This window comes from Plectropomus leopardus, chromosome 9, assembly GCF_026936395.1.
Source record: "Plectropomus leopardus strain MGB_pleo_1.0 chromosome 9, ASM2693639v1, whole genome shotgun sequence".
Classification (NCBI taxonomy): Eukaryota; Metazoa; Chordata; class Actinopteri; order Perciformes; family Serranidae; genus Plectropomus; species Plectropomus leopardus.
This window is the reverse complement of record NC_142184.1, coordinates 33191112-33414956: the sequence shown is the minus strand read 5'-3', so window position 1 is coordinate 33414956 and position 223845 is coordinate 33191112. Positions and strand designations below refer to the sequence as shown.

Below are 223845 nucleotides of genomic sequence, written 5' to 3'. Positions count from 1 at the left end.
GACATACTGTCCACAAGAATTAGATGAGATTACAGTGACCTTCACCTTTAACCACCATAACTTAATCCGTTCGTCATTGAGTCCATGTGGATGTTTGTGCCAAATTCAAAGAAATTCCCTCAAGACATTGAGATATTGAGATTGAATGAGCTTGACAACCCAAGGACATAATGACTCCGGCCTCAGCTATCGCCAGTGCCAAAGCATACAAAAAGTCTTGCTGCTGAAAACTTTTAATAATAGTAGAGGTTAGAGTGTTGCAAAATCTGGGACAAATCAAGCCAAACTGCATGTATGGTTAGATGCACAAGAAAATGTTTTTGTAATTTAGCTAAAGTTGACTGAAACTCAGAAAATATCCAGTGTAATATAATCCTTTCACAACCCCAGGACCACACCAGTAAATCACACTGAAAGTTTTGCATAAAAAATAGTTTTATTAATACATACTGCTGATTGAGTTGGGGATGTAGCTCAGACAGCACATTTTTTGTCTCGGTGATTGACAGTGTCCAACAGAGAGGGGTGAGTAGGTGCTAGCTAAACTGGATGACTGTGTGATCTGTGGGATACAGGGTTTGATTAAGGGGTGGCCATGATTGGGATTCAGAAAGAAGGACGTTCAGACGTTTATACTGTTTTTTGGATGGACGTTTCCCGCGCAGCAATTGAAGACAGTTGAGGATACCCATGTCTATCAGCACCTGGGGGAAAAAAAAAAAAACAACTGTAAAGTTAAAGGGTTTTTAGGAATATACCACACCACTACTACTGTCTCAGTAAGCCATGAAAGTAAGCCAAAGGAAAACTATGTGCTTTGCATTTAAAGATGATTACACTTCTAGATGCAATTTCTTTTTAAAAAATTCGGTTCATCTAATGCAGAAAGCAGACAGTCAACCAGCCCTGTTATGTTGGCAAGCCTACTGTCACCTTGTGTTTGCATGCCGGTTACAAAGTTATATTTGTCAGAAAAGGCTCTGCTTTGTTGGAATTCAAAAAGAATTACAGGGTTCAGCTGGAAGAACTAATCACCACTAACACATAATGGTACAGGAGGATCCAAGATAGCTGATGACATACATGAGCGCTTTTCAATCAATAAATTAGTTCAACAGTAAGTGGAGGTAAGGATTAGGCTTGGGCGGTATTATGATATTTCAGGGTATTTAGGAATCCCAAGATATGTTTTTCAATAATGTCATAAATTCGGGCATTCCTCTTTCTATTAAACTCTATGTATGTAGTGCACAGCATGCACCACCAGAACTCAGTCTCCAGTCTCTACTGGTGGAACAGGAAGCTGAGCTGAGAAACACATTGACAACTAGATGTGAAAAGAGAAGTTACAGGACTGTAAAGAGCCGGCGGGTCAGCAGGCAGAGTAAGACTTTGGGGAATAACGGCATGTACAGTGAGACACGTACACATGATCAGATGTTACTGGTCAGCTGATGGCTGATTAGATGCTACATCAACATGATCATGACCATGAAACTATAGTGAAACTGCACTGAGCCCCATTTGAACATACATATCACTAAGACAGAAATACACAAAACCCACAGAGACCTGAACAGCATGGCAGAGGGAAGAGGGATTATCACAGTTTCATGTTATCACTCACCTCCAAAACAAAACAAACGAGGAAGTTTAGAGCAGCCACGGCGACGAGCAGCATTTTGAAATCCATATCGACAAAGTTGTATAGTTCAAGTATTGGAGTAATGGCAGGTCCAGGATACAACACCAGCCACGTCATCACCGCAAAGAGGACTAACAGCAGACCAAGGAAAATCACTGCAAAGACAAGGAGAAAGAGTCCTAAATCTTTAATAAGTTTCATTAGTAATATTATATTCAAAGTGCCCATCATTACAAGTTTTAAAGTTTAGAAAAATATTCTGCTGAGATTAATATTTTGTTTAACATGGTTTCCCTACATAATAAGTAAAAAAAAAACCAAAAACTCATTTAGAAGTTCTGGATTTGGTCTACACCCCACAGTTGTGACACAGTGCTAAAAAACTAGGTGTGGAGATGGTTCTAGCTCTGCGAGTCTAGCCCTAGTGACCAGTGAAAGAACAGACAGCTAGCATTAGTGTTAAAGGAAATATGGAGAAAAGAGATATAAATAAATATGACAAATAGCCAACCAAATTGTCTGCATGGGTCTTTATGCATCATCCTTCCTACCCTAAATCATCATCCTTGGACATGTCTGATGACTCACCGTTGTAGTAGAGAGGTTTTTTGTGAGGGTAGCCCTTAGTGACCACCACAGCCATGATGATGTACTGGAAACCTGACAAGGCAAACACACTGGTGTCCTCCATGTTTGGCAGATTTTCTGTTCCAAACACTGTTGAATTGAGTGGAACATACCTAAAAAAAAAATACATGGGATAAAGGTTTACATTGTATCACAGTATGTCAAGCGTAGACAGGCTCGCTGTCAGGGCGGTCAAAGGGCACAGATGACCCCAGCCTGAGGCCAAGGGAGGCCCATGAAAGGGTCAATGGTTATTACTGAAAGGCATGTATTCTTTAAAATATATCAGAATCTGACCATTTATCATCAGCACAAACTGTGAAATATGGTTATTTATGATGAAAGGAGGATTCCTATTTTCCTTAGAAATTCAGAAATCCCACTACATTTTTTTAGATTGTTTTTGGGACTTTTGCCTTTACAAGTTAGGAGAGTTTAAGTGTAAAACGGGGAGAGAGAGAGGATGACATGCAGCAAAGGATCAAGGTAGGAATCGCATCCAAGGCCGCTGCAGCGAGGACTAAGCCTCTGTACGTGGGGTTTCCGCTCTACCAACTGAGCTACGGTGCACCCTGAAATCCCACTTAACTGTGAGGGAAATTTCAGTGTCACCAAACACGTGTAAAATGTTTTTTTCCAGCATAATGTGAATAGAAATGAAAGCTCTTTACTCACCAGTTCTGTGAGATGGTGATGAAGAGCGCAGCCAGTTGCCCGAGGACATTCATGCAGGTGTGGATAAAGAGGCTGCCGATAACAGGCAGGGCCAACAGACTGGCTGAGGGTCTGGTGGGGTGCAGCTCGTTACTGGGGCCTCCTTTCCCCATAAAGATGGCCAGCATAGTCACCACGAAAAGGTCACAGAACAGGAACTGCATGTCAGCCAAGGCCGTCCCGACCTGGAAACACACATAATCACAAGTCACGTTTCAATGTATGTGCTGTAAGCAGTCAAGGCCAAAGAACATACTAAAGTCATGAGAGCAGAACTGATGCAACAGGAAGTGGTTTATTCAGGATAAAATTGTTAACTTGTGCTGATTTAGGTTGTAATCATGCACAGAATTTGTCAGGCAAAGGTTTAAAACAAACATCTTCACGTTAATCTCACAAGACGACATGCAAAGTCAATTTTGCACCTTAAACTGTACAAAGAATTAGAATCGCCATAGGCTTTTGAACGAGGGAGTTCAAAAGCCTATGGGATTTTTCCATTGGATTTTGGCTTATAATAGAAAATAAGCTCTTTAGCAAACAAATGTTTATGATACTTACATGTTTTGTTCAGGAAAAATAATCTTCAGAAATAAACACCACTTTTATGAAATATGAAGCTTAAATGCAATCGCCAAAAGTAAAAAGCCAACATTATGCTATAAGCGCACCGCACTACAATCACAACGAGGCTGTAGGGCTGTGTCCATGTGCAGCGTGGCATGATACGTTCTGTAGTCTCATTTAGTCACTTGTTTACAATCATCTTTTTAAAGAGACAAAAAAGCTTCAAAATTCATCAGTGGGGTACATACTGATGTATTTTATGTCATAAAACAAAACATGAAGGTCTACAGCTCGTGTCAATCACAGACCTCATTTTAGCACCGAACCAAACACCCATTGACTTGCTAACTCATTTCCTGATTTTAGGACTCATTCTTTGGCCACACTATAGACCCGAATGTTAAAATGCCAAACTTTACTTTTTTTATACCTCACTCGTTTCCATGTTGTTAAGGCCCAAAGTTACCCTTGGTTACAGGGCCTCCTGACTGACAGGCTGTGGGGCAGCTCCACCTCTTTCTCCTCCTTATACACTTGCACTTCATTGCACTTTGCGTTCTTTTTGCAGTTTTCAGTAGAAGTGAGTAGCCTTTTTTTGTTTAACATTTTTGTTTTCTCCCGTTTTCTCATTTGAGCAGCCTAGGTTAGAGGCCCTCCTTTTACTGACTTTTGCTTTTGTTAGGTAAGTTTAGTGTTGGAAACATCTTTTGTTCGTTTTTTTGGGCACTGCTCACCTCTGCAGCTAAATAAACTGCACCTTTTGTGTGTCAATCTTAGAGGCATTTGAATACATGCTCTACCACAAGAACATTTCATTAATGCAAAGGAATTTATTGTTAGTTTAGTGGTCTTTCTGCTATTTTGCTAGCAATCAAGTAAGGAAAAGTTGTTGTTTGTCATGTCATAGGCTTGTTACATTAACCTTTTAACCATAATTTGACATTGTGTAAATATCTACTCACTGTGATAAGGATGAGGACGGAGCATAACTGAATGAGGCTGTACAGGGCCATGTACTTAAAGAGACTGAAGGAGGTGACCAGAGAACATCGGCCCTCTCTGCACACACAAAGAGGAAAAACATGTTATCATTTCTTCCACTGCAGATACTGTGCCATGAACATAAACAGTTTGGTTGGTTCTCAAAGAAATCATCAATATTTACTCGGACTTTCTAACCTGATAAGCAGCGGCACACAGCTGATGTTTTCAGTCTTAGAGGTGAAAGGTGACGCGACCGAAGCCTCTGCTTCAGACAGGGAAACTCCAACATCAGCAGCTCTCAGGGCCCCACAGTCATTGGCCCCGTCTCCACACATGCCCACCCGGTAGCTGTAGTTATAGAAGGGAGTCTTATTCAAAGTCAGACTATTTCATAGGCTTTTTTCACTAAGGAGAATAAAACATATATTTTCATGTTTAGCAAAATGTACATTGTTTCTTCCTTATTATAATTCCTGTTATAATATCTGTATCAGCTTACAAAGTCTTGATTTAACCAAGTACAGCAAGCACCACAGCTGAGTGATAAAACTAACATGGACGTGCTCTAAGATGCAGTTCCTCTTATGACCTCTAGAGGTCACTTTCAAAGTAACTATACAGAAACAGCTGAGAAAACACTGGACTTTTCTCCAGAAATGTAATTTAACAAACACAACACTGATATTTGTGGTGCCACAATTATTTTTACACTACAGACAGCATTCTTATATCAGATATGTTCACTTTCTACATGTTTTTGTAGCTTAAAGGGCTAGTTCACCCCAAAATCAAAAATACACAGCATGTCTGCCGAGTGTTGGAGATATTGGCATGGCAACACAGCTGGTGGGTGTAGTTTGGCAAAAAGAAAATAGTTCCTACATGAAACTGCTCACAACAAGGTCTGTAGAGCATGTTGAGTAACCAGGTCATGATTTCTGGAAAGAAATGTTGCTGTTGAGTTTTTCAAATGTATTTTTTTACACTTTGAGCACCATAAATTGAGTGCCATTTAGAGAAGGCAGACATCTCTATGATTGATATCTCCGACTCTCAACAACTCACACCAAAAATATCTTGAGTGATAAATAGCACTACAGGTAAGAGGAAAAATATATATTTTTGATTGAATTTGGGGTGAATTGTCCCTTTAAGTTGTAGTCGTGTAATTCTTTGGGTATTTCTTTAGCTAGTTTTTTTGGTTCATGACTGGACAATAATAACATCTCAGACTTTTATATATGAAAGTTTATCTATTAAACCATTTATCTCAAGTAAGTGTTGGAACTGCAGGTTAATGAGGATTTCTCCTAATACTCCATCATCAGTTGCTGTTAATATATTCCCACGGTCTCATTTTTTTTCTGTTCTTCCTGTGTGTTTCCCCATCCTTCCCCATTTTTGTGTCTGAACTCACTTTAACTTCTGCAGCTCCTTCACCAGCTGGGTTTTCTGGTCAGGAGCCATGCGTGCAAATACCGTGGCTCGCAGTAAAACCTGCAGTGACAGTATGTCAAGGAAAGTCAACAAACAGCTCATCACTAGTTTAAACTGAATTCTTGCAATCATCATCCTTGTTATTCAAAGGAAAAAGATGCTTGAACTACAGTCTGTTGGTCTCATGCCTCGGTTTAACCCAAACCCTGATTTTATAACATTTCATAATTGTCTCTGTCACAACTTCCCTTGCTTGCATGTGACATTTTATTGGCAGATTAGCCACTGTCAGAATATTATAGGGATGAATCATAGCATACGTTACCTTTGGCAGATACTCGGGGAAATGATCACAAAGGGCAGCAAAGGACTTGCCATTAATAGCCAAGTGATATTCAAAACCACCCTGGTACAGGCCCTGAAGGAAGAAAAGAAAAGCATTAATAAAAATGAGCCGAAATTCACCCTCCAGTTTAGAAATGTGGGCCATGACTGTGCTCACTGTGCGACTACTGTGTAACAACTACTTAATCAGTCGGTAAAACAAAGCATACGAATCAATGTTTAAAAATGAGTTAACAGCATCTATTGCCATATGCTGTTGATGAGAGTCTGAGGACAATGTGCTCTTTTAATGTACTCATTGTCAATATTTGTTTATTTTTGTTAATATCATTATTATTTATTTAACTTTTTTCTTTCTTCGTATTCTTTTATAATATCGTAATTATTACTTTGACCATGTTTTTAAAGTCATATTTTACATCTGTATGTTATCTTACATCAAACGTCCTTTTTATGTTACATGTATGTGTGGGGTGGGGCTGTGGTGAGGGGGGCGGTCCTCACTGATTATATCTGTTAACTGTTGTGTTTATTTTATAAACGATGGGTTAGTAACACTGTGAGCCTTGTGTTCTGATAGTAATGAAAATTCATTTTTAAGAAAAGAGTTAGAATTAGCTTTTTGTAGTACAGTTCAAGCTGTATAAGGAGTAATGACACCAATTTTTTTTAGGTTTCCAATCAAACTCAGAGTGGGTGATATGACTCTGCACTGATGCTTTTAATAACTTCTTGAACTTTTAGTATGTTTTATTGGTTGTGCATGGTAATGATTTTTTTGAGCTCCTGACCACAGGTAATTCTCTGTCACTATGTGGCAGACAGTTAAGTTTTCTTGAATCTTGAATCTATATATCACAGTGACAGTATATATCTATATCACAGCACATTAACTGTTCTGTTAAATTCAGTTAAGAGATGATTTTAAATAACCATACTGTACTTCATCACATTTGATTATTTTTTTCTTTGATTTGGAAATTCAGTACAAACAAAAACCACTGCACACAAGAGGATACTTGTGTTTGAAGAAAAAGAAAACCAAAATCGTTTAAAATGTAAGCTTTAAGGTTCCAATTATTTCAAGTGTTACAGGTTTACATATATACGACGTCACTCTCTTCCACTGTCTGCCCACATCATATTAACTTGCGAGGCAGATGAACTGGTGAGATCACAGAAAAATAACAAGATCATGTGAGAATCCAGCTCTGATTTGTTACATAGCCTGCTGCGAATGGCTACCACGGTAAGAACAGTATTGCAAAATCCATTTTTTTCCATATTTTCCACTTTAAATTTTACATCATGCTTTTCTAGACTCAAATCCCCAGACTTCTTGGTAGATTTTTCAGACCGTATTTGACATCTGAGTACAATTGACAAGCCTTTGGTAAGCTTACCATAAAGGTTTGGTTACCTAATGCAGAAAAGACAATGTTCAGACAAGCAAATATTTGGGTATTTGTGATGCGATGTACAGGATACACAGTATGCAATTCAAAAATATTGCCGGATTTTCTGTCAAAGTAATTTGGTCGTGGATGTCTGAATTTGGTTCAGAGTTAAGGCACATATTGCTGTTTGTAAGCAGTGATGTAAGGCAGCTATCTCTTGCCTCGCTTTTGAAAACATCAAGCTCGCTGTGACCTGCACTCTCTTACACAGTGGTAAACATTTTGGCTACACTGGCTGCTTGCTCCATGAAAAACACTCTTCTAGTATGATCAATTAATTTTTAGAAATTGTGAATATTATATTTTGTAAAACAGATTAGGGGCAATAGTCTGGAAACATAAGTATATTTCCATTCTCTGTTTTACCCCCATATTTATCCAGACCTGAAAATTATCCAAATCAAATTTAATACTTTTCCATATTGCGTTGGAACCCTGCAAGTCTCTACCTGAGGATACATTTCTACTATTTCAATCTCATCGAACAACCCTAAATAAAGCCCTTTAACTGCAGTCTTTTAAGTCCAAGAGCATGACGGCTTTATTTCCAAACTGCCACTGATTGACTCATTTATTTTGAGAGTCAAGAATATCCTTACATAACATAATTGTGATTCTAGGATATATTTTGACAGCACAGAAAATCTGTAATTAAAACAGACTGATGAGCAGTGTGCTGCAGTGTTGTGTCTAAGCAGTACCAACCCGAGTGATGACCTCTGCTGAGCTCTGGCCAGTGGGGGCTCCTCCGTCTTCCAGGCTAAATCTCAGGGTCGGCATGGAGCGGGCGGTGAGGGGGGTAGCACTGACGAATATCACCTTCTCGTCAAGTCCGACCATCCCACAGGTTTTTGCTACATTGACTGCTGTTAAAATGTTGTCCCCTAGAGGAAGGTCAGAGCAAGATTTAAGAGGTTAATGGCATTTAATTTGAGTCTCTCAACTTCATAAAAACGAGGAAGTGCAAAATATCTTTCACCAGTGACCATGACGCTGCGAAGGCATGCCAGTCTCAAGATGTTAATAACCGGGGCACTCTCCGGCTTCACCAGATTCCTCATCATCAGTAAACCCAGGAACTGCATGTCTTTCTCTACCTCTCCTCTGTGGAAAGATAAACAACTTCATTTCAGTTTGACAAGATTTACAACAAACTCCAACTGTAGGAAAATGAGTCTATACAAAGCTTTGCAGGTAGGAAAATGAGTCTATACGAAGCTTTGCATATGTTGGAAATGAGTATATACGGAGCTTTGCATGTGTAGGAAAATGAGTATATACGGAGCTTTGCATGTGTAGGAAAATGAGTATATACGGAGCTTTATATGTGTAGGAAAATGAATTTTTATGAAGCTTTGCATGTCTGGTAAAATTAGTCTATACAAAGCTTCAGAGCCACATAGAAGCCTGAAACACAGACTGTGTTCTCACCGTTCAATGATCCTAAAGTCCGTGTTCTTGTCTACTGGTTTATAAGCGAGTGCAAGAACTCTGAGGCCTTCACTGGAGAAGTTGCGCAGTTTGCTGGTGAACTGTGCCGGCACTGTATTCATAGACAGAGTAGAGTAGAGTAGACACCATGAAAAAAAATCATTTAAAGTCATTAAAAAATGCTGCACTGTGGTTAAATATTCACACATGAAATGTATATTATTGTAATCATTATTAATATGATGTTACTGACCGGTGTCTGCTCGACAGAGGCTAGCAACCATCTCTGGGGATCCTTTGATGAAAGCGAAAGCTGAGCGTCCGCCGTGAGCCACCGTCACCACACTCATCCTCTGCAGGGCCGAGGAGAAGGGAAACCTCTGAACAATGGCCGTCGCCTCACTTGTTGACTGACAGCAAAGAGAGAAATATCAGTTATGCATAACTTGAAACTCTAGACATATATTAAAGTAGGGGCACAGTAAAAAAAAAAATACAATTACCACCTTTTGGTTGTATGTCTGCTAACTAGTCAGGACTCTGTCTAGACTCGTGTAACCATGACAGCAGACAATACTTCAAATATGGATGTTGCTGCAAAGAAGCTACAAATTCTGAAACACGAACGCTTCACAAACATTTCCCCCTCAGCAGCACATAAGATCTATACAATCAGCACTTTTTTAAGGTGAACACCCAAGATTATTGTCACCAGTTCAGTATCTGACCAAATGTTTCCCTTCTGTTCCTGAGCTGCAGCTTTGAGTAATTGTAAGAAAAGTGTTTTTGCAGAACATTATGACGTCGCGGTGAAATTGACCTTTGGGATAAAAAAGTCATCATTTTCTCATTGCATCCTATAAGCCAATTGTGTCAAAATTTCTCATAATTAGCATCTGAATTCTTGAGTTATGGCCAGAAACCAAAACAAAAACCTTCTCAGTTTATCTTTCAATCCAAGTGTCTGTTTGTGCCAAATTCACAGAAGTTCCCTTAAGGCCTTCTTGAGATATTGTGTTCCCAAGCATGAGACGGATGGACTTCCGGAAAACATAATGCCTCCAACACCACTCTTGCTGCAGCGGACGCATAAAAAGCAGATTATACTGCAGATTTTACACTTCTTAACTGCTGATGTAGCGACTTTCCTTAATCTACACTTAATTCAGGTGGTAATTTCATACATTTACCACAGTCTAATGCCAAGTTTAAGAGATGGAGAGGTCAGCAATGTCCAAGGTTCGATTCTGGCCTTGGGACCTTTGTTGCATGTCATACCCTCTCTCTCTTCTCTCACCTGAAGCTCTTCAATATTTGATAACAATTTTGTTTAGTAAATGCATTTTTGATGAGGTGCTAAGCTTACTGAAAAAGAAATTGCATTTCCTGTGACCCGCTTTCTAATAAAAGTCAGCCTGTGTTTCACCAGTTAAATTCTATTAATGTGAAGCTGCAGCAGTATGAAATGTTTGGTTTGCATTAGCAGTACCTTAATACATCAAGTGTGCCTGTTGGCATCCACTTCATAATACTGCAAAAACATAAGTATAGCAATAATTTCATCACTAGACTATAGGCTTACTATTGTGTTACACTATTCAGTGATAGATAGTGACTTAACTGACATTTATTTAAATAAAAATCTTTGAGATTATTAGTTTAATAACAAATAAGCTCTACTTATAAGTTAATATGAGAGTGATAGTAGGGACTACTCACATGAGTGGGAGGTCTCAAAACAGCCAAAACTCTGTGGCCTCCAAACTCAGCGTCCAGCACCTTTCCATCTCCCTCTGGCTCCTGGAGTGTCTGGAAAATTAGAACATAAAGATACTGATTCAAGCTATATTCGTACAGTATTACATGGAGACCTTCAGTAATTTGCAATCTTTGATTTTAATCCCATGCCAGTCAGCCATGTCCACAATTTTAAAAAGTTAAAATTAAAGGGAAACTTACCCACCATATTTTGGCAAACACAAAAGTCACTGGATAATGTTAGCCCCGTGTAGTGATTTGGGGTTGTTTTTTTGTTTTTGTCTTTGTTTTTTTTACTGTGTGGGGGAATAATGTCAGTAAAATCGACTAAAATACAGACAATGCTTATCCCGGGCAAATGCAGCGCATGAAACACAGGTATAGTTATGATAGTTCTAAAGTTAAATTCAAGAAATGAAATAATGAAATAAACTTTAGAGTGTCATACCCAACCAGTGGACTCCAGCATCTTGAGCTCCAGAGGGTCTCCGAGGGGCTGTCCTCTCAGCAGCGTCACAGTGTGACAGCAGGCCAGGCCTGAGAGCAGTGGTCCTGGGGGCAGCAGTCTGGGCTCTGGGACCAGCTCTGAGAAACCAGCAGGTCCCCCCTCCATCACTCCCCACACATCCAGACCATCCTCAGTAAGAGTTCCTGTCTGAAGAAACAAAATTAGTCTGATGAAAGGCAACTTCAGCATGTCAAGTGGCCACAAAACTTCAGCTAATGGACCCCCCCCTCACCTTGTCAAAGCAGAAGATGGACACCTTGCCGCAGATGTTGATGCGAGGTGGACTGATGCAGAAGACGCCCTGTTTCTTCAGCCTCCTCTGCGCGTAGATGGTGCCGGTGGTGATGGCAGCAGGAAGGGCGGGAGGCACTGCTATGGTCACAGGATCCAGGCTCCGAATCACCAATTCCAGCCAGGTCGCCTGGACACACATCCAGACACGAGTCAGTGATGTCACTTTCTTCATTGTTGGCATGTCAAATACAAAATATTTAATTTGGCGCGTGCACTGTGACTTGCACTTACATTGCTTCTGAAGAGGACCACAAAGCAGTAAATGGTGGCAATGACAGCTGAAGCAAGGACAATTTAAAAAAAAACAAGTTTATTAAAAGGTCAAGTCATGTTGAAATATAGGTCAAAAAGGCTTGAAATATATAACTTGACTAATTTGTAGATCAGATGACAATTGATTTTTCACACACTATTGAAACAAAATTAGGCAGCTCACTGTTAAGGTGCTTACCAATGAAACCCAGGATGAGCAGGAACTTGGCAGAATCTTGGTAGAAGCGGAAGTCTGTAGGCTGAGGATACAATATGGAGCTGACCAGGCTGCCTTTGGCTGTGAAAAACCCTGAGGATGACATATAAGCAGGACAACTGGCTTGACTTTGAGAGAAAGTATAAGCTCGAGGACCCATTATGCTAATTTTCAGGTATTTGGACCAGGTTCACCTACTTTAATGTGACAAAACCACTTTATTTTCCTCATACTGTTTGTGCTTTAACGGCTGCATTCACGCTCTGTCTGAGGCACTGTCTGTTTAAGCCCCTCTCCCAAAAAAGCCCATTCTGCTCTGAATGGCCTCTGTTTTCAGGTGTTCTATATCTTGGTGTCTTTGCACCTTTATGTCAGATGGAGAATGATTAAACTTTCTTCCAACAAAAAAGACGAATTAAAGCTTCTAAACACAACCAGACATGTTCCAGCAAGAAAATGACACAAAATCAGGGAGAAATTAACTGCATCACATAACATGGGGATGTGTTCATTGAAAACTGCTCTACAGCACAAACTCCACAGATTATCATCAACTTTTAACTGACACCTCACCAAAATGTTACAGACTCAGATAATCAGTGTCTCTACTCACCAGTGCTCGTGACCACGGCGACTGCACCGCTGCCTCCCGGACCTCCCCCTTTGGCCTGAATGAGCTGTGTACCACAGAACAGGGTGTGTCTGCGCTGAGTCTCTGAGCTGTACCTCCCCTCCCCAGCCGGCAGTGGAGTTTTAAGCACTGGGACACTCTCCCCTGGACACAGACATGATCAAACAGGTGAATACAGTGACTCCTTATAGGAAGATTTAACCCTTGAACCTGAGCAAGCTGGCTTGATTTCTTTCAAAAACATGGGAAGAATGCAACGAGCAATAAAAGAAGAAACAATCCAAAAATTAGCAAGCAATTTGAAAAAAATAAAATAAATGTAAGAAGAAAAAAAGAGTAAAAGAAAAGCAAATGACCTGAAAAATGTGCTTAAAATTCTAATAATTCTGTAACAAAACTTTAAATATGTAATTATGATAGCTATGAACACAGTTGTTCCCAAGCCTTTTCCTTTTTTCCCCTCGACATTCTCCTGATCTACTAATTCTACAAATTTTTGTGATTTGTGGAAGATTTCTCACCTGGTTGCTCTTAGCTGTATTTTCATGTTTCTGAGAGAAATTGCTGCTCACTGTTCTAAGGTTTACATAGTTGTGAAAGGCTTCTGAAAGCAGCACAAGAAAAGTAATGTCGCTCCAGATTAGAACGGGTTAAAACAAGCTGCAGGCAGACTGTGGAAAGAGTTGGCATCACATACTTATTAGCTGCCAATTGTGAATGCTTCTGTTAGGATGCTGAAGTAAGTACAGAAACTGGAGAAGACATTTTTTTTTTTCAATTAAAATTACACTCAACACACAACTAAAAACATGAGTATTTTTATTTCTAGGCTGAAATTATAATGAATTACAATTTGGTTTTACTTCAGTTTTTGCTTTGATGCTATTAAGAGGTCTGGAAACCACTTTACTGCACTTCCTTTTTTTATTACTAGTTTTTGTTAAGATTTTAAAGGTTTTCCAAATCAAAATAGTTAGTCCAGCAGGTGTAAAAAAAAATGTATATCTTAAGTACCTGTAACTCATGTACCATGCAAACCATAGCACTGTCATTAAGAAACAAAAAAAATCAAAAGCTTGAACCTTCACATACCACAAATTTATATACTAGCTCATTCCTTTGATGATCTGGCATCAGTGTGCAGTTATCTTGAAAATGACTTTTGATGACTGCGACTCTGATCAGCTTTTAAGATGAAAGGTGAAAAAAAGGTGGTGTTGAGGTTTGTTCTTTACCTGTTAGCATGCTTTCGTTGACCAGGCACTCCCCGGCCAGCAGGGCAGCGTCACAGGGCAGCAGCAGACCCTCCTGAGGGATGATTAAACAGTCGCCGGGGACCAGCTCCACTGAGCTCACACACTCCTCCACTGAGAAAACACACAGCTAGAAATGAATGTCCTTGTAGAGAGTCCTGGGTTTAATGACTTTACTTGGCCCAATAAAATAAAACTACTTCCTTAGTTACTTCTGTACTTTTACTCACAGTAACAAAGAGGGTTAGAGGAGACTTGTATGCATTCAAGTTAAGACACAAAAGCTACAAATTTCTTCTTTTTTTCCTCCATTCGCCCAAAATTCAAATTAAATTTTTACCATAGAAAATTTTAAATACACTATTCTTTTTTCCTGCAATCTACCAGAATCTTTCTTAAGCCTTACGCACTGTGAGGTGCATTTTATGCACTTTTTATTCTTCTTTATTTTGGATAATTTTGGCTGCGTTCATGCATATGGCATTAATGTCGGAAAGACTATTTTTTTTCTTTTATTTTGGAATGTCCAGCTCAGCTCCTTCAATGAGTCTAAAATACACTGTGGAAACTAAACTGTTACAGTCATAGTGTTAATTGCAAAAAAATGCAAAAGTAGAAACCCATTCAAACTGACATTTTTTTTGATCCAACAGCCATCAAAGCATAAAAAAACATACACTGTATTATTTCTGGGTGTCATTCTGATGTTTTGCCTTGGGATGTCTAATTTTTACTATTTTCCACCTGACAATGTCATTTTTACCATATTTGTTATATGGAGAAAATACATGCTATTTCCATTAGGTGCAGTGTCACAATCAATGTTGCTGAAAATCACTGACATATCCCAGGCTGTCATCATCAAAAAAAATCAACTTTCCATGTGGTATACTGAAAATATTTGTTTTTTTAATGTAAAAGCAAGGTGGTATCATGACAACAACCTGGCATTTAAAGGGTTAATATTCTCAAAATGAATAAATGTTTGATATTTATGATTAGGACTGATGTTGGTTAAAAAATTAAATAAATGAAAGTAATGAATAATATAGGTATAATATAAGGTATAATATTTCTTAAAGCTTGATTTTGAATAGCACATGTTGTGCACAAAGAGATACGACTATGTGTAATATTAAAGCGGGCCCTAAGGGTTAATATGTAGTTGTAGCAGTAAACAGTGTGGCTTTGAGCTGTTTTTTTTGTTCTTTTCCTTGCTGCTGAACGTCGCTGTAAAGCAATTGGTAGAACACACAAAAAGCTCATTGCGGTTTTGCCTCAGGGGAAGAACTAGCCACATGGCATTAAGGTTTGTTTTTTTTTGTCAACAATGCTTCTGCTGTTTATATTAAGTGTAAAGTGTATTGATGAAACCTAAGACTTGCAGTTTGTCATTCTCACATGACACATCTCACATGTTTTGTCATCTGAGAATGGACCTGATAGGTGTTCCGACAGGGATCAATTATCAGCACTTTACTTTTCTGTCTCTACATCAGTGACCTCCCCTATGTATGTCACAAAATAAATGTACAAATGTATGCTAATGACACTGTTATCTATACTCTAGTGGCAAATAAACTTACATCAATAATGGAGAAAGAAGCAGTATGGCTTCATCACTCCTGCCCAGTGTTGGGTCAATAAATGTAATATCTAAAGCACTACTTTTTTAAACGGTAATGAATTATTTATTTAATTACTTCTTGTGGTAAATAATCTGATGCACAACTCATTGTATACCTTTTTTTTCTGCAACATCACCTGAGATGCATTGTCATTTAATTATCAGTAAGTAATAAAACATTAAACCTTATATATGCTGCACATCAGCACAAAACAAGGCTCAGGAGTATCGGGAAGACTCTGGCAGCAGGCTGTAACCACCTTATACGAATATAAATTGCCTTAAAATACTAAATCAATAGGCCTAAATAAAAAAAGGCAACTGGCCTTCCTTACACCATTACATGATGACAGACTTAAAAAGGGAAAAACATGTTTTTTTAAAATGGCATATGAACTGCATCAAAATACGCCACTGGGGCAGTGTCCCGAAGATCAAGGAAGCAAACATTACTTTAAAAAAAAATTTAAACCTTTTTTAGATGACTGAACAACCATGACTGTTCTGCAAATACCATATGCATTCTGTGACTATATATATGGTGAATATATTTTATAGTGCTTATTGTGTGTATGCATATGCTGTCTGTTCTGTTGTTCAGCTGCCTGGGGACTGGGGTGAAAATACGCATCTGGCTATATTTCTGTGTAATGCATTACATGTCAAGTGTTTGTTATATGTGGTCCCTCTCAAATAGATTTATAAATAAAATAAATAAAAAACAAACATGTTGACTGTATGACCTTCTTCAGTAAACATTTGTGAAGCCATTTTTTTCAAAGCTTCTTGCATTGTTTACGTACATGTTCTTCTCTTTTTTTTAATAAAAAAATGTGGGGAACTACTGGTACTAACATTGTTCCATAGTGCTACAAGTAGTCAAAACTCCACAGGTTACATTCAGTGACTTTGCTACACTTTGGTGCAATTTACTTTACTACCCCTACGGAGGACTGAGTACATCAAATGTACAGTAGAGATATATCATAGATATAAAATCCCAGAGATAACTCTACAGATGATTGCCTAAACTTCTACTTTCTACTTTTGATTTCCAGGTGTGAGAAAAATGAAGTGAAACACCGGTGGTTCAAGAGATGCAGCTATTCATGGAGAATATGCCGCAACTATAATTTTCTTCCACTTCAAACAACACCTGGCTACAGTATCGGTTAACAATAAAAACCCCACCCTTTACTCTTTCAGACACCGTTTAAAATATCATTTATCACTATATGAAACGACTGTTATGAATCAAAACTTTGGTTGCAACAGCTGAGATTTTCATGGTACGATAACCATCTCAGAAAATATCACTGTTTTACATTATCACAGACATATGGAATTATTATCATTATTCAGTAAGAATAACTCTTAGAGGAATGAAAACAGGAGGATTAGTTTGGTTGGACAAATGTTTTATCACTATGATTAAGACTTGAAACTGTTTTTTAAATGAAAGTATGTGTAAAAAGTCCCTTTTCCTTCTGAAAATAACTGAAATAAAGATGAGATTTTCCATCCAGTTGCATTCATTTTCAATATCATAGATAAGCAAATGTACATGTTATAATAATCTTCAACTTCAATATCACAGTATGCCTTAAATCTGGTATATCACTGAAATCCTAATCAAAACCATAAACTTTTTCACCAACCCGCCAACTCCAAAAGTTCTGTTCATGTCAAGGCCCACTGTTATTACTCTGCATCTGTCTTGTTCCTTCAGCAGGCTAAAACTCTCACTGTGCAAAAATCTTTGTCTTTTTTAAAAATTTCTACCAGTTTCACCCTCAGATGAAACACATTACTGTCAGCAAGACGCCAAATCCATGGGGATTATTTTTCTGAAACTACAAGAAATTCACATTTAAAGAAGAATACATTTGCAAAAACTCACCTCCTGAGGCTCTCCGTATTGTGACGTCTGTGACTAAGCGGGCCATGTTGTGAAGGGTGACGCTTTGCTGTAGAGTAAGGTCAAATGAGGTCTCTCTATTATTTACATCTGTATCCAGAGATACACATAAAATAGATTATGATCGGATTTAAGTATTCCACTATAGGCTCACCTTGCGGATCTCATAAAGTGAGATACAAATGGAGAAAACGGAGATAATAAATATACACAAGGCGTACAAATAGTAGTGATCGATGGTCCACAGGGTGATGCTGAACACTTGGAAGACATAAAATGGGTTGAGGACCTGAAGGAAAGGATAAAGAGAGACAAAAAGGAAGGAGCAGGTTAAATTTGGTACTTCACCTGGATTTTTTATGATGGTTTGGAATTTTAACCATCTTTACAAAAATTAACATTACGATGTCACAGTAAAGTTGACCTTTGACCTTTAGAATAAAGTGATGACATTGTGTTTCCCATTGTGTGAAACTTTGTCACAATTAGCAAACAAATTCTAGAGATATGGACAAAAACATGTTTTGTGAGGTTAAAGTGACCTTTGACCACCAAAATCTAAAAAAATTAACTCTTAAATCCAAGTGGACGTTTGTGCCAAATTTAAAGCAATTTCCTCAGGGCCCTCTTGAGATATCCTGTTCATGAGAATGCTACGGACAAGGTCGCAATGGCCTTGACCTTTCACCTTCCACCACCAAATTCTAATCAGTTCATCTCTGACACAAAATAAACGTTTGTGTCAAAGAATTTCTCTCAAGATGTTCTTGAGATATTACATTCACAAGAATAAGACCACCAAAATCTAATCACTTTATCCTTAATTCAAAGTGATCTTTAGGGCCTAATTTGAGGAAATTTCCTCAAGGCTTTCTTGAGATGTTACATTCACAAAAATAGGACAGATGGACAACCAGAAAACACACTACATCCAACCATGACTATCACTGACGCAGGAGCATGAAAAATCAATCCCAGGCATTATAAAAGACAGCTTTCAATTTAATTCAGACAGCTTTATTAATCCCGCTTGGGGAGATTAGAGAGTTAAGGGCAGCATATTAAGACTACAAAACAATATACAGACACAAAAACATGCATAGTAGCATTCACTATATAAAACCAGGCAAGTGCACCAGGAGCAAAAGAATGAGGATAGGAATAAAGTACCAGTAGTTAATTATAATGCACAGTATTACAGTGCAGTATAAATCATACTGTATACAGGTGTATAACACCTACAGGGAATTTAAAAGTCTGACTGCCGAAGGGATAAAATATTTGGAATGGCGATTTGTTTTCTCTCTGTTTCACTCCAGTGATTTTAGAAGAGATTTTTACAATACTGTTAAGGCTGTTCCTGTCTTTACCTGTAAGGCTCTGACATCAGCAAATAAAAGGATAACTTGAAAGACTCTCAATAAAAAGACTGGCCTGACAGAAAAGGAGCTCAGTTTGTGGAGAAGATGAATTCTTTGCAGCCCCTGCTTCACATCAGCCTCAGTATTCACATCAAATTTAAGATGATCGTCAAAGAAAGTGCCTCAGTATTTATATGACGAGACAATTTCCACCTTTTCATTGTGTGTGATGCTCTCTGTAGCAGCATCTCTGTTTCATCCAAAATCAACGATTAGTTCTTTGGTTTTAGATACATTGAAGTCTAGGAAATTGATATCACAGTATGAAATAAAATCGGTAAGGACATTCCCATCTCACCTCCTCAAACAGCAGCTTCAAGTAAGGCTTCACAGGCACGTCAATAAGGTTGGGCCCATACATTTGTCTCCTGAAAGAAATGTATGTCATGAATAACTCAGCAGTGCCCTCTGAGACAGTTTATTTCCTCTTATATTTAAACACCTTTTTTTTTTACCTCAAGCTCTGCTCCAGGTGACTCAGGCCCTTTTGGAAACCGTACAGGTCCTTACAGGTCCAGTCCTCATTGAGGACACTACAGATAAACATGAAGGGGTTCAACATTATGGTTAATCAAAAAGGAAAGATTTGACTTACAAGCCATATTTTGAAAACATAACAAGAGTCGAAGCAGAAAGTAACACTGCGTCAGTACCTGACACGACAGTAAGCTCCCTTCCTGTCCAGCCACATGTAGCGCAGCCCTTCAAACAGGTAGTAGCGCAGCAGAGTTTTCTGTAATACAACATTGATCACTTTTAGCCTGGGAATCTTTCAGCACGTTCTTCTGCCAAACATTAACCTCTTCCTTACCTCCTCCTTGTGCAGCTGAACTGTATCTCTCCATTCATTGTCCTCCATCTCGACCAACAGCTCCAAACTGAAAGAGACAAACCAAGAGAGTATACAGTTTTCCTTTTGTCTTCTTAACATCTTTTTTAGGAATGTGCAAAGTGCAGACAAGCTAATGGTGATGCTGTCAGAGGACAGAGACATGAAGCTTACCTGCCCTCCCTAACCTCCTCTGTGAGGACCTCCACCACATGCTGCTGCCCAAAACTGTCCTGAGGAAAAATAGCACAGATCCATCAATGACTGCTGTAAGCTGGATACTAGACCAACCTTGATACGCAGTAAATCAGAGAATAACACAGAATACTGCCATAGACATGGTCCTCTTTTTCATGCAAAGCTAACATCAACTGTGATTACATTCACACTAACATTCCAATATTATTCAGAATATGACGATATTCTGGATTTGATATCGGTCAGGTAAACAGCAAATTCCACGTAGATATTCCGAATGAGGTCTTTTTCTTAACCCTTTGAAACCTGGATTGATATCAATTTTCTTGTGCTTGATCAGATGCCTGTTACAGATACTTAAACCTTTGAACCCTGAGTAAACTGCTTTGATTTCTTGGAAGAAAGAGGAAGAAAGTAATGAGCAACTTGGTGAGAAAAGTTCTACAAATGGCAAAAAAAAGTAGATTTACAAAAGTGTTTTTTAAAAGATCTTGGAAAACAATTGCTAGAGAACTATATATAAGATTATCATATTTATATTTCAGAATTATTTTATAGAATGAAAATAACTTGAGCAGTTTTTGTTATGCATATGGTATATACAGTCCATCTAGCCCACAGTTTGCAATACTAAGGTAAAGATTTGTGCCTAAAGAGAAGTGGTCAAAAGAAAAATCCTGAAAGACATGGATACAGGTTTTTGGATAATAATTAACCACCTCCTTAAAAACGTAAGCATTGGAGTATTATTTATTCCACATTTTGTGTGTAGACCGGTATGAGTGTGAATATTTGACACTGCACAAAAAAATCAAAGTTGCTAATCATTAACATATCCTAGGCTGTGATTTTATATATGTATATATATATATATATAATCTATTTAGCATGTTATAAATTACCATTTGTCACATTAATGTTTGTGATTGTCATTCCCATCTAAAAACATAGTGTCATCATGACAAAAACCTGGCATTTAAAGGGTTAAAATTCTGAAAAATAATGAATATTTGATATTTATGATTAGAAAAGCAAACTCAACGAAGTAGAAAATCATATTATTGTATCATATTTTTAAAGCACGATTTTGAAAAGCGCATTTTGTGCGCAGAGCAATGGAAGTGTGTGTAACATTAAAGCGGGCCCTAAGGGTTAATTCACCCTTTCATGCATGTAAATCAAACAGATGGTAAGCAGCTTGGTAATAAATACTGGCCAGAGACTGGTTAAGCAAACTCAGTTATTACAGCAATCTGACTGATATGGATTTTTGAAGACTAATATTGTAATATTATAATAACTGAAGCTGGTAATTGCTAGAATTATTTTGTGTCAATGTGTGTACTTGTCAAAAATGTATTTCTTGCAAGTGTTGAAAAGCCTCTGCAACAGCATTTTAAACGTCAACCTGTCAAACTATTACTTAAGCGCTGGTTTTATTAGAGCACATAAAAGGATAATGTGGGACAAAGTTAAATGCAGGTCAGGTGCAATCAGGGTTCCTGCAGCTTAAGGTGTGTTACTTTTCAGACTTTTTAAATTTTTTAATGTGACCTGGAATTGAGTTTAAACCCATTTTCAAATAACCAAAATTAAAGGACAATTTCATTTTGCCCAAAAATACACTGTAGCATAAAACATGACATTTAGAAAGAAAAAGATGATCTCTGTAAAATGAGTGGAAAACATGGGAGACATTAATCTATGTTTTCATAAAAGTATCCATTTAGTTTACCAACAGAAGTGGGAATTATCTGGCACTTCTGGTCGGTTTTCTGGGCGACTTTGTGTTTCTCAATCTGCATGTGAGATTCCACTATATACATTTCCATCATGACGAGTTTAAGAAAAGGAATTTATTAAATTAACAAAACTACAGATGTTGCCTATCATTTTGAGATTTTACAATGCAATGTCAGAAAAAAAACAGTTCATAAAATCTTACTTCCAATGTCTGGGCATTTTTAAGACTTTTGAAACAATAATTTGAGGCCATCTAACATTAATTAATGCCCTATTTTTAAATAAATAAATTCAATGCCTATTCAGGCTTTTTAAGGATCTGTGGGAACCCTGGTTGCAATTCTTACAATGCCAAGAGAAATCCAGATTCAGTAATAACTGCAGGTGCCAAGTGGGTTTTAAAATATGAGAAGGAATGAATTGATTTTCTCACTCTTATTAGCAGAATATCTGCCAAAGCCAGAGGACAGGAGCAGCAGCGGGCAAGGACAGCAAGCCGGGGGCGCCAGTGAAACACAATCAGGAGGAGACCCAAGGACAGCGCCGCAGCCAGACGACACAGCCAAACCCGCCAGCGCACCCACTTATAGCCCTGAGCATCCTGGTGGGGAAAATGAGTCAGACAATCCATTCAGATTCAGGTTCATTTCCATACAGCTGGTTAGCTTATCAAAACACCTATTACATGATAAATAGCCATTGTCAAAAGTCAGATTGCGGCGGCAGATTTCAACAAGGGCACCTGAACCAAACATGACAAAAGATACTGATTACTCTGTATCTGTGCAGATGGCAAGGGCATAGAGACCCATCCGCACTATTCAATTCTACATTTACAGGAGAGATGAGAAAACAAGCTCTTTATCAAGATAAAAAGTAGGTTTGTAAACTCTGTAAAAATGTGTTAATCACTATACAATTCATTTTTTGCAAGAATATTGGTCATATATTATTTTGTAACTTAATTTATTTTGTGTACGTACTTTTTCTTTTTTACTAATACGTCTAAAACCGCAAGGTGACACATGCTTTGCATTGTGATGGTGTCTTGTAATCCCATGTGGGAAGGGCCAGAAAAGGCTAACTAACTAATTATTTTGGGACTGTCCCAAACTCAACTTGTACTGGAAGGACATTCACAAAACCTTACGCGCAGTGTGTAATACCTTGAGAGACTCTCAGTCTGGGTCATGTTGTGTTTCTGAAAGAGGGTTACAAAGCTCCTGCAGAGCTTTTTGGCAGCAAGTAAAAAAATTAATCATTAGAAAAGTGGCTTAACCAAGTACCACTCACTTTGGAAGACTGGTATGTAATAATTCAGTAAATATTTAAAATGGAAAAGCTGACCTTCTCGTTGAGGATTCAAAAGAATAAATTCAGTTTCATTAAAACTGAGACGTTATATACGGCAAGTTCCTTACAACTTTTTTTTTATAAAGTCAAGGAAAAATTTAGATAAAAAATGAATAAATAAAAATAGCTTTTAATTAATTAATTGTATCTGCAATCATTAAAATATAACCGCCACAATGACAAATATCTGTCCCCATAATTGGCCGGGCTTCTCACTTGTTGACCCTGTAAGTAAGTGATCGTATGTGGATTTGGAAGTAGTAGGATCTGGAATATTTGCTGTCTTTTAACAAAACAATGAGGGATAGAGTAGAGAAGGGGAAAGAAAAGAAATGCAGTTATCCTGTAAATTCTGCTATATCTGCATTATACACTATAACTGAAAGTATAGTAGAGAAAAAAATCTGTATTTTGGAAAAAGTCACAAGTAAAAATGAAAAAATAAATAAATAAACAAACCATGGAGCCTCTTACCATGTGTGAGTCAGGGCTGAGCAGGGGGTCCCGTGGACTGGGTGAGGGGAGTCCGCTCTGCGGCTCCTCCACACTACCTGCAGTGCAGGTAAACACACCGTTAATGAATCATTTCCTGTACTGCAATCTTTACATTAACAGACACACCCTCACAGCAAACACTGATAAACCACTCACTGTAACGTGCAAGTCCATGCCGTTCACTGCATAACTGGGCTTGTTTAAATCCCATCTTTTGTATGAACTCAGTGGACTGTCAGTTTCTGACTACTGGGCCAGCTGGGTTAACTGCGTTAAGGAGAGCTCATGCTTCATGACCAGCTTAGACACCCTTTAAACTTCACGGCACAATACAAAGAGCCAAACTTAAGGAAAATATGCGGGGATGAGAGATAGTTAAGGTTATCCCGATGCACACACATGAGAGCGACTGTTTCCTGTCGAAACATTAACCTTTAGTGGCTACGGAGGAGCATAAAACATCCATAAAGTATTATACGTCTGCTATAATCTCAGAGTGAGGTCAATGGAGGTATACAATAACCGAAAATATGAGGAGTAAAACCATAAAGAGGAGTAAAGCAAGTTGTTTGTTTAACCCGCGGCGCACTTCCGCCTAAAGCTCTGGATACGCCGTAACAAAACCAACTTTTTTCATATTAAAAGACATTTAAGGTGAAAACTCAACTTACCGTTGACAAGAGACCGCAAGTCTAAAAATAAATATTTCCGCCAAAATGATAAATACAGCCTGTAGACCAGAGTACCACCGCTGTTGTTTCACTACCTTTCTTTCTTTTAATACCTGCGTGCGATGTGACGACGTCTGATACCTGAATACTTGTTTAACCGGCTTTTAAGGCAAATCTGATACACGAGTCCCGACGGCCATTTGTAACGACGAATGAACGAAGAATCAACATTTTCGCAACGAAGAAATGAGGGAAGAAATTATATTTAACCCGTTTGTTTCACACTGTTGCCAAGACTGGTAATAAATGCTGCATGCGCTGAGACACAGATGCTGCAGGATCATATCAAACACGGCGCTGGCAGATGCGTACATTGGAGGGGGGGAGCACAGGGTACACGTCCCCCTAAATATTTAGAAGTTGTGCATTTTTCCCCCTAGATAAAAAAAATTACAGTAAAATTGAGCAGGGGCTGCGTTCCTGGCTTTTGTTATAACATGAAAGAGGCGTTTTATTTTGAAAAAATTTAAAACATTTACATCACAGCTTGTTGCAGGAATGGCACAAATTAAGTGTGAAAAAAATCACCAAAGAAGAAAATTAAAGGTACAGTGTATGAGGTTTAGAGGGATTTATTGGTGAGGATTAAGATTTCAGCACCAGCTGAAACTTCTCCTGGTTAGAATTGAAGAAGAATCAAGTGAAACACTTAATAAAAGCAGTTTCACATTACAAATCAGTGTTTCTCCGACCATGTTTGGCATGTTGGTGACAGACTGCTAGCCTACCACCCGCTAATATGCGCTAACATTCTTTTTCTGATAATATAAGATTCAGACGTGCGGGAGGTTTTACCTACAAACTGCAATATCTGCAGAGGTCTGGTAAAAACACTGATGCTCTCATTGGAGGAGGCCTGTGAATTATGGTGGCCGACGAGAAAATGCAAATGGCCTTATCTAGATGTTTGGTTTGTCTGTCCTGGGCTACTGTAGAAACACGGCGATCTTCGTAGATGAAAACCGGCTCCCTATGTCGATAAAAACAGCTCATTCTAAGGTAATGAAAACAAAAAAATGTTTATTATCAGGTGATTATAAACTAGAAAAAAAAAACAGTTATTATATTAAATTCTACTTTTACTAGTATACCCCCTCCCTCCCAAATATTGAAGCAAAATCTATACCCTTGGGAGCTGGTATAATATGTTGCCAGTTTATTACCATTATTAGCCCATTAAATCACCAATAACCTGACAGTAAGGCAGTCAGCATTGTAGCGTCTGATAAAGGAAGGTAAAAACTCATGAAGCATTTAAAATATTTTTTAGGTTTTACTCTCCTATAGCACCAACATGCCAGTCTTATCAAAGTCGCCACCACCACACATCAAAATATAAACAGTTATCAAGTTATCATTAAGGAAATAGTTTCTTTATGATAAGAGATAATGTTGAAGGACACCAGGTCGAATGTTCATATGTGTATTGTGTCCTACTTGTTGCTCTTGCACTGTGTGGACATTAATAGACATACACAGCACAAAAGACACAGAAGTGAGTCATCCGTTTTGTTATAGTGCATGATTGTAGCGCAATCATGTCATTCACATGATTGTAGCAATAACGTGAAAGCTTACCAAGGCAAATGCAAGTGAGTTATTTTGCTGAATCACATGCTTCCTTTGTTCAAACTAGGCCAAGCTCTACCAAAAAGTAGCCTAAAAAAGTATCTGGTCTAAAATCAAACCCCACAGGCTTTTGAGTTTAAAGTGGTTCCTCGTGGTTTGCTGTTTGTTAGGCTAATAACCTAAAGACGTATCTCTTTGGGGAAAAAAAGCTACACTGTGGCCAGTATTTCCTTAATCTCTAAAGTGATACTGAATTTCAGCTGCTTTGGAGTAACAAATTCACTCACATGCCTCGCCTAACTACACTATGTCAAGACACACAGGAATACCAGGCATCAGAAAGTCATGATTGTTTCTCTTTTAAATTATCTTTGGAATCAGTCAAAACCTCTGTCCAAAGGGCATTTGAAGGAGATGATGACTAAGGCCACAGTAGATATTATATTCTTTCAAATATGACTTCATAAATCCTGTTCTGTCCAATGAGATGTCGATAATTGCTCTAAGAAAGCCCAGGCTTTCAGTTTCATCTTTAACCAGATCATTACACACTGCAAACTTCCTGCAATGTCAAAAAAGGAAAATGAGGATCCACAATTGACAAGTCAGACATAAGACAGTCATTTAAGCTGATGATGCAAAAAAAAAAGGCCTTAACCTCTAAAAGCACCTTCATCTACAAGCTGTGCCAAGGCCGACAGCCTGTACACTCAATTGTTTTGGTGATTTCTTTCAAAAGTATGGTAATAAACTGTAATGATCAACAAAGCAAGAAATGTCCCAATAATTGAAAGAAATTAGACTAAAAGGTGACAAAGACAATGACCTGTATATTAGGTTTTTTTTGAAAGTGTGAATAAGTATTAGAATTTTGAATTTTCTGCACTTTTTTGGCTCGTTTTTGTTTGTTTATGGGATTTTTTTTTTTTTAAAAAAAAAACATCAACTTTTTTCGACTTAATTTCAGGTAATTTTTTTTTAACTTTAAACTAATTTGCTTTTTGCTTTTTTCAAACCATTTTTCTTAGGTTTCAAAGGGTTAAATCATAGAAACTTTGTTATATTATCATAGTAGTGTCAGCAACTATAGTAATAATACTAGTAGTGGTAGTAGCAGTAGTAGTAGTGGTTGTAATAGTAGAAGATTACGATGTAAAGCGCACAGACTGGAGCTGAGCCATTACTGGACTTATTAGGCCAATATCTATATTTGAAAATTCAAAGCTGCGCTGATTAATATTTCTACATTAATAATCCAGTGTCTTTTATTATTTTGGTTTCCCAGCCCGCACCTGTTTTGGTTCATTTTTGTGTTATTTTATCTTTCGTTGCTCATTGTCTTCTTCCAATGTTTTTGAAAGAAATCAAGCCAATTTGCGCAAGTTTCAAAGGGTTAACCAAACCTGTCATCTCTAGCTTCATTATTAAACAGTAGTCTCAACGTTTCACAGATAGCATTGAAAGCTAACGCCATTGGTGATGGTTTGCTGAATTTGTTTCACCGAATAAATGTTGATATTTTTTGGAGAACTAACCGTAGATTATTCTGTCAGTTTTTACCGCCATATAACCTGCAGCCAGTCAGCCAGTCAGCACTTATCAGTACAGCACACACAGTCTAGCTGGTTCCAGCTAATGATTAGCAAACATTTGTTCAGCTTTAGTCTGCTCTCGTCACTAAAGGCTCCGTTCACACTCACCACGCCTATCCATCCTCTGGTCACGATGACAGCCTCCACATTACCTTGTTTCACACTATCTTAACCTATGAAAGTGACGGAGTGTGTGTCTACTAGAGACGTGAACTCCTCGCAAAACATTTAGCTCCGTCAGCCCCAAAACACACGCCTCTACGGGAAGTCGCGCGCCCAAAACAGTCACGAGCGCGCCGTTGTGTGTAAAAGCCACATGATGGCTTGCTTCACGAGCGTCGTTTACTGTTGATCGACCCCCCCCCTTTATAATTATTATTTTATTTTTATTTTTTGTCATAGTTCAAGTTATTGAGGTGTAAAAAACAAAAAAAAAATTCTTCTTCTCATTTATCAATGTTGTATAACATGTCCCTTATAGTGGACATCGGGTCAACAGTAACCTACAGCAAATTTACATTATAAAATTAAATACACTTTTTAGACATGTTACATTTAAGTTATTGTGCATGCTGTGTGTGTGGGCCTATGGTTGTGTGCAAATAAAGAATGCTTTGTGTTTACCCTTCCTTGAATGAGTCAAACAGCTAAAATTTAACAATCCTAGTTCACGGGTGCTGGATGTCAACAGTGTCTTCCTCAGGCTCTTTATCAGCAGATATGCCTTCCTCTGAGCATTAAAACCACGCTCTTCCCCTCTTTTTTTCCTTATTCCTGGAGTATGGGAAATAGTTGAAAATGAGAGCAAGCAAGTCCCAGTGTCCCCCACTAAGGATACGGGCTAAAATATGTATTTTGAAAAGCTTAAAAAAATGTTCACATCTAAAATCTTCATATATTATTGTGAAGACTCTTAAATAAAAAACAACATCCATATGAAGAACAGAAACAATATTTTTTTGTAAACTTGATCACTTGTCTCCCACAGAGGACAAATATAAATTGTCAGGTCTCAGGAGTTTAAGTTACTTTTTCACAAATATATCCAAATGTTGTTTTTTTTTAGAAAAAAAAACTGCCATAGTGTCCTGACAGTGGAACATGAGGCAAATGATCTGAAAGAAAACATTTCCTTTTGTCTCCTGGTAATTTTGTGTTTTATTTTCTTTAGTTAATTTAATTTGACTAATAAATCGGCATTGTACCTTGTGCTCATAGTGGCATTTGCAACTATCATGAAAACAACCAATAAGAGCAGAGGGATCTCTAGCAGCTGTCAATCATGTCAATCACTGCACTTGACCTGCAGTCAAACACAGACTGTAAATAAAGATTGGCAACATGACAGCTTCCCAAAAGTGAAGCTTCAAACATCTCGATCGCCCGCTGGTGGCTGGCTGTAGTATCTGGGACATGAACCAATCTCAAATTAATTATGTCGACATCTCGGGTAAACACAGTTTCATCAACTGGAGATCTTTGGAAAATGACGCCCTTATCTTAAGAAAATGGAGGGGAAAAAAATGTATGAATGTATGGCCACTTTGGGCTTCCCTACTTTCCGGACTTGTCACTGTCTTTTTTTTCTTTCGGCATTTAAAAAGGATTCATTGTTGCTTAAACTTTGCTCATTGCAATGAAATTTGCAAAGGCAATCAACAAAAGAGCAACTTGATAATTCCTTATTGAAGAACATATGTTTAATATCTTCAATGAGCCCAGCACATCTTTAATGAACACATATTTAAATATTTACAGTCTTGAGTACATTTTCAAGAGCTCTTCCCAATTAGTAAATACTATAGAGCCTTTACACTGTGCACACGTATAGCATAGATGTGGTCCAACTTGTGGTATCACACAAAATATGTTTGTTTAACAGTTTTTTCTAGCACTCAATCTCACCATTTCCTGTCTTCCTCAAAATAAAAATCCCACTCACACACTCACATTTCACACACTCACTGAAATTTAAAAAAAAAAGATGCTGATGAAGGAAAAGTTCCCCCTTGGTTCTTCTCTTTCGCTTAACTTAGTTCAAAGTATTTTAGTGGATCTTGAAACCGCTGGATTTTTGTGTGTTCACGACGCTGCTGCTTTCTTCTCTTTGTAGGTCGCCATCATTTTCTTAATCTCCGCAATGGCCTTTCCTGGGTTGAGTCCCTGTGGAACAGTGTGTCAAACAGACAGCGGGAAGTTAAAACCTAATTAAGTATGCAAGAGAGACAGCGTGCGTGAGAACTTTTTAGAGTACCTTGGGACACGTCTTAGTGCAGTTCATGATAGTGTGGCAGCGGTAGAGCGAGAAGGGGTCCTGAAGTTTGGACAGACGCTCCTCAGTGAATTCATCACGGGAGTCAATCATCCACCGGTATGCCTGTGGGACAGTGACACAGCTGACTTCTGTTCTTTGCTTAGTCATGACTTATTTTTGCACTTATTTTTAAAACTTGGAATGTAATATCTTTGTCAACTATATCATGATTTATGACACAAACAAACTCACATATGAATTCACACCTTGTCGTGAACTGAATTGACAGTTTAAAGTACAGCCTCAGCTGGAAAAATGTTGAATGTGATCAACATCAGCGTGTTAACATCTGATCGTCAATAACATTCCAATGAAAGCTCGGCGTGTAATGATCCATTGATCTGGACTTAGGGGTCAGCTGATTTTAGTTTTTTAGGGCAGATACTGATACCAATTATAAATACCTAATGAGACCAATAACAGATATTTGGAAGGGATATGCATTTATAATAAAAATTAAAATATTTCTGTCAATATTTGAAAAAAAAATAATACTGTAAGTATTAGATAAAAGGTAAATGGAAGGATAGCAGCAAAAATAATAATAGATCAATTGTGAAATAAAAAAAAATAAAGTAAAACAATAAAATGGACTAAAACTAAACAGGGTATGACCACCTTTTTCTTACAGTGACCTGCCCATTTCATCTACTACAACTACACCACTGTACTAGCTGATTTATTATTTGCCTTCATCTGCGTTGTCATTTTGTAAATAGTCTGTAAAAGCACCAGCCCTGCAGCATCGCTGCAATATCAAAAATATTATATGATTTTCTCTATAATGCACAGCTCTAATGTGAGATCTTCGAAACGGTCACCAACCAGAGCAAAGGCCATGTTGTAAATATTTAACAATAAATATTAGCATGGCCTTTGCTCTGGCACCACCCTCAGGCTCTCATGAGCATGATAGGCTCACAGGGCCCATTAAAGGATTGTGGACTCCTCTTACCTCATCTAATATTTTAATTCTTAGAATATGCATATCACGCAAACGGTGCCGTCATAGCCTACACTCTCAGGCCTTTATTACTTTCAGTGTTCTCTCAGTATGTACAGAGTTTGGCAAAAAGGCATTTCCTTACTCTGCCCCTTCAACCTGGAAACATATTTTAAGGGCACTGGGAAAAAAAGCATCTTTGGAAACTTGTTTCTGTTTCTAGAATTTTTTAATCTGCTTCCGTTTAGCACTTTTCACATAAATATTGTACTGTACTGATAAATCTGTCAGTCTATAACTAATTGTTTTTATATTGTATGTTGTCCGAAACAGGTCTCTTCTAAGAATCTCTGATCTCAGAGGTTCTGATTCTGGAAAGAATTGGACATAATATCGATATATTAATAACATCACTTCCGCTAAGTTTACCTTAAGCCACTTAGAGTTTCAACTGTTCATATTTTTTTGGTAATCCTATTGTTTCTTTTCCTTACATGTATGCAGCCAGACCTTCTTTCAAATTATTGTTGTTAGGATTTCATTAATTTCTTTAGTTTTTAAATGACTTACTATTGGTGTCGATGCTGCCTGTATAAATGATTTTGCAACATATACTTCTAATTTATTTTTTCATTTATTATTTCTCGTTCCCACTTTGGTGTTAAAAACAGAACAAGAAAATAATGAAGGCACTGATTTTGAACACAATAAAATGTTTTAATAAATAAATAAAAATAAATGTAATTACCCACCTGCATTAGGACAGCAGGTCCCAAGTATTTGTCTCCGTTCCACCAGTAGCTGGGACAGCTGGTGCTGCAGCAAGCGCAGAGGATGCACTCATACAGGCCGTCCTGTTGGGTTAAAGAAACTTTGACTTGACCGCCAAATCATGATGCGACCATTTCCACAAATCTGAAGCCCACCGCCAGAAACTTTGGAGCAACATTTGATTCAAAATTAACTTTTCACCCACATGTCAAAAAAGTTCTTCCTCCCAATTAAGATCAATCTCCAGGGCTCAACAGTTGTGTGGTACATGACTCCTAATAAATTCACTATTAAACTTACATGCTCATTACAAACACTGAAAAGGGAAAGAAGAAAAATGTAACTACATATTCAATCCACATAAAATGAGGGAACTGTCTTTTAAGAAAAGATCACTCCTTCACTAATAATAGCTTTGTTTTCTTGGTTTCTCTTTCCTTATTTCTGCTCTGTGTGTATACTAAGGGATCTACGACAGGCATGTATAGCTCTTGTATGGATACACTGAATCTTTAATGCAAAATGCCATCAAAAAGTAACCCCCCCCCCCAAAAAAAAGGGACCTGGAAAAAGTCATCCACACATTCATCTTCTTCAGACAGATTACTTTAACCCCCTCGTCTCTGGTATAAATCAAAAATCACACCCTGTCGCTTCCCTTCACTGGCTCCCTGTTTGTTTTAGAATGAATTTTAGGCTTTTACTGATCATTTTTAAAGCTTGTCTGGGTCAGGCCCCCAAGCAACATGTCAGAATTGTTGACCCCTTATGAGCCAGCTTGCAGCCTTAGATCCTCAGGTTGGGCCCTTCTGGCCGTTCCAAAGTTGAAGCTTCAAACTAGAGGTGACCGTCTTTTTGCCATCACTTGACTTTGGGACGACCTGCCCGAGAACATAAGGCTACAGAATCACAGACTTCTTTTAAATCACTTCTTAAAACCCATTTTGACAGACCTGCTTTAATGTGATGTTGTCTTTTTTAATTCATCTATTTTGGTTTGTTTTGTTTTAATTTCATCTATCTCGACTGCGTTAATTCTATTATTAGTGCTATTATTCTGTGTTTTCGGTTAATATTTTTTGAACTGCATTTACTCTTATTGGTGTGGGTTGATATTGATATTTTTATTTCGTTATTGTTTCACTCTTATTTTAATTCTGCTTTAACTTTTGTCTGGCCTTAGTTTGGCATCACGTTTTGCTCTTATAGTTATGTTGCCCCTGCAAGAAACCCCTCTTGCTTCTGCTTTGCCTTGTTTGTCAAAGCACTTTGTAAACTGTTTTTAAAGGTGCTATATACATTTTTTTTTAGGTTATTAGTGAATTTAACAGGAGTCATGCACAACACAACTACAGGGCCAGAGTTAGCAAAATAGCTCATTTACATCTGTGACCCCTGTGCAGGGAAATATAAAATACAAAAAACAAAACAGTGCAATACACATTGCAAATAATAAAAAGCAAAAAAATTTGCAATCACTATTTGCAAAATTTAAAAACAATACATCACATAAAATGTCATGCTAAATATGCATTATACATTCTGGGTTTAAAGCAGTGATCAAAATGTTGGTAGGCTGAAATACATGCGATAGAATGCGGTGGTATATTTACCAATTTTTGCCTGTCCTCCACCGACTGGAAATACTGCTCCTTCCCTTCTTGAGATTCGTCCTTCTTCTTCAGGTAGGGCTCGATGGATTTGTACTGTGCATAGAAGTTGCTCATATCCTGGTGGAAATCATATGAGGGAAAACTCAGAACAGGCACTGAAACAATCAGTAAATACAACATAGATGATACTCTTACTACTTTTAAAAATTCATGCTACTTTCACACTCGTGCAGTACTTACAGGCACCAGATCTTTGACCACATACATGTGTGGGAGCGGGTAGATTTTGGTCGGTTTGCTCGTGTTGGTGTCGATTTTGTTGAGGCATGCCAGTGTGTTGCCTCCATTGATGTTCATAGCACATGAGCCGCAAATACCTGAAGAAATACGAAATCATTGGCTCAATGACGTCTGGCACAAAGGTTCATTTAAACACACCTGTTAATATGTTTCATTTGTTTTTGTTGGGTTTTTTTTATACGAGTGGAAACTAATGTGCGAGCTGAATCTAGATTTGCTTCTTACCCTCACGACAGGAGCGTCTGAATGTCAGTGTGGGGTCGATTTCATTCTTGATCTTTATGAGGGCATCCAGAACCATTGGACCACAGCTACACCAACAAGAACACATCCATAGATTATGACGTTAATCAAGTTAATGCAAAAAGGAAAAAAAAAGAAAAAGCTCAAAAATGTTTTGTTCATGGAATCTTTTAGAACATACCTGTTGAGATCAATTTCATACGTCTGCATTCGTGGTTTGTCTCCGGCGGTGTCTGGGTCCCAGCGGTAAATCTGGAACTTCTTGATTCTTGGTTCAGGAGCCGTGGCAGCGGCTGTCTGAGCGTGCCGCACCATCTGTGTAATAAACAAGGATGGCAGTATGTATATATCAAAGAACAGTATCAAATATTTTTTTTCCATTTTTCATTGCAACAGGTATTTTCTTCTCCCATCCCTTCTCGTAAAGCACTTTCTTTCAGGCAAGAGCCAAATAAAGAGCTGTAAAAAAAAAGAGTTATGTGCAAAGGAACATATTATCATGTGACCTATAGCTGCTGTTTACATCAACTGAGGCTAAAACAGGAAGCAGGCAGTAATTCTATCCTCTGACCCCAGAGGACAGTATTTGTATTAACACATCAACTCATACATTTAAAAAAAACCTCTTTATTTGTATTAAATTAGTCTAAAATTATTTGATTGCTTTCCGGTAGAATGAAAAAGAAAACTAAAAAAACAAAGGCACCTTGAGACTTAACCCTTCAAAACCTGGATCACTATCAGTTTTCTTGTGCTGAATGCAGATGCCTTTCCCGAGCATTTAAACCTCTGAAATCTGAGAAATTGGTTTGATTTCTTTCTAAAACATAAAACTTTCTTAAAATAAAAAATACATAAATATAAACTGATTTTTTTTCTTGTTAGAATTCTCATTCCCCTCACACATTTTGAAAAAAAAAATCAAGCCAATTTCCTCCGGTTTCAAAGGATTAAACAACTGAAATAAAAGAGATCCAATGAAAGGCTTTGGAACCAAATTAAGACTACTGCAAAAAAATAACATAGATGTCGTAAAATGTAAAAATCTAAATGTAAGACTCTGAGAAACCCTTTCCATTATATCTTGTAATGCCCAGTTAAAGTCTGTTTTCTGCTTTTGCATAAGAAGGTATAGAGCCTCCCCCTAGTGGCAGCTTATATGAACTAACCTGACAGTGTTACATCACTTCACTGTCTTAGGTTACCTAACTGACTCCATCAGGACAAAGACAGATGGACTTCAGCACCATAACTTCATTAATTCCATTCAGTTATGAGAAGTAAAAAGCTCTTTGAGTACTCTGGCTGCTAATACAACTGTTTGATTTGACAGATAAGCCTTAAATGGGAGGGATGGGTTGTACAACAGATAGGTTGACAATAGATAGGCTTACTAGGCATTTATTACACAACAGTAATTATGAAATATTTGCTAATTGTAAATACTACTTATCTAATTCACACTTTACAGTGTAGCAGTAGGCAGTTTTAATAGTTTGTCACATTTACACACATACAGCCTGGGAGCAGAGTGTGTTGTAACCATACAGTCTCTGGTAGTAACAGGTCGTTTCACTGAACTGGTATTACACACTTTAGAGGTGATTTACTGTAGCTTAGCATACATTTAAGAGTCAATAAATCAAAGCATACATGAGAATGTAACACAATGACCAGCACATTGCTCAAAGTAAGTTAGCTCTGTCTGCTCTGACATCGTATAAATACATTTCGTACTCACCACCATCATGCCAGCATTCCTAATGGCCACAACATTTCGACTCAGGGCGCAGCTAACCACCGACATTTTTCTGGCTAACGTGTTTGAGACAGTTACTCCTAGGCAGACTACACAAGACAGCTCAAATTGCTTATATTGTATCACAGTCCTGTATGTAACCTTAAGCCCGCCCTCTACGTGCATCCACGTGACGTGAGCGACGTTAGCTTGCGTCATGGCAGAGACCAGAGGGGTTTTGTTTTTTTTCCCCACAGCTTTATTTAACAAAAACATGTACAACATATGTCAAAAAACAAGAACACAAACATACATGAGGGCACAAAAAACTGACAGTCTACATAGAACATGATATATGATAATAAATAAGTCCCTTTTTTTGGTAATTTATGAATAAGAGAGGAAAGTGTTGAATTACATTGAATCAGGAAAAGACAGAAATAGAGTACAAATTAATTAATTTATTAATACAAAAACAATGTAAACAGTAGCAAAAACTGTGGACTTTGTCTGAGTCTGAAACTACCAAGCATTTATTTCTCTCTTGCTCAGTTAGACACCAGTTTTGGCTAGATGTTTACAGATAGGTGAATATTGTTACTGAAAATCCCTCATCTGAATTAACTTAAGTTTGATCTATATGGGTGGAAATCTCAAAAATGGCAAAAATAAACATTCTGAGTACATTTATATTCATAAGTGCAAATGAAAACTAACCAACAGCCAGCTCTGCACAAGCAGTTTAAGAAAGAAATCAACAATCTATCTATCTATCCTCCATAAAGATACTCTCTAAAGATAATCAGTCCCTAAATGAGTTGTATAATGTCATGTCTAAGAATAAGACTAAAGATCTGGATAACAATAGTGTGTCTGCTGAAGCATCCACACTGATTAATATGACAATATTAAAATGATAAGTCACATACACATGTAGGACAGACTGATACATAAACATTAAGAGAGGCATTTTCACAGCTCAATCACAACATGACTGTCTGTCTTACAACCATTTTTTAAACACAAGTTTTAAAGAGAGAAAAATCAATACAGTTTCTGACAATTATATATATATATATATATATATATATATATATATATATATCCCTCCCCAGTGATTAAAAAATATTTTAAATGGCTCCCTGGTTTTGCACCAATACCGTCTCTCTGATAAATAATGAACTGTCCCTGTTATAAAACATATGCAATAGAATGTTTACTGTGGCAATATTACAGTTTCCGCAGAGGAATCGCTTGACTTTAGTCTTAAATAATATTAACAGTCCCTTTTGATAGACCTCCTGACTGTCAGGTACCTTAATAGAGGTCAGTAAAAGAGAAAGGAGCCACTCTGTGTGATTACAATATGCTCATTTTATGTATGTAATATAGTAATGTAACAACTGCCTGTCAGTTCTCATTGAATATGCATGACATTACTGGGACAGAGATGTACACAATAAGCTATTCAGATGGTAATGACTTTGAAGGTCAAGGCAAAAAGTTATGTGCTCATGTAGATTTTAATTTATTCAGTGATCTTTGTCCATATAGTGGGTAAAAATGAACATTCACATCTGACTCTCCAGATTAGGAATAACCTGCAACCCTCATCATATTAGTGTATTCAAAGTATGGCTGCCCAAACATTGCTGTGTCCCAGACCCTGAAATACGTTACACCCCCTGTTTTCCCTCTATATTGGATATGTAGCACTTTATTCAACAAAAGAGGTTAAAATTGACATAATACATAAAACATTTTATCCGTTGTAGGTCTAAATTATGAGATACTGACAATGATTTTCGATAAACAATAACTCAAAAGTTTTACGTTAAATACAAATTTTGACTTAGCTATCTCACAATTTTGATCTGATAAACTATATTTTTTTAATCCTCAATAAAACTATATGAATTACAATAAAACAGGTGGCGAACGAGACATTGTGTACAAAAAAATATGTTTTGATCAAGCATCGTATCCTCCTCCCTTCTTCCGTTTCACGTTGTACAAAATGTTGCAGAAGGCTGTTCGAATTCCTAAATACTTGTTTTATTTTGAAAGTTCTGGGCGGAAGCCTCCATCACCTGTTAGTGTACTTGACTCTGGTCCAACGAGCATGGGCTGGAGGGCTGGACCACAGCCGCCAAGCACGCTCTGAAACCCGGAGTAGTGCCCGTTGTTCGGTCTCTCGAAGCAGCATGTCGTGGCTCTTCGGCTGGAGGAAGGGCTCCGGGTCGCCGCCGGCGGAGGAGCAGGCGCCGGCTGCTCCTGCTGAAGGGGCCGGGGGTGCAGCGGGAGGTTCTGGGGGAGACAAACCTGGGGATAAGTGGAGTAACTTTGACCCGACTGGACTAGAGAGAGCTGCAAAAGCTGCGAGGGAGCTCGACAAATCACGTGTGTATTAATTTTACCCTCATTTAACAAAAAAACCTTTATTTGCTTCATTTATTTCTGTGATATATGTGAACTCAAATGTTTTTTTGTGGACTAAACAAACTTTCTGAAGTTAGCACGTTGTGTTCTTTCCAGATGAGAGCCCCGCGGGCCGAATTCCACACAAAAAAATGCTAAGCTGAAAATTAAGTTTTTAACTGGCAAATGTGCACACTTAATATCATGTTGTGTGAACAATGCGTAAATGTCGGCTGCCATTCTGTAATTCGGCATACATTTATCAAACTTCGCTGCACAATATAGTTCACATTTCAACTTTTCAAACAGGTTTAACCTCCACCAATCAGCGGAGTTTGTTGGCTGGCGAACTGTAAATTCCCTGCATGTATCTCTGAGGTTGTGTAATTTAAGGGATTGCTTTAAATCGAATTTGGCATGTTCTCTGCTGAATTCCTTACAATGATACACATGGCTGCTTTAAGTGTGCACGCCTGTTTGACCTCCACAAAGTCTGCAGTAAAGTTTAAGAGCTTTGGTGGGCGTGTTAGGAAGACCAGATGGAACAAAGTGTGCCCGCAAGCTCAGCCGCTCACCTGTCGCACACATGTCATGTCTTTCATGTCAGTATGTGCAGATGGACATGCTAACTTCCGTTCACTGTGTGGTGGTATTTTTACCCAGTGCATGGCTGTTTGATTCACCTTTCAAAATTTCTGCTACAAACAAACAGGTTCAGGTCTTATTTTGGCATTTTGAAGGCCTATTGTGTATGATTTAGGGAGATATATTGGCTGAATGGGAATATAATATAATACATATGTTTCATATCAAACATATGTATAATCACCTGGAAATTAGAATTATTATCTAAGAATGAGCCGTTAATATCTACATAGGAAGAGGGTCTTCATCCATGGAGATGGCCATGTTGCACTGCTATGTGTGGACAGTAGCCCAGAGTGGACAAACACTTGTGTTTAGATAGGACCATTTGCCTGTTTGCATTGTCCACCGTAGTTTGCAGCTCCGCTGCGATGAGGAGCATCACAAAAACACTGACTTTTTTTAAACAAAAAACTGCTTTATCCAGTGTTTTTCCAGTTTAAACCACCAAGTCAGTTTGTTTTGGAAAGAGACCTCTGAGGTAACTCTGCTTGCATTAACCCCTAAGAACTGTTAGAAGCATTTAAAGTGCTTTTCATTCTTCTCTCTCTTTTTTTGGATAAGTTTGGCTGTGTTCATGCATATGGCATACATTTAGGCAAGATTGTGTAATTTTTAATCTTGGAATTCCCAGCTCAGCTCCAACAATAAGTCTAAAATACTCTGTGGAAACAAAATTGTTACATTCTTACTGTTAAGTGCAAAAAATGCACAATTGAAACACATTCAAACTAACATTTTTGATCCCACAGCCATCAAAGTATAAAAACATGAATTGTATTAGTTTTGGGTGTCATTCTGGGCTTTTGCTTTGGAATTTGTGATTTTTTAAACTTTTTTCCATTTGATGGTGTCAGTTTTTTCCTTTTTCCATATTTGGCATATGAAGAAAATACATGCTTTTTCCATAGGTGCACTGTCAGAATCAATATCCCAGGCTGTGATAATAATTAAAAAATACTAATACTATATATATATATATATTATATATATATATATATATTTACTTTTCATGTAGTACTGAAAATAATTTATTTTTTGTCTTGTTTTTATTCTAAAAACATAGTGGCATCATGACAAAAACCGGGCATTTAAAGGGTTCAAATCTGAAAATTAATGAATATTATATATTTATGATTAGAGCTAATTTTGGTAAAAAATAAATTCAATAAAGTAGCAAATCATATTAATGTATAATATTATGTAGAGCCTGATTTTGAAGAGTGCATTTTGCTATACGAATGTGAAGCAGTTGCAGAGCTAGCAAAGTGTCAAACTAGGTAGGAGTAACACTCATTTTAAGCAGGAAACCGCCTTATTCAGTGTTTTTGACACATGAAATCACTGAATCTGTTTTCTTTCGGAGAAGAGGATACCTCTGCAGATAATTTGGCTCCCGGTAAAAACCTGAACACTGAAGGAATTTTAACTGGGAGAAGTTTCAGCTGCTTGCAATTTTTATCAATCCTCACCATAAGATGCCACTAAATCCCCTTGAATCTAACACACTGCTCCTTAAAATCCTATTAAAAATCTAACTTTAATTGTCCTGGTGGATTCAGATATCTGAATGAATAAAGCAGCATCACTTATTCATCTTTATTTCAACAGGACATGCCAAAGAAGCGCTGGAACTGGCTCGTATGCAGGAGCAGACTGTACAGCTGGAGCATGCGAGTAAAGTCAAAGTAGGTGTCAGAGGAGGGCTATTTCTCGTCAAAAGTGTTTCTGATGTTATTGTTTAATAGTCAGGCTAAACCTTGCTGTTAGTCAGCATAATATTAAACCAAACTCCCCCAACAGGAATATGAGGCGGCTTTGGAGCAGCTGAAGGGCGAGCAGATACACCTTCAGGCCGAGGAGAGACGCAAAACACTGGCAGAGGAGACCAAGCAGAACCAGGCAGTATGAAATTAACAGTAATCTAACAGTAATACAAGTGTCACCCACAAGGTGTATACAGTATATTTTAAATGTATATGGCAATGAGTTATTTTCTATATCACCTCTAGAGGGCACAATATCAAGACAAACTTGCCAGACAGAGGTATGATGATCAGCTCAGGCAACAGGTAAACCTTTTTTTTAAATGGACATTTGAAATGAACTCCTTGCATATCTGAATTGGGCCTTCATCTTATGTTTTTTTTAATCCACAGCAATTCCTAAATGAGGAGAACCTTCGCAAGCAAGAGGAATCGGTTGTGAAGCAAGAGGCTATGAGAAAAGGTAGAAGATTTACACATTCTTCTTCCACTCATTGCATCATGTAAAAACTCCTTTATCATCCTATATAAAGATGCAGTAAGAAGTAGGATCTGTGCTGCTCCAAAGCAAAGATCGACCGTGATATATCTTTAGAGGTCAATAAGAGTGTTGATCTGTAGCGATGACTCAGAGATTACATGGCTTACTGTGAGATTTGTGGTTTCAAAGTCTCCCTGGGGCCCCTGTCTTCTGTGTGCACTCTGTGGAGGTTCAGGATACTCCACAGTATGAATTGGCTCTTTATTAGACATTTGTATCACGTCTCTGCTTTAATTAGCTGGGTTACTCCTCTTATTTAATTTAATTTGAATAACCAGAAAGAGAGACACGAATAAAGCTTTTGTAATGGTGTCTTAATAAGTTAATAAATAAGTAAAAAATGATAACCATTACTCGATGATCGATTAATCGGTCGTTAAGAATTAAATCGAACATCTGAAATTAAATCAATTAATCGATAGGCTACACATTGCTTTCAAAATATAGCTGGAGCTTTGGCTGAGGATGAAACAAATTTGTTGTTGTTTGAAATAAGCAAAGTTTTTGTATTTTTTCTTCAAAGAACAATTAATCAATTGTTACTTTTACTGATTAATCGATTAAGTTAAGTGCTCATAATTTGCAACCCTAGCATATATATATGTATGTAAACTTACCAATGATTCAGTTTTTGTGGGTCCATAAATGGAGTACAGACAGAGCTCTCCATGACTTGTTTTCTTCCTCAGCAGCACTTTGTGACTCATGGGGTGGATCATTGATCTGTCAGTCTGTTCAGAGCTGATCAGATCAGATCAATGGATGAGAGGGGCAGCTGCTGCGAGTAAATGCAAACTTTTAGACCCAGCAGAATTAATTCACTTTCATCACGTCTGGTGTGCTGCTCCTCCATAACTGCCTAGAGTACACTCTGTGCTCCTAGAGTGTGGTGTAGTGAATACCTGAACAGTGTATTTACATATATTCCAACAGCGCTCCTAATGATTCGTCCAGCTCCAAAAATAGAAAATCTATTTGTGGCGGAAGGTGTTTTAAGTCCCAAACAACCATTTCACAACCAAATAAATAAATACTCAATAGAATTTATTTTAAAAAAGATACCGCATTCACTTTTGTCATAGTTATAATACGATCAGTATTTCCTGGTTTGTGAGAGAGGGTCTGGATGGACTATTATGGATGTGGAAACAATCAATACATTTACAGGATATTAGAAAAAGTCTAATTATTGTACCAGTATAACTAAAACTGGACTTGAAGACGTTAGTCCGACTGGAATTGTCGAATTTCTCCCCTAACACACCTAGTTAATGCAGTTTGGGGTCAATTTACTCCTTCGTGTATACACCTCAGTCGGACCTGAACTTGCCTAGGCGTTCTGCGCATGCTCCATAGTTGTCATGCCAGGCTTTGACCCGGAAGTTGAACAGCATAAAGTTGTGAAAATCAAAAGAAGAAGAAGAAGAAGAAGAACGGAAGAAAACAAAACAAGACGAAGGTACCGCAAGTAAAGCATAGAGTGTGTACGAAATGCACATCATTGAAAAATTATCTATTGTAGGTCTAATGTAGTTTTGTTTTTGCGTGAAGATCTTCACTGATCAAGGTAAGAGCTAAATGGAAATTAAATAACCATAAAGAAAAACAACTCTAACTCTAAAACTCTAAATTTGAGACAGCTAGACACAAATAAATTCAGTTCATATCTTGTTGCCTACTCGAGTGGAGCTAAACTCTTATTAAACTCTCCCCATTCGTCCTTTTTATTTATATTTTGTCCTTTTTTGTATTCATTTTAATGTTGCTTCAGTGTTTTCCTTCTGGTCAAGTTCCGTCTTTTTCCTGCCTGTCTACAATCTCTTCAAAATAAAAGCACCTACATGTTAGCTGGAAATAAATAAATAAAAGCAAACAAAAACAAAAAACTTAAAAATGCTAATTTAGTAACTTAACTGCTGAACATTGAGGTCATTACATCCACGATTTTACAATGTGACATGCATCCTGTTGCTACTTGCTAACTTGTGTAGTTTGTGACGAAATATGTAAACTGAAAGAAGGTCCAAAAGCAACTTGCTGACATGCTGAATTACTAAATCAGTTCTCCTCCAGTGTTTGTATACTGGGACAGGACAGTAGTCCAGTTAAATCCTAATCAAGCTATAATCATAGGTTGACGTAACTGTGCATGTAAATGCACTGAGTGGTAACACTGAGTGTTACCATCTTGCTGTCTGCGTCATTACTGCGTGGCACTTTCTTGCATCCAACCAGGACCATTTTTAAAATGGACACACATCACCATCTAACCAGTGTTACTTTTATGTAAGTTATAAGCGACTGTAGGGCTGGTAAAAGTTATATATTACTTTACAGCCACTTTAGTACAAAGCACATTGGGTTTAGAAGAGCCAATTAGTTTCAGAGGAACTGTGTCTGTTACATCATTTCAATCTAGTTTTGACACAGTGGTAAATTAAGATAAACCACACGGATTTAAGTAGGTCAAATTGTCAGTCCTGTCCTGCTCATAAGCATGTAGTTAATAATATCTGCCACTTTTCCTCCCAGCTACCATTGAACATGAGATGGAGCTGAGACACAAGAACGACCTGCTTCGCGTTGAAGCGGAGGCCAAAGCCCGAGCCCAGGTGGAGAGGGAGAACGCCGACCTGATCCGGGAACAGATTCGTCTGAAAGCTGCCGAGCACAGACAAACTGTCCTTGAATCTATAAAGTGAGGGCGAAATGACTTTCCACTTTCCTTAATCCTCCCAGTAACTGGCATGTTATCTCCCCGTATCTCTCTCAGCTGTAAGTACAATCCCAGCAGCGGAGCCAGCCAGTGTGATAATTGTGTTTTGTTCCTGGCAGGACGGCGGGAGCAGTGTTTGGGGAGGGATTCAGGGCCTTCGTTTCTGACTGGGACAAACTCACCGCCACGGTAAATCCATGTCAGACCTGTCACGCTTTGTCACACTGGCACCACTGGAGGACTGCAGAGGATTATGGGAAGCAGTTGTCTTCATATAGTTTGTTTGAAGATGTATGTGTTTACTCTTGCACCCCCCCCCCACCCCCACCCCCCCATACAGGTTGCTGGGTTGACATTGTTGGCAGCAGGAGTGTATTCTGCCAGGAATGCCACAGCGGTGGCCGGGCGCTACATCGAGGCTCGTCTGGGCAAACCCTCGCTGGTCCGAGAGACCTCAAGGATCACTGTTGCAGAGGCCATCAAACACCCAATCAAGGTCAGACTACATCCTAATTTTTATGGTTTTACTATTTATTGTGTGGTTGATGGCCTAGTGATAAAATCTAACCAAAATGTGTGTGTGAAAAGTAAATGTGGGAACTAGTCCTTGTTTTTCAAATCACAAGTAAGCCTCAAGTCTTTGCAGTCCCATGTCAAGGCTAACAAGTCCCAAGTCGACTCCCAAGTCCTGAACTGAGTCTCAAGTCCAAAACAAGTCGTAACACACTCTTCATTAAATGCAGTGCGATTTTGATTACACAATAATAATATATTAAATGTACAAAAGCATGAATGCTTTCTTAAATTTTTATTTTTGTTCAAATAAGTACGATTGAACTTGATAAAAAAAGTAGCACTGACATTGCACTTTCAGAGCACCTTGCACTATCAACCAGTACAACAACATGAATTTTGTGTGTTTCTGTCCTGTCTTGGATTTAGTTCATCACATGTTTCAAAAATGTCTTCAACATTCTCTTTCCAAATGTGTAAGACTATTCTTCCTTTAAAGGGGAATTACACCCATTTTCAGAACTCATACAGGTCATTCCTATGGTCTAACACAGTCCAAAAATATTAGTAAAAATGCACAACTCTCTCCCACATCCAAAAGCTGAAGCGCTAAAACACAATCTTGTGATGTCACAAAAGTCCTGAGCAAATTAAGCTCATGTGATTATACAAAAGAAAACAAACATTCTGTGTCTGCAAAATCAGTCTCCCATTCATTGTCTGTGGAGCAGCTCCACACTTCATACTTGATGACATCATGAGTTTGAGACTTTTGTGGTTTCTGTCCGAGAGAGCAAGAGTAGCTCATGTTCACGAATATTCATCAAACTTTAGGTGGTGTTCCCCGTTAAAGTGATATTGTATGTTAGTGCTTTATGTATGCGGTCAAATGATAAAATAAGATTACCTTAACAATAGCTGATTGAGGAAATGAAGGAAAAAGAACTGATTTGTGGCACATTTTTTAAATAACGTACTTTTAATCTTTGGGCTTGGGACGAGGCATCTAAAATTTTCAAGTTAAAAGGTTCAATTCTGAGTGAAGTCAAGAGTCATTGCTGTTAAAGTTTGGGTCAAGTTGCAAATCTTATTTGATTTTGTCAAGTTGAGTTTAAAGTGATCAGATTTGTGACTTGAGCCCAAGTCATGTGACTCCAGTCTGGGTTATTTGAGTCGAAACCACACCTCTAGTCAACTTAAAATGTAAATAAATTGATGCTGCAGGGATTATTTTATTATTTTTGTTGTATCTGAAAACATCTGTTTAGGAATAATGGTGAAATGTCTGGAGTTTTGTTCTAATTGGGATTTTTGACATCAGCCTGTAACAGCTGGAAGCGCATCAAATGTATTTATTTTTGACAAGAAATTGTTGAGATGGATCTCTTGATTCATGTCTAGTCTGCAGTTCACCCGGCAGCTGATCATGCCAAAATGACTAACTGTCAAGAACTTTAACATAAAAAAAATGCAAAAACTGTATACTATTTAAGTGTTTACAATGAATCAGCACATTTGGCAAGATAATAAGAAGGAGGATGTGTGCTAAATGTTTTAAGTAGTTATTTTCAGCATTGGTTGTTTTATCATTTTTAACTTAAAATCTGTGTAATGGACAGAAACTGAACTTTTGAATTTGTCTAGCAGAGCAGAAGAGTCACTCATTGGTAACAAAGTGCTAAAATTATGCTGATTTTTTTGTATATCATGATTAGATAATAAGAGAGTATATTTATAGGCACTCAGATTCAGATGTAATTCCATTTTTGCTAAAATAAATCACCATGCAAATCCCTCTATTTTTCTCATTTTTAGACAACCAAGCGCCTGAGAAGCCGACCGCAGGATGCTTTAGAGGGCGTGGTGCTCAGCGTGAGTCATTTACTCCTCATAGATTTTGTCATATAGATATTTTGAATTACACATTCATGTACTCTGACTTTGTGAAAAATGCTGAGTGCTGTCATTGTGCTGTGGATCACACAGGCAAGTTTGGAGGAGCGTGTGAGGGACGTTGCCATCGCCACTCGTAACACCAGGCAGAACAAAGGCTTATACAGAAACATCCTCATGTATGGACCCCCTGGAACTGGAAAAACACTCTTCGCCAAGGTATGGCTACATCTATTTTCTGCTTTACATTTTTTGACACATTTTGATGATATTTCTTGTATGACATATATTTAGCTTAGCATTTACTTACTATGTAGGATTGTTGGTTACTGTGTGTGTAAATAAGCTCGATAGCAAAAAATGAAAGTAAAAGCCAACCCCAGATTCACTTTCATCTGGCATTTTGGTTTACTTTATTTGTGTTTTTTCAGCGCTCTGTCTCTTGGATGCTGCTGCTTATGGTCTTGCACCTGGTCACTATCTTTTTATAAAGTCCCACTGTGGGTGTATGCTCTTATGAATGAACACAGAATATAAGAGGAAGAAGCAAAAATCCAGGCAGAGGACAGAGTCTCTGCAGACTGATAAATAAAAGTGGTTACTTCTATATGTGTGTATCAGAAAAATCCAGCCTATTATATCTTAGATATTTTTAATTGTTGTGTAATCTATTTTTTTGCCTCTGGTTGGTCTATTTTGAACAAAGCTCTTTGCATTGTCTTGCAGAAACTGGCTCTCCATTCTGGGATGGACTATGCCATCATGACAGGTGGGGACGTGGCACCCATGGGGCGCGATGGTGTCACTGCCATGCACAAGGTGTTTGACTGGGCCAACACCAGCAGGCGAGGGTACGGCACTTTAATTTGCTCCATTTATACTCAGTGAATTAGTACCAAGTGTATCAGCTGTCATTAGTGTAGACTGTATGTCGTGTTACATACAAAGCTGCTGTTGTTCTGTCGTCTAATTACATTAAAGGGCCATAAAGACAGCCTTTTTAAGCTCATTCGCTTTGATCTTCTCTGATCCCTGCAGCCTCTTGCTGTTTGTCGACGAAGCTGATGCATTCCTGCGAAAGCGAGCCACAGTGAGTTCAGCTGCAGTGCCATATGCATGGTGATGATGCCCTGCGTTTTAATCATATATTCATGAGTCATGATTTTGGCATTGCAGGAGAAAATCAGTGAGGACCTCAGAGCCACCCTCAATGCATTCCTGTACCGCACTGGGGAGCAGAGCAACAAGTTGGTATCTTACATTATTCACTGTGCATGGTTGAGCATGAAAAGGTCATTGCCATGACTGAAAAGGTTGCTGGCCAGGTCTAAGTAGTCTCATCCTCTCTCCTCAGGTTCATGCTGGTGCTTGCAAGTAACCAGCCTGAACAGTTCGACTGGGCCATTAATGACCGCATTGATGAGATTGTAAACTTTGCCTTACCTGGTCTGGACGAGAGGGAAAGACTTGTGCGCCTGTATTTCGACAAATTTGTGCTGGCTCCTGCCACCACAGGGAGACAGTGAGTACATTTATTGTATTTCAATTTCAAATGGCTACTGTTGCTGCTCTGCTGCGGAGGTGATTTACAACCACAAAGGAAAGCATTGGTCCCTAGAGGTCAACATGCTAGCTCAGGTTGCAAAGTGATGTATGTAATGTGTTCAAAGCTGAAACCAAATTGGTGTCTGAGTCTTTACTTATTGCTTTCATAAAATGGTGTTTAAGTACGCAGGAAGTGTAGAACAACAGGCATGGCAGAGTACACTGGCCAGTTAAAACCAGTAGATGTATTGTTGATCAATGATAAGCTCAAGGGTCACTTCCTCTACAAGCCTTTTGTGCTTTAACTCAACAGGAGATTAAAGTTGGCTCAGTTCGACTATGGCCAGAAGTGCTCAGACATTGCAATGCGAGCAGAGGGCATGTCCGGTCGTGAAATCTCCAAACTTGGTGTGGCCTGGCAGGTGAGTAGACACAAAATATGAATTTGCTTTGAAACAAATCTAAAGCTAACCGTGTCTTCAATTTTTTTTTCTGAAAGGCTGCTGCATACTCCTCTGAAGATGGAGTTTTGACCGAAGCAATGATTGACTCGAGAGTTGATGATGCCGTCAAGCAGCATGCACAGAAAATGGACTGGCTGCTGATGGAAGCAGGTGTGGGGGTTGGCAAGGTCGGTGTAGTTCTCCCTAAGGAAATGACTGCTGGAATTACAGCACAGGAACCCGCTTCAGTTGCAAAAACTGAAGATACAACCCCCACTGTACAAGAAGTCCTTCCAATCCTTGAGATTGTGAATAACGCTGCCCAGGTGGAATTAGCTGCTCAATCTTCAGAAGTGGAGGCAGATGCTATTCTCAAAGAGGCAGCCACTTTGGTTAAAGAAAGTGAAAGTGTTGCTGTGGCAGGAACTCCAGTCTTGAGTGAAACAGCTGAAACCATTGTTGAGACAGCAACTGCTGTCCCTTTGGTGCAGGAGGTTGAGGCCATCAAGGATCTGACTGAAGAGGTTGAGTCCACAGCTGTAGCTACAGAGACTGTTGTTCCTGAGGTAACAGATATAGTCACTGAGGTTAAGGAGGCTGAGGGTTTACCATCGTCCACCACCCAAGAGACTGCTGCTGCGAGTAAAGACGAGCCATTTGCTGATGTAGTTGCGCAAGAGACTGAGGCCATTGAAGTAGTCAAGGAGGAAATGGATGTTGTAGCACACTCCGAAACATCAGTCTCTGCTGCTATTCAGGAGAAGGAATTAGATGCTGTTGTCCAGGAGCCAGAGGCTGCAGTAGCTGGACTCTCCCAGGAAACTGTAGTCAAAGAAACTGAGTCAGCTGCCACGTCTGTTGATGCTGTAGAAACGGAAGCCACTAAGTCTGCAGAGGAAGTAGCAACTGATGCTGCAAAGGTTGTAGAGGAAATTGCAAGCAATGTAGCTCAAGTATCTGAGTCCTTGTCAAACATCGCCACACAGGCTGAAGCAATAGCAGCTGATGTGGCCAAGGTGGCTGATGCCGCAGCAACCATTACTGAGGAGATTGAGGCAATAGTCATCAAGGAGGTGGAAGGGATGGGAAGTGAAGCTGTCAAAGACCCAACTGAGGTTGTAGTGGAAACTGCGCCTGAAACATCAGAGGTTACTAAAGAAGTTGAGGAGGTATTGGCAGATGTGGTCAAAGAGTCTGAAAATACCGCGACAGAGGCTGTAAAGGAGATTGAAATTATATCAACAGAGTCTGCCATTGAATCTGAAGCCATCGCTTCAGAGGACGCAAAGGGGGCTACTGCTGTGGAGTTTGCTGCTGAGGGTCAGACTTTGGCTACAGAGATTGAGGCCAAACAAGCTGAAGTTGAACCTGCAGAAGTTTCCAAGGAAGCTGAAGTTGCACCACCAGAGGTTGCCAAGGAAGCTGAAGTTGCACCTCCAGAGGTGGCCAAGGAAGCTGAAGTTGCACCTCCAGAGGTTGCAAAGGAAGCCGAAGTTGCACCAGCAGAGGTGACCAAGGAAGCTGAAGTTGCACCTCCAGAGGTTGCAAAGGAAGCCGAAGTTGCACCAGCAGAGGTGACCAAGGAAGCTGAAGTTGCACCAATAGAGGTGGCCAAGGAAGCTGAAGACCTAGGAGCCAAAGAGGCTGATAAAGAGGCTACAGAAAATGTGACAGTGTCCAAGACAACTGAGGTTGCTGCCAAGGCAGATGAGGTCAAAACAACAAAGGCTGCACATGAGGCAGAGACTGTAGTGCCTGAAGTCACAGATGAGACAAAGTCAGCAAGCCTTCCAAACATCGAAACCAAGTTAGATGCAGAGACTGTCGTGCCAGAACAGTCTGAGAAAGTTGAGAGTCCAGCCACAGAGAAGTCATCTGCCTCTCAGACACCCAGCACAGAAGAAGCTGAATCCAGTCACACTGACAAGCCTCTTTCAGATAAACAGAGTGGAGATGACAGCGACAAACCACAAGCCAAGCCTCATCCAAAGAAGTGATCACTTAAAAACCTTGATGAAATGCTTTTGTGAATGAAGAGCTGTTGCATTTGTTTAGAACTCAAGCTTCAAGTGTAAAACATTCACCTTGAATTCTGTCTACTCTTCTGTCAATGTTTTTGTAACTCAATTACTGTGAATGCCAGAACTGAGGTAATGGTTCGATTGTGGCCTGTAGGTTTGCAAGAGTGCGAGTAAAAGTCTGTGTGGACCACTATATTGTCCGACTGTTACATTCTGCTTTCTTCCCTTCTCTTTTCTGGTTGTCATTGCCATTTTCAAAGTCTGTCTGTGTGACATTTTAAAAATTCGCCCTCTGAAGGGATGTTCTCACATGTGTGCTGACCGGTTTTGGCAAGAGTTCAATAGCACGTCTGCAAAATGTTTGTACAGAACATTTCTTCCCTGGCACTTCTTAGCAAGAGTGCTGGTGCGGTTGAGTCGTGCCCTTGATAAATACTGTTTCACCTTTTATAGAATGACTGAGGGCTCTGCCAGGCCCTTATTTATATGTAGCTGGAGATACTCTGTAGGTCTGACAAAGTGACACTAGGTCCAGAGTAACCCAACTTCCCCGTTAATGTCAGGTGCTTGAGATTTATTTTGTCTTCAGCTGCTGACATACTGGTGTTTAACAATGAGCGCTTTAGATCCAGGCAGCTGTGTGAGCTTTATTTTTATTTATTTATTGTTGCATTTTCTCAGTTTCATATTCCTGTATGTTTTTTATAGAGTGCTGCAGGGATGACATTATGTGTTTTTAGGTCAACACAGAAGTTAGTGCCGCCCTGATTCCCTCCTCAAAATGCCTATGGGATTTTTCCATTGGATTTTGGATTATGGCAGAAAATAAGCTCTGTAGCAAAAGAAAAGTTTATGATACTTACACATTTTGTTCAGCAAGATAATCTTCACAAATATACAACGCTTTTAGGATTTTTGAGGTAAAAATGCAATTACTAGAAGTAAAAAGATAGCGTTGGGCTTGAACCTGGTGTTGGCTGTGATGACATTCTGCCTTCTCATTTAGCTAATTGTCAGCAACCACCTTTTTACAGATGGAATATATGCCATGGTTAGACACCTGATAATCTTAAAAAAAAACCAAACAAACATTGACTTCAAGACAAGGGAACGAGCAGTGCTAAAATGCTAAGGGGGGACCAGGACCTTAGTGATGCATATATGAAATATTACTGTCTTTAAGACGCTATTGTGTGCTCATTTTTAAACTATCATGAAGTTAGTTATAGTTTGTGAAACTACACAACTTAAGACAACAATTGTTAATCATTTCGGCATAGCTTCTCTGGAAGGTGGCTAAATGACACACCAAATTAACGCAAAATTTTGGCGACGGAGCAACTGCCATAGTCATTTTGTGAGAAGTGTTTGGAACTCTTACCTCAAGATATATGTGTGAAAATGGGATCTAGGGGTACTAACAAGTCTCTCCTAAACTTTAGAAGTCCAGTAAATGTTTTGTTCCTTGCATCACTGAACTCCTTCAAATTAAAGCCATACCCCTTTAAAAATGTAAGGAAAATGACAACTGTAGCCTGTTTGAAGAACAGCAACACATACAGTATAACAGGATTATTGTGGAACTCAAGATGTTAACTTTACTGGTATTAGTCCATACACATCAGAAAATTAAAAAAATCAGAAACATATCCATACTTGATTCCTTAACTCTCATGTTGACATCATTTTCAACTAACCTATATACTTAGACAGCATATCGAATTCCTGAAATTCAGTTATAGCTTTTGGTTTTTCTCCATCTGGCCACCTCATGTTGTATTGTTCCAGTGAATACCAGTGAAGGGCTTTTCTCAGTTGCATCAGCATGTCATCGGCATTGTTAGCCGCTTTACAAGTGTTGTTCATCAGCGCTTATGAAATTTCTATTAGAATTATGACAAACCCCGACTGAAGTTGTCAGCAGGACCTCTCTGTATTATCTGTGTGTTGTTGCTGCTCCGCAATAACCTCTCGCTACCAGAACGCGCTCTCATCTTGGCTCACATGATAGGAGTGACACAATCAAACATCAGAGGTCACTGTTGTGCTTCAATGGCACTTTTAATAAAACAGACATTTCATCCTCACAACAGCAATGTCTGGACAGAGAGGACGAGGGGGGGGCTGGGTGAGGGTTCCCTCTGCTGATAGGCTGGTTGCTCCTGATAAGTGCGAGGGAATTGGATAACGAAAATCGAACTGTGCTGTTGAGCACAGTGTGGGGAAGATGGAGGAATGTGTGTGTCTGTGTGTGTGTATGTGTTGAACTCATCTTGGCTGGCATTTATTTCTCCTCTCGTGTCTACTAAAGAATGATAATATAGCAAAGAGAACCCCGACCACAACCCTACACGCTCCCCTCCCCCTCACATATTTACAGGAAAATTAATACATTCAGTTAATTCACTAAGTAACAAAGCTAATTAATCTGTGTTTTTAGCAGAAATCACATGGTTTCACATCCAGTTTTCAAACAGACTCGTCTTCCTGTGTCATTCCTAATAATCTTTAACCACACAGTCCATCATTAGTTTTTCTACTGATAAACAACTCACACAAAAATCCCCCCACGCACCCCCTTTTTAAAGACTGTTAAATCCCACTTGCCCATATTTATAACTATTTACAGAAGCAGCAATCTAACCAGCACAAAAACCCACCCACCCACCAGTCTCATTTGCCCCTCCCCTCACGCCAACAAAGTCTCACTCCCACCCGTTAGAGAAAAAAAAAATCCTGACACCCGTCTTGCCGCCCCCGTTCCATACGCTGCCCACATCTTACCCTGTTCTAAAAGAGCATGCCAAGTTTAACAATGAACACAGAAAATGTCTCTATACAGAAAAAACACCCTTAAAAATGTTTTTTTTCTTCCTCCTCCCACAATGGTGGACATGGACATAAGACAAGATTTCAGTGGCAACAAATAATCGTCATCTTGCTCCATTTTGGGGTTTTTTTTTTAGTGCTGACAGGGGCTTAGTCATAATAAAAGTCCTGGGGGGTTTAAGGGGGCCATGTTATGAACAGTGGGAGGGCAGTTTTCCAGGGTCTCTGAGGCAACAGTTGGCCAAGGGGCAGTTTGGGAGGAGGGATTTTGGAGAGGAAAGGAGAAAGGGGTTTTTTTTAGGGAAAAGGGTCTAGGTTTTTTTTTTGTTGTTATTTTGTTTTTTAGAGTCAGAGGTGGCGGGGACTAGGGTGGCCGTTGTGGTAGAGCTTCTGCTTGATGTGGACCATGTTGCCGCTGGAGTCTTCCAGCTGTCTGAGCTGGGCCCGGCGACGGAGGTCTCTAAGGTTGCAGAACTGGGGCAGCCATGACCAAGACGGGGTATCTGGAGAAAGGAGATGAGAGTTCAAAGGACAGTCAGAGGAGGCAGGCAGGGGTGCATGACCAATAGATGAAACTGGCCTTTTAACACTTTGACAACTGGATCGACATCAGTTTTCTTGTGCTGCGTTCAGACACCTTTCGCGCCTGTTCAGGTATTTAAACCTTTGAAACCCCAGCAAATTGGTAGCAATCAGCAACTTGGTATGAACTGTCACAAATTGCCCCCCAAAAAAACCCCAAAACAGAAACAAAGAAAACGATCTGAAATTAGCTTTAAAAAAAAAAAAGATAGAACGATAGAATGATTTTTTAAAAAGATCAAATAACTAAGGAAATTTATAAATAAATCTATATTAATTATATATGAAATGTTATTAAAAATCATTATATTAAGAGTTATATTTATATTTTAGAACTTTTTCAGGTCATTTTGTGTTTTTGTTCTTTGACTTTTCTTTTTTTGTTGCTAATTTCAGGTAATTTTCTTTTAGCTTTGTATTAATTTCTGGCTCATTTTTGGGTCATTTCTTGTTGAGTTGCTTATTGCCTTCTTCCCATGTTTGTAAAAGAAATCAAGCCAATTTGTTCCGGTTTCAAAGGATTAAATATTAATGAAAGGATTAAATGAGGTTTGCCAGTCTATATCCACCTCTGATGGATGCAGTATTCCATTGATGGATAGAAGTCATTACCTTGAGTTTTTTTCCAATGGAAAATTGTCATTCCTTAAAATAGAGCATGAAATCACAGGGTAACTCACAGTTGGATACAATACTGCAATTTCAATCATACAGCAAGAAATTCAACATCCATGAGCCTTAAGAGGAAAATATAATCCTAAAACTGTAAAAAGAAAGGTTTTATTGTAAACAAAGCAGGAATCACACCTGTAGGGTGCTCATTTTCTGCATTATCAAGTGCTTTCAGTTTTATACAATTTTATAGTTTTTCAGATAATTGATAAAGAAAAAGTCAGTGCTGAGGCCATGATTTTAGTCCTGCATGCATCTAGCTTTTAAGAGTCAGAGTTTTATTTTTTATAAAAGTTTTTTTTAAATGCATGTATTAAAACCTAGAAGGCAGGTGCCTGTAAATGAAGTTGTTGATGATATATTATACAATGTAAAAGGGATACTTTGCCAGGCTAATCATGTAGCACCAATTTCATTTCAATTTCAGACTGAACTGAAAGATGTTTGCAGTTAGAGACAGAAACCCCTCCATCAGTAATGCAACAAGTTTTTCCACACTGACTAAATTGATAACTTCCTTCTCTGCTCCAATACTTTACTCCGGCTCAAATATATACATAACAAAGTGTAACAACAGTGTAGGGCTGGGCAGTATGGAGAAAATCAAATTTTGCCTTCTTTTTTTAAAAAAATACCTAAATGTCAACATTGCAGCTGTATTGTAGAGTTGACAACTGATGCTTTCACAAAATATTTATATATAATGAGATTTTTGATAGTCACAATATTCACATTACAGATGATTAAGTGGCTAAAGTCAAATGGAAAAACTAGAACAATCTTGTAAGTTCCAAAAATTACATCACTGTACTGTAACCAGAAAAAATGCAGCACTTACGATGTTACAATATCCAGAATCTAGGACAATATATAATCTCATTTTACAATATATCAGTATAATATCGATATATATTGCCCAGCGCTACAATAGTGTGTATAGTTTATTGTTAACCACAATTGTCTCGCTTTTGCAGACATGAGCAAACACAACTGAATGCAGGCTTTCGAGGACGACTCAGCCAGAAAACGCACTCATGAGATCAAGACACACAATAGTGTAAAATCCTTCTTAGCCTGGTTTTTGGGCTCTAAATCCAGTTAGAGGCAGACATGACATCAACAACCAGCAACACAGAAGACTGATCTCTGTGCTGTGAGCTGCCCTTTTCGATGTTTACGTAAATGCTTCTTTTACAATAATTTTGTCCTCTGATGATGAATGTATGAATTTAGGGTGACACTGATATTGGCTTTAAAAAATGTCATCCTGTCCATCTCTGATATAATGCCTTTTTTTCATTGTCATGCTTAGTGTCAGCCTACCTTGATAGCAATATAATTCTGAGCAAAATGTTGATTATTGTCCAATTTTAAACAAACCCCTCAAAATATCTTCCATACCACATTAATGCAGAAAATGAATCAGATGCACTGTGGTTTTTGTACTTGATTGTGCGCAGCATAAAAGTGAGTTATGAGCTCCGCGAAGTCCCCAGACTGGAAAAAGCTGATGTTTAATATGTCTTTTAGCCACCGTCTTTATCATAGCTGTAACAAGTTTTAATTCTGGGAAGTAAGGGTGAGCTTTTCACAGTAAGGGCAGGGTGACAGAGACAAGATAAAAGATTAGAACACTGAAATATTGGATGGGAACGGTAAACAGCATCAATCTCTTCAAGTGCACCACACTGTCCTTGATTCGTCACATTCATGTTTTGGCCATTGCACATGTGACTGTGTCCTAGTGTTATTTCCGCACAGTCACAAGGATGCTACAGGAGACATTAATGCTGAAACAGGGTCCTTATCAACCATTTAAAAGGGGGGGGGGGGGACATTTTCAATCTACACCTTCTACAATCCAGCCCTCCAGGGGTGTCCAGTGGGAATTTCACCCCAGGAGGATTTTTTTTAGAAGCTTAACAGCTGAACTAAAATTTTACAGTTCCCCCTGGATTTTGCAAACCACAGCAGGTATTAAATTCAGCCAATCCCTGTGAACTCTGAACGACTTTGCAATTTTGTTCAATCGTGGCAACTTTATCACAAATTTAACTGTTAAAAACGAAAGGAAAATCTTGTTTCATTTTAGTGCTATGTGCAGTGTATTGATTCGCTCAGCTCCTCTTTGCCTTAAATTAGTAATAATAATAATTTTCTAAGTTTATTTATGAATGTGATTACATTTGCTCATTAATATTTTAGTGCATGGTTGCCTATCTTTGCATATCATTTGTTTTCTTCAGATTTTTTATCAATATATTGGGGTTAACATTTGGACATAATTAGGGCTGAAGTGTTTTTGTATCTTTCTGTCTTTGACCAGTACGCAGCAGCCGTGCTGTACACATACAAAAGACAGTGGCCTGCCGTGAAATCAGTGACTGTCTGGAGACAAAGTGGGATTTCATGAATGTGAGGTGTATGACATGAAGAGGGGGAATGGCGGAGCAGACGTTTGTGCTTCTCGGGTTATAAAGTGGAGGCAGCGAGGCAGAGCGAGGTCCACAGAGACAGCAGGGAGAGAGAGAGAGAGAGAGAGGAGGGGAGAGCCCCAGACAGCAAACCCAGTAGCAAATGGCCCAGCTAGAGGATGAGGGAGAGGTGGGGAGGGGGTGGTGGTGGTGGTGGTGGTGGGGAGGAGAGGATGAGGTGTTGGGTGGAGGGGAGGTGAGGAGGGAGAGAGAGAGTGAGTTATTTATAGCTGTGAATGGGTATGCTGTCCACAAGGACTGCTCTGAAGGGTATCCAAAGGAAAAGGGGCAACGAAGACAGGTTTCTCTCATTTGAATAAAAGGATGGGGATGGAGTCGGGAGAAATGGTAATGCAAGGCAGCAAAATGGGAGGCGAAGACACAATTGTTATGCTGGTTTGGAGGAGAGGGAGGCAAGGGGGGAGGGTTAAATGCTAAACGCCAAGTCATCATTTTCCCCATTTTTGAGGTAGTTTTTGTGTTTTTTTCCCTTGGTGTCTTTGCAAAAGACACTCTGGTATCAGATATTTTCACAAATCAGTGATAAGAAAAAAAAGCAGTTGCAGCAGGAAGCATTGTAAAGGAAATGGCCAGGAGTAGATTCAATAAGTGACGAGAGAGGAGGAGAGGGAGGAGCAAGAGATGGAATTAGGAGGGGGGAAAAAAAGCAATGGGAATCAATGTGCATCTCAATGCACGGTGTGTGTGTGTGTGTGTGTGCATGTGGGTGTGTGTGTTTGTGCGCACGTTTCTCACTTGCCATTCCAGCTGCTCTCTCTCATTCTATTTATAGCTCTGGAGGAGAGAGTGTGTTTGTGTGTGTGTGTGTGTGTGTGTGTGTGTGTGTGTGTGTGTGTGCAAGTGGGGGGTTGGGATGTGACAACATCTCCATCCTGCACCACACCCCCAACACACACACACACACACACACACACATATCCCTGCTCTGTCAGCCTCACCTTCACTCCTCATCTTGGGGAGGCTAAACGAGTCTGACCTAGCATCAACGTCATAGTCAACACACACACACACACACACACACACACGCAGAAGAAAGGGGCATTCCCTCCCAGTACAAAAGAAGAAGTCTATGTCCCCCAAACTATAACTGCTGCAAATGAATATGGATGCTCCCTCCTCTATGGGTGTTTTTTTTATAATGATGTATTTTACACTGATGTAATATTTCACAGGAGAAAGTAGCATTGGCTTTCTCGCTGCTGCAAAAACCTTCCACACCTCTGAGCAAAGTAGCAGGCTGCAACTGCCTCAGCTTGTACAACTCTTTCTTTATATTGCAGCCGCTCGTAAAACACTGAAAAATCCAAACACCACAGGATGTTTTCTGCCCTAAAACACCCATATTAGAGCACTCTCAGTTCAATTTCAAATAACTTTAGGTTTTAATGTGACTTGATTCTCTTCTATCCTGCCTGAGGAGCTTTTCCACAGCGGTCCAAGTATCCAGGTCACATATCACCTACTTTATCCTTAAGATCCAGGCCACCTCCACAATACAGGCCTGACACTGAGCGCAGGCAGAATAGTCAACCTCCAAACCCTGTTTTAAAGCCTTATTGCAATATTGAGTATCTTTAAGACAAGACACCCAGGGTAGACACATATTTTTTTTTCATGCACAGGTCAATTTTGAGATTTTGGGCTATTTTGCTTCCATAATTTGTCCTCTCTCAGAAAAGTGGTGAGAAAACATCCAACTTATATATTTTGGTGTTTATTTTAGTTCAGATTTCCATTGTGGAAATGTATGCAAAAGTTCATATTGAATTAGATAATGGCTCAATTGTATATTTAAACATGACATGACATGAATGTTTTAGTAACGCATTTTCAGTGGCAAGTTTTCTTTATGTTCCCAGAATGTTCTTCTTAAAGTTCGGGCAACATTCTCTATAAACATCAAAAAAATAAATAAATAAATAAATATATATATATATATATATATATATATATATATATATATATATATATATATATAGTTAAAGTATCACATTACATTACATTTTTATCTAGAAAATGGTCTGTAATATGAGGCCTCAAGAACATATTGCTTTGAAAACGCTCTTCCTTTGTTCTCATGTAACATTGTCGGAACATTTTATAAAAGAAAATCTTTTTGATCTGTCACCTCACAACATCAGAAAAACATCCTAAGAATGTTGCAATTAAAACATTACGTCTTAGTCAGCGTTTAACCTTATAGGGACATTATTTTAAATGATAACCATCCTTAAAATGTTCTTTGAACATTATATAACAATGTTTTCTTTAAAACATTATTGTAACTTGTAGGTAATGTTAGCCAGTGTTGTGGGAACTTTCCCTGTTAGCTGGGTTATTTCTGCCCAATAATCCAAAAACTTTGTTAGTGTTTTTCCCGCACAGTTTGATCCCGAATGGGTGGGAAAGCCTGTGAAATGACCATGACCGTGAGAAACTAAAACACTGTAATCCAGGATGCGAACACTGAGCTCATCAGTGAACATCTTGCCAGTGCACGGAGATGAACCCTCTGCGTCGTCTCCTCAGCACAACGCCAGACTGTGAGGGATTTCACGCGTCCCTGTCATGATTTCACACGTGTGTCTAATAGCTGCTTAACTTTACCATCACTGAAAGCCCTGTATTTATTTCTTTGCTCGTTGTCTGCACAATGGCACAAGCCAAATGCTGGTGAACTACACACCACATGTTCTGTCTCATTAAATCTGCCGCATTCTTATTCTTCTACTAAAGTAACATGCATCCTTCATCTGTCAGGGGGAGAAAGGAAACACATATTTCAGAGAGAGCGCTGACAGGAGACAGGAAATTAAGGAGCAACTCTCACACTCAGTTGGATTTAAACACATGGTATATTGGGGATGCAGCTTTCACTATACAGCGCAGCAGATGGTGGGAGTGGAGTCATTTCTTAATCTCTTTTTCTGGAGCCTGGTTTGAACCAGTCTTGGTAACTGCTGTATGTGTATTCCTATATGTATTGTATTGCTTATCACACAAAAGCAACGCTCATTTAAAACAAATAACAGCTTGGCCAGATTTTCTCATGAGACAGCACACTTTCAGCAAGTACTGCACATATATTCACATTATCGTCAGTGTAATGTGAACTGACCCAGCTAGCAGGGAACATTCTCACAACATTGGCTAACGTTACCTACAAGTTGCACTAATGTTTTAAAGAAAATATTTTAATCTAATGTTCAGAGAACGTGTTAAGGATGTTTATCATTTTAAATGTTCCTGTAAGGTTAAATGCTGACTAAGACGGGATGTTTTAACTGCAACATTTTGAATATGTTTTGATGATGTTGAGAGGTGTCAGATCATAGAATTTTTTTTTTTATAAAATGTTCCCACAACATTAAAAGAGAACAAAGGGAGAACGTTTTCAAAGCAACATTCAGAAACTGTTATTGAGGACTGAGATTACAGACCTTTTTTTAAGATAAAAAAGTAATCTAATGTGATATGTTAACAATTAAAAAAAATTGTTTCATTTTTTGATGTTTAAAGGGAATTTTTACCAAAATGGAAACACAAAGAAAACCTGCCACTGAAAACATCACTAAATCATTCAAAGATTACGCTGTACCGTTCTCAGAACATTTTAAGAACCAAAAATTGCTAGCTGGGGACAAGCAAGTGCACACACTTATGCTGTGTTCCATTCATTTTCCTTATAGAAAACGTACAATAGAATGCCATTCCTACTTGTGAACTGACGTCTCACAACACTAGGCCGGTTTCCATTGCAGATTTGCACAAAACTTAAATAGTATTTTTGAAATTTTGATAAAACACAATTGCGAGATGACTGTTTCCATTGAGTGATATTATGCAACTTCTCTCATGATCCATAAAGTCCCATTACCGCCACCCGGTGCTGCATATCATATGATCTGTGATATGATATGATATGATATGATATGATCAGATCATGATATGATTGTGGACTTTGTTTTGGGCTTTTCTGTGATGTTTTCTTGTGACTCGTGTTCTGTTTCCTGTTTTATTTTCTAGTATCACCCCTCATGTCTGGTTTACTTTCTTTGTGTTCTCCCTGCCTTACTGTTTCCCTGATTAGTTTCACCTGTCCCTCACAAGTTGAACAGTCATCACCTGTTCTCATTTTTCCTGTGTTCTTAGTCCTCCCTCCCTTTAGCTGTGTTTCGAAACCGTCCCCTATCACGGATATAGCGCACCATATAGTGTGTTCGCCATTTTGTAGTGGTGTTCGAATTCTCAGCGGTTAATTTCGACCACTATATAGATCTGACTGCACATACGATGGGCCCTACATATAATTCCACAATGCAATGCGGCCATGTATTTCTGGGGGAAAAATTCCAACTCTTGTCCAAAATCTCGTTTGTTATTCCCTATATAGTGCACTGTTTAATACGTTTGTGCACACTACTTAGTGACTAGTCAGTGGGTGGATGAGGAGATGGTTTCAAACACAGCTATTGTCTGTTTCCTTCCTGTTTTCTATCACACCTGTCTTTTATCAGTCTCGTTTGTCCCTCCCTGTTTTCTGAGTCTTCCTTGCACACCTGCTTTGTTTTAGTCTCATTTGCTCCACACTTGGGTTCCCTGCCACACCTTTGAGTGTCAGCCAATCACTGTGTTTCCCTCCTTTTTCCTATGTCCACCTTCCCCAGCTGTGTGTTGTTCTCCTGATTAGTTCCCTGTGTATATATATACCTGTGTCTGCCTTTGTTCCCTGTCAGTTTGTCCGTGTCTCCCTGTTGTCTCCAATGTGTTTTTCATGTGTTCCTGGTTGATTTCAGTCTAGTTTTTGATTTGTGTTTTATTTGTACTTTTTTTCATTGGCTACAGTCCTTCCTGGATATAACATACATGGAGATGTCAGTAACAAAATGCATGATGCCAAACAATCAACCATCTGTGCCTGCACTACCTTAACTGATAACGTGAAAGGTCTTCAGTGCACAGCCATATGCCTATTGTAATTATTTTCATTTAATTTTTTTTCTAACTTAAATTTTTTTTACTTTTTATTAAGTTCAATATTTTTCTTTTTGTTTTTTTTCTAGTGTTTTATTTCTCATGCTAAAAATGTAAAAAGTTGATGACAAAAAAAACGACTAAAGTAGGATAACCATGCAAACCAGCACACACACTGTAATGTAGCTCTGTACAGCGAACAGGACCAGAGTTCAAACCAGGACCCTTTTCCTGCGATATGACAGTGCTAACCAGCGAACCACTGTGCAGTCATAATGTTCTCAGTGACTGGGCTTGACACGCAGACATTTCTGGGACATACAGCTACTCTTGAGGCAAAAGTAATACCATTAGTTAAAGGCTCTGCACACCCATGGGTCAATGCTGTGATGCAGTTTTTTTGCTTTCATGTGATTTAGTTCAATATAAAAGGTTTAAATCTGAAAATAAATGTCCAAATTACTACCATCCATTCTTTTTTGAGGACAGTGTCTCACAGGTTTTAATCAATTTTAAGAGAATGTTGGGGTGATGATGACAAAAGTGTCAGTGTAGTGTAACCATATAATTAAATCTTAAATCTGCAATCTTTCATTTGAATCATTTGATAGAAAAAAAAGTAATGGAACACTATTGTTCTGAAAATTATAAATAGTTTGGGGAATAATGTCAGTCAAGTCAACTGGCTGTGTTTCAACGTGGTGTGACCACCATTCAAAGAGTGATTTTGCTATAGAGCCGTGAAGAGATGATTTATTTTTGTAGGCCAATCAGGAAGTTAATATCGCACTGAATGGGATTTTCAATTAACGCCAAAAATAAGCTCTCTGATGAACACAAGTTTACGATACTTACACGTTTTGTTAAGCATGATTATCTTCGCAGATGAACATGTTTTGAAGCCTAAATGAAATCGCTAAAAGTAAAAAGCTATTATTAGGCTTTACAGGAACTACATTGTGGCCGCATGACTTAAATGTCACTACTAAAAACACTTTACAAAACATGTTAAAACACAATCAAAAAATATTATTTTCAGATAAATCAACAACTTTGAGTGCAACTCTGTAAAGCTGTAAAGGCAGACAAGTAGGTTTAATGAGTTTCTGTGTCCGCTCATGTCTAATGTCCCCAACAAACAATGTAGTCCGATTTAGCCACTTGTAAGCAACCGCTTTTTTTAAGACGTGTAAAACCTTAAAAGTTTATAGTTGGATGTATATATGTGTATGGACGTATTTTGTGCTGTAGAACAAAACGTCTGAATATCTCTAGCCTATGTTAACCACAGACCTTATTTAAGGCATTTTACCGAAAACTCATTCAAAAAACTCAAAAAAACTTTGAGACAAGAGAACCAGAAGTGCAAAAAGGATAATGGACTTCCACGTTTTTGGGATTCATTACTTAACCACTCTATTAAAGTGCAAGAAGACCATGTGACCAGAAGTGATATCACAGAGATGGACCCCTAAAACCCCTTTATAAGTTATAAGTTTGCTTGAAAATAATCCATCAACATTTTAATCTCCGTACACACAAGCATTTTGCGTACACTGTGTTGTTGAAATGCTGCTGGTAATGACATAATACAAGGAGCACTTATTTGCCTCCAGTGCAGGCAGGAGGGGCGGTGGATAGGTCCGACAAAGTGTGGACTTTCATGCGTGAGTTCACTTCCTGTCTGTACATGATGGGTTTTATTCTACACCTTGCCATGTGCCTCTTTTGCATAATCCTAACCATCCATGGCAGCATGTGCTTTTGTTGACATCCCAGCGTTGGTTGCCATGCGGTTTTGTTGCCTAAACATAACCACATGCAGCATAATACCACAATGTGTTTGTGCTGACATCACAGTAACGGCATCCCAGAGTGGTAAAAGCAGATGCAGAAGGATACCTAGAGGGCAATATGTTGACGCGGAAGTCTACTGCAAAGCAGCAATATGTGATGACTTGGGATGAGAATATGCTGAAGAGCTGGATGTCAAAACAAGTTTGATAAACGTTAAAAGGCTCAAAGTTCGAGGTCCTAACAATTACCTCTCTTGGTCCCTGCACTAATGTTTTAATTATGTTATGTGTACTCAGTCAGCCTGTCAAGAAACATGAAATCAAAAACCCATAGTTTCAGGTCTTTCTTTAGATTTTCAAGTGGTGTAGGGGTACTTGTGTAGTAGCCTACAGTTAATTTAGGACACTGCCCCTGGGGTAATCATGCTCTCCAAGCTAAGTGACCACAAATCCTTGTCTCCCTTCACAAACTGCCTGTCAATTATAGAATTGATTTAAAGGTTTTAAGTCAGCTTATTTGTGTGATTTATTAACCCCCAAGTGAGCCTGATTGCCACTTGAGATCCCCTTTCAGGACCCATCTAGCGATTCCCAAGTCTCTCCTTATCACTGTGGGAGACGTATGTTTAATGTTACTGTCTGTGCCCTTCAGCTGTGGAATATCTATGCCCGAAATTAGTGTCCTCTTTTCCTTAATGCAGGGTTTTGCTTTTGCTTTTTTGAAAAGTGCTATGAAAGTTTATTTCTTGTGATGAACATACACTCACACTAAGCTAAGCTTCCAAATATCAACACAACCAACTACTTAGTTAATTAGCATTTTGCCCGTCAGCTAACTTGTACCCTGCAAAGCCTTTTTTGGCTCCCACTGAGGTTTGACTCAACCAGATGTTAATTGGGGGTTGCATCATCTTCATTATTTCAACTCCTATTAATATTCTATTTCACTTGACTGCATTGCGTTGCTATTTTGCTCTTGCAGTGTTCCCATCGAGATCATTAAGGTTTAACATAGCATTTATACAGCGGTGCACAGAGACTTTGGTAAGCAGAGGCTGTTCTGTCAGACCTGGCATGAAACTGTTTGATATTTAATAAAAGCCATTGCTGAGAACTTACTCAACCGGATATGCTGAAAAGTGATTTTGTTTGACATCAGCTGCCACACGTACATTAACTTTTCTGTTTGATTCCATGCTAACACAACACTTTAGCTAACTGGCTAGTACAAAGCTACTTGCTAGAGCATAGCAAAAGTGCAGTGATTAAACTACTGTATGTTCAGAATGATGCATTGAACCACATATCTGTAAGGAATTTAATATGAATCAGTACTTTGTCAAAGAAACATTAAAAAAAAGCATAAATCAATTATTTTGTTGGCTTAGATTTGTTTTTTTCACTAATTCGTCTATATAAAAGTGTTCCTTTTAACATTATATTCTCTGCCCTGAATTCATATTAAAGTCATATGCTACATTTGTGTGTTGTAATCCGAGCTTCTCAGTTCGTTGTTGTGATAGATGGCCCATCCATGCAAGCATGCAAGTGTAATATGCCACCACACAGCATCAGTTTGAAATGCTGCTGGTAACAATGTAACATAAAGTAATATAATCTAACCCTAATCCTAAACTGGAGAGTCCCTATAGGGTGGGCAGACGGGTTGGATGGGTCCAGCAAACCCTGGACTTTTACCTCCCGCTGTTCATTTCCCTTATAAACCCTAACCCTAACCATAACCACCCGCTTGTGGTGCCTAAATCTTATCATGTGCTTGTGTTGTCTAAGCCTTACCACATGCTTGTACTGTACAAAAAAATACATGTAAAAATTACTAACATTTTACTAACATTGTAAGTTTATTCATAAAAAAAAACGTATTTAACAAGCAGAAACTGCAGCTTACATTTCCTGTGAAAACAGAATTGTATTTCGAAAATGCACAATCCAACAAGCATAAATTGACACGCCATCCTTGAACATCAACAACAGACAGAGAAAGATATCTAGCGTGTCATATGTAGATGTAAAGAGCACTGTCCAAGCTGTGATATTTGCTGAGTTAGGATGAGAATGTGTTGGAATCCCTGAATGTATCAACATGGCTAGCTAACCGCTCCAGCTCTGCACTATGCTTAAATGGCAAATACTGCTGATATCTGGACGGTGCGGTTGCTGCAGCATCCTCTAATTCCCCCAAGGTTAACACCATTAGCTCCATTGACTCTGGTCTTATTGGTAGAACTATTCATGATGCTAGCTGCTAGTTGCCAGCTCAGCCCCCTCCATGTTAGAGCAATGCGCAGACAACCTCTGAATCATAGATATGCTCTGAATATTGTATAGAGCTCCTTTAAATAATAATTACAACCACTTTTGTGAGTCTACATTATTTCAGACATTAAGGTATGCTTTTCCATCAACAGTTCTCCTGTAAATAATAAGTTTCATATTTCAGAACAAAGGAATTCGACTTCACGTTGGTGCTCTTAGCCTTTACCTGCTGCTGTTTCCTGAAAACAAATTCAGACTGTTAGTAAAATAAGGTTTTAGGTATTTGGGCTGTCCAAAAAAGAAGACAACAATTTAAATTTAGTTTTACCTCAACTGATTGCCTTCGTCTGAATCATCACACAGTTGGAAGGTTTAGCTGTGATTTTCCAAGAGGTCGCAGTAAACTGAGAAAAAAAAAACAGTGAGGAGAGCCAAAAATGGGCCAAGCAATGGGGGGAAGGTCATTTACCAGAGCTCCACCACCTGCTGTGTTAACCTGGCAAACGCTTGCACATGCAGAGACATGGTGGATAGATACAGATACATATATGTCTGCGCACAAGCATTTTGCTGCCACAAATTCTGCTTTGAATCACAGATTGTTATTTTGCCTGTCGAGTTCAGATTATTCAAGTTTCCATTAGTGCATTCACACCTCAGCACACACAACCAAAATGAATAGAAAGAGATTTTTATGATACTTTAGGGATTACTGAGCTCTTGTTTGAGTTGTGGTCATGTGCATCTGCAGCAGAGCAGCAGATAATGTCCAGCTTACCGTAGTAGCGGCTCGCCCTCCAGGCCCTGACGGCACAGTGTAGGACTCCGTCCAGCCACAGAAGCAGCCAGCTGATGCAGAAGCCCAGCAGCAGCCCCAACATTAAGTCCATCTCCTGCTTGGTCACACTGTCACTCACAAAGTAGTTCTCTGATGAGTCCACCAAGGAATGGTCCCCATCATATGGGATTACATAGTGAACGTGATGCCTGGGGGGAGGACGGACAAGGGCAGCAGATGGAAAAGTTAGATATAAACCAGCATGAAATTGTATTCTATATGTTTGGCATATGTTCTCTAGAGCTTTGCTGCAGGGAGGAACACCATTCTTCCAATAGTATTCCCTCATTTGGTGTTTTGATGATAAAAAGTGCTAACACTGAAATCCAAAATCTCCCATAGTGGTTCAGATCTGGTGATTGTGAAGGCTAAAGCCTATAGCTGATACATATCATTTTCAGACTTTTTGAACCATTCTGTGACTATGTTTACATGCACACAATATTTCATTATTATTCCAAATATTACAATTTTATGAATTTGATACGGGTCATGTAAACAACATATTCTGCTTGGATTTTCCAAATTATACCATATTCCGATTAAGGCATGTGGGATATGCCAGCATTATTCAGGTTTTAGAAACATTATTTGGACATGTATATAGTATATTCATAATATGTGCCTCAACTGAAGTTTTTACCACCAACACAGATGCATGCTCAAAAGAAAAGCCCATAATCAGTCGGAATGCTATGAAAGATATGTATTTCAACAGGTTTTTGGATAAGCACAAAGATCACAACACCAACCTTCTCAAAAAGGTGGCTGAAGGAATGAAAGAGGGAGGCTGTGTTTACATGGTCAATCAAGACTGAAAACTTTCAAAAGTTATATCATGATGCAAAGAAGCAAAATGGAACAAGCAGCTCCAGCCGTTACACTTTCTCATATTTTGATGTGATAAATGACATATTAGGGTACATGAAGTATGCAGAGCTGCATGTAAACAGGAGTATTAATCATATTTTCGTTTTCATTGGCCATGTAACCTGCTTAGCGGGAATACTGTCATTTTTATTTTCAGAAAAAAAAAAAAAGCAATTTTTTTTTTGTGCACGTAAACGTAGTCAGTGAGCCCTTCACCATATCAAATATCACCATATTTTGACCAAATACCTCGATGTCAAAACTGTGACAGTATTGAAGGGTTGATAATTGGTGCTTTCACAAAATATTTGGACTGGGAATTTTGTTAAATAATCGTAAGTAATGTGGATATAATGATTAGGTAAATAATAGAGCAGTCTGGTAAGTTCAGAAAATTACATCACTTCACTAATAAAACAGGAAAAGGCAACACTTACAACATTACAACATCCAAAATCTAAGATGATATTATCATATCACAATATCAATACAAGGTTTCCCACACATTAAGTTATGTGTGACGACCCGCCACGATTAAAACATGCCGCTACAGTTTGACTTTTTAATTTTGGAGCTGGTTTGTTAATTAGGAACCCTAATGCAGCTCAGAGCGTACTATGGGCACAGGCGGAGCAGCTAAACACCAGACACAGTGAAAGTGAAACTTGGGTCCAAAAACTGCTCAGAATTTGAAACTTCTCAAACTGCTACTGAGGAAAAATTAACTCATTACAGACTCACAAAAACCTCAGAATTTAGAGAGGGACACAGAGTGATACACAAGGATACATATAGGCAAAAAAAACAAAACAGAAAATAAGTGAACTACTACCACGAACTGATTCTAATTCTGTGTGAAACACTGTGATATAATATCAGTATATTATTGCTTGGCCCTTCCTTGTATCCCGTATGGAAGCATCTCTGTATTTTGTTTCTCCACTCACTTAATCATCTGTTTCCATTCATTTGTTACTCGTCTGTAATACCTTGCACTAAAAAATGACTTTCCAAATGTCCTTCACCATGGGCACTGTTTGATAAGATCTAGTGTTTTGAAGCCATTTGGGGATGTTGGACATATATATATGATTATATACCATATGTTAGGGTGGTAAAATTGTTTCTCCTTTAGATGGTGTTTTATATTCTTTATACTCATTCTGACTTGGATGATGTCTAGAGATTTCTTTCTGAATTTTAATAAAAATGCACTAATCCACACTTTGCTGGAAACCCCCTGAAGCCCTCTCAAGGACCCTTGGGTGTCCCCAGGCTGCACTTTAGGCTGCTGGGGCTGAAAAAGTTTAAGGAGAGCGGCTTGTGCTCATCGCCTGAAATAAGAATAAGCAACACTCCACTACCTCCTTCAGTGACTACTGTTAAAGTGCCTTTCAGAAAGGCATTTACTCCAATCTCCAACAGGTTAAGGCCATAGCTGCTCAGTAAAATCCATTCTGAATGAACCAAATTATGCATATATATCATCTAAACTGCATCATGTGTTCAAGCATAGTTCTTCAGATATCTCATAACTAGCAATTATTTTGTAAAAATGGACTTATTCTTTTTTTTATTTTACAAAATGATTCTGGATCCAAGCAGGTTCTTACTAGAAAGTCCCTCTGAATTTGTTCCAAGTAGGAGAGACATGAAAAGGCTCAATATGAATCAAATTTTAATTGTTTTTTTCCACAAATCCACAGGGTGTGTGATTGCTACTGACCTAGTGTTCACATCTCACAGGAGAAGAAAGAGGTGAAGAATATGGAAATGTCATGCTGACAGACTGCAAATTTAAAGACAATTGATGTTTTCAGTATCATCAGTGAACACATCACTCTGTTGCATTACAGCTAAGGGACAACACACACACACACACACACACACATATATATATATATATATATACATATATATATATATATATACATATATATATAAGTCTGTAAAAGTGGACTTATTCTTTATATATATATATATATATACATATATATCCCCGTATGTCAACTGTTGCAGCAGCTACTGATCAACAGTAATCCAGTCCCTCCATTTACTCTGCCACGTTGTCTAGCATTGACTCTGCTCCATTGTAAAACAGATACATCAGCTTGATATAGAAGTCTTACTATACTGGTATTACCCGCCCTCCAGAGAGGGGATGAGAGTTTTTTCCAATCTAACAACACAGGCAGTTGTCTGACAGACACTGTAAGGAAACACCGTGGGAGCTGAGAGATTGAACTGCTGGAGTGAGTACAGACACACACATCTGCGCACAGACTTTGGGACATTACATTGATAACAGTTTCAGACTAATGCAGATTTTTAATGCCATAAAAGTGACAGTTCGCCACCAAATCAAAAACACGTGTTTTTCCTCTTACACAAAGTGCTGTTTATCAGTCAAGATCATTTTGATGTGAGCTGCTGAGTGCTGGAGAGATCACCTGTGGAGATGTCTGCCTTACTTTCCAGTGTAATGGTACTAGATGGCACTTGGCTTGTGTTGCTCAAAGCGCCAACAAATACATTGTCAAATATCAACACTTGGTCAGTGGCCCTAAACGTCAAACTGGGACACTCTTCCGTATTCACAAAAAATGATGTTTTCATTTGTTATATGCACACAGTCTTTTTCAAAATAGTTACTACTTTGGTAAAATAACTTCATCTTTAGGTTTTCTTCCTAACACCTGGGGAATACATGTATGAGTAGCACGTGACGGCTACTTCTCCATTCAGCTACATCTCGCACACTTTTGGTGTTCACACAGGCAGCATTGTTACTGCAGAGCTTCCTGCTGTTCTAACTAGTGGATTTCAAAAGTTAAAAGCAGATACGCCGCTAATTTATGGAGCTGTACAAGCCACTGCAATGTCAACAACATGGTTGTTCAAATATTTCACAATAAAAAGCCTTGTGTTAATAACTGAAGGAATTCGGGCTAAAGACATGTTGTAAGAGGGCTTTTATTTTGAAATGGAAACTGGAAGGGTTGAGTAAAACAGATATATTTGTATTCCTTCATGTCTGTGACAGATATAAACATTGAAACTTTAGTAAAAGGTAGTATAATGTCAATATGAGTACTAAAAGACCCTTCATTCTGTCTATTTTTGCTAAAAGCCGCATGTGTCACACGGTAAAAATAGGCTGGACTCCTATTCTCTAGATAATCTGCAGATGAACAGCAGTAATGCCACACCTGAGCAGTGCTGTTCACATGGGCAGTGTGGCTGCTCTAACCTGTACATATGGGTGCGGGAAAAAAAAAAAAGCCAAGGGGTTCCACAACAGATACGCATTGCTCACATGCAGTGTATCCCAGGCGTTAGAATAAAGCAACAAAAGTATCAGAATCAGAAATCAGAAAGACTTCTTTTGGTTAGAAAAATCATAGTTTGGATCAAAAAAGTGTACAATTGCAGTAATGTAATAACACTGCATGACATACTTCACTAGCATAGTATGCTACACATACTAGCACAGTACGTTGTTATTAAAATGACTCTTGAGTTTTGGTTTATCGATGGACAAGAAAGACAATCTCCCAAATAAAGAGTTCAGAGTTTGTTTGACACACCCACCTCCCCTCTCGTCCACCCTATGAGGATATTCTTAATCATTATACTATGGTAGTTGCTCTGAGTGTCAAAAAATGCCACCACACAGTGCACCTCGTACCACTTCAAAAGAGTGCCTTGGTGCGTCGATATCGGACGTGGAGGGTCACTGACAATGAGTCAATATTTGGAGTTTTGGGAGTTAGACAAGGTTGTATTAATCGACAAAAAAAACATTCATTTGAAAAATTCTGCATTCTCTCTCCAGAAATCATGACCATGTCACTCTATTAACTCTCTATTTTCTTACTGCAGAAATACACCAACCACATAATCAACTGTATCACTGCGCAGAAGGAAGCATGCATCTATGGACGAGAAGTTTGAGAGGCTCATGCTGTGTGACAGCACGAGATGTAAACAACAATAGCATACTTCCCAGCTGAGCTGTAACATAAGCTCAGACGGGAAAGGTGGTAGATAAGTCTGTAGATGCACGCTTCCTTCTGTGCAGGGATACGACTGGCAGCTGTAGCCCATTAGAAAGGAAATAGTTCCTACATGGAACTGCCCACAACGAGAGCTGTGGATTATCTTGAGTAACCAGATCATGACTCCAAGAAAGACACGTTGCTGTTAAGTTTTTCAAATGTAACTTCTTGCTGGTTGCTCTAATTGCTTTAATACTCATATTTTTTTATGACTTTAAAATATGATTTTATGCTGGTTGTTTTTATTTGGAGTTTTTCATGAAATTTGATCCAAATGTAAAGTGCATCACAAACAAAATCTATTATTATTATGTTGGAGAGAAGGCAGACATCTCTACGACTGATATTTCCAACACTTGGCAACTCACACCAAAACAATCTAGATTAATAAATAGCACGACAAGTAAGAGGAAAACGGTGTATTCTTGATTTTGGGGTGAACTGTCCCTTTAAGACTTAGCAATATAAGAGTATTCTGGCAATCTACTATTACACATCTATAAATCTTAAAGACATGCAAGAGAGAGGTTTTTAAATTAGCCAGAAGTGAAGCAGCAGAGACTGGGATGTCCAGACTGTTTCTTAGCTTATCTATATCGCTGACTGACGTAACACCTCATTAATGAAAGCTGCTTACCAGCCAATGTCTAACGGGTCCTTACCTGCAAAACGATACACTGGAAATTAACTGGAAGTTTTACTCATGTTTCCAACCCGTCTGTCATAAATTTAGGAACCTACAGAAATGTGACTTCATTGACAGAAAAACCACCAATAATGTTTGGGTGAGAGAAGTTCTCTGGGAAGTGCAGTGCAGAAACATCACAGCACTAAGAACTGATTCTGAGTATGGAGCGGGAAAAAAAACAGATCTTAAGTGTCTAACTGAAGAAGTGGTAGTGCCACACAGGGGATCAAACCCCCTGTTGGACCTCACTGACTTGAGCTGCACCGCCGCTGAGGTCCATTAACACCAAACCATAAAAACACAAAGCCACGCTACATGTAGAGATAAGCCAAAATGTTCCTCTGAGTTTCTTTCTTTTCCCTGAAGATGGCTGTTGCCCAAATGCCTGTTAAAAAAGAAAGGATTATTTTATGCTGCCTGTAAACCCTTTAAATTACTTAATAAATTACTTAAAGGGACAGTTCACCACAAAATCAAAAGTATATCTTTTTCCTCTTACCTGTAGTACTTCATCAGCCTAGATTATTCATGTGTGAGTTGCAAAGAGTTGAACATATCCATGCAGAGATGTCTGCCCTCTCTCCTATATAATGGAACTAGATGGCACTCGGCCAGTGAGGATCCAATTGCAAAAAAAAAAAGTACATTTGAATTTGACAAACTCAACAGCAATGTCTCTTTCCAGAAATCATGACCCTGTTACTCAAGATAATTCTCAGACCTTGTTGTGAGCCGTTTCAGGGAGTAACTATTTTCTTTCAGCAAAACTACACCTGCCGACCATATCACTACCCAGAAGGAGGCGTGCATTTACTCATGGGCAAAAGGCTTGTGCTCTTGACAGCACAAGATGTAAACATTAATGACGTCCTCCTCAGCTTAACTGTAATGTTAGCTAGCTTAGTGGTGCTACACGAGCTAGCAGTAGATGCATGTTTCCTTCTCCGCTGTGATACAGTTGGAAAATGTAGTTTGGTTTAAAGAAAATAGTTCCTCATGCGCAAAGGGAAGTGTGCATGTACCGCTAGCTCACTATGCACCACTCAGCTAGCTAACATTAAAGCTAAGCTGACGAAGACAGCATTAATGTTTACATCTCATGCTGTCACAAGCACGAGCCTCTCGTCTATGAGTAGATGCACACTTCCTACTGCAAGGTGATACAGTTGACAGGTGTAGCTCAGTGTAAAGAAAACAGTTCCTACACAACACTGCTCAAGACAAAGTTTCTGGATTATGTTAAATAACCTGGTCATGGTTTCTGGAAAGACACATTGCTGTTGAGTTTGTCAGATGTATTTTTTTGGCGCTTTTGGAGCTTTTCTAAGTTACATTTTGTTGGAGAGAAGGCAGACATCTCGACAGGCGTTATCTCCAACACTCGGCAACTCATACCAGAACAATCTAAATTGATAAATAGCACTACATGTAAAAGGAGAAATATGTTTTTTGACTTTGGGATGAACTATCCCTTTAAGTCTGGTTCACTTGCATTCTGCAAATCATAGCGTGTGTCTGCTTTTCAAGTATAATAATGAAAACTATTCTGTTTTTCTGAAGAATGTTGGGATAAAAATGCCACACTGAGAGCATTTAGATCATCTTAGGACAACTATCCTGCAGCCTCTCACAGCAGCCATGACACTAATCAGCAGGGTGCACCCAGCAATACCCACAGCCCACTCCTGGATCTTTTCCCTGCCACACAGGCAGCTATAGGCCAGGCCTCAGCCCGTCACAGAAGCTACAACTACATCCAAATCAGAGCACGGAGGCTGCCAAATAAAATGACACTGGCCGTGTCCTCAAGGCTGATAAGGTGAGCGCTGTGGGCGTCATGACACCTCCACATCTAACGGATGGAAGGGCGGGCGAGTGAAACCCAAGCTCAGGTCTGCACTATTCATCCATGTATGCCGCTCTTTCTGCTGTTTATGTGAAAGCAGATGACTGATTCACATTCAGGAGTGTTTCCAGGTCAGTGAAAGACACTGTGTGGGTACAGTTACCTAAAAACTAACAGGAGGGGCAGAGGTTTGACTGTGCATACTGTGCAGTGGTTTACTATTCAATTAGTGCATGTGCATTGCCTAATAATATATTGTAGAACAAATATATAATTTTTGGTGTTATAAGTATAGAAATCACAGCTTTTGAAGTGGGGTTGTATTAGGTAGGCTACCATAGCCAGTGAATTACATACAGGAGATGACTGTCTGCCAGTTTGGAGAAGCAGGTGGGAGTTTAACACAGAAGTTAAACAATCTACTACTGTGGACAACAAAATGTATTTTAAGCCACCCAAAAAAAGATCCCACAAAAAATAATTAGCATCAGCTTAAGTGAATGCTATATTTAGAGCATTTTCACTGCTTTACCTCTCCATAAGACAGTCTGTTTTGACAGGGAAGCTGTTAATGGCTTCACTTCCCCATCACAACAAAGCCACCAGACTCCATTGAGAAAAACAGCAATTAAAGCTCCCTAAACACAGGTGCTGCAGGTGTCCCGCTGTTTTAATTAGTTAATTTGTTTGTGTTATTGTGTGACTTTGGTGAGTCCCAAGTAACCCTTTTAAATGCCAAAGTCACACAATAATAAAAACAAAATAACTAATCGAGGCAGCAGTAGACCAGCAACTCCTGCCTTCCGTAAGGGTAAAATTCTTGTTTTTCTTAAAGGAGTCTGGTTTTGAAGAAAGGGACGTAACAGCTTCATTTTCCAGTTGGAAAACACTGTCTGAGGTAGGTAAAGCAGAGAAAATACTCTAAATATGGCATACATTTGAACTGATATTGATTTTTTAGGTGGAACTTTTTTAAAGTGGCTAAATTATGTTTTGCTGTGGCCCCCATCCATAGCAGTACATTGCTTAGCTTTTGTGTTGGTCTTCCTACTTGCTTTACCTGCTTCTCCAAACTGGGATACACTAACTATGGATAAGCACCTCATACAACCCCACTTTAAAAAAAACTGAACTATTCCTTCAATGTAAATAATCAAATGGAGAAGTGTCATGGTGATACTTAATTAAAAGTTTTGCCCGATTCCACATAAATTAAGCTTAATTGTGCCCAAGAATGCAAAAACCTTGTTAGTGTTTTCCCAAAACAGTTTGATCCAAGAGAGTCTGTGAAATGGCCATGATTGTGACAAACTAAAACACTGTAATCCAGGATGCTAGGATGTGGACTGACATCTACAGTATGTAACACTGACTATGGATATGTACCCCATACAACCCCATTTTAAAAAAATCTGAACTATCCCTTTAAAAAGCTGTTGATCATCCTTTATTTTTCACAAATCCTGCTTGCATTCATGCACGCCACTTTTAGCAGTAGCAAGGATGACTGTGATGATTGTCAAAATATGACAAAATAAGACAGTGACACATCATCTCATCACAAATCCCATCTACATACATATCTTGATCATCACATCACATTTGTCAGTGCGTGCAAGAGGCCTTTCCAAACTTTGACTCAGATTATCCCTCTCTGACAACCTAATAGCACCTGATGACCCATTTCTGATTTAAAAAAAATAACACAGTGGAACTGGCCTCTTAATGCTGCTAATGAACTGCTAGTACATCAGCCCCCTCACTGCAGCATGCACAGTATTCACTGCTGTTTTGTTTTAATGTGCATCTGTTCAGCTTGCACCAATGGTGACATTTCCCTTCCTAAGACTGTGGCTTGCCTGCAAGACATGGGTCAATCTAATATTTGAGGACAATACAGGTGTGAAGCCATTGGAGAAAAAGGACTCTTACTTTAAATCTTGCTCCAACACTGTTGCCATACCCTCGGGCACTGTAGACTGGTTGAAAAAAAAAAACAGAGGCCCACTTTGTGTGTCAGCTCATCCTCACAGCCTACAGCCTGCTCTGTTACATGTTGATGGAAAACGCACAATACTGCTGATTAAATCCGGTTTATTAATGAGTGCCTTGCTGCTGTTTCCCCCCACCGCACTTCCAGCCAGCTCTCACCGAGAAAGCAAACAGCAGGTAGGCTGATGAGCAGCCCCACTGCACTTCTTAAGCCATAACCACTTCTCTTGAGCACGCATATGTTCATAATTGGCCCAGCAGGTTTTAGATTGTCGCCGTCGCCGCGTAGGCCTGTGTGAGGCGCACGGCGCACTTGATGCTCAGATTGTTTTTGAACGGCCTCATATTGCTCATAGTTCATTACCTATTTATGGCTCCGACACACACCTTCGTATATGCAGCAAATCCTCGCGGCCGATGGAAACATAAAACACTCACGCACCGCGAGCAAACGTGTCACCAAACGGCGGTCTGTCTGTGAAAACATCATGTAGGCGCACAGACGGCAGATCTTGCGGGGCTTCGCCGCCAGAAATCTTCGAGGCCTCTTCAGCAATTAAGAATTGACGGGTGAACAGAAAAAAACAACAGCACACCAACAAGCACCATGTTTATCCCAAATATTGTGCGAGGATGATGGCATTTACCTTCCACAGTTGCAGTGACAGACGCGGTCCTCCCCTCGTAGATGCGGTAAGATGTAGTTGTGAAAGCGATCCAGTAGTGCGTTCATGTCCATTAAACAGGCTATCGCCTGCAAAGAACCACGCAAGTCAGCTGGGACATGTCAAGCAATAGGCTAGGCTATTCCTACACACAGCGGATCATTCTCCTCATCATTATCAAGAGAAATAACAATCATACGGATCATAAAGAAAAAGAAGAGAAAATAGCCTTGGCAGATCCTCCCGATCCTAAGACGGGGGACTCTTGCCTCAAAACGGACTTAGATTATTTATTTATGACAGCAGGTAATTATAGGTAGGCTAACCTACTTCCACATGTCATTGATAGGCCTGCTGGAAGGGGCTTTCTCGCATAAATGTACATTTATGGAACATTTAAAATTGACTATTGTGCGTAAAATTAGAAATCGTGGCAAAGGGAGGTGGAGGTGTCTTACCATTACAACTGAAGCACCAAGAATCATAAAAATCATGGTGGTTGTGATCATATGCATCAAAACTTCCAAACTGGCCGCCGTCCTGTAGCCCGGGGTTCTACCCGCGGCGGTGGAGGAGACGCTCCGGCTCGGCTCTGGGCGCTCTGTCCCGGCAGGAGCCGCTCATGGAGCCGCCGCGCCTCTCCTGGCTCCCCGTCCCCCCCTCTCAAACTGCCCCGGTCTCCCTCCGTCCTCCTCCTACACACGGCAAGGCGAGCCGCTCTCTCAGCCCCTCACTGCTGCGCCCTCTCCATCCAAGTATCCCCCCCGGTCGGTCGGATGCGGCGGCTGCTCCAACGAGGCAGTCCTCTCCTAATTACCGATGCAAAAGTGAGCCCCTCTTCCAGGTGCGTTTCTATCTCTATCCCAGTTATGAAAAAAAAGACCATAAAGAAAAAAATTAGCCCTCGGTATCCTCTAAAGGGTGCTGGGTATCCTCCTCTCCCCCCCTTTTTACCAAGTTATTCCAAATCCCTGCGCTTTAATGCCGGCCAATTCTGTCCTCCATCGGCGAAAAAGCTCGATTTCTGTCGCCTTTCAAAGAGCTGCAGCAACTCCTCTCGCGGCCATCGCCCTCGTCTTTCTCGGAACGCTTGATAACATCGACATGAGGTCCAGATAGCTCCAGTCGGGAACTAGACCCACCCTGCGCCCCGAGTCCAGTCCGGATCCAGCAACGGCAGCTGCATCAACGCCCGGAGCCAGACACGCATGATTATCCCATCCTGGCTTCCAGCAGCTACACAAGCATCCACTCCCACCTCTAGTGCATGTGTCCGTGCACGCGCCTGTGTGTGTGTGGAGAGAGAGCGAGAGAGAGAGAAAGAAAGAAAGAGGGTAGTGGGCGGCGTGAGAGGGGAGAACTGCAAACTGCCTCTGTGGCATCGGCCTATAGGCTCATTATTTATAGTGGATACCTTCAGATGCACTGGAGGGCCTCAAGAATGGCACTCTTCATGATGATTTAACCCCCCCTTTTTTTTTTTCTCGGGTGGGTTAACCCCTTTAACTCCTCAATATCGCCACTATTACTCACACACACAAACACACACACAAACGCCCTTGCTTTCTATTTCTCTTCCAGACATTGCAGCTTTTCAATTTCTGTTTCTGCGCCATTCCTGCTGTTCTTACTCCTACTGTCCTGCATGTTTCATGTGCAAAGTCAGTCTTCGATTCAAATCATACAATTTCTACAATTTTTTTTTAAATGTAAGGTTCTTTCTTTAAACAGCATCAAGAGTGAAAATTCCTCCAAAGCTTGCAGATAAACTTTCAGTGCAGGGATGATATAATATTGCATCATCTTGTGGCAAATCAGAGAAGATATCAGTCCTGAAAGCAACATAGTATAAAAACTACATTATCAAATGTGGGTCAGTTTGTCTTTTGGGCTATTTTTGCAAAACTCTAGACAGTAACCACAAAACCTTACACCAAACCAGCAAAACATTTTACATCTCTTGCAAAAGCTAAACTCCCTTAAAGGATTGCGTTTTTGTGTCAACACAAAACATTATTTTAATAAGCACACAAAGCACCAACTATGCAGCAAATTTGTCAATATGGATAGGATATTGACAAAATATTGTAACAATGTAGAGACCAGTTTTTTTTTTTACTTTTGCTTGGAGCACATTATAAAATTACAAACTGAGTGTAAAGCAGAGAATGTGCATTCAGTTTGTCGCATTTGAATGCTTTGGCTACAAGTGTTACTAGTTTTAAAGGCTCAGGAATCACTGTTAGTGTTTAAGCATGAATTGGAAAAAAATCAAATATCATGATCTTTTTGATCAAATATCTCAATATCAGTATTGCAACAATGCTGGATTAACTATTGATGCTTGTACATAATATTCACACCACAAGATTTTTGATAAATAATTATTAGTAATGCAGATATAATGTTTAAGTGGGTAAAGTCAAATAATAGAACATGCAGTCTGATGAGTTCAGAAAATTATATCACCTTACTGTTATGCAGCAAACCAGGAAAATTAAGCCATATTATGTCATATTACAATATTATGATTTCCAAAATCTGCAAGCTGGTGATCAACATTGTTGAATCTTGATATTTTGTGAAATTTGTATTGTGATATCCAGTGAGTATAAAGTATAACATTTATATTTTGTTGGTTTTAAGTAAAAAAAACAAACAAATGTTAAAATCCAGTATCTTCGAAGCGTCTCATGCCAAGGTCATCTTGACATAGAACAAGACATTTTGAGAACAAAACCCAACAACAGCAAAATGTCATAATTTTAACGTCTACACAACACCAAAGTCTAAACATTTAAAATATCGTCAAAGCAATTTTATACCAAACAAAATTTAATGTCTGTCCTAAGATTCCAGCATCTTTGTGACTTCATAACATCCGGTGCCAGCTGGACTAATTAGAGGATGTATTCTCATATCACCATGCAGACATTTGTCATTGTCCTTCTGTAATGTCACACAACACTATCCTTATGTATAATGTAGCCCAACCAATTAGACTCAGTAAACAATTCAACAACAACAACAAACCCAGCAGGCTGACAGAGAAATGTTTTTGTTCATCTGTGTGATCACTTCACTGAAGAGAAACATTGTTTCAGCACCATGGACAGCGGCCATACAGAGGCCTGCATTTACCAGCTGCTACTCTGAAAAACACTGATACACCTGAGTTGCAGCATTTTACAATCATGTTTTGCTAACTACAAAAATGGGAACATAGTTACAAAATAATCAATCACCAGTCTTATGGAGTTCTTTATAAGGCGGCCTTTGCTAGTACAGACTTGAAAACATATGCTGTCATCACCCACAGGCACGCTGCGAGTGTTACTTCACTTCGACCTCCCCCAGTAAAGAAACACAGCCAGGCTGGGTACTTGTGTAGCACACTCTAATTAAAATCTACAGGGGGTAGAATGGGGCTAATGTAAATATTTAATAGGAAAAGGACATGAAACCAGATTGATCACAATTATGAGAGCACGTAAAGACTCACAGCTGACTGAGAGTTAATAGCAAAAGTGGTTGACCAATTGTCAAAGCAACATGAGACGACTAACAGAGCTCCTGATAAATGTGACTAAGCATAGCATGAATAGATTAAAAACAGTAACATTGTTAACATGTCAAGGGCACCAGGAATCATATGACCTTGTTTCTGGATACATTGCTGTTGGCTTTCTGCATGGGTACATGGTGCTAGCAGTAAGTCCTTTTTTATTTTATTTTATTTTTATTTATTTTATTTAATTGGGTGAACTGACCCTTTAAAGGTCCACCATGTAACATTAAGTATTATAGTAGTATATATATATATATATATATATATATATAATATAACATAATATAAAAAAATTAATATATTTACCTCAGAATAAGCTAATTATATCTACATAGAGTGCTGGTCCTTGTCCACGGAATGCACCATGTTGCCCCGCCAAGTTCCTACAGCAGCCCAGACAGAACAAATCAAACACTGGCTCTAGCTAGGACCAGTTGTGTATTTTGCATCGGCCACCTTAGTTTGCAGCCCCTATGTGATAAGCCAAAAAGCATTGGGAAATCACTGATTTTAACATGAAACCTCATTATTCTGTGTTTCAGCTGACTGCACTCTGCAATCATCACCATTAAGTAGCCCCTGCATTAAAAACCCAACATTTACCAAAAACTGCAATATTTGCATTTGGTTCTTTGACACCTGGATATACATTAGTTTTTTTGCGCTGTGTTCAGACACCTTTAATGACCATTTTAACCTCTGAAACCTGAGAAAAGTGGTTTAATTTACTTGAAAAAAAAAGAAGAGGAAAATACATAATGAGCAACTTGGCAAGAAATGTCACGCAAAACGCTAAAAACTAGTAAAAGTAACCAAAAAAATAGCATTAAAATATTATTAGATAATATCATATCCAAAACATATATATTTGTAATTCTTATAATCGTATTTTTGGACTATTTTAGCACTCTTTTAAGGTCATTTTCTTTGTTTTTACCACTTTCTTGTAATTTTCTGGGCCATTTCTCATTAAGTTGCTTGTCACCTGTCCATGTTTTTGATAGAAATCAAGTCAAACTGCTCAAGTTTCAAAGATTTAAAGCAAAAAAGGAAAACGAAAAAGACAGTTAAACTGGAAGAAGTCAGCTGGGAGGAAACTCATCCTAGTTTATCACAGCTGTAAGCCGTAATGTATCAAATATGCAGTACAGTCTGTCTCTAGCTGGTTTTGGGAGGGTCTGATTTTCACCATTAGAGGGATCTCAGAAATCTAAGTGCTCCCTGATATTTTTTCATATTGGATATTAACAAGTGAAGAGGTGCCCTATGATTCAAACCATATAGCTCTGCAGGTGTTAGATAACCCTGTTCAATGTCAAGAAAACTCAAGTCATTGAAGGTAACAATGATGTAAGTGCCTCTTTAAAAAGAGTGTCAGCCATAAATATAACATTGTGAAATCAGTTGACATAATGTGCTATTTTAGCCTGATATCAAGTCAAAACAGGTACTTCCTGTTATGGTGTGATGTGCCTGCTTAGACTGACTGACTCTCTCTCTCACACTCTATCTGTCTTTCTCTCTCTCTCTCTGACACACACAAACATACTGTACATGTATGCAGTATAAATGATATGTTGTGCATGCTTGGCTGACCGTGCGTCTGTTTCACTCAGGTGATTGAGGCTGATTGCTGCACATGCACAAATGCATGGCTAGCCCTCGGGCCATTACATCTGTTAACACATAATGTCATCACTCACTGAGGTCTATAATAAACCACACACCAACCTATGTCTGCAGATGTATGTCCGCTGTCAGTCACACCAGCTGGTTTGGTGTAAAACCTGTGTGTGTGTTTCTAGTTTTAGGAAATAGAATAGTCCTTCTAATTCCTTCTGTTTTCTGATGCAGTTTTATGTCTCGAGGCTATGTTTTTTTGTGTTTTTTTTTGTCTCAGTGTGTCTGCTGGTGTTTTTACATAGCAAATACCCTGTTTATTGCTTCTCAGCCCACTCCTCCCCCACATTATTTTCACCAACTGTGTGGAGTCATCAGAAGGAGTTGGTGGTGAGTGGATTTTCTACGAGTCGAGGAGAGCAGAGGGTGGAGGGATTTTCAGAAGCAACATTTTCTTTCAAAATCGTAACTCAACCTCCTACTTTGTCCTGAGTCACAGTCTGCAATATACGATGACTCAGAGCTTTTTGACTTGAGATAGATAGATAGATAGATAGATAGATAGATAGATAGATAGGTAGATCCTTTGACTGATTGCCTAATTGATTACTTAACTGAAAGTTGCAGAGGTGTGGACTTGAGTTACATGACTTACACTCGAGTCAGGCACAAATTTACTGACTTTAGAAGTGACAAGATCAAAAAAGAATTGCAACCCAACTTGAACTTTAACACAGATGACTCGTGACTTCACTTGGACTTGAGCCTTTTGACCTGAAAATACTTGATACTTTACCCAAAACTATTTTGGAAAAGAAAATTATAGACATTTGTCTGATATGAGATGAGATAAATACAATAATACAGAGAAGAGAGAAACATACAAAATTCACTCTGTTGTGGTACTGGTTTATTGCACTGTATGCAATGTCAGTGCTACCTTTTTTATGATGAAGTTCAGTTCTAATTTTAAAGAACTTTTTTAGCAAACAAAATACACATCTTAAAACACATATATGATCTTTGTAAATGCAATTATTTATTGCTCTGTTGTTAAACTCACTTGTGACTTGCAAAATAATGACTTGATCTGACCTCTGGAATAGTACATACTGGTAATAATCCGCATTGCATAATTCCTGCTAAGGGACTGTAGGCTACTTTATTTGTCAGAGTAGAGGATAGCTGCAGTGTGACCTTGTTTTCTTTTTATATCATGACCCTCCTCAGAGCGACAAACATTTTTTCCTTGAGCCTCTCTGAGTGACAGGGGGAAAATACATAACCCTCCCTGCGTTCACATTTTAGGGCTATGATAAATTATGTGATTTTGAAGATTTTTACACAAAACATGCCTGTCAAACCCACTTGAGGGTTTTGAGATTCTGGGGATATTTAAAATAAATGCAAAATGCAAAATATGACAATTTAAAGTTCAATGTACTCCCTAAGCCAAATAAAAAAAAACACAACTCCCTCCCTAGTGCTTAAAAATATATTTGGAGTGCCTCCTCTGTTTTGCACCACCCCCTCCCCACTCATAAATTATTAACAGTCCTTACGTTTTCTTGAAAATTTCCCATGACGTGTGTACAAATACTGCTTTGGTGTAGGAATAATGTTTTGTTGTTGTTTGACAAAACGTGCAGCTACACTCAGCTCAACGCATTTTTTTATCGCCTCTGCAGTTTGGCCCATCCCCCCTTCCGTACGTTTTGACGCACACATATTCTACGTATGCGGAACTTCAGTTGTAAACAAAAACCAGAAACGGACAATCACTACATTCGTCTTATGAGCAACCAAAAAATTAAAAAGACGAGACATAGCATTTTCTTTTGGGCCGCGGTTTGTTAAAGGTAAGCATCAATCTATTAACTCTTAAGTCGTCCAGTTGTTTACGTTGTAGTGAGCGCCACAAGCGGAAGGATATAATTTTGTTATGTAATACCCAGCCGATGGACCCTAGCTAGCTGTTAGCTGCCGAACTTCGTGTTAGCTATCAGCGGCTATCGACGTTAGCTAACAGCGATAACAGTCCGTTTGTATTAGCTAACAAATAACGTTGCTCAGTAGTAGTAACGTTATTACTTAGTACGTGGTTACTCATCAACGTCACTAATATGAACTATGTAACGTTAGCTATAACGCAGCTTCAGCGAGAACGTTAAAAGGAACAGCAGGAAAGTCAATAGTACATCAAACGTCAATATTGTTTCAACATTGGTCACATGACAATTTATCTAAAAATATAACCTCTTTAGTTTTGTAAATAATACATTTAGCCTTTAAGTTGAATGCATTCTTCATTTTGTAAAACATTGCAAGCAAACATCACGTCTCTAAGCTATCCTATCACTAAGACTGTGTGCTTTTTAATGTGCCAGTATGCAGCAGACATTCAGACATAATAATAATAATAATAATAATAATAAACCTTATTTGTATAGCACCTTTCATATAAAAAATGCAGCCCAATGTGCTTCATGTCAATGACCTCCATCTGAAAAAAAATGTATCTTTTAAATATGAAAATATTTACTGATGAAGACCAGAATTCTATAGCAGTCAACTTAAGTTGAGGAGATGACTCTGAAGGAAGTGAAACTCATGATCACTCTTATGACACTTACTCACATTGGGCCCCATTTTATAGTGGTTTGAAATTAGAACAATAGTATATAATGATGTTTTTGGAAAATCTCTTTACACATTGTAAAAAGTTGTCATCTCCCCACCTCGGTGTGTTTTTTTTTTTCCCACTTTTTAAAAAAAAATTGCAGCAAAAACAGATAAATAGAGATAACTGATTGCTGATTACATTTAACTATTTTACCCCGCTAGCTATATTTTAGAGAAATTAATTCATCATAGATAAATGACACTATCTGTCTAAGCCAACTTAGAAATAGGATGGTCTTTTAAATCTGACCCTCAGGGAACCCTATAGGATTTACTTTGGGAGACAAGTTGTAGAAGATTGAGGATATTGTTTACCCCATTAATATCTTGATAAGTTGTAAAACCTTTATCCTTTAAGTTTTGTTAATAAATGGTTTTTCTCCAGAAAGAAGGTTATTGTTGTTCCATAATGGAGATGATTTGCACCAAATGTTTTATTTTGTTTTTGTTCTTTTGCTGCTCCCAGTACTTGTAGCATATAACTTTTTCATAACATTTTTTTGGTAGCTATACTAGTAAGGAGAAAGTCCTTGAACCTAATTTCTGTGTCTGTTCAAATCAGTTCCAGATGTTTGGCAGTGGTTGATGCCATCCCATTCCTGTAAGAAGACATATTTTGGTGTTGTAGGCCCGCAGAAACGACTGTAGCCAACATGTCGAGGAAGCAGACACCCAAACCTGTACGAAGCAACAAGAAAAGTGAACTGGAACGCAAGAGGGACGAGCGGGCAGCACGCAGGGCCATCGTAAAAGACCGAAAGAACCGGCCTCAGGATGGCGATGAAGGAGCAGAGTTTGTCAGTTTCTCCAATCAGCTCCAGGCCCTGGGGCTCAAGCTGAGAGAAGTCCCCGGAGATGGGTAAGAGCTGGAATAAGACTGTGCGGTCTAGCTGTGCTCTGTCTCTCTCTGTGTCCTTTACCATCACTGATTCTGCAACACATCTCCTATATTTAAAAATATACAGAAAGCTCATTTTGAAGCTGTAGACAGCTGTCTTATTATGAGTAACCTGAATGCCTTCGTAGAGGAACATAATGTCTTCAGCCTCTGTGCCTACAACTCCCCAGCCCACAGTCAATAGCATTGTACTCTAAATTAAACTAGAAAGTATTTGTAGCTGCATAGCAGAGGTAAATGCCACTAGAGTTGTAATTTGACAATTCTCATCTTTGTTGAAACCTGATTTGTCATCCACACCTGACAATAACAGCAGGATTGTGCCATTTACATTTGGAAAACAGCAAAGGAAATGTCTTCAGGGCTCTCTAGCTTAATGGATGGATGGATTTTCTGTAGAGTAAAAATGCAAAAATGTCTCGCAAACTGCAGGGCTCCTGTTCTCGCTTACTTAATGCACCAAAGTGATGTTTAGAGCAAGACTAGATTTACACTGCGGGGCGCCATCTGAAATACACACGTGAACAGTCATGTTATCAATCACATGAACAAGGTGTTTCAAAATACTTGTCAATAAATAAATACACAATCACACACAAAATACATGTGTAAATACGTGTATAAATATCCCGTATTGTACATGGTTCCTAGTTCAGTCATTATCTGATGAAAAAATATACAATTAAACATTCAATCAATATCCTGCAGCCCCCACAGTGTCCTAAAAAAGATGCCAAGAGTATATACCCACAAAAAAACATAGAAAATATTTCAAAGAGGAAGACATATAAGAGACCACACTTTATGATAATAAAGTTACCAGATAACACAGAACATACACGCAAAGTACAAAGAAACATATTACAAGAAAGGGTGAAAATCCATCTCCTCATTGAGGCCTCATGACATCCAGAATACACGTTTCAAAAGCAGATTGTTGTCCTTGAGAGTTTGACATGTTCAATTCCAAAGTAATTTCGGGAGGCAGCAGTGTGGTTCATGAGCCTGCCACTGGACTTTTGTTGTCATGGTTTCTGATGCTGCTTCTGTGTTCAGATATTCTGTTTTTGAGGAGTCTGGATGTTTTGCCTATGTATTATGGGCTGACAGAGTACCAGCCTGGCTGATTTTTTGGGGCCAATATTTGGCATTTTGCAGATAGTCTGTATCAGTATTTTATTTTAATGATCTCCGATAAAATTGTTACATTAAAAAATGCAAAGAAAGTGTCTGCATGGTAGGTACTTGTACTTTGTAAAACCCCAGGGAGCTTTTTTGATTTATTAATCATTTTTATTTTCGCTTGACTTTCTAAAAAAAAAAAAAGTTGCCGGGAACTTTCTCTATATGATGCTGAAAGTTTCACTTTTGATTAAACCTTTGCTAAAGGCATTTAAATAAAGTTTTGTGTTAGAGTTTGTCATATTTCAAATTAAACATTGTGATGGAAACATTTTCATTTTTCTTGTAAATGTATATCAGTTCCAAATAACAGTTATCTGTCTCATTAAGTACTAATAATCAGTATCAGTATCAGCTCTAAAAAACTCTTATCGGTCGACTCGTAGTATAAATGCTTCTGGATTCTCTGTACAGTCTTGCATTTGTCAGTCATTTTCACTACTGAGCAGAAGGTCTGTGAGAGTTAAGCCATTGTAATTGGCCAAAGGCCAGAAACTTGGCAGCTAATGAATGCACCAGTGAAATATAAGCCTTTGATTTAAACGTACGTAACATTACCTTCATACCGGCCAAGAACCTCGACACTGAGTCATCAACAATAAGCAGGCATGTGTGGACATACCAGTCACTGTCTCTGTGTCTTGCAGGAACTGCCTGTTCAGAGCTCTGGGCGACCAGTTGGAGGGTCACTCGCGGGGTCACCTGCGGCTTCGGCAGGAGACCGTCCATTATATGATGTCCCATCGGCAAGACTTTGAACCATTTGTTGAAGATGACGTCCCCTTTGCACAGCACTGTAAGAAAATGATACACTGAGGGACACTGTGCAACAGTAAATCAACAAATATAATAAAATGCTGTCATGAGTTAGGAGACTTTCACTAATGCATCATACACAATAAGCTATTTTGTCGCACACGAAAAGACAGTTTTGACCAGCAACAATGCAGTGACCCCTGGTGGCCCTCAGTTCTGCCTGCAATAGAAAGACAAATGCTGTATGTCAGTGTTTTCCAACCTGGGGACAGGGATCGTATGTAAGGGACTATAAGATAAATATGAGGGTTTGCTGCATAGGAGTGCTTCTGCTGTGCACAATATTGTGTGCTTCTTTCTAACTTTCCTCAGATGTTTGCTTTTTTTAATGACTGGATCATTTGAAATTTTCAGGCTTTTAAATTTTCACAAAATAAACCAATCAGGGAAAATACTCACTCTAAATCTGTCACAATGTGTAGATATATGCAACTGCTGATGAGGGCGCACACATAGACGTTACTTCCAGAAGTGGCAACAAGTCGTTGTCTTGCAAGTCAGTTGTACGTCTCAAGTCTTTGCACCGAGTCCCAACTTAAGACACGGTCCCCCCCGGATCCTTAAAACACCTTAAAAGGTGTGAATAAATTAACCTAAAAATAAGACCTTACTTGGTCTTAAAATGTCTTAAATCAATTTTTCAGGAGCCTTAAAAGTGCAGACATAAAACGTGTGATTTTATGAATGTTTTTTCTTCTGACATTGCATTGTTAATTCTCAAAATAATAGGAAACTTAAAAAAAAAATCACAGAATACCACTAGCATTGCTGTCACCCAAAAGTAATGTTATCTATTAAAGTAAATATTTGGGCAAAAATTCTACCTAACCAAAGTTATTGCTGTCAGGTCACGTTTTCTCCCAAGATTTTGGCTATAGTGAAATCGGTCTTAAATTTCATCAGCATTGAAAAAGTCTTAAAAAGTCTTAAATTGCACTTGCTGTAAGCTGTAGGAACTCTGCAAGACAGACACGTCTGAAAGTTTGAGTTTTAAGTCCCAAACAGGCCAAATATACCATTTTAACAACAGAGTAACAACATTAGCTTAGCATCAGCTCACTGTGTTATCAGCCCTGACTTAGCATCCTTTTCACAACTTCAGATGTTGAGCCAAAATTTTAATTTTTTGCATATTTCAGTCCCTTTTTTTTTTGTTTAATAGTTTTTGTACACCAGCAAAATTATTTTGGGTATCTTTTTAACTGGCGCTCAGTAATGTGGATGTGGGGAATGAAGTGTCGACTTGCTGGGTTATGAAAATTAATAATAGTCGATTCAGGAATTAAATGATTGTGGCATTTTTCATATTTGGGCTACCAGGAAGGTATCAAGTATTTTCAAATCACAAGGCACAAGTCCAAGTGAGGTCACGAGTGATTGGTGTTGCAAGTCTTTTTTCTTAATTTTTTTTAGATTTTGTAAAGTCTAAAGTCATCAAATTTGTGACTCAAGTCTGATTCAAGTCCACACCCTATTTTTGGGGCCTTTTTGTCTGTTTGACTCAATTCATTCTTTCTGAAATTATATTCTTGACTGATTTTGACAACTATTTTTTTTCTTTTCAGCGCAATGTATAAGATGGAATTATATAATCAAATGCAAAACTGTAAAATGACAGTTTCAGATCAGGTTTTAGGAGATACATTGTTCATCTGCTGTGACGGCACTGTAGAAGGTTTTAGGAAAAATTGTGTGTAATCACTGTGTTAGGTTATCCTGTGAGTAACTGTCTCTGTTTCTTTCGGCCTAGTGTCCAACCTCTCTCAGCCCGGTACGTTTGCTGGAAATGACGCTATTGTGGCTTTTGCTCGCAGTCAGCAGGTGAAAGTGGTCATCCATCAGCTCAACACGCCGCTGTGGGAGGTAGGGACAGACGCAAAGACTTTCAAATGATGACGCGTAAGCTAATGATGAAATATAACTCCGTTTTGGCACATCATAGTTTATATGTTCTGTTCTCGTTGCAGATAAACGGTGCAGAGAAGCAGGCGTGCAGAGAGCTACACATCGCATACCGCTACGGAGATCATTATGACAGCGTGAGGCCGACTGGAGACAACTCTGAGAGTCCTGCTCAGCTCCGCATAGAGGTTTAAAATAGATAATGGGCAATCAATAAACCAGCATTTAGTAAATTCCAGATTCCACCACAAGTTTAAGAGTGCATCTTGATTTGTTTACACCAATTAAGGCACCTTTTAATGATGTTTTCTTGGTGTTTGTTGCCCAGAGTTTGCAGAATTCACATGGGCAGCAGCGTGAGTTTGGGGACGGTCAGAGGGAAAGACAGAAGAACTCGTCTCCCACAACCTCAGAGGAGGACAACGTGATCCTGAGCTCCATCAAGAATCGAGGAATCCCGGGTCAGAAGTTACACTCAATTCATTAGCTGCTGGAAGAATGAGACCGTCAGGGCTAAAGAGAACGACTAGGAATCAACTTTATTACAGATGTTATAGCCTTCATGCATTCAAGCTACTTTATTTAAATTTATTGACACAGTGCTTTTTTAAAATTTATAATAACAGCACTTTATTTAAATTTATAATAACAGTACTTTATTAAACTGTATAATTACAGTATATTATATAAATTTATTGACAGTGCTTTATTTAAATTTATAATAACAGCACTTTATTAAACTGTATAATTACAGTATTTTATTTAAATTTATCCTAAGAGTACTTCATGTAATTTAATAATTGCAGTATTTGAACTGTATTACGATATTGCTTTATTCAACGTACTTACACCAGTATTTCATTTACCCTAATAATAACAGTACTTTAACTTTATTATAGCAGTACTTTCTTTACGTTTATTATAAAAGTACTTTAACTTTATTATAACAGTGCTTCAACTTTACTACACCAGTATTATATTTAATTTAATAGTAACAGTACTTTAACTTTATTATAACAGTACTATCTTCACATTTATGATAACAGTAGCTTAACTTTATTATAAAAGCACTTCAGGTTTAGTACACCAGTATTTTATTTAATTTAATAATAGCAGTACTTTAACTTTATTATAAAAGTACTTTCTTTATATTTATTATAACAGTACTTTATTTGAATTTATCAGTGCAGTGCTTTATTTAAATTTATTGTAACAGTAGTTAATTTAGTGTTTAAGTATTAGTCTACAGTACTTTAGAGTCAATTTAAAAAATATTGAGATATATATAGTGTATTGTGAGGTAGCCTAAAAAATGTCCCAATATCATTTACAGGCCATCTATCAGCCCTAGATCTCATCAACGTGTCAGTTTGCTTGACGTTAACGACAATGATCACATGACACCGACTGGTTCGATACATTGTGTGTTTTGTGCCTCAGGTGATGAGGAGAACCTGCTCCAGCTGAGCGCAGCAACCATCAACGCTGAATGGCTTGTTGGCTCCGTGCTGGGTCAGTCCTGCCAGGGCCAGTGTGCCTCAGGATCCTGCTCAGCCTGCAGAGCTGCAGCCTCAGACTGCACTGAGCACAAACAGTCAGCAGAGGGCGCCAACCTACAAAAACCAAAGGTACGCCCACTTATTACTCAGCCTGTAAAGACAAACTCATGCAATCCAAGTCCATTTCATCTTCTTATGTTATTTTTATTGTCATGTATTGCTTTTATTCTTGTATTTTTCTAACGTTATTCATTTAGTACTTCAACTGCCTGTCAAGATCTACCAGTTTTATCACTTATATTCCTTTTATTTGCTTTTTTCTTGTTGACCTTTTGTGTTCGCATTTTGTTATTTCTTTTTGTTTGACTTTTCGAGACGTTTCTCTGTTTGGCATGTTTGTGGATGTTTATTTTTATTATTCCTTGAGGTCCTGCCTTTGCTTTGTCTGTTAAAACACTTTGTAAACACCTGTTTTTAAAGGTGCTATATATATAAAGTTATTATTATTATTAATTTCCAGAATTCTCTCTTCTCCGAATATAATTATTTTATGTTATTTTATTTTTAGAATTCTCGTGAAGTAAAAAGTAAAAAGATTTTTTTGTTTCCCTCACTCTCAGGTATCCAATAAGCAGAGGAAAGAGCAGCAACGGCAAGAGAAGAAGAAGCGTCAGGAGGAGAGGCATCGGCAGAAGTTCCTCCAGAGTAAAGGGAGTCAGGACCAGAACCAGAACCTGCCAGAAGCTGTTACTTTAGTACCAGCTCTCAACACTCTCAGTATATAGACTGGAGCATGGCCAATATTACCTACTGCTAATCTAGCTACTGGTGGCTGACGCTGTTTTGCACATAGTCCAATTCGAATCAGTCACAGCGGATGACTTTTCCTAAAGAGAACCCTATAGTTTCTTTGCAAAAGGTATAAAGGTGCCTGCAGACGTGTGTGTGTGAGATGTGTGAGAGCTGTAAAGGACAGAGAGTGAAAGAGCACGACCTTCAGTGTATTTGTCGGGTATTGATGTAGTTCAATCCCCGGTTGCCGTTGGTGTTGGAACTCCTCAGATCCTACCACTGCTACCCAGCCCCTCTCTATGCTGGACATCTGGCTTTCCATGACAACCATGCAGATAATCTCGTGCAGCTGGGCTTTTTTCGTTTGCCACAGATTGAGTTGATTCAGATTGTTCAATCTGACCAAAGGAGGAGGTAAGAGAAGAGCGGAAGGTGAATGATTGTTATGCACACTGTGTACGGAATGTGGCAATAAATAATAATAAATGATAATTTACTGTTTTTGAGCACCAGATAATATATTGCATATTATCTGGGATGACATCATTTTGTGTGTGTGTTTTTTTTCTTAAAATTGGAAGTCATTATTTCTTGGGATTTTGCCATAATGTATACTCAGTGTTTTTGGTTAACCCTTTGAAACTTCAGTTTTCTTGTGCTGCGTTCAGATGCATTTTACAAGCTGTTTAATCCTTTGAAACCCAAGCTCATTGAAGGGAAAGCAGTGAGCATCTTTGCAGGAAATGTCCCACAATTTCAGGAAATATAGTAAAAGGAATAAGACATTTACCAGAAAATTAGTTTTTTGAAAGAGTAGGAAAAATATGCAGAAAACTTTATTCATAATTATTTAATATATATTTACAATTATGCTACAAGAATTGCATGCATTTGTTTAAACTTTGTTAAAAAATGACTCATAAATCCACCTACTATCGTCTCTCTCTCTCTCTGTGTATATATATATATATATATATGGTAGGTTTATTAGTTATTTTATTTATTCATGTTTTCAAATTTCAGCACTTTTTGGGGTAATGTTCTTGTTAGTTTTTTGTTTTTGTTTTTTTTTTTTACCACTTTTTCATTTTTAGGTCATGTTCTTGGAAGTTTTTACCACTTTCTTGCTAATTTTCAGGCCACGTCTTGGCTAAGTTGCGCATTGTCTTCTCTCCATTTTTTTCCTTAAAACAAAACAGTCAGCTCATGTTTCAAATGGTTAACACATAATCCAATATTTGAGCAGCGTCTGTCAAACCTCTCCTCGGGCACCAGTTGTCCTGCGTGTTTTGGATCTCTCCTGCTGCAGCACAGCTGAATTAAATGATCAGCCCTCATCAAGCAGCTTCAGGACGAGTTGATCATGTGAATCAGCGTGATGTTTTGCAGCGGGCAGAGATCTGAAACAAGCAGGACTTGTGGTACTTGAGGAGAAGCTTGAGAAACGCTAAGGTAGGCACATATTGGGTTAAACTGTTCATTATAGTTATGTTATTATTAAACCAAGGCAGATGGATGATAAAAAGCCTCACCGTTGGGAATTTCCAAGAGAAGAAAGACAATTAGAGCATTGGTTGAATGTGATGTAGGATTCAGAGTAGGGTCGACCAATATTGTTTTTTTAGGGCCGATACGATACTGATTATTAGGAGTTAATGGGACTGATAACTGATATCTGTAACTTACAGGAAAAACAAAAATCTTTGTCAAAATTTAGAATTTGGAATATAACAAACTCCAACACAGAACTTTGTTTAAATGCCTTTGGCAAATGTTTAATCAAAACTGAAACTTTCACCACCAAATACAAGTTCCCTGCAACTTTTTTAGAAAGTGAAGTGAAACTTTAAATTAAAAATGTTTAATTAAAATAGCCACCTGAGGTTTAATAAAGTATTTTTTCCCATGCTGACAATTTCTTTGCACTTTTTAATTAATTTTATTGGTGATCATTAAAATAAAATGCCAAAACCGCATCAACAAAATTCCAATTATTGGCCCAAATAATCAGCCATGCCGATAATCTGTCGACCCCTAAATCACAGGTTATCAGTTTATCATATGCAATAAAGAAACTGTCCTGTTGCATAAAGGCACTGCAGACAGAGCCCCAGTAATAAAACAAGAATAAAAATAACACCGAACAGACAGATTTCAAAAAGTTTCAAACAGAATAGTGGTATCCGATGTGAAAAAAAACTCCAATCCACACATTAGAAAATATATGAAAGATTAATTTTATTCAAACTGTGTAAAAATCACATCAATAAAAGTCAAGGTGGAGCTCACAGAGATAATGTTGTCTTTGACAGAGTTGACAAACTATGTACATTTACCTCTAAACACACCTGTGTCTGTAGACAGCCTCAGAGACTGAAAGCAACAATGCTGGTATAAGTTACACTTTAGAGCAAGATTAGGTCACTTTTGCTGAATAATGTCACTTATGGCATTTATGGAAGACTGTTAAATGCCACTGTAACTGTACAACAAGAACAACATAATCTTACAGCCAGAAAACCCGCTCAGTAATCTCAGGTACACAATTACATCTGAAGTTTGCTAACATTCCCAAGCATTAGCAAGCCGTTAGCTACCAGTCAAGCAAAGATTTGATTTTTTGCTTTTGTATTCAACTTTCTATTTGTTAAAAGATGAATTTCTTCTACAGTTGTTGCAAATCATACATAGTCTTGCTTTAAAGGGATTTTAAAGCAAGACTATTTACTCCCACAAAATACTTTATTTTCAGTTATGTACCTTGTGTTGTGTTACATTTTAATAGGTGAAGAAAACTTTTTTCCTCTGCTAAAAAAGATTCCAAAAACGGAGGGAAGCCATGTTAAGCAACACCAAAACTATATCAAACATCTTTTGCCCAATTCAAACAACTTGTGCAGTATAATCCAAGTCTCATTTATCCAGTCGTGTGCTCAGTGCGTCTCAAACAGACGGCCCTGCATGACCGGCAACTGACCTGAATCTTATCCACGCTCTCCTCAGAGCCAGACTCCACTGACAAAAACAATACTTTTACCTCACTGAACACAGGAGCTGCTAAACAACCGCTGCTTCAATCTGTGGTTTGTTTGAGTCATTGTGTTACTTTGGTAAATCCCAACTAACCAATCAAAACATCAAACTTACACAATAATACAAACTCACTAATCTAAGCAGCAGTGAGCCAGCAGCTCTTGTGTTCAGCAAGATAAAAAGACTGTTTTTGTCAATGGAGTCTGGTATTAAAGTGAGCATCTGTGACTTTTATTTTTAGGGGTTATTTACATCTCCACTATTCTTGCAGGAAATGTTAACTTTTGTTACGATTTGGCCTTTTTGTTTACATGATAGTGATGTTTCGGGGGCGTCATCTTTTAAAACTTCTGTCACCGTGTGAACTGGCAATGTGCGGATCCTGTGAGAACGGCTCTTTACGTGGTGTTCTTCTATGGTGTGTCATTACAAATTTACACGGCTAAATACTGGCCTGGCATGCATACTACAGCACTTTCAGTTGTTTTTGTGCATCCTTGAACAAAGGATTATTCTCTAAATGTTACTTTATTTATAAAACGCAAAGGGAATATTTCAATTTGGCCTTAGTTTCCCGTCAAGAAAGGCTGTCTTTCTGAGTAGCACTGAGCATACGTCGGGATAAATGAGACTTGGATCATAATGCACGAGTTGTGTGAGAGTTTGCGAACATGTTTTGATATAATTTTACTGTCTTTGAACGTGAACCCCTGTGACTTTAATTCATCCACGAATCTCCATTTTTTGGATTCTTGTTCATAGGAGGTTTGCCGGAAAACGTCCTGTGAGGCTTTCTGTGACCTTTTGAAAAAGGTATCGTCAAAGAGCTGCATTACACCACATCCCACCACTGTTTCTTTACAGTAGACTGAGAGGCATAAAACGTGTGTAGTCACTGAGGTTCCTGGACCACTTGTGAATGTCCGAGTTTTTTGATGACGCCGCTGAACACCAGCAGTTTCAAATCTCCTCTATTTGGTTAACTTCCCCTCCTCAGGCTGCTTCTTAGTGCAGTCTGATCAAATGGTCAAATGAAACAAGATGACATGTTCCTGATTGAGGGATCTTTAGTTTGTAGATCAGCTGCCTTAGAAGTCCTGTCGGATGTTCTCCTTGTTCTCGTCCCCCTGCTGCTGTCTGAGCTGAGTTGTCTCATTCTCCAGCTGGACGATGGCCCGCTCGATCTCGTAGTTCTTGCTGACCAGAGACACCCAGCTGTGGAGGGACAGATACAGATGTTACCACAGAGGAAAATCTCGTATTCCCATTTACAGCGATTTAAACTCTTCAAACGACATACTTTGACTCCAGCTCTCGCAGTTTGGCTCCTCCTGCTAACTGATCATTCTTGCGCTGCCAGTTTAAATCTTGTATTTGCTTCCTGTGATGCAAAAAATATAATTGATAAATGTGTTTTTTTTTTCAGTAACACATTTATACAGCACAGATGTTTTAATGATCTGACCTGAATTTCTGAAGTTCCTTCTGTGCCATCTCAATCATGAAGGCCAAGTTACTGAAGGAGGGAGATGAGGTGAGATGTTAGCGTACTTTAATTACACACCAAATTAATGTGAGTGAGGAACGGCTGCTGTCACGTACTCATTGTAGACTTTCCACGCGTTGGTTCCGTACTGCGACATGAGCTCCAGGTTCTCTATGCGGACTGCCTGGTGCTCCAGCTGGGCCATCGAGTTGTTCACACACTCCTGCCATGCTGTGATGTCATTCTTCTGTCCTGATGAGGGGGCTGGCAGCTCATACCTCCACAGGGGGAAAAAAAGCAATTATGAAAAGGTAAGATTTTTATTAAAAATGCTGCATTTAGACCCCTCTCACATGCATTTAAACCTTTGAAACCTGAGCAAATTGGTTTGATTTCCTTTGAAAATTTGATTAAAAAGGCACCGAGCAACTTGGAAAGAGACATTCCACAAAGTGCAAGAAATTAGAAGAAGTTGACAACAAAATGACCTGAAAATTACATTTAAAAAAAAAAGAAACAAAGGGAGAAATTCTAATAAGTTAATGATAATTTTAAAAGTAGGAGAAAAATGTCCAGAAAACTAATTGATAATAATTATAAAATTATTATTATTATTAACAACTATTTTATCTATCTCTATACATGCATACTTATTTATTTTGCTACCCTGTTAATCTTTTTTGTTTTCCCTTTTTGTGTTAGATTTCAGGTAAATTACTTGTAACTGTTTCTCACGTTCTTAAAAGAAATCAGACCTTTTTCTTTTGAAAACATGGAATGAAAGCAAAGAGAAATTTGAGATGAAATGACCCAAAAATTTGCAGGAAAGTGGTAAGAAGTACACACAAAAATGGCAATAAGCACAACAAAAAGAGAAAATAAAGTAAAAAACAAAAACAAACAAGGAAATAACACGGAAAAAGTAAATTAAAAATAATTCAGTAAGATAATTTTTAACAAAATTAGGACAATTATAAATGGCGTTTTCTTGACACATTTCCTGTCTTATTTTTTTTTTTTTTTAATTCTAATCTTCTAACATTTTGTGATTTGCAGGACATAGAAGAAATCAAACCAATTTGCTCTGAGTTCAGAGGATTAAACAATTGTAAAAGGCGTCTCAGAGTGGCACAAGAAAAGTGATGTGGACCCGGGTTTCAAAGGGTTAAAGGATTAAGTTTACTCTTCAAACAGTATTTGGACTTCAAGGCATTCCTGCAGTGAATAACATAGATTAGATTAAAATATATCTACCACTTCAATGCACTCAGTAATGAGTGAGTTATGGCACTGAGGTGCTGAAAGTTTCACTCATTTCTGACTGCATAAATGTAATTACAGTCACTGCTAAACTATGACATGCTGCAGCAGTATTTCTGCATGACTCTGTATAAATTAGGTGCCCGTAGAGAATTTCAGGCCTTTGATTCAGATGCTCTGCTGCTTTAAGTATGAACACAGGCTCCTGCGGTGAGTGAAGGTTTACCTCTTCATGCTCAGGAGATCCATGGGCTGCCGAGCCGCCAGCCGCTCAAATTCATTCCTCATGATTTCTGTCTGTAAGGTGAAAAGGAAGAAGAAATGCAGTTATTTCTGTCACACTGGCTGAAGTTGTGAGGAAGCTTTCAGAGGTCTGAGGAGCTAATCACCTCAAAAGCAGAGAAGTCAGGGGTGGGCAAGTAGCTCAGGTAGTTCTTGGTGGGTCGGTATCTTCTGGTCTCTTCCTCCACCAAAGCTGCAGCCTAGAAGACAAAAAATGTTTTTACACAGAAAAAGCACTGCAGCTGCCAAGAAATTAACTGTTATGGGTCTTTACTATTTATTGAAAATCCACAGCATCCACGAGACAAGTGATTTTTAGATGTTGCAGAACATTTTCAGATAAAATTTCATTGTTATATTTTTTAAAATTTACCAACCATCCAGAATCATAATTAAATATACTTTATTGATCGCCAGGATATTCCGGTTCGTTACAGTCGCTCTGATGCCAGCATAGAAAATTATAGCAAGTAGAAACAATAGACACAGTATGTAAATATTTCAAATAAAGTGTGTAAATATTCTCAGTATGAAAGTGTGAAAACATAAATGTAAAACGCAGAAATAGACAATTGGCACTAATCTGTAAATCTAAATTAGAGTAGGAATAATGAGCCGAGTGTGTAAAATTTAAACTATAGGCTTCCGTAGACTGTAGCTACAATCACAACCCCAGGAAGTTACGGGATAACTAACGTTAAATGTAAACACTGACCCAACTAAAATGGACATGCTAAACATTAGCATGGCTAAACTGTTGCTACCATACATGCTGTAGTTCCTAGCTGCCAAGTGTCTCTTTAAAATGTTTCCAAATGTTCACAATGTGCCTTGTCCATCCAGGTTTAGCCGGTTTAGCATGGCAGCTAACACGCTGCGACTACTCTCAGTTTACTCACCGCTTCTCTGACACCTGCTGCATCGTAACCTTGGTCAAAGTACGGCAAAGCGTCGACAAACACTTCACCAGCTACTGAAGCCGTCCCGGCCATTTTTAATCAGTCTGTATTGTTGAAATGGTTTGATTTTTGCCTTTCTTAGCTAAATAAAAAACTCTCCCGCTAGCTTACAATGAGCACTTCCGGTCTCGACCTTCAAAATAAAACTCAACTACCGCGGCCGTAAGATTTTGTTTGTGACATCTAGTGGAGTGGAGTGGAACTGCTGCTTGATGACGCCAAACTACTTGAGATTAGTGTTAAACCAGAATAGAAATGGATGTAGGCATGTGTTTTTGCTTTGTTTTGTTTTGCTTTTTATTACCTGTAGACAAAAAATTGAAGCATTAAAACGCCTCTTTGTTTGATATTGTACATCTACAAATCAGGAGGTCCCTGCTGAAAAAACAGACACACCATCAAAAGATGGTTTAGCTGGTTGACCAGCTTGTTTGACAAGCATAAGGCATTTTTTGCATAGTCTTTGCTGGTTTAGCTGGTTATACCAGCTTGCGCTGGTCTCTCTGGCTGGTTTATCTGTGGCTGGCATGTCAGCACCTTCAACATGCTTTTCATGCTTTCCTTGAGAATAGTTCAACCCAACACGTAAACCAGTGATATTTAGCAGACACACAGACAAAAAGATTTTTTGGACTGCTAACAAAGCAGCATCAGTTCAAATGGCTCTAAAATCTGTAAGTCACTTTTCGAAAGTACAAATATAAAATATCCTCTTCTACATTAAAAGGGTCCCTTTTAATGCTATGTGGCAAGCTTTTTATTTAATATTTGGAGAAAACAACAGTGGGAATGCCATTTGATGATTTTTGCCATCAACTGATCGTAGACTTTGATTTAGTAGTGGGTGAGTTGTGTGTTTTGTTTTGTTATTGCTTTTTTGCTTGTTTGTTTTCCTTTTTTCTTCCTTGTCTTATTTTTCTTTTTATTTTATTTTTTGTAATTTAAAACATTCTGAAGAAGAGGAGTGTTTGTTCTAGTTATGTTAATGCACTAATCTTACTCATTCTGCATTTGTGTATTTATCAATAATTTCCTTGTTTGTGTATATTTGCTAACAGTCTGTGCAAACTGCCCCCTCTCATTGAAATGCTTTAACACAAAAGGGTCCCTAGAAAAGCTAACATAGACCTGTTATGTATAAATGATCTATCAATATTGAATGAATTACACAAGAGCTTGCCACATGAGCACCATGTCCTTGTCTGTCAGGCATCCTCTTCTCCATGCATTCTTGCAGAAGCATGCACTAAACGGTAGACAGTCATGCTTTTAAAGACAGCTTTTAAAGATATATTGAGAAAAGAACAATCTGGTGAAGAGGAGCCAAAAAGAAACAAGTTTTTGACATTTTGTCAAACTGGTCACAAGAGTTTGTACTGCATACATCCTTGAGCACCGCGCCATTGTTGACATCACTACAGAAACTGCAGAGTCAGCGATGAACCACAGCACCAGGGTACCATTTAGAATAAGGCCAATATTTACTTCAGCCTGTATGCTACACTCTCCTTCTCAGCAAGTCAGTTTTCATTAAGCTAATCCATGCTGCTCTGATTGGCTGCAGTGTGTTTTTTACTGTCAGCAGTCTCTTGAACTTTGTTCAGCCGTTTGACTTTTTCACTCTTTTTCTGTTGCAGGTGTGCTAATGCAATCACAGCTCACACCAGCTTCAAACTACAAAGTTGTTTTAGCTGATGCGAAGATATACTCTGTTTATTCATAAACTTTCTGCATTTGATCTAAATTAGTTTTGATTTATAATTACGTTTAAATACACGCTCATGCTGTAATTTAATAGCAGGTGATGTAATTGCTGACAAAAATTAAGCCCAGATGCAGGCCAGCTGTGCTAATTACACACGCGCAAACACACAAACACACACACACACACACACACACACACACACACACACACACACACACACACACACACACACATACACACACACACACAAGCCCCTCCCTCAGTCTCTAGCTCTCTCTCTCTTTCCTTGTGATGTAAGGATAGGACACATTTTCCAGAGAGCAATACATTGTATCTTAACAGTATTTAAAATGTGCTGCATTTCCAATGCAAGTATGAAAAGTCAGATATTCTTAACAACATTACATACACTATAGTGCAACATACACAATAAACACTTATATTATTACTACAGTACATAGTGAAATATGGTGAGTAACCAAGTTGTTTCAAAAAACTTTCAATATAAAAGAATACGTAAAAGACATAACTTAATTCACTGATACCAATATAATAATACCTTATTTATACAGTGACACAAACATTTTGTGAAAAACATTTTGATAAAGTAACTATTTGTATGGGTTATTTAGAATCAGAAAAAATCAAACAAAAGAATCATATCAATCAATCATAATAATAAATCAATAATACAATCATAATAGAAAAGATTATTCTGGTCATTTATTTTACTTTTTATTTAACATTTATTTAACCAGAAAAACCTCTTGGTCAAGACAGGCAGTGACAAAAGTTACAAACTGACAACATGGAACAAAATACAAAATCAAAATGTACAACTCCAAGCAACAACAAAAAAAGGGGGGGAATAATGTCTGGAAAATAGTATTAATTATTAATATAATTACCTAAGAATATATACATATTGTCTTTATTTAATTTTATGTTGTTATTTTTAGGCACTTATTGGGTCATTTTTCTCTGTTTTCTTTCTCTCTCTCGCTCTCTCCCTTTTTCTCTTATTTCCAGGTAATTTTCCTTTAATTGTTTACAACTTTTTTGGCGGATGTTCGGGCCATGTCTTGTTAAGTTGCTCATTTCCTTCTACCTATAATTTTGAAAGTAATCAAACCAATTGACTCGTGTTGTAAAGGGTAACATCTAAAAAGATAGATACTTACCAGTATCATAAAATTTCTCATAAAAACAAGAAAACAACAAAGTCAGCTCTTGAGGTCTTGGGCGACGTCATGACGTAATGATGTAACGTAATAGTGGCTCGAACACTTACGCAGGACGTGCAGCGGTTCAAAGAGGAAGGAAGATGGCGGATAACAAAGGCGAGGAGGATATGGAACCGTCTGCTAAAACAGACTCAGTGCCTTCAGCGCAGGATAACGAGCAGCCAGAGACGAAAGTCGACAATGCGGTAATTGTCGTAGAAGCGAATACAAAAGGCGGCGACGAACCAGTGCCCCAAGATAACGCTAACGAGGCACCAACACCCACCAGCGACGGCGGAGACATTAGCAGCGGCGGGGCTTCTGTAGCGGGAGGGGAAGCCAACGGTAGCGCTAGCAACGCCGTCAGCCCGGCTACGACCAGCAACACCAATGCAGAGCCGACGGCGGCTGAAACCCTGACCGCCGGGGATGCTGCTGTCGGCGGACTGACCACTGAAATGTCCCCCCCTCCTACCGCTCCAGCCGCCACACCGGTATCTGCTCCCATTAATTTTTTGGATACGTGCGCAGTGTGTAAACAAAGTCTTCAGAGCCGAGACTGTGAACCCAAACTTCTCCCTTGTCTGCACTCCTTTTGCCTAAAATGTATTCCGCAACCAGATAGACAGATAAGCGTACAGGTGCCTGGACCACACGGGCAAACTGACACACACATAGGTGAGTGTTTTTTATTTTTTTACGAGCAAGTAGCCATATCTACCTGCGAACAGCCCTTTGCTCTGTCATCTGATGTTAACCGAGATTAACTGTCAAAAGTTAAGCCGTTAAAGAGGAAACGTTCAACTTAATTTATTGGCGGTGAGAATTGAGTTACGGATACCTGGGAGGATGGTTACCGGTCGGGGAATTGAATGTCAGGCTATTGCATTGCACAGGAGAAGGTGGCTGGTTTGACCGTGGTTTGATATACTTCCATCTTTCACGGGAAGCTATCATTGGTCCAACCGTTCATCACTTCTTCCACCATGATTATACTAATGTCGATGCAAATTCATAAAAATGCACTGCATATATTGAATGAGCAGCAACTTGCCATAGCAACCAGATGGAATCTTCATAGCAGCTGCTGATTTCAATCAACTCATCCTTCAGTTCCAAAGATGTAGCAGGATCAAGGACATATGTAATTTCAAAAAGTCAGTATATTTTTTTTGAAAAAAAGTCACAGTATAGTATGTCAAAAGAAATCATAATACAATATGTTGAAAATTAATAATAGTATAGTATGTCATAAAAAAGAAAAATGAAAGAAAAGTTGTATAGTATGTTGGAGAAAATGAAAAAAGTCATAGTATAGTATGTCGTAAAAAAAAAGTCCTAATATATTATGTAATTTTTAAAAAACGTCATAGTAAAGTATTTTGTAAAATATGAAAAGTCATTGTATAATATGTTGGAAAAGTCATAATATGCTGTAAAAAGTAACAAAAAAGTCATTGTTAAATATGTCTTAAAAGTCATAGTATAGTACATTGAAAAAAAGGTTATAGCATAGTATGTCGAAAACAATGAAAAAAAAATCTATTTCTGTGAACGAATCATTGATGTGCTGGGGCTTTGTCATACTTGCCACTGTCAATCACAGGGAGATATTATAATTTGACATATTTCTAATGCTTCTGGCATGCCACATCTCCCAGGGTTAAGCTATATATTCCCCACCCTTCAGAATGTTTTGTCATTATACTTTAATGAGGACTTTTAATACTTGTCTTTAGATAAGGTTGTGCAATATTGCTAAAATCATCTATCATGTAATTTTTCTTAACAAATACCTTGCAATGATATTGTAGGGTTGATTATTTGTTATGGGTGGGCCAATATGGTATAGTATGGCAGTCAGGGTTGAGAATGAGCTGTTTTGCCACAGTGGCCAGTGGATTCCAAAATTTACCAGTCCCTCAATAGATTACTGTGGTTTTTCGGCTGGTGGGTGAAGCAAATGAAGTAGCCACTTTGTAATTTTCGCAGCATTTGGATGGTGGCTGGTGCGAATTGCAAGCCCTACTGTCACTATTCTTGTATGGGGACTTCATTTAGTAACACCAATGCCATGTATCAGTTATTTTTTATATAAATAAAATAATATAATGAACTGCTTTTCAGTTAACTAGATACATTTTAATAATAAATAAAACTGACAAGATGAGAAGTGAGACTAAAGACTGAAAACTTCATATAAGATGAAACATTGAAGTTTTCCGTTGGGGACATTTTTTTTTTGGTTGAAAAAAGGTAATAAATCGCAGTATATTTTGTCACGGTACTCAGTATATAGAAAAAAACATATGCAGAGATCCACATTGTGGGACTAATAAAGGATTATCTTATCTTAACACATTTAACTAGCAATAACGTTGTATGTGGTTTAAGTATCATGACACCCCTACTATTTGTGTTTTCCCAAAATACTCTTACCACAGTAAGATTTCAGGTAAATGATCATCAGTAATGTTAATATATTGACTAATTGATTGAAGGCAAATAACACAACTACTAGAACAGTCTGGAAAATGCAGAAAATTACATCACTTTATCATAATGCAACCTTTAAAACCAGGAAAAGACAACAATTACAATATTACAATATCAAAGTCTTAGACTATATATAGTCTCATATCACAATATCAATATAATATCAATATTTTGCCCAGCCATAAGACATAAACATGAATCAGTGTTGATTAAACACTGTGTGGGCTACTAGCCAAACTGATGATGCAATACTACATATTCAATAACAATGAGTAACAGTGAGACATTCTCTAGTGAAGAGACAGACTGCAGTAGATATAATGATAATAATGATAATAATAATAATAATAAGACAACATTGTCAATAAATACTTAATGTGCAAAAGTATTGCATTTGATTCCTAGAAATCGAAATGTAACATGCATACAGCATGTTATTGGTATGTTAAGGTATGATAAGTTGTTATCTAAATGGTATGTATCAAAATACTGTGGGACATCACTCTACTATTTTTTCTTTATTATGACGTCCTTTCTCATAATGATGAGATCTTTTCTTGTAATTATGAGTTCCAGATTTCCTAATTATGCAATTTATTTCTTGAATAGTGAGATAGTGACAGAACTATGGGATATGAAAGCCCTAATTACAAGTTCTCCAAATTTTCTTACCCCTGTGAATGATATGCAGTACAATTTCTAATGCCATGCAGGTGCATACACAAACTTGTAAAACTGTGTTGACCTTTCTGCTTTAAAAACATGCACACATCTTTCATCTGCCTTATACACGGCATGATGTCGATACATTTTTGGAAAGTTGATTGTCATATACCTGGCAAAAAAACCCTAGAGTCATCAGACAACAGTTCACCTTGTGTAACAAAAGGCTTCACTCTTAGAACAGACTTAAGCAAAACTGTAGTTTTTGCATGGTTTTCACTTCCCCTCAGTGAACAAAGACTAGGTTGAAAAGCCATATTCACTCCTCAGGAGTAGAATTTCTTCCATTTTGTTCTGTTCAATAGATAATCATCCACATATCCTGTTTTGAAAGCAGACTTTAGCAAATTAAACCTCAGCCTTTGCTGCCATCAGCTGACATCTTGTAGAGTAACTCAACTAATAATACACTGACAGGTGTCTGGACTCATTTCAAGTTTACTTGAACCTCTACACAAAAATAATTTTATTACATTGCTGGACCAGAAAATATAACCACTCAGTATACTCAACATTAATGTGAAACAGATTGACGGAGCACGGTGTCATATTTCGAGTTCAACTAAGGGACTCTTACAAGTGTCTCATGGTGACATCTCATATTACTCTTTATTCTCCAGTTTATAGCTTTGTGTGTTGAGTTTTACCTTTCAACAGTACCTGCCACCATGCTATAATTTTATAAGTCTCGGTCTCAGTGAGAGAGTTTTACCATCACGTGGTCTGAAGGCTGTTTTTCAGGAATTACATTAGTATTGGTTTCAGCAGAGGTTTAGAATCACATGATCTGAGTTATATTTATAGAACTGCCCATCACCGCAACAGATTGCTTTTGAGTAAAAAATTAAGTATATTCTGTTTTTTGTGTGTGTGTGTGTGTGTGGGGGGGGGGGGGGGTCTATTTATGTAGATGATGTGATTAATGTGATCTCACTCACTCCTACAATCTAAAATTTACATGGGAAAATGTTTTCACTGTTCCTTTGGCGACAGTTTTTGGTGAGGCTCAGTCATACTCTGGCTGGAGTTTTGAATGGTGAGGTCTCCCAGTTAACATAATAATGAACTAACAGCACCTGACCCAGTCTCTCCACTATACTTCCTTCAGTTTGTAAAAGCTCTTTGAAAATTATTACATGACCACTTCTACCTTTGCAGTTAAATCTTATCCCCCCCAAAAAAGTCAGTGACTAGATTTATATCACTGATTTACATGACTGCACTTAAAGGATTACAAATTATGTCATCCTGCCCTGGTCATAAGACTTAGCCAGGCTACTCATTGATAAAATTAAACCTGGTCAGATGAAAGCATGGATAATGAGTTAGTTTGGGAATACTTTACACAGTAGACGATCTGTTAAAGTGCATGTTATGTAAAGTTGTGTAAATAAAATAGGAAAATTTTCAGAGCCAGGAGAAAATGCTGATTTCAGAAACATGGTTTCCTCCTTGGACAGATTCATTTATTCATAAATTCATCAATTTCTACTTCAATCTCGGCTGTAATCGTTGGTAGTGGCTTGTAATGTGACATGTTTTTTAGGGTCCCGCTAATGTAGGCCTTGGAATATCCAGAAGTACCTGTCAGGTGTGTGTGAAGAATACTTTATCGGAATCTAAATGTGCATTATCCTGCACAATACAATAGTCTTCCTTTCCGGCATAGTGTCAGTCATTGTTTTGTTGTAAAAATATGATGCAAAGATGATTAATATGACTAAGATCTAAATTACTCTCTGCAGGACCAAAATTGCTGTCTCATATTATAAATAAATTGTGGCAGGTTTCAGCAGAGCCAGATCTAATTTGCGGTTTCCATGTTGTTGTGATAAAGTAAACACTGACACCAAGCAGAGTTGAAATGTGATGATATCAGTCACTTCCACAAGATAAGCGATGTCCTCTGAGATTTGTCTTTAACAGTATTTGTGGGAGATTTGGTATCATCTTGACCTCAATGTCGGCCTTGGCAGGGGCTCGCTGACTCTAGTATTTCACTTTTACTAGGAAACCCAGCACTTTGGTTAATATTTGGCAAAGCAATAGGCCGAGTTGTTCAAACTGACCTGTTATTGGGGTTTAATATGCTATTATAGTCTTGTTTTGCCCTCATTTTTTCAGGAGAGGGGGCTACTTTTGATAAATGTAGGTTAACACAACCCCAGTCCTGTTTTAAATGTGTGTGTGTTGATTGGTCGGGGGGTACAGAGGTGGAGCTGAGCGTGGACTGCTCCAGTTCAAAGTGACAGCTGTGTGGTACATTTGTTTTTTTACATGGGGGGGGGGGGGGCTCCACCACACAGTCCCAGTCCAGCTGCTTTCACAACCAATCACTCAGAGTCCCATGCAGCTGGAGCTTATACAAACCGGCTGTGTGCTGCTCAAGCCAGTGTAGACCGGCTCAAACCGGCTTTAACCGGTTTTTACCTCAGCTGGCTGGTGAGGGGGGAGTTTATGGGTTTATGAGGTAGAGGAGGGATGACATATTATGCTGACTCAATTTAAAACATTTATGTGAAGTTTAATATCGTGCATAATATCAGACTCCAGAAAATAAGTGGCAAAGTTAATGCGCTGAACTAATTACTTGTTGGGGTGCATGATTATAGCAGTAATTCAACTAATTCCATTAACGATGCCAACTAAAGTGATTAAGTGCAACAGTCCTCGTTGTTTGCCCAAATTGCGCATGTGATTTAACATTCTAATAAAAATGCCAAGGATGACGAGATTGAATCTTCTGGAGACAAGCGCTAAATCAATTAGCACCCATGAATAGGCAGCGGGTGTCCCACAGTGCCAAGAATTTTTAATAACAACAGGAATTTACCTAAAGGAAATTATGGAAATAAGTAGAAAGTATGCTGAGAGCTGTTATTAATCCTCTTTTGTTTGAAGCAGGACTATTCTTAGCCCAGAGTTAAGGGGGTCCTCAGGTAATAGCTTTTATAGGGGTTTGTCCTTGATGGTCACTGCTTCTTTGGCCTTGATTTTTCCTCAAAGATTGGTCATCAATGAATTACCATTAAGCACTGAATGTGCAGCCCACTGATCTCATTTGACGTCTGTCTCCTCTCATTTTCTGTTTCTTTTCTGTCCTCAGTGAATGTTATGCGCTGCTCAGTGTGCCACCAGGAGTACAAACAAAGTGATATTATTGACAACTACTTTGTCAAAGATACCACAGAGGCCACCAGCACGTCTGATGAAAAGGCTGCACAGGTATGTTGAGACAGTTTAACCCGTGGCCATGTTATTTTCACGTGTGTGTGTCTGCATCTGTGTTTTACTATGTGGTAGGGATCGACCGATATGGATTTTCAGGGCCGATACGATACCGATTATTAATAACCAAGCGAAACCGATAGCCGATATGTATAACCGATATTTATTTGCAGTAAAAATGAAAATTTTGGTGTCAAAATTTACAGAAACACACCTGGGATTAGAATGAATACAGTATACTGTTTGTTTACACTGAAAAAAATGGCCTTAACTTTTTGTAAAATAACATGAACACATAATTAACATAATAACATGAACACATAATCTTAATTGAAATGCCTATTAAAACAAAAAGTGCAGGGGCCTTCTAGTAGCTGGGGTTGGCTGTGTGAAATACTGCCATACTGTACTTTTCACCCGCTTCTTTGATCCATCCATCTGTAATGAGGATTTAGAGAAAGAGAGACAAAAAAAAGAGTGAGAATTAAAAAAGAGAAAATATATATTCATTTATTAGAGCAAAACTGTCTGTTAAACTTCTACTACACTACATAATATTCTTAATGATAGCCTACATTAATAACATTTAATTAATGATGTTTTAAGTGCTCTCCCTCTCAAGTAGGATACATCTGATCCAGCCTGATTAAGACCAAACAATAAGGAGGGTGGCCAGAACCTTGGATCACTACATTCATTTTATAGATATAATAGTTACTTTTCAGATTAAAATTTTACATAAAACAGCATGAGTAAATAAAGACACAACTTTCAGTGCTCACCAGAGTTTTTCACTTATAGTTCCTTATTTATTATTATATTTATTTATTTAGAGAAATGAATTCATATTCAGAATCTCAGAACATTAAATGTACACTATTGTGCTTAGAAGTGTATGTCATATTACATAAGAATAAGGCACTTGGCAATTGTAAATGCAAACAATAAAGGCTACTTTACACACGTGGGTTCTAGACGCGATGGTAAATTTATTGATTGAAAAAACTCGACGTGTGTTCTCTGCTTGACTCATTGAAATGGCCCATCATTTCCCTGGACTTTACGAGTGACCGGCAAAAAGACGAATATTTAACATCTATTCTGTGTGATCATTGTGTAGTGACAGCATGAGCGCTGACGGAGAGGCGACTATAAACAAACAAGGACACGTTAGCGTGTGGTGTTAAACTTATAGGCTATAATCGCCTCGGGTGTTGTTTATTGACAAACCAGGAGCCGCCCCACGGGCTGAGACACGGTAGGAGATTAATTATTCCCACAAAGTAATGATAACCGTAAGTGTCTCCTATTATTATTGTGCGTCTGGCCCCAGCTCTAAAGCAGCTGGTCGTGTCAATTATAATGTAGCGGTGAGCCATCATTAAATAGCCTACCCCATGTTGAAGTTGTGAAAAGTTTAATCTCAATAGCCAAACTGCAGGTTTTCCTCCCTTATACTTGCTACAGCCTACCTATGTCATATTTTTATTTAATTAAGCAAGGGACTTCAGGTCATCTTCACTCACATCTTTTTTTTTTTTTTTGTCGTGAGTGATGCTAGTCCTATCTTGCAAAGTCGTATGCTTGATGTGACTAGACAAGTAGGTTGGTGAAATGTCGACTCTGGGCCTGCATGTTATCACTAATATTGATCAAGGTTGTGGTATTTTTAAAATCATCCTAAAGGGCTTTGAAACTTCGACTGACACTGCTTACCTTTTCTGCTGGATCAGCCACCGAAGCAGTCCTCTGTTTCTCCTCTGTGTCTGTGGCACTGCATGTAGAGGCTTCAGTGTTGATTGATTGGCTGTCACTGGCTCACTTGTGCCAAGTAGCCAATCAGTGAGGGATGTGGGCGGGACATTGTTACACAACCAAGAGAGTGGTGACTTCAGGCAGAGACGGCTGCATCAGAGCCGAAGGAGCGCATTTTAAAATACATTAATTAATTTTATCGGTTATCAGTGAAAAAAACGGCCGATGCCGATGATCGCAAAAATGCCGAATATCGGACGATATTATCGGCCAAGCCGATAATTGGTCGATCCCTACTATGTGGTATCCTACTATTTGGAGGTGTGCCTGCTCCAGCCAGCATTACTTCCTGTTTTGTGGTTAACATCCTTTGTCCAAACTGTAGTGATTTTGAAAGACCAGTTCTTTTATCTTATTGGTGTGATCTTCTCAAGGTGTGCACAAGCTGCGAGGACAACGCAGGAACCATTGGCTTTTGCGTGGAGTGCGGAGAATGGCTTTGTAAGACCTGCGTGGAGGCACACCAGAGGGTCAAAATTACTAAGGACCACAAGATCCGCACCAAAGAGGATGCTGACGCTGCCTCCGGTAAGATGGCCTACCCTCCCTATGAAGGGCCGACGGGTGTTTAGAGAAGCTAAAACTGCGAAATCCTAAATAAGCCCAGCCCCAGATGAAGCACAGTGAGTGTGCTGCTGATAGGGTGTTGCCATAGCAACAGTGCTGCAGAGTCTGGTACCTCTAGCTTGGGGACTATACGCCCTAAAGCTCTGACCAGAGTTTTCTCAGGCCTTTTCTGTCAGTTTGCAAACCTGAACTGGCTTTGAAATAACTTGTTTTTGCAGTTCTGTTTTGTCTTTTTTTAATTTATATCCTTTATTCACCAGTTCCTATGATTATTTTGCCTCTTTATTGGTCTCCTCAACAGTGGTGTCTTTTCTTTTGTGTGTCCACAGAGTCTGTTGGTGCATCAGGACAGAGGCCTGTTTTCTGTCCCATCCACAAGCAGGAGCCACTGAAGCTTTTCTGTGAGACCTGTGACACTCTGACCTGTAGGGACTGCCAGCTGCTGGAGCACAAGGAGCACAGGTAGCCCAACATCGAACACATCCCACACATCTAATCTGATACACATGGACTGTTGTTCTCCTGTCTCTTAGCTCATTTAATTGGTATGTTGCCTGCAATGCTGCAACAGTCAATACTTTGTAACAGTGGACATGTTTGTGCATGTCAAGTTTGTGTGTTGGTTGTGTACTCCCCTTGCATGTTTTAGAGATTAACTTGTCTTTAAATGTTCTTTACATTACAGGCATAGTTATTGTCTGCCCTGCAGGCAGCCATTTTTGTTTCTGTTAATTTTCAGTACATTATAAAAATACGCTGCAAATGCACACCAAATATTATACCAACCCAACCTTTAGGTTTCAAGATCTGTTGGTTTTAAAAAGGGGTCGTACGATATTGCTTTTTAAGCGCCAGTACCGATTATTAGTAGTTATTGAGACCAATAACCAATATTTGGAACTGATATGTATTAACAATAAAAATGAAAATCTTTCTGTCAATATTTAGAATTTGGAATATAACAAACTCCAACACAAAAAAAATTTGAATGAAACATGAATAAAGAAAAATAGCTCCCTGGGGTTTTACAAAGTAAAAGTTCCTTCCATGCTGACATTTTCTTTACACTATTAATAAGTGTACTAACTATTAATTATTTTTATCAGCTATCATTGAAGTAAAATGCTGATACAAATAATCGTCAAAATGCGAAATATTGGCCCCAATATTCTGCCAGGCTGGTAATACGTTGAGATCTAGTTTTAAATGGACATCTCTATAAACCAGTCACATTAGAGGTAATACCAGGGTTTGCACAAGTAGCGCTACTACTTGAAATTCAAATGAGCCAAATAATGCTGTCAGAAATGACCAATTGACCAAAGTTTTGGGCATCGGGTCATTATAATTATGCTAAATTGCTACCAATAAGATATCGCTCAGCTTTTTTTTTTTTGTTTTTTTTTTTTTTTTGTTTAATTCTGATGTTTCCGCGACAGGCCTTTGTTGACATGGCTAAACTTAACATGACTTTGCTGACTCTTCAGTGGAGCTGTCATAGCTCTACTGAAAACTGAAATGATAACTTAAGTTCTAGTTGCATTGTTTCATTGCGCTACAGGATAATTTGTAATGGGGTGAGATTCTCTGTAATGTAAGGCAAGTGTGGCAGGGTGTCTCCCTTTCATCTCTGTCATGTGCAAGCAGTTAGTAGGTGTGGGGCAGGCAGCAGGGCACGGTTGGCAGAGTTGATTTGTAGTGGGTTTCTTTGGTTACATTGATGCTCTCACTCTGAAACTTTATCTGGTGTAAAGCTTTAAAAAGGACAAGAAAATGGTACATTATAGCTGAATAAGCATCATAGCTGTTATGCCATTCAAATGTTTCGTTGAGGCACTTACAGTTATGCTTAAAAGAGCGTGATCATTAACCCTTAATTGAAAAGAGAAACATTAATTACATTAATAATGCAAGTTTAATTGAAAAAGAAAATCAATTTCCTTTCTAAGTCATTGAAAATGAAAAATAGAGCTTGAAAAGTGAATGACAAGTCCTCAAATTTCATTTTATAACATATTTATGAACCCAGCAAAACAAAGACAACAGTGAATGTAGTTCTGTCTGAATCATAAAAAAAATCATACTGTACAATACCATAAAAAAGTCATACTATAGTGTGTACGCAATATCATTTAAAAGTCAAAGTATAGTATGCTGTCCAAAATGTGAGTACCTCAGTATCAATAAATGTCTCTGTGGGCTTAACCAGAGCACATCGACAACAGTTCCCTACCCAGCTGACACAATGTGTTAACATGAGGGGAAAATGGTTACAAGAAATCTTCCCCATGATATGTCTGTGGCATTTATAATAAAAGCCCACAAAGCTGATCAGTTACAACAAATATAATTGACACAAATGTGAGAAAAATCTAATATTAGGTTCAGGAATGGAAAAAAATGTTTTGGCATTATTCACAAATGCATTTGTTAAACCGGATAAGGAGCACAGGGACTCAGCTGGAGTTTTCAGCAGGTGTATTGTCAGGCTCACTGTTCCAGCAGCAAAATCTATATTAAGACAATATCAAATCTTCAGCCTCATGTTGGTTTCCCACAAAGCCACTGGTAGATGATACCAGTTTGAAGTCCTTGTGGTTCGAAGCTATGCTGCATTGTCATTTTGGTTATCAAATTAGTTATGATTTTTCGAGTCTAAATAAAGAGAGTAATAATCAGGGTATGCTTTACATGTTGCGTGGTGAATGGAAGCTCCCACCTGGTAGGACAGAAACTGAACTTGGCTCTTTTCCACCACAAAGCAAAGGAAAGAAATCTCTGCTCAGATTCACACAAATCTTCAAAAGTTGACAGCAAGAGACTGATGCATTCATGTCTTACCAATGAAAAAAATGCAAACAAAAGCAATTGACAGTGTCTCTGTTGCCCCGTTATTTTTATTTTTGAAATTTCAATGAGAGCTATATGCCTCCACACAAACCATAGCCAGAGGCTTTATGTTTTCAGGTTGCCCCATTCTCTTGAATGTAAATTCTCAAGAAAACCTGAAGTAAATTTCTTTTGATTTGCCACAAACATCCACTTGGACTCAACGATGAACTGATCACATCTTGGTGGTCAAAGGTCAATGTCACTGTGACCATGAGTTCGTCAATCCCTGGGAATGAGATATCTTAAGAGTATCTTGAGAGAGTTTTTGTCAAATTCACACAAACGTCTACTTGGACTCAAGAATTAACTGATTAGAATTTGGTGGAAGATTTCATACACATTTTTTTGGACAAAACTTCACTCAAATGTGGCACGTGACATCATAATGTTCTGCAAAATCACTTTTCTGGCCATTATTTAGCATCATAACTCAGGAACAGAATAGAAGACATTTGGTCAGATTCTGAGTTGGTGACACTGGTCTTGGGTGTCAACCTTGAGACTGTGCTGATTGCACAGATCTTCTGTGCTGCCATGGGGAAGATGTGTGTGAAACATCTGCATTTTCACAGACTGACTGACTGGTTTTTGGAAGCATACAACTGTGAGGCAGTGGTGCTAGTTTCGTTTGAAACCAGACTTATTTTTTCTGCCCCATTTCTTTTTTTTGTTTTGTTTTATTTAACCCAGTTAGTAGTGGTTATTTATTAAAATCACGGTAATTTGGTTCATTCAGAGTTGTTGGTAACTAAAGGAGTGTTACCCCCTCTAATTACAGGTACCAGTTCTTGGAGGAGGCTTTCCAGAACCACAAAGGCCTCATTGAGACCAGTGTTGCCAAACTACAGGAAAAGAAGAACTTTGTCCATTACTCTGTCTCTCAGTTGCAAAGCAGGTGCGAGTTTTTCATCAACACGATGACATGTTTTGGTTACCTGCTGTCTCTTGTATGTGATCTTGTGTATATTTGTGTATACTGTCTTATGGCAGGACCCCAGGAAGATGAGTTGCTACCCTGGTATCAACTAATGGGGATCCTTTTAAACAAATAAATAAACGAATAAACACCACAGCCAGTGCTGCCCATTGACATAGTTACTGCATGTTAATACACACAGGGATGGGCTGCATTCGGCATTCTTTATGCAACTAGGTCTCTAAATGAAGCGTTTTTTTCACCCAGGTTAAAAGAACTGAATGAGACACATCGGAAGGTGGAGCACGAGATCAAAATCGCAGTATTTACTCTTATTAATGAGATCAACAAGAAGGGCAAGTCTCTGCTGCAGCAGTTGGAGGTAAGATAATATTAAGGAAGTTAGTTAGGCTTAGAACTACAGAAGGTACTGTAGATTCAGTTAGAAAAGATTAGTATATGTTCTGTTGTGCATTTGAATCAGTTGGTTTTTTATGCATTGATGTTGGCTCATTCTGTGCCTATTGAGTCAATTTCACTGCACTGAAAGACACATATTTCAGGTTAATTACACCATATATTGTACAGCTTGTGTAGTTTGTGTCAAAACTCTAGCCTGCATCTATCTGCCCATAAAAATATGAGACATCCAACAGCACTAAGGTTTCAGCGGATCCTTAAAAAGTCTTAAAAGGTATTGAAATCATTCATCCTAAAATAAGGCCTTAAGTAGTATAACATTTTTTGACGTTGCAATGTAAAATCTCAAAATAATTGATAACATCTTTTTTGTTAAGTAATTAAATCAATACCTTTTCTTAAACTCACCATGATGGAAATCAAAGCTGTGGAATCTCACATGAAGATTAAGAAACACAAAATCATCCACATAACAGGCCAGAAATGCCAGAAAATTTCCACTTCTGTCAATATACCAAAAGATACCTTTATGATAATATAATATGTTCAATGTCTTCTTTGTATTCTACTCTAAAAAGGGTTTAAAAATTTTTTAAAAAAGCAAACTTAATAATCAAACTTTTTCACATGACAAAAAAGTCATGTTTTATGTTACAATAAAGAGTTGGACAAAAAAAATTATCCTTCTTCAATTTTGGTTATTAGAAAATTGGTCTTAAACTTAATTCTGAGTGGCACTAAAAAAGACTTAAAAAGTTGTAAATCTACTTTGCCTGAAGCTGCAGGAACCCCAAACAACAACATTTCTCACACACCATATCATTTAATTTCGATATTGATTACAGCTTGATATTTTGATGAATTCTCTGTACAAATACCATGTGTTGTCAAACACAAGGAATTTTAAAGTTCCTCTTTTTCATGCCTACTTCTCTATAAGAGCCTTGCAGTGACTTTTTCCCCTTCATGTCTTCATGTACTTCTATCATTAAATACAGTTTGTTATATGCTATGACTTAACTGCTTCCCCATGAGCTGTGCACTAATTTATTTAATTGTTTTTGCTGCATTCTATTATCGACTGCTGTAATAACCCAAGCTCCCCTCGGGAATCATTAAATTTTAATTTAATCAAATCTCATTATCTAATCCATCTCTATGCATATGCTAACATTTTTGTAATAGCTTGGAACATTCATTTGTCTAGGGTGTTCTGGTTCTTTCAGTAGCTGTCCTTTAATCAGAATAATCTCACTTTCTGTCCAGAATGTGACCAAAGAACGCAGTTTGAGGCTTGTGTCTCAGCATAAGGATACCACCCACATGGCCCAACAGATCCACCATGTGCTCAACTTCTGCCACTGGGCCATCACTACCGGTAGCAGCACGGCGCTGCTCTACAGCAAGAGGCTGGTAGGTTTCTCATGAGCCCCAGATGTTCAGCAGTATAAGAGATGAAAGTGGAAGTGCTCTCCAAACAAAACTATTGCATCACAGACAACATGGCTGGTGTGTTATCACAGAAGAGCATTGTACTTGGCCTTAGTTGGATCCCAAATTGTTGCTGTACATGAGAAGAATTCTTCCTCTTTTGGTGTTAAAATCAAGTTTTGAGATGCATCTGCTACCAACGTAACTTTTGGTGTTGTCTTTACTATATATATCACAGGAATGAACAGCAATAAATGTAGGATCATAGGTATTACATTGGAATTTATATGCCTTTGTGCTAGCAATAGCCGTGGCTGAAGGCTTTATGGGCTCTGGTTGTCCGTTCGTCAGTTCCAGTGTTATGGATACAATATCTCAAGAATGCCTTGGGGAAATTTCTTCACATTTGGCACAAATGTCCACTTGGACTCAACATTGAACTGATTAGAATTTGGTTGTCAAAGGTCAAGGTCACTGTGACATCATGTGTCTCATTCTTGTGTATTTGATATCTGAAGAATGCCTCAAGGGAATTTCTTCAGATTTGGCACAAGCATCCTCTTGGACTTGAGGATGAACTGACTGTGACCTCACAAAACATGTGTTTGATTCATATGCTAATTATGACAAACATTCACACAAATATTAAATGGAACAAAGAGTGAAGTGATGACATTTTATATCTAAAAGGTCAAAAGTCAACTTCACTGTGACATCAGCATCATAACTCAGGAACAGAGGGGAAGACATTTGATCAAATAGGAAGTGTGTGTGTGTGTGTGTGTGTGTGTGTGTGAGTGTGAGAGTGTGTGAGAGAGAGAGAGAGAGAGAGAGAGAGAGAGAGAGAGAAGCATCCATGTTTTCACATATATGGATGTAAGCTGTAAGTGCAACTTGACTGGTTCGTTAAGGCACACAACCGCAAGTTTTCTAGGCCCCGGATATCTGTTTTTAAGCAGCAGTCTAAAAACAGACATTTTTTGGAATGCATTTCTGGATCAGCTCTTTCTTGATGGATGAAGTTGCAGAAGCGGCTTTTTTCCCACAATATGTGGATGAAAATCTTTTTAGCCTCAAACAACGGATGCTTGTGCCATGTGGATTGGACTACTTACCACAAGACAGTCAGTGAATAAGATAATTGAGATAACTTTATTGTAGGCTGGTGGAGTGATAGTCCTAAAGGGTACATTGACAAATGGGCTGTTTGTTGCTCCGATAAAGCCAAGCCCGCTAACAGAAGAACGTTATTTTCTGTGTGTTTGTAGATCCTGTTCCAGCTTCGCCAGCTCTTCAAGGCCAGATTGGAGCCAGCGCCCCAGGCCAACGGAGTTGTGCGCTTCTTCTGTGACCCTACCTTCTGGGCCAAAAATGTGGTTAATCTAGGTGAAAGAGGCAGCAGTATTATAAATATCCCTCATCAGTCAATATTTCTCTGTTTTATGTATTGAATTTAAATTTCTTTTTGATTTATTCTAATCAAGATTAGAAAAACACAGTCATAATTTGCCACTGCAGTGTGCTTCAACATATATTTTTTGGTCCTTCCATGCTTCTTTCTGCATGATAAATCATGCTGTCCAGAGCATGTGCATGTCTTTACATTGTCAATGTTCCCGTGGATCCTTAAATAGTGTTAAAAGGCATCTAATTAATCTAAAAATGGGGCCTTAAGTGGTATTGAAATGACTTTAAATAATCTCACAAATGTCTTAAAATTCTCAGACATTGGAAGTAGGATTTTTTTATGTTACATTTTAAAATATCAAAATAATTGGTAACATCTGTTTTTTGGTAGAACAGTTTCATAAATTCATCTTCTTAAACTTGTCATGATGGGAATTCAAGCTGTTGAATCTCACCTGCAGAGTTAGAAACACAGAATTGCTAAAAAAAAACTGACTAAAAATACCAGATATTTCCTGCATCTGTTGGTAAACTAAATAGATAATATAATATGTTCATTGTCCTCCATGTATTCCACTCTGAAAAGGACTGTTTTTGTAAACATTTGACCTAGATAATCTAACTTTTTCACTGGACAAAAACGTCATTTTTAATGTTACATTAAACATTGGGCGAAATAAAACTGTCCTTTAATTCCAGTTATTAGAAATTTGGTCTTAAACTTAAATTCGAGTGACATTAAAAAAGCCTTAAATATTACTTGGCTTAAGCTGCAGGAACCCTGCTAACTGTTATCTCTCTTCTTTTTAATGTAGGTAATTTGGTAATCGAAAAGCCGCCACCACCTGCACAGCCACCTGGTGTGATGGTAGGAGGACCCCCCATTTCTCCAGGCCAAGGTCACCACGGGAAACACCCGGGACAGATCAACCTGGCTCAGCTCCGGCTGCAGCACATGCAGCAGGCGGCATACGCACAGCAGAAGCAGCAGCAGCAACAACAGCAGCAGCACCAGCAGCAGATCCAGCAACAGATGCGAATCGCCTCCCAGATGTCTCAGCAGCATGCCAGACAGGCCGGCCCACCCATGGCTCAGCAGCAGGTACGGAAAAACATTCAGCAGTCAAGGTACTGTTAATACAGTGAAAAAACTACTCCAATCGATCACCCTAGTAACTCCCAAAAATATTAGGAGCATACTTCAACATTTTATTCTCGGTGCTCCGACAATTTTTAAATTCATTTTTTATTCCAGTATTATGTCTCTCCAGACCTCTGAGAGCTTTACCAGATGGTGTTCTGTCTATACAGGATTAGGAATGTTTAAAAAGGACCAGTCTGAGAGGATTTGGTGACAAACTTTTGTGAGTCTTAATCCTAGATGATCATATCTGTGCATCTCAACAAATTTCAATATCGTGGAAAAGTTTAGTGTTTTCCATCAGTTATTCAAGAAAGTGAAAATGTAATATACTCTAGATTCATCACATGTAAACTTTAAATTTTGATGATTATGACCTACAGCCAGAAAAATGTGAAAAAGCATGTTTCAAAATATTAGAATATTTCCTTGTATCATTTAAAAAATGATTTACAAAACAGAAATGTCCAACTTCTGAAAGGCATGTTCATTTATACACTCAATAGTTGGTCTGGGCTCCTTTACTAAGAATTCCTGCATCAATACGGCGTGGCATGGAGGCAATCAACCTGTGGCAATGTTCAGGTGTTATTGAAGCCCAGGTTCAGCTGGTCTGTATTTTTGGGTAGGTTGTCGCTCATCTTTCTCTTACCCCAAATCCCCATAGAAAATATATGGGGTTTCAGGTCAGGCGAGTTGGCTGGCCAATCAACCACACTAATATCATGGTCAGCAAAACATTTGGAAGTAGTTTTTGCACTGTGGGCAGGCACCAAGTCCTGCTGGAAAAGAACATGGCATCTCAATAAAGCTTGTCAGCAGATGGAAGCATGAAGTGCTCTAAAATCTCTTGGTAGAAAGCTGCATTGATTTTGGACTTGATAAAACACAGTGGAGCAACATGGCACCCCAAATCATCACCGACTGCGGAAACTTCACACCGGACACCTGGATTCTGTGCCTCTCCACTCTTCCTCCACACTCTAGGACCTTGACTTCTAAATGAAATGCAAACTTTACTATAATCTGTAAAGAGGACTTTGGTCACTGAGCAACAGTCTAGTTCTTCTTTTCCTTGCCCCAGATAAGACGCCTCTGATGTTGTCTCAGAGCGGCTAGACATTAAGAATGCGACTGTTATAGCCCCTTTCCCGAAGACGTCAGGAAATGTGCATGGTGGCTATTGATGCACCGACACCAGCCTCAGTCCACTCCCTGCGAGAGGGGGGATCGAGTAAACTTTTAGCCTGCAAGCTGCTAAACTGAACAGGCTACTTTTCTGTAATGGTGAGTTATTGGCCATAGGCAGCAAGTCACCTAGTGTGCATGTTATTATGATTAAGTGTTGTGCTTAGGAAAGTTATTTTGCCCATTGTGCTACAGTTATTTCTCTGGAGATATTTTAGACCCAACATTTTCACTCTGAAGAACCTGTCAAGTGTGCAGAAGTGTCAGAATATCCCTCAAACCTAAGCCACTCAGTGACCACAAATACAGTGTATCAGATTTCTATAGAATTTGGACCTTCTTTCTTTTTTGAGCCACTCAAGCCACTGCTTTTACACAACTTCTTCAGCAATCACTGGCTGATTGGAGGGGACAAAAATAATGCTTCCGAGTCAATTGTGGGGTGGAGGTGGGGGTGGGGTGCTTTGGATTATACGCAGTAAGTTGCCATATGCGATTTGAAGTACGTATATATATATATATATATATATATATATATATATATATATATATATATATATATATATATATACTGTATCTAAGGAAGATCAAGTTTATCATCAGTGTTTTAAATGGGTTCTTTCTCTGCCTTCTGTCTTCGTTATGAGACTTAAAAGACCAGAATAGCATTTTTCAGGTCTAATTATGAATGTCCTGCTTAATAAACTGTAGTGAAGGGCTGGGGGTGATTTAGCAACATAATTGGCATCGTTGATAATGGAAATCCGCCATTTGAAAAACATGGGTAGGCGCATAGCAATACAGTAAGCTCCACCTAGTCAAAGCATGGATTCCATCAGAGAAAGCTTCAGCTAAAATGACTCATCACAGCAGCACAACTGCTATGTATGGACACTTGAAGTGAAGCGACACAACAGCTCCGCCCTGTTTACTTTTTCACCCCACCCAAGTTTGATTTATCAGGATTATCAAGACATGAAACGCATTTCTGTTGGCAGCAGTCACTCAAACTCTCTGCACCACTGCTAACATTACGCCATGTATCATTGAATGTTAATATTAGGCCTTTCTTTATTTTACATTTACTCTGACTGCCATGTATGATTGAGAAAACACCTTAAACTGAAATTGCAGACAATTCGTACAGTCTGTAACTGTTGTTACAGTCGGTATATTGTTTCAGCTATGTTCATTGCCCCACACTGAGCAGGAATACATGTCCCAGTAATTATCTCAACAGTCAAATAACTGTGTATTACTCCAGTGAGTAAATACATTCATGTCACCAACATTTAAAGTTTTAAAACAAGTACTCATGGGAAGATACTAATTCTCCCATTCAGGGAAACGGTTAAAAAGTGGTTAGACAGGTTATATAGTGAATAGATGAATGTGTGTCACAGCAATCCTTTTTAGTTTGAGGTCCAGTATTTTTCTGATTAAGCATCTGATAAATAGGGCCTTTTATAATAATTTTTGTTGTTATTTATATTATAACAGCCATGATGTAGAACTGAGACTAATTTCAACATATGCCACTATTATTGTTTTTAAGAGAAGATAATTGAATAAAATTAATAAGACAAGATTTTGATATTTATTTTTAGGTAGATTACTAATTATATTAATTAAAATGATAAATGAATTGATAAATGAGTCATTAGATTAATTGACTTATCAAAACAATAATCGTTTATTAATCAAGAAAAAAATAATCAATTGATGCAGCGTTACTTTAGCAGTCCATTATTTTCCAAAGCATGTGATTTTTGGTTGAAAATAATCTTGCAGATACTTTAAACTTGACTGAGATTGACAGTAAACATAGCATCACCTTTATTTCTATTTTGTGTTGTTGTACACTGTGCAAAAAAATTTGACATTGGTCCAGTATTGAGAAAGAGCTGCGGGCCAGCAGCGGTGTAACAGGCTGCAGTGAGATCCCTGCAGGCAGTTGAGCATCGTCAGTGTACGCTCACTGACAGACTGAGATTATTTTCTGTTTCTGACAGTATTATAGGAAGGATCCCTACGATAGTAGATCTTTGTTAAAGAGTAAAATCCTTTTTGTTTATATTAGAAAAAGACCTAAAATTAAATCGCTGTACCCACCAGACACATTCATATAAACAGTAATTTAGGTGTAGATAGAGGCACTATATTTTCACATCTAACTTTCAAATTAAGGGTTTATTTCAACCAAACCAGTGTGGATGATTTTTGGAACGGTGGAAAGATGAACTAAAACGGCTGTTGTGAGTTTTATTTTGCTTCTGTGTGTTTAATAATAATGTGAGCCTGTCAGTGGCAAAGACAAACACTTTTAGTGTACATATTTGACGATGCACACTTGCCTTTAGGGATTACGTTGCAGCTTGTTTGGCGCTTTTAGCTACAGCCCTCTCACTCAATACTGATTTTAAAAATGCTGCTCACATTAGTCACTCAGACTTAAAAACATGGGGATATAGGCTCTAGGTTGAACAATGCAGAAGTTACCCTTTAATTTATCTAATCAAAAATGCATAATTTAGTGTTGTTGAATAAGTCATCAGTGAATCACTGGATAAATGTTTGAAGTGATGAATTGATAATTCAAGTCTTTAGTTTTTGTTTTCAATAAAATTACTCATCATGTCAGCAGCATTAATTATATGTTTTGTTCCTATAATTGCACGACCCTGAAAATCACATCACAGAATCACTGTTCGCCCAATTTGCCATGGTTGTGTTTATGCAATGACCTGATTTTCACATAGTCTCTGTATATGTATGATTTCGACAGCCCCCAAGGCTCATCAGTATGCAGCAGCTACCGAGAGGGCCTGGGGGTATGAACGGAGGGCCAGGTCCCACGATGTACCCTTCCTCCCACCATATGCGTCTCGCGGGTCCGCCCCAGGGCCGAATGCCGACGGCTCAGCCGAGACATAATGGACAGCAGTATCCCACCATGATGCAGCCTCAGCTCCAGAGACAGGTCAGTGCAAACACACTGTGGTTTCACTGTATGGAAATAGATACACATATGGAGTTTGAGGATTTAACAGAATACTTTTTTTGGATTTTACATGTGATTTTGTTTTTTTGTCTAACACATCTGTTGCTGTAAATGTTGAACAAATTGAAGTGGGTGTACTAATGTGCAAATGTGCTGAAGATTGATTAACCCAAAAAGGCTTGTCTGAAGCAGCCTAAAAACTTGCCTGCATAAGCAATACACAGTGTCTGCAGTATTATGTTTGTTATGTTTGTATTATGTTTCCTATCTAATGCAAAAGAATAGAATAATGATAATTTGGTAATACTAACGGTTATTGAAGTACGGTTTCATTTTACTTTTTTGCACTTAGTCTGTAGAAATTTAGAGTCAGCCAGGCTCCAACAAATACATCTAGTTTTTCTTGTTTGTGGGTTTAATTGTGGTTCTTTTTTTGAGTTTTATCTAGAATAAGGTTTGTTATTGAGGCCAGTACATAGTTTGTCCACCAGAGAGCACTAACATGTTTTTATTCTCAAGTGTCCCACTCATTTACACCTATAATGTGCATAATTTGGTCACAGTTGTATACATAACAAATTTGACATTATAAACAAAACGATTTTATAATCTAGTTTATAATCTGAGTTTGTTGGGAAAAAAAACAAGAACATATGGCTTTGTTGTTATATGGATATTAAAAAAACTCTGATAACTATCTCATACGGAAGCCCTAAGCAGCCATACATTCATGCATTTTGTTCCTTCCGTTTCCTCGAGATAACGGGATAATTTTCTTGAGATTACGAAACTGTGTTTCCCAAGCTAACAACAAATTTAATTTGAGATCTCAAGATAACAAAACACTGTCGTAGATGTAAGCTAGTCATTGAAAGAATTTATTTGAAACATCATACAGTGTAGCAATGTCAGAGGAGCAGGAGAATATCGACCGCTGCATTATGTGGGGTGGGGGAGGGCCGTGGTGGCAGTTTGTGTCCAGTTTTGACAAATTCAGTGAGAGGAGCAGGCTGATGCGTATCGTGAGGTCCTGAGCCATCAAGTTAGCTGTTGTAACGTGAACATAAGCACAACAAAGCATGAAAGCACAAAACAAACGGCCTATCTACACTAGTGTCCAGGGCATCCATCAGTCAGCATGGCATGACATTTAACGTGTGACAGAAATCTCAGGCCTATCGCATTTAACTTATCTTGAGATCTCAAATTCATTATGTTGTTATTTCGAGAAAACACTGTTTCATTATCTCGAGATCCCAAATTAATCATGTTGTTATCTCGAGAAAACACAGTTTCATTATCCTGAGATCTCAAATTAATTATGTCTTTTCTTGGGGAAAGCACTGCTTTGTTATCTCGAGATCTCAAGAAAATGATCCCAGTGTTTCAGGAAAAAGGAGGAAAAAATGTATAAAAGTATGGCCGCTTAGGGCTTTCATACTGTCAAATCTTTACATGGTTCTGCTTAAAAAGAAGGCTGGTAGCACTGTTATCAATCTTAACTTTCTCATTTGTTGAGCTCAGAGCTGTCAATATTAAATAGAACCATTTATTCAAATTAAAATTGTGTCTGACTTACTTTTTTATGTTTGAAAATGCATTATTACTGACCAAATGAAATAGAAGACTGTTGACAGTGACAGGTTACCACTGTGATAACATAGAAATTTAATGTGAAATCAGGCTTTGCATTTTTATTTGCAGTGGCTTTTATTCAGCCAGGCATGTAGGAGCCAAAAGAAAACATTGACAGGAAAAAAACAAGCTTCACACTCCCTTTACCTTAGCAGACATATCTCATCCTTGATCAGGCAGATGTTGTCTCTCCCTGCTAGTTTGATGGGTAACCACACAGATTCCACGAAACAAGCAAGGGAGAACGCAGCCGTTATTCAAATGAATATGCAAACTGCTGAGTCTATGCTTAGATATTAACGCAATTCAGATAACAAATTTAAAAACAAAAGTTCAGTTTGCATTCGTGGAGTTTTCTTTTACAGTTTTATTTGCCAAAACACACTGTGTGTGTCCTTGAGCTTCAGCAAATGTAATGAGTGTTTAAAACTTTCCTTCCTCATAAAACATTTGCAAAGATGATTTTTGAAGGAATTTCAGTCCAATGTTGTTAATACCCATATTTACTAGCTTGCAGTCTTCTTTCCTGCCTCTGTTGTTGCATCATAGCACATCTTGGTTATCAGTGGAACAGGGTGATACCGTTGTTAGAAGTGTGTGTATCACATCACCTGTGTGTTTGCATGAGAAACAACACAGGGAGCCACTTATAGAAAAAGAGCTCCAAAGAGCTACAAAAGGTCTAAAACTCCGAAGAGAACCTTTTTAAGCAGCATATTGTCTAATTTGAAAATTAAAAAATCACAGTCCATTAATTTCACGTTCAGTTTAAATACAATTATGGCAGGGTAATACTTGGGAGTGCACTGAAAACTATTTGAATGTAGATTTTTGTGATTAATAGTGCATTATCAAACACGGAAATGAAAAGTTTTGTGTTTGCAAATATAATTAATGTTTTGTAGAAGGGTGCCCATGTACTGTGTCCACATTTAGTCCTGCTTCGCACAACAGTACTAATGTATATGTAAATAAAAGCTGATGATTTGATCAAATCAAACATGTGCAGTAAGGAAATGTACATTTACTGCCTGCATGTAAGACTAGGTAAGAACCTCCACTATATCCAGCCCCTTTTTCTTTGTGTCCAGATGTCTATAGAATCTGAGATGAGCCACCAAAGGTTTCGTTTCTTACTACAATCAGGGGTTTGGCACCTTTTTCTACTTTGTCGTTTGTGTGTCTTGTGCAGCATGTGTTGTCACACAAATGCATGATCATGCAACCATGTTGTTTTTATAACTTTTTTTTGTTTGTTATAAATTCAGTGAATGACCTGTGTCATTGTTACTGTCGTCTTTTCTTTCTTCCCTTCCCTTTTTATTTCTCCTTTCCTGTCATTGTCCTTCCTCCCATTCTTCCTACGATCTTCTTTTCTTCAATCCCTCCCTCTCTCTTTTTCTGTGCAGCATTCTAACCCAGGCCATGCAGGCCCTTTCCCGGTGGCATCCCTCCATAATGCCAACCCCACAAGTCCCACCAGTGCCAGTATGGCCGGGGCCCATGCTCACCGCGGCCCCGCTAGCCCCATCATAGGTCCCATCGAGCTCATCCCCTCCGTCACCAATCCTGAGAACCTGCCCTGCTTACCTGAGATCCCGCCCATTCAGGTATGCGCTTTCTAATCAAGTATTTGTGGTTTATAAAGGATCGGTAGCATTTTCTTTTTTTTAACCACTGCTTGTTGATTTTTGTCAGCAAAATTAATTAAAAAATGTAATATATCAACAGTTCTTGCAATGAAGAAAACTTCACATGCATAGTGAAAAAATGATTAAAAATAAATTAAATATTTTTGAGATGTTCTAATTATGAAAGAATAAAAACCAAAACATAAAGTAAAAATTTGAATTTCTGTATATGTAAAGTTCGCCGGGAAAGTTATAGAGAAGCACGACTACAAAGTCAAATGTGTTGTATGAGTAGACACAAAATTAAACACAAAATGCTCAGGTATTTATCTGTTGACTGGTGATATTTTCCCATGTTGAAAATCAAATGTAGTTCTTTTACAAAAGCCTATTAACTTCTCGAGTAACTTGATTCTCTCTTTTTCCTGCCACTGTACTTTTCTAGCTGGAGGATGCAGGTTCCAGCAACCTTGGGCACCTCCTGTCTCGCTACATCACAGCCAGCACGCAGCATCACCTCGGCTCAGTGGACATGAACCCCTCACCTGGACTGTCCACACACTCACCTGGATCTTCAGGTACCCACATGTTCACATCTAACACAGCTTCCTGTTTATCTTTTAGTTGCTGTCTTCTAAAGTTGTTCTAATGACATTCATGATACAGTCAGACTTTAAGGATTCAGAAGTAGAGCCTAATGTCACAAATAGCAGCCATTGGCTCGAGCTGTAAAATAATGCTAAATTAAAGAAATGTGACTTTTTACACTTATGTTATTTACTAGATTAACAGAAGCAATTAAATAAAATAATCCTGCATCACATTTTTAGATTCTGAGTATATTTTTATCTTGGAGAAGTGAAATTAAACTTTCATGTACCTGTACAACAACAAGAGATTACTGCTGCTTCATCATCACCTGTTTCCTGTCTCATTTCTGTCTGCAGGTCTGTCGAATGCCCACACACCAGCACGACCTTCAAGCAACTCCAGCACAGGCAGCAGAGGCAGGTAAGAAGATAAAGGTGTTTTAGTGGCAAAACACCCTGTTATTATTTTTTAAAAATATGTACACGCCAAAGTCCAGGTTAACCGATTCATGAATTAACTACAGACTCAATCAAGCTTTTAATTCTAGCAGTGAGTCACACACTGCTAAAAAGAATTAGTCAGTGTGACATGATCAGAATAAGCAAATATTCAGCAGCGAGCAATACAGATGGGACTGCAGATGCTCAGGCAGGAGCCAGTATTCTAACAGCTGGGGGGTGATGCTGTCATGCCAACTGACCTCATCTGTGTTTTCTGCTTAAACCAAGCCCCCAGACACAGTGCCAGCCGTTGAAGCCAATTTGACATAGTGACCAAACCGTGGAATTAAAACTTCAAGGTTTGTCACGGGATGCTATAGGGCCTAAAAATACTTTTTTCCCAGACTTACATTGTGAAAGAGATGTCTGTAAATCAGTGGATGATTTTTTTAGGAGCATCAACTTCCCAGTACAAACTCTTGAATAGCCCTTTTTTAAAAATCATGATGCCCTTAAAGCCCAGACACACCAAACCGACTAAAGAGAACTAGTGGCGACAGCCCACTGCTGTGTTGCCTCACGTTGCTTTATCTTGGCCAAAAATTTGCACATGAACACACCAAAATGACACCTGACCATCACGTACTTTCTGGGAAACCGTAAGCCTTTCTTGACACTAGTCAGCCAGTTAGCACATCAACAACACAATCCAATGTTGAAAGAACAAAGCATATTTACTGTGTGCCAGGGAACATCTTTCCTGCTAAAGAGCTCAACTGAAGCTGAAAGAAAAACAGTCTCATCTAATGCAGCAAGTTTGTTTTGAATAGAATAGAAAAAACAGAATGCCTTTTGTTATTGTACAGAGAGTATACAACGATAATGTCACACCCTCTTCACCTTTTAGCCATTTGTTTACTTTCATTTTTGTGTGTGTGTAAGCTGTAGCTCTGCAGGGAGGGCAGGGCCAGGAGGTGGAGCTGCAACAGAGCAGGTGAGGGTGAAGCAGGAGCCCGGTACAGACGACAGCTACAGCTGTCCAGCTTCTTCTCTGAAGACTGAGCGCGGCACGGATGCCGGGAGGAGTGCCTGCATGGTATGAATACTGTTCTTCATACATTAGCTTTAAAACGTCTGAATGAAAATGCGTCAACGAGTATAAATTCAACTTAAAAGGATTACATGCAAAAAAAATTGTTTTATATTTGTCCTTACCCAAAACAGACAAATGTTCATCATCAAATAGACAAAAAAAGTGAGTGCCTGATGACTTGTAACACTGAATAAATGGGCTTAGAACAATAACATCTTCTAACATTGATTGGCATAAATTGAGGTTAGTATTACTTTTCCATGATTTTTTTTTCTCTTTTATTTATTTATGTACAATTCATTGAGACCAGTGAGATGTTAATTGATTTTCGGAGGATGCCCTGCCTTCCTGCACCTTATGTGATCAACAGAGAGTCTGTGGCAGAAGTGCGGCAGAACAAGTATCTGGGCACTGTCATAGATGACAAGTTGAATTTTGATGCAAACACTAATGGCAAGTCTGTTATTTCTTTCACCATTTTCTGTTGGTTTTGTAATTTTAGCTGTAAAAACAAGTTTGAAAAAGTGGTCAAGTTGTTCTGCAGATCACTGGTGTCACTTTTAATAACCTCCAGCATCTGTAAGAAGAGAGGGTCACGTCTAAAGCTTGGTCGATTGTCTCAGACTCTCAGTGTCCCCTCCATCCTTCAAATGCTTCCATCAGGGCGGAGGTTTAGCCTCCCTAAATGCAGCACAGAGCGTTGCAGATCTGCCTTTTTCCTGTGTGCTATTGCTCATCTTAACAAGCTTTGACCCTTAATGTCCATAATTTACCCCTGACAGTGTGGTATACTGGGTACTATTGTGTGTTATTGACTTGTACTGTCTGTTTTGTTATACTTATAAATTCCATCTGTATTAAAGTTTTACCTTACCTCAGGGACATTAAATTTTTACCTTACCGTAATTTCACTCTGCACCATGCATGACTTTTGCATGAGGATTTCTAACAGAATCCATCGATCTTTGCCTCTGCACTGTATTATTATTTAACTGACACAGAAAACTGGGAAGATCAGGAGGAAGATGGAAGAAGGGAATCCAGTTTAGGCAAAGTTGGATATAGTTAAAAGATTAAACATGTGCCATAGCTGATGAAATAAGTGAGGAAACAAACTTTGCCCCATGTATAATTTCTTCTCGGGCTACTTACAGACAGCATTGTGAGATATGTCTGAAAATAAAGCCTCATTCACACTGCACATAAAATCTGTGTTTTTAATGCAATGAGAATGTGTACAATTGGCACACACCTGGATCAAATGACTCTGCAGTAGACACAGGTTTTTATTGCATCCAGCTCCGATGCTTCGATGGGAACACAACATTCAGGTGAACGCATAAATTTCGGCTCCCTAACTTGCAAGATGCACACACACACAAAAGCTGACAGAAAGGCAGACTTGTGTGATGCAGCGGTGGGTTCACTGGCAGTGGGAATGCATTTGATCACCTATATTTAGCAGGTTTGAAAAACCTGCGCGTATGTACTAATCTTGTTGGGAAAGGTATATCGGGTATATGACATTTATTCAGAATCATACTGTCTTAAAACAGTCTAGTGTTTCTGTGTGTGCTTTACTTCCAGATGAGCAGTCCAGAGAACAGCCCTCATCCTGTGCTGGGAGTCGTATCTGCCGGCCAAGACGCTCTCAAGGCTTTAGGTGAGCGCATCAAAACGGAACCCCAATCTGAGACGGCCTGCTCTGGACTAAATGGCTCCAGTGCAGCCACCTCCTCTTCCTCCACTACGACCTGCACTACCTCATTATCATCCGCCGCAGGCGCTCCACTCACTAATGGAAACTTAGGCAAGGAGACAGAGACCAAAGAGGTTGGGGCCTCAGCTGGAACCGTCACCTCTGGTGGGAAAGAGGACGATCCTAATGAGGACTGGTGTGCTGTTTGTATCAACGGTGGCGACCTGCTGTGCTGTGACCGCTGCCCCAAAGTGTTCCACATGAAATGCCACGTGCCCACTATTAGAATCTTCCCAACGTGAGTGATCAGTGCACTTGGTGTTTTTGGTGGTGTATTTTTATAACTGCTGCTGTTGCACATTGTCAGTCTAAACCTAATGGCTGAGTTCCCCACTCTGTATTATTCTGAATGTTTTGGATCTTCTCAAAACATTTTGTTCTGGTTGCTGTTAACCATGTGAAAACTGGAGCAAGTTCTGGATTCAGATTCCCTCAATAAGTGCTTAAATCTTCTTACCCTGAGCAAACTGGTTGAAACAAACTGGTGAAAACATGAGGGACAAGGCATAGCTACTTTGCAAGAAATGTCCTGCAAATTGCAAGAAATGAGTACATTCAGAAAATATATATTTTTTAAAGCTAGGGGAAATTGTACATTTAACTATATTTTAATCATGTATTTAAAATTATTTTACAGAGTTATAATTTCTAATCATAATTTTTTCTTCTGTACCTTGTTTGAGATCATTTTTAGGGAATTTTATAGTAGCCTAACTGTTGGTTTTTGGGTTTTTTTTCCACTAATTTTGTGCTTTTTTTTGTGGGGGGCTGTATTGCTAATTGTCTTAATTTCATGTCTTTGAGAGAAATCAAGCCAATTCGCTCTGGTTTCAAACGGTTAACTGATCATGCAGTTGGAAGGTGATGTAAACATAATGTCATCTCTGTGTAAACTTTTTTTCTTTTTTTTGTCACAGGGGGGATTTTCTCTGCACATTTTGCCGGAGTCTATCTAACCCTGAGATAGAGTACTGTGACGACAGCAAGAAAATCAAAGGAGTCCAGGGCCTGAATCCAGAGGACCAAAGGGTCAGTACAGCCACCACATCCTCACAGGCCTCCCAATATTTAGAGCATGGCAGCTAATACTCTTTCTTCTTCTCTCTGCAGAAATGTGAACGCCTCCTACTGCACATCTTCTGTCATGAGCTCAGCGTGGGCTTCAGGGAACCTGTTCCTAGCTCAGTAAGTGGTTCACACAGACAAGTTCAGCCAGTTCCACTGAAACCCGAGGAATTGAGGTTGATTTCCTTTGAAAACATGGCCAAAAAGACACTGTGCAACTTTGTAAGCGATGTCCCACGAATTGCAAGAAATTAGGGAAAAGATTACTCTAAAATTACCTGAGAATTAGCTTCCCATAGATCCTGAAAAAGTCTTAAAGGCATTGAATCCATCAGTCTAAAAATAAAGCCTTAATTGGCATTAAGATGTCTTAAATCAATCTTTCAAAAGTCTTAGAAATGCTTGGACATTGACATCAGTTTTAGGAATCTTTTTTTTTTTCTGACATTGTATTGAAAAAGCTCAACGTAAAAGGTAACTTATAAAAAAATAAAAAAAAAATTATTTACTGAATGCCTCTTGCATTAACATCGCCTTATATTCATGACTTATGTGACAACAAATATTTGAAAAATAAAATCAAATCCCCTCCTAACCTTAACTAATTTATGTCAGTACATGCATGTACATGTACATGTTTTTTTCCTTCACTATTGGCTTTTTTAAAAATGGTCTTATGTTTGATTCCAAGTGGCATTAAAAAATCTTAAAAAGTAAAAATCCTGCTTGCCGTAAGCTGTGGGAACCCTGCTTGGAACTGCTAAGGCCATCCCTTGTCTTATTCCTGATATTCTGTCCCAAAATAAGTGGATCCAAGAAACTGCCACAGCCACCACGCTGGGCTGACAAAAAAGGCATTTGCTTTCAAACCTGACAGGACATTTTAGATTTTTTTTTGTGGGAGTAACTCACTTTTTTTGCACTGATGTTTCTCTTTGACCCTCTGCGTCTAGTTAGACTGAAAAAGAGCCTCAGCTTAAAACATTTCATTTGACAACAATGCTACAACAAGACATTGAATCCCTCATAAACCCTTTGCCTTTCTGGCACTTAATTCTCCTGTCATAAGTCTTCCCATGGCACCTCAGAGCTATTTAGTTTTATGCCTAAAGTGATGTTATGCCATCGGTTGTGCTACTAGCTAATTATGTCAAAAAAACCCAAACCAAATCCCCCTAAATCTAAACCTCTGTTTTACTTTCTTTCCTCCTCCTCTGTTCAACCAGGTGCCGAACTACTACAAGATTATTAAGCAGCCCATGGACCTGAAGAAGGTGAAGAAGAGGTTGCAGTTGCGGAGTTCCCAGTATTACCAGTCCATCCAGGAATTTGTGTCCGATATGCGCCTGGTCTTCAAAAACTGTGCAGAGTACAATGAGGTGAGCGGCATGAGTCTTGGCCTTGCTTTGGGGAATGGCATCTGCTCGTGTGTGTGCATGCAGAAAAGGGTTAGACTGATATGAGTTGAAGTTTAAATTACCACCAGCTAATTATAAGAGCTTGGATTGAATCATTTGACCATTTTCAGGCCAAAAAATAGTAACGTAGTCGACCTTTAAACCTTTTAAACCTGAGCAAAATGGTTTGATTTCTTTCAAAAACATGGGTAGAGGGCAATGAGCAACTTAACTACACATGGTCGAAATAGTAGCAATACAAAAAACGTTGTCCAAAACTCAAAAAAAAGAAACGCCATAGTACAGTATGTCGTCCAATAATCATAAAAAAATTAATAATGTAATATGTCATCCAGAAATCATTAAAAAATGTCATAGTATAGTAATTTATCCAAAAATAATTAAATTAAAATTAAATATATAATTATCATGATTTTAATTATAGTTTTCTGGATTTTTTTTCTGGATAATTTTCGAATAATTCTCCCCGCTTTTTAAAACAAATTTTCTGGGCAAATTTTCTTTCATCACCTTTTACTAATTTCTTACAATTTGTGGGAACTTTTTTGCCAGTTGGTCATTGCCTTTTGTCCTGTTTTAAAAGAAATCAAATCAATTTGCTCAGCTTTCAAGCACAAGAAAACTGATCAAACTGGGGTTTAAAGGGTTAAATGAATAATTCCTTTGCATAAAAAGATAAAGGATGAAATAATAGATTAAACAATTTATATGTCAGTGTTTGATATCATAGATCCCCTCAATATATTGGTCTAACCTTGAGTGAAGACTCTGGAAAAGGAATTGGAAAGCAGTGCTAAAGCCTGCAGTGTGTGTGTGTAGTTTTGTTCACCTACTAACACTGGCTGTTGGGGGTCGAGGTTGAGAGGCGTGATTGTGCTCCTTTTTTCACTGGCTGCAGGAGTACTGTCTGAACCCTGTTAACACTGTCTGCATCACAAGTTTGGTTTTTAATGGGTCACTGTGGTCACTTTCATATTCTAATGTGGGGGAATTGTTAATTTGAATGTATATTGGATGTGTTTTTTAAATTATTTGTTGTGAGTTTCAGCGTATGCTCTCATATGCCCTCTCTGTGTATAAAAGGTCCAGTCTTGCTTGATATGTCACCTAGAGGGATTCACTATGAAGCAATGTGTATTATATGATCATGTATTACACCTTCCAACCACGTGAGGGAGCTTCTATTTTATCAAGAAGTGAGTAATGTCTGGAACGACACACCAGACTACCTTGAGACATCACTTCATTTGGCAAATGTTGAATTCAACAGCTCTGAGCTGCAGGACAGCCTCACCACACACCTGATTTTATCATGTAACCACAATGAACAGCAAGTAGGGTTCTCACTTTAGAAGGATGATTATAATAGTCGATACATTTTGTACAATACGGTATGATATTCTTTATTGTCCCTGTAGAGAAGTTTGTCTTGGACTCTGCACAGTGCTGCACAGAGAATGCCTCCACAGTCTGGACTGTAACAATAAAAAACAATAGTCACATCATTACATTAAAAACACAAAAACATCATCAGATGTACCATTGCACATAATCCCAGTTGCACCTAACAGAATACTGTGCATACATTGAACATAACACATCTTGCACTCACCCAGTAATAAAAACACCATGATACTATAGCACACCGTTCCTCAGACAGCATTGTTTAAAAGTTTAACAGAGATAGGAATTGTATTCATTTTGTTTTGCATGACTGATTAATATAGGGAAAGACATTTCAACAGAAGGATAATTACTGTGATGTAGTTGGATTATAATAATTCATTTAGTGCATATTTTCTAAAATAATGATAGTAATATTAATTCCCAGCCCTACCACCCCAGGCAAAACTGTAAAGGTCTTAGATTTTCAAGATAGATTGAAGTTCGGAACCTGTGTACACAAAGCATAGATCCACAACAAAAATATAACATTGAGAAAAGTTTAGATGAACTATTATCAAGAAAATATAGAATATCAACTAAGAATAGCTGTCACTGGGACACCCAGTAGTTCAGCTGGTAGAGCGGGCGCCCAATGTCCGGATGCTACGTCCTCGCCGCAGCGGCTGCAGGTTCGATTCCGATACTGTCCTCTCAAATAAAGGCAAAAAAGCCCCCAAAAAAATCACCTTTAAAAACAAACAACCCCAAAAAAGAAAACAGCTGTCATGTTGAATGTCCAAGAAAAAGAAAATGTAAAGAAAAATCTACCTATAAACTCATTTCTAGACTTAAAAAAAAGGTACTTTTTAAAAGCTATCAGAAGTTATAATGGACTTCTCTGGAGAGCAGCAGTACTTAAAGCAGTGCTTAATTAAAGTCTTTGATGATGTTAATAGACCGAATGTGTTGGTTACAATAACTTCCAGCTAGAAACTGAGACTGTTATCTCAAAGCCACCAGACTCCATTGACAAAAACAATCATTTAGGACACAGGAGTTGCTGGTCTATTGTTGTCTCGAACAGCAGTAAAAAATTCCGCTTATAGTGTACACTTAAATTCAGTTTTTTTTCTTGGGGGGAGGGTAGGTCTTTTGGTGGCTTTAATACGTTTTTCTGTGGCTCCCATACATTGTTTAGCTTCTGTGCTATTAGATTTGGTTTATCAAAGACACCAGCAAAGCAACACAGTACATAAAATAAGGAAAGCAGAAACATCAGATAGGTCGGGCCACCTTGTTTAATTGCATATCTTTAAACATTACAGTTATGGCTGAAAACAACTACAGAAATTAAGAGATGTGCAGATTTCACACGTCTCCACAATTAAAATGAATTGCCAGTATACTAACAATACTTTGTGTAAAAATAAACTATTTTTAATCCGTAATAGTTACTTAATCAATGATTAATTCATTTCTGTAATTACACCAGTTGTAAAGACAACATTCTTGACACATACTATTAACATATTAAAACTAGAATAACAATTTTTTTTTACACAAAAGTGTTAAATAAAAATCAATGAAAAAACTGACATTTGTCTAAACAGGAACCGTCTGTTAAAAAATGAAATGCATTGTATATACCAGCATAGAGATGGTAGATTCGTCAACCACAGCTTAACTCTAATAATCACACATTCCTTGTACTTTCCTGTAGCCCATGTGACTAAATGAACCAAAGAGTGGAGACTTTACTTGCTGTTAATTTCTGCAGTAGCAACATTTTTTTTATGTCCACCTCTTTGACTGGAGCACAGTAGGCCATAAACAGACTTCTGCTCTGTTACTATCTAACCTGCCTGTGCTGTGAACTCTTTTCTTCCCCCCCTGCTGCTTCACTGTGTTTGTTGTAATGTTATTGCCCCTTTTTAGATGTCTCGAATAATCCAGGTTTATGATGAGGACAAACAGATTAATACGCAGGTAAGCCGTTTCAATCAGAGAACAGATGTCCTGTCTCCTCCCACTGAGGCTCCAAGAAATGTTTTTGCCCTTCATCTGAGAATCGACAATTCATGAGCAGCAGACATGGGCAGTCATACAGTTTCAAACTTCAGAAATTATGCAAATAAAGAAAGTGAAGTATATTTCTTTCCTTTATATCTTAATAAGAGGTAGTAAGAAGTGTGGTTGTTCACAAGGTGTTTATTTGCCGCCTGCTTCTAGTTTTAAATAGCAGTCCACTTCTGTATCTGGGTTCATTTGGTTTTAACACCTGATGTGAACCATACCCGAGTATACATGAACGGTACTCAAAACCACCTTTTTAAGTGGACTCAGTCACAGTTTGACGAACCGTACCCTGCTGCGGTACACTGTGTTAATGCTAATCAAACAAACCGGACTTTGGGGTCAAGTGCGCTCAGATCCGGGGCTGGGGTCCCTGATGTGAAAGCCTCCTAAAGATATCTCCATGTGGTACCTTTTGAAACCATCCATGTAAGGAGCAAGTATACTTTGTCAGAACTGCTTATTAGTAAGTTTCCGAAATACAATTCCTACACACACATGCGCCTTTTCAATGTGAGATTTGGGGTGGTCTTTGTCTGACCATTTCTGTAACTTTCTGAAAACTGATAATGCAACATTTGGATAAATGTAATGACTGGGCAGCTGTGGGTTGTAAGACAATACATTATATGAAACAAAACTCATAGGAACCGCTGTGAAACATAATGTGACAGTAATCTCACATACACTCATCTGCTCTTCACTTACATATTATTTCATTGTATATCATTTTTGTATTGTCTCTTTTAATGCATATAATTTCACTTTCACATGAATTTTCACTCTATAGGGTTAGTATAAAGAATATAGTATGTATGTAAGATGTGAATGAATGGTTGTCTTTTTATATTTTAAAGGCTGCATTACAGTAAATTATTTTCATTTACTCACTGAGTCATTATATCCACATTACTGATGATAATTCATCAGAAATCTCATAGTGAAAATATTTTGTGAAAGCAATAATAGCCAACCCTACAGCAACATCGCAATATCAATATCTAGGTATCTGATACAATATATTGTGATGTTTGATTTTGTGGATATCATCCAGCCCAAGTTATTTGAGAGTATATTGCTGAGTATATATGCACCTATGTATGCAATACATAAAATAACGACTTAACACCTGGTTGAAAAGCAGAGTTATGCTGCCCTCTAATTGAATTTTTAAGCCTTTTCTCCTTTGACCACACCCAGGTTCACTGGTAGTTGTGGTTGGGTGTGTTCAGAGGTGTACTCTGTTGAACCTGCTACTATTTGAACTTTACTTGAACTTCCTTGCAGCAAGGTGAAACCACAGGGGGGCAGCAAATTTTCAGGGTGTGCTAAGTTACTCTTTAATGTTAAAGAAAGGTGTACATAATACTGTATATGTAGAAGTGAAAATGTATGAATATGAGAGTGACCATGCATGTGTTTGAAAGTAAAGTATTTATATGTGTGAGTGAGAGTGCATGTGAGAGACCTACAAAAAATTTCAGGTCCCTCATAGTATTTGGCTCATTTTTGTTGTTTCTTTAAGCGAACGGCTGCACATGAGCATCAGTCCAGACTAGGGCTGCAACAACGATTCGATATAATCGATTATTAAATGTGTTGGCAACGAATAGAATTATTGATCCGTTGTGTTGCGTGATTATTACTCACCGTTTCTCTAGCGGCGCTTGTCAGGAGCATCTCCGCTGCATGTCAGCTGTAGCACATCTAGAGAAACGTTGGTTTGCCGATTTTTTACGCGACGGGCACGTTTGTCAGCAGAAATAGTCGCTGATGATGGTGTTTTGATTATTATATGGACTATATACTACCTTTTACTGCAGTTTAAAAGTCTCTCTGCACAAATACAAAGACGGCTGTTTGACTCCAACTTCCCTACTTACCTTTCAAAACAAAAGCCCTCTGACAGCGGGTCTCTGGACAGAATCCCACCAGTTGTTGATACAAGGAATTTTATTTTGAAACATTTACAGAAAAGTGTTGTCGGCTGTGCAGGAGCTGCCCGACTTCATAAATGAGTAGAATTTGTGCTTATAAATGTGAAAATACAGAAGTAATATCTGCGGGCCATGACTCAGCAGCAATGTTGCAACAACGCTGCATGTGTGAACATGACAAGCATGAAATGCGCTACAGCTCGGCAAGGCGGAAGTCAAACTGAACATACGTTGTTTTTTGTCGAAGTAAGGAAACGTAACAGAATGTTTTAACAGCTGTCAGCATTTAGTTTTTGAATTGTTTCATATTTGATTTTGTAGTTATTTATTATTTAATATTATTTTGACAGCACAGGGATGTTCGAGCAGCTGCCTGTTTATCCACTGCACTTTTTGCTGTGTTGTCAATGAAAATATGTTTTTGAGCTAAGTGATGGGAGAAAAAAATGCTTATTTTATTATTATTCCTATTTTTATTTTTTTTTAATCCGATTAATCGCTGTGACATCACTCTTTCTCTTATGAAAGGACTCTTAGGTTTAGGGCTCCTCTCCCATAACTGGGTTTGATTTTATTTAGATTTTATTTGTCCTGGAGTGAACTAGCTCTTAAAGTTATATTGAGGTTTTTTTTTTTGGTATGCTGTTTCTTGAAAAACCAGGGACATTAATGGATGTTGGATAGGCATTAGAGATAGAATTCACCTTCATATCAGAAATTAATTTTTTTTCTCTTTCCTGGAGTGCTATTTAACAATCTACATTATTTTAGTGTGAGATAGCAAGTGTTGGAGATATCGGCTCTAGAGATGTCTGGCTTCTTTCCAATGTAGTGGAACTAGATGGCACTCGGCTTGTGATGCTCAAAGTACCAAAAAAATACTTATGAAAAACTCAGCAGCAATGTCTCTTTCCAGGAATCATGACCCCTTACTCAAGATAATCCACAGACCTTGTTGTGAGAAGTTTCATGTAAATAGACTTCCTTTTTAAGAGCTGGATAGTTCATCAGGAGCGCTTGGAATATATGTACCATTCAATTATTTATTGCACCACAATCTTGGAGTGCAGAGCATACTGTGGGCATAGAGGGAGCAGCAGAAAATCAGGCGCAGGGAAGCGCAAACTTAGCAGTTCATTCTGCTGGGTCTAAAAGTATGCGTTGGCTTGCAGCAGCTGCTCCTCTTAACCACTGATCTGATCTAATCAGCTCTGAACGGATCGACAGATCAATTATCCACCCCACAAGTAAAAACTGCTGCTGAGGGAAAAAAGAACTCATGGAGAGCTCTGCCTGCACTGCGTTCATGGACCCTCAAACATCCAAATTTTGAGAGGGGAGGTGTACAACATTAATGTTCATGTCTCACACTCTCCCGAGCACAAGCCTCTCATACATGAGTAGATGCATGCTTCCTTCTGCATATCTACTGTTGGTGGGTGCAGTTCAGTAGAATGTAGTTCCTACATGAAACTGCTCACAGCAACAAGGTCTGTTGATTTTTTTTTTTAGTAACTGGATCATGATTTTTGGAAAGAGACATTGGTTTTGAGTCTTTCAAATTTGTTTTTTGGTGCTTTGAGGACCACAAGCCCGAGTGCCATCTAGTTCCATTATATTGGAGAGAAGGCAGACATCTCTACAGCCGATATCTCCAACACTCAGCAACTCGCACCAAAATAATTTAGAGCAATAAAAAGCACTTCAGGTAACAGGCAAAATATGTATTTTAGATTTTAGGGTGAACTGTCCCTTTTAAGGTTTTTCTTTTAATTTAAGATCTACAGAATTAGTTTTTATGTGCCGGTGGTATTAGCATGTTTGGAATTATGTTTTTCTAACTGGTATTTAACACCAAGTTTTTAACAACCTTTTAAAAAGTAGATTGTATGGAAGTATTTGAAAGCAACCTTATTGAAATTTTCACTCTTAAATCTGAACTGTGAGAATGCTTCATGGAGCCACAGTGGGACGGGGCGACAGGATGTCTCTGCTCTGTACTGCAACGTTGAGCCGGAGCCACCTCACCACCTGGAGTTTTAACCACATCTAATTTGTCTCCTCATTCTCCTCTTCCTCCTTTCTGCTTCCTGCTTCAACCCATTCATTTCTCCTGTCCGATGTTATTCTCACCACCTGCTTCCTCCATATCACCCCTTTTCTTTTCCCTCCTCTCTCTCTCTCTCTCTCTCTTCTTCTCCTCCTCCTCCTCCTCCTCCTCCTCCTCCTCCTCCCACAGGTGGGATCAGAGATGGAGGTAACCGGCAAAGCAGTGAGCCTGTACTTTGAGGAGAAGCTGCAGGAGATTTTCCCAGGGCAAAGCTTCCCTGACATTACCGAGCCGGAGTGCCCGGACACAAAGGAAAAGGAGGACGAGGAATCTGACGACTCTGGGGAGGACTTCATACAGCCAAGACGCAAACGGTTAAAAACGGATGAGAAATTGGTCCACATCAAGTGAGAACCAACCACAAACAAAATGAGAGAAGTGAAAAACTGTCTTCCTCACGTCCCACACTTCTCCTTTGTTTGAGGCAGCAAACAAAAAAAAAAGGTTCGCTGTACAAAGCGCTTGGTTTATCTCATCTTTGCCTTCGAAAGAAATTACTGTCAACTCCATTAGACGTCTGCCTTTATCAGAACTCCTGAGGACAGAATCATAGAAGAGCTGCATTCCCCTCCTTATTTCATGGACACTCAAGAGCTCATCTGTACAGATTTTTGAAGTAGGACTTGTTTTGCAGTAGTTAAGTTAAAGATTGTCTTTTCTTTTCTATCATCAATTTTCATTTGTAGATTTGTTGTGACAGTTGCTTTATAAAACATTTGAATCCCCTGTTCTCAGTTCTTAATGTATTATATCTATACTTTGACATGAAACCTACCAAGTATTTGTATGACTCTGTGGAAGCGTTGTGTAAATAAGAGAATCTAGCCCACTGAAGGTATTCCTACAGTATAGATGTTTGGGTGCGTCATCAATAAAACTGTTCTTGAAATATATCAAAGAAAATGTGTGGTGTGGAGTAGGTTTGGGTTTACCAGAGAGCTCTGAAAGGAGCACTTCACCCAAATTAGACAAACAAAACATTGCTGTTAATTTTGTTTTATTTTGTCCAAGTGTTAAGTTCTTCAAAAAAATGCTGTCTACACCTCAATTCAAGTGGAGATAGATGGAATTTTTTAAGTGTGGTGCTTAAAAATTCAACAGCAACATCAATTACAGAATTGGTGTCTTCTCTATGTTTCTGATAACACTTGGCAAGACAAGATTATTTGTATATGCTCTAAGGCAATTCAAAGTGATTTACATAGTGCATGAAAAAAGAAAAAAAAACATATACTTTAAAACACTTTAAACAAATAGATGTTTTATAAAGGGAATTAAAATGTTAAGAGAGAATATATATATGACAGGGACAAGATGGTTCATTGAAAGTGCGTAGTTTTTTGGGATGTTTTACATTGTAGTTTTCTTTTCTTCTGTCCATTTACTATCACTTGTTTTCATTGTGTGCTGCTTCCTATCTTAGGCTAGACTCCCTTGAAGGAGAGATATTTAAAGCAGTGGTATGCAGTTCAATTTTGAAGTAGTCCTCCAGGAGTGAGTCCTTCAATCTGAAAATAAGATAGCATTGCAGCACCTGTGGTTCACTCAATGGGTTTTTTTAATTTTTTTTTTTTTTATGAGAAACCTGAAATAAGGTCTTTGGCTAACACAAGCTTATGATACTGTAATGTTTTATTCTACAAGATGAAATACATCAGTTAATACCCCACTTGTGAATTTTAAAGCTTTTACATGTCTTAAAAAAAGCAGTTGCTAACAAGTGGCTAAATGAGACTACAGAACATCATCACATGGCACATGGCTTTACAGCCATGTGGTGGCAACGTTAAGTCAGCTTTATTTATATAGCACATTTCATACAATGTAAGCCTAATGTGCTAAACACGCAACAAATATGCACAGTAATAGAATAAAATATGGTGCAAATGCATATTTGGTGCACATACAGAGAAGGTGAGTTGTGCAATGTTGTGTAATGTTACCTTTTTATTTCGACTGCATCCCAAAAATGGTGTTCACCATCGAGATAATTTTGCTGAAAAAAATTTATGAGTGTCAAGAGCGTATGTTTGCCACAGCGTGTATTTTTCTGCAATGACCCAAAATCCAATGGAAATGCAAACTTTTGTGTCAGCCCATAGAAAACGTCATCCCTGGAGCATTCTTTGGGCAAAAATCCCACAGCAACTTTTGACACAATGTGCTCAAAGGTTACTTTGGGGTTTTTGTGGTCTGAGAGAAGAGTAGACTTCTGCGACTCATGTTGGCTCTGTTCCCAGGCTGTAGAAAATCCAGCCATGACAGGAGACTTTGGCCAATCAGGTGATTTTCAGAGAGAAGCTGTCAATCACTGCTCCTGAACTGCAGTCACACCGTCAAACTAGGCAGCGCTGATCAGATGTGAATCAATATTCTGTCACTGCATTGCCTGTCTCTCACCATGAAGGTTTTCAGAAACATATTTTAGTGTACTTTTAGCTGTAAAATGAGAAAGTTAGTGACGTGGCCGAAATATTAAAAACAGTTGAGCAAAAACAAAACATCGTCCACTCTCGTCACCACCTTTTTTATGTCTCTTTCTTCTTTAACTATGAAGGTAAACCTGAATAAATAACCATATTCTTTGGTGCTCATAGCTTCAGTTGTGGAGAATTTAACCACGTTAACTGCGTATCCATATTAACAAGAGTTTAAACGTTTAAATGTTTGTGTGGAATCTAAGCAGCTAACTAATGTTAATTCAAGCAAGTATGTGACATTCTGGTGGACTTTAAGAGGTTTGATAGTTGTTACAGAGACTCCTTGGCTCTGATTGGTTGTTTTTATGAGAGAGATAAAGGCGGCTTTTTTTTTTGGGGGGTAACAATGTCTTTATTGGGGTTTTCAATTAGGCCTATAATATACTACATAGAAATAAAACAGTCTTGGCAGCAAATATGGTATATCATAAAATGAAAAGGTAACCCCAAAAACAAACCATAAACAAAGACAAAAACAGAAAGGCAAGCAAACAAACAAAAACACAGCATAATAAAATATTATTATTATCAATAATAATAATAATAATTAAGTTGGAAGTGAAAACGTTGTCACAGTAGAGAAAGGTGTTAAAACAGTGTTTTCAGGCTGAGGGTGAATACAGGTATATTCAGGTAGACAGTATAAACACAATTATATGTTTTTGGAACATGTATTTATTAAAGCACGTTCTATTAGAAACCCCGAATACTGAGCATCATATGGGACCTTTAAACTCTGGTGAACATTCACTAAATGTTGAAATGGCTTATGGCTTAATGAAAATTATAAATCAGCATAAAAAGTCGCAGCCTCGGCTTCGGCATCTCCAGTTTCAGCCCCCTCTGTTGCTACAATCACCTTTTGAAGCGGAACCAGAGGTCGGAGCCAGTTTATGGGAAGCACGTGAAGACGCTGTAGAGACTTGACTTATGGCAAACCTGAAAAAAAAACCGCAGCAGCTGACATCAGCACGCCGAGGTGCTGAGTCCTCTGTCTGACACATCGTCAGCTGACCTATTTTTTGCATCGCCACTAAAATTCCGGAAATCTGTCGTACTATCCCCTCTTTTCATTCAAAGTCTGACATCGGATTTTAATCGTCTCCTCCAGGTAGGATGTTTTCTCTTGACTTTGTTATCTAAAAAAACAAGATAACCAGGACAGGCCATTATGATTAAAAGTCACCTCTGTTATATTGTGATAACGAAAATTAGCCATTTTATATCTGTATTTGACAAAGGAAATTAACTGTCACTGTTAAACGACTTAGCGTCACAAACTCTTAAAAGATCATTATTAACATTTGCATTCAAGCCTCATGGACCTGGGTATGGCACAGTAGGTGTATTGTTTTTCACAGCTGCATACTAAAATGCAAAGCTTGTTGAAGAATGCAGGAGGCCCTCAGAGCTAATGACAGCTCAGAACTAATGACTGAATTGCCATGCGGGGCTAAATAATGTAATTTAACAAGGCTTGTAGATATTTGATGAGAGTATGTGAAATGTATGAGCGCCGGAAGATAAAATTCCCTTCATTAAGTTCTCCCAGTTCTAAAGATAAGTAACATTAACATGAAAGCATACCGTTGGCGTGTTCCACAGCCTTGATAAATGTTTAACAATTGTGTATAACAGTCTCAATCAGATCAAACTGAGCTGTTGATCCTGATCGTTATGAATCAGACTAATGGTTTGAATATATATATATGTGTGTGTGTGTGTGTGTTGTTGTTGTTGTTGTTGTTGTTGTTGTTGTTGTTGTTGTTGTTGTTGTTGTTGTTGTTGTTATTATTATTATTATGCAGTATACGAACCGGATGCAAAAAGATTTTAAAATATATACATATATATTACTATCATTGCCAGTATAGCCTGTTCTTCCTTCATGCTTCTCAAATTCGCAGAGTGTTAGAGGGACGTCTGTGACATTTTTTCAACCCATGACGAGGGATAAAATTCTTATTAAATGGACGAAGTGAGCCCAAATTAAACTTTTATTTTGAAGGCCAGACTGGTGTTTTGCGGCCCACGAGCCCAGTCACGTGCTCATTTTGATGCAGTGACGTTCCAGCCTCGCGACCAACCAGCTCGCGCACATAGGCCTGGCTTGTTTATTACCTATGTTCCCTGTTTCCGCATAGTTTCCACAGTCTCGGGGAGGTTTTTATTCGGCTGAGGACTTTTGTGACCACACAGGCAAGATAAAATTGCTTTATTTATTTCCAGTTTGTTAGTTTGTCGACGTTTTCGACCTAAAAGCCACAGGCGAGAGCGCGAGTCCATTACAGGTAGTTGGAGTTGTCGCAGCTGGCTATCAAGGGAGCTAACATAGTTTTGGTTATTGGTGGTTTCTGTTGAGTGTATTTTGTTTGTAATATGTATGTTTTCTATTGTTAACCAATATATAAATGTACACACGCTCAGCACAACGTATTGAACTGTTTTGTGTTAGCGCAAGCAGAAAGTGGATTTTAAAAGTCTGTTTTTGAGTAGTTTTCAAGTGTTAAACAGCCTTTGACCCAGTTACGACAGAGGTAACATGATAACTGTGTTTTGTCGAGACTACTGCTGCGTCGGTGTTGTTCTCTTAGGTTTTATGTGTGTGCTAAAGCTTCAAAAAATTAAACATCTGTCACAAATGGTTAGACATATTGTTCCCCATTTTCATTGTATGCTCTCTTGGAAACACCGTGTAAACATGTTTTTTGAGTTTGTTTTTTTTTTTTAGGCTTGCAATGTAAAGATATTTGGAAATACGCGTATTTATGTTCTTCATTGAATCAACTGTACATTTACAGAGGCTTTTGTCCACAGCAGAATATGTGGACAGAAGAAGACCCCACACGTGGTCAATTTGGAGTGACCACTGATGGAAACTTCACTTCCCTGTGCCCTAATGGGTCCAAGTGGGTTTGGGAGGGACTTGGAGAATGTGCCCAAGATGCCAGGGATATGGCCAGCGTCTACCTAGGCCTCCTGTCCATCCTCTGCTTCATGGTGTCTTCACTTCCGTAGGTGTTTGTGTTGTCGTGGTGTCTGTGCCTCTCAGAGAAGTGCTGTTTTATCTAAACATCATTTTGTCTGTTGTGTCTGGTTGCAGACAATATTACAGCTCGTGTAGAACAGGGAATATGGACAGTGCCCTCTCCATTTGGTTTCTGCTGCTGTGGTTGGGAGGTGACACCTGCAATCTGGTGGGCTCCTTCTTGGCCGACCAGCTTCCACTTCAGGTGACTGGTTGTAATTTAATGATTTTACATAAGTTGTTTCCCATGATAGAATAGGAGTTAAACTAACCAAATCTAAATCCATTACACTGTGAATAATTGGTTATGATCAGTTCTTTGGTCTTAAAATGCAAAAGCAATGATCATTAGATTCTATGAAAACTAGAAAGTATATCGTTAATGAGCAGCATGTAAGATTTAGGGAGGTTTTTATGACACCTAGAGGTGAGGATTGCAGATTTTTACCAGCTGAAACTTCTCCTGGTAAGAATTCTGTCAGGATTCAGTGTTGAGGAGGTTTTTACTGGGAGCCAAATTGTCCACAGACGACTCTTCTTCTCTAAAACAGACGACCAAGGGATTCAGAGCGCTAAAAACAATGCATAAAGCAGTTTCACATAAAAAAAGTTGGCATTTTTCTGATGCTGCACATTGTGGAGGGGCTGCTAACCATGGTGGCCACTCGTCCAAAAATGCTTATGTCCCTATCTAGAGTCAGTATTTGGTATGTTATTATACACTAAACAAAACATACTTATTATATTATATTCCATTTCTGCCAGTATATTCACCTATATCCCACACACTAGACCTTTAAAAACATTCTTTTATCATTTAAAGCAAAAGTTTGTTATTTATAAAATATTATGTATATTATGTCCAAAACAAACAAATTGTCCTGTTTTTAGAGCTGTTACAAGCTAATTATTGTTTGGGTTATGGTCATTGACAGATGATTGATTATTGAAATTCTTATTAATAATTTTCACTTGCCTGTTTCTGTTGAGTAATAATGCAAATAGATTTTTAAAGTGAATTCATTACAATCAGACGTAAAACACTTTATTGTCATTGTAAGCATACAATGAAATTATGTTCAGCAACTTTCAATGATCACTGGCAACAAAAACAGGATAACAACAGAATACAGTGACTTTGTGAGAGTTTTGTCATGATTTGTGACGCTTTTCTCCTTGTCATTCAGACATATACAGCCATTTATTACGTCATAGCTGACTTGGTGATGCTGGGAATGTACTTATACTACAAGATGAGGAACAGAATGGCTGAAAGTGAGTGTTTGTGTTTTTTCACCACGTCACAACTTTTTATAAATTTACAATATATCAACCAAGTTCTTGTTTTGTTCTGTTGAGTTTTAGAGCCTTATGTTTATCCTAGTGCCTCATTTGGTTTCCTGTTGGCCTTTTTTAACATATGGACTACAATACAGCCTGGCCAATACTGGAATTTTTTGGGCTGATGCCTTTATCAGGGAGTAAAAAATTCTGATATTGATATATCAGCCGATATATATGTATGAAATTTTGCAATACGACCTGAGACGTTAAATGTATTTAACTGCAGTCATTGTCTTAATGATTCAACTACTAACAAGGTGCTGCTTATTTCTCAGATCAGTTTTATCTGACGTAGCTGCGTAATGAACAAGCTTCTCACATCAGTACTTAATAACAATCATCCAACACCAGTCCAGACAGAAGGAGGTTAATGGCTGTCCCCTGCTACGATGTCATCACATACCTCATGATGTTGTGGTGTTTGTTCCCTCACCGGTGATCTTTGACACAGTGACCATTGTCTGGAGGAATGTGCTTAGGTGTCTTTCCTACTATTGATGCTGACCCCAGGTGTTGTCTCTGTGTCTCTTCTCCAGGCAGGAGGGTTTTGCTTGTGGTTGGTGTAACCTGTCTCCTCGGTTTCACCACAAGGCTCGCCAACCTCCCCGGGCTCGGCACCCAACAGGAAGTTATTCTGTCTGGGTTCAGAAGTCGCACCTTGCTCTCAACCTCTGACAGTAATCATATCAAGGTGAGCCACATTTTGTTTAGCTATTGACCTGAGGGAAGTAAACAAGTGATGTCTGGCTTTTTTTTTTTCGCTGGTGTAACGTCATTGTGTCTGCCTGTCTGTCACCTCAGGCTTTTACCCCTAAAGAGATTATTGGTTTCTCCATTGGCTCAGTGTCGTCAGTGCTTTACCTCTGCTCCAGACTTCCCCAGATGTACACTAATGTGAGTATGACAAAGTGGGTTCTGCTACAACTGTGTAGATTCTTAAGTACTTATGGCTGCATACTGTAGGTGTCAGACAAAAACTGATGCTAATATGTGTGCTAATGCTAATAACAAAATGAAAATAGTGATAAGGGGCAACCTCTAGCTCAACTGCTAGAGTATGCGCCCCATATGGCTTCTGCAGCGGCCCGGGTTCGAGTCCAGCCTGTGGCCCTTTGCTGCGTTCCATTCCCCCTTCTCTCTCCCACCTTTCCTGTCACTCTCAGACTATTCTATCAATAATGGGAAAATGCCCCAAAAAATAATCTTAAAAAAAAAAGAAAATGATGATAATTAGAATAAGTATCCCTATGACACTACTTCAGAATCTCTGTATATTCAACACTTACAAATTACAATTTTAACACTTTTCTTTTTGTAATTAAACCTGTGTTAGTGAAACTACTGCTAGATCGAGCTCCAATGCTTGAAGGTACATAACATTTTTTTTCCCAGTGACTTAACAGTCTAACACTATTTGGAAAAAAGTGTTACATCCTTTTTGTTTAACTGAAACAGCCCTAAAATAGCCATCACCAAACACACCAGAGTCCATCTGGATAAAAAGTCATTTTAGTGTGCGTAGAGCTAGCCATATTTTCACGTCTAACTGGTGACCACGCAAAAGTAAAATATTTGCATATTTAAAACGACTGGTATGGTTTAAGATAAAGCAGATGAATAGGTACTGCACATGAAGTTATAATAGTATCTGACAAAAAAAACTGTAAAAGCACTACAACTTGTGTTCTGATGTTAAAGTCTGTACAAAAGGTGAAAACTGTAAGTGAGAGAGGCAATATTCAGTGTAGCTGAAAGTTGAGCAGGTGAAAGTGAATACAATGAACTGACAGCATCAATGACTGTCTCTGTAACCTGCACACATCCCTGTTGTGATGCATATGTGGTGGCTGTGTTAGACATCTTCTCTTCCTTGTCTTTGTTCATCTCACTTCCCCTCCCCATCCTCTCATTTCTCCCCACAGTTCAAGAGGAAGTCGACAGAAGGAGTTTCTTACTTCCTGTTTGCGCTGGTCATACTGGGAAACACTACATATGGTCTGAGTGTCCTGCTTAAGAACCCCGATTGGGACCAGAGCGAGAGCAGCTACATAGTCCATCACTTGCCCTGGCTCATCGGCAGCCTCGGCACCCTCTCCTTGGACCTCATTGTATCCTTTAAGAAAAACAAAAAAACCTGGCCCCTGTTGGCAGGCATCTGGGCTGTCCTTAATCCCACGTACATGCTACATTTTAGGCAGTGCTGAGCTGGAAGAGAGGACACCTCATCAGATGGGTTTAGGTCTCATGACTGCACGTGTGGCAACACAATAGTATCAAAGGTCCAAACACTCAGGAAAAGTAGCTTCACCAGCAAAGAAACAAGACTGTGAAACTTCATTAGAGCCCCCTGGAGGCCACGCGCCTCTTTACACCCCACAAAAGTGGTAGACTGAAGTATGATGTCGCTGGCTGCTTTGTTTTCTGAGAACTTATAGAGGAGGCAGAAGCATGGGACCTCATGATGACTGGGTATTGTAGTTTTCTAAGGGCCAACTCTCAAAAGGACCCGGAGAAAGATGGCACAGCTCTGCTGTCACAGTCATCTGTGGTTCATTAAGTGAAGCCAAGTTTACACCACGTGTCTTTCAGAGTCATCAGATTTCTGTACTGTTTACACACACATTACTATCTTGTCATCTGGAGTCTTGATGTTGTGGTTTTCACATTACATGACTGACTGGCAACAGGTCATCAAGACAACACACTAAACACAAGAACCTGGGGTTGGGAGGGTTACAAAGATAAACCGTGACAAAGCAGAGTTCTGATTAAGTTATTAGACTAAAAACTTAAAAAAAACACTGCGTGCAGTGGTCCACCTTCTCCTTCTGTCTCTCTGTCACATTTGCTCTCCCTCTTAGACACACACGTTTAAGAAAGTGCCACAGAGTTGCTTGTCTCTGACCATAATCCATCTCTTGCACTCATTGGCTGTAGCTTGCCAACAAAGTCCCCAACAGCTCCAGATGTTTAGCATGCTCGGCATCTGTGGAGCATCTGCGATGCATCGGTGAGCCTCTCGGCTTGTGTCTTTGAACAGTTCACACATTGTGCTTGAGTGAGCACTGAGCCAATGCCAGTTGCCTCTGAACCCGGGGCTTTTGTTTGTGAGCTCCAAAAACGTTAGGCAGGCAGGAAATCAGGGCTAAACTCTTGTGTGAATTAGGCATAAGGGATAAAGTACAGCAACGCTGTCAGGGTTATCTGTCTATCATTCATGCACATATCCATACATACATAGTTGTGTTGGTTTTCAGCTGAAACCCACTCAAATCATTTTGTTTTACAATAATCAGACTTTTTTTTTCAGTATTTCTGACATTTCCTTAACGCTGCACTTCAGATCTCTGTCCAGTTCATGATTTATCGCAAAGCTAATGCAGAGGTGGACGGGAACACCGATGAGACAACGCCTCTTATTGTGAACTAAACCAACAAACCCAGAGTGTACCGGTGGGACACAAACAGACACTCACTTCAAGTGAACCCTCAAAATCACATTTCCAACCCAAATCAGGATGAAACAAAAAAAAAATTGTACATTTTAGTTTGATTTTATAGTACTATTTATTATGCTGTACTTGTTTACTATGTGTTTTTATCTGTTAAAGTACTGTGACAGGTGAAGTTCTTCACTTGGGTTCCGCTGCAGTGACGTGATTCACGCTGCTCTTAATGTTCGAGTTTTAAAGGGACTATTGAGGGTTTCAGGTGTCTGACATGGATGGAAACTCCTGAACCCCTCCTGATTTTTAGGTCACAAACTTAATTTGATGTCACACCTCATATAGATTTCAGAAACCTGCTGGCTGGGGCAACCAAAGCTCACAGAGATTTCTCTAAATTTATTGAGGTGTTTTTAAGTTGCCAAACACTTTGACGGTTATGACACTAACCACTGCGTGAAGCCTCATCTTGTTACAGTGATGTGTCTGTCTGATCGGAATAGAAGAAATGTTTTGGAAAACATTTCTAAGTGTAAATTGTAATTAGTCAATTTTTAATGGATGTTTACAACAAGTGCTGTGATCAACAAAAGTGAGAATTTATGTTTTTTTTGTTCATGTTAGATATCTGTTAATTGTAGTTGTATAATTTTTGTTTTACATTTTAATTTTTTTCTAAATCTCAACTCTCGACCAGTTTAGTTTGCACTGGTGATTTAAGTCACTTAAAGGTTCTATATGCGACATTCAGAACATTAATAGAGCAGCAAACCACTATTTGTTTTAGTGGAGTAATGGCGTCCTGAGCAGAGAATGAAGCCATGCTTCCTCTGTGTGTGTTTTAACTAAGCTCCTCTGTTTGCATGTGAGTGCCTGTGTGTGTGTGCCACTGGTTAGCTCATCAGCGCTTTTCTGCATTGCACTCATGCGACAGCTACGGGCGATTACTGCCGATAACGGCAACTGTATTGACGAAAAAGCATAGTGCCCACCCTCCAGCAAAGTCCTGGTGATTCATGGGTGGTATTTTGTCTTAATTTTGTTTCTGGGTTCAGTTCTGGGTGAAACAAAGAACATGCAGGTCAGGTTGCAGATTTTGGATGATAAATACATTAAAGTAAAGTTAAGTAAAATAAAAATAATCTATATTTTTAAAACTAAGTTTATTGAAAATAATTTAATGTTTTGGCATTTTAATCCTCTACTGACTTTGCATCCTTCTGTCATCTGCACAATCTGTGATATGAGTCGCTTCAGTCAGGTGCGTTACTAACAGGCACGTTAACTGTGGAGATGTGCTGCTCAGTATTTTAATAATAAGCAAAAAAAATTAATTTACACTGGATATAATCGTCAATTAAACTGCGCTGTAGAGCCTCTACCAAGTCTCCTCTTTATGCCTTTTTTTGCGTTTTATACAGAACTAAACAATGGCGGCATCATGCCACTCCAGTGTGTGATTATAGACAGCATGCCAGCTTTTTGAAACCAAAAGAGGCTTGACGTCTCACACAACAGGGTCAGCCTGTAGTGTGACATACGCGTGCCTGCTGGCCGCATTCTCTAAACAATAACAAGTGCATTACATGACATTAACAATCATGTATCATCTCTGTAAATTTGCGGCTGACCTCATCCTCTGCTCAGAGGGTAAGGAGCTCTTCAATGTAATTGTATTCCCAATTTGTGGAAATTTTCACCTACTGTTCTTATTCTTTCAGTTAACTGTTAACTGCTATGACCTGCTTTTAAAATATCCCACAGTGGGTCGCATGCATAACACTTTGTCAAAGCATCACACCCGTTGTGCCCATTGTCCCATCTTCCCGACTGTTGATCCTACATCTTCTACAGAACAGTGAGGCGGCATAACTGCACAATATTCCCGCCTTGAACTAGCAGTGTAAAAGGTGCTGTAGTTTTACATGTGTGAAATGTCTCCAAATGTTTGCTTTAAACATGCTGCTTAACAGAGTTATTTTGAACAAAGCGTGGTTATTGTAGGATTTGCAGTTTTGGGTGGGGCAGTGGATCTTGCACTGCACATGCCGTTTAGAAGGCGGGTCTTGACAGCCCAAACCCTGCAGGACGCCCCGTCCCCCCCCCCCGTTCCCCTCAGTCAATACGTTAGTTCTTTCAGCACTGCTGTTACTGTCAGTAATGTTTGCTCTGACAATCTCGGCTCAGACCGAATCATAGATATGCTCTTAATGTCGCATACAGCTCCGTTAACTCAGATTTTCACCATCATGTTTAATTTACTTTTTGTTTTTAATTCTCACGGTTTTGCACAACAAAAGTTGTTTTTTTTGTACTTTGAGAAATATTCCATGTGTTCAGTCGGTCAGTGTGCTTTAAAGATTAAACAAAGAATAATACTTTTTCTTGTTCTTTTTGATTCTGGGTAAAGTATTTTGGTGGAGTCATTTAGGATCTTCATAATAGTGTTGTTTTTTTAAAATGAGTTTTATGCTAACTTTTCCTCTTGAGAAGAAAAACTCTGGAAGCTCTTCCTCCTCCACAGATTACTCTTTTCGCCTCCCACTTTTTCAGCCCTGCAGAGGTCAAGGCCTGCCCTTGGCCGTGATGCTGACCTTTGACCCTTCGCCTCAGCCCCCAGTGACTTCGCTCGACCTGCTCCTGGGAGGCCTTGACAGCCGTGTTGTTTTTCGTCATTAGCAGATTCACACTGGCCTCTCAGTTGCACCCTCCTTCCTCATGACACCCCCGCACGCACACACTCTCCCTCGCTATTAAACATAATGCAATCACACACACTCAAAACAGTAAGGGCCCACCCACCAAGGAAGCAAGGTCAGTACAGAAAATATCATGGGTTCTGTGTGTGTGTGTGTGTGTGTGTGTGTGTGTGTGTGTGTGTGTGTGTGTGTGTGTGTGTGTGTGTGTGGTTTTTTGGGGGTAGAGGGTTGTGAAACAGTGGCAGAGAGATTGTTAAGCGGGTTGGGGAGTTAGCAGGAAGAGCCAGCGATAGGGAGCATCCATCTATCACAAGGGATGAACAAGAGGCTGTTTATAAACACTCTATACTGGGAATTTCTTAATGAGATGAGTCCAGTTCCTACGAGCAGGGCAAGGACGGGGTCCCATGTGACTCAAATCCCTGGTGCAACCAAAGGCCCCATGCCGGGAACTTTAATGGTAAATTTAGGATATTCAATTACGTAGTGTTGACATACTGTGCTTGAAGACACATTACGTTAAAGGGATAGTTACGATTTTTTAAAGTGGGGTTGTATGAGATACTTAGCAGGAGCAGGAGCAGTGAAATAGAAGCTAAGCAATGTACTGCTGTGAACAGGAGTCACCAATCAATGTTTTTTTTTAGCAACCGAGAAAAAGTTCCACCTTAAAAAAAAAAAAAAATCACATCAATTTTAGTGTATATATTGAGAGTATTTTCATCGCTTTGGCTTTCTGTCAGACAGCCTGTTCCAAACGAGAGGCCACTGCAACAGGTGTGTTTCATGTCCAAATTTATGCTCTCTTCAGAGCCACTAGACTTCATTGAGAAAAACAATCATTTTATCTCCCTTAATGAAAGAGCTTTTGGTCTATTGCTGCCTCTACTAGTCATTTAGTTTGTGACTGGTAAATTGGAATTAACCACTTCAAACACCAAAGTCACATAATAGCACAAAAAATAACTGTAGCAGTTGTAGATCAGCAGCTCCTGTGTTCAGTGATGTTAAATCACTGTTTTTCTAAATGGAGTCTTGCTTTGAAGAAAGAAATAACGGCTTCAGTTCTCAATAAGAAATTGTTGTCTGACATTAAGGTAAAGCTGTGAAAATACTCTCAATGTAGCATACACTTAAACTCGTGTTCATTATTTTTTGTTTTGTGGGACTTTTTTAGGTGGCTAAAATATGTTTCATTGCTGACCCCAGCCGCTGCAGTACATTGCTTAGCTTCTATGTCAGTACTCCAGTCTGCTTCTCCAAACAGGGAACGCGCTGACTGCCATCTGCTGTAGGTAATACAATAACTATGAGTAAGTGTCTTACATAAAGCCACTTCAAAAAATCTGAACTGTGGTTGCTCTCCCTAATGTTTCCTAATTGTTCCCCATAAAATGCCTGCAAATAATTTCTTCTCCTCTCTGACAGACTTTTGTCCTGCAAGAGGACGTTTACAGGAAAAGAAGATCTTTGGTCACGTCCTTCTAAAACACACATCAAGAGCAGCTGTCTGTTTACTCTGTGTGTGTGTGTGTGTGTGTGTGTGTGTGTGTGTGTGTGGAAGAGAGAGAGAGAGAGAGAGAGGATGGAGCCTGGGCTGGAGTTAACATTACAAAATTGAGATTGCTGGACAAAAGGGAGAGGACGTTGGGACGCTCGGCGCAGCAGGAAGGCTCCCATCATCAGCGGTGAGTCCAGAACCTCTGCTCCGAACTAACACAACTGCAACATCCACAGAACTGTTCATAACTCAACACAATGTTGTTAAGTGATCTTTGACCTGAAGATCACGTTACTATGCCGAATCAGGCTTATCTTCAGGGGTTAGAAAAACAAATTTTAAACATTATATGTGGTTATTTCTGTGCTCACTGGGTTCAACACTTATTGGCCATCTGCAATTTCAGCATAACAGATCTTTAATGCAATTTACACCAGCTGATTAAGGTTGCAGGTGTCAGTTATAATGGTCAGTACGTACATGCTACATTAAGATCCAGTAGGGTACTTTTTTTTAACAAGGATTTCAATGTATTTTATTAAATCCAGCAAACATAACCACAGGCGAGGGTTTGAACCTCACATAACCTCTAGAGATCCGACAAAATGGTGTCAAACAAATCCTTTAAGTAGGCGCAACCACCAGCCGTCAATTTACATTCCTTCTCACGATAGCCAAATACCAGCCACTCATGCTAACAAATGCTCAGACATAAGCTATGGACTTTACTCACGAATGCCAAACCACTCTAATGTGAGCATCAGTTTCCTGCGAGGATCAGTAAACAGTCCAGGCCATTATCGAGCTGCAGCTACCAGCCAGCAGCTCTCTGATAAAGAGAGGAGCTGGACACGCAGAGAATGTCCTGAACAGGATTTATGACGTGCTTTAATTTATCTCCAGGCTTGTGCTGTGAGTGATTCAGGACTAATGGGTTTAGAGGGATTTCACATGCCATCAGTTTGTTTGAGGAAAAGTTGACTTCTCCTTCTGTTTGGTTTGTTAAAGTGGAAAAGTTTTCTGCTTTATAAAGAAGTCAATATTGATTACACAGTGTAATCAATATAGAATAATGGCACCATTGGTGTTAAGATTGGTTCCCAATTAGCCTCATTTTTACTATGCAATTCTGTCCACTGACGATCTCACGGAAAAGTGAGGGCTCGATTTTCGACACAAATGAAGCGTGTCAACATTTGTGCAATCTTGGAGCCCATCAGGTATTTGCCTGAGGACGATAAAGCCTTTGGGAGCCAAGAGGCCTATATTTTAGGCTGATCTGGTGTAGCCAGGCCAAGACTTTGTTTTTCAGTGCATCGGCCATTTTTTTAAAAATAATTTTTGGGGGACTTTTCCCCTTTATTGATAGGACAGCTTTAGAATGACAGGACATATGGGGGGGGATGACATGCAGCAAAGGGCCACAGGTTGGAATTGAACCCGGGCTGCTGCAAAGGCCTCGGCATATGGAGCGCACACACTATCACATGAGCTAGAGGCCGCCCCATGCATCAGTCTTTTCAGCTAATCCCTGTAAACAGATAACTGCATATGATGCAGATAATAAAAATGAAGTTACTATAAAGCTAACTCATCATCAGATGATAAGCGATGGGTTACGAGATCGCATTTCAGCCTTGAAACGGTCTACAAATGGTAACCAGAGCGCTTTTGGTACCAAACACCCTGTTTAGACCTGGCATCGCATGTGTCTTGGTCGACTTGATCACAACTGGAAAGTGGTAAATACAGGTATAAGCGGCCACTAATGCTGCCTTTACATGTTCCTCAGAAATATCGTATTTACGAGTTACGAGCACATCAACGGCCCTCCAAAGTCGTAATTACGAGTGAGAAATTGGGAAACTGGAAAATTTTGATGGTACCCTAGTTGCAGAGTTGTGACACTTATGTGACTTTTCAGGGAAGCAGAAATGGTGGAAAGTATGACAATTAAAAATGTTATATTTTGTTTTAGCATTTATCATTTAGTTTAAGTAGTTACAGATTTTAGTAAATGCATCTATTAGCTGTAGCAAGCAGTAAACTTTAACCTCTAAAGCATGCCAGGCGAGTATGCTAACATTGATAACGTTATTTTACAACATGAGTTGCTGAATTTGTTATACTGATGTCATAAATGCATAAACATGGCGGGCAAAAGTCAATGTTTGGTAAGAATGGTAAGAAATATTTTTATTAATTTACGTATTAAATATCAAACTTTGATCACACGTAAAGTGTAATATGGTATTAATGTTAACTGCTGGCCATCTAGAGTGACCTAGATTAAATATAAATATATATACAAATATAATATATAAAACTACAAATAAAATAATATATATGAAAGCTATCCACAGTTACAAAAGAGTATAAGTTTAAGTTCTTTGAAGTTACTGTCCCCAGTAGTGGAAATGACGGACGATAGAACAATTGAAGTCACTATGGAAACTCTACCCAGCAAAAGAAAAAAGCAACATTTCAAGGCTCTGGGGAAAATGGAAGGCAATCTGTTTGTCTTTGCAATAGCTCTAATACCCTTTAGAAGCACATAGGGGTGGTAGGTTGAAAAGTTGTGTGTTTCCACTTTAAATCCATGCTGCACAAAAATAGACTTTGCTCTATTTCTCTGCTGTTGATCTCACGTGTGTCATTGTGGAGACATCTTCAGGAATTTTTGTGCAGTTGGTTTGCGCACAACTGAAGACAAACTAAGTCAGGAAATGATTCAGAGTACAGTTGAAGTAACGTTGCTTGATGTGAACGTGCCCGAAAGCCTCCTCCCTCCTCCTCTCCCTCTCCTTTCGTGACACTCTTCCCCCATGGGGCTAGCCCTCATCGTCAGGCCCATGTCCAACAATGTGTCGGACAGCGTGACACCTCCAGAAGATCCATGGTGACATTTGCACGCTCTCAGATATTGTCCCCATCGTTTAGTGTCACTCTCGGCACTGCTGCTCGCTCTCTACTCTCCTTCCATTCCTCAGAGGTCAGAGACAGCTGGAGGAATGGCTGATGGCTTGTTTTGCCTCATATTTTAGGACGTGACACACTGTTGTTAAATGTTAAAAAATAACAAAAGGCCTTCTCTTCTTCAGCAAACAGTCATGCATCTATCTAGATTATTCCAGTAATATCAAGAAAGTGATGCACAAGTGAAGAAATCATACAAGTTTGAGTAGAGCTGATGTTACTTCATTGGCAGTTATTACCTGCACCAAGGAGGTTTTTGGTTCGGTTGTTAGTTTTTGGGGTTTTTTGTCAGCAGGATTATGGAAAAACCATGGGCCCAATTTTCATGAAATTTGGTGGAAGAGTGTAGGATGGCTCAAGAAATAACCAATTGTATATGTAACTGAAATGTGTAAGCCTGAGATAGACTAAATATATTTCTTTGACTGCTTCATTTTTAGGGCTAATTAGAAAATGTTAGCATGCTTTCATACTAACATGGTAAATAATATACCTGCTCAACAAAAGCATGTTAGCATTGTAATTGTGAGCATGTTTGGTTGTCATGTTGATGTTAGTATTTAGCTCACAGCACTGCTGTATACAGTATATAAACCAGACGGAGAGATGTAATTATATGTAATTTTGCCATGTGAAGGCGGGCTTGTAGGCTAGTGTTAATTTTATCCAGTGTCTTTCTGACAGCTGGACTGCTATTGTAGGTGTCTGAATTGTAGGACACAATTTACATAGTTTGCGTCAATGTACTTTTACTCTTGTGTTTGTGCTTTTTCCTGTGGCACAATTTATCTCCGAGCTGTGTTGTTATCGTGCACTGTGATCACATGTGTACCAATTTACCCTTTGGACACAATCTTCAAAAGAAAGGCACCGTGTAGCCAGCAACCAAATTCCTGTGCCATTTGTCACTGATATCGATTGAGATCACTCCAGTGAAGGCTACAGCTTCAGAGAGCGTTACTGGCTCTCCTGTAAACCCTCCGCTATCCACCGCTCAGCCCTGGTTCCCATAATGAGCCAGTGAAAGGGATGATATGCGGGTGGGAGGACACCGTTAATCCTCAGTAAGCATGCTGCATGTCAAACGGCCCTGCTCAGAGATTTACAGGCCAGTGTTGAGGTCACTCCTCTGTCTCCTCTGGGCTGTTTAGGCCTCGACTCCTCTCGCTCAGCCCCGGTCTAGTTGACGGTCTGTGGGGGAGGCGGAGGTCCCCGAGCCCCTTAAATCTAACTGCTGTCCAATATTAACTGCAGCACAAATAGAGCAGCGGTAAACAAAAGGCAGAGTAAACACACTCCCAAAGGCTTGGAGGACAAACATGGACTGACAGACACACACGTACACACACATGCAACATAAAGCATGCTCGTTCAAAAACTTTTGAACGATTGATTTAACCCTGTGAAACCTAAAGCAGCATCACTTTTCTTGCGCTGCTTTCACATGCCTTTTACAAGTATTTAAACCTTTTCCCCCCGTTAACAAATTGGTGTAGTTTATTTTAACAAAATGGGAAACATAAAAGTCAGCCAGCAACTTGGTTAGGAAATGTTCCGCACATTTAAAAAGAAGAGTTCATTTAGAAAATTATTTTTAAAAAAGGTAGGGTAAAATGTTTCAGGGGGGAAGGAATAGGGACAAACAATATAGATAATTATCATAATGCCATATTTAAAATTATATAACAGAATTATTATAATTTTTAAGCATTTTTTTCTTTTCTTTTTTAAAATTTTGTTTTTTTTTGTTTTATTTCTTTTGTTTGTTTGTGTCTTTCTTTCTTTCTTATTTTATTTATTTAGTTTTTTGTTTTTTTGTTTGTTTTACTAATTTTTAAGTTCTTGCTAAATTTTGGGTCATTTTCTCTTTCCTTGCTTATTGCCTTCCCCCATGTTTTTTAAGAAATAAAACCAGTTCACTCAGGGTTCAAAGAGTTAATGATGGAAATTATTCTAACTGACTGGAATTGAGAAAAGATTTTCTTTGCCCAGCTGTTGCACTCTGGGATACAACCACTGAGCCCAAACCTCAACACACACACACACATACACACACACACACACACACACACACACACACACACACACACACACACACACACACACACGCACGCACGCACCAAGAGTGTTGAGTGTCCCTCACTCTGCCCACGAGAGGAAATGTCTTGATCTTTCACTCCATCCACCCCTGCCGCCTTCTTATCTGTGAAGTCCTGGCCAGGTCCAGCTGTTTGGACCACAGTCCCATCCCTGTCCTTCCTGGGTGTCCCCGCTCCCTTTCGTCTATCCCCCTGGGGCGGATAAGACCTCCTCCAGCACATCATCCACCACAGACGGAGCGCCTCAGCTGCACTCGTCCTCTCTGCTTTTTAAAAATAGGCTGGGATATCAGCCCGGACAGCTAAGAGACCTGGACGCATCCTGGGGATTGAGGAATGTCTCCGCACTTCCCAGATCCTTCATATCTGTGTGAATCCTCTGAGTAATTGCCTGTGTGTGTGTGTGTGTGTGTGTGTGTGTGTGTGTGTGTGTGTGTGTGTGTGTGTGTGTGTGTGTGTGTGTGAAGATAGATCCCGTATTACTAGCTGGAGAGAGGACCTTCTGTCCAGATGAGAGAGTGGACTGAGTTGGAGATGAGCTTTTCAGCAGGGGGCTTTCTCTCCGCCTCGGACGGTTACTGCTCCACAGAGCAGCTCCAGTATTACGGTGAGTCCTCAGTGACACTTCTGTCTCTGCTTCTGTCTCCTCTGACTTGTTTTCTTTTACTTTTAACTCTCTCCACTCCTCTCTCCACTTATGCTTCTGCTTTTCTTCTTTTGTTTCTCTAAAACAACTTGGGTGACATTTAAATTCTCACAGTTATAGATAAAACACTTCAGATAAACCTATGAGAGATTTTATAACGTCTCAGTTAGACTTCTCACATGTGATGCCAATATACTTATACTAGCAAGTGCAGGACAGACTGGCTGAAAGTGTTTATGTCATATGCGATCTGATTGTATGAAGTCATTTTATTTGCAAAGTACCTGAGTGTTATCAGTCAGTGGTAGACGAATTCAAATGATGCTGTGTAATGTCATTGGTTCCACTTGCAGGTGGACATTTCTTATCTGCAGTAGCATCAGCAGCTTTGTTTTTAAAGGGTTGGTTCACCAAAATTACCAAACAAATTCCCTCACCACAGATGGTTTTGCTAGATTTTGGACTCAGCGTAAATATAATAAATAAATATATACTATGCTGAATGAACTACCTGATACTTGATTAAAGGTACAGATATCTTACCAGAAAACAACTCTGGTAGAAATTAAAGTCACCTATTAGAATATTACTTACTTAACTGAAGTATCACAAGTAATTATATGAAATTAAGTGTACTTAAGTATTGAAAGTAATTTTATGATATTAAATGTACTTAAGTGGACATAAAAGTGAAAGTAAATGCTGTTAATAAAAAAGCCAGAGGTCAGAGTATTGAGGACCCTGGGGAAATTTTTTCTTCCAAGTTACCATCTCTTTCTCAGATCAATGGCCCTGTAACTCTGGGTAATCCACAGAACTAACAGTTGGCATTTTATAGGGACTATTTCTTTAATAGAATACAGTTCCCATAGATATTTTCACTTGGGCAAATAAACCAAAACTATCTACTGTTGTTAGATATTAATGGTGTTAACAGAGAAAGTTTGGACAGTGGAGAGGCGGGGTCTATGACCACCCTGACCCAATTGCTGGCTCCCCCTGGCGAAAATAATTGAAGGCAGACATTACTGTCTTTAAGAGGCTACGGTGCACTCATCCTAAGACATCAGTTGGCAACCATGGCCTCATCTGACCTTCCTTGTGTAACCTGTGTTGGCCCAAGTCCTAGCCAAATTACAGATCTACTCATGTTTATCGTCACTATTATTGACCAATTTAAATTTACACTGTCAGAAATGAAATGCCATGTGTCACCATTGTTAATTGAGTTTAAAACTGAAATAATAATAAAGCGAGACTCTATTGAAGAAATATTCTCGCAAATATGCTGTGGAACTTATAATCAGTAAGATAAACCGTTGATCAAATTATAACACTGAGGGGTTTTGCGGCTGCAGCTTGACATGGTCTGATATGACCAGTGGGTGGCTTATGTTAGCTCACATAGCTAACTTTACATATATTTTGCTTTAAAATGGACTTTACAGAGTCACAGTGCTGACCTCATGACTCTTCTACTGTTGTACTTCTTCTGTAACATCAAGTTTGCACATTTTCATTATCGTGCAATAATCACTTAAGGCTCCCTATGTGGGGTCATATATACATTATATTGTTACACAATAAGGATGTGACTGCACTCTGTGTGCAATGCAGCCTCATCTCATTCACTCTCACAGTTGATGAATGAACGCCAGCGTTTATTTACCTCCTTTGAGAACTTGCTAACATTAAAAAAAAAAATCGTTCTTGAGGAGGTTCAGCCGTCTCGCTGCATTCACAGCACGCAGGGAGGCTGAGCGCATACATCTATTTATACTGACGTGTATCACCAACAAATTTTCCCTGTTGTCTCCCGTCCTGCCCTTAGGAGCAGGGGGAGGAGGGGGAGCTATGGGGGGTAGTTTGCTGGTGTTGTTTGGCTCCCCAGTGTGCGTGGGATGGAAGGGAGGCTGAGGAGTGTTTAGACAGTGTTCAAATGGTTTACAAACAGTGCGAACCACAGCTCTGTCACATGCAGTGAAAGCAAGGACCCCCAAAACCATCTCTGCAGCAGTCTGGTGAAGACAGGAAACATCTGGCGGGAGAACCAAAGAGAGGACAAAAGGGGAGTAGTGAGCAGGGGTTAATAAGTGTCCTTTAAAGTCATGACAGTGACATTTACTTAATCAGAGCAAGGGTGGCCATCAACTAAATACACCAGTTTCCTACATTTACTGTTATTATCAGTAAAACTTCCAGATGAATTCTGCTGCCCAGATTTGTCAGTTTTGATGACTCTTTATTAGTCATAAATCTTTAGCTGGTCATGGCAGAAGATTGATGACTCATAAGCAGCAGTGGCAAAGCACTGAGATACCAGCCCTTACCATTTCCTTTTGACTTTAACCCTTTGAAACCTGGTGCGACATCACCTGTATTGCGCTGCTCTCAGATGCCTTTCACAAATATTTAAACCTTTGAACCCAGAGCAAATTAGTTTGATTTGTCTCAGACACATGGAAAAAAAAGGTAATGAGCAATATGGCCAGAGGAGGTCCACGAATTACAAGAAATTAGTAGATTTAAAAAAGGATTTTCAAAAAAGCGAGGGGAAAATGTCTAAGGAATCCTATACTGACATGCTTTGGTTTCTTATTTTACATTTGATGTTAGTAATTATCTGATGTGCACAGACTAATACCAGTAAGTTCCACAGCAATGCAGTTTTTATGTGTTATGGAGGGCTGTTCAAAAGAGGCTGGGACATGCTGTTTGACCCCATGGGAGATATGGGGTATGACACATGTACAGTTTTGGTGGGTTACAGCAAACGGGGCTAGAAGTAAAGTGATGATGATGTCCACTCAGGTGCTCTTCGGGTGTGCTATTTTTAGCACCCTAAGGTGCACTCAGCCTAACAAAACTTTTGGGTACACTCACGTTGATGATGGCCAATATACAATAGAGCTTTTGCATATAAAGAGTATTTCTTTATGGTCTTCTATCACAGATATATATTATTGCACCAGCTATTGAGATTTTGGGAAACTGCAGACCAGATTAAATCTAGATAGTGAAATGAGTCATTTGGCAGGGATTCTGATACTCACACAAAAATATTCACTGATTTACAAACATCTCTTTCCTGATGTAAGTCAATAGGGAAAAGACTGACTGACCCTAACAACTGACTAAACCCACCTAACAACACCTGTAGAGCTCACTACTTAACAGGTTGTATCTCATCTGATTAATTGCAAAGAAAAATGTGTAAAAAATGACATGCTGTGTTTTTCTTTTTCCAGACCAGCAGATATTAAGTTACATGCTGCTGACTCTAGCTCTCAGCACAGACTCTGTATCAGCAGAGTCTTGATTACAGGATCAAGACAAAAGAAAAAATATGATCAGGACATTTATACTATTGACTGAGCCTTGTGACTCACGGTAGCTTCTAACAATCACTTCAAATAAGAGCTCTTGCTCATCGTAACTGAGGCCTTTGGCCCTAAAGCCTCTAACAGGGAGGCCTGTCCAACGATGTATCCACTGTCATCAAGGTTATCTCTGTTTATGCCATACAACGGACTAAAATTCAGGATATCACCTTTGCTGCCTTGATTTTTATTATCATTATTCGTTGTTAATTTGTCTCCTGTGACTCTGCCAAAGTGCTCTTTTAACAACGCTACAGAGTCAGAAGGATTGTCGGTTGGTTCCCCTGTCAAGGCTCAAAGGCCCACTTCAACCACAAGTTAAAAGAACGTAAATTTTCTGCGTAATTAGATTGATATCAGCCTGTTTTCATGCAGCATGTTTTCGTTTTCAGCAGTCCTGAGCCTCCTGACAGTTGGGTGGGCTCTCCGTTTAATCAGCACATAACAGATCCCACAGCAGTCCCAGTCGTACTGGTCCAGCTGCTCTTTCAGAGGCTGCCAGTGGCCACACATGTTTTCTCAAAGGAGACAGGACTTGCAAAACACAAGCTGCTGATGCACAATCAGAGACGTTTCAGTCCGTCACAACACTGAACTGCCATTACGGACCCATTGAAGCATCTAGAACATGAGATCAAAAAATCCTAAATGGCGCTGGGAGCTCTCAGCTGCATCCGGTTAAACAAGTTCACAAGGCCTCACTTTCAGCTTTTTATTATATCCCCCAAGAATCATAAAGCAGTGAAGTCACACGAGCCACGTAACACCACATTCCTGTGACGCTCTTTGACTTTGTAACAGCGTAAGAGTGTTGCTTTAAATGTCACATTCTTGTTCTTACTTATGCACTTGTTCTCATCATTTTTTTGTGAGACACTTTTTACTGTTTATGGTATTGACCAGATGCAGGATGTCATTTATGTGAAGATCACATCCCACATAAAAATTAAAACCAGGTTCATGTGATTAAAAAAAATAATCTAATTAATCACATGCTCTGTGATTAATTAATCTAAATTAATGTCAAAAAAGTTTCAATTCAGTTGAATTTTGGCAGATGAGTGAATCGATGAATAATTGAATAATTTTTAGTATGGTTAATGCAAATGATTGAAGTTTGCACTTTTTTTCCTCTTCTCTGTGCCGTAAAGCTGATGGATTTTGGACACAGTGGTGCTTCTAGATGGCAGCTCATAAGTTGTGTCTGAGGATGCTATCTGCAAAACCTCTGGTAACCCCCTCTACCACCCAGACTCGGCTGCAGTCCAATGCAATTCTTTTTGCATGTGAGTTACTTAGTGGGTCACAGGTCGACTTACTTAGTTTGTATCTGAATGACGGGTCAAGTGTGGCTTGACAAGTCTGCCACAACACAACTCTATGACCTGAAAGCAAACATGAATCAGTCAAATAAAGCCAGATTGAAAGTACGAAAAGGACACAGGAGAGAAACTAAACTCCGAACCACAGAGATTCAGTTAGAAGCACTGAGAGCCGAACACACAGAGACTCTCAAATCGCCTTTGGTCTCCTACATGGACAGAGATGAGCGGAGTCTCACAACACACACGCTTGTTTCAGGAGGAGGAGGGGGGTTGTTGGGGGTTGGTTGTCAGCGAGACGTCACCAACATGCCTAGATATTACCAGCTGATAGGCAGTCAGGCCAAATGAGATCCGATCACACATGGTCACTCAAGAAATATGTGGAGACACTTTGTAATCTCTGACTAAACAGTTAATACGAGTTTTTGTTGCTGATATCCATCTTTTTCCATTTCAGACATGCTGGCTGACCCTCTGGGCTACCCCCTACAGGACCCTGACCTCCAGCTGCTCCCTTACAGCCAACAACAGTACAGCCCCGCCACACTGCCCTTCTCCCTCTATGGCTCTCCACCCTCCTCCACCTCCTCCCCCTCCTCGTCCTCCTCCTCCTCGCAGCCCTGCCATCCTCCGTACCACTACAGCCCTCATTGCCTGGAGGCCCCCTGCGATCCCAGCCCCGAGCCCCACTGCGGGGTCCTGGCTCAGGGGCTCGGAGCAGTGGGACTGCCTCTGGGGCGGAGGACGCGGACGGGGTCGGGAGGGAAGAGCAGAGGTCAGGATGAGCTGTGTGTGGTGTGTGGAGATAAAGCGTCAGGATATCACTACAACGCTCTGACCTGCGAGGGATGTAAAGGTATTTCACACTTTTTAATTTTGTTTGCTGTTTCTTTTATAGCAGTGATACTAAACTTGTGGTTTGCGGGCCAGATCTGTCCCCTGTTTCACATTGGGAATTGTTTTGTAGTTTTAGAATTCATGAGGTGTCAGACTGCATAAAATAGCATCAAAGAAGAGCTTTTTTATTTAAAAAAAAAAACAACAAAAAGCCAGTGGAGGATCCCCAGCACCCCCTGACTAGCCCTAATGTGCTAAAATCCTAGACACATGCTTAATACTTGGAAATATCCCATAGTCCTAGAAACGTCCCAAAATCTTAAATATGTCTTAAAATCCTAAAAATGTCCTAAGATCCTAGAAAAGTGCTAGAATCCTGCAGATGTCCGCAAATCCTAGAAACATCCTAAAGTCCTAGAAATGTCCTAAAATCATAGACGCATGTATGGGGCTGCTACGACTGGCCCCTGGCCTCCTGTCATTTTGCAGAAGTGGCCCCCAAGCAGAGCAAGTTAAATACCCCTGATTTACAGTATTCTGAAAGTATAACTGTGGTTTTCCTTCTTTTCCTTCTTTGCGTGTAGGTTTCTTCAGGCGCAGCGTGACTAAAAAGGCAGTGTATCACTGTAAGAGCGGCGGCGGCTGTGAGATGGACATGTACATGAGGAGGAAGTGCCAAGACTGCCGGCTGAGGAAATGCCGCGCTGTGGGAATGCTGGCAGAGTGTAAGCGACCTCTGCTGCACTTCATGAGAGTCATCAGTATCTCCTGAGACAATCTGAATTGAACTGATCAGGCTGGTTTGACAGACGTCTGATTATTTCCTCTCAGGCCTTCTGACAGAGGTGCAGTGCCAGTCCAAACGACTGAGGAAAGGAGGAAAAGGCAGAGGACAGGAGGACGAGGACAACACAGACAGCAGGAGGGTCAGCTCAACCAGCAGGATACCTGGACAGGTAGCAGGAAGCAAGACTGACTCAGTGTGGTGTTGGTGGGACAGTCACCCAGAGGCATGGCCCTGGTCATTAAAAATGTCGCTGTGTTAGATGGAGTGCCATTTTTATGTCATACTATATTCTGACATTTTTATCACATTTTTTATGGTACGCTATATTCTTATTTATTTATTGATTTATTTAGATTATGGCATAATGTAATCTGACAATTTTATTGCATTTTTTATGGCATACTTTATTTCTTTATATTTTTATGGCATACTATACTATGACATTTGACCATGACTTTTTTTTATGATGTTTTTTGGACTCTTTTTTTGTATTTTTTGATATACCATATTATACCATTCTTATGACTGATTATGATTATTTGATTAGGGTTTTTTTATGATATACTCTTCCATGTCGTTAAAAAAGTAACATAAAATTATATTTTTGACCTTTTAATGAGATCTTTTAATGGCATTTTTATGTTGTAAATACTAAGTCTTGTTTGTTTGAGACTTGTGCTTGTGTGGTTGTTTAGTTTGAGTTTTGGGTTGAAGGATGTTGCAGTTACAGTCCTTTACATTATTAAATGTTTGCTTGGTTAGTTGTTTAAATGGTTACTGCAAAATCCTAATCAGCCATATATCAGCCTTTATTGGTTGAATTGTTAGATTGTTGAATCACACTGATGATAAATTTGATTATTTGATCCGCTGGTCAAATAGCTTGTTGTTTTTAGGATGTTATTGGGTAGTTGGATTTCAGCTGTTTTTATTAGTTGTTAAATGATTTGGTTAATTGGAGAAATGATAAGTTGTGTAACTGGTTCAATGATGATAAATATGCATGTTAACTGTCACCTGCAGCAGGCTTTGTCTGCCAGTTTAACTCGCGAACAGAAGTACATGGTGGACAGGATGGTGGAGGCCCATCGACTGTACAGAGCACAGGACAGCAGCCACTGCAGGGTAGGCCACTAACAGCACTTCTACATCCAAAAACACAGTTACACATTCTTTCTGGTGCACTCATGCTTTCTTATCTGTCTGCTCAGCTGTTTGAGTGGCCGTGCACAGAAGAAGGGGAGCGTTTCTCAGATGTTGTGTCACCCCACCTGCAGTGGCTGCTACAGTTTGCCAGGACGGTGCCAGGTGAGATGGACGGGAATGTGCGACCTTCAGAACCTAGAATCTGATTTCTGAAATAAATATAGAATCTAATAATAGGGAAATAGTCTCGAATTAGAAGAAACTTAAATGAGATTAAAGAGATGCGACTCAAATGGTTTATCCCAAATGGGATTACATGACATGCAATAATATTAATATTAATATTAATATTAATATTAATATTAATATTAATATTAATATTAATATTAATATTAATATTAATATTAATATTAATATTAATATTAATATTAATATTAATATTAATATTAATAATAATATAACACCTTTAAAAACAGTTGTTTACAAAGTGCTTTGTCAGACAAAGCAAAGGCAGGAACTGAGTGAATAATAGAATAAACATTAACAAACATGCCAAATAGAGAGAGGTCTAGAACAGTTGAAAAAAAGGCAAGAACCAAAGGGTTAAAATTCTGAAGATTAATGAATATTTGATAGTTATGATTTGGACTGATGTTAGATTAAAGAAAAAAAAAAGTCAATAAAAGTAGAAAATCATATCATATGTATGACATATGTATGTTTATGTTATTTGATGCTGCAAAAAAATTAATAATTTATAAAAATCAGTGTTACTGCTAATCATTGACATAGCCCAGGGTGTGATAATTGAAAAAAATATATATAAGTATAATGTAAATATATTGAAGTATATTGAAAATCATTTATTTTTGTGTTTGTTTGGTTTTTTTTTTCATCAAAAAATAGTGGCACCATGACAAAAACCTGGCATTTCAATTCTGAAAAGTAATGAATATTTGATATTTTTGATTAGGACTGATGTTGCTTAACAAAAATTATATTAGGGTATAATATTTTTGAAAGCTTGATTTTTAAAATCTCATTTTGTGCGCAGAGCGACATGAGTGTGTGTGATATTAAAGCGAGCCCTACAGGTTAATCAGCATTTCACTCACATGAAATCACGACACGGTCAAATGAGTATTTACTGTAAACACATAATGTTGTTCCCCTCACAGGCTTTGACCTTCTGGATTTTTGTGACCAGAGCTCTCTCATGTCCGTCTCCTCTCTGGAGGTCATGTTCCTGCTCTCAGCTCAGCAGTTCTCCCACAACCCCACAGGCCCTAGTCCAGGTAAACCAGCACACATGCTTTTAGGACCCATACCAGCAAGTCCAGTTTGATATAAATAAAAAAAAATAATAATAATAACCTTTTCGGTATTCTCAGCCCTGCAGATTTTCAGTATGTCAACACACGGCTGGCTGAGAAACACGGAGACAAAGGAAAACTTCCACAACCGGACGCCGTTCAGCTCCGGTAAACACAAACACTCATTTATACAGATATCTAAGATCCTGAGAATAAAACACTTATTGAAGGTATTTTACATAAAAATGTATGTCCCCCGTCTGCCGGCGTGATCAGGAGCCAGTGAGGATCTCTTGGGGCCGGTGCTCAACTTCTTCCACAGCATGGCGACTCTGCGGGTGACGGAGGCTGAGTACGCGCTGCTCACCGCCACAGCTCTGCTCTGCTCAGGTCAGACCACCAGTCTGTGCGTTTGCTCACAAATAACCAGTCACAAGTTTTAAGACCTTTTCAGATGTTTTACTCGTAGCACTTTCAGCTACTTCTGCTGTTTGGAGTCGCTCCACAAAATGTGCATCATAGTCGTCAGGCAACAAATATTTAAGGCTTTCATCTCCTCCAGTCAGACGACCTTTCAGCTATGGATTAAAAACCTTAGAATCATCTGACTTTGGAGAAAAAGTGCTATTCTGTAAGAAGGTGTGGACAAATGTGGAAAAACGGACATTATTGATACTGATACTGCAGTTTTGTAATACTGACCCCCTTTTTTTTTTTAGTAATCCACCAGTCATGTTTTAGATTATTTTAGTTTTAGGTTTTTTTTTGGTCAAATTTAATAAATGTTGTAATTCTGGTTTACCTTCTGTCACTGTCACATTGAATTTGTTTCTGTGTACATGTGATTTTGGGTGCGGCTGATGTCGCTCTCTCTGCTGAATGGTACAGTGAGGGTGGGGCCCTGTTGGAGCACAAACATTGGGTGGGTGGAGGAAGGGGGTGCACGTATTGTAATTTTTTTCTCCAATGACAACCAAACAAAACGATGCTTCATGAAATGATGATTCTAAAGCTCTCTGGAGCTCTGAAGCAGGCTGTGATGGTAAAATGTTGCCTCTGAATGAGTCACTCAGTCTTTCTCAGAGGGTCTGACTACAGACCACAGTTTGGGTATCAACATAAAGAAACAGATGTTTAAATGTTTTAGTGTTTTGATTTGGTGTCTCTCTGTGTCTCTGTGTCCCTGTCCTGCAGACCGGGCGTCCCTGCAGGCAGCCAGCTGCGTTGAGAAAATGCAGGAATTGATTCTGGACCTGCTGTCCAGAATGTGTGGGGCCCACGCTGGAGCTGCACGAGGGGGACCTCAGCGGTTTGGCCGCCTGCTGGGCAGACTGACGGAGCTGCGGACCCTCCGTCACAACTACCTCCTCTTGACGAGACGGAGAGGACACACAGCGACAGGAGGAAGCCACCAACATCATCTCTGAGGAGTTTGGATTGAAGGACTTCACTTATCCTCTATGGGCTGAGAAATTTTAGACAGACATTTACAAAATGCAAGCTTTTACCTGATAGTGATCAGATTGTTGGATTCTTTGGTCTCACGCACAAATCTGCCATTTTGTCAGTTAACCCTTTGAAACCAGAGCAAACTGGCTTGATTTCTTTATCAAAAAACATGGAAAGAAGGAAATGAGTAAAAAAAAGTACAAGGAAATAACCTGAGAAATAGATAAAGAGGTAGGTCAAAAACCAAAAACAAACAAGGAAAAAAAGATTTTTATAACATTGTTTTATATATGTAACTATAAATATTTCTGGGCATTTTCCCGAGCTTTTTTAAAATTGTTACAACAATTACAATTACCTTTTAAGCAATTTTTTCAGGTTATTCACTTGTTTTTTTGTTTGTCACTGTCCATTTGTGCTATTGTTCAGGTAATTTTGTTGTACTTTTTAAAAGCTAATTTCTAGCAACGTTTTGGGTCATTAAATTAAAAAAGTAGAAGCTTTTTTGATTTGCTAAATCTACTAATTTCTTGTAATTTTTGGAAAATTTTTTGTCAAGTTGCTCATTGCCTTTTTTCCATGTTTTTGAAATCACACCAGTTTGTTTGGGGTTCAAAGGTTTTAAATAATGCATGTGAGAGGCGTTTGAAAGGAGCACAAGCAACGTTGCTCCAGGTTTCAAAGGGTTAACTTAAATGTACTCAGCTCTGCTGTCGATAATGAACTTTAGCTTCTGATTGATACTGAAATGTGTTTGTGGACCGCTGCGGGTTTGTTCGGACAAAAGATATTTTATAGGTCTTTTTATAACTTGTATACAGCTGCCATGTACGCAACACCGTCACAACGCTCAATATTGTTCAAATAAAAGGAAAACGCGGAACGAGTATCAGCTGGAGTTCATCAGCGGTCAAGAGATTTTTCACACTCAAAGTAGAGACAACGTTCCTGCAGCAAAAAGCAAGTTAATCTGAAGACTTTCAAACGTTGGAATCTAATTTCAGTTCTACAATAACCAAAATTGAAAAAAAAAGAAAAAAGAAAAAAAAAGAAAATAACGCGAACAGACATCATTTATGTCGGACTAGAGGAAATTTTGCAGAAAATGGTAATTGTTACATGAAACATGACTTCGTGTGTGTGTGTGTGTGTGTGTGTGGGGGGACTCCAGCACTCACTCTTCAAAACCTGAACAAATTGGCATCTTTCTTTCAACTTAACAAGGCTTCCATATTAACAATAAACCTGTAAAAATATCAAAGAAAAATACCTAAAAATAAGAAAGAAATAAAAAAACTAAAATTAAATAAACAAACAAACTTTAAAAAACCCTAAAAACAACAACAACAACAACAACAACAACCAACCAAGAAAATTACCCTAAGAAAGTGCTGAAAAATGAATACATTTTCTGGGTATTAATAATATATACTAATCCCTCCCAGTTAATATTCAGATAATTTCCCTATCACCTTTTACTTTTTTGTAGTTTGCACATTTCTTGCCAAGTTGCCCATTTTGTGTTTTTTTCTTGTGTTTTCAAAAGAAAACACACCAATTTTCTCAGGTTTCAGAGGTTTGCAGGTAAATGTCTCTGTATGCAGCAAGAGAAAACTGATGCTCTGTAGACCAGGTGTTAAAAGGTTAATTCCCACTTTCCTTAATTTTATAAAACGTAAAAATATACAGAGCCTCATGTGCATTGCCTTTCATTTGTTTTATTTACTTCCCCGTGTGGTCCAGGGTTTAGCGACAGCTAACCAGCAGGCAGTGGATTCTCAGTATTTTGAGATTTTTTGTCAGAAAAAAAATAAATCAATCTGACTTCCCATTGAAGCAGAAAGGGCAGAAGGAAAGAAAAGTGCAGAGCAGCCCTTTAGAGTCCTGACAGGAGGAGGAGGGGAGCGAGGGAGGTGATGAGGCACACCTGTGAGCAGGAGGACATCAGCCAACACAGGCAGCGTGGAGGAGAACAGAGAGGAGCAAGAGCAGCTCAAGAAGAACAAATCCACAGTTTACTTAAGTTATGGACATGTTTGCACCAAAAACACAAAGTCAAAGTAATGTTAGCAGTAGTTAGGACAAGGAGCAGCTGGACAGTGTAATCTTTGTGGACACTGAGGCCTCTGAAGGAGCAGGTGGACGGAGGGACTCGACCTGAAATCTCAAAGCTGTTTGGAGGCACCGGTGGACTTCTCTGCTGTGGCCCTCAGGTGAGTGTCTTCGTTTTGCTCTCCAAGTTTCTCTGTCAAGTCGTTTTTATCGCTCTTTGACCCAAGTTAACCCTTTGAAACCTGAGTGTTGCGATTTCTTAAAAAAACATGTAAAAAAAGACAATGAGGGACTTCACAAGAGATTACCCAAAAATTAGCAAAAAGGTTTTTCAAAGTAAGGCCTGCGAGATAAATACCCGGTAATTAGCATAATACTTATGCTGATGCTAATAATGATAATACATTTCAAATATTTTCAGGTCATTTTTTGGGGAGCTTTTACTTGTTGCTTGAAGTTTGTTGAACACTTTATGCAAGGCTACTGATTATCTTTATTTTTGACCTCTTTTTTTAAAAAAAAACAAAAAAAAACAAACATATTTTTGACAGAAATCATGTTTCAAAATTTGAATGTGCTTGTGAAAAGCATCTGAACTCAGCAGAAAAAAAGCTGAAAAAAAACCACATGTCGATTCAAGCAGGTTGATTTCTTTTTTTAGAAAAAAAAAATTAATTAAATTTTTTGAAAATTAGCATAAATAAGTAGATGACAAAAATAAATATAAAAATATATTTAATATTATATTTAATAAAAAAATAATTTTTTCCCCAGGGAAATCCCCAGAAATCCAACCAATTTGCTCACATTTCCAAATTTTAAAGTACTTGTGAAAAGCATCTGCACACAGCACAAAAAAACCTGTGAATTCAGGGCGGCTTGATTTCTTTCAAGAACATGTAAAGGAAATGACAAGCAACTTCACAAGAAATGACCCAAAAATTGTCAAAAAAGTAAGTTAGGCCTACAAATACCTGAAAATTAGCAAAACTAATAAAAACAAAAAAGTAAACTATAAAATAATATTGATATAATATAAACAACAATAACATATAAAGACAAATATATTTATAAATGGGTTTATTATTATTATTATTATTATAAAAATAATAATAAATACATTTGATTTTTGCTGTGGCCATCAGTCTTCTTATTTTGATCTCTCCAAGTAATTCTCATGAGTAATTTTTTTTGTAGTCTTTGCCCTGAGTTAAACCTTTGAACCCTGAGCAGCTTGATTTCTTACAGAAACATGAAAAAACAGGCAGTGAGCAACTTCACAAGAAATGACCCAAAAATGAACAAAAAAGTCCTGAAGAGTTAGGCCTACAAGGAAAAAACCTGAAAGTTAGCAAAAAAAGAGGAAATAATAAAATAATATTAAAATATTATTTTCTCATTAATATTTATATATATTATTAACATACTTTTAAATATAGTCCTCACTTTTACAAATTTCTTTTAATTTGCGGGACATGCCATTCTGCTGATTGCTTTTTTTTTTTTTTTTTAACCATGTGTTTAACAGAAATCCAACCATTTTGATCATGTTTCAAATTTTTGAAGTCCTTGTGAAAAGCATCAGCACAAAAAAACCATGGAAATTAAGTTGGCAAAAAGCTCATAAAAGGTTATGCCTACAAGAAAAATACTTAAATTGGCAATATACATATGTATATAATAATAGTAATAGTTATTATTATTGTAATTATCATAATTATAAATATTAGAATAAATACATTTTTTCTGTTAAATTTTATTCCTATATTAATTCCTGCATTTGTTGGACACTTCATGACAAGCTGCTGATTGGCTTTTTTTTTTTTTTGACCACATTTTTGACCAATTTGCTCACGTTTCAAAATGTTCCAGTGCTTGTGAAAAGCATCTGCACGCAGCACAGGAGAACCTGTGGATTCAGGTTTCAAAGGGTTAAAGGGTCCCTCCTGAACTCATGTTGACAAATACTGACTGAACTTTCCAAGGCCATGGAAAAAAATAACATACTGAAATTCTGAATTTAGGTGACGTTCATCTTTAAATATGTTCAAAGAGATGATTATTAAAAAAACCCCCACCAGAATGACAACTTACCTTTTGGTTTTAAAAAGAAAAAACACAAAACTGCAGATAAAAATCCCCAAAGGTTTTTAATAGAGCGTTTATTTCCCAAAAAAGTGGAAATACTGGTTCAGACAAAATATTTGGTGAGCAGGTAAAATAATGCAGGTAGTACAAGCTTATAAAGGTGTATTTTTCCATTTGATAAAACGGGGCTCTCCACAATAAATAGAATTCTCTGGGGGCCGACAGTGAAAGATGGTGATAATTTCGAGTTAATTTAACATCAAACCGGCATGTCAAAATGTTGGCTGCATGTTTTTAAAACCTCACTCCATTTGTTTTAAATAAGATTTAATTCTCCACTTTAACCAATATAACTTTATTTCTATAGTTCTGTCTTCCATAAATAAATTATTTCTCTCTGTATCAAAAAGAGATTTCAAATATAAAGAACAATGGCTCATTGTGTTGTATGCTCTGAATGTACACACATGCGCGCGCGCACACACACGGCACAATGAAATTACATCAAAGACAAGCTAAGTACGCTGCAGCAAGTCAGGAATTATTTCATCTCCACAAATATACACAGCCTCGCACTGCCCCTGCTGGCTTTGATTGAAATACGCATTTTTAAAATCAGCAACATTAAATTAAATTGGGTTTGATAATACACATACATATGTACACAAAGTGTGCCTTTAGAATATACAAGTGTCTTTGTAAAAGATTAAAATGTAAAAAGCTATTGTATAAAAGATGGCAGTGATCCATTCATATGTCTTCTGCACCACATATAAATATGTCAAATCTCTTTTCTGACAATTTGATTCCTTGGCAGTAGCATTTTACAAAATAGTGAGGGGGGGGTTCTTTTACATCTGATCCAGACACACGCGGCGTCAACACACCCGGGTGGAGTTAGCACCTCGGTACGACCCTGAAACAGGAAATGAACACTAACTGACCGCAGCAAACGGGATTCACATCTGGAGCTCCACATCCAGAGCGACACCAGGGCAGACACGGCCGCTCTGTGTGTCACACACTTAGTGGTTTGGTAACCAACAACAGTCCAGGACTCTGTGCTGTGCAGCGACCTCTTCAGACCACAGTGTGAATACTGATTCGGGCCGCAGCGGGACGCAGCCTGCCTGCGGCTTAAGACCACAGAGAAATGCATAGTGGCTGACTGTGGGTGCACGCAGCTCTCGCCGGCGCCCTCTACAGATAGTTGGAGGCCACGAAGCCGTGGTTGTGGCTCACTCGGCTCTGGTGGATCATGGCGCGGTCGTACGCCACCTGGACAGACTTGCGGATGCTGGACTTGCGGCCCTCCATGATTCGCAGCTTGTCCGCTGTGTCGTCTGCACCCAGGGGCGTCACCTTGTCCCGTGGGAGCCACTGCCTACAGAAGCAGAGACAGATTTATTTCACCAGTTTGATTGTTTCTGGACCTTTTATTTAACCCTAAGGGCCCGCTTTAATATTACACACTCACATAACTCTGTGCACAAAATATGCTTTTCAAAATCAAGCTTGAACAAAAAAAAAATATTTTCAATGTACTAAATACTAAATAATTAATTTTTGATTAGCAGCACCATTGACTTTTATATAGTATTTTTGTGCAGTGTCACATATCCCACTAATACAGCTCTGCACACAATACGCAATTTTCAAAATCAGGCTATTAAAAATATTATACATTTGGTCCTAATAAAAATAATACAATATTTATTAATGTTCAGAATCTTAACCCTTTAAATGCCAGGTTTTTGACATGATGAAACTATGTCTTTCCCTGAAAACCCCTCCACAAATAATCAATGATTTTTGTTATACTACATGCTAGGTAGATTTTTAAAATTATGATATTTCTCATCATATTAGGGTATCAATGGTGCATTTTTTGCATTTAACAGTATGAACGTAACAGTTTTGTTTACATAGTATATTTTAGACTTATTGTAAGAGCTGAGCAGAAAATTCCAAGATAAAACAAAAATACACTATCTTGCCAAAATGCATGAACACAGGCAAAATGATAAAAAATAAAATAAAATAAAAAGCGCGTAGAATGGGCCAAACAGTTCCTAAGGGTTAATTAATAGGTTGTAACTTGTAACTTGTTCTGTTCGGTCCGATCCTCCTTGACTGGATAATACACTCAGCTCAAGTGCATCTAACTAAAAGCACCTGCTCCTCCTGGGTCTGTAGGTGACCTCTGACCTCAGTGTGACAGGAGCAGCTCCACATGTGTGTCTGTTTGACTCTCACCATGTGCGCTTGTTGTCAAAGAAAAGCACCAGGTAGAGCCTCTCGTTGGTCTCCTCCTGCCTCTGCTCCCCCAGACAGAGGACATCTTTGGGTGGGACGGGGATGGGCACCCCGTTGTGCAGCAGGCCCTCCTCGGGCATGTCTGGGTCTATGATCTGGAACAAACACTCAGTCAGTCCAAATGCTCTTTTATACTTCCTTTAAGTACAAAAAATCGATACTTCTGTTTCAAATGTTGTTAATGTCAGTGCCTTTAGACTTCTGTGTATCCTTTATGTTTGCATAGACACTGTCAATAGATGGCACTAGAGGGCAGAATCAAAACTTAATTTTGGTTCTGTCATTGTCTTCTAAGGCTCTCTGCCTCTCAGAGAGACACACACACACACACACACACACACACACACACACACACACACACACACACACACACACACACACACACACACACACACACACACACACACAAAGCAGGGCTTTTGCAGAGCTGCAGACTGTGACTATTTAGTCACATTTGGCCACCACTGAGCACTACTGTGATTTGCAAATGCTATTAATATACGAAGTGCAGAGCTGTTAGTTTGTTTCCAGCTCATGGGGAACTTAATGAGTGATACTGGTCGTATTGTGAGCAGGTGAGGCGTGTGTTTGTATATTTTCAGAGCTCCAATCGTGACTATTAAGTCACATTTGTGACCCCGGAGCACCAGTGTGACTTGCAAATATTGGTAACAAGAGAACCGGAGAGCTGTTAGTTTGTTGTTTGCTGACTCTGAATGAATCCTTGTGGTTAAAGGCGCTGTGATGTCTGTTTTACTGTCTGCTAACGCTAAAATCCAACTGTTGAACAGAAGCTTCAAGTGCTAATGAGACAAGCCTGTTCCTTCAAAATAAAAGCACCATGGCTCCTGCTCTGTTTTTTTATTGGTTATAAAAATTTTATCATGAAAGTACTTTATTTAACTTCCTCATAAATATATTTTATTAAATGTTTTTATAACAGTAGTACAGAAGGTACTTTTTTAAACTTAATTGTAACTGCAGTTAATTTAATTTTTTATTTTATTTTTGTAGTTAACAGTTAAAATTGCAATATATATGATGTATCAGGATTTAGCCTTAAAATATTGGGACAATATTTTAAAGCCACGTCGCCCAGCCTTAATCACAACATATGGACATTAAATTCACTATTTCATCAATTTCTTCCATTGAAGTGAGTTGTCTAGTTTTGGAGATTGGATGTTTGCCTTTTCTCCAATATTACGGAACTAAATGGCACTCAGCTTGAAGTGCTCAAAACAAAACAAAACAAACAAAAAAAAAAATTGGGGGAAAAAAATAATATCGGTAAAACCTCAACAGCAATGGTTCCTTCCAGAAATCATGACCCAGTTACTCACGATAATCCAAAGAAGTTGATGTGAGCTGTTAAAATGTAGGAACTATTTTCTCTCTACGAAACTACACCCAACAACCAAATTACAGTGCAGAAGTGAAATGTGCATCTATTCATGGATGAGAGGCTCATGCTCATGACAGTACAAGACATAAACATCAATGGCGTCCTTCTCAGCTGAGCTGTAACGTTAGCTAGCTCATTGGTGCTAATTGAGCTATCAAAAACAGTGACAGCTGGCGGGCGTAGTTTGGTAGAAAGAAAATAGTTCCAACATGAAACCTCACAAAACAAGGCCTGTGGACTATCTTAAGTAACCAAGTTATGATTTCTGGAAAGAGACATTAAGAGCTTTCCAAATTTCATTTTTTTGGCGCTTTCAGCACCACATGCAGAGTGCTATCTTAGTTCCATTATACTGGAGAGAAGGTAGACATCCCCATGACTGACATCTCCAACACTTGCTAACCCACACAAAAATGATCTAGTGTTTTTGATTTGGGGCTGAACACTTGACAGGTCATATTAGATGGTGCTTCAGCAATATTAAGCAGAATATGGGGTTACCAGAGCAGGATAGGAGGGATACCCGCGACACTTGGCCCACACAAGATCTAGAGGCTCCAACTCCGTCCCGTCGTCAGACATGTGGCTGCCGTTGCCTGTGAAACAGCAGCAGACGGTGAATCATTTTATGAATAAGAAAGAAAATGAGTGAAACATTCACACATATTACCAATGAGATTAGAATGGTACATTTGTACAGCAAAATTTCCTATGCTTGAGGCACATTTGTGAGCAAGACAGAGAGAAAAGAGGATAACATACACTGGTACACAGCAGAAGAAAAAAGCTATTTAAATTCAGGTGACACAGAACGGACATAAGTAAAAACATACCAGTGTAATCTGAGTCTCCGTTGATGATCTCCAGATAGGGAACTTTGGAAAGAGCTGGTTTCCCGAGGCTTCGTTTGGGTGTTGGGCTGCTGTAACGCCACACATTGTGTTGTTAATGTATTGTCAGTCATCACTGTAAGCAAACAACAGCTGACCACATATACACCATTTCTTACATTTCTTTGTGCAGGACTGGACAAGGGCTGTACTCAGAGTCGGACCCGCCGTCTTTGTGCTTGTTGAAGCCGTTGGTCAGTCCTGAAAGCAGATAAGAGAGATCTCAGAGCTATCTCACAAGGCCAGGAGGATAACTTGACAGAAAAGCACAGATATGTTTGGTCTCGTCTCAGTCACAAAGAAAACAACGCATTACAGCGCTACGACGGCAATCAGTGCGAAGAGTACAGCACGCAATAATCCCAGCTGATGGAGGATGCAGAGGTAGTGTCCAGGCAGAGGGGTTTTGTTTTGTTGATAAGGCACACTGAGGTGGGCAGATGATGCTAACCTGGAGCAAGTTAACTAGCCTTTACTTAGCCAGATCCGAATCACTAAATGGGTCTTTGTTAGGACCAGTCTTTAGAATGGACTTCAGTTGCACCAACTGAACTAAAACCTAGTCTTTACTATGACTGGTCTTATCGATGCGCATTTATGTGAATGCCGTGTTTCCCAGAGTTAGACTGTATGTATGGTGGTTGATGACTTTTTTCCTTTTAAATGCATGTGTTCTTTTTTATCTTTCTGTGTCCCCTGTCTTTACTCAGAGTTTTTTTGGGGTCTGTGAATGCAGCGAGCTATCCAGAGTCTCCACAGTTTGTTTTTCCTTTTCTCTTGTGACTCGTGGGGTGGATAACTGATGTGTCGATCCGTTCAAAGCAGTAAAGAGCTTGACAGTTTCACTTTCTCTGTGCCTAATGTTCTGCTGCTCTGTCTGTACCCAGAGTACACTTGTCGCTCCGAGAGTGTGATGCAATGAATTCAACGGTATATATATATAACAATAGCCTTCCTAATGACATGTCCAGCTCCGAAAATAGAAAATCAATTTGGGCGGCAGATGTTTTAATCATGACAGGCTGCCACATAAAAATAAATGTGTGAGAGAACTTGGGATGTCTGTGGCACTATGGCTATTGTCTAGCAGCATGTGTGGCAAGAATTCATTGTTAATGATCTCACATTGTCTTGCTAATGTTTAGCTAACTATGTAGCCTTTGTAGCAACGGACATCCAAGATACAAAAATTAAAAGTCCTGTATAGCGGGCACAATATAACAAGGACTACCAAGCAGTCCAACATCATAACTAACATAATAGATAATATATACTTATTTTAAATCCTTGGCATCTTGGCCATGTTTGTAATTACATATCTAGGCATGTATATATCTGACTGAAATCTCATTTGGCAATCCTTCATTCAGTCAAAATTGATATCAACATGTAATTTAATATTATTAAAAGAAAGAATAAGGGGGAAATATCTGAAAGTTGCTACTGGAGAGGCAAATCTGTGTCTGTCTGACAGCACCTGGCAGGTGACATTTTTAGGTGAGTTTATACGCTGCTTCGTGTGCTGCAGCTGTTCAGCTAATTAGCTAACTATCTAGCTTGATTACTAACATTAGCACTGTGCATTACATCTGTGAGCGTTTGGTTAGTTGCTTGTACTTAGGTGAAGGACAAGACGTGTCCATGATTGTTAGCTTGAGAAAAAGGAAACTTCAGTAGGAAAGTTAATGTGAGTTGTTGGTCTAAGTTTGTGGCTCTTGTGTTGTTGTATCAGGATGCTGATATACAGAAACAGCATGTACATTTTGACTTTGATTGCGTCTGATAAACATATGATTTACATCCTGTCTTGGCAGGAAGGCAGCTTAATCCTAGCAACTGACATAACTATTACAATATTGCCCTTAGAATTACAGTCTTATACTGTATGTGGCAGTAGCTGACGATTCATAATTCTGTGTCCCCTCTCCTAATTCAGACATTTTTGCAAGCCTTTTAACATAGCACAGGTAAAAATTGTCATGAGTTCTTTTTTCCTCAGCGGCAGTTGACGAGGAGTTTATATTATGGGGTTGTCGATCCAATTAGAGCTGATCAGATGGATGGTTGAGAGAAGCAGCTACTGGAGAGGAACTATTAAGTTTCAGACTTAATTAAGTTTCAACTGTGCCTGGAGTTCTACTGCTCTGTCTGTGCCCAGAGTACACTCTGCGCTGAGAGTGTGGTGCAAAGAATAACTGAACATTAAATTTATAAATTCCAAGTGTGCTCTCAATGAACCATTTGAGTCCAAGAATAGAAAAGCTTAAGACCAGACAGAAGCTCTGTTAGTGCAACCGTCCCCAGATGTGATAAACGGAAGACTCTTTTCTCTCTTAGAGAAAAGGAAAAGAAATCTGTTATGAAAGCAAGTTTGTAGCTACATTCAACATTACTTAGAGGGAATCTGTAACATCTGCAGCTGGACTCAAATAAGCCATACATCCCTTCACACTGCCGTCTGACATTGTCATTATATGAGACGTGTTAACTGGTAAGCAATGACAAACGTAAAGTCAGCACATTCTAACAGCATACTTTGTGATCACATCCTGATTGTCTTCAGAGCCAAGAGGAGTTAACTAAAACACCACCCTGAATGGAGGATCTTAATCTATAATAAGTAACTACGTAAAGCTTCTCACCACTTTCCAGTGCATGATTTGGCGTCTTTTCCAGCTCACTGTCTGAGCACATGTCTCGACTAGGGGTGCATTGTTCATTGAGGGTGGGTGGTCCAGGGCTTTTCTGTGGGGTCTTGGATGGAGTGGACAAAGGTGTGGAGGATGGGGTACTGGCTGCGGAGCAGGGTGCTATTGGGGTGTTGTCCTGCTGCCCCTTTCCGTTCAGCAAAGGATTGTCTCTCTCTCTGAACAGCTTAGCTCCATTTTTTGCCTTTTTGAACAATACAGAGGTTCGTCGTCCAACTCCGCCAGTGGTGGGTCTTGGTGGGGTGCTGAGCTCTGGCAGGCCGTTGGCCACAGCCTGTCCTTCGCTGTGCAAAATAGGAGGCGACGACGCTGGCCGCTCCTGTGCTTTAGTGCAATTCATGTTCTCTGTGGTGCTCTCTGAGAGGTCTCCATCCATCTTTAGGCGTTTGCAGGGCCAGCTGGGGGACCGGGGCTCTCCTGTGATTGGCCGCAAGGTAGGAGGTTCCAGAGGTGTGTCCTCATGTCGTGGAGGAGGCGCCAGCCCTGTAGGTTCCAGTGTTGGGGGCGAAGTGGATTTAAGGTCTTCTGAAAGACAAGGAGAAAAATTTAATTCAATTTTACTCAGCGTTCATGTAAAATGAATGTCCATTTAGTATGTCGTGTGATGTGGTGGTGTAGTATTCACACTGGAAAATGGTGTCACTTCAGAATGGTTTACATTTCATTCCAACAGTCTAACCACAGCCCAAAGGAAGTTGAAGTATTCTGTAGATATGGAGGACCTTATCAAGACGAGTGAATTAATAACTTTGCTCTCACAACTGTACACCAGCAACACGGTAACATATTTTATGACTCCACTGACACAAATCACAGGTGTTCTGCTGCACTCCTGTACGGGAGCAAGAGACTGTTTGACTGGACTAGCCTGTAGTCTGAAGTGGGATGACATGGCATGACTGTACGTGGCCAATGAAGAGTGGTGAGTCCATGAGAGTGATGTATAGAAGAGGTGCAGACATAGAGTGCACTGGGAGAGAGGAGTTGTGAGGCAGCCATGGCTAACGAGACTCTGTGGGCCCCTACTTACTAGACTGGAGACAGTGGGGTGGTTGGGGTTGGTGCGTGGGGGGGACCCTGGCTCAATTACCTGAGGACAATGTTCCGTTAGCTCATGTTTACAACTGGTCTCATTGAAAAAAAGAGAGGCTTTTAAAGGTTCATGCATTGCCAATTTCATTCTGTTAAAACGTCAGCGCTTTTCATCGCCCACCTTTGTCTGTAGACAAAAGGCCATTGTCTGCCTTGGCGTCTTTGTCGTCGTCTTCCTCGTCATCGTCGTCGTCCTCATCATCTTCCTTTAGATGTCCGTTGTGGAGGCCGTGGCGGGGGTGTTGGCCCTGCTTGTACCGGATGCTGTTGATCTCGCGACGGAGCAGGCGGATGCGTCGAGTTCGAGCGCCGCTGCATCGCATGGAGGTGACAAAGTCCAGCTTTTCTAACAGCTCCTTCAGCTGTTCCTCCACGCTCATATGAAGCCGGTTGGCGGGATCCAGCACACTGTCAACTGGACACAACAGGAAAGAGTTAGGTTAAAAGTGAAGCTAGTATCCATGCTCCACAAAGGTACAAAAAACAGGAGTTTAATTAGGACTGCCCTCTGAAAATTCAAAGACTTCAATCATCAGTTAAAAACACCTCAGTAGTTTGAAATTCTTCAAGTTTAGATTAGGACATAGGACATAGTTAAAACATTTTGGTACTTTTAGGGATAGGTATGGTCAATTTGGGCATACAACACAAAATAGTTCTGAGATACTAAGGAAAGAATTGTGACAGGAGAATTAAGCAACGGAAAGACAAAAAGTTTTTGTTTTTTATTTGGTCAGGGGGTTAATGTCCTGCTGAAGGGTTTGGCACACCATTTATTTATTTGTGGCAACCCGCCATGATTAAAACTAGGGGTGGACAGATTATCGGCCTGATGGATTATCAGAGCTGATATTTTTCATTTTGCCAATTATCTGTATCAGTGTTTTATTTTAATGATCACTGATAAAATTAATTAATTAGCGTGTGTATTACACTCAACAATTTTTATCTATTCATTTTTTACTTAATTTTTCACTTGACTTTATAAAAAAAGTTGCAGGGAACTTGCTGTATAAGATGTTGAACATTTTAGTTTTGATTCAACATTTGCTAAAGGCATTTAAACAATGTTTTGTTTGGGAGTTTGCTATATTCAAAATTCTAAATATTGAAAGGTTTTCATTTTTATTGAAAATGCATATCGGTTCCAAATATCAGTTATCTGTCTCATTAACTACTAATAATTGGTATCTGCCCTGAAAGACCAATATTGGTTGACCCCTATTAAAACATCAACCACCACAATTATATTTTCTATCTCTGGAGCTGGACCATTAATTAAAAAGAGCTTTTGGAATAGATATACCATCTTGTTTATACAACCATACTGGAGAAATACTGCTTTAAACATAATTATAATTCAGTCATTGAATGTTAATAATGAAGCTTCATTGCCATACTATTTGGTACAGCCCAAACAAAATGTAGACATTTTTGAGTTTCTAGACATTTCTGGAGTTTCTGCATATAAATAGGTAGCAATGTGAGTGGTTCACATCTAAATCTAAAGTATCTAAATTACAAAAGATGGATGTTCACATTTCCTGTGGAGTACCCACACTGTGACTTACCATCCTCCCAGGTGCAGCTGTAGAAGTCTTGTTTCTGAGGTGACTCTGAGAGGTGCATGCCAGTATTCAGGTCCAGGCCGGTGTTGGTGGCTTGGCGTTGGGCATGGCGCAGTATGGCTCCACCTAAGTCTCTAAGACGCAGTGCTACCCGGTGGAAGACCGTGTCCTTGTTGTTGTAGAGAAGGCAGTTGGACACCATCAGGTTGAAGTCAGTCTCCAGGTCAGCCACTGAGCGGTAGGCATGACTCTCCAGCCGAGAGCGCATAGTAGAGAAGTCCATGGGCTGGCTAACGAACTCCAGGTAGTCTGGGACCTGAGGACAAGACATGGCCCTTAAGGTTAATGAGAAGAATGGTCACATGTTGGCAGATGAAACACACATTTGAGGAAAAGACTGCACAGGTGGTAAAACTTGTAGAGGATGTTAAATTTTGGTTCCGGCAATAAAAGTCAGAGCACTTTGGCAGCTATGATTGTCATGAACATCTCCTAGTTATGTCATCAATACATAAGACCATAAACCTATATAGTAATGGTGTAAGATAGCTGTCACAAAGATGTATCCATAATTAATTAATTAATTAATTCTTATTTGTAATTTTAACAATTTCTATGTCAAAAAAGTTGTTTTACACAAAATTCTGCTGTCATATACGTGAGTCTGTGAAATTGGGTTTGAGTTTGGATTGTATTTATGAGTATGAGTGTAAAATTTGTGAGTGCAAAGTCTTGAATACAACTCATGTTTCTATTACTACGAAGTCTTCACTGTGAACACGAATCCAAGTTTACGAGTATGAATCGAAAAGTGCTGAAATGACATCACAGAGATCAGTCAGGTCGCAGGGAGAGTAATCGATCCGCGATTCCTCCAACTGCGCATGTGCATGCCCCAGAGGCAAACATGGAGGGCAACAGCGTACCAAGTAGTTGGGAGAAACATCACAGGTAATGTCAATCATAACATGCATTGAATAGCCATTATTTATTTCGTAAAGTCAAACCATTATGTAAAATATACATTTCTTGGAGTCGCAAACTTATTGCTTTAACTTGCAAACTAAAGACATTTACATGCCAGTGATGCTATCTTAGTGCCATCGTTAATGGGAGTAGAAGTTGGCCAGTGCTAAGTTATTTTAGTTAGTTAGCATTGAACTGCATGATATGAAACACATAACGTTACCCAAAACATAATGCACTGTCCCTATATGTTCATCACCACAGCATTAACAATCATGCCACATTTGGGATGAGTTAACATGAACCAATAACTTTGTGATAACACGGAAGGAGTGAGAAAGTTGATATGGAGAAATAATCCCTGACATGGTGAATTATCCCGCTTATTACATGGTTTACATTTAGTGAAATTATCAATTTGAGACATAATGTTAATCAAAATAAGAATTTTATCGATTTCTATTTGCGTTATTTGGCGTATAAATCTACCTGTTGTATAGATCCAGTCACTTTTCCGCTGTTTTTCTCACCCTCCTAACCCTCCCGAGTGCATTTGTTTTCAATGAAGCCTTTGAGAAATCAATCCGTGGAGCAGTGGATTATCATAGCTACCTACACATTACAATGTGTGTAGTTATTTGTGTAGTCTTGTCCTTCATTTACGAGAGATTATGGTACAGGGCGAGAGACACTGATCATTCAGCCCAGAGACGTTACTGTAGAGGGAAGAAAGCTCCATGTAACAACTTACAAGTCATTTATCTAACATCACAATTAGTCTGAGCTGGTTAAATAAGGCAAAAACTGGCTAGGAAAATATCCAGCATAGGTCCTCTTGAACAAACAATGGCTGCGGTACAATCAGAATAGAGCCCTGTTTTAATTATTTAGTCTTTTAACTTGCAAGCTAACTAAAATAACTTAGCACTGGCCAACTTCTACTCCCATTAACGATGGCACTAAGATAGCATCACTGGCATGTAAATGTCTTTAGCTTGCAAGTTAAAGCAATAAGTTTGCGACTCCAAGAAATGTATATTTTACATAATTCAGTGTTTCCTCTACACTCATTTAGGAGTGGCGGCCCGCCACTCCTAAATCCTACCTGCTGCTCCTTCAAATGTCGTTTTTTTTTTGGTTGTTTTTTTTTTAATTGCAAATACACCACCGCCGCATCACAGCACAGTCCTGCACTGCGTTGGGTGTCGCGAGTGCTGAGGCAGATAACTATCTTGCTCCGTATCTACTCTTTGGGGTAGATAGCACCGCCCCCTCCCACCCCCCAACATAACTAACAGGTGCCGACGTTAATTAGCTACTCGCATCCAGGCATCAGGTCGGAGAGTCAGAGGAGTGTCGGCTTGAAAATAGCGTGCAACTTACCGGAGAAAAGGTAGACTTATTAGCTTAAGAAAACTTATAATAGATTTTATTAGTTAAATAAACATTCGTAAAATATTGATGGCCAGCTAAGGCTACGTAGCTTAAGTTAATTGGGCCCGGTGCCAACTCAACTCAGTGTTGCTAACGTGAGTAAACTAATTGATAGCATTAAGCGATATACACGCCATGATGTAACTGCTGACTGCATTTTCAGATGAGCTTGTTCAAATATTTTTGAGAAGAGAAAGACACCTGATGAGGATGGCGCTAGTCGGGTATCATTAGCCTTTTTACTGACTCAAATTATGATGGTTAGGTAAAAAATTATGTTCACACTTGTAATCAAATGTGAGGTGAGTGTAAATTATCTGACGTCAATGTTTTATGTAATTGTATAAGACAAGTAACAGACAGGGAGGAGCAGTGGAACAAAGTGAAGGAGAGCAGAGTACAGGAGGGGGAGTGCCGAGTGAAGGAGCAGGAGAGCAAAGTGATGGTGCCGGAGAGAGAGATGAGAGTAGAGGAGAAAAACATAAAGGGAAACACAGGTTATCAGGCTGGGACCCTAAATGGGTTGAAAAATAAATAAATAAAATAAATTATTGTTTCTATTTGTAGGTGAAGACTGACTTGAGAAACAGGCTGCAGGGGGATCACCTTGCAGCATGTATGCTGCTGAGCATCAACGGGCCACCTCTTGGGGAATTTCCGTACAACAGAGCCTTAGAGCTGCTCTACAAAAAACCAAGAAAAATCCATTGTTCTGAGCCTGGGTGCAAACTTTGCCACTGATTACAGCCCCATCAAGAAATTATTATTTATTGTTTTTATCATTTTATTGTTGAATTTTTGTTATTATTTTTACTTTCAGCCTTTAAAAAGCGTCATTTGTTCACGCCGCCATGGCTCCCCAGAGAGCCTGCCCCCGCTGCTGAAAAAAATCCTAGAGGAAACACTGATAATGGTTTGATTTTATGAAATAAATAATGGCTATGCAATGCACGTTATGATTGACATTACCTGTGATGTTTCTCCAGACTACTTGGTACACTGTTGCCCTCCATGTTTGCCTCTGGGGCATGCGCAGTTGGAGGAATCGTGGATGGATTACTCTCCCTGCGACCTGACTGTGATCTCAGTGATGTCATTTCAGCGTTTTCGATTCATACCCGTGAACTTGGATTCATGCTCACACTGAAGACTTCGTAGTAATAGAAACGTGAGTTGTATTCATAAGACTTTGCACTTTCAGATTTTACACTCATACTCATATAAAAACAATCCATACTCAAACCCAATTTCACAGACTCACGTATATGACAGCAGAATTTTGTGTAAAACAACTTTTTTGACATAGAAATTGTTAAAATTGCAAAATAACAAATATATATAAATATAATATATATATAAATATATATATATTTTATGGATACATATTTTTGACAGCTATCTTACACCATATATAGTCTCTATTCATTACCAGTGAAATGTCTGACCTCTTTAATGTCGACTGGCTGTGCAAAGATCTGGGCTGTGTCCTTCTCCTGTAGTTGGTCCAGAGTGGAGCGGAGCAGCACCAACATTGGGGTCAACTGCATCTCCAGAGCAGCCTGGTGAACTTTGACCTGCAGTTGTCAGAGGATATGCATGTGATGTCAGCATTTGAGGAAGTTGCAAACATAGAGATTTCAGAGGCAAGTTTTTACAGAAAACTAAAGAGAATAGCAGCAATGTGAGGAGATAATTGTAAGGGACTGTGCAATGTTAACTAACCAAGCCAGTAGTTTTTTTTTTCTGGCAGCCACCTGCTGTTTGTTTGTTTTGCCACTCAGTTGTACTGAGAGGATAGTCTAAGGACGGGAAAATGTGTGACCATCCAAACATTTTAGAATTTCAGACTACATTGTTGAACATCTTAAAATATTAAATAAATGGAACTCAGGTACTTTTGATCTTTAAAAGTTCCACTTTGACTTGAAATACTACATTTTTTACATTGAACATCATGCTGTCAAACGGTTAAGAACAAATTAACAAGCCTGAGTATGAAATACAGTTATTTACCATGTTGGAGAATGTGAGATCTTTCCGTGTATGTTACCTGTTCTCGTTTGAGTTTCTCCCTCTTGCGGATGAGCTCCACCAATAGCCTGGCTTTTTCAAGATCATGGCGCAGCTTCTGCCAATATCTCAGTGCTTCTCTTGCAGCAGAAACCTTCTCATCAACCTCAGGCTAAAAAGGACAAGACATTTTTAAGCTCCTTTGTATTAACACTGTCTCATAGATGTGTCTATGAGACAGGGCCCTGACACACCAAGCTGACAGTTGGTGATTGTCTGTTGCCCTAGTTTTTGTGGTGTGTCCCACACTGTTTGCACTCGTTAGTGGCTTTTTAGGGCAATGCAGCATGTTGAGTTGTCAGAAAAGCCCGTTGGTGAGAAAAAACCCTTTTATTTGCAGGTCAGCTCAGAGCATAAGAGGAGATATGAGTTGACAAAGGCAAACAAATGACTAAAGTCAAGAGGACGTGAGATCAAAACAATCTCACTAAGATTGTAAGATAATTTTGTTTAGCCACTGAGCTTAGATTATTTTGGGGGCTTTTTGTCCATTATTAGATAAGACAAGTTAAGCTTTGAAAAGGGGGAGAAAGCGGAGACAACATGAAGCAAAGGGCCTCAGGCTGAAGACGAACCTGTGGCCACTATGGCAAGGACACAGCCTCTGTACATGGGGCGCCTGCTCTACCAGGTGAGCTACTGGGTGCCCCTAGTTACTGAGCTCTTTAGCAGAAAGAGTTGGTAATTGTATTATTGTTCAGTGGTGCAAGGTAAATATTAATTATTCTTCCAGCCTCAGGTTGTGTTTTACAATTTGCCTTTTTTAATTTGCCTTTAAGTGATAGGACAGCTCAAGAGTGTAAGGGGGAGAGAGAGGGGATAACATGCAGCAAAGGGTCGAGGCTAGAATCAAACCTGCAGCCACTCTGGCAGCTGGGCATAGCCTCTGTACATGGTGTGCCCGCTCTTCCGACTGAGCTACTGGGCAGCCCTATCAAGTTGTGTTGAATCTGTCCTCTCAATCTTCCAGTTTTCCTTTCTGAATGATGAATACAGACTAACACCACTGCTAGTATGGAGAATTATTTCCTCTTAAGCAAGTGCAGAATGTTAGTGATAGCTGGCCAACGGCTGTAGTCTTTGTGGTGTGTTGAAGTCCATAGTTTTAGCTGAGACTGAGGCCACTAGTTTTTTTTAATGCTGCTTTGGTGTTTCTGGGCCCATAAGGCAATCAGTAAATTTAAGAAATCATTTGGTAGAACCATGGCAACATAAATAGCATCACAGAAAATGTTATGATCAGAGTGCAAAAATATAGAGTGCCAAGGCTTTATCACCGTTTCCTACCCTGACCTGTTCAGTATTCCTTTGGGACTGGACATTAGAGTGCAGACGCCGGACCAGCGCCACACCGTTCCTCGACTGACGCTTCAGAAGCCAGTAGTTATGCAGCCTCTGCATGAACTGATTTTTCTTCTGGAAGAGTATTCCTTTACAGATGATATTCAGCCTGCACAACAGAGATAGATGCAGGTTGGTCTCACAATCAACATGACTGACATCAGTTCAGGCATCTCCACTAGAAAATTCTTTCTTGTAATTGTATATTTATTTAAACTGTAAACCCAAACATCTAAAAAACTGGTCTTTAAGTTTTATTGAACATGATGCACAGCATTTCATTGTATTCCAAATTCAAAAAAATCTAACCTGCTTGTGGGTATATGAGGCACTGTCACTTGTGGTGAAGCAGTGTGTTGTGCTGTTGACTCTGTGCCCTTCTTCCCTTTCTTTTTATCCGTCTTGGCATCATCTTCAGACTTCCTGCCTTTTTTCGGTGTTGTAGGGCCCTCTGTGTAGGCACTCCGTCCTCTACTCGCCCTCCCTCTGCTGCCCACCACTCTTCCTTCATTCTCCTCATCTGAGGCGGCCTCTTGTCCTGGTGGTGAATGGGCCTCACAGAATGCTGTCTTCTTTACAGAGAACGTGGTCCCGTTAACATTTGTCTCCCGCACAGGATCGATCTTCATAAACAGACCAGCACGCTGAGCACATGTGACATGAAATGCAGTGTAACAGTTGGCCTTGTGGCACTGAATTGATGCACCACGGCCCTTCTGTTTGCACAGGTAGCAGGTAAGTTTCCAGCGTGCTGGGGGGATGTTATTGACCCCTTCCACTGGTTCTAAAAACACTGTGTTGGCAAAGCAGACCTCGGGGATCCAGATGGCGCAGACCACGTGTGCCCAACGGCCGTCACTCGTTTGCTTGAATGCTCCGCCACGGTTCGGACATAAAACACAGTCAACTGGTTTTTGCGGGGACTGGAGGCAGCAGCGGCACAGCCACTGGCCCTCGGGGATGTAGGGCACGCCGTAACACTCCTGGTGCACAGCCAGGTTGCAGGAGTCGCAGAAGAGGATGACGTTGCTGTTAAGGCACTCATCATCCAGGCACACGCAGCAGAAGGCATCGTCGTCAATAGCACTCTGAGAGGGCGCCCGGCTGCGGGCTTCCCGGTACGCCTCGTCTTCCAGTCGGTCAAACAGCAGCTCAAAGGTGTCTGGTGTGACAGCCGAGTAACCCTCAGATGTCCGGCCAGCATTGACCATCTCCAGCCAGGCAGCGTCCTCTTCGTCCATATCATATTCTGCCTCCGTTTCCTGCTCCTCAGCTGAGCGCTCAATGTAACGGTAATATGCTGTAGGCAGAGGAGGTGCCTCGACTGGTGTGAAGGTTTCCAGCACATTAAACTTGGGTTCAGGAAGGTTCATATGGTGATGGTGTGATGCAATAGACTTTTCAGGTGTTTGTGGATGAGAATTGGGGCAGTGGTTCTTGGAAGGTGGTGGAGACTTGACAGGAGGACATTTGGAGTCTTTCCTGCGGCCTCGGGGTGTGACAGGCTTGCGGACTATTTGGGCGCCGCTGGTGTGAGATGATGACTGCTCACTGTTCTCCTTGTTGCTGTTACACTCACTAATGTCCTGAGCCATCATCTCATCGTCTGTGATGACCTCCAAGGGCTCCAGAATAGAAATGCGGTGAAGCCTACCATCCAGTTCCACCTCTACCACCTTCTGGGCCTGGGAGTATGTCAGGGTTTCTCTGCTTGGAGATGCTTTGAGGCTATAAGGGGATGGGGATCGCTGGCGTGCACCCCCACGCCCACCAACTGTCCCATTGGACTTCCTGACATCAGTTCCACCTCCTGCGGCCACTTGGCCTTTTCGACGTGGCTTCCTCATGGGCCACCAATCACACTTAACCTCCTGTTGATTTATAAGAAAATACAGAACATGAATAAACATAGTTTAGATTGCAATTAGTAATTGAAATTGTAATCAATATACAAAACATTTTGTACAAGAATAAGTGTTGATATTTTGCAGTTATTGTTGGCTTTTGTGTTGTATTCTCTTATGTTTATCTAGCTGGATTAACTCTACATAGCTGTAACAACGCCATAAAACTAGGAACTAAAAAGACTTAAAATGCTTTGAACTTGTTGTCATTCAAAGCATCTCTGTCATGCCTTGCATTTTACGGCACAGTGTCATTAGGCAGGGCTATGTTCACTATCACCTGCAGCATAAACATTCCTTCACACGCTTAAACTCTTTCTCACTCAATCCCAATGCCTAAATCCATACACCCATGTATTGACAGCTGGCAAGCTGGCAAACTGTCAAGCTGGTAATCACTTTTCACTCTCACTAGTCACACGGCTGGTGAAGAAACAGCTCTGTAGATTATTCTCGACTTTATCTCATAAACTGTTGGCAACTACTACCAGGTCTAGCCACAACACTATAGCCACATCCAATCAGCTTTCAGGACGGTTTGACTGATCCATTCCACAGCCAATCAGCGTTAAGAAAACCACAGTCTCAACAGATCAGTGTCCTTATTTCGGGAGTAAAATGTCAGCCATATTTACAGTTTTAAAACAGTATTAAAAACTCGTTTACGGATTAAATTATCATTTCGGTTTAGATATGCTAAAGCAGTGCCTAATCTTGTCAATTCGAGATGAGGAAGGCTCAGTATTGTGACAGAGTTACGGTACTTTGACACAGAAGTACAGGGAGAAATAGTTACAGATACCAGCTAGCTAACCTGCTAACTTTAAAATATGGGGAGTAACGTTACTAACGTTAGCTACCCGTTTATATTTTAACGTTGACAAAGCACGGAACCTTTATTATTTCTATCCTACAAGGAATTAAAAGTTCGGAACCACTCAATAATATACACACAGTATACACAGTATGTAGCAAACTTAAGCCATCTTACCTATTATGGCAACTGGCTGACACAGGTAGTTCGACAGCCGGCGGTCTGAAGCCGCTTCTACAGTAATGGTTGCCTAGCCAGCCGCCTTACTTGCTGCGCTCCCGAAGCTAGCAGCTACCGTTAGCCAGCTACAGTTTGCTGGCACAGCCGGTATATTTCGCTATTTTTTGCCGCTTCCGTTTCTTCACAACACGGTGTTTGGAAGGCAAGAACTCCACCACAAATGCTTTCTTAGAGCCCGAGTGGTATATTTGCGTTAATAATCAGAGAAAGAGCTTATTGTCGACTCAATTTTGTGAGAAGGAGAAATATTAGCCTCCTTCGGCTAGCTGGCTAGCTGTTTAGAGCTCTGAGTATGTGCTAAAACGATATTAGCCAAAGCAAAAACATGGGACTTCCGGATACATCATTCAAAATAAAGTCCTTGTTGGCGCGTAGGATCAATGGTTATGGATAACATGACTACTAGGAATTACTTGTAACGCGAGGCCGAATTTAACTGTACCTTGTTGTTTATTCCTGCCGATATGTATAATTTTTACAGTCTTTCTTTGCCACACAGAGTATGGCCGTGTTATCAATGCACATAGTGGAATGTGGCAGAAGTTAGATGAGCAGCCCCGGTGTAATCAATAATACAGCCTAATCAATGAATCATTATTTGTCAATTATACAAGGTACAATTCTATTTACTTTCTATGTCAACTCTTCTTATCTGCTGTTACGCATTTTCTGTTTGATCCTTTTACATCCAACCATAGGGCATATGTTAAGTGTTTTGAGGTTCTCTTGGATGAGTAATTTTAAAATAATGTATGAGTCTTGAGGCCAGACTTCCAGACTTAGTAAATCAAAAAACTGAGGTGTCTTTCTCTTCATATATAAATCTATATTGTTTTATTTTGACAGCGAAATGTCTAACTTCCGCTTTTGTGGTAGCCCGTGGGCTACCTTCATAACAGCAGTTTGATACAAGTTTAGCCCGCCCTCTTGACGTCACCAGACCACGATTTTCGCGCGCAAGCAACTGAATGGTGCCAATGACAGATCTCCAGTCTTTGACGCTCTTGGAACAGTTTTATGCTTTCTAAATGTGCAGTTTTTAATCAAAAAAGCAAACTAACCCTCTGAGCCATATTTGGAGTGGAAACACAACATCTGTCCTGTCATCCAATGTACACACATGCATGCTCATGCACACTTACTCAGAGTTAGAGACTGTTATATTTTAGGTTATTGCATGGTTAAAATAAATCTCATGGTCAGAGAGTGGAGGGTCGCCTTTGAAATAGATGACACAATGAATTGGGGTTCAGTCTCTGGGGCTGCTGCCTGATCTCCTCCCAGCGCTGCATTTGTAGTGGTGGGTAGAAAGATGGAGGACACACTGTGTTTTGAGGCTCTAGCTAATGTTGGCCACAAAAATGTGAACTTGAAGCCACAGCTGTGATCCTCTGGTTAGCAGAGGGCTAAACTCTTTTCTTTCCATCTCTGAAATGCTTTGCCAGTATTGACTTGATTTCATTCATTATCAGACACACTATAAATCTGTCTTCCTTTTTTGGGTTGCTTTAGAGTGTAGACAGTTGTTGCCAGTGCTGGAACATTTTCTGCAGGATTCTCCATCGCTGAACCAGGCTTTCACCAAAGGGATGCATTCGTATAACAGCCAATGCCAACGCACTCTCTGAGATGGCCTGTGATTGGCCAAAGACTCTTATCACGACCTAGATTTTCAAGCCTAAAGGTTGAAAACAGGGCCAAGATCAGGTGCAGGAGTCTAGCTTTCTCTCAGTTGGCTTGAATTGCACCATGCTCAAACTTTATTATGGGATTTTTGACCAGTGACGAAAACTAAAACTTAAGTCCCTTCCTGAGCTTTACGCCTTGTAATTTGAACAAAGCCTTGCACTGCCATCAGGCCGACTCTAAACATCAGACGCCATAGAGACAGAGCGCATTTAAATGGATTTAATTAATCTTTTAAGTCTTAAAAATGCACAGACATGGAAAGGATTTTATTAGACCTAATTGTTTTTTTCTGGCATTGCATTGTAACAGTGGCGTGCACGGGGGGGCGACCGCTCCCCCTCGTAGCCCAATTGTTGAAAAACGCGTGCTAAAGTGCCCCCTGGGAGCCAAAACGCACGCTAAAGTGCCCTCTTGGGAGCCAAAACACGCGCTAAAGTGCCCTCTTGGATGCCAAAACGCGCGCTATAGTGCCCCCTGGGAGCCAAAACGTGCGCTAAAGTGCCCTCTTAGGAGCCAAAACGCACGCTAAAGTGCCCTCTTGGACGCCAAAACGCGTGCTCAAGTGCCCTCTTGGGAGCCAAAACGCATGCTCAAGTGCCCTCTTGGGAGCCAAAACTCACTAAAGTGTCCTATTGGGTGGCAAAAGCACACGCTAAAGTGCCCTCTTGGTTGGCAAAATACATGAAATTGCCCTCTTGGATGGAAAAAACACTCAACTGCCCTCTTGGGAACCAAAACGTGTGCTAAAGTGCCCTCTTGGAAGCCAAAATGCGTGCTAAAGTGCCCCCTGGGAGCCAAAACGCGCATTAAAGTGCCCTCTTGGAAGCCAAAATGCGTGCTAAAGTGCCCCCTGGGAGCCAAAACGCGCATTAAAGTGCCCTCTTGGGTGCCAAAACATGTCTAAAGTGCCCTCTTCAGTGGCGAGGACACGCTATATGTCCCTTTTTTTCCTTTTCGCCCCTGCCCTTCAAAAAGTCTGTGCACGCCACTGCATTGTAACATCTCAAAATAACTAGTACTGCTTTTTTTGTTGTTGTTATTGTTAAGTAATTTAATGAATTACTATTAAACTCGTCATCACTGGAATCCGAGCGGTGAAATCTCACATGCAGATTGAGAAACACAAAATTGTCCAGAAAACAGGCCATATATTTTGCACTTCTTTTGGTCAACCAAATTTAGACACCATTAGGATAATAAAGATCACAATGAGTTTAACAAAGTAAACCTAAATGACTGAGCTCAGTTCAATACCGTACATCACACAGCAACCTCTTAACATACTGGAGTCAAATACAAATTAAAAACTTCATATTGTAAAGACCTTCATACTGGAAAGATTCACGAGGATTGGCTATACAATTGTCAGTAGTTATGACCTTACATCGCCGCTGTTGGGTGCAAACCTCCTATCTCCAAAATTGCTATTTTTTTAGGAATTAGAAAAAACACTGTTTTTAAAAGGACCCAGTGGAGACAGGTTTAGTCACAAGCTTTTTAAAATACATTTCATTGGCTGAGAAATGGTAAAACCCACCGATAGACATAAAGGGGGACCAAAATAATTAATTTATGAAAAAAATGAAAATGGTGCCATGTAGAGATATGAGGTTTGCGCCCAACAACAATGATATCATGCACTACAGTGGTGAAGTATCAGCTCATCTTAGAGGCCTTTGCAGGTCAGAGGTTTTCAGGGCATTCATTAGTAAAATCCAGGCCCTGTCTCTTGATGGTAATTTTAACAGGGTTCCCGCAGATCCTTAAAAAGTCTTAAAAGGCACTGAAATCATAAATCTAAAACTAAGGCCTTAATATGTATTAAAGTGTCTTAAATCAACATATCAAAAGTCTTAAAAATGCCAAGATATTTTAATGTAAGATTTTCTGAATATTTTTTGTCCTGACTTTCAATTGTAAAATCTTTGAATATTTAAAAAAAAATTAAATTAAATTAAAATTTACTGAACTCTTCTCACATTAACAACGCCAAAAAGGATGTTTTATGTAACAATAAATATTCAGGCTAAATTCTACCCAACTATAAGTGATAGATATTGGTTCATGTTTTTTTTTCTCTTCAATGTCAGTTTTGGAAAATTGGTCTTAAATGTAATTCCGAGTGACATTAATAAAGTCCTAAAGGTTTTAAATCACATACTTCACTAAGCTGTAGGAACCTTGTTTGATGAACAACATATGATGAAGCTACTTTCACCTCCAGACTTTGTTAAGGCTGAGTCACACCAGTCAATCCATGGGCAGCAAAATGTACTATTTGCTGCAAAAACAAAACTTTGTGCACATCTTGTCATATTATTTAATTGGAAAACAATATTACAGTAATTCTTACAGTAAACCCTGTGACATCTGGTCACAATACATTTGCAAGACGATCCACTGATAGGGAATGTGTAACATGAGGAGCAGTCCACACTTAGGAAATAATTGCACAAAAAAGTGTCAGTTTGAAAAGAATCACTCTTCTGAACACTGATTTAAAATCTCAACAAATCCAGGTTAAAAGAAATCGAGTGAATCCGTGGTTGGAATATACAAGGGCACCATTGGCTGTCTGCTGTGTAGGGCGGGCCGTCAGTGTTTACAGGACATTCATCAGGTCATGGAGACATAGTCAGGGTGTTTTTCCTCTTGGAGTCCCGCCGTGGGAACGGCACAAAGCTTTTCACCTCTTTGAAGCATAACCCTGTGTGCAAAGAGAGGGGAAAGGTTGGATTTCTGCAGCTGCTGCATGACCACAACTCCAGTCATTTAAACAGGAAGCCATTAAAGATATACTGCATTTTAACATCAATTATTAACAGTAGCCCTGCAACAGAATGCTTGTGTTGCTGTAAAACATCCAATATGGTCAAAATGGCTAACACTTAACCCTTTGAGACCTAAGCAGATTACCTTGGTTTCTTTCAAAAACATCAAGAGGGCAGCGAGCAAAATAATAGCAAGAAATGAATAAGACATGACAAAAAAATTACTGGAAAATAAGGGGGGAAAAAAAGAAAAAAGTAAAGTAAAAAACAAACATACAAAAAAACCATGAAAATAACCTCAAGAAAGAGCCAAAAAGTTATTTTCTTTCTTTCTGTAACATAATTTTAGGTATATAATTAATAAAATTGCAAAGTTTTAGTTTTCTGTACATTTTTCTCTTGTTTTCATTATTACCATGTCACCTTTAACTTTTTTTTACAGTTTGCAGGATATTTCTTGCAAAGTTGCTCATTATGTTTATTCTGTGTTTTGAAAGAAATCAATCCAATTCTCTTCTCAGCTTTCAGAGGTTAAAATGCTTGTGAAAAGCATCTAAATGCAGCACAACAAAACTGATGACGGTCTTGGTGTTAAAGGGTTAAAGGGGAACGTCACCAATTTTCAAAACTAATACATTTTATTCCCACAGTCTAAAGCCCTATTCGCACGGGACTAATATTACATAGGGACCTCCAGTCATTTGTAATAATTGCAGAGGGGGTCTGTGATTTTAAACCCCTGATTAACAACTGTGTCCGTAATTCTTTAAGTAAAAATTCCAGGGCAAATTACCTCCCATAATTCGGCAGACACAGAGGTCAAGGGATAATATTAGTCCTGTGCGAATCAGCATCTCTGTGATTTGGTGTCGTTTGTTGTTTTTTTTTTTGTTTGTTTGTTTTTTTACCCCATCAGATGCATTAGACTTTAACTGGACTAGGCGCTCTGTGAGTTGTCAGTGGTTAGGGATAGGGACTGTTCGTTATTTCTTAGGGGGAAGGGTTATGCAAAACAGGTCAGGCATTAAAAAAAATTAAGCATTGAAGAAGGACTTGTATTTTTGAATTTTGCTTTAGGTGAGGGACATGCAATTTGAAAAGGTAATAATTTAAATTTATTTTAAATAAAAAAGTCTGACCCCAGACTCTCCTCTGGAAAAGAAAGTACAGTCCCACAACATCGGCATGGAAGCTAAGCGATGTACTGTTGTGGACAGGGCTGCGGAAAAATATATTTTAGCCACCTACAATATCAATAACAATTTAAATGTACACAATGTTTGAATATTTGTTCCGCTTTACCTTACACTCCGTTCAGTAAAGTCTGGTGTTTTTGATATGACGACTTCAAATCCCTGTTGGTAAGGGGTGTCTTACAGCAAGATAAAGAGGTGAATCTTTTTTTTAAATATTAATTTTCTTAGGTGGCTTAAAACTAATCAGTAAAGGCAGAGTTTGCTTAGCGTTTTTTAACTATACGTACGTGATGTGGCAGTTTCCTACCCTGAAGTTATTGTAAATAAACATTTATGACTGTGATTGGGTCTATACCATAGACTGTATAAATAATATAGTTTTTTCGCATTTTGCTGAAAGTGGTAAAAATCTCCACCTGCCGTGGCGTAGTGGAGGACCTACTTCTGTCAATAACTGCATTCTCTCCCGATGCTTGTACATAGATAATTATCTTACATCTGACAGCACTGAAGCTGCAGACTGATTATACTATATATATTTGTTTTTCACTTACGCTTCCACTCATCCAGGGATAATGTAGCGTTGTCGTGGCTGTCATCGTATGGAGCAGGCTCGGGGAAATCATCTGGGTCCCTTAGGGTGTCGAAATATGGGTGCTCCAGAGCTAGTTCGGCTGTAGGTCTCTCGTCTCCGTCCAGAACCAGCATCTTCTCCAGCAGGTCGATGCCTGCAGTCGGAGGAACAAAATAAAGCAACAATTTGATCGAACAAACACCCTCAACTTTGACATGTCAGTCAGTGTTTAAAACATGTATACTGACAGGAGCCATATGGCAGGTTTTCATGACATAGTGGTGTGAGCATTCATCTAGTTTGCAGTGGAGGTCGAAAGACATGTTAAGAATGATGGTAAGAAAAAGGAGAAATGCAAAAGCCATAGTTATAGAATAATTTACACTGGGTTTTTGTGAATATATATATATACACATACATACACACACACACACACACACACACACACACATATATATGGGATAGGTTTTTTATTTTTAACTATTTTTTATTTTTATATCTTGCGCTTTAATTTTTTATATACCATGCTAAAAATAAAGATCTAACTTAATAAAATGCAGTATAGTATATTGTATATTGTAATACTGTACGGTAAGTAATCTGCACCTGCACTGTGAAATATGACATGCAAACAACTAGGGTTGTAACGATCCATTGATCTGTATCGATATATGTATTAAATGAGCAAAGACTACATCATTAATGCAAAGTGAAAGCATGAGCCATAACATCCGCTATTAGATGCGCCTCTGCCGTCAGGCAGATGATGACAAGCAGTGAAGTGGAAGATGAGAGGATAAGGCTATTTACTCTGTAATAAATCATCAGCTTTGTTTTCCGCGAAACTCTGGGTTAAGAGACAGAGCACGGAGTACGGCTTTGTTTACATATGTAAACAAAGCCGTACTCCGGAAACACGACATGCATGCCGGGGGTGTCACTATGCTAACTTATTGCTAACGTTACGTTAGCTGCTCTGTTTCAACAATGTCAGACTGAATATACGCGCGTGCAAATCATCTTTGCTGTTCTGTCGGGAGATGAAGTGACTTAAACCAGCAGTGAGTATGAGAAAGCATCAATAATACATGTAATCTGGTTATGAATAAAGTCCACTAGCCACTAAACTAATTTATGTTGTGTAAAATGCCGTAGGCGTATGCTAATAACATTAGCATGTTAGCAAACATTAGCAAGCCTAATCTGATTCGACTGACAACTCAGAATTGGGTACAGCTCTCAGCTTTTCTACCCAAAACAATATTAAATATTTTTTCATGAAAGCAAAGAGTGATTAACTATCAAAAGCTTTTGACATATCCACAAAAATGGCAGCACAGTGTCTCTTTAACAAGTAAATCTGTAACAAGTGAAATGGTGCTGTGATCAGCTCTAAATTCAGATTGGTGTGGAATGGAAAGACCAGAGTTGGTTGTTTTGCAGGACTTCTGCTAAGCAGGGTAGTTTAGAAACTGGACAGTAATTATTATGTTAAGAAATAATGAGCTAATTACCAAACACTGGGAAATCTGCCTGTTACGGTAGAAAAGATGAAATGTGCATTAATTGCTCAGCAATAATTGGGGTGGAGAGTTTTAGATAAAAAAGGATCCAAATTATCCTCTCAAGGTGAACTCCTGATATCTGTGGCTTGCAAAGCTTCAAGTACATCATTAGCAGAGAAGGGATGAAAAGTCGAAAAGAGATGCATGGATCAAAGTGCATACTATCATCGTCAATAAGAAGCTGTATACTTTTTCAAATAGATACAGCATCAGCAAAGTGTTTGTTGCAGGCTGGGCAATCTCAGTCGGTTTCCCATGTTAAAGATGTGGATAGGGAATAAGTGGATTTATTGAGTATTTGAGTTTATTGCTTTCAATTCCCATTCACTGAAAGTGCTTGTTTTTGCAACTGAAAGGCTCAGATTGTTATTAGAAATGTTTGACAACTAATTAAAAATGATCCCTACAGAGATAGATCTTTTTATTAAAGAGTAACTTTGTCAATCATGAAAGCACCAAGCACACCAGACTCCATTTAAGTATGCAGTAATTTAAGTGTGTATAGAGTTAGCATAATTTCTTATCTGAATGTGACTGAAAGGTTTATTTTCACCAAACTAGAACTGATGATTGTTGGGCCATTGAAAAACAGAACCAAGACAGATTTTGTGAGTTTAATTTTGCTTTTGACAACTTTGGATGAAGTGTGTTTTCACTCCATCACATATTTTATACTTAGTAAAAATGTTTGTTTTGGTATATGACATATAATATAGGTTCTGATTTTATTTAGGTTTACATAACAGTTTCTGTGTTTTTTGTGTGGTGTAAAGTAGTAGATATGTTTATATTTGTATTACTTTTTTATAATGTTTCTGTTAGAATGCAGGCTAGGCTGTTTACCACAGTTATGGTACCGTAAGGCAGGAAACGACGAGAATTCTGCATAGGTGTAAAGTGAAATAGTCTTTGACCATGATTTAGGAATGTTTCTTTTTACCATTTTATGTGAGGATTGGGCATCAAGTTAGTAGTCGGTATGGAAGGACCTTGCGTGTTGTATTTTTTTTATTTTGTATTTTTCTGCATTCCAAAATAAACCTTGTTAAAGTCTTTCCTGCCTCAAGTGAGTGTTTGGATTTACAAATTGGAGCTGGAACACGAGTTAAAAACCGAGATACCTAGCAGACTAAGTGGCTGAGAAACTCTGGTATGTTGATACAGCCACTATAATGATACAATTACTATTCATCTCAATGGAGTCTGGTGGGTATGACGATGGCGATTTCAGGCCTGTCTCTGGTTAAACAAAAAGCATCTTACTATTTAACAAAGAGGTCGACCTCTGTAGAGATCCTCTGCTTAATCTTGTCAGACGCACTGAAAATCGGAGCCTGTCAATGGTAAAACAAGCACTTTTAGTGGATGTAAACTGACGGTGCCAACATGCCCGGAGTGCTTACATTGCAGCCTGTTTTCCACAGCCAGATGCTGTGCCCTTGCTGATTAGTGGACCATTGAAAAAAATGTTGTCTCCATTAGTTATTGACACACAGAAACAGTAGAAAAACAGGGTCCAGGTTGAAATATACCAGTTACCCTTTAAGATGCACTCCATCCCATTTAAACAGTCATTGTGTGTTGTAAAATGACACAATGATTACTTCAACAAAAAACATTTAATTCATTATTGCTATGCTGGACTAGCACTGTAGACGGTAGGTAAAGACTGTACTTGTACCAAATTTATCTCAAGTGTGATCAAAAAGTATAAACATTAAAAAAAAAAAGAAAAGTGGACCAGAAGGGTTAAAAAGGCTATGGCTGAACTCACCCTTTGCACTGGCTCTGGGGAACAATGTTGAGAAGTCTTTTCTGGGATAGCGAGGAAGGCCTTTAACATACGTTTTGGCCTGTTTTCAAAGATAAAAGAGAAATTAAATTAAGGATCAATAAATCTAAATTTTAACAGATGATAGTGCAAATCCAAGTTAGATATTACACTGTATTTATTCAGTTTTTGCACACATTTGGTATTTTTCATTTTGGTCTAGAATGATTCAAATTACATGCATTTAAGGGTATCACTGTTGTCTGTATAAATAAATATAAAAGTCACTCTGGTGCCACCCTCAGGACAAATTATATATTTTTACTCCCACAACAGGTACAGCTTAAAGAATGGAAAATCTTTACTATGTTACTATGTCCTTGGCAAATTGTAGTTTCATGATTTTTATTACCAATGTAATTTGTCCTACCTCTGGACTGTCCAGCTTCTGTATGAACTCTGGGCTAGGTACTCCAGTCACCTTCATAATCTGTGTCAGCTGGTCCATGTCTGGTTATGGGGTTACCATCAAGGATTTTTTTAACCTGAAGTTGTCCTGGTGGATCAATAAACATCATCCACTCAAAAGCAGTTAAAAAGTTGGGGTTTAAAGCGGGTCCATAAAACAGAATGATAAAGGAAACAAAAAGCCACAGGTGAAAGTTTTATTTGCTAGTGGACACTATAAATCAGGGAGTGCCTCAAGTGCAAACTAGAATTACCAACACCTGGTTGTATGCCACCATGCACCAGTTAAGCTGCAGTTCGAGTTTACATCCGTGCCTGTGAAAACATGGATGCTTCACATACATCACACAGAAAATCTGTATAATCAGCACAGTTTCATGGACACCCACGTTTAGTGTCACAAATTTAGTGTCCAACCAAATGCCTCACCTTCTGTTCCTGAGATATGATGTTAAATAATGGCCAAAAAGCATTTTTGCAGAACATTATGATGTCACAGTGAATGTGACCTTGAGCCTTTGGATATAAATGTCATTACTTCTAAATCTAATTCTTCAAAAGAATTGTGTGACATTTTGTCATAATCAGTGTATGAATTCTTGAGTTATGGCAATGTAGCTCACTTTATGAAGTCACAGTCACCTTGACCTTTGACCACCAATTCTAATCAGTAGAGCCCAGCATTTGTGCCAAAATTGAAAAAATTCCCTACAGGCGTTCTTGAGATATCTCCTTCACAAGAATGAGACAGATGCAGGGTGACAGTGACCCTGATGTTTGACCACCAAAATCTAATCAGTTCATCACTGAGTCCAAATGTACGTTTGTGCCAAATGTGAGAAAATCCCGTCAAGGTGTTTTTAAAATATCACATTAACAATAGTGGCACAGATGGTGTTACGAAAAACCCAAAAACAAATTGGGTCCCGCCACAGCTGTTCAGGCATAAAACATAAAAAGTAACAATAAAATCTATAGAAAATGTATGTAGTAGAGCAACAATAGCTGCATTGGAGGCTGCCTTAAGAAACGCGTTGCTGCATGTATGTACTGCAGTTACGTTTTGTGTTCTATTTTTCACCTGATTCATGGTAAAGATTATCAAATAAAACTCTCACTATTTCATCAAGTGGCTTTACTGTTACAATGATTTAAGTGATATTAAAACGTATGTGTTGTCATTTTAAAACCATAAAGTCAATTTATATTTCTGGCTTCACACAGGCTTCAAAAGTATCAGTTAGTCGAGTAAATGGTCAAGGCTGATGAAAGGATACAGTCTCTCCCTTTGAAAAGGGTTTTTCCATTGATCATTTCTGCCATGATACAGCCCACAGACCAGATGTCCACTAGAATAAAAACAGAAAAAACAAACATGAGTGAGAACCCAAGCAGAACACACACCACTATGGTTGTTTTAACTTCAGCTCAGTGCAACACGAATGGGGAAGGTGACATTTGTATGCCAGTGCAAAGTTCCTTGTCACATTACAGTGCAGAATTCATTGTGCTGTTTATATACAGGGGGATACGTGGTGAGTAATACAATTCTGTGAAGGATGTAAACTTGCCAGAGTTGCTTTCTGTGCTACATTTTTCTCTGTAGATGCTGTTTACAAAATGAAAAACCACTATCTCCTAAAGAAACATAAATCCTGGGAAAGTCAGTTTCATTGCAGTGACAGCTCTGTCATTGAGTCTCAGCGCTATCAGGCTGCTGTCAGACCCATCTCTGTCAACTGCTAACAGATTAAGGCAAAAAAAGATTTATTGTCAAAATGACACAGATGCAACTTCAAATGCGTTTCACACACCAGCGGCAGGATTAGAAAAAAACGCTGACCCATAAAGTATCATACGAGCCGCTGCTTAAAGTAAAGAAATCCCTGTCACTGGAGTTGGCATGTTTTTCACACAACAAACATCAAATGGTTACAGAACTGACAGACCAACTCAATACTGAGACGACGGCAAGGTAAGAATATGTAACAGCTATGATTGTCTTGCCAGTCTGGGTGTAGTGCATCCAGTTCAGAATGACCTCAGGCGCCCGGTACCAACGGGTCACCACGTAGCCTGTCATCTCAGCGTCTGTACTGCGAGCCAACCCGAAGTCCAGGATCTGTATCAGAGGCAAAGAAACTAATTACAATCTGAAACATGAAAACAAATCTGTAGAATTAGATAACTGATCATTCTGATAAAGTAACATTTAGATAACTGATGATATATATATATATATATATATATATATATATATATATATATATATATATATATATATATATATATATATATATATATAAAATGGTATCACTATCATTTTATCCTTTTAAACATTTGTGTGAAATGTTTTCATAATTAGCAAGTACATTTTTGAGTTATGGCCAAAACATGTAATGTCACAGAGACCGAAGACCACCAAATTTGAATCAGTAGAGTAGGTAAGTAACTAAGTAAGTAAGTAAGTGAACATTTGTGCTAAATTAATGAAAACTTCTTCAAAGCTTTCTTAAGATATCGTGTTTACTAGAATGCAATGGATTTCAGGTCACAGTGACCCTTGACCGAAATGTAATCAGTGCATCCTTGAGTCCAAGAGGACGTTCATGCCAAATTTAAGAAAAATCCCTCAAGGCCTTCTTGAGATATACTGGGTCCTTTCCAACTCGATAACCTAACTCCAAGCATCCTCCACTCGGCTCCTCTCCTCGCGTCTTAGTCCCTCCCACAGAGGATGCAGGCGGAGGAGTCGAGGAGGAGATCATGTTCTGCACAGCTGATCAGCTGTCAGACTGACAGGGAGAGAAGAATCCTTTAAAATTTAATTCATATAGGGATCAGTTATAATTTTTTAAGCCATTTATTCCCTTACAGTTATACACCACACAGCCTGTCTGTGTAAGAGTGTGTGTTAGTGATGACACCTCCCCCTCCTCTCTTCCTCCTCCTCTCTCTCCATCACCTCCTCCTCTCCTCTCTCCTCTCTGTCACACAGCAGCAGCTTCATCATCAGCTGCTGCGCTGCGTTATTCTGCATCTGAGCATCTGTTCAAGTCCTACATATTTAGATTCATTTCTCCGGTCATAATGTCCAGTAGAAATATTTCCCTCTGCACATATGAAGGTCTAACAGTGTGTTTTGATATCATGGAAGCATCTCTGTGTCCACAATGAATATACACATAAACAAACCTCTGTAGGATATCAGCTGTGTGCACGAGATCATACTGGAGATGTAATCACATGAAAGAGGTGAGAACTGGTTGTCTTCGTGCAGATGTGCTGTGTAGACACACACAGCTTCAGTCTGTGCGGTTTGGGTTCAGGTCATTGATTAATTCACGTTAACGGGTCGGTTGGTAGATTAGTTCTAATAAAGGGTGGCATCATTGATTGAAACGTCCTTTTAAAACAACAAAAACAAAAAAGGCCTATGTGAAATACGCTGCTGATTTGTGTGATGCCAATGTACTTATAATTAAAATGTCCAAAAAATTCTTTACTGTTAGTTTTATCACACACAATTAGACGGCGCATTAAATCAGACGTACATTTCATCATGGGAATCTCTTTAGTGACTCTACAGAATGAGCACTGAGAGAATAAACTGTGATAATAAATGAGACGCGTATGGAGGTGCAGCAAATATATGACACAAAGCAAATGAAGAATGTCTGTGACCCTCGAGGAGCTCCATAGTGTCACCACTCGATGAAAGACTTCCGTGTAGGAGACACCAGTGTATCCTTGCTCTGGGCTCCTCCAGAAGCCTCCTATCTCCTCTATCCTCACCTCCAGGTGAGTGCAGTTGGAAGATCCTTCAAGATGGCGGAGGGGAAATGATTTTCGGGTCACCGGTGGAGGTACAAAGGGAGGACACATAAATTGCCGTGTTGGAAAGGACCCATTGTGTTTAAGTGAATTGAATGGAAGCAAAGTCACAGTGACCTTTGACCTTGGACCACCAGATTTTAGAGAGTCCATCCTTGACTCAAAGTGGACGTTTGATTTGAAGAAGTATCCTTAAGCCGTTCTTGAGATATCACCTTCACAAGAATGAGACAGATGCAAGATTATAGGTCCCATGACTTTTGACCACCAAAATCTAATCAGTTCATTAATGGATCCAAATGGACGTTTGGATTCATGCTTCATGTGTTTGAGTTCCAAATTAATGGAAACACCCTCAAGGCCTTCTAGAGATATTGCATTTACGAGAATGAGACAGGCGCAACATCACAGTGACGTTTGACCACCAAATTATCATTAGCTCATCCTTGAGTCCAAGTATATGTTTGTGCCAAATTTGAAGAAATTCCCTCAAGGTGTTCTTAAGATTTTGTGTCCACAAGAAAAAGACAGATGGACAGACAGCCAGAAAACATAATCCCTCAGGCCATGGCAATTGTCATCGCATAGGCATAACAACCGTTAGTAAATCCATATCCTCTTTCCCGTATGTCATAGCATGTCTTAAATTTCATTACTTCTTTTTGTACCTGTGGAATCCTTTAATGTAGCAGCTGCAGCAGCTCTACCATTTCAGCTTCTGTCATGTTTTCTAGTGTAATCCTTGGAAGTACAAACCTTGAGTTCACAGTCTTGGTTTACAGCCAAGTTTCCAGGCTTCAGATCCTGTAAAAGCAAATGAGCTGAGTGATGGATACTTATTGCAGACAGTGATTACTGGAAAATTATAATGTTCATACAGTACAGTATCAAAACTAGGATCAGGAAGAATCTCAATGCTTTTAGTTCCTGTAGCCTGACATGGCTCAGCTAATGCCTCAGTGCCTGAATACTGCTGGGTTTTTTAACAGGGATTCAGTGTTGTGACTCAACTACAGTATAAGCTGACCGCAAGACTCGTTGCAGCATTTCTGCAGAGTCACTCCTAAAATACTGTGTGATAAGTGTGCCACTGTTGTGTGCGAGTGTTGGTAACACCTTAGTGTTAGGGATTACAAGAGTAATACCAGCGGAACGCTGACTGTGTGCATGATCATATTTTCCGTAGTCTGAACACACACACACACACACACACACACACACACACACACACACACACACACACACACACACACACACAATTAGCTGATCTCAATCGCACATACTAAAAGCTTAGTTAATAATAATTACTTCCACTGCAAAACAAGAAAAGAGTAGATTTATCAGCAGATCTTGTTGGTTGAAATCCTGCACAAATAAAAACTACGCAACTCTGAAAAAACATGAAATTTTAAAATAATTCTTCGTGTTATTTCTGACTATTTTTGCTTCTAAGAGACAAGAATCCATTAACATTTGCCTTTTATACACGTGCCTCATTGATCCAACCCAGCTTTCCCTACACACACACCCACTTGGCACTAGTGCTGACAGGTGTGTCCTAACATTTCTAGACATGCTTGCAGACATCACAGAGTGAACTCATCCTACCTGTTGGGGCAGGGTTGGATCTGACTCGATAACAATGACAAATTAAATCCACATTCCCATGAATTTCTGTACAGAAAGAAGTGCCTGTGTAAAATCTGAGCCAGTATAATGTTCGTTAGAAGCTGCAAACATTACAAACCGTATAAGCAGCGTGTAAAGATACATTTATAATAAACAAAAACATTTGCCCTTTTAATTTTCTTTTCAACCTAAGCTCGAATGTCAACCCTATCCAGTGACGTGTGACTTGTACTCACCCTGTGGATGATTCCTGCCTTGTGAATATACTGCAGAGAGGGACAGAGCAGGCAGCAGACATTAGTTATTGCAGTCATATCCAAAATGTGTGTGTGCTATATCACATTTATTTTTGATATTTGTGTATTCTTCATATGCCTGTTTACATGATGGTTTTAGTGTGCCTGTTGGCACTATGAGTTTGCCTAATAACGGTCTACTATAGTTAAATATAGTATAATATGTATATGGTTTTGTATACTTCATGAAACCTTTACTATCTGAAGTGACACATTGGTGCAGTCTCTTTTTTTAAAAAAAACATGAGGAAAAAGGGCAATAAGCCCACTTAGTAAAAAAATGTCCACAAATGCAAGAAATTAGTGGATTTAGAATTTTATTTTAAAGTTAGGGAAAAATGCTGAAATGAAATTATCAAAAGTAAATATTTAAAATTATGTTACAGATTTATTCTAATTTTAGGCACTTTTTAAAGCACCTTTCCTTTGTTTTTTTTTGTTTTGTTAGATAATTTTCTCATTTTGTTAGACATTTTACTAATTTATTGGTAATTTTTGGGTGATTTCTTATTTCGTTGCATTCTAGTCGTATTTCTGACCAAAAATTAAACCAAATTGCTCAAGTTTCAAAGGATTAATCTGTCTTTCCTTTTTTTTCAAATAACTTGTAGTACCTCGAACATTGTGTTATAATGAGCTAGCAGCTGGCAGGTGCATAAACAGCACTAAAGACAACAGCAACAGTGCTGAACGAGTTAATGGCGTTAACCATTACCGGGAGGAGAGGAGGAAGTAGTATAAAGAGCAAAAGTCTGCATAACAAGGCAGATAGGGTTGGTAGATGGGTCAAACAAACACAGGACTGTACGAGAAAACAAGTGAACTTTGAGTTATTTCAAAGTACACCATGTTTATTTTCCTAAACCCTAACCTATGTAACCTTATGTTAGGTACTTAACATTACAATACCCAATCATGTTTATTTTCCTAAACCCTAACCTATTTAACTTTATAGGAAATACCTTACTTTACCTCAAGTACATAATGTGACAACACTATTGTTTTATATCATACACACCGTTGCTTGTGCATTTTCGTAAGATATCAAATTAACCATTGAGGAAATGTTTCCATATTAATGCTCTGAATGTCATATATTGTCATAACTTTACAGGCACAAGTGGTTGACTTCCACTGAACCCTTCATAATATGTACAGATGAATGTCACCAAAGTGGAGGCAATTCTCTGTACCTGTTGTAGCATACGTTAAAATATAATGTTACATGATAACCTTGGAGCATAGTCGTGAAGTTTTAATTCATTATAATTAGATTTCAATATGTCCTCATGATGTTTCATGATAAAATTGTGTTTTTCTCAAAGGTTGGCTACCCTGGCTCACCCTGAGTCCACAGAGCATCTGGTAGACGAGAAACTGGACTTTGTCTTCTGTGAGGTGACCTCGCACCTTCGACAGGTCAGTAAACATGTAAGGCATCACCAGGTAGCTGAGAAAAAGAGATGGACAGCGTGATTAAATCTATTGAACAGTCCAAACAAAAGACAAGCTTTATTCATTCAAGATCACAGCTAATGCACAAGAAAAGGCTTTTCCTTTGCTGTTATTTTCTGTTCCCTTTTAAAGCTGTAATCCAAGACGCTTTATACTTAGATTAAAGAGCTTAGAGTGCTTGTGTATGTTTATGTAACACTCTAGTTTATACAGCCTTCATATACTTTTCCTCTATGCAGTATCTTTCTGATTTGCAGCTGCAAAAGATCAAATTTTAATTTCAATGTATTTATCCTACCAGCACATTAATCTTCATCATTCAAAAAAAAAAATCTAAATGTAATTTTCAGTGTTGTCCTATAGAAATAGTCACTGATAAATGGCCAAATGCAATTTGCATACCAGTCGAGTTGCAGTTTAAGTTTAAATCTTACCCTTCTGTTCCTGAGTTGTATGATGTCACAGTGAAGTTGACCTTTGACCCAATGGATCTATAATGTTACCACTTCCTCTTTTAATTCTATAAGATATTTTTCTAATGAATTCTTTTGTTCTGGAGAGACCTTTGACCACCCAATTCTAATCTCTTTATTCTTGAGTCCAAATAGATGTTTGCGCCAAATCTGAGTAAATTCCCTCAAGGCCTTCTTGAGGTATCATGTTCAAAAGGATGAAATGGATGCAAGGTTCCAGTGACCTTGACCTTTGATCACCACATTTTAATTAGTACTTTGTTGGATCCAAATAGATGTTTGTGCCGAATCTTGAAGAAATGCCCTTAAGGTGTGCTTGAAATATTGCATTTACAAGAATAAGACAGATGATGTCACAGTGACCTTTGACCACCAACATCTAATCAGTTCATCATTGAGTCCAAATGGGCATGTGTGCCAAATCTGAGGAAATTCCCTCAAGGCCTTCTTGAGATATCACATTCAAATGGGTGCAACGTTACAGTGACCTTGACCTTTGACCATCGTATTTTAATGCTGCTGAGTGCTTTGTTAAGTCCAAATAGATGTTTGTGTCAAATTTGAAGAAATGCCCTTAAGGTGTTCTTGAGATATTGTGTTTACAAGAATGGAACAGACAGAGAACCCCAAAACATAAAGGACCCTATTAAGATGATCTACAGCGCATAGTCCAAAGTGCATGGCGCAAATGTGTTCAGGGCGTGCAAAAGTCCATTTTGTTAGTTAAACAGCGGATAATTTGGGTGCCAGGTGTATTTAGACTATTTTGAATTGGTCATGGGTGTGTTTTGGGCGGTACATGAATTAACCAAACTGTGTGTCAGCTCTCATTTCCTTTAAAAGCCAGGTCCACAGGAATTGGCGGATTGCAATCTAAATGACAGATTTGGCGAATTACAGATGTGAGAGGTTTTCTGCTGAAGAAAGCGATCTGCTTGTGCGCGAGGTGAGGGCTCGCAAGCAGACAATTTGTGGAAGCAATAGATATCCACAAAAGCAGCAGAGGTAACGCAGGCATGGGAGGACGTAGCGGTGCAGGTTTAATCATTTTTTTGGAGCCTCCAGAACTGCCTTACAATGAAGAAAAGTGTACAGTGATGTGAGGAGGGGTAAACAAAGCTCGCCGCTCAGTGTAAAAATAAAGCAGAAACGTCAGGAGCTGATCTCGCAGTACGCTTGTTGCTGTTGGCATAATTGGGTTAACTGGCATCGGCACGCACAGTTCAGCCTCACGTCTTACTGAGTCCTATAATGTGTCCTCATTTATGTCCAAGAGACATCCATGACGCATATCAATGTTGTGCAACACACAACATGCCACAAAGAATGCTGGGACTTTGAGGGCTGTATTGTGATGTTCCACCTGACTTATCCAAACATTTGAACCGCATGCAGTCACATCTTGCTATCTGAATAATCTGTCCTTTAAATAGCAGGAAACAGACTGTGCCTTTGACTTCAGACCAGCTTTTATTTGGTTAATGGCGCACTTTCTGTTGCCTCAATATAGCAATCTGCAAACAGTGCGCGTGACCACGCCTCACTTGAAGACCAACATGCCCAGGGTCACACAGATGGGCACAAGTACATTTGTTATTTAAAGGACATGGATCCAAGGTGTGAAAATGACAGATGCCGCCTGTCTGATGCTAGCAATGACACGTTGTGCTGTGCGCCACTTTGCGTCGAGCATAAGATAGAGCCCAAAGCCTTCAGCCACGGCTATAGCTGGCACTGAGGCATAAAAATGGTCTGTATTATTTACTGTGAAGTTGTGTATTTTAGTGTTAACAGTGCTTTGTGCAGTGTCAGTGGGCATAAATCAGGTCTACTATTCCCTGGTTCCTCGACACTCTGAGTGCAGAAACCAAAAAGATCATGAAACCTTCGTGGCAGCAGTTGGAAAACCATTTCTGTGTGCACAAAACCACATCCAGAGAGAAATGTTTTTCACTTTGGTGTAGGAGATCTTGACTGTGAGTGGCCTGCACCGAGCCCTGACTTCATTCATCACCTTTGGATGAATTGGGACCATGACTGCGTGCCATCTCTTATCGCCCCCCATTAGCGGTCGATCTCACCAATACTCTTGTGGCAGAATGAGAGCAAATCTCAGCAGTCAGGTTCCAAAATCTTAAGAAAAGTCTCTACAGAAGACTGGAGGCTGTTATAGTATTGTACTAATGCCCATGGTTTTGAATGAGATGTTAAGTATTCACATATAGGTGTAACATTTAGGTGTCTACTTACTTTTGACCATATAGTATATAAGTGGCCTTTTGCGTCATACATCTCCACACTTTCTGTCCTATGTCCCCACACCTCCCTGATAAGAGGGTGTTGTCTGTCTGTGCCTGAGGGCTTTGCAAATATGGCAAAAAAACACTCACAAGTCCTGGAAGTCATCAAGGCTTGAGGCAGGTGAAAACACATCGAGAAGTCCTATCACCTGTTTGGCATTAAAAGAGCGAGGTGACAAATACAGAGGCATGTGTGCAGACATGATGAGCTGAAGCATTCACAGGATACAGTCATTTTTAAAATGCAAAATGATTATGCAATTTAAAGGCAAAAAGTATGTGAAATCTACAGTCTGTAAGTAAGTGCTGGGTTTAATCTACTCACATTTTCATGCTTCATGTGTTTGAGCAGTCGGAGCTCTCTGTAGGCCCTCTTAGCAAAGATCTCTGACTGGAAGGGCCTGTGGAGCTTCTTGATGGCCACTTTCTCTTTAGTCTTCTCATTTATTGTTGAGCTGTGATGAATAATGAAAAAACAACTCATTAGCTCTGCACTCAAGAGTCTACGTGTATCTTCTCGTACCACTATGATTTCACTCTTTTTGAAGTCAGAGCAGTGAGAAATGACAGGAGGGGCTATTTTGAGGTTTCACTCTCGCTTAAAATCAAATCATGCAACTGCAAAGACGTTCTCAGATGGAGGCACAGTACGTGGGACTCATTCTCTCTCTGAGTTGAGGGGGGGGGGGTCTGTGCTTTATTGAATATGAACATGTAAATGTTTGGCAACTCGTGATGTGCACGTCTGCAGTGATCTGCAGGGCACCAAATCGTAGGAGGACAGGCTTGTTAGGCTATTTGGAGCCACATCCACCAACACACATTACACACATCACTTGAGCATAGTGCTTTGGACAACATTGATGTTGGTTATTAACAGCAATTTTGCAAGTAGCAGATAATCCGAGCCAGATAAGCATCTAGAATAAAACCAGTACATACACAGTACTTATGAAACAGTTGGTGATGTTTTTGTTTATTATTTCCTTCTTTGTCCGATGTTTACAATTTCCCAAGGGATGATTAATGTGAGTTGTGCAATTTGCCAAAATGACAGATAATGATGGTGGCTTGATCCAAGTTCATCAGATGGCGCTTCTTTTAAAGGTCACATTTTAAAGCTTTAACAGACCATCACTCCCACTATAGTACATAAAATCCTGCAAACCACGGTTAGTGACAGCTGCAGTTCTTACAACAAGCACCAAAATACACTAGGATGGATTTGAAACCATTCTGATTTTTTGGATGGTTTCCCCCTCAAAGGCTCTAAGAATTTTTACCGTCATTGCTCTTGTTGCTCAGTGTATACAGAAACATGATCTGTAAACACCCTCAATGGGATAAATAACAGAGCTAAGACTAAGTGTGGCCTAACACCAAAACTGGCCATAATGCAGTGACTAGTTTTTAAAAAAACAACAAAAAAAAAAACAACAAAAGAATGTTGAAAGTAAATGTTCAGTGGATGTCATCCAGCATTTGTGCAATGGAACTACAAAATTACCCCATTTTATGGTGCTATAATCTATTAAAATATGTATATGTTACAGCGGTAGCTCCCACCTGGTCCAGTCATGGGGTCCAAATTTCTCCTTAGTCATTAGTTCAAGGTCCACAAATTATAAATGACAACATATTTGATTTAATTTCACAAAATTTTAACAAAACATTGGCTTAGAGCACAAAGAAAATAGGGGCCAATATTTGAAAGTTAGCCTTTTATTTGTATCTGCATTTTATTGTAATAATTGCCAATAAAATTAATTAAAATGTGAAAAGAAAGTGTCAGCATGGGAGGAACTTTTACTTTGTAAAACCTCAGGGAACTATTTTTATTTATTCATCTTTTATTTAAATTTTCACTTGACTTTATAAAAAAAAGTTGCTGGGAACTTGCTGTGTATGATGTTTAAAGTTTAAGTTTTGGTTAAACATTTGCCAAATACATTTCAGCAAAGTTTTGTGTTGGAGTTTGTTATATTCCAAATTCCAAATATTGACTAAAAGATTTTAGTTTTTATTTTAAATGCATATCGGTTCCAATATTGGTTATTGGTCTCTTTAACTACTAGTCAGTATCTGTTACAGCCCTGAAAAAAACAATATCTGTTAAAAGAAATAATACATATTGCAAGGATAAACAGAAGCCACACTTCAATTTGAAAGCTCTATGCCGGAAGTTCACAGGACTTCGAATTAAAGTGTGTTTTCATTCTTACAAATTTTACACCTACATTTAGATCATGACCCACCAGTTGGGAACCACCTTGTCACTGTATGGATGGTGAAACGTATGATCATTTCTCATCGCTGGAGTGAAAAGACTAAATAGACATAAATATCTGATTGTGATTGACTAAAGTGCTTGTGGTCTACTGCAGTAATTAGATGAAAGCACAGTGGGCAACACGGTTTATTCTCTGTAGGAATAAAAGGAATTTAGTATTCATCATAATAACAAAGCTGGAATTGTATCGAAAAGCTTTGAAACAACAACTTGGATTTTAATGTAGGGATATTACATTTTCTTTTAAAAACTGTGTTATTTCTAAAAATCAGCCCTGCATATTAATATAAATAATAGTTATGAAGAGTTTGTTTTGTGGCTATCAGCATGTCGGAGGCGGGCCGCTAGACCAGCACCTGCTAATGTTTGCTCATCTTTTTCTCTGATAACATAAGATCCAGATGTATAAGAGGTTTTTATCAGGAGCCGAGTTATCTGCGATGGTCTTCTATTCTTTCTACTGAATTGATTTAAACTTGTAAAAACACTGACTAAAGCAGTTTTCCATCACAAATCGCCCCAAAAGAAAACTTAAAAGTAAAATTTTCATTCTCTTAATCTCGCTCTAATAGTTTTTATTGCAGCAAAATGCGTCTGGTGGCCTTGAAAAGCTATTGATTTAATCATTCCAGTAGGCTACCAAAAGCTTTATTTGTAATTCTCATATTAATATTTTCTATGATAAAAAAATCGACACTTAGTGGCCGTGTTTTGATAAGATATTGCCACACATAAATATAGCAATACTAGACAGAAGATACTTTATTCAAATTTGGGTGTCCAGCAGCTCAATTTATAATTATTATTTTTTAAAATAAAATACACAATATAAACTTAAAATGCAAATCCTATAAATATAATATAATATAAATAAAGGTGAATAAATGAGTGAATAATGAGGGGAAATAATGCTGTATCATCCCCCACCCCTACAATATAGCCTATCGAATACAATACCACAAAATATTACAAATTGCAGCACTGGCTGACGTTAATACTCAACACTGATTTTATTGATCTAATTAGCTGGTTAAACAATATGGCACCTTAAAATCAATAATGTTGAGTGATGTTGGGTGTGTCCAGTGTATTTACTCCATTTGTTTAAACAAACAAATGAATGTCACAACAGCAGAATGCTGCCACTGAAAGCTGTGTTTCTCTTGAGGCCTGACCCCCCTGTAAATCCTCTAAATTTAATTTTAATTTCTGTGCTATGACTTTCATTACATGCAAATATACAATAGGCCATTTTTGTGTATGCACATATATCTGCATATGTATTATGTAATATGCACATTTTATGGCTTCCACAATGTCTTTATGTGCCTTGTATGTAACTGCTTGAAGAAATGAAAGTGGAACGTGGCCATCTTTAATGTTGAGATTTTAAAATAGCTCCGTCTTTCCTATTATAGCACAGACAAACACATTTCAGGTTGAAAGGTAAGCGTTATGGGATATGTAGTCTTCGTGCTAACATATGCTGCTAGGCTGTGCTACGAGGTGTCAGGTGTTATAACTTGATGATAACAGGAGTTACTAGCTGTGTCTTCAGTGCTGACAGTGTGTTGGTGTCCAGTGGCGTTCCAGGATATAACCCAGGCCCGGCACACGCTGCACACAGCCCGTGCAGCTATCGTTAATGAATGCTGGGCTCAGAATAAACATTATTCAGACACGGTCCAGTCCCAACTATGACACACACACTTCACTGAGCGTTAAGGTAGACGACACTCACCACACCGAGCCGTACGCCCCGGTCCCTATCTGTTTGAGTCGTGTGTATTTCTCCGGGACTTCCCACACCGTGCTGTTTATTTCCTCACGGGAGAAATGTGCCTGAGCCTCCATGATAGAGAGGAGAATACGGAGATAGAAAAAAAGTTCTTCTCCCTCCTCCTGTAAGGCTGTCACTTGTTTAGTTCAGAAGGAGGTAAAGCAAAACACTGTTTAAGTACGAGTCGAGACAGCGTACCCCACAACTCACTTCCGGGAGTGGTTTTCAAAATAAGGTTGTGGAGCGGAAACATAGCAAGCGAATATGCTTAAAAAAAACAGTGACATAAAATGCATACTGCAAAAACAGAGTAGTTGTGTCTAATCATGGACTATAACAATGGACAACGTGAAAGTTACCTCAAAGTTAAACTTTTCAGTCTCGATCCTCCCCATGTTGTTGAATGTGACATAGGCTAGACTAGAAACTCAAAGTACATGGCAAATACATTTCTTCCAAAGATTGTTTCTTTTACTGACTGTAGTAATCATCACCCTGATGTTTTTCAATTGATATTTTTTATGATTAGTTTTGTTTTGATTCATATTATTATCATTATTAGGCTATTACTTAGTGAGTTATTTAGTTATACAAAAAGAGGGATTTTCCGCCATGATTGACAGGGCTGACAGCCAATCCGTGCGCTCACATTTAATAGCGCTGCTTGCGTTTGGTCGTCTGTTGTTTTGGGGAGAACCTCCCCTCCACAGATAGCACTAGTGTGCAGACTCCGGCTCTAAATGACGTCACCAGCGCAAGATGTCAGTGGCTGTATCCGGGATACTTTGGCTTCACTTAAGCATAGCTGGGGTGGATGGGGGCTCATCTTTCGTTACGTTCATCTTTACATACTGTATACGTTTCTAATATCTAGGTATAACTTGTATTTGATCACAGTTTTTGTATTTGAGTCTATGTCAGTATTTGCCTCAATTTATGTCAATTAGTAATTATACTATAATAAGGGATTTGGCACCAAAAACATCCAGGCAAATGTATCTATTCTTGACACATGACATTAAGTTTGTGATATTATTTGACTTTCTCTTTTTACAGATTCTTAATAGATTTTATTTGAAATCAGTAGGATAGGGACGGAGATAGAGAGGCGTTGATATTAAAGCGAATTTTAGCCACCATAAAAAAGGCCTACCTAAAAAAAAAAAAATCAATATCAGTCTAAGTAGATGCTATATTTATTTACTTTTAAATTTTTTTGTTATTCTTAATTTTTGCAGTTTATTGTACAGAACATACATCAAGACAGTCAGTTAAATTTCCACTACTGTTCAGATTTGTGGACGCTATATTTAGAGTATTTTCACCGCTTCACCTCGCCGTCACACAGCCTTTTCCTTTGGCACTACATTTCTTTTTTTTCTTTTCTTTTTCTCTTCTTTTTTTCTTTTTAAGATATTATTTTGGGTGTTTTTGCCTTTAATTGATAGGACAGCAAGCTTGAAAGGGGGAGAGAGAGGGGATGACAGGCAGCAAAGGGCTGAGGCCGGAGTCAAACCCGCGGCCGCTGCAGCAAGGACACAGCCTCTATACATGGAGTGCCCGCTCTATCCACTGAGCCACCAGATGCCCCACAGTTCTATTTTTTAATTGGTTTATTGGCACATTTCTTATCCACCGCTGGTCTGCTGTGTGGGTCAGACAGTGCTGTCAGAGGCTGTTACGTGATCTGACAGAAACAAAACTTCAGGCCTTCTTTAAAGGGGCTAAAACACATTTTGATATCAACCCGTCTATACAGCACGGTAATGCTGAGCTGTGGGGTGCACGCCCCATCTGTTTCTGCGCTGACCGCCAGCTACTGTAGGTAATACACTGACTAAACATACCCAGTTAGCAATTTTTGTTTCTAAAAATGGTACAGTGCAACCAATGCAATGTTTTAGTAACATTTTCAATGACAAGTTTTATTTTAGATCCCAGAATGTTCTTCTTAAAGTTAGGATAACATTCTCTATAAATATTTAAAAAATGTTAAAAATTATTTTTTTGTGAGTAATTTATTACATTACATTACATTTTCATATTAAAAGAAAGGTCATTTTATGATCTGTCACCTCTCAACATCACCACAACATCCTCAGAACATTGCAGTTAAAACATTGCTTCTCAGTCAGCATTTATAGGAACGATAAACATCCTAAAAATGTTCTTTGAACATTAGATTTTAATGTTTTTTTTTTTTAATATTATTGCAACTTGAAAGTAAGGTTATCCAATGCAGGGGGAACGTTCCCAGTTAGCTGGATAAGTATTCCATACAGCCCCACTTCACTATCCCTTTAAGGGCCTATATTTTTATTACTCATGACCTTTATTTTGAAGGCACAATCATTGAATTTCCGGTCTAAGCTTGACCTACTGGTTTACTTTACTCAGTACCAATGCATTATGATGTCAGTCAGTCACTGTAATACACATAAGAAGCCAGGAGGTCTTCATAACCTGCATGCTAAAGTTGTCTTCCCTTTGCAGAAAACAAAAAAATTCCAGTATAAGCCTCATCCTTCGTGTGGAAAACAACCACATGACGTGTGAAAAATCAGACGGCTTGCGTGCTGAAACATGTCAATATGACTCCATGTGTTCCCACCCACACATGGTAGGTGTTACTTGTCATGAATAATTATTGTACATCTCCAGAAGTTTATGAATCATGGCAGCTTAGCCTACAACAGGACATTCACACTTACACACATGGACAAAAGCATGCAAACTGAGCCCTGAGATTCTGACTTTGCAGCCCTCACAAATACACTGTGGGTTTATAGTAAATTGATGAATAATTCCTTATTATTAACCCTTCTTTTAATAACATAAGATCCGAACAAACACTGTAAAAAAGAAAAATATAAGGGACTGCTTAAGCATTTATGTAAAAGAGTAGTTCTCATTGAAAGCCAGAAAAGCCAGAAAATCAACATTTTCAGTGTCGACAAGACACATAACCTGGAGCTGCCCCGCTGCCAGTTTATTCACGACTGACCTTGTGAATTAAATGCTGGTATTTTTTGTTCCATCTTATTCTGTTACAATGATACTGACAATTATTAGAACTGTACTTATCATTACACTTTTTGATTTTTTAAGGAGCTCTGCATATATCTGTGACTCTGTTAACTCGGATTCAGGGTAAAGTAAGAAAAATACTTCAAGTTAGGGTTGATGTTTTATACATTTCCACTTTGTCAGTAAAAAAATAAATAAATAAATAAATATATCTGCCAATACTGATGACGTGCCAATACTATTGTTCATCCTGAGTTTCTGGCTATGACAAATGGTGTGATTTTAGGGGTGGGGAAAAAATAGATACAGTATGGTAATGAGGACATAATATATACATTTATTACTTTGTCTCTTTATGAAGATACAAAGAATACAGAGAACATATACAATGTTTTAATACAGCAAAAAACTCAAAAGTCAAGACTGAGGTCAATATTTAGTGTGAAACATGGAATCATACAACCATAACAAAAGGTAGCTCAAACAATCAATACTGAGCTTTGGACATGTCTTGAATGCTACCTGGTGTAAATACACCAGATGATTAGTATTTTAAATCTCATATTACCTGCCTAAGAGAGTTCAAGACATGCTAAGTGGAAAGAGAGGTCACAGTAAATATTTGCAACTTAAGCCTGATGAGGTTGTTTTATTCTGAAATATTTGCATTTTTAATACTTTATACTGGTTCTATTTAAAGTGGCCTAAGACTTTTGCACAGTACTGTATATATATACGTATACATATAGCATTCTTAAGAACGACTAATTGCTTTTTCAATACATAAGCCTACTTAAGTATCATGAAAATATCTTATCCTGGGGGCAAAGCAAAGTTAAAAAAATTAATGAGCAAATGAAACCTAAAACGTGTAATATCTAGTGGTATAAATCTATAACTCCTGTCTGCGATTTGAGTCGATGCAGCTCTCATATTTTGGGGGAAGCATTTAAAGTTAAAAAAAAAAGGATGAGGTGACTGTTTTTAAGTGAGCAGTGAGTAAGATTTTTACTGCAGGATGGCACAAAATGACCATAATATATCTGTGCGGGTTGAAAGGATTATGGATCAATAGCAATGACTCAGCCACTACTTGGCCAGCTGCTGAACTCTCTGGCTTTCAAAACCCACTCTGCATCCTGAACTCTGTTTTTGAGAGAAAGCATCCCACCTATTGGAGTTCATCTAAACCGGCCTTTGTTTAGTCAAGTGATAAGCAAAGCAGTCTAAAGAGGGTTGAAACTGAAGCATCCATGTAACAAAGAAGCATTCTTCTCTTCCTGCTATTGTCCTAGGGATATGCCCAAAAGTTGACTGCATATGTGCTAGCCATGTCAATAGGTTAAATCTAACCAGAGACCTACCTTTTTTGTTTGGCCTTTAATTGAACTTTACCTATTTATTTATTTATTTATTAACTATTTATTTATACATTTTACATTTACATTTTTTTTTTATAGATAATTGTCTGGCTTTTGCCTTTATTTGAGACAGGGCAGATATAGTGTGAAAGGGGGAGAGAGAGTGGGGATGACATGCAGGAAAGGGCCGAAGCTGGAATCAAACCTGCGGCCACTGCAACAAGGACACAGCCTCTGTACATGGGGCACCCGCCTTACCAACTGAGCTACTGGGCGCACCCATTTTAGCCTTTTTAACTGTTTTTTTTAGATTATATATTATATCATTATTTTTGAAAAACATTTTTATCTGTTATTATACTTTGTGCTGGTATCCCTTCTTTTACCCTTTACCTACTATTTACAGTATTTATTTATTTATTATTATTTATTTATTATTGTTATTTTTATTATTATTATCATTAGTAGTAGTAATAGTGCCAATAGTAGTAGTAGTAGTAGTATTGTAATATTTATTTATTTTTGTCTTTAATCTATAGATTTTATCCTGCCTCTGGTGTTTCCTCTCTTATGGTGGCGTTACCTCAGTTCCTGGTTTTAATGAGTATTCTTTTTTTAGTGCTTAATTAATTACAGTCTTGCTTTTTTGTCTATGTGCTCCCCCTTGCAGTGAATTTTCCCCTGTGGCCATTAGTGGTATTGCAGCAAAAAAATCCCTGCAGCCCAGAAAGCATTTAAAAGAGACATTTGTAAAACTGTTGATAGGACACCTCCAAGTGCAAACAAGGCCAATTAAGACTCTTTCTATTATAAACGTTTTAACCACAGAGGTTCTATGATTGTAAAACTTTCCCCAAGCCAAGAGAAGCGATTTAAAAATATGCTACATCTTCACGGTGTAAAGTTTATGAGGCGAGCGGGAGAAACCCTACTGCACATAGTCAGTGGGTTGCATACTGCGTAAGTAAACCTGGAAGCTAGAAAACTTTTTTTGGCACATGCTCCAGGCAAGCAGTTTGATTGGAATGAATAGGCACCATTTTTCTTCTGCCGTCAAGTTATTATGAAAGTCCACTGGGTGGAGGCAGGCTGTCAGAGGGGCAGGGATGAAAAAATACAAAAATAAAAAGCCACCAGCGGCGTGTGACACCAGTGTGTAGAAAGTTTCTGGGTCAGACTACATGTCACTGCATCATGTTTTTCTCAATTTTAAGGCCATCCTAGAGGGCACAGCGTCACCATTTCTCCATTTAAGGGCACCCATTATTGCACTACATGTCTGGAAAGGCACCCTGGAGAGCACTTTATCATATTTTATCATAGCAGCTTGGCTAAATTGTCCACACCTCTCTTTGAGCATTATGATTCAATATACTGGGCTCACAGTGCTTTTAGAGGAGAAGTCAGATGAACAAAGTCATAAGAGTTTATCCTCTTGGGCCATGAATGTCTGCACCAAATATCAAGGTAATCTGTCAATTGTTGTTAAGATATTTAATTTTGGACCAAAGCTGTGGATCGACTGACAGACACAAAGACCATAAAGCCATGTTGCTAATAATCATACCACCATCTATCTGTTCTCCTCTGTACATGCAGAGCTGCAAAAAGTGAAGTTTATGGTAGCACAACATTCAACATTAAGTGGCCAGGCACACATTTAAGGTGATGGGGTTAAAGCTGGGGTAGGCAGTTTTATGTAAACATCATTGGGCAAAAATACCATAATGAACTTATATAGATATTCAAGTGAATTCGGGTAGACTTCTTTTGGCTCTTTATTAGGCTTTAGAAAATCTGGGCCATAAAGGGAGTCTTTCGCCAATCACAGGTCATTTCAGAGATAGACGTTCGTACTGGCTGTTGTATCAATGCAGATGCAATTGCATGTAATGTGACCTTTTGATAACAAGAGCAAACTCATGGCTACAGCTTCAAGGTAACATTTATGTAGCTATGTTAGCTAAAGCCTCAAATCACAGTGTGTCCCTCGCCTCATTTTGCTGCCACTACAGACCATCTTGTCGAAAAGGAAGCGGACAGAAGCCCCCAGACTTACCTCCAATCAGAGAACTGATGAATAATAAACTCAATGTGCCATAGTTGATCTTATTTGAGTATATTAAGTTTAATGACAATACAAATTGGATC

At 38.9% G+C, this 223845-nt stretch overlaps 11 protein-coding genes and 1 long non-coding RNA gene across 27 annotated transcripts; 5 read left to right on the top strand and 7 right to left on the bottom strand.

Annotated features, from left to right (window-relative positions):
* Positions 1-417: 417 nt before the first annotated feature.
* atp13a2 (ATPase cation transporting 13A2) lies at positions 418-27857 on the bottom strand. 3 transcript variants are annotated; one of them, XM_042491972.2, is made up of 29 exons: positions 27705-27857; positions 23684-23760; positions 22290-22457; positions 20090-20148; positions 19898-19964; positions 19740-19819; positions 19542-19619; positions 19385-19454; positions 17820-17954; positions 17648-17714; positions 14103-14234; positions 12850-13011; positions 12219-12329; positions 11999-12045; positions 11706-11894; positions 11414-11620; positions 10927-11016; positions 9461-9617; positions 9208-9319; positions 8756-8880; positions 8482-8660; positions 6300-6392; positions 5955-6034; positions 4733-4885; positions 4516-4612; positions 2948-3171; positions 2234-2385; positions 1628-1800; positions 418-704 (listed from the first exon to the last, which is right to left on the bottom strand). In XM_042491972.2, the coding sequence occupies exons 1-29, from the start codon at positions 27715-27717 to the stop codon at positions 537-539; spliced, it is 3465 nt and encodes a 1154-aa protein (XP_042347906.2). In that variant the 5' UTR covers positions 27718-27857; the 3' UTR covers positions 418-536. The 3 variants fall into 3 exon arrangements, with proteins under 3 accessions (XP_042347906.2, XP_087938700.1, XP_087938699.1); XM_088082574.1 differs by lacking the exon at positions 27705-27857 and adding an exon at positions 24376-24713; XM_088082573.1 differs by lacking the exon at positions 27705-27857 and adding an exon at positions 23861-24351.
* A 1417-nt stretch (positions 27858-29274) lies between these two features.
* On the bottom strand, positions 29275-35687 carry LOC121947028 (succinate dehydrogenase [ubiquinone] iron-sulfur subunit, mitochondrial-like). The gene is made up of 8 exons (XM_042491898.2): positions 35522-35687; positions 33962-34095; positions 33763-33848; positions 33478-33614; positions 33238-33354; positions 31606-31707; positions 29851-29973; positions 29275-29759 (listed from the first exon to the last, which is right to left on the bottom strand). The coding sequence occupies exons 1-8, from the start codon at positions 35585-35587 to the stop codon at positions 29679-29681; spliced, it is 846 nt and encodes a 281-aa protein (XP_042347832.1). The 5' UTR covers positions 35588-35687; the 3' UTR covers positions 29275-29678.
* Positions 35688-37409: 1722 nt separating this feature from the next.
* LOC121947003 (uncharacterized) lies at positions 37410-50212 on the top strand. Its single transcript, XM_042491859.2, has 16 exons — positions 37410-37918; positions 40193-40269; positions 40385-40486; positions 40594-40653; positions 40741-40810; positions 43421-43586; positions 43724-43793; positions 43945-44100; positions 45933-45989; positions 46104-46229; positions 46737-46861; positions 47049-47100; positions 47187-47257; positions 47365-47532; positions 47869-47977; positions 48055-50212. The coding sequence occupies exons 1-16, from the start codon at positions 37723-37725 to the stop codon at positions 49993-49995; spliced, it is 3546 nt and encodes a 1181-aa protein (XP_042347793.2). The 5' UTR covers positions 37410-37722; the 3' UTR covers positions 49996-50212.
* A 2505-nt stretch (positions 50213-52717) lies between these two features.
* Positions 52718-77972, bottom strand: tmem240a (transmembrane protein 240a). Its single transcript, XM_042492369.2, has 4 exons — positions 77060-77972; positions 76584-76690; positions 66423-66631; positions 52718-53351 (listed from the first exon to the last, which is right to left on the bottom strand). The coding sequence occupies exons 1-4, from the start codon at positions 77114-77116 to the stop codon at positions 53197-53199; spliced, it is 528 nt and encodes a 175-aa protein (XP_042348303.1). The 5' UTR covers positions 77117-77972; the 3' UTR covers positions 52718-53196.
* A 5518-nt stretch (positions 77973-83490) lies between these two features.
* Positions 83491-92106, top strand: otud3 (OTU deubiquitinase 3). 2 transcript variants are annotated; one of them, XM_042491941.2, is made up of 8 exons: positions 83491-83648; positions 85034-85330; positions 87199-87347; positions 89118-89230; positions 89335-89457; positions 89598-89730; positions 90710-90897; positions 91389-92106. In XM_042491941.2, the coding sequence occupies exons 2-8, from the start codon at positions 85125-85127 to the stop codon at positions 91551-91553; spliced, it is 1077 nt and encodes a 358-aa protein (XP_042347875.1). In that variant the 5' UTR covers positions 83491-83648; positions 85034-85124; the 3' UTR covers positions 91554-92106. The 2 variants fall into 2 exon arrangements, with proteins under 2 accessions (XP_042347875.1, XP_042347876.1); XM_042491942.2 differs by having other exon boundaries at positions 83508-83648; positions 85100-85330.
* A 1675-nt stretch (positions 92107-93781) lies between these two features.
* On the bottom strand, positions 93782-98735 carry bcas2 (BCAS2 pre-mRNA processing factor). The gene is made up of 7 exons (XM_042491766.2): positions 98521-98735; positions 97729-97821; positions 97566-97636; positions 96196-96357; positions 96059-96109; positions 95894-95974; positions 93782-95808 (listed from the first exon to the last, which is right to left on the bottom strand). Exons 1-7 carry the CDS (start codon positions 98611-98613, stop codon positions 95682-95684), a joined length of 678 nt encoding a protein of 225 aa, XP_042347700.1. The 5' UTR covers positions 98614-98735; the 3' UTR covers positions 93782-95681.
* Positions 98736-101562: 2827 nt separating this feature from the next.
* Positions 101563-140774, top strand: trim33 (tripartite motif containing 33). Of its 5 annotated transcripts, XR_015777566.1 has the most exons (22): positions 101563-102186; positions 107834-107952; positions 110145-110298; positions 110667-110799; positions 114008-114124; positions 114413-114527; positions 115832-115978; positions 117265-117382; positions 118219-118505; positions 122518-122712; positions 125460-125516; positions 125778-125978; positions 126445-126577; positions 126947-127010; positions 127973-128126; positions 129711-130120; positions 130800-130911; positions 130993-131067; positions 132174-132326; positions 133449-133561; positions 135687-135737; positions 140001-140083. XR_015777566.1 is itself a non-coding variant. In XM_088082569.1 (21 exons), the coding sequence occupies exons 1-21, from the start codon at positions 101610-101612 to the stop codon at positions 140220-140222; spliced, it is 3588 nt and encodes a 1195-aa protein (XP_087938695.1). In that variant the 5' UTR covers positions 101565-101609; the 3' UTR covers positions 140223-140774. The 5 variants fall into 5 exon arrangements, 4 of the variants coding, with proteins under 4 accessions (XP_087938695.1, XP_087938694.1, XP_087938696.1 ...); XM_088082569.1 differs by lacking the exon at positions 133449-133561 and having other exon boundaries at positions 101565-102186; positions 127979-128126; positions 140001-140774; XM_088082568.1 differs by lacking the exon at positions 133449-133561 and having other exon boundaries at positions 101566-102186; positions 140001-140774.
* On the bottom strand, positions 108103-109954 carry LOC148188780 (uncharacterized). Its single transcript, XR_015777567.1, has 2 exons — positions 109672-109954; positions 108103-108393 (listed from the first exon to the last, which is right to left on the bottom strand). It is a non-coding gene; the product is annotated as an uncharacterized LOC148188780 (long non-coding RNA).
* A 2576-nt stretch (positions 140775-143350) lies between the features above and the next one.
* On the top strand, positions 143351-152547 carry slc66a1 (solute carrier family 66 member 1). 4 transcript variants are annotated; one of them, XM_088082567.1, is made up of 8 exons: positions 143351-143462; positions 145169-145365; positions 145455-145584; positions 146567-146654; positions 147260-147414; positions 147525-147617; positions 148646-148831; positions 150067-152547. In XM_088082567.1, the coding sequence occupies exons 2-8, from the start codon at positions 145175-145177 to the stop codon at positions 150151-150153; spliced, it is 930 nt and encodes a 309-aa protein (XP_087938693.1). In that variant the 5' UTR covers positions 143351-143462; positions 145169-145174; the 3' UTR covers positions 150154-152547. The 4 variants fall into 4 exon arrangements, with proteins under 4 accessions (XP_087938693.1, XP_042348436.2, XP_087938691.1 ...); XM_042492502.2 differs by lacking the exon at positions 143351-143462 and adding an exon at positions 144396-144550; XM_088082565.1 differs by lacking the exon at positions 143351-143462 and adding an exon at positions 144401-144550 and having other exon boundaries at positions 145172-145365.
* A 1855-nt stretch (positions 152548-154402) lies between these two features.
* nr1h5 (nuclear receptor subfamily 1, group H, member 5) lies at positions 154403-171214 on the top strand. Of its 5 annotated transcripts, none has more exons than XM_088082562.1 (11): positions 154403-154556; positions 159912-160051; positions 165253-165651; positions 166217-166357; positions 166464-166588; positions 167443-167544; positions 167631-167727; positions 168744-168860; positions 168957-169046; positions 169155-169268; positions 170073-171214. In XM_088082562.1, the coding sequence occupies exons 2-11, from the start codon at positions 159955-159957 to the stop codon at positions 170303-170305; spliced, it is 1515 nt and encodes a 504-aa protein (XP_087938688.1). In that variant the 5' UTR covers positions 154403-154556; positions 159912-159954; the 3' UTR covers positions 170306-171214. The 5 variants fall into 5 exon arrangements, with proteins under 5 accessions (XP_087938688.1, XP_087938689.1, XP_042348008.2 ...); XM_088082563.1 differs by having other exon boundaries at positions 154414-154556; positions 159916-160051; positions 167446-167544; XM_042492074.2 differs by having other exon boundaries at positions 154414-154556; positions 159916-160051.
* Positions 171215-174504: 3290 nt separating this feature from the next.
* On the bottom strand, positions 174505-193526 carry brpf3b (bromodomain and PHD finger containing, 3b). Of its 2 annotated transcripts, none has more exons than XM_042491511.2 (13): positions 193153-193526; positions 190567-192128; positions 190210-190366; positions 188897-189028; positions 188292-188420; positions 184450-184762; positions 183000-183293; positions 181721-182308; positions 179198-179279; positions 179022-179110; positions 178690-178784; positions 176724-176878; positions 174505-175851 (listed from the first exon to the last, which is right to left on the bottom strand). In XM_042491511.2, the coding sequence occupies exons 2-13, from the start codon at positions 192102-192104 to the stop codon at positions 175668-175670; spliced, it is 3756 nt and encodes a 1251-aa protein (XP_042347445.2). In that variant the 5' UTR covers positions 192105-192128; positions 193153-193526; the 3' UTR covers positions 174505-175667. The 2 variants fall into 2 exon arrangements, with proteins under 2 accessions (XP_042347445.2, XP_042347444.2); XM_042491510.2 differs by having other exon boundaries at positions 181721-182311; positions 193153-193525.
* A 3684-nt stretch (positions 193527-197210) lies between these two features.
* Positions 197211-217517, bottom strand: mapk13 (mitogen-activated protein kinase 13). Its single transcript, XM_042491221.2, has 12 exons — positions 217268-217517; positions 213562-213691; positions 213327-213385; positions 210353-210458; positions 208949-208978; positions 207840-207887; positions 205257-205371; positions 204527-204598; positions 203212-203291; positions 202785-202863; positions 199426-199599; positions 197211-197611 (listed from the first exon to the last, which is right to left on the bottom strand). The coding sequence occupies exons 1-12, from the start codon at positions 217378-217380 to the stop codon at positions 197526-197528; spliced, it is 1092 nt and encodes a 363-aa protein (XP_042347155.1). The 5' UTR covers positions 217381-217517; the 3' UTR covers positions 197211-197525.
* Between the last annotated feature and the right edge of the window lie 6328 nt (positions 217518-223845).

Bases quoted from the DNA above. Each gene is read 5' to 3' on its own strand.
- brpf3b (XM_042491510.2), bottom strand. From the start codon at position 192,104: ATGAGGAAGCCACGTCGAAAAGGCCAAGTGGCCGCAGGAGGTGGAACT. The intron at 188,421-188,896 runs GTAACATACACG...TGACAACTGCAG, and splicing joins AGAAACTCAAACGAGAACAG to GTCAAAGTTCACCAGGCTGC. The intron at 179,111-179,197 runs GTAAGAAATGGT...GTGGCGTTACAG, and splicing joins CCAGTCCTGCACAAAGAAAT to CAGCCCAACACCCAAACGAA.
- nr1h5 (XM_088082559.1), top strand. From the start codon at position 164,654: ATGGCAGCTCATAAGTTGTGTCTGAGGATGCTATCTGCAAAACCTCTG. The intron at 169,047-169,154 runs GTAAACACAAAC...CGGCGTGATCAG, and splicing joins CCGGACGCCGTTCAGCTCCG to GAGCCAGTGAGGATCTCTTG. The intron at 169,269-170,072 runs GTCAGACCACCA...CCTGTCCTGCAG, and splicing joins CACAGCTCTGCTCTGCTCAG to ACCGGGCGTCCCTGCAGGCA.
- trim33 (XM_088082568.1), top strand. From the start codon at position 101,610: ATGGCGGATAACAAAGGCGAGGAGGATATGGAACCGTCTGCTAAAACA. The intron at 117,383-118,218 runs GTGAAAGAGGCA...TTTTTAATGTAG, and splicing joins CAAAAATGTGGTTAATCTAG to GTAATTTGGTAATCGAAAAG. The intron at 122,713-125,459 runs GTCAGTGCAAAC...CTTTGTGTCCAG, and splicing joins AGCCTCAGCTCCAGAGACAG to ATGTCTATAGAATCTGAGAT.
- tmem240a (XM_042492369.2), bottom strand. From the start codon at position 77,116: ATGCATATGATCACAACCACCATGATTTTTATGATTCTTGGTGCTTCA. The intron at 76,691-77,059 runs GTAAGACACCTC...GGTTCTTTGCAG, and splicing joins TTGGTGCTTCAGTTGTAATG to GCGATAGCCTGTTTAATGGA. The intron at 66,632-76,583 runs GTAAATGCCATC...TCCTCCCCCCAG, and splicing joins TGTCACTGCAACTGTGGAAG to GCATCACGTTCACTATGTAA.
- otud3 (XM_042491941.2), top strand. From the start codon at position 85,125: ATGTCGAGGAAGCAGACACCCAAACCTGTACGAAGCAACAAGAAAAGT. The intron at 85,331-87,198 runs GTAAGAGCTGGA...TGTGTCTTGCAG, and splicing joins AGAGAAGTCCCCGGAGATGG to GAACTGCCTGTTCAGAGCTC. The intron at 89,458-89,597 runs GTTTAAAATAGA...TTTGTTGCCCAG, and splicing joins CTGCTCAGCTCCGCATAGAG to AGTTTGCAGAATTCACATGG.
- bcas2 (XM_042491766.2), bottom strand. From the start codon at position 98,613: ATGGCCGGGACGGCTTCAGTAGCTGGTGAAGTGTTTGTCGACGCTTTG. The intron at 97,822-98,520 runs GTGAGTAAACTG...TTTGTCTTCTAG, and splicing joins CAGCAGGTGTCAGAGAAGCG to GCTGCAGCTTTGGTGGAGGA. The intron at 96,358-97,565 runs GTAAACCTTCAC...CCCCCTGTGGAG, and splicing joins GATCTCCTGAGCATGAAGAG to GTATGAGCTGCCAGCCCCCT.
- slc66a1 (XM_088082567.1), top strand. From the start codon at position 145,175: ATGTGGACAGAAGAAGACCCCACACGTGGTCAATTTGGAGTGACCACT. The intron at 145,585-146,566 runs GTGACTGGTTGT...CTTGTCATTCAG, and splicing joins CCGACCAGCTTCCACTTCAG to ACATATACAGCCATTTATTA. The intron at 148,832-150,066 runs GTATCCTTTAAG...GCTGCACTTCAG, and splicing joins CCCTCTCCTTGGACCTCATT to ATCTCTGTCCAGTTCATGAT.
- mapk13 (XM_042491221.2), bottom strand. From the start codon at position 217,380: ATGGAGGCTCAGGCACATTTCTCCCGTGAGGAAATAAACAGCACGGTG. The intron at 213,692-217,267 runs GTGAGTGTCGTC...TATTCATCACAG, and splicing joins GGGGCGTACGGCTCGGTGTG to CTCAACAATAAATGAGAAGA. The intron at 208,979-210,352 runs GTGAGCCAGGGT...CCCTCTCTGCAG, and splicing joins AGATGCTCTGTGGACTCAGG to TATATTCACAAGGCAGGAAT.
- LOC121947003 (XM_042491859.2), top strand. From the start codon at position 37,723: ATGTCGTGGCTCTTCGGCTGGAGGAAGGGCTCCGGGTCGCCGCCGGCG. The intron at 40,270-40,384 runs GTAGGTGTCAGA...CTCCCCCAACAG, and splicing joins AGCATGCGAGTAAAGTCAAA to GAATATGAGGCGGCTTTGGA. The intron at 45,990-46,103 runs GTGAGTCATTTA...TGGATCACACAG, and splicing joins TAGAGGGCGTGGTGCTCAGC to GCAAGTTTGGAGGAGCGTGT.
- atp13a2 (XM_088082573.1), bottom strand. From the start codon at position 23,915: ATGGGATTTAAACAAGCCCAGTTATGCAGTGAACGGCATGGACTTGCA. The intron at 11,017-11,413 runs GTATGACACTCT...CTAATTTTCCAG, and splicing joins TGCTGGAGTCCACTGGTTGG to ACACTCCAGGAGCCAGAGGG. The intron at 8,881-9,207 runs GTGAGAACACAG...ATCTTTCCACAG, and splicing joins GACTTTAGGATCATTGAACG to AGGAGAGGTAGAGAAAGACA.
- LOC121947028 (XM_042491898.2), bottom strand. From the start codon at position 35,587: ATGTCGGTGGTTAGCTGCGCCCTGAGTCGAAATGTTGTGGCCATTAGG. The intron at 33,849-33,961 runs GTATGTTCTAAA...TTGTTGGTGTAG, and splicing joins TATGAAATTGATCTCAACAG to CTGTGGTCCAATGGTTCTGG. The intron at 31,708-33,237 runs GTAAATATACCA...TTAACCCAACAG, and splicing joins TGGAGGACAGGCAAAAATTG to GACGGCCTGTATGAGTGCAT.